Source organism: Bicyclus anynana, chromosome 1 (genome assembly GCF_947172395.1).
Source record: "Bicyclus anynana chromosome 1, ilBicAnyn1.1, whole genome shotgun sequence".
Classification (NCBI taxonomy): Eukaryota; Metazoa; Arthropoda; class Insecta; order Lepidoptera; family Nymphalidae; genus Bicyclus; species Bicyclus anynana.
The window spans coordinates 6,489,943-6,778,300 of record NC_069083.1 but is presented as its reverse complement, the minus strand read 5'-3'; the positions used below and the strand labels follow the sequence as shown (position 1 = coordinate 6,778,300).

Sequence of the window (288,358 nt, the reverse complement as noted above, 5' to 3'; positions counted from 1 at the left end):
AATTGTTCATTAATTGATTTTATGCTTAAGTTAACATTGAGCCTACTATAGCTAGATATGCCTCATTTACAGACACAAAGGCTGAAAACAGTTTGATTAACAATTGCATACTCAAAATATAAGTAATTATATTCAATAATGCACATTTTCAACAAAAAATACACGTCAATTCGAAAACATTAACAACTGGGAATTCTAATTATTTTTGGTGATTTTAATTTATTATAAAACTAGCCCGTGACTTCGTCGGCGTGAAAATCGTTGTAAAATTTCTACCCCTATTTCACCCCCTTCTATTTATGTTTTCGCATGTTTTACATATAATAAATAGTCCACAACAAATTTTACGAAAGTATAACTTTAATCATGAACGATTTATATTAAAAAAAAACTTCAACCCCTTTTTAACCCTTTAGGGGTCGAATTTTGGAAAATCCAAATTACATTTTTTTTACTACCAGAGGCAGTGGCTGTAGACCCTCAACCCTATAGGAAACATCTAGAATTGTAGAAGAACATATTAGTGATATTAAAAAAGAGGAAAGAGGTCGTCAAAAGTTTACAAAATTACAATTAATTATATTATTTAACCATAATCTACATAGAGTACTTTGGTAAACCGCATACAAATACGAGTATCTACCACATAACTTTTGCGGAGACGATTCATGGAATACAAATAACAAATGTACCTATATTGTATGCCCAAGATATAATTCACTCAAATATTTACCTTCAATATTAACTAGTCATGCAATCCATACAAATAATAAATGCACTCGTATTGTACACCTATATTTTTTTTAATTTACCTTTAATATTAACGAGACGTTTTTCCTTGTTCATTATCATTATCAGTCCATTTGGCGCCCACTAAATGGCCAGCCCTCCTAAAGGTGCATTCTACAGACATTTAGCGTGCCAGACACGTGCCGTGGCAGAAAAATTATTCTTCTAAACAGTGCCTCGTTAGTACTGGGTTCAAAATACATAATATATTGATAGAAGTTTTATTAATCTCAGTTCTGAAATGCATTACACCTAACCTACTGAATACATTTGAAATAACATGCGTCATTATGTTAACTTTTCAGGGTCAAAGATCTTGCTTCCGGCTTCGAATTTGATTTTATTAGGTTGATTGCACACTGTCGCAATATCCGCATGACAAAAGCCAGCGCAGTTTTCATCTCACATTCTTTCTATTACTACTGAATCAACGGCATTTTTTTTACATTTTTATCAGCATTTCATTATTTATTGCTTTATTCTGGTGGAAGAAAATGAATTACATATACCAAAACGACAAAATGATGGCAGTTTATATTTAATTTTGTCTGACAATAATTTTTAATAATAATAATAATAAAACACTTTATTACACCAAAAACAAAATAACAAAATTTTACAAAAACAAACCAAGTAAAATACAAACAATGGTGTAACGGCGGCCTTATCTCTAAAGTGATATCTTCCAGGCAACCGTTATTATAAGGAGTTCACGTTTACAAAGAGAAGTGGTTGGTGCGCAAATATCGACTTAAAATACTGTACAATAAAAAAATAAATGAAATATACTTACATAAACTAAGAAAATTAAAATACATAAATACCAATATTAACATTAATAATATATATGTATATATATATATACAATAAAATAAACTTACTTAAATTGATATTACATACCTAAATATATTACTGTGATAAAAAGTAGTCTTTAAGACGACGTCTAAATATATGAATCGACTGAGAATGACGAATATCCCGCGGCACGGCATTCCATAGTTTTACCGCCTTAACAGTGAACGACTCACTATAGCGGTGAGTCCGACTAAATGGCATAGATAACTTATTATCATTGCTGTATCGATGATTGAGAAGGTGGTTAGAACCGCGAAAGTGAAACCTTTCTTTTAAGTACGGAGGAGAATGATAGTGATTAAGTATAGAATAAAGCAAGGAAAGTATGTGAAAATTACGACGCTGAGCTATAGTCAACCATTTTAATTGAGCACGAAATTCAGAAATGTGGTCAAATTTTTTTAACCCAAATATGAATCTAATGACTAAATTTTGAAGGCGTTCAAGCTTGTTAAGGAGATATTGTGGTAGGTCACAGTAACAAGAATCGGCATAATCGAGTAATGGAAGAAGAAGCGATTGAGCAAGAGAAATCTTAGTTTTAAGAGGAAACAAGTTCTTCCACCTTCTCAACCTGCTAATCACCGCAAAGATCTTCCGACTGACAGCAGCAACCTGGGGTGTCCAGCAAAAGCATTCATCCATAACTAGGCCGAGATTTTTGACTGAACTGTTAAAATTTAATTCAGTTCCATCTAATAAAAGGGGAGGAAGAGATGAAGTATTAATTTTCGAAATTTGTTGACGTGACCCTATCAAAATTGCTTGTGATTTACTTGCATTTACCGACAATCCGTAGGATTTACTCCAAGCACTGACTGTATTAAGATCAGTATTTAGACTGGCTATTGCATTGTCAAGCGAGTCAGCGGGTGATGATACATAAATTTGCAGATCGTCAGCATATAAATGGAAGGAGAGGGAGAGGAGATCAGTAATAGAATTAATATAAATAGAGAAGAGTAACGGAGAAAGCACACCGCCCTGAGGAACACCTGCATTTAATATACTCGGAGAAGATAATTTCTCATTAACCCGAATACATTGATTACGATCATAAAGATAAGACCGAAACCAACCCAAAGCTTCAGGAGAAATATTAATTGACTTAAGAACTGCTAGGAGAATCTCGAAATCGACAGTATTGAATGCATTCGAAAAGTCAAGTAAGGTAACAACACTAAGGAGCTGGTTATCGATGGCGTATCTTATATCATCACAAATTTTGATAAGTGCAGTGACAGTGCTGTGCCCAGTGCGAAATCCAGATTGATATGGATTTAGTATATTAAATTCAGAGAGATATAATAATAATTGTTTGTGCACTATACGTTCTAGAACTTTGGATAGAAAAGGAAGAATAGAAATAGGACGGTACTGAGAGAAAGTTGAAGGACTGTGAGATTTCGGAATAGGAACAATGTATGCTAAACACCAAGTATTAGGAAAAGTATTTGTAGAGAGAGAGTGGTTAAAGATATGACAAAGGATATCTAGTATGCCGTCAAGTGCTAAAAGGATCATCTTTCGACTCACCTGATCACACCCTATAGCATCTGATTTGATGGCCATAATATTTCTTTTTACTTCCTCATCCGTGACAGAAGCAAATTGAAATGGCAAGGAATTTGGTTTTGGACGTAAGGAAAGCGTGTTTAATGTATGTACTTTAGCTGCATTATCTATTAAGGTAACTTTTGTAAAATGATTATTTAGTGATTCTATGTCGAGATTCCAAGTAGATGATGTTCTACGCTCCCGACCAATGCCCAAGGCGTCAAAGAACCTCCAGACTTTTGCTGCATCCTTATTTTCTACAGATGCGTGAATATAGGAGCGCTGAGCATTCCTGCAAAGCCTATTGCATTTATTGCGAAGATCTTTATATTTTACAAAGTTCTCGGCAGAAGGATTCTGCTTGTACTTAGTCTTAGACCTATCTCGTTTCGCCATGAGAGCCTTGATGTCATCTGTCAGCCATGGAGCCGGTAGATGCTTCAGTTTTATGGGTCTAAGTGGAGCGTGAACATCAAACAACTCCGTCAACAAAGAATTGAAAATAATAATTTTGTCATTCGTTGACGAAGCATTCAGGATAGTACTCCAGTCGATCATACTGAGGTCAGACATAAACTTATTTTTATCAAAGTGCTTGAAACTTCGTCGCATCACAACTGTAGGCTTAATTTTAGGTGGTCGAATTTTGTATGACAAATATACCAAGTCGTGATATGAAAAACCTTCAGCTGCCATTTGCCCATGCACATTGACACGATCAGGTGAGGATACTAACATAAGATCTAGTAAAGATGGTGTGCAGTTAGGGAAAAAATGTGTTGCGGATGTGGTATTCAAAATATTTAAATTAGTACTGTTGATGATGTTAGAGAAACGCTTAGATCTATAGTCGTTTTTAATTAAGCACGTGTTAAAATCACCCATGAGAATGACGTGGTCAACTCCCGGTACAAAATTCTCAAGCAACTCTTCAAACTTACTAAAATAGTCAATGTGTAAAGATGGACTATAACAAACTCCTAGCAGTAGCTTTCTTGTGCCAAAGAGAACCTCAATAAATATGTACTCTAATGACTCCGTATACAGAGAAGGAGATTTATCTAGAATTGAGAAAGGGATGTGACTGCGTAAATAAATAGCAACCCCTCCACCCCCCTTTCCAGTTCTATCATTTCTAATTAAATGAAATCCTGGTAAAGCATATGAAGTAGAAGGAAGGCAAGGCTTAAGGAAAGATTCAGAGACTAGGATTGCATGTATATCTTTTACATCGAATGAATTTAAAAGATCGGGGTAGTGGGAGGGAATGCTTTGCGCATTAATGTGAACAACATTAAAGCTTTTAGGGTATGGCGAGAAAGCATGTTCAAGCGATTCGTTAAGAGGAATGTCAGTGCTTTTGAAACTGTCTTCAGAAGGATCGGAACCACACTGGAAATAAATACTCGTACTGTTGTCGTCATCTGAGTTACTACTTAGGTTGTTATCCATTATTTTTGTAATATATTACAAATGTAATATAATAATAAATAAAAAAAAAAAATTAAAAAAAAAATATATAAATAAAAATATACACAATAGTTATATATGTATATACTATAAATATATATTTATATATATAAAAAAAAAATTAATCAACAAAAACAGTAAAACCCTAATTTGTTCACCCACCAGCTAGATAAATAGAAATTACCACTACAAACTTACAATCTACATATTACAATAATAATTAAAAAGTCTAAACTAAAACGAAAATACTTTATATTAATCACAGTACAGGCAAAGTAAACAAAGCTATTAAAAATAAATGAGAAATAAAGAAAATAAAAATAAAATTAATTACTACTTATACAGATTACTAAAATCAATATATATAAAAATAAACTCAGTAAACACTTAAAAAAATACGTACACAAATATTATTGTTATTTAGTTACTGCTGCAATGCTAATTTTAAGATTATAAACTATAGTCCAATCAAGCAATGAAACACTACGCATAACAAATCAATAATTTAATTGGTTAGAAAACAGTAAGCAAACATTGTTAGCATCAGCAATAATAAATCTGGCAACTTTGAGTACACCACAAATTGGAATGTGTAAACATCGCTTAATTGGACATAGACAACTGTCATTTATCAACAAAATAATATCATAGTCAAATCATAGATTATAAAATGGATTCTATGTTACTCTGTCTACAGTATCTGTGATAATACTCTAAGCATTAAATATGAGGGTAACATAATAATAAAATATTGTTATTACCGTCACAAAGTACAACAACAAAATATTGCAAAGTGAATTACAAAACAATTATTTCTAAAACAAAAAATAGTAATTTATCCATAGATACCTTTTAAACCAAATAATTTAATCACTTTCTATTATTGCGCTTTGCGCGGTCAGTTTGAATCGGGTTTCGCTTCGTTCTAAGAGTACCAGCGGCATTCGAGTTGGAACTAGGATTGGGAACAGTGCTAGCCGCGGACCTACTCGCAGACGCCTCAGATGCAGACGGAACACTCTCAAGTTCAGCTTTGGAATTAATTCGATGTCTTGACCCATCAGTACTGATAATAAAGATGGAACCTTCATTGGTCCAACATTTATTGATACCGAACCGTTGCCTTGCAGTCATGAAGGTGTCATGTCTTTCTTTTGTCAAGAATTCTGACAATGTAATTCCTGAATTTTTAAGTTTGGATTTCACACCCCAGACTTGATTACGAAGTGATAATTCCTTGAACTTTAACAGAATGGGCCTGTGTTTATTTGGCTTAGAGCCGCCCAAGCGATGGCTGCGGCTGACATCCTTGCCACAGAGGCCGATGTTAAGATGATTTGAAAGCGTATGAATAACCACGGCTTGCACATCTTCATTTTTGCTTTCGGGAACACCATGAACCAGAAGTATTTTCTTTCTAGTGTTCATATCGAGCCGGTCTTGTTTTTTAGATAAATGTTCAAGTTGTAGCTGAAGATTTTCTAACGCTGTGAGCACAAACGATCTAAACATGCCAAATTGGCTCGCAATATTCGACGTTGGGCTAGTTGCTGGAATCGAAGCACTGAGGTTTTGCTGGAATTCCGCCATCGTATTGTTAAAGTGCAGCGCCAATTCTTGCATGGACTGTTTGATAGAATCCATTGTTGTTATTAAAATTGACAGCTCGTACTTTTCGTAACAAAGTGTGGTTTAGTGAAGTGCAGTGGCAAAATAATACAGGAAACAATAGAAGGATTATTAGCTGGTAAGTTAAACTATTTTAACACATTATTTATTGTTTAAAACACTTTTAACAATGTAAATAACATTAAAATCTTTAAGAGCTCAAAATACACGTCTTGACATTTGCACGCCTACCCACCGAAAAAAAAAAAAAAAAAAAAAAAAAAAATAATTTTTCTTTGGAAAAATTCTCCGTAAGTTCTTGTTTACTATGGTATAAGATGACGAGTTCTAGAAAGTATTTCGATATAGTATGTATAAAGGGGAATGTCCATCCCCGGCCCAGGCCTAACCACCCGGCAATTTACTTACAAGAATCTAAAAAATTTTATGACATTTTTAATTCATCTTTAATTTTTCCACAATGGGAATAAGCTAAGATCGTTGACCATACGGCCTGGCTTTTACGATATTTTTTGAAGACTTCTGATTGATTTTTTAAGCTTGTTAGTTACAGAAAAAATAATAGAAAAAAAAAATTGTGCAGCTTCAAATGTTACTTCGCCGCTTTGGTACACCGGCGAACATTTTGCCCTATAAGATTGATAAAAAATGTATTATTCTTCAAGAAACATACATTTATCAAGTCAATTATTTAACCAGATACTTATTTATTCATCATATTATCATCTCCATATACTTTTATACGAGAGTATACCTGGGTTCCCTGGGCCGACGTTGTATGGGCTGGTGGGCATTCTCCTTTAACCATGCTGTGTGCTTTTAAGTTACTAGCAGCTCTTGTTGCAGTCTGCAAACAACTTATCACACATTATTCTATACCTAAACGATTCAAACGATAGCCCAAATCATCGGGTCGTGTTACCTAACTGTCATTTATATTTGAACTTAATTATAAAGAATTAAAGTTAGAAATCGATTGGAGCATTTTGTATTGTTACGAACAGTGACAAATTAGGCTTTGTTCCGTCACTCCACGGGTGGCCTTATTAACGCCGACACGTTGCTATTTATCATTGAGATTTCACTTCTTGAAGCTTACGCACATTTTAATACTTAGTTGATATACTTAGGTACAGTTAATCTATTCCGAGAAGTCTGTTTGGCTTTGAATGTATTGGTAATATCCGACCAAATGTGTTTGTGTGTATAATGGTGTCCACATATCCGCATCGTACTTGAACGGGACGCATCTCATGTATAAAAACCTAGATGCCTCAGTTTAATGAAACAGGACAACGTATAAGTATTCGTAATATAGGTAGGATTGTGTTTCTATCATACCCTGTGGAATGTTGCTTGATTGTAGCTATTTTGGGGGATTATTTTCCGTTACATCAAGTGGATCATCTGAAAGCTACCTGCTACATCAAATATCTTAGTCGTTCTTCCTTGGTAGAGTGGTCGTGGTTGCAGCGATGAGCGACGCCTTCTATGCAATGCTCCTCCACTATAGCTTGGCAACTTCGTTCGTAACACTCCAGATGGGACGCGCCAGCCGGGGGGCGTGTAGCGATGAATGAAAAACCGACGACTGATGCACCTCACTTCCCCGCACGCACGATTTCATACCCGCGCAGTCTTGCCCCCCGTTGCTCGCATATTATGGGAGTGTAATCAAAAAACTTTTCAGACTATAACTTATATCAAATATTACCTGATATAAAAGGCTATATCCATATAATTCATTACTTATTGAAACGGAAAGACAACTACTTAACAAATACAGCAATACAATCTCTATAATATGAATATGCGCAAACCATTGCGATACTAATATCAACCAATACAATCGTTCGTATTACGATATTAAACGTTGTTTCTTTGACAATAAGAACTAGATTTAATTGTAAGCTGCTATACATGCGTTATTGCCTACAGATTATAGAGAACAGATGTAAACTGCATCTTTCTAAATCGTGACCGTATCGTTTCGTGTTACATCCTTAAGGCTTCTCTACACGATGAGCTTTTAAGGACATGCTCGTTCAAATAATTAGTCAAAGATATACATGTAGTAGTAGAAATAGTAGAAATAGTACCCATAGATGAATATGAATAGAAGAAACAAGCTTTTGGTACACTAACTGGCTCTGTGGTGTAGTGGTTCAGCTTCGTTCTTGGGTTCGAGTCATGAGCGGGCGATATTGGAGGTGTTACAATTCAATCCGGTCATTGTCATTAACATATAATAATGATCGATAAGGAGTCAAATATTATTAACTTAAGCCCACCATCTCCCATTGGAGTAGCGTAGTGTATCCAAGCTTTATATGCCCTCTACAATAGGGTGCACTTCGTAGATGCATAAACACACTGCTTACCTTGAAGACTAATTACGAACTTGTATAAGAAAAAGAATTTTCCATTTTGTACAATTTGTACGTATAGTACCTAGTTAAATACCTTGTGCACACCAATGCCCTTTCCTATAAGAAAGAAGATCTTACTCAGTATAGTGGGCATTTAAAACTAACTGATAATGATGATACAACAAATTTTAACAGACTCAGAAGTGATTACGAAAATAAGAAAACGAATGTCGAACAAAAGTTATGATTGACATTTGTCAGGACAATTTAATTTACAAATCAAACTGTAATCAAAATAAGACCCTAGAATGGCAGAGAATGACCTTGAGTGAAGTCACGCACTTATGAACGTTGTGTGTAGGGTTAAAGGTACCTTTGACTGTTAACAAACACTCCCCTTTTCCACTCAAGTCACTCTCCCCGGCTATCCCAAGTAACCCATAAAGAATTGCACAACAAGAGATGAGGACGGCTCGAACGCTACGAGCACACTGAAGCCGTACCGCAAGTCGTTAACAACGCGGCGATAACACAAATTAAAAAAAAATTTAAATTAAATCATTTAACTTTTGGCACAACCCTATATGGAAAATGATTCGGAAAAGCAACGCCTCGAAGCGATCAGTCGCGTCTAATTGATCACGAAACTGTTACAACACTTCCAGCGTCTAGAGGTCTAGATCTAAGGCTTTACCGCTCACAATATGTTTAGCGACGTGCTGAATTGAATTGCTTTCTTGTAAACGATGTATTGCTCTTGGAAACCTCGTATCTTTAAAATCTATTGAAGTTCGTTGCCACGAGTCACAGACTATTGCAGATATGTAGAAGGAGGAATTATGAAAAAAACACACTTAATAGTATAAGTACTATAACCCGACGTGAGTGAGGTGACAAATAGTTACACAAACTGTGAGGTGGGTATGGAATACCCAAATAAAGATTAAATTATAAATTTTAGATTAAAGATAAAATGTAATCCACAATGTCACTTATTAATATGATTTAAAAAAAAAAATTTAAATTTTTGTTTCATTTTAATCTAGTCTTATGTTTTTGTGTTTTTTTTCTCCTTTTTTATATTTATATTGTTTGTGTACTCAGCTAAATAAATCATTTATGATTATTATTATTATTTAACAGCCTATAGAGTTTAACTCCATTTTTTCCCGGGTTAAGCGAGCAGCCTAAAAATGGAAACATCCTAGGTACATAGGTTAAATCACCTGTCATATTTATTTTATGCAATAATTTTTGTTTCTTTACTCTGACCCCCCCCCCCCCCCCCCTCCAATTCTGATACATAACCCCTCAAAAGCACGCTACAGTACTACTGTACTAGCCGCAGAAGCACGATTTCAAAGAAATGCGTCGCGCAGTTTAGAATGTCATGTTACAAAATAATGACATGTCACATAATCTTATATTCTGGCGCCCATATTTCGTTTTCTGTCTACACTTTTCTTCGCATCTGTTAGCAGCGTTGTTCTTGGAAATTGCACGAGTAATGAGAATTCTGTATTCCTTTACACGTTGAATACAAATTATACTTGAACCATGCTCGAAATCAAAATAAATATGAACTTCTATAACAATATTATTATTTAGGTAAGTGTTTTGTGTAAACATTGAGTATCTCGGTAGCTAATATTCCGAATTGTTTATTGGTTGACTCAGTTTTCATCTTTTGAGCATCAATACCTATTTGTAATGAACAATATAAAGTTATTATTGTAAAATATCAATCAATCACTTAATTGCGTAATAGCTGACAACGTGTGTAAAATTTTACCAAAACTTACAATCTAATCTAACTTACCAAAAATTAGTACCCAAAAAATTTTATTTAGATTTTTTTTTAAAAAAGAATATTTGCCATATTTTTATAATATGACTAATATTCCTTTTCCCCTCCAACTAGTCGGGAAAGACTGTGCTAGGAGTGGGTACGACAATAGACCAACGGGGCGGAGATCGAACCCACCACCCCTCGATGATGAGTCCGACTGCTCTCACCGTTGAGTTATTGAGGCTTTTAAAATTATGATGATGATATTAATGTAGCTGTTACATGCGACACTATAACTACTGTCCTGTCTTTGGCAAATCAGTTTCAATAAACGCAATCACGAGGCATCAAATTAAATCGGTCCTACAGTTTAGAAGAAGTATGTGACAAATACACGTACAAATGAATTATTATCCATACTAATATTAAAAATGCTAGTTATCTTTTCACGACTCAGCAACTGATAGAGATAAATATTAATTATATGACCTAAGAGATGAAAATATTTTTAACAAATAAATTGAACCGACTTCAAAATCACAAAATTATACTAAAAAGCGAAAAATAACATTGTACGGGCTACCTTCTGATCACTTTTAAGGCGGTGCCAAGCCAGTGAAGTATTAATTAAAGCCGTTTCTGAAAGAAAAAAAAACACACAGACAGGGTCAGGCGTCCGCTTGTCAAATAGTCAAAAATAATAGATTTTTTTGACATTCTCTTTTTACAAAAAACTATTCTGTCTAAAAAATTCATCGCCAAAAACAATCTCTTCTGTAGAGTATTAGATTGAAACGGAAGTATGCGCTACTTAGTTAAACTTAACAAAATAAAATACTTAACAAGCACCTATTACTGTTAGCAATGACCATTTAAAACGTTATGACCGACCCACAGAACGATTAGAGTGGACATAAAAAGCGTTAAATAAATTATATAACGATCCGGTCAAAGAAATATCGTCGAAAAAGTAAAATCAACAACTACAAATAACAGTTACGGTATAAATAAAAAGCAAGCATAGTACCAGACAGGAAAGAAATGAGAAGTAGGTAAGGTCAGTCGGCAGGCGTTTGTGGCGAAGCAAAAAATGTACCAATTGACGGCTTGAAACGAACCGAAGGCTTTAACACGGCTGCAAGTGATAATGATGATGAATTAAACTTTTTATCACTACTAGATATTATAAACAGGGCTGTGTTCGAAGTATAAAGATTGTTTTAATTTGATTTTTAGAAAAATTTACTTGATTGACGCTGGTTTACCAGAATTGGAGCGAGTCCTAATGTATGATTGATTTGCGTTGAAACTTTGGCGCCCTGTCATACGAGGGAGACAGAATCAAGACGGGGAGCCGCAGGAGAAAAAGCTGAAACCGAAGATGAAGAAGAAATACTTTATTGCACACAAAAATAAATAAAAAATCTTTAAAAATTAATATTTTTTTTAAACTAAGAGTTAGCAAAGGTGGCCTTATTGCTATAAGCAATCCCTACCAGGCAACCATTGACGAAAGGACTTGCGAAGAAAGAGCGGGAAGGTGTAATATATTAGAAAGATTTCTTTAAGTTTAATTGTTCATTTTGCCACGCCTTGAGTCATAGAGTTGCAGTGCAAAAAAAAATATTTTCCAAATTATTTCACCGCGACTCATTGCCTCAATTGGTGACAGAAGGGCTGACTTATTTTTTGTATAAAGAATCAACCTGGCTCTCCAACGTGAAAATGCAACTAGTATTATTGTTCCACGTGGGCATGATTTGTATAGCTAATAGCTTAGTTAATAAGTTTTTTATTGTATTTATTTATAACCCGCATGATAGGACTAACAACATAATCTCAGTACTCACAAGGGCTAATTTCTCTCTATATTTACTATACATAGTATAAATAAATTCTCAACTTATCACTAATAGACATAAATAACTAAAGTCTATAAAAGACCGCTAACTTACACTCACAAAATATAAAAGGCTCTTCTTGTTCTTCCTTAATGATTAAAGACCAGTGTCTCTAATAATGTATACGAATACATATCAATGGCATTGACCGATTGCTTATACAATTCTGCGAAATAAGCGCCATGATCACGCCATTCATGGAACAAGTTATTGCTTTGTGTTTTTTTCTATTCTCTTTTGATAATAACACGGATGACTTTCATTTGAGAATAGTTTGTTATTTATAGCCGGAGAGACGGTGGTTAAAACTTTATGCCGAAACTAAAACAACAGCCTCAATAGCTCAACGGTAAGAGCGGTCGGACTCATCACCGAAGGGTGGTGGTTCGATCCCCGCCCCGTTGGTCTATTGTCGTACCCACTCCTAGCACAGTCTTTCCCGACTAGTTGGAGGGGAATGGGAATATTGGTCATATTATAAAAAATATGGCAAATATTCTTTTTTTTTTAAAAAAAAAAAAAAAATTATTTGTTATAAGCCGACACCCCGGGGTTTCCTTTTCCCGGGAAAATACGGGAATAAAGATAAATATAGATAAATATACTTAAGCATAGAAAACGACACGTCTTATCAAGAAATTCAGATAGATAGACCTGTGAAAATTATATTGTGGGTCTCGTGTGTAACATTTAAAAAAACACACACTTTCACACTTTTCTATTTTTCACAATTTGTAATAACAAATAATATCAATCACACTTACCTAATACAATAATATACAATTATGACTCGTTAGCAACTTATACATCAATGCTCGTTAGCGTAAAAAGCGGTTATGATTTATTGGTTTACCTTTTAGAGTTAGGTGTGCAGTTGCAGGTTACAGTTAGTTTTATACCTGTTTATGTTAAATATTTCTTGGCAGTTGGAAATGCCTTGTTTCATAACCTGCGATTTCTAGATATCATAGATCTGACCAAATTTAGATTTTATAGTTGTTATTTTCTCCATTTCTGTTCAGTTCAGATGCATGGAGGTAGTCTATAGTTACTAGATATCTACTAAGAAAGAATTTTGCGATAGAGCCGGATTATAACGGTCTAAGGGCGTAAGTATAATATAATGACACGTACCAAAGACTTTATGTGCTCTCGGGGGCACAGGGTCGTAACATAACTAATTCCCAGTTTCAGTATGAGAATGTATGCTAAGAACTCCTCAGAAGAAAGAACGGTATTTCATAGATTGTTCCAGAACCTCGTGATCCGAAAGCACGTAAGGCTAAACCAACGACGTAGTTATAACTTTTAACTCTAGACTTTCTTACCTAATGCCTAGACTTTTGCCTAATGCAGTATTGACCACTAGCTCTCAGTGATTATTGGCTCAATGACATCGCGGGCGGCGGGCGTATCGGGGCCCGTTACGCTTCTATGCCTTGCAAGCATCAATCGTGTCAACGCTTGTCAATGCTAAATGGAGATGATCAAATGTGATCAGACGTGAGCATGGCTACACATTAAATATATGCTCAATAAATTAATGACACGTTTCCAGGTTAACCTACATCATGGCAATAATACCAATATTGCTTGTATCTTTTCCCCACTTAATCCGAATACCTATTTGAAGAATTTGAAGATTTAGTAGTAGTGAGAAAGCTCGTCCCATTTTCCGTCGCATTGTTGTGTTCCGGTCTAAAGTAGTGGCGTGCACTTGAGAGATGCATAAACGCACTGCATACCCTAAGATTTTATTACGAACCTATGAGGAGGCATTTTCTATTTTTTACTATTTGTACGTACAGTGTCTACCCTAGTTAAGAACCCGGTGCACACCACATCACAACACTGGCCTAAAGGGCATGGTTGACGGCTTAATTGCAGGCACTTACGCTTCAGGTTGGTGGAATCAGGCTGGCACTTTGGAGGACGAGTTGTAAGTGATGTAAAGTGTTGTTATATATCTTAGGATTTCCACTTACTATCAAGGCAAATGTGTATGTAAGTGCGACAGGCAAAAATATACATATAGCGCGTTATACGGTACTAGCAAACAGACTAATTTTCCGGTTTTAAAGTTACTGCCTATAAAAATCGATTCAAAATTTTCCAAACATTTTTTATATTAGGTATAATATGTAATTTATTTGTATTCGGTATTTTTATAAGAAAGAAAGTAAGATTACACCAAGCTTGCCCTGCCATAACCCGAAAATATAAAATTAGGACAATAATAAATCAATTTAGTTCTAAGTAAGCCTCAAGAACTGTGCTAAATTTAAAGTCAAACACTTTACAGATCTAGTAATGAGTCAGTCAGTGCTATTTCATTTAGTACTCAAAATGATGCAGTGTAAAAATAGTATGTACTGTTAGCTATTAAAATAAGGTCAATACTAAGTATCCACTTCTGACTACCAGAGATTTATTTGGCTGTCAGAGAAGAGAACTGGATTTCTTGAATAAACGTTCACATTTGCGTTTATATTTTGACAATGTATTTTTGTAAAGAGTGTATTATCTATGGAGTCCACAGAATCATTAATGATCTGTGATTAGGTACGTCTAACGTTGTCCTGTTTTAATTCACAAGAAGCTTAGCTTGGCAACTTCGTTCGTAACACTCCCGATGGCCGGGAGCTTGTAGCGATAAATAAAAAACCCACGACTGATGCATCTCACTTCCCCGCACGCACGATTTCACACCTGCGCTGTCTTTCCCCCCGTCGCCCGCATATCATGGCAGTGTCAGACTATATCGCACTCAGCAATCTAATTCACTTTGACGTATGTTATGTGACGTTATTATTCATGAGGCTCTATGTAATAAATGTCACCCGATGCCTACTGGTGGATATCTTACAGTAGGTAGATGACATTTATCAATTGATTTGATGTTTATTTTAATAGGTTGGTTACTTAGGACCAAAATAGTGAATAGGCCAGCTGGTACTCGATTTGTAGTTAGTAATCAACGCATAGTTTTCAGGATATACACCTATATACACAAAACTATTAGTAATTGGTACAGACATATCCCGGAAACTGGGAGTCATGAAAGTCCTTTTGGTGGTAAATAAATACACCTATGTTAGATCGCGTTAAACTTCACATAATTGGTGTGGCGTCTCCCCATTCGGACACCTCATTTAAGACTAAATTAAATGGTTGAGATGATAATTCCTAATAAAGCCTCAATATCTCTACAATAAAGAAGCTGGACTCCTCACCGAGCGGTCGTGGTTCGATCCCCGCCCGCTGCACTATTGTCGTACTAGCACAGTCTTTTCCGACTAGTTGGAGGGAAATGGGAATATTGGTGATATTAAAATAAAAGATATAGCAAATAAAATTACGTTACCAAAAAAAAATTGTAATTGTAATTGTAGTAGTAGTATTTGATTTAATTGAGAAAGACATAGCCGTATAAGTCCAGTGGACATGACCTCTGCCATCGATTCGGAAAGCGTAGGTTCGAATCCGGTCCGGGTTGCACCTCCAACTTTTCAGTTGTGTGCATTTTGAGAAATTAAACATCCCCTGTTTCAAACGGTGTAGGAAAAACATCGTGAGGAAACCTGCATACCTGAGAATTTGCTTAATTTTACGTGTGTGGTCTGCCAATCCGCATCGGACCAGCATGGTGGACTAGTGACCTGACCCCTCTCATTCTGAGGTGAGTCGTGCTCAACAGTGAGCTGAATGATGAAAACAAAGTTCTCTGTGTCTCATATTGTTTTGTGGATAAGACAATCTGAAACGCAACTGTGAACGCATCTGTGTGTTGGCTTTAGGAATATGTCCTGTTAGCTATCAAACCATTCCTGCTTACTCACAACGATGTTATATAAGCAAACCAGGTAGGCATTACGTTTGAACACGGTCATTTAATTCCAAATGCTTGTACTTTTAATTTTAAGTGCTGTCGAGAAAGGAAGGCTGATCAGAGAAATCAATTAGCGTTATTAATAAGGCTTTTAAACCGCAAATATTGCGGCAATAATATTCTAAGAACAACTATTATTGTAATCTACAGTAAAATCTATTTGACTGTTGACTAACTGGTAAATAAATTCCTTTGATGTTGATACTGGTCATAATAATATACATAGGTAACTGCTAATTTTATTTGTTACGCCTTTCAGTTAACCTTACCTTTCATTTTTTCAAGTTTAGTCATTACGTACCGTCTACCTTATTCAGTAGAATTACCAATAATATTTCCTCTTTTGACTCACCTCCAATTTTTAACAAGTTAATTTTTCTTTTAAAATCTGTGTAGGTTTTATATAATTAAACGTGAAAACGTAACTAAAGTATTTTGAAAGTATCAAAATATTTGACATTCATCATTAATACCGTCATTATCATCATTAAATCATGACATAACTTGACGTTTTAAAAGTGCTTGTAAACAAAGCCTAACTATGAAAATGTATTAGTTTTAAGTTATTATGTAGTTATGTGTTGTGTTAACAAATAAATGATTTCTATTCTATTCTATTCAAAAATAAATGAATTTTGACTTTGAGTTTGAGATAGAAGTCGGTAAAGTATTTGTGGTCATACCTTCTCTGCCGTGCTAAGCGCAAAAGCAGTATCTCAGTAAGCAAGATTCGAGATAATTGAAGTTATGTAAAAAAAAAGTTTTAAGGTAAAAGTGAGATAAAAAAAATTTAGGGGATTTCTATACTTTAAAAATAAAATACCGCTTTATGTTAGTTTTAAGTTCATTAGATGCATATTTTTCATAGCTATCCGATGGCACAAAAATCATTTTTTTTTGAGATACCGCTTTTGCGCTTAGCACGACAGGTCTTAAATAAAAAACAAAGTAACTATTAATAATTCAGAATTATTACAAATTCTTTATCATCCAAAATTCGACTACTAACAGAACAAACAAAATAAAAACTTATTAACTAACATACACAAACAGTTGCTGCTATAAAGAGCCGCATACTGTAGAGACAGCTGATTGTAAAATAACAATACAAACCAAAATGCATTGGTGGGATGCAACATGTGCAGAACAAGTCTGAATGGATGCATTGAAACGGAGAGTGCGTGTAAAAAACAAACAATGCGTCGGCGTCATCAGAACAAAACTCTGATGCGTGTGTAGGGTTACCATATCGCCAAACCTAATAGGACAGACCTATCAATTTGACCGGACTTTTGGAATACACCCTATTGAGGACTAGCGGGCGCCCTCGCCTTAGACCGCCCTTAAAGCTCCATATTCTGGCCCTGGCATAAAGTTTATTCTTAGCTGATGTCTATATAACTACCTCCCTACCAAATTTCATCATTGTACGTTAAGTAGTTTTCAATATTTCGTAATATTTCGAGATTGATTTTGTGTCTCACTATTAATAGATTCGACATAAAAAAAAGTAAAATGAACTTTTTTTATTATTACATATAAATCTTATTAAATTCTAATGTATGTAATGTATATTATATGTAAGAAGCCTTCTGTAACAGGAGTGTACAACTCTTAAAAGAAGACTCTAGCCTTTAATTATTTGTTAGTGATTGTTGTTAACGAAATAATTTATTTTAATTTTTTTTTTATTATTTAATGTAATACAAATAAAATCGAATGCCGAAAAAATGGTCTAAGTATTTTGTATTTCTAACAGAGGCAAAATTGAATTCTAAAGTGCAACACGGACACACAATAAAAAATCTTAACTATGTCCGGCTTTATCCGGTCGTGTGGTAACCCTATTCGTGTGCGAAACGCACGTGCGTCCCACGTTATGACATTTTACTACCTCGGGATCTCTGCCATGCAAGATGCAATGTGCAATATAACGAGTTATATAAAACTGGCAGACGCCTGCAGCTTTATCCGCATCAAATATATTGATTAAAAAAAATAAGCCCGTCTATACCGATTTCAGACATGGTAGCTAACACGGTTAGTAGGAATTCGCTAAGAAAGGATTTCTAAAACCTACCCCCAGAGGGAGTCCCCATGCGATAGTAAGCATCTTAAATACACGCGTTTATATTTAAGAGCCTACTTCACACTCTTTAAGTAATTTTGGAAAACATAAACTATCACACATACAAACATACGAGTAGTACTTAATCTATCTCTATACAAGAACAGAAACAAAAATGTTTCCTAAATCACGTTATACATACCTACCTAAGCCGAGTTTCTAAAGATACATAACACTAGTACATGTTTCACTACTAAGTACTAGTTTTGAAGTGAAAATAACTCAGAGCTTTAGGGCAAAATAAGTTGTCAAGTCAAGAATCGTTTTACTTAACTCCATGTGACTTAAATAAATGTAAGTGGAAAGAAACTACTCGCGTAGGATAATTATAGGAAATGTAAAGAGGTAAGTATAGCTTCATATGATGAAAATTGCATTGCAAAATCTGCCTCAGGTGTTTGGTAGCACAATGTTATAACTAATAGTTAGATAAAGCTGCCTTGTCATCATGAACTCGTAACGAAATGTTAAACGAAAACATTAACTTGTTTTTTCAATTTCTAGTGTTCTAAACACATCTTTTGTGTCAAAAATTTTTTTGGCTCACACACGATTTTTTGGAGTTTACTTCTTGAATCGATTTTTCATATATAGCCTCCGGTATGAAAAAAATATGGGCATTAAAATTCGATGAACGAATGACAGCGTTACGTTTTTGTGCACAACCTATTCTGCGCACCTTTCACCTTGCGCGTACGCCGCGGCCTGCTGCTTCTCGGTTGCGCACTTTTCACTTTTCAGGCATTGAGACGTAGGTACATAGTGTATAGACAGTCGATCTGAAAGAGTAAACTCCACTCGTCGGAGTTGACACACACTTTTTATGTTCACTTTACTGACTATAAAAGGTTTGTTTTTTAGCAAACGGCTACCAGGTATTGTTACCTTCTTAACCAGGACATGACAATACTTCTGGCATAAGTATTGCCATGTCCTGGTCTAGAAAGTATGGTTTTTATAAAGAAATTAGTGGCAAAAGAAGCTTAACTCTAAGTTAACCAAGCACATTATAAAACGTGTGAATTGAATGCAAGTTGCTTTCAAGTTAGCCATCTGCTTGCTCGTATATACTACATACAAAAAAAAACTTATTCTGTGTGAGAATGTCTGTCGGGTCATACTTCTATTATAATAAAGCCGTATTCTGAATGAAACCGTAGTACAAAAGATCACCGTTCACAGCGCGCGGGCGTGGCTTTTCACAGAAAGGCACCAGGAGTTCGCCGAGCCGAGCATTCTCCACGGAGATTATAAATGCACTGCGAAAGTTTTACATTCGTTAACTTGCCGGTTTTTCATTAACAGTTTAGTGACGTAATGTTAACACTAAACTTTAACACTAAAATTGATATATTAACTGATAGTTAATAATTAGTTTGACGTGTATTCGTGACGTCATACATTGGACGAGAGTACTGTGACGTTTGGAAAAATTTATTAAATTCATAATTTTCAAATTGAGTTTTTTATGAAATCCTTAACTTTTATTAATTGATATCCATATATTTCGGACCTTATTCTATGAACTACGCGAAAGAGTGTTTATATTATGTTAAACTTCATATGAGTCCCTACCCTAATTTGTGAGTACGATATACCCGTAACTTGAAAATTACAGACATAACGTATGAGACGTTGTGTGGCGACACCATAAGACATATACCACGACATATCTTGAGACGAGAGAAATACAAACACCGACCAATAGCGGCAAATTCGAAATAAAAAAAATCGTAGCTTTGGGACTAAAGTTTGTACATACATATTTCTAAAAAAAATGGTATTTGGGTTTTATTTGTATTTTACTATTCAGACATTTTACTCCTTTATCATAAATTTTCTCGGCAGACGACGGCGATTTATTTGGATGCACAACATGAAAATATAATTACCATTACAAATTGAACAGTTCCCAACCATATAAAAGCTGCAGACATATTGTTGGCAGGTAGGCTGTACGTACCTAATCCCATGATTGATATGAACCTCGTCAAACTGGCAAATCAGAAAGTGGCGATGAAAGTGATTTTATAATTAAATACTCATACAGTATAGTCACATATACCTATCTTATAATATCAGAGCTTATTATAGGAACTAGTGAGTGACGCACATTGTAATGGGATTTGATCAGTATAGGCACAGATTAAAGATCATACAGAGTCTTTACAAGCAGTGGGGTGAAGGCGGTGAAACCCAAAAAAATCCTTTATACAATGAAATATACAAACCTTTTTCATAATATGTATTTCAAAATTTAACACTAACAACAATTATGTAAATTAATATAATAACCAATAATTACCAATAAAAAAATACACCATCTTATTTCTTTAGTTTTCGTAAACAGTTTCTTTAATTATATTGAAAGTTACTGTAGCGACGTTTCGTGTCGTACTGACTCGAGATAGTATTCGTTTTTAAATTTTGTATTTGGAGCGGCTACGACACCGTCGTGTTCCGTGCACTCTATCTACCTATTATTTTTAATCTGTGTGTATATGGTAGAGTAGGCATAGGTAAGTGGAACTGGAAGCAAGAAAAAAATTGCAAAAACCAGGGCTGTTACAGTAAATAAAAAAAACATTAAATCGTAATGTTTTTTTAACTATTCATTACTTAGTTACAAGAATAATAAACGTTAAAGTATTTACTTGAAAGTGATAAAGTTAGCGAAAGTAAAAAAGCTAAGAGAAATCGTTTAACTTGGGATATTAAATGTCGGCAAACGTTTGCAGTAAATACTTAAACACTTACGTTTTACGATTCCAAGAAGAACAGCATTTCTAGATTCTCAACTTGAAAGTCAGAAAATTAAATTAAATGTATAATAAATGAAAGTATAGACGGGACTAGATTTAACTTAGCCCTTGACAACTTTCAGTTCGGATTTACCATTTTATCACAAGAAATTGCTTTGTTTTTTTACTACTGCTATGTGAATTATAGATGAAGAAACTAAATATCACGTGTCCCAAATGTTGAAGGAATAACATCGTGAGAAAACCTGCATAACCCCTCTCATTCTGAGAGGAGACTCGTTCTCAACAGTGAGCCAAACATGGGTTGTTAACGATAATGTAGATGAATTCTTGAAACCTAAATTCGAACCTCTTCCTAACGTGGACCTAACGTATATTTTACTATGCGAATGGCAGGTCCATGAAAGAAACCTTCCAAGAAGATTTTGGGCCTTGTACCAAGAACTTTCCATCTCCAGCATCTTGCCTAATACCTAATACCTAGGCCTGGAGTTTATTACAAATACACTCAAGAGGTAATCGAAATTACAAGGTAAACAGAACTAATAAATCTCAAATGTTATAGGGTTGTTTTACGTACAATATATGTATTACGGAAGTAATCTCTCCATACAGTATAGTACATTTAGTTATAAAATGTTTATACGTATACTTAAATACTTATAGGAAAGCGATACTATGCTAACAAAGTTATGTTTAATCTTTTGAAATAAATGAATTGATTTATTTATAGCACATCATATAGTAAAATTTTGAATAGTTAGATCGATAAACCTATTATGGTTTTTGAAATTGATTTATGTAAACGTTTACTAGTAATGGTGTGACATAAAGATTGAAGAGTTTATTGTAAGTATTCCATCCGATCTCTTTACGGGCGACGCATAAAAAATAAAGTACCCTAAGCGGCCGCAGATGGATGGACTGGTTACAAAAAAATGTACATCTAAAGGCGGTAATGTATAACCACGTTTCCACAAATGTCGATCCGATGTATTAAATATCGTAACAAAAAAGTATCGCTTATTGCTAAGAAGATTTCCTTTTCTATCTGTAAATAGCTTCGTGCCAAGGTGAAATATTTGTAAAGGCTTACCTTCGTGAATTTTATTTATTTTAATGAAAGTTTACATAAATTCTTAAATTTTAAAATTTAAATACCTTTTATAATATGTGGTAATGTAGATTTTCATAGTTCGGTCGATATAGAAAACGACGAATCTAAATATCCTCATAAATTGATCATCAGATTATTCATACAAAATTTCAACATCTATTTTATATTAATTGATTATGAAACACGGCTAAAACTCACGTGATATTAGGTCGGAGTATGACCGACTAGTTTCGAACCCATACGGGGCCCTTAGTCATGAGCTAGTTCCTGCATCGCGGCACGATCCAAATCTATTTTATACCCTTTGATACTTACTTTTTGATTGGTTTACTTTTCAAAAACAAACTGAGACAACTGTTATCATACCACCATCATCGGTCCAATATGTAGTTCAGGTATTAAATATAAAGGCACAGTATTACTACAACATGTGAAATATAATATTATATAAGTAATTTATATAACAATGTTCAACAATAACAATATTTGTTTTGTTTTATATTAGGAACTTATGACAAAAATTTTTGCTGTGCTTTTTAGAAATTGGCTAAACTGGCACGATATCGGAACCGACTTCGATTTAATTATCGAATCGAATAAATGAAAACGTGGCTTGTGATACAAAAAGATTGAGTCAAGCAGGGGCTACAAAAAATGATTTTAAATATTTGTAACGCTTACTTTGGAAAGTGTTTTTGAGTAGCTCATTATGTCAGTAAGCTTTTGCTGCAGAAAGTGATTTATGAAGCACAATGTAAAAACTTTTGAAAATGAATATTTTAACTGCGAAAGTAGGTATAAGATCTCTTTTCTTCCATGGTGGCCAAATATATTAAACTAGTAGTCGCCGCGCGGTTTTACCCGCGTGGTTCCCGTTCCCGTAGGAATACTTAGATAAAATATAGCCTATAGCCTTCCTCGATAAATGGGCTATCTAACACTAAAAGAATTTTTCAAATCGGACCAGTAATTCCTGAGATTAGCGCGTTCAATCAAACAAACATACTCTTCAGCTTTATAAGATATAGGTTTAATTGTACTTGAGATTTAAACATCAACATTCAGACTATTGTTTTTGTTATTATTTGTTAAATATTTGAATAAACATTAAAACCCAGAGGTAATTCTAGCAGATTCCATAATGTAACATTTACGTTTGTGTAGATATTTGCAAGTAAATAGGAAAATTACATCTTTGATATAATTATGCAAGTCATTGAAATTACTACCAATAAAAATATAAATAGATTTTGTTTGTAATGCTCCGTTAACAATGAGGATTAAAGGACGAAAAAATTAATGTTTTATTTCTTAAGTTCTTAACTCGAACTTATTATAATGTGTTGTGGTTGTCAAATATTTTGTTATTTTGTAAATTAATTTATGAGTCTAGAATTTGTTATTTAAAATAATTTAAGAATATAGTTATTATATTATTATAATTGCCAAAAAAAACATTTGTTAACCGCAAGTTGATTTTATACGGCCGATTAATTTACATAGCTGCGTACATTTTACGATTGTACTATAACAAGTAGATATAGATTTCAAACAATGGGATTATTTTACACATTTTTTTTTTTAAAGAATATTTGCATTTTTATAATATGACCAATATTCTCATTTATTCCCAACTAGTCGGGAAAGACTGTGCTAGGAGTGGGTACGACAATAGACCAACGGGGCGAGGATTGAACCACCACCCCTCGGTGATGAGTCCGACCGCTCTTACCGTTGAGCTATTGAGGCTTAAATTAATTATGAAAAATTATAATTAATTTTTTTAATAATTAAATTAATTAATATTGCTTAAGCTGTTGTTTAACGCATTCAGATAATGGCGGATGTACTATATTTTACATTACAATATTTAAAATCGATAGAAATGTATTTTAATGATACTAATATGACTTATTACAGTTCGCGCGGCGAGAGTTTGGCTTTGACCTTCGGATGGAGGGGATTACTGCGCATGGGTACTGTCACGCACACAATACTTTTCCTTTTTTATGTACCAGGTTGGATATTTGAGTGGGTCAAAATTCATGTATAGTGATAATAATGCTAGAAAATAATACGAAGTAGATAAACTTCTTCATTTATTAAAACTATTGATAGTTATTTTACATATTTAAAATGTTTATACAGAGACAGCAATGAAAATTCTAAATAATTGTTTTAAAACAATGTTTTTTTTACGCATTTTTAAATCACTTTTTAATATTTAACAAAAAAACTTAAACAAACAAACTCAACAAATAATAACAATCGACAACAATTAACGAAAATAGCAATTCATTTGTGAACGTGATTGTACAACAGGAGTGCGCGGTACGTCGTTTCGGTGCGAGAGGCAGGTAACGACTGGAGCGCCAATCAGAGCACCGCGCACCCGCCCCGCACCCCGCTAATGCCCGTTGATACCCAATTTCTGATTTCTGCGCAATAACGGTCAAAGCCAAACTCTCGCCGCGCGAACAGTATAAAGGCGAAAGTGGTTTCTCCAATATGCTGCTACTGAAGCGATTTGGCTGAAATTTGAAATGGAAATAGATTTTACTATGGATTAACACATTGTGCTTTTTATCTCGGAAAAGGTTCCATCCACGGTTCCCGCGGGATTTGTGAAAAAATGATTTCCACGCGGACGAAGTCGTGGGCGTCCGCTAGTTTGTTTATAAGTAGCACCATTCTTCTTTCATTACATTTTAAGCTAAATCTAAAATTTAATAAACATTAATAACTTGTAAACAAGTACTTGATAGTGTAAGTATTTGCTTACACTTTATTCTCTCATCAAATCGCACAATCATTGATGTTAATGAATGCCTTAGGTACTTTGCTCGAGAGATGTTAATGACTTTTACCTTTTACAATTAGCATCAGTTAACTGGGTAAGTACTTTGAAGAACATGAATCATATAAAATTTAAATTGTACCTTATTAGGTTACAGGTATACCTACTGAAGTACAATTTCCTCACAAATACCACATTATTAAAGAGAGAGACGAATATCTTAGCATTCTATTGATTCACCGTGCGTGTGCCGAGTCCATCGCGTGGTAGTGAGTACTCCGAGCAGAGTCCTGAACTTGTGACTACAGGATGTAGGGTTAAGGAATTCCTTGACGATCGATCAACACTCCCCGTTCTCTGCTCGTGTTGTTCTCCCTGCCTAGCCAAATTTGGTAAGATCCTATTAGAGCAGCTGTGGATACTCGTTCTAATATAGAACTAGCTCCACTTCTAGAGAGACCAAGGTCTTTAAGCAAGTTATAGAGAGATTTTGCCGTAACAGTAACCATGTTAAATTCCCGTAAAACACCAGCAGCATATCGATCTGCTAGGTATCTGCAAGCCTTATCAATACACTCCCTTGCGTATCGCTAAAATTTTCGGAGTTCCACTAGATAAGGACATTTTCCCCATGGTGCAATCTAGCGTGTGAGTCGATGGTGACTCACATCGGATGACCGACGCTACGCACCGATAGAGGGTCATTTACCCACGCCATTTCTGTCGCAACTCGCTACTCTGCTGTAACACCCGTAATAATGTGCGCGATGTAGAAACACCATGAATCTCTTAAATAACAGATTATTCCGATTTTGTCAGCCAATGTTATTAAGATTTATCGTTGACTGACAAAATTGGTAGGCCTTGATCTATTCGAGGAAGTTTATTTAGTTTGAATGCAGTGGTAAAAACAGTTTGTGGGTATAAACTGAAGATTCGTTTCGTGGATACTTTAATTAATAAATTACACCAGATAAATTGTTACTTAAAAGGTATTTATTTTATCTAACAAATCATCATTAACAGCTGATGGACATCCACAGATGGACATAGGCATTGGGCTACCAAATAAAACGGTCTCGAGCAGCCAGCATCCAGCGGCTCCCTGCAACCCGCTTGATGTTCTCGGTCCATCTAGTGGGGGGTCGACCAACACTGCGTTTTAGGGGGTACAACGGGGGGCTAGCAGCAGTCCGCCTCCCCAACTGCCAACCTCACCTGCTTGTGGTGCACTCTGCAGATTGACTGACTAGGCTCTGGCGACCGACTATTGGCGGTATAACCATTCGGAACTGGCTAGATTTTGTAAAGGCAGCAGCGACACTGGCGCGGAAAAATCCAGCCCTACGAATGACCAACCCGCATGCCCAGTGTGGTTATTTATGGGCAATACCAGACAATGTACAACAACAAAACGCAATATATCTAACAAATGGAATATCCCAGACATGTAATCGCTTGGTAACCGTAACATTAAGATTTCGCGGATAATTTAGAATAGTTACGTTATGTCTGGGCTCTGGGCCTTTCGCCGTGTCATTGCCGTCGGTACGTCGAGATTTAGCATGTTTGGCTGGTCGAACAAACCATCCGACAATGATAACCGTGTTTCAGTTTTACGTAATCATCCGCCTCGCTGCTTTTGTTCTGTGAATTCGTTGACATTGTACCTATTTTGGTTTACAAAATATCTTCGTCTGATTTACAAAACTGTAGGTAACGGCACGCTGGCTGTATTTTTTTCAGAACATTTTGAAAACTATAAATTCGCTCTTGATAACACAAGAGACGAATTAATGTAAAGGTATTACTTTTCCTCCTCATTTTTGAAACTACTCGGAATCGGAAAGTTCTTAATTATTCTGCTAATAATATAAACGCGAAAGTTTGTATGGATGATTGGATGTTTGTTACTGTTTAACGCCGCTACTACTAAAGCGATTTGGCTACTACGCTACTTTTTATCCCGTAAAATCCATGGTTTCCCGAGATTTGCGAAAACTAATGATTTTGATGATATGAATGTTTGTTACTCTTTCACGCCTCGATTACTGAACCGATTTAGTTGAAATGTGGTATTGAGATATACTATAGCCTGGATTAACACATAGGCTACTTTCCATGGTTCCGAGGGATCTGTGAAAAACTAAATTCCACGCGGACAAAGTCGAGGGCGTCCGCTAGTTATTAATATTCTAATTATTGTGATCGTTACAGACTCAAATATTATCAAGTAAGACCCCAAATGCAATTTGTAGAAAAGCAAATACATGTGTCTCAAAGTCGCCTATTAAAAATTGGCTAATGATGACGTTGCAGTAGTTTGTGTGATGTGATAAGTGTTTAGCACAAAATTTAACCACATTAATTGTCGATTGAACGGAGATCCTGGGTTCGATCCCCGGCTGGGCCGATTGAGATTTTCTTAATTGGTCCAGGTCTGGTTGGTGGGAGGCTTCGGCCGTGGCTAGTTACCACCCTACCGACAAAGACGTACCGCCAAGTGATTTAGCGTTCCGGTACGATGTCATGTAGAAACCGAAAAGGGGTGTGGATTTTCATCCTCCTCCTAACAAGTTAGCCCGCTTCCATCTTAGACTGCATTATCACTTACCATCAGGTGAGATTGTAGTCAAGGGCTAATTTGTAAAGAATAAAAAAAATAAGTTATTTAAAAAAACTGGCTCGAAATAGTCAATACCAAAAGCTATTTCAAATTTTGTTTTGTAACCATTGTAATCTAATCGAAGCCGATATCTCTTATCAGTTTGAGCGTACTGGAACGGTATATCGATTGGCATTTTTGGTTATTTTACACATATTTGGAGAGATAACTTTTTTGCTCCCAAAATGACGTCACGAATTTCTGCAAAGTATATACTGTGTAACTTACTTCGGATGACAGTTTAGAATTCCACAAAACGTCACTATCGACTGGCTGATAACAGAATAATGTATCTATTCATAAAACCGACAAAACTCCGTGGTGACCTCGAGTTTTTCCTCTTACAGGACTTTGACGAAAAGCAACAAAGGGACCGCACTTCTCGGTACTTTGCAGATAAAGCGAATTAAATATTAGAATATTAATGTATTTACGTGACTCAATACTCATTGTCCTTTTACCAAATGACCCTAACCGGAAGTTAGTCACGATAAAGTTATCATCGCATACTGTCCGTGAATTGCATTTTTGTTATAAGTATGCAATATTGATAACAATACAATCATGGTAAATTTTTAACATAAAATTATTTTATTTAATTAAATTACTCGTTGGTATAGTTAGGCCCAATAGGTAAATGATTATATAAATATATATGTATATATTTATATACATATATATGATGTAAATGTTTTGTGGTAGATACCTACCTACATTTTTGTTGGCATATAATAGTCAATAGCCAATTAAAATACTGGACTAAACTGCGGACATAACCTTCATTGATATGAAATGTGTGAGAAGAGAAGAGACACGAGTGCAGCAGTAAGATAGTAAAGTCCTATTTTTAACCGACTTTAAAAAAGGAGGAGATTCTCATATCGACGCGGTAGTTTTTTTTTTATGTTTGTTACCGCATTATTTCGTCATTTCTTAAGCAATTTTAAATTTTTTTTTGTTTGAAAGAGTATACTTCCAGATTGGTCCCTGTATTGGCACCGCCTTCAAGGTGATCAGAAGGTAGCTCGTACGGTATTTTTTTTCGGTCTTTAGTTAATTTTTGTGATTTTTAAATCGGTTGAATTTATTTATTAAAAAGATTTTATCTAAATAGCAATTATAGATATAGATTTGAACATAATATTTGTTGTTCAAGAATTAGGTATAGATAGGTAGGTAAATAAAGATAATATAATACTCGAGAATATAGATTTCTCCGCCATTAAGCGTTTTTTACCTAATATTGTGCAAAAGAATTCGAAAAGGCGCTCGTAACACGATCGGGTGGTTTACTGTGAATTGAAAATCGAGACCGATGAATTCTATGTAGGTACTGACGTAACGCTTTCTTAAAACTGAACCGTTTCGCGTTCGAGCTCTTTTATATTGAACGAGAATCTTTTTTTTAATACAAATTGACGGTTAACATTAAGATTAAGAATAAAAAACGGTTAAAACAGTTAACTTGCACGTGTAATGAAGTTAGAGGGCTAGACCAAAGATACAAGAAGCGTCTGCTTATTCACCCTAATATCTTGACAAACAGAATCTTGACCGATTACTGTGTGAGGCGTCTGAAACGTAAACACATACTCGACTGCACTATTTACTAACTTTAGCCCATTATGGTGGCACCGTACAAATTAGATAAAAACGGTAGTTTTGATCAAGTCGATTTAAGAATTCCAGTTCAATCAATCAAACTAAAATTAATATATCTGAAATTACTAGTCGTAGATAGTCGTCGAATATCAGTTAATTTACATTTTATTTTGCTAACTAAATGATCCTAAAGATATGAACTAGAAATAAATTTGTTTAATTTTTCAAAATTTTGGCCACAATTTTTAAAAAATATATTTTCTAAGCTGACTCTCAAATCTGTCTTACATTTTAATATGGAGGTAGGCCGATGTGAATATTGCGCGGCCGCACAAGTCTCAACTATTCAGTCGGCCACGAGCATTCAGAGAGGGGTCACGTCGCTTTGCTCCGCGCATAATAACCGACCGACTCCAACATAAAATCAATAACAACAATACAAGGTTAGTAATTTCGATCAGTTAGCAATAGATTAATAATGTTAGGAATCACTAACAATCGCTGGTTAATAATTTTCGTGTATATCCACTACAGTTACTCAAAGTCAGGGAGTAGGCCAGCATGACATTTTAAGACAAACCGCACCGAGTAAACACGTAAGTTCCTTATGAAGATCAACCTCCACAAGACAGTGACACTCGCAACACATTTGTTTATTGTCCTAGGACTAGAATTCCCGGGTTCAAATCACATCGGGTTATAATACTGAGCATTTATCAGCTCTTAGCTCAGAGAGAACCCATCAATCCTTCCCTTCCGATTATTAGTCATTATAGTTCGCACGCCGACTGATAATCCCTATGACATATCAACTGACAGTTGTACGTCATAGGGATCATCATTCGGCGTGCGAAGTATAACATGTGAAAGTGATCATTAAAGAGCACATAACCACCCTGTTTCTAATCTGCATTGAAGCAGCGTTTATTATCTAAGGCATGGCTGGCCCTGAAATATGCCGTTAAAATACGCTATTTTTTATTTTATTTTTTTTATAATTGATGACAAACTGTCTTGCACCTTTAACTTTCCTCTCACTCGAACCTCCTCGACATTCCGAGGTAAATTCGAAATCGCAACCAATTAGTTACACTATTACCGCTGTATCAAATCATATCGTAATCGCCTATTATAAGTTCACTGTTAGGAAGCTTACAGACTGTATAAATGGTTAATTGTGTCAGTGTGTGTGGTCTGTAGCAGTCCACGGCGTCGTTTTATGATAGGGCTGCCATCTTTTCTGGTTTCTCCGGATTTTTCCTAGTTTAGCGAGCAGGGTTTCGTTTGTAGTCCGGAATTAAAATTTTCCATCTATTTAAATTCAAAATATAGATGTAATAATTATGTAATAGCAGTTTTAGATAAGAACATACCTCTGCATTGCATCGGTCATCGTTCTTTGTTTTTCACTGTTGTTAAATCATACATACAGTTTTAAACTGGTGTTTGGAAGCCTCTGCATGAGGCAATATATCCATCATTTGACGTCTATGGTAATGATGATGATGCTGAAGAAATATTTTATACGGCATACCTACATACATGACGGCCTCCGTAGCGCAATGGTATGCGCGGTAGATTAACAAGACAGAGATCGTGGGTTCGATCCCCGGCTAGGCCGATTGAGGTTTTCTTAAGTGGTACAGGTCTGGCTGGTGGGAGCCATTCGCCGTGGCTAGTTACCACCCTACCGGCAAAGAGGTACACCGCCAAGCGATTTAGCGTACCGGTACGATGTCGTGTAGAAACCGTAAGGGGTGTGGATTTTCATCCTACTCCTAACAAGTTAGCCCTCTTAGATTGTATCATCACTTACATCATGTGAGATTATAGTCAAGGGCTAGCTTGTAAAGAATAAAAATAATACATATATAAGCAATACACACATCACTACTTAACCACACAGAAAGCATTATAGCCTCTATTATATTGGTGTTATGGGTACTGAGCTAGCTGATGTTATCATATTATACATTTAAATACTTACATAATGTATAAAAACATTCAGACACAGGAAAACACCCATGTTCACCATACGAAAATTTTCCAGTTGTGGAAATCGAACCTACGACCTTGGCCGCAGAAAGCAGGGTTACTACCCACTGCACCACGGGCCGTCAAATTTTCAAGAAGGAGGAGGTTGTATGTTCGGCTGTATGTATGTAGTGTTATTACTAGATAAGTTTAAAAAACCATTTGGATAAGTCCGGGTTTCTGAGCTTAGAGATGGTAACCCTACTTTATAAACTAGAATGAATAAACTACAGGATAACGCGCACATATTCTTTTGTAATGTCAAAATAGTTGTAGATAACTTTTTTAAACAAATTAATACTGAACGTTAACGACTATCCAAGTCACAGTCTAAATTCATTTGTTTCATTTAGGCTTAATTTACAAGCACTTTTGAAACGTCAAGTTATTGTGATGGTTAGTCGAAAACTTAAAATTAATATTACGAGGGTTCTATTCTGTGCTTTGGCGAAGGTCCTCTCCGTTCCCAAGAAAAAAGTCCTGGATTCAATTCGTTTTCCAGCTCGGAGGTATAGTACTGGTATCTTACTATGCATGTATTGTCTACGTGTAAATGAAAATTTAGTAAATCTTCCTTTAAATTCATCATCATGTCATCATGCTTAACCCAAACTGAGCCAATTTAGAAAATACAATTTATTAATTTAATTAATTACAATTTCTATTTGAATTGGTAGTAAAATTCAGAATGTCTCCATTTAGGTATTTTCAACTACGGTAGAAAGCAAGTTTTTTTTTAATGAGTATTATTCCACTTCAATTACAATAATACTCATCGAATACTCACTATTTACCAAAATGTCTAATTTGTTAACCTTGTATCAGTATCCTAAACCCTTTAAGCACATAATTTATATCTTAATACACGTCTCGTCTGGGGTGGTCCTCAAATGGGCCTATAACCCTGTAACCATTGTTATACCATACACACTAATCAGATTACCATTTATAAAAAAGACAGCTTTACTGGTGATCTGTCCTTTGTTTGAATACATTTTTACGACCCAAGTTGAGTCCTTGAACCATTACAAAAACGTTGATATGTAAAGTTTTTTGAGTGGTATCTATTGTTATAATAGACAGACACAAATATGTAATGTAACATTAATGTATACATATATTATCATTGTTGTTAGAATTCTGCTCAATGGTTTATTTATGACTAGTGGACGCTCGCGTGGAATTTAGTTTATCACAATTCCTCGGGAACCGGGATAAAAAGTAGCCTATGTGTTAATCTATGCTTTAATATATCTCAATACCACATTTCAGCTAAATCGGTTAAGTAGTCGACACGTGAAAGAGTAACAAACATTTATATCATCAAAATCATCAGTTTTCGCAAATCTCGGGAAACCATGGATTTTTTCGGGATAAAAAGTAACCTATATAATCCAGAGTACCTAAAATCTATTTCCATTCCAAATTTTAGTCAAATCGCTTCAGTAGTAGCGGCGTTAAAGAGTAACAAACATCCAAACATCCATCCAAACATCCATACAAACTTTCGCGTTTATAATATTAGTAGGATTATATTGTATTAACACTGTTAATTTAGGTTATGAAAATAAAGAAAATATTACGCTTTATATCGATTAATTTTATCGAATTTGATATTTCAATTTTTTATTCTTTTTAGGGTTTTTGAAAAAGGAAGTCTGATTTTGTTAAAATATTTTAACAAAATATATTTTTTGCATGTACATGTATTAAGAAACGTTGCTGATGCTAATGTTGATTGTTATTCATGACAAATAAGAAAAATATTTAAGTATTTAGAAATTACAAAGTAAAAATATATAAATATCTTTATTTTATTCACTGTTTAGAGCCGTAACAGCCCAGTGGATATGACCTCTGCCTCCGATTCCGAAGGACGCAGGTTCGAATCCGGTTCGGGGCATGCACCTCCAACTTTTCAGTTGTGTGCATTTTAAGAAATTAAATATCACGTGTCTTAAACGGTGAAGGAAAACATCGTGAGGAAACCTGCACACCAGAGAATTTTCATAATTCTCTGTGTGTATGAAGTCTGCCGATCCGCATTGGCCTAGCCCCTCTCATTCTAAGAGGAGACTCGAGCTCAGCAGTGAGCCGAATATGGATTGATAATGATGATTTACTGTTTCATTCTATTGATTTTTTACAGTAAACGCTAACGCTGTTTCTATATTGATTCAAAACTACACAAGGTAACATCTACTTGATATTTTTGCACAAGTTAAGCAAAACTAACATTGATAGAAAGCTTAGAAATCTGCGAGAAACACATGCGAAAAGAAATTTAGTATAACAGAATACCTAGCATTGACTCGATACAAATACCTCAAATAATGATGCTATAGTACGAGTAAGTGTAACCAAAATTTTGTTTAACTCGATTCGGATGGAATGGAACTTTCGTTTTTTTTTTACAATGTTTTCAGGAAAGGTTTTAGTATCTATCTAAAAAGGTTCGTCGCTTGAAATTTGTAATTATTATAGTAGTAATTGTAGTTACTAGTTATTTAGAAGTCGATTGCTGAGCAAGATTCTTCAGATGTTGCCATGTGAACGAAACATTTAGGAGTAGGTACACAGATCGGGATAGCATTAGCAACACGTGGCATTCGCGCAGGTCACAGAGTTCATGTGGTGTTTACTAAACAGTGCCAGCGGCGCAGGATGCACGCGCCCGTAGATTTTGTTTGATATTAAAACTTCAGTAGCGCTGTTTTGTTTTTATAACTCGACGATATGAACCTTGAATTACTCTCTATTTCTCTCTTTACTATAGATAGAGGATTAAAGGCGAATTCAAAACTTACGCTGTCTAGTTAGTCTACCGTTTGTTCTTTTTTTACACAGTGACTAAATCTAGCCGCGATAGCTCAGTGGATATGGCCTCTGTCTCTGATTCTGGAGGGTGTGGGTTCGATTTTAGTTGTGTGCATTTTAAGAAATTAAATATCACGTGTCTCAAACGGTGAAGGAAAACATCGTGAGGAAAACTGCAGACCAGAGAATTTTCTTAATTCTCTGCGTGTCTGTCAATCCGTATTGGGCCAGCGTGGTGGACTATTGGCCTAACTTCTCTTATTCTGAGAGGAGACTCGAGCTGTGAGCCGAATATGGGTTGATAATGATGATGATGATGATGTTGATGATGACTACTAACTACTACTAACATTACATTTTATACTAAAATTATAGAGGTAAAGTTTGTGGTATTGTAGGGGGTAATCTCTGGATCTACTAAACCGATTGAAAAAATTCTTTTACCACTAGAAACCACGTTATTTATGAGTGTCATAGGCTAGTATTTTAAGTAGCTAGTAAGCGGCTAGTAATATCTAAAAGTTCAAGTTTGTGAACTTGTGAAATTGTAGGGGTAATCCCTGGATCCACTTATAAAAAGCTACATCTTCACTGAGTAACATAGGCAAATATTATCTCTGTATTCCTACAGCAATAGGATATATGCGGGTGAAACTGTGCGGGGGCGACCTCTAGTTTTCTGTGTTTATAATTAAAACATTGAAAGTTGAAGAGAATCAATGGAATAGATTTTTTTTAATTGTTACACTTATTACAAAATCGTGAAGACCCTGAGGATAGGAAAGTAATACCTATACTAAAATTTCTCCAAACAATTAGCATGCTACATAAAAGGCGCGGACGAATATTAATTCAGTGCTTTATAGGCGAAAGCAAAAGTACGAAGTTTTAAATCGCACGTAATGTGATTTAGTGCAGTAGATATAAATAGTTGCTACAAAAGGAACACATAGGTGTCAGATTTTAATGGTCCCGTGGTAAGCTGGTTCGGCTACGGGCTATGAGATCCTGGGTTCGAATCCCAGGTCAAGCCATCAAAAAAAATATGTTATTATAATTTTTCTTACTAGAAAAATCTTAATAGCAGTGGACTATTGGCATAACCCCTCTCATTCTAAGAGGAGACGACGACACACTTGTGTTATATTTCCTGTGTATCTATATAATTTATCACAACATGAGAGTGGCCGCTGTGGTCGAACGGTTACTCATCATCAGGTGTCCTCTACAAACTGAAGTTCGGCGGTCAGGTGGAGAAAACTTTCCGATCACTTGAAATATTTCAGCTGGCTGTAATTACTCTTGGTCCACTCCTTAATATCGTCCACCTATTTACGTCTCTGCCGTCCTGTACGATCCCGATGATGACATAATGCAACGACAAACCAATCTCAATCCCAGGCAACACAATCACTAGCTACACTGCGTGTTTGTCGGCGAAGACGAGGACCACGATATCTGACGTCATCTGGATGTGGGATTTTTACTCACGATCTCGGGGGCGCCTGGACTGATACACTCAGGCCAAAACACTACTACCATCTGCTTTATCCGTAAAATACGTTTGACGGCCTCCGTGACGCAGTGGTTACCGCGGTGGATTTACAAGACGGAGGTCCAGGGTTCGATCCCCGGCTGGGCCGCTTGAGGTTTTCTTAATTGGTCCAGGCTGGCTGGTGGTAGGCTTCAGCCGTGGCTAGTTACCACCCTACTGACAAAGACGTACCGCCAAGCGATTTAGCATTCCGGTACGATGTCGTGTAGAAACCGAAAGGGGTGTGAATTTTCATCCTTCTTTTAACAAGTTAGCCCGCTTCCATCTTAGATTGCATCGTCACTTACCATCAGGTGAGATTGCAGTCAAGGGTTAACTTGTAAAGAATAAAAAAATAGGTACTTATATGAAAAATCATGGAGTGAATGAGACGATCCTGAGATCGGCTGATTACTTAGGACTCTTGTGTTTGGAAGCTCCAACAAAGGGCCAGCACTGAACGTCGATCGTCCGTCATAGGGATGAACCTAATCTAGGAAGCTTTCTTCCAACCATTGTCAGGTTAACTAATCGTAAAGTGCACTTTACTCTACAGACGAAATGTCTACCGCAGAGTATTTACATAACTAGAGGCAATAAAACAGACTTCACTTGCGTCCAAATACGCCTTCAAGCAGTTTATGTATCCTATTCAAGCCTATCGTGCGCCTAGTGTATTCAACTAGTATGACAGGCAATTTTATTAGAGCCACAGTATGTTAACATACAGTTTGGAAAGAAGTTAGCAAGTACTTCAAACAAGCTGAATTTGTAGTATACAACGAACATAAACCAAAGTATGTAAAGAAGAACCAGCAAGCATTGACGCAGGTCCAAAGTAAACATAATGTAATGTATAATAACTGTAATCGATCAATGTAGAATAGAATACTATAACAAATAGGTAATAATAAGATTCAAGAAGCCGAAAAAGAAAAATGTGTGTAGAAAAGACGATATTAGTGAAAAGGATGAATAGACTTAATAATAGATGTGAATAAAAGAGGAAGTAAATGTTGTTTTTCTTTCGTGTAAGTGTCATCGGCTCCTTTTTGGCGCAGAAACATCGCCTGATGAGGCCCAAAGGCAGAAGCAGAAGAGATGGGCGGAACGACTTTCAGGTCGTCTCCTCTGAGATTCGGACCTCGGCTTAGAGAGCCTTTCTGAAGGAGTGTTTTGGCCTGAGTGTATCAGTACGGGTGCCCCCGAGATCGTGATTTGAAAAACCCACATCCGGGTTACGTCAGAGATCGGGGTCCTCGTCTTCGCCGACAAACACACTGTGTAGCTTGTCTTTATGTTGCCTGGGAAGCGTTGTTAGTCGTTATGTCATCGTCAGGATCGTAAAGGACGTATAGATCTACAATCGGTGTTGGACTCGGGGTCTGCATCACTGTGCGATTACTATACTGTAGCAGAACGCTGCAGGCTACTATTGTACTGCAAAATGAAATATTGGACACGATAAAATAGTTAGAGAAATCGAAAACTCACTAAGCACCTTGATTTATTACACAACGGAAATCTTCATAAATCTCTCCGCAGTTCAAACAACGGTGAAAACAATCAGCATAATCGCATTCAACCGTTCGAGGAAACGATGATCATAATGTACCCTACTCCAACACTTGTTATGTAAAAATATTGTTTCGGTAAACTGGTAACACTGTTAATCAGATATTTATTGGCAGTTCCATAGAATTGTAACGTAATGAGCACATCCACTGTATGCTCAGTGTCCGGTGGAAACTTGGGAGTCTGCTAACGTTGAAGTCGTGACAGAAACACATGCTTCCAAATTAAATGAGTATGTCAGTGGCGTAGAGTGCCTTAGAAAGGCCCCTTATCGAAATTAGTTGGGGGGCCCAATAAATGAAGGGAAGATTTCTCACAAGAAAAAAAGCATAAATGCACGCTTATAATAATTGTGACAATGATTTAGGATCCTTCTATGCAGGATGTTTCCAACTTTTGGGAGCACACTTAAGCAAGGAATTAAGTGAGATTGTGGATTAAACTAAATTTTCCTTAACACATAAGGGGCCCTTGTAGTCCTGGGGGTTCCGTATCATTAACTAGCTGACGCCGTGCGTTTTACCCCTGTGGTTCCCATTCCCGTAAGAATACAAGGATAATATATATCCTATATCCTTCCTCGATAAATGAACTATCTAACACTGAAAGAAACGGACCTGAGATTAGCGCGTTTAAACAAACAAACTCTTCACCCTTATAATATTAAGTGTAGATACGGCTGATATGCCGGTAGCTACGCCCCTGGAGTAGGCATATCCAACTAAATATTGAACGTCCTTGCATTTTGAAATCAACCGTGTTCAGTTTAGATGAATAGTTTGGAATAGCCTTGTAAAAAGTTTGTTAAACGTGCCACCGGAAATGAACAAAAATTCTTGTCGGATGATTGTACAAGTTTTTTTTTTAATGCTTGATCCTAGATAACGCAAGTTTTAGATTACTTGCAAAACTACTAAAATAGATTTTTTGTATCAATTGATATTTCGTACATAAAACTAAGACTGACTGTGTTGTCAGATACGAATTCTTATGTATTTTGCAGATTCTATAAACCTTTACTTTGTCGTTAGATAACGCTAGTGGCAGTGTGCTGAATTATTAGGTATACCTACTTATACTTAGTTAAATTTATATCATATATTTTGGCCTATAATATTCTGTCCTACACATAAAATAAAGATTATAAAACGTATCGCTAGTTGACTATCTAGCTCAATATTTGTTAAGAATTGTTAGTCCACTAATTCTAGTTGACGATACTTTGTACATATTTAATATATCCGCTTAGAATATAGTTAATATTAAGTATATATTAGACTACTCCATTAGTAGGTTATAACCTTTACTTTCTAATCTAATGTAACCCTATGTCATTGATCATAATACCTGTATGTGATTAAGAGTTATCTCTATTTAGATAATTAGTTATAAGAGCAATAATTATTGCATATAAATGCATGCCGATGTAGATTATCTAATAGTGTACTAAAATATCTTTACTATACCATGTTATAACCATGTATTGTTGTTATATGTTTAACCATCATATTCTATATTGCTTTACTACTCTAATATTAACTGTCTCTTTCTGATGTATGTCTATTGTACTATTCTCACAATATTGTTATCTCGCTCTGATTGTATTACTATCTCCTTTAGACATGTAACTCTGTCTCTTTTGTATTGTACACTATTACTGCAATAAAGATAAGGGAATGCGGACGCTTCAAACTCTATATAATAAAGCACCCCATGTATCAACCACACACTTCACTCTCGAAGCCTGAAGCGATCGCACCTCTACATTACAAGAAATTACGTGTTTTATTTATACGCGTCTCCCTGTGGTTTGGACTCTCCAAAATCCTCCACAATATTCGTAAAACTCGTTTGCCAAAATATTGTCCGAGAGTTTCGCACTGTTAACGGTACATAATTAGATATTTGTAGACACAAGTAAAACCATAGACGTGTAGTGAGTATAGGGTGACCATCACATCAGAGCTATTACGACAATCCTGGATACTTTGTCGTTAAATATTCTGACCTTTTACGTTAATTTTAGAACATAGACCATTTGTGGCTTCTTGTTGTAAACGTTAATGCAAAAGAAGAATTCACTATTTGGAAGAAACAGCTATTATCACTATCATTCTATTTAAGGTTCAACTCATGGTCTAGAAGAATCACATAATGTAATGAAAATGGCCAGGTCAAGAGGAATCATACATCTAGTAGTGTACCTAATATTTTTTTTGTCTATGTATATTATGAAGGAAAAATATGGAAAGATAAAAAATTAAAAAAAAAACCATTTTTAACCTAGGATCTCAAGCGGTCAAAGCACTCTTCAAATTAATTAATTTAACAGAAAACAATTTATTATTAGTCTTCGACTAAAGTGGGACCTGGTTTTCAGAATAAACAAGCCTTTTTGGTGGTTTATAATCAAGCGACTCTTTGAGTTATTTGGTCAATCACCGTTCATGTTCTAACCGTGCGATTAGAATTCACAGTCTCGGATGTGTGACCGTTTTGAATTTTTTAAATTATGCCTGTAAAGTATGAGGTCTGCAAAATTTCTCATGCAATTGAATTTTTATACTAATAACGAATAAATGAGAATCACAAAAGCACACTACGGAAGTCAGCGGCAATTAAAAGTCCTAATAACTATATATAACATTTGGCCACCCTAAGAAGGAGCCCTCTGGAGTCGGTCTTGATTAATAGGCGAACACATCGAGGCTAATCGTTGTTAACGGATTGATAACGACCGGTAATCATGGTAAATTAACATGCCTATGCTGGATACGTGATGAACTTAAGTAGGTAGACACTTTGTTGATGAGAAGTTTTTAATACGCAGTGATAACTGGATACTAAATTGGCAAAGAGCTTAGCAAGAAGCATATTACCTAAAGCTAAGACCACACTGACCCAAACAATCTTTTCTAAGTATTCTGATATGGTCATATTGTTTGTCATAGCAGCTCTTCGTGACAGATTTCGTATGACGATCTGCCTTGCGTGGTCATAGTTATTTCTGCCTTGTAGCAGATCGCTCTATTTCTATTTAGGACTCGTAATTACGGGCATATGAGGCTTAACATCTAATTCTTCAATAGGACGTGGGCAGCTTATTGTATGATACATTGGTATCATGTTCTGCGAAATTATTCTACGTTAAAGTAGTGGTTTTTCTCTTTTTTTTTTATTCTTTACAAGTAAGCCCTTGACTACAATCTCACCTGATGGTAAGTGATGATGCAGTCTAAGATGGTAGCGGGCTAACTTGTTAGGCGGAGGATGAAAATCCACACCCCTTTTTGGTTTCTACACGACATCGTACCGGAACGCTAAATCGCTTGGCGGTACGTCTTTGTCGGTAACTAGCCAGAAGACTCCCACCAGCCAGACCTGGACCAATTAAGAAAATCTCAATCGGCCCAGCCGGGGATCGAACCCAGGACCTCCGTCTTGTAAATCCACCGCGCATACCACTGCGCCACGGAGGTCGTCTCCTTATATAAGGTAGGTTATCATCTCGTTCTATCAATAATTGTTGCTATTAAAATGTATGTTTTTATGATTGCAGTCTCATCCGACTTTACTTTTAAGTCATATAACGACTTAACCCTTTCTCAGGATGCAGGAAGGTATACGTATTATAGAAGTAGGACCTGTTTCTAACGAGTGTGCCTTACAAGGTGATGTTCTGCTATAGGCGACTGTTTAGTACGTACTTAAGTTCGCGTGGAATATCGCCTTGTTCCATCGAATAAATTTACAATAAAAATGGTTTATCTTCTAATTTAATAACTGTTAGTATTCCTTAAAATAAAATAATTACAATTAAGTAAATAAACTATCCATGAATTCTTGCAGAAACCGACATAACGTCTTTTTTATAGTTAAATAAATTTGACTGACCAAGCTCATTTCCAAAATGGCTCGCCTAATGGTTCTGTAAAATGCGAAAAGTGTAAATTTCATTTAGTTTTAACAGTGTTTTCCAGAACTTATTTATGTATGTATGTCTTCTTCTTCTTAACAACATCTATACTAATATAATAAAGAAGTAAAGTTTGTGAGGTTGTAGGTGGTAAATTTTTCCGCATTGGAAAATTCTTTTATCACTGGAAAGTCACGTTATTTGTGAGTTTCATAGGTTATATTTGTCTTCGTATTTTCACGGGAACAGGAACTACACGGGTAAAACCGCGGGACGTCAGCTAGTTTATAATAACAATATCATTGCTTAAACCTTAATTTAAAAACTTTAGTTGAGAAAGTAAAAGACAATTTAATTTTTTTAGGAAATGAACATAGTATGCAGAATGCACGCCAAAAATGTCATTATTATTTGAGTTTGAGATGATCATTGGTTAGGTATACCTAGGTGTTAGGTATATACGTAAAACAACATGCGTCTTCATCGAAGTGCATGAATATTACAATCAGTGTGAACATCTTAACGAAGCTCAAGTCTACATAACTAACAATGGGAAAAATAGATTAGGTCACAAATCATTACAGTGAGAAAAATTGCACCCGCTTTGAACAATGTTGACCTAACGGTTGTCTAACAAATTATTATTACTAAGCTTTGGAGTTATGCGCTGAGCGGCTATTATAAGTCCGTCTACACAAGTGCGACCGTCTCCCAAACTAGCGGCGACTTTACACTGAAACCCTTCTTATTTTTTAAGGATTTCGAAGAGAATTAGCCTACTGTCAATGGGATTAGGCAGCGTTTTCGATGGAAGCTCTACGGCTTGTCGTTTACCGACACTTCCAACAATCATCTAATTTCCAATAATTTAAACAAAACCTTAAGAAATTATACTAAACTTCTTTCATGCTTGGCTGGTGGGAGGCTTGGGCCGTACCGTTTCGGTATGGGATGAAATTCCACACCCCTTTCGGTTTCCGTTGAAAAACCAAAAGGGGTGTGGATTTTCATCCTTCTCCTAACAAGTTAGCCCGCTTCCATCTTAGATTGCATCATCACTTACCATCAGGTGATATTGTAGTCAAGGGCTAACTTGTAAAGAACAAAAAAAAATGAAATGCTATAAATCCGCATGAAAATCAATTTAGTAATTTCGCAGTTTACTGTGAACAGACAAACAGTCAAAAAAGAAAAAAAAAACCTTATTTAAACCGTTCTTAGACTGTTAGTAATATTTTAGTTATGGGTATATATACCCTTACTGAAAATGAAAATAAATGATTATTTCCTCGCCAGTCCAGTCTACTGTAATTATAGGTAGGAATTCTCTATTTAATCTTGTCTAAAAGCGAAAACAGTCGCTAAACTAGTCAGTACCTGACGCCTGATATGGAACTCAACTTGACCGCGACAGTCGTTGAAGTCACCGTGCAGGCAGCCTAAGCAACTAATTAAAATCTCGCCGCAGTATTGTGACAGCAGATACAGTGGAGTAATGAGCTCGCTGACGCTCTGGTGAAAGCGCTACTTGGAAGATTGAAACTTTAAGGGATAATAGAGAAGGCATTACTGTTCACACTACCTAATATTTTAAAGGCGATTGTTTGTGTGTGTGTGTTTGTTACTGATTTGGCTGAAATTCGGAATGGAGATAGAGAGAGATTTCGCGAACATAAAGTTTATTATGAAATATACCAGACCCCCCTTTATATAGAATAGAGGATTTGGTGTTAAAATCTACCACATACAACACAAGTTGGCAGACTTAAGTTGATAACTTCTTACTTAGAGTACTGCAAATTTCTTGGAAAAAAAAGCTCAACGATTTATAGCTACACCAAGGACCTCATAATGGACAAGGCTTTAACTAAGTCTGTAGGTACTAGAAGTTAGTACTTAAGACAAACAGGGCAACATACCGAGAAAAAAGCTATGGTCTTTCGGATTACAAGCACAACTTGATTTGCAGAGCTTTTAATATTACTTAAATTAATTTCTTAAATTTGAAACTTATTTTACAGTTGATTGAAACATTAAAATAACCATGGAAAGCTTTTTTGGTACATAAATAATATACTTAATTGGAGAAAGGAACAGACACGCTGTCTATATTTACGAGTGTATAACATAGATTTTAAATTTAAAACTTATTTAATACTTACTCCGAAATACGAAGGTTTAATTTTAAGTAAGCGACTTTCAAAAACTTTTAACTGAATAAAAAAAATATCCAATGGTCCAATGGATGAGTCAGTGTGGCTGCAGATCACAAGGTCCTATAGGTTCGAATCCGGGGGAAAAAATCGAATTAATGTGGAGGAAAAAACAGAATGGTGGTCTCACTTCCATAATATGTAAGGACGAAGGCCTGGCCTTCTAATAGGCCCTTAAAATAGCTAATCATGGTAGCGAAACATTCACGTCTTAAAAAACTTATTCACTAAGGCTTTAGTAGAGATACAAATTGAGTTCCTATACAAACTTAATAGTAAGGGAGCCGAAGTGGGGATTTTCGCAGTTACTCGAGCGTGGCAGATGAACATAAGGAAGTATACATTGCACGTTGTTCAGTACCTCCACAAAGTATGAGCCCTTAATGGTGTTAAATTGGTTAAGCCAAGCAAAAAAAAACTCAACTCAAAACCCACACCCTAGGACGTCAGATTAACATAAGGGTAGGTGAGTTGATAGCTAAAAGATGCAAATTTCGAAAATCTGACGATTTGAGCGCAACGAAATGAAATGGGGGGGGGGGGGGCCCAAAGTTAATAAAACTCTTATATTCTTATTATCGAGTCACGAGCGCGGTTAATTTTTTACTTATTCTTAATGAAATAATCTCCTAAATGAAATAATTTCGCTCATGTTTCCTGATGATTTCAGTTAGCCAAAGTAATAAAAAATGTCTTTGAAGTCTGTAGACTTTTTCCTTACCGCTGAAAGCAAAAAATTATATAACCTACTATATCTATTATCTACTGTACCAAATCTAATTGATTCCAATGACGCTGAAGTATCTGCAAACTTAACATCCCGGGCTCCCCTACTATAAGTCCTTTTCTGCCAATGTAGTTACACAGATTAAAGCCACATCAATCCGCACATAATAGCATAGTTACTAGATACACGGCACGGATCTAATAACATGCCAATGGTACATAATGTGCCGAGTTCCTGACCAACGACCGGCCTTCTCGCGGTTATTAACCTCTGTAATTAGTACATTTGCTCAATTGCAACTCGAAACTGGACCAACACCGCATGCTTAGCTTCCCACGAAACAGTATTGAGTATTTGTTATTGTGGTTTACCATACAATTCAACAAATACGATTATTTTTATAGCTAAACTAGCGGACGCACGCGACTTTGTACGCGTGAAATTCTGTTTTACACAAATCCCGTGGATACCATTATTTTTTAGGGGAAGAAATATATGTATACGTTACTCCATAATCTCCTCTAGCTTTCAGTGAAAGTCCCATTTAAAATTTGAAATTGCTTCAGCTATTTCAAAGAATAGGCCGGAAACAGGGAGACAGACAAAAAATAAAAAAAAAAATTGTTTGTGGTTCGCCGTGTAAATAAGTATAAGTACTTGATAAAACATGTATTTTTAAATCACAAACAGACATTTCAATTTTATTTATATGTATTACTAAATTAATGGTGTCAAACGCTTTGAAAGACCTACGTAGCTAAAAATCTAAGAAATTAATTAAATCATCAAAAGATAAGTATAAACATGGTTAGCATGAGGCTACTAGTAGATATATCCCGCAGTCTGTTTCTTACATCCTATAGACTATAGACCTTAGATTCGCACCACGGTATAACAACTCGAAAAAAAATTAAGTCAAATATCGACCAATAGCACCTTTAAAATATCGCTTTCTCTTTCGAACCCTCGCAATGAAAGAGAGAGCGATATTTTCGATTACGCTGCTATTCGTTGACATTTGTCTCACGTCACGTCGTGTCCTGCTGGGCGTTTTTATGGTAAGAGTCAAAAGGCACATGTAAAAGTTATCTTAAAAGATACCGCCTCTACTTAAAAGTATCTTAACACAGTTCCGGTACAAAGTTAGTATTTCACTACCGAGATATATGGAAGCGCGGGTTCCATATCGATTTATTGGCAGTAAATGGATAAACCAGTGGGCAATTGCCATTTGAAAGTAGGCAACCATTCATACAGATAATTAATCTTTATTCGTATTTATCCGTGTACTAACGATCTTTAATGACGGCCCCTAAGTAGAGCTTATTAAGGAAAGGAAACTCAATAGATAATATATTAAAAATACATCTGTAATATAAACTAAAAAAACACCTAGTTTTTATATTTACAGCTTCTAGCTACTAGCATCTATTAAAAACACAGTTAATATTATTATTAATTATCATATATCAAATTTACATTTTTAAGGAATTAGTTTGTATGAAATTAAACAAGTTTGTTACGACCTTATCTACTAATTAATCATATGTGAGTGTGACATTGCCAAAAAACACGAATGAGGTAGACGAAACGGGCCTCTAAAATGTCGCGATAACAAATCTTAATTAAGTAGGTCATTTCTTGAAAAATAATATAATTACCAGGAGATATAATAAAAAGTGTAGATTTCCTTTGTGCACTCTAAAAAAAATCGTAAAAAATAGTTTTTCTTTTGTGCACTGTTAACAGGATCGTTTACCTGGTGTACCTGTATATAAATCTAAAAAACGACAGAAGGAAATTAACTAAACTTTAGCTGCTGTCAAGTGTGTTAACTAAGGACTATTGCTAGTAGCTTTCATTATCATCATCATCATATCAGTTGATTGACGTCCACTACAAGACATAAGCCCTTTGTAGAGACTTCCAAACATCATGATTCTGAACCGCCTACATCCAGCGAATCCCTGCGACTCGCTTGATGTCGTCAGTCCACCTAGTGAGGGATCGACGAACACTGCACTTTCTAGTGCAGTATTAAATATAATTAAATACAATTATAAATAGTTATATAAAATAAAATATAATTCGATATGTCTCAGCAGGTACCTACGCGTATGTGCAAAAAATGGTCCCACACCCAATTCTTTAATGACCGTTTGATCAAAACTTTTAATCGATTTTGACTTTCACGAGCACTAAACATCAGTCATATAGATGATTTATTACCTCGCTCTAACAAATTCACTGTCGGCAATTCAAAGAGATAGTAATTTTAATAACATGCAATTAAAATCTGCGAAATTATCTTGATTATTTTTTACTTTTTATCTTATTTCTTTAGAATTTATCATCAAATATTATACCTTCTATTTGATTTACTAACCTTTTTACTGTAGAACTGCCAGCAGAGGTCTGCATCCGTGTTGATGTCCCTTGGACGCGTTTGAATCGTTTCAGCTCTTCGTTCCTGATCACTGCAGTGAGAAGTTATGGAATACCCTTCCTGCATCTGTTACCCTACCACCTACAACCTGGGTATATTCAAGTCAATAGTGTATAGACATCTTCTAGGCAATTGCACTTACTGCCAACCATGATTGCAGCCAAGCACTCGCCTATTTAATGTGAGAAACAAAAATTTTGGGGCATAAGAAACATAAGTTAACTTAACCTAATACCTTTACAAACCACACCCACGTGGAATAGTGGCAACAATACCAGCTGCATTTCCGCGTTGAACAGCCAGTCTGATCCTTTGCGCAAAGAATGAGCCAACCCTATTGTTAAGTCAAGTCTGTCAAGACTGCAAGAAGCAGTGAAATGTATCGGCAAAAAATTTTGATACTGCGTGTTGTGATGATCCTTGTGTCTACACTACACGGCAAAAGAGAGACATTCCTGTGGCACATACCGGTTTCAGCTTTTAGCACTGCTGCTCTTGATCTTGATTCTGTCTTCCTAATATGTCATATACTTAACACGCAGCCAATGTGTCAACGCAAGTCAATTATAGGGTCAGCTCCATTTCCCAGGGAAACAAACACCAATCAGATTTCTTGCCATCATGCCGACTAGCCGACCTGATGGCTCTTTATGGTGGCAAGAGACCTTTTTATTGTAAAGTTTAAAGAACCATTCCGAAGTAGCCTACCGACAGTCCTTTGTCCTTGATAGCCCAGAGGATAAGACCACTGCCTTCGATTGGGAGGGCGTAGCCAAATCCGGTCAGGGCATGCAACATGCTACTTTCAGATACCTATGTGTAATTTAAACTCTGTACGTATGTGAAGTCTGCTAATCCGCATTGGGCCAGCGTGGTGGACTATTAGTTAAACACGAGAGGGTTACTCTCGTGTTTAACAGTAAGCCGAATATAGGTTGTTAATGATAATGATGATGAGGTATACCGAATTATATGTTTTCAATTTCTGTCTAGTACATTTCATACACTTCACGTTTAACGTTTTAAAGTCCCACTCCAAACACACACACCTTCTAAAGCAATGCTGTTTATAGGTTGTGTGGGTATCTAAAGATTTCCACTTCTTTCAGCCTTATCATTGTAACATAAAGCCCATAAAAATATTATCTGAGGCATAAGACAGAAAATATTATAGGCCAAAAAAGAGCGCAGCGCCATCTTTCTGCGGCCCAGTGAAGCTGCCATCAAGACTACGTTGCCTCAGTGTACACTACGTTGTCAAGAGGGAAATCACGTAGAGGATCGTGCTGCGTCATTTACTAGATTGTTTACACAACCATCACAAGATGGCGCTAATTAACCGACACAACGTATTTGAAAATAAAGTGTATTATTTTAAATTGTGTTTACTTTACTTTTACTGATATTAATTTTTAAACCATAGAGATTATTTTTTTTAATACAACTTTCTGTTCTGAAATATAGTACTTTAGTTAATTATAATTTACAACTTTGAAAACTTATTTACGCTGACTCACCTAAAATAATTTCCTTTTAGAAAATTCGGAAAACCTAAATATAAACGACGAATTATATATATTTTTTGGAAAATTGAAGAGCTGTTTGTAATAATGTGATGTAATTATTAAAAATGCATCTTCACTTGAGTATTAAACTTTTTTAAGACAAACTATCAGCAGACATGACATTGTTAAGCGCACCGGTGATGTAGGTTGCTGCACCACAGGTATATGATACGGCGTTGATAATTTAACACCTTTCTCATTCCATCGCATGACCGAAGTACGTCCACAAGAAAGGGACACAAAATGAGGTACCGCGTCACTGAGCAAACAAGGCATAGCCTTCCGAGTCTCTGAGTAACATTCGACGGGTTGGAAGTTGGAACGAACCGAACCGGCGCCATTACCCTCGACGTATCCGTACGAACGTGACTGTGTCTACTTTTCGCTTGTGTTTTTTCTTCATCGATCGTGTTAGAACATCTTTACTGCGCAGTGTAAGGTAAGGAAGTTTGTTTTATACATTGTATTGGATGCAGTGCATCAGTTTTCGCGGAGTGTGTGCAAAAAAGTTGTTATTCGTGGGCAAAAGGAGCTTTCTCACTTATTTATGCAAAGAATTTAACCGAAGGCGGTGTGTGCATAAAGTGTCGGACTCGGAGGTTTGAAGGCAAGGCGCGGCGAGCGGCACTGCCTTCATTTTCATCGCCCGCGCAGTATGTCGCATCCATGAAAGTGCTCAATTTACAATTTCGTTGTTTTCCCTACGTATGAATCTCGTTCTGTTTTGTGAATCAGAGGTGTACCTTTTTTGTGTCACGTGGTGTTTTCTTTCTGGCAAACAATGGTTGACGCGATACGGTACATTAATACGGTTCGTCCTTTGTGCGCCGTTTTACCTATTTTGCCTTTTAAAACTCCTTGCGTCGGCGCACGGGTCTGTCGACTTAGGTAATCCTCGTCGAGGTTGAGTGCCTTATCTCGTTCTATACCTTTATTGTGAATGTACAGTGTAAACTAATACTTATTGCACACAGTGATCATATGTGTAAAGTCACGTTTATTACATTTTATACAATGGATTAATGTGCGCACTATTATTTATATGTAGGTAGTTTTAAAATGTCTCTTTTTGTAATATCTTTGTGAAATTGATTGATCACCTTTTGTGTTTGGTTTACAACATAATATTAATAGATAAAAATGTTCTTTTCAAGCTGATACTAACGCTATACCTACCTATCTATAGTCATTAACCTTAATTGTCATCAATTGACGAGTAGTGGGGTTTACAGCAGCACTTATAAGCACCTATATAAAAATACTTCCATTATATTAATAACTGTATCTTTAGAGAACTTCCTAATCTTGTCTGCTGTCCATAATATGTTGACTAACATTGAAGTCTTTACAGTTTAAATGCATTGTCATTTCTGTACTTTATGGTACTTTATAGCGAGTGTTGTTTTTTTTTTAATATTTATTAAAGCAAGTTCAATTCGGTCTATATGACTTCGTTAGGAAATATTTTTATACGTAGAAACATATATTATATTAAACATTAAATTCTAAACCTACCTACAAAATGGAAACGAATATTGTTTTTCCTCATACTTCAAAAGTCAGGCCCTACCTACCTGCTAATTTTACCTAGTAGTGATTTATGCCATTCTTCTTCTTCTTCTTCTTGATGTCGCGACTCTGCAGGTCTCTTGAGGTCCTGTATCACGTTGACCGTTACCGATCTATTGTGATCGCCACTGACTAGATATCCCCTCCAATACTGGTTGCTGCCAGGTACAGCAGCAGTTGATTTATGCCATTACATTTCTGTTTTATTATCATTATGGTCCTCCTTTTCATTAAATTAGTTACCTAAAATAGTGACTTTATAATAGTGTCTTGTGTTTTCAACACAATTTGTTAGATACATAAGTACGTATAAAGTATTTACCTGTTCACACCTACGAGAATTATCGATGTTTTCAACTTTATCTAATCATTGTCATTCACTTCAAACAAGTTGCTTGCTATCTTTCTATATATTTTGTAAAGCATCACGCTTTTTCTTGTACCTGACTCGCTATAAGTACTGAATTAATCATAAAATTGTAGATTATATTTATATTTAATTTACAATTTTATGATTAATTCAGTTCAGTATTATTTATCTGTCTGTTGAATACTATTAACAGATAGCAACATATCAGCGGGAGTACAAATGACGAAAAAAAGAATACGATGGACCTTTTTTATCTATTTGTGTTAACGCATATCTCCAAAACTACTAAACTAATTTTCGTGCGGTTTGTCTGGGTACGTTGCTAATTCATGCTTCATTATAAGATCCTAGAAATACAAGATTAAATTTCTGTAACTTTAATATCACGTTTCAAAAATGCATGACTTTTGGAAGTTTGGAGTGATTCTATCAAGTCTCTTTTAAAATAATGATCATTTTAATTAGGTGTGATTTACAAATTACACTTCCTGTAAAATGATGTAAACTGATCAAATTGTACCTATGTAGGTTATTCGGATGAAAAATTCAGTAGATCAAAATGAAGAATCCCTACCTTGATCACTTTTCTTTAATTTAAACTTGGAATTATTGAGAAATATTCACGACCTTTCCTTAAATTTACTAACCTTTCTAAAGTCAGTGTCTGATGTCAGACGTTAATATATTACGTTTTAATTTACAACAGATCAGTGGCCTTCGATAGAGTCACGCCAGTAGAATGAACCCGAATGCATTTTAACACTTCACTGAGCATTATCAAAACCTTCATTTAATGAATAAAGCCTTTGTATCCTTATATTGCACAATTGAAAGTTTTGCACAAACCTCTACACAGTCAGTGTACATATATGTAACCTACACTCATATTACCGTGTTAAATTGCTTCATTCATTCCATTGAGATGTCGCAATAATTTATTAATAATAACTTATTGTTCTGAGAAGCTTATATCGTTGATCGTTCTGATATTTCAAAGTCATCTTGCTTGGAATTCATAAGTCGCACTCCTACTTGCTGATTGGTTTCAGATACTATTTCAAACTGTACGAGTATTTGATTAAATTTATATCCAGACTGACCTCCATACTGAATCTCAGATAGACGTTTCTGCTTTGAATTAGATCTATTCATGTGTTGAATTTGGTTGAATGGTATTCATTCCGATCCCACATAAATGCGTATTGTCTTAATACTTCCGGTATCGGAGGCACCCTCATCTGTTCGTTTAGCTTTTGTGTAGATCAAAGCTCACAAAGGAATATGAACGTAGTTTTTACTGCTTTTGAACTGATAATCAAACTCTCTGATTTCTCCTTTTCCGCTAAACTTAAAAACTTATTATCATGCATCATTTTATTATACGTATCTTCTTTTACACACGCCAACCGTATCTTCTGCGTCACTTCTGCTATAACCCATCATATCGAAGTAAAGAAAGCAACAAGCGGATTGGTGAACTTCACGCACCTTGAGAACATTATGTGTATACTAAAGCATGCCAGGTTTCTTGACGATGTTTTCCTTCGCCATTGACGCAAGAGTTTAAGCACACATAGCTCCACGCCCGGGATTGAGTTACAATCTCACGAGCGAAAGTCGAAATCTCTAACATAGGCTATCAATGAAACGAATCTTTTTAACGCTGAATATGTAAATAACCAGACTTATATGAATGAGTAAGAACAACAATTTGTTTACATAAATGCAATTGAATAGATAAAACCCGTTTAGTTGTTGCAAATAGGTCACAATTGGTATAATTGATCCCTTGAAAATTGACCAGAACAAAGTGAAGGTGACATCAGATGGTGTAGGCATAGCCGGTAGCAATCAATCGACACAATTCCGTTGATCTAGATGCCCATGTGCTAAAGTTCTAATTAATCACGAGGTCTTTGAGTCATCCACTATTGTGGCGACTGCTTGTTCAACTTGAAGGTTGAAAGAGACTTGTATGATTATTAATTATAATTTATCAAGTATCTTATTAAGTGAAACTAATATCTTTTTGAGCGAAACGAATTTACTAAAGTACTATCAAACGCTCTCCGATTTCACAGACATAGTTCCCGTTCCTGTGGGAATACGGGGTTAAAATATAGCCTATGGTAAAGATAAAGCTTTTTATTGAAATGAGAATTTTCAAAATCGGTCAAGTAGATCCAGAGATTACCCGCTATAACATCTCGAAAGTTTAAATAGGTGCCTATGGATAGAGTTTTCCTCCACAAATATGGAATAAATTGTTAAAATATACAAAACTAGCTGACGTCGCGCGGTTTTACCCGCGTGGTTCGTGTTCCCGTAGGAATACAGGGATAATATATAGCCTTCCTCGATAAATGGGCTATCTAACACAGAAAGAATTTTTCAATCAAACAAACAAACTCTTCAGCTTTATTATTATTAGTATAGATAAATCTAGCAAGCAGACAATTCATTCAGTTTTCGTAGCAACACGTGCAAACGTAATGCCATAATAAGTTGCTGTAGGAGGTATTCTAACGTCAATGTCTATACCTACCTACTGAAACAAAAAACTAAGACAAAAACAACATAAATTCTCATTATATTCATTGTCCATGTCATAGAAAAAAGAAACTAAGTACTCAGGTAGTTACTTGTTGATCAAAACAATCGGGTTCATCTCTGCAAATCGTTTAATACCTAACCTTGTACGTAATTGGCAAACGTCGATAATATAGAGGAAGTCGGCGTGCCTTTAGCAGCAGACTCGGATCATGTGCTACAGATTGTACCTATGCATTTTATGTTTCCTTATTAAGATTTGGATTGACACAGGAAAGGATCTCGATTGATTTGTCAAAGACCCCGTGTATGAGTAGGTATGAACTTTGGTAATGATTACAAAAAATATGGGAAACGAAATTGATTCTTTTAAATTCATGATTTTTCTCATACTCGTATTAAGTATTATCTATACTAATATTATAAAGCTGAAGAGTTTGTTTGTTTGTTTGATTGATTGATTGAACGCGCTAATCTCAGGAACTACTGGTCCGATTTGCAAAATTCTTTCAGTGTTAGATAGCCCATTTATCGAGGAAGGCTATAGGCTATATATTATCCCCATATTCCTACGGGAACCGGAACCACGCGGGTGAAACCGCGCGGCGTCAGCTAGTAATTATTATACAAATTAATTCATCGTAAGTTATACCTAAAGAACGAAGGCTGATTGTTGTTTGTAGATTTTGTAGATTTCTGAATCTTCGTTTTTCTATTTATCAACATTCATTCATTCTCTGGACTGTCTTCAATATCATACCAACGAGCCCTTGGAAATCATCAGTTTGTTCTGATTGCTTAACCACCTTGATTAACAATGAATGAACAAAAAATCTGTTTATTTGTGTAAAATATCTAGAGCATGATGGTGGCCATTATGTAATATTATATTTATTGAAGACTTTGTCAAAAATATTCCTATAAAAACAACAAAAACATGTCGCTTAATTACGAAATACAAAAACATTGCAATTGCAAACAGGAATCAGAGAGTTTTCTTAGAACCAACAGAACATTCCAGACATGCTGCAAAGTACACGCGTGCTGCAAACCTTATTGTATTTGCCGCTCGAAATAGTTTTGTTTGCATTTTAAGGAAGTAATCTGATATTATCTGATGATCAGTTTCCGTTTGACCATATCGAGTATAGGATCTTCTTTATTGTTAATATGAGAAAAAATGTGACGGTTATTTATTTGAATCTATCTATTATTTATCTACTGATAACCGTCAACTGTGTAATTAAAAAGTTCAAAAGTATGCTTTAAATGCTCGTTGTTTACCAAGGCTTTTGACCGTTGACTGGTACATTGGCCCAATTAGTGCAATTATAGGGCCATTATTCTAACTTTTACCTCTGTTACCATAATTATTGTATTACTACGAGTATATGGTTGATGAATAGTGTTACCCACTGCTAAGGACTGAATGGCAATGTCGTTCAGGCCGAGTTAGCCAGAGTAGTAGTTCGAGGATTTTTGGAACTGGAGGGCTATATTCCCGTCATTTTTTCTTGAGTTTAAGAGTTTGTTAAACATGTAAATCACTGGACCGATGACGCAGTCTGTTGAGATGAGACAATGCCACTAATAGAATCAAAAAAAGTTGGAACAATTTTGTAATAAAAAAACTACTTCATTAATTTCGTGTAATCGTGTGGTACCTGGACCCGGTTCCGCATATGTTATCGAACCCTATTTTCTGATAACCTCAATCGGTATACTTATCATGGTATCACTTAGGTACATACAATAATAAGTTAGTTGAAAAAAACTTGAATTTGAAAGAAAATTTTTTTTGAAAATTGCAATGACGAGACAATGAAACAATTTTGTAAACTTGTAGTACTCTAGTAAGTTTTCGGATATTTATGATTAACTTTAGCGTTATTAATGTTCTGTGTTTATTGAAATAGCGTTAAGTTGTCATAATCCAAGAAATAAAATTGTAAATATGTTATTTATTAATAAAATTCGGCAGCAACTGACACCAATCCGATTCCGAAATATCTTTGTTTAACTTAGCAGCAAATTTTCCACTGTTATTTTAAATAGCCAGTGCATGTACCTATATGCGATGATTGTCGCAACAGATAGCACGTAAAAATATTGAATGTGCAAACATATTAGGTATATATTGTCCACAAAATACATATTTTGCCAATAACCAACATTACGTAATAAGTGACGGACTATAACCGCAAATACTTTGTGATACAAGATCGTTTAAGAATGGGTAAATTTATTACTGAGGATAATCATCAAAAAAGTTTACAGTATCTGGTATTTTTTTTATCGAATTATGAGTCTTTCGAAGATTGAAGTGAACTTAATATCCCCTGAATGTATTTACTCATCACTCAGTCACATGACTGTATTTTGACGTTGCGTCTGTTTGTGTTGTTTATATCACCGCCATTATATTATAGACATTATAATTCGCCGCCTTCTAGCCTCATGACCATTTCTGTACAGTATAACCTTCCGGTTTGTTTAGGGATGACGACAAGACAGAATGTTATATTAATAGTTATGTTGGGGCATGCTCTTATGTAGACCCCATCAACGATAGGTACGTTGATAAAGTCTTATTTATCGGCACGATCTAAACTGCCGACTGTTGCAAAATTCGCTCAAACTTTTAAGCGCCTTGGTCAAATCGGACGTTGCTTTCGTTTAAGATCGTACTTCTTAAACTGATCCACGCATTCGTTCATTCCACGCAAAGTGACCCATGACTTAATTCCCTTCTGCCTAACTTTACCACAGTTTCAGGCTTTCGACGCGTGTTTTTTTACTAATGTCAACCACTTTCAGATCTTTATACAAGTTTCCTGTAATCCTTGGCACTTGTAGTTAAGGTAAGAACTACCTTTTGAAATAACATTACAAAACGCAGTGTTGTTTATATAGATTTTTTAGATGCAATAAACTTCAAACCTATTTAGTTATTTTTCGTATAGATCTGACAAGTGACTACTTCGACAAAATTCAACACGGAGACTCGACAAAATGTCATAGCGTCAACGTTTTCATCTGTTTTACTTTCTTCTGACGCTTTTGATTATTTTATCAACGTTACCAGCTAACAAATGTATTTTTAATTAAAAATCATGAACCTCGGTCTGCTTTTCTTCAATTCGTATGTAATTTATACTTAAATAAAAAATATCTAAGAACAATTTACCGCAGCCTCTAATTAGCTTCATAAGGCTTATCGCAAAGGAATGTTAACCGCAAACAATAAAGTGAAAAACAAGATATTTCCATCCTTAGTCTCTGCGAAGTCAGCGATAAGATTCAGAGTAGCGTAAACATTATCAAAGCATCAACCCTTGTGAATGCGTTATGTAAACAAGCATTTTGATAGAGGTCAAACACCTTCATAATATTAGAATGATAACCCAAAATACCAGGAAGACTTATAATAAAAATTTAAATTGTATTACATTTCGGTAATGAACACCTATAATAATGAAAAATTTAATATATTTTTTTTCTCTATTTTATGAAATACCAAATTGGTACTTTACAGTAAAATTTGGTATTTCATGAAATTACGATCTAGCCTACTTATGTGACTAATTAATTTATCTTTAACCTAAACTTATATTTAATAATAATCTGTATTATTTATTAATTTAAAAATTAAAAAAATATTGCAATCTCATCATACATTGCAATCTCAAAAATTAAAGTGACAACTGCTGGCCAATTCACTAATTTGGTCTTTTATAAAAACCTATTAATATAAACTGAGAAATGTCTTCTTACTGTATGATATCCACAAAGGGTTGTCAGTAGGCACTGGCTGCCATTTGATACATAGAATTTCGATTTCATATATGTCAACGTCAAAGTGAGTTTACCTGTTGATCCTTCAAAGCTCGGTTCCGTTTAGCTTCCGTTCAATAATAATGAAACAAAAAAGACAATACAATACCTAAATAAAATTACACGCGGTACCAAGTAAAGATAGAGTAAGGAAGCGGATTTTATAGAAAGATCATCAAGATGAAGGCTAGTCGTAACTAGCCATTGTTGAAAATAGGTTCTCGTCTTCAATACAAGAACTTTAAAAACCAACATGCAAGTACGTGTAAATGAAGCTTCTATTTCTGGTTTTTGTTTATTATAGTTACCAAAAGTATTACTTATTGTTCCAATGCTCATAGATTTATCTCCATAACTTCTCAGAAAACGGTAAACAATAGTGGTGGCAATAGTGTTCTCTCTAGCTCTATTATAAAGATGCAACTCCTAAGTTTCTAGCAATTCCAGAATATAAAATTATTCCTAAATTATTTTATATGTTTAGATAGATGTAAAATAATAATGAAGGTTATGGCACTCTTCAACTGTCCTATACTTCCTAGTGATAATATTAAGTGGTGGACATGGGCTAAGTAGCAAGTGTTAATTACAACACAATTTCCACTTCTGATAAGGTCAATGAGCCATAAAATGAAGATTAGTTTAGATCTCCAATTTTATGGGAGCTATGAAGTTCATCATCATCATCACCATCATCATCATCATCATCATCATCATCATCATCATCATCATCATCATCATCATCATCATCATTAAAATCATCGTCATTATCAGCCGATGGACTACTGCTGGACATATGCCTCTTGCATGGACTTCCAGGCACAACGGTCTCGAGTCGCTAGCGGTCTAAAAAGTTAAGAACTGATTAACCGGAAAGAAAAGGGAAGTACGTTTTTTCAACCTGATGACTTGCATAATATACAAGTAATATACACACTAAGTAAACTTTGAATAAATATTTTGCAACGTCTGAATGTTTTCTGTTCAACTCATTTAAAGTGTATGAAGGTAATTATGACAGAAACGCACGTTTTTCCCGTTTTGCAATAAAACATCAGACTTACCAACCACTGACGCAAGAACATTCGTAGCAGCAATAATAATTGAACTACTAACTTGTTGACATTCACTTAATATACCGCACATCAAGATACTTTGAATAATTCTCTGTTCTGTTGTTAGAATTATCCTCACAATTCCTTGAAGTAAACGACTTTGTGCCCATAGATGTTTTGAGATTAACATACAATCAGTCAGTGCTGCGTCAATGTTGAACGTAAATATAAATCTAGAAAAAAAGTACTACTACATCTCTTACGCGAAAGTTTGTATGTATGTCTGTTACTCTATAACGCCGCAACTACATAACGCACTTGGCTGAAGACAGATACACGGGATTGCCGAAAAAATCTATGGTTTTTGTGAGATTTGCGAAAACCTGATTTCTACGCGGGCGTCTGCTAGTTATATAAATATTGTAATGTAATTCTTGATTGCATCACCAATATCGATTATGATATTTATTGAGTTCAAAAGTACTCCTGTTAGAAGAACAATAAAAAGTAGGAAGATATCTTAATGTTTGTTTGAAAATTTCTTTACTTAGCTTTTGTTTCGTCATTGAAATTGTAGGATTGAAATGATTTTAGGTCGTCGTAAATATTATGTTAAAGTCTTGCTTCGGTTATATGGGAATGCATTTAAAAGAGATGACATAATATGAATCTCCTTCTAAAAAACCATTGGCCTTAAAATGCTAAACATAGAAAAAACATCGTTTCTTTTGTCTTAACATGAACCTCAATATCTCTACGAGTCTCCTTATGTCGGTTCACTGCCAGTTAGACAATTGTCGTACCAAATACCAACTCCTAGCAAAGGCTTTACCTACGCTTCATCATTATCAACCTATATTCGGTTCACTATTAAGCACGAGTCTTCTCTCTGTATGAGAAGAGTTAGGCCTTAGTCCATCACGCTGGTCCAATGCGGATTGGCAGACTCTACCTACCTACGCCTAATAAAATATTGATCTTGTTAAAGTAGATGACATGGGAACTTCAACTAGAATTAATTCGTTTGATTGAAACAAAATATACAACTTTGATGGGAAAACAGGTTACTTTGCATCAAGTGTACGGTCTGATAAAGGATGAAATTCAGAAAAGCATTCAAATTTTTGGATTTGAGAATAGCAATGCAGCTATGCTAGCTTAACATAATTTAGGTTCATTAGTATGAGAAGTGGGTCTTGTGTCGCGGAACGAATGCATCTGGCTGATTTGAATTAAACCGATACGCAATAGTTCTTAGTCACCCGCTTATTGCAACATTGAAAAAGTTGAAAGCCTTTCTCTTTTCAAATTCTCTTTCGGGCGAATACACTCTTTATCAATTGCTCCGTTAAATAAAGTAACAAAAGTATAGTGAAACTATGTATATCGATTACACTTATCAGCTTCTTATGAATGACATTACATTTACATGTGATATGATAAATAAGACGTGCACAAAAATATACTCGTATCCTAGATTACCCAACTAATCTTATAAAAGTCATTTTTCTTTGAAACTACTTAAAGACTAAGAAAACTAAGTAGTAAGACTTTAATACAAAATTTCTTCCTTACATTTTCCCTCATAAAATTGAGATTTCCTAAAATCCTTTCTTAATTAGTAATGTTTTAAAAATAAACTACTATACGAATTTTAGCTTAGTTTTGCTTACAGGAAGTTTCTCTATGAGCACGACTTTGATGATTGAAGTCGTTTTACGTCGTCTACCATTACATCAGTTTTGAACATAGATTTATGTATTGATTGCGTCTGACACCAGCCAAAGGGGGAAAAGCTGTTAGGGAATCTGCAGCAAACGATGGCTTATTGCTTATGAGCAGATCGCCATGTTGCAGAATGTACAAAAGAAAAAATAATGTGTCTGCTGTTATTATAAAACTGTGAAAAGAATTAATCAATGATAATGAATTGTCAACCTTGTATAGTAATTCAATCTGTTCTGATATTACACCACAATATAATTCCAAATGCCGCAGCATTCTATTAGGAATTTATTTAATTGAAACTCTTATGGGAAAAAAGTGCTTTATCAAGCTAAAATTTGGGTTCCCTTTCAGAGAGACTCACTAAAAAGGATATTTGGAAATTTATAAATTTAAATTTTAAGGAGTGATATCTTTATGTAAGTCTGTTCTGCAAATTTTAAAGGGTCAAGGTTAATTTACATATTATTTATATGACTAGGTATCACAAACCAATTCCATGCATAAATTAGTTTCCATTTCCACTCTAGAATTAATTCTAGCTGCCTAGTAGGCACCAAGTCACGCAAAGCGGCTTTCATCATGAAATCAGGAAATGTCTGCCTCGCCGAGCCGCGGTTGGACGCTTCAAGGAACCTGACAATCATAAACCTGCCGATCGATTCGTAGAAAAACATCGCACTACAACCTGGCAACGTGTTAAATTAGTTCAGTAAATCCATTACTTAGGACATGCGCAAATTCAAAACTTACATTCAATTCAGACTGTTGCTATAAAATTATGTTTTTGCAGTAATCGTGACTTATATATTTCTTTTATGTTGTTCTCTTCTGTCGACACCTCATGGGAACAATAATGACCCTCCTGATGAGCCATGTCCTGATCTATATACAATATCACTTCATCGTGTGCATCTTTCCATATTGTATCTAACCATTGGTTAGGAACTATATTTTATTTTACTTTTCAATAATCTACATTATCAAATGTAGACTATTGTTATATAAAGAAACAGCTACTTTGGCATGTGATGCAATTGTATCAGAAAATATTCGCTTCTGGAACTTAATACCTTCGAGCCAATATTTTAATTACAAACTGACCTAAACAATTGTTAAAATTCCCTCTTCAACTATACTTTTCTTAGGTAAGTCTATTAGGGTATCTACTTTTCTTACTCGTTTCTGCTCTCTATCTTCTAAACTTATCCCCTAAATGGTTCGGTAAATATTCCAATACTTTTGTCAGCTTCCATATAAATAAACTGAAAATTCAAGAATACCACATGGCCCATTCTTTGATAATGTTAATATGTATTATCTTTGACGGTCATTGTGTGTGTAACACTAAGGGCATACATGCCCAGTGTTTCCCATGTTTAGTTTCGAACAAAGAACGTTTATACAACCTTACAAGTTGTTTTTTTTATATTTCTACGAAAGCTTCAATTTTTAACAAAATAATAAGTAAAGTAGTAAATATACAGGCATCTGTACAGAGTAGTCGTATATCAGGGTGACTTCAATTTATTTAACATATCATATCGTCTATTACTCGACTACATTATCGTCTGTTTGCAAAATCTAAATTTTATCTTCTTCAAACATTAATTTTAATAATTTTATCAATGTTATGATACACCTATGTAGCCAGTATGTAGATTCAATGAAGAATACGAAAAACATTAATTTAAAAGATGGACCAAGTTATTAATATCAATAATTATAATGTTTGAAGTTTTTCGATACCATTTAAAGATAGATAAAGATATAAGACCTTATATAGTTACTAGTGTTTCTAATTTAGAAATGCTTGACGCGAGTTATAGGACCAAATTACCTCATTTAATCTCGAAGGCTACTTCAGCACTTTAGTCGAGTACGAGCGATTTTTGGGCATTAATACCAAAAATTATTCGTACTTGACTAAAATACTAAAGTAGTCCGAACTAGGCATAAGTTTTTTGATAATATTGTAAATTTGGATTTATCCACTCGAAAAATTTCTAATCCTTATACCAAATTTTACCAACGTTTTATACCAAATTTAATATTAAACGGTGCAATATTAAACCTTCTGCAGATTTTCTTTAGACAGATCTTAATTAAAGATGTAGAGAGTCTAAAAAACCTTGAAATGATTCATTCATATATGAATATTATGCACATTTTTGATGTGTTACCCTGTTCTTTTCCAACTTGTCTGATTCACTGCCATGAGACTTACTTACAACCGCTGATAACTTTTAAGGTCGAATGTTATTATTATCTGTTTACATAAACAAATACTGTTAGAATATTAATTCTAATAGTTACCTATGTTGAGTAATATTACATAATAAATTAGCTTGAAGACGTAACGTTAAGTAGAGTATGTTCTACAATATTCATAATTGTTTTTTGTTTAATCAGCTCATTTATAACATGCCGAGGTTCACTATCTATAAATAGGCAATGTCTATAAAAATCTCCATTAAGTAGTTTTAGAAACGTTAGTGTAACCTTGGAGTTTTATTAGGGATCCTTGAGCTGATATAAGTTGCTATAGAAGGTAAATGATGACACCAGTTTAATTCGTACTGAAATTTGCTTTGAATACATTGACAAGTGGTAATTTTAAACTATAAATTAAGAGTATTGTTGAAAAATGTTTTCATCTCTCTCTAATTCGTTTGTTAGAGTAGGAAAAAATGTGATCATTCAGTAAACGCATCAGTTAGTATGATGCAAGTTTACGCGTTTCACCTTCTGCAGTCCACTATCCGTCCAAATTCAGAAGACCTTCCAAAGTACCATTTATAACCACAACTCCACTACTATTACATTGGACGTTGTAATAATCTGTGGGCGTCGGCGGCAATAAGTAAGGTAAACATTAAGTATCTAATGGAGGCTGTCTGACCAGTTCTACAGTCAAGTTATACCACGAACTGTGAATGAATTCACTATATTCTTTATCATTTCAATAGACAAGCATCATATAAGTGAGATACATTCACCTGCTCTATTTTTGTATAATTTTAATAGAATCAAAATCGCAATTGAAACTAAAATCGCAAACTGATTTTGAAAATTTGAATCACAGAAAACTTTACTTTGGAATATCGTTTGAAGATTTAAGTAAATCATTGTTATCAGTTCTAGGGTCCCAAAAAACACTGTTTTTCACTTTATTGAAATCTAAATACTTTTTCTACTTACTCTTTACATCAAATTTCGTTTACATCTCTTTACATACATTTCTAGAGAAGTTATATCTAAAGACACTATACCAGATTTTGGTATAAATACAAAACATACTACTTTGTGTTGTCTTAGAATAATAAGAAGTCATTAATATAAAGAAGAACATATTACTCATTCATTTAAAAGCCCACTATTTGAGACACGAGGTTACACTTGGGAGAAATTATCTCCGTCATATGATAATGTACAGACACGTACTGATGTTGAAAACAAGAAACCGTTTAGAAATCGCCATCGAGCCGCGTGGCGAAGCTCGAACAAAGGCAGCTTTCGCAGCATTGATAAATGAACGACTGTGTTCTGTACTGATAACTTGCAAGCTAAAACACTTCGAGATAAACTTAACAATAACAGTGGAATTGTATATAACACAGCCCATTTAGAAAAACACGTGAATTTTGTCGGATACATCACGTACTTCTGTATGTTTGGTTGTCGATTTGAGATGTTAATAGGTTTCGAAAATAAACCATTCGGTGTGAACGTTGAGACTGTAATGTTGAAGCAATGTAAAATCACAAAGACAGATGGTTTTCATAACATCTTTTGAATGGTTTCTTAATCTAAGACTAAAGTCATGAATTTAAGAGGTCCTGTGCATACATTCCTATAGGGTAATATCCTTATAAGGGAAAGGACATCGTCAGAAAGGAGTCGAAGTTAAAAACTTAGAAGACTTTGGAAATCTTTACTTAACTACTCAAATTTAAACTATGTTTTTTGTTTGAAACTATTTTATTATGCTTGCGCTTACAATTCTGTCGGAAAAGCAAAATATACCAATAACAATGATTTTTAAATAAACCAGTCATCAATCAAATAAGTTATAGTTATATTCAGTCAAAGTTAAAAAAGCAGAATGACTTTATCTTCCACTAGTCGATTGTCTTTTTTTTTTCAAATTTGTATCTAAACACTCTACGCTTATCAAACTACTTTCTCAACTATAGCACAGTAGATATATTACAAGCAGTATAATAACTCGGCCATATTTTTGAAATAAATACCTACAGCCGCGCGCTCCGTAAACATGTGATAGGGCTGCCTGCCTCCAGCATTTTAATTACATTTGCCAACTTTGTGTTTCCATTTAGTTATGTGATTGTAAATATACTTTTTTTTAAATAAACAAATAAAATACTTTGTAAATTGTAGTAAAATAGGAAGTGATCAATAAAATGCGTGTTGTTTTTTGATTGGTAGATTTAAATAAGGCTGATACTAATCAATGATCTTGAAGGACCTTCATATATTTATTTTGGTGATGCCATCTATCTATTACCACCACACTAGGTGACCAAATAATAAAAAATCGGTCAAGTGCGTGTCGGGCCACTCGCAGTGTAGGGTTCCGTAGATTATGTTAGCACTTTAACCCCTTATGTAATGTACAAAAATACCGATAACGATACCCCCACACTAAAGAATAGACGATAAAAAATTGACCCTGACTTGGCATGTAGGGAAGGAACTACAAAAAACAAATTGAGATTGACCGGGTTCGCTAGTAGTTTAATAAAAAAATCTGGATTTTTTTATTCAAATACATTAAAGTATGAGCAACACAATAATGTTGTTAAATTCAAACAACTTCTTTACGTAACTTCTTTATTACCTTAAAATACAGGTATACAAAACATACATGTCATAAGATTTAAATCTATGTATTACATAATAATCAAAGAAAACAACCTAAATGAAGAAGTTAATAAATAATTATTTAATAATATTATATTAACGTTTACGTCATTTACCTATTTACACAATTTTATCATTTAAGCATTTATTTATATATATATATTTATTAAATTATGCCTTTAGAATACAAAATATTAATCAAACTTTATAAAAATAATAACTTTTTTCCTAGTCGTCATAATTAAAAAATCCAATACACTGCGTTCGTCACCGCGGCACAGTCGCAACGGTCTTCACCCCATGATCACCCCACGTACGAGCTGCGTAGGTATAGCTCGCGTTTCGACCTTTAGTATGAAGTCCAACTACTGCTTGTAATATATCTACTGTGACTATAGTTTCTCATTCAATAATGTTTATTGTGTATTACTTCAACTTCAATTACTTATATTTTTGTGACACATAGCAGTTTATCTGTGTAATTAGATATGTAGGTAGGTTAGTGCCACTTTGTGTGCGCGTATATTAACACTAGTTTCTTGAACGCCTCAAGGTTGGGTGATAAGGCGTTTTTAGCACTTAAATTTACTTCAGTTACAATTTTGTTTTCAAGAAAGCCCTAGAATATTTTAGCTCGCTGAAGGTTTGTCAATAAGTCTTATTTGTGACAATAAAAAATATCTTAGACATCCTAAATCTTAAAACCTGGACGTTTGAGTATAAACCATTGATGTAAGTTTGTGGGCTTATCTATGGATTTACAAAGGCCTCAACATTCGAAGAAATCTAAAAGTCGCCTGGTTATACAAAAATCATTAAAATTATCAAAACTTAAACTTAGAGTTTTCCTTTCCGAATGCAAACTACTAAACTTTTAGTTTAAGGACATTGACAATATCAATAACTTTATTTATGTAAGCGGTAGGTATGTATAATATTTTGTCTACACTACACAACACACTAATGTCGTTCGTCAAAAATTAGCATCATTTTATTTACATACATCGTCGTTTGTAAGAGATTAGAATATTTGTTGCAAAATATCGTTCTCGTGCGTTTGTCAGCAAAGGACGTCTTTATTAACATGTCAATAATAAAAATGTATATAGTATAGGTCAAAGTACTAAAGGTAAAGATGTATATAAAATTACATCATAAAAATTAAAAGTCAACTAGAGATAAAATATTACAAAGTAACTGATGACTAACTTCATCCATGTAAATTGCTGATTTTTACCTACCACAGATCCTCTTCATCTAGCGGTAAAGTAGCGCAATTGTAATCTTTATCTGTACTGAATTCCATCAAAATCCTTTGTTCCTTTAGTGAATCAAAACTTTAGTAAGTACAAGTAAGTTTGAAAATGTCGCTTACTATAATTTGACGGTCATAAGTCGATTTCTACATGCCTTCAGTGCTGCCTCTAGCCCTAAAGGTTCATTGCAATGTATTACGACAGAGGTGGATGGAAAAATATGACATACTAGCGGATGCACGCGGCTTCGCCAGCGTGGATTTCAGTTTTTCACAACTCCCGCGGGAACCATGGATTTTTCTGGGATAAAAAGTAGCCTATATGTTAATCCAGAGTAAAATCTATTTCCATTCCAAATTTCAGCCAAATCGCTTCAGTAGCCGCAGCGTAAAAGAGGAACAGACATACTTACACGCTTACTCAAACTTTCGCCTTTATAATATTAGTGTGATGTGATTATGCCGCCCCCATTTAAGGTATAAAGACAAGAAAAGGATAATTATGATAATTTAAAACGTATCTACATACGTAAACATTTACATAATAATAACATATCAATTAAACTAGACAATATAAACAATCTGACGCCTCATAAATTTTCAACAACTTATGGAAGTGCTAATAGCTTATAAGCGTTAGTGTTACATACGATTCTATTTAGTGCGAATTCGTTACAAGATTTATGAGTCGTCTATGTCAGATGTATGTGTCCATATGATATATATGTATATTAGATTCATTTGCACATGGCACGCCGTACATCGTCGGATGGCGCCTAAAATAAATATGTTAACGGCCTTGACTTGATGGATTACAACGATTGGTAACCCATGGCAAAAAATAACAATGAATGGGCAAACGTTGCCTGAATAACAATATAAGTTCTTTTAATTCTATTTATTTATAATCTATGCTAATAATCACAGCTTAACAATAAAAATAAAGTGATCATGATGTTAGACCGGAAAACTTGAAAGAGATAACAAGAAATCTTCTTTCTTCTTTTGAATTTTGACTTTTCATATATTTCACTCTCGCTGGGAAAACATCTATATAATAAGATACTTAAGTTATCGGATAATTTATGTTTCATTTCATAAAACAATAAAATTGACGGCCTTTGGTGAATTTACAAGACGGAAGTCCTGGGTTCGATCCCCGGCTGGGCCGATTGAAGTTTTTTTAATTGTTTTTTAGTATTTCTTTCTCATCTTAGATTGCATCATCGCTTACCATCAGGTGAGAGAGTTTATAGGTTTGTCTTATTTTATCTAGGCATTTTAAAAATATTACTTCATCACGGTTGCAAGCAAAGCGTTAACGCCTCGTTTATGTAAATTTTATTATAATGTATGTGTACAATATTTTATAGATAATATCAAATATTTTAATAATTTGAATTTTATTCTGATATAGTATTATAGAGTTACCAATATTTTCCTCTTTCCTTAAAATTCGTCAGAATCTTTTTGCGCGAATAATTAAAATGTTACTTAAAAAATAGAATTTTAAGAACAACAGAATCTGATTGAATATTTTAATATTTTTTGTAGCAGTCGACTTTTCAATTGGTGTCGTAATAGCCCAGTGGATATGACCTCTGCCTCCGATTCCGGAGGGTGTGGGTTCGAATCCGGTCCGGGGCATGCACCTCCAACTTTTCAGTTGTGTGCATTTTAAGAAATTAAATGTGTGTGAAGTCTGCCAATCTGCATTGGCAGCGTGGTGGACTTTGGCCTAATCCTTCTAATTCTGAGAGGAGACTCGAGCTCAGCAGTGAGCCGAATGGCGTCATAGTCTACCAGTAGTCATAGTTGAGTAGTAATAAAATTCCAACGGGCGGGGTTCAAACTTCAAATCTCGTGGTAAATTTAGACTCTTAGAAGTATTGCTTTGAGGCTTTTAAATATTAACACAAAATTTGTTATCATAAATGTTAAGCTATTTTTAAAAAAAAATCAAAGTGTTTATTGAACGCAAGCTTTTAGGAAAGTCTTATTATAGTGTCAATGAGTATATAAATGATAAAAAAGCTTGGTGACTGTATTATACAACTGTGTGCTTAATTTTAAGTAAACAAAAAAAAATAAACCTTGGCTGAGTTTGTTGTTGGCTCTTCTCGGACCAATGCGCGTTTGGAACCCTCGTAACTTTAATTTGAAGTTTTCGACTATTATTACCACCATTAGATTAAATTAAATTATGACATAATCTTGACCTTTCAAAAGTGCTTGTAAACTAAGCCTAATTGAAATAAATGAATTTTGTATTTTGAATTTTATATGTCGCGGTTAGTGACCAAAATGCGGACAAAGCCGTTCCACCAAATAATTAATCTTGTTTCGGTACGTTACACATACAAATCTATTTCAATTAAATGTGTGTCTGACTCATGACTAAGGACCTCAGGTGGAAATACTTTGTAACTAGTCTGGCGAACACGATCGCGTGACGTGGGTATGGCCGGTTTATAGACTTATCTATAGATTTTGCTCTGATTATTATAGTTATGGATTAATGTTAAGTCCTTAATGCAAAAGACAGAAGTAAAGCAAACACAATGCGGAATGTTTATCAACAAACACACATAAATAAAACTAGAAAACGCATGCCATTTCATACTTACTTTATTTCTAGGCTTAATAGTCAAAATTGACATTCATTTAGGAACAACTTCATTAAAATTATTATTAGGTGTGACTAGCGATTTACTAGTACCTACATTTTAATTTGTTTTTTGATGAACACATAGAGTTTAGCTTTCGTATAGTTTAATTATTTTTGTCATTAAATAGTTAAACTCAGAAAATGAATGTTTTGTTTCATTAAAATAACATACCTATATAGTAAAGAAATATGTACTGTGCCTACGTGCAGCTGTGCATCAGAATATGGTTTCCACCTTTGATTATATATACGTCGTATATATAATACGTATATGTACGTCGTATATATAACCTTTGATTATATATACGTCATAAATATATGACGTATATGACGTATATATAATCAAAGGTTTCCACCGACCACACTGTTGGCGTGATAACTTCGCCATCTTTATTGATTCTAGTTACGGTACCTACATCGATTTTCTGTAGTCCGTATTTTTGTTCGTCTACTAAAGGATCCGACTGACGTTTTTTTTTTATTCTTTACAAGTTAGCCCTTGACTACAATCTCACCTGATGGTAAGTGATGATGCAGTCTAAGATGGATGCGGGCTAACTTGATAGGAGGAGGATGAAAATCCACACCCCTTTTGTTTTCTACACGGCATCGTACCGGAACGCTAAATCGCTTGGCGGTACGTCTTTGCCGGTAGGGTGGTAACTAGCCACGGCCGAAGCCTCCCACCAGCCAAACCTGGACTAATTAAGAAAATCTCAATCTTCCCAGCCGGGGATCGAACCCAGGACCTCCGTTTTGTAAATCCACCGCGCATACCACTGCGCCACGGAGGCCATCAAACGTTACCTACTCTGTCCGGCACTTTAAACTTTTCTATCTTACCTTACAAAATGTAATGCACGCCATTGACGATCAATTATTCTCACGTTTCTTCAGCACCCACGACTATAACTGATCGTGTATTGGTCGCTGCGCGCATGACGGCTCGACTTATGAAACGTCTTCGCTGCCGTTTGCGCTGCAGAAACGTGAGAATAATTGACCGTCAATGGCTGACTTAAGAGAAACAATGAAAGCAGCCCGGTCTAATCGGTCTAGCCGTTTCTGACGTTTGTTTTATAAATAGATTTCACATCTGAAGTGATGATGAAGAATTACAAGGAAAAAAACCCAAACATACCAGGAAAACGGTTAAGTACTTCCATTCAAATAGCAGATTTTTACAATTTAGTTAAGACAGGTCAAGTATATAGGTTACCATATGTAAGAATTATGTCGCATATCCTCAAGGCGAGACCAATTTATTGTGCTATATTAATTACGTAGGTGGTTGAGTAATGCAATTTGTCTCTTGAGGAAAATGTGTAGCTTTTAATGTCTGGCGCTTAAGAATTATTCCATTCTATTGATTGCATAAGAAGAAATCAAAAGTCCCCCATTTGATTACTTCATATGAAATCAATAGAAGTATATAAACTATACCCATTTTTATAAACGGACATAAGGCTTCTAATCTCTAGAAGAATAAACAATTACACAATATAGTCGCTTATAATACAAATAAAAAAAGGTTAAGGTGTCCGCTGGGACAGGGGAAAGTTGTCAATATTATTGAATATATTTCAATAATATTGACCACATTCTCCTTTCCCAGAAGACACCTTAACCTTTTTTTATTTGTGTTCCTCTTCGCGTGAAAATACGGGTAGGTATAGCGCGAATTTAGATGAAAGTTGTGCCGTAGTGCCACTAGATGTCGCTGTTTCAATTCCTTAGAAATTCGCGTTTACGTTAACGCGATCGTCACAGTATCAAACTGCCACTAGGCCCTCTGACCACTCGGCAACATGCTTTATGAACCAACATTCACATTTATAAGCAATCAATAATAGAAAGTAACTCTATAAAATCGTTTTATTGGACCACATTTTGTTATAAAACTCCATTTGAGTAGGAGGATATTTCATTTTATTATAGGTATTTTATTGAAGAATGAAGGATCAAGCAGATGGCTCATCCCCACCTCGATCCACGGAACCCTAAAAAGTCATTGATCAAAAGCAATTTAAATGAATAATGAAATAGGGGTCAGTGGTATGAACTCATATCTGCAGGGCTATTCTGTATTTGTGCCTTGTATAACTCTCAAGTGCGAGTCTCGATTGATGTATCTATCTATGTCTAACACGATATTATAAAAAGAGAAAGATAGAGGTGAATTCGAAACTCGCACTATCGAGTTATATAAACCATCGTTACAGAATAGTTCCACTGAAAACACTCTCTGTTCGAAATAGTTTGGGATCCCTGATCTAAGAATTATATAAATAAAAACTGAAAAAGTATAATTCTACTTTTTCTAGCTAAGTTTTTTAAGGAAATCTTGATAGAAATTCTAATACTCGGTTAATTTTGTCATCTCCTATTATATTCAATCGATCACGATCACAATCTTAAATATATCAGACAATGCAATAGTACTTACTTATTTGAAGCATTATCGCGACACGGAAAATTCATGAAACAATGAAAACGCGTCACACCTTAAAATCCATTGGGTTTCCTTATTTTTCTTGCGCGTTACTTATCAAATGGACGATAATGTATCTTATTTCCTACAGATTAGATTTACTGCTACGTGACCTTTGATGTGGTAAGAAAAAGCTTCAGTTTTTTGTGACTGTCTGGATTTTTTGTGGTTTACATTCAATTTATTGTACTTATAGTTAGAGTGAGAGTTAGACTTTTTGTATAAGATTGTCAGAAGTTCGGATGAAGCTAGTCATAGTTCTGCTTTTTGAAATCCTACAAAAGATACAAAAAACAAGTGCATTTTTTTAATGTTAAAAATATAAATCATGATTATTATTATCAACCTATTTTTAAGAGCACAAACTACCTTTTTCCATAATAGTAGAAGCTAGTTACTGCAAGCTGGTTAAAATTACAATAGTTTAGGTACTCTTTAACGATGCCCGAAATAGTTACGTTATGTCAGGCACTGACGATCAAGTATTCTCACATGCCTGCAGCACTAACGGCTTGATGTCCGATTTTTTATAATAACTTACCTGCATGTCATTAGTTATTTATTAATTAATAGTAATTTTTACATCACTTTTAAAAGTGAATACAGTCGAATGTCCACAGTCTTTTACACTATTATGTTGAACTACTACTATTCTCGTATTAGATTATTTATTTTACTATTATTTATCTAAAGCAAAACAATCGATAATAATTCGTCAACTGCATGGACTATGGTAAAGCGGCCAACAATATTTTATTTTATAGTATTTAAGAGTGGTCACCAGTGAACGCGTAAAAATATAGGGGGCGTGGGGGAAAAAGTTACGCTCCGCTCACAACGACAATTCCGCTAGCATATACAGGCCCTTAAGTTATTCATTTAGCGGGACTTAAAATTGCGTAACTTACAAAGTAATTGCCACCCACAGTGCTAACCGTGCGCCATGCGGCGTGGCCCAGTCTAAACAATGTTCCTACGTCATAAAGCCTAATGTATTCTTCGCAGTTGCGTGCATTCTTGACAGGACCTCCTATGACTTTGACGTTTTGAACTGCCCATATTATCCCTAGTACAGAAAACGTTAAATATATCGCAAAGTTTTAATAACACTTATATTAGACCTGTGTTACTATCACGTTGACGTAAACTCAAATTTATATGGAATTGAAACAGTTGTGCAGTAGTGCCACTAGATGGCGCTGTTTCAATTCCTTGGAAAATCGCATTTACGTTACGTGACAGTAACACTATCAAACTGCCACTAGGCCCCCTGTCCCGGCTCTTTGGTGACTAAATGAAGGTGAGGGTAGTACAACTAAAATATAAGATTTATGTTCTGGCTGTAAAACCCTTGTTCCCTTGTGTTAAATATATAATAATATATTTAATATCAATACGAAAAACCCGTGAATAGTGAAAACGGGAATACTGGATTAAGTGAACGGCGAACAACTAATCTTTCGTTGTGGCTAAAGGTTATAATAATATTTTAAATTATTAGGCCGTAATCACCTAAAATGATAAATAAATTGGGTATTTTATCATTGTTTACATCATCAACCAAATATCAGCTCTATAATACCTAATAGTTATCAAATTAGTAGGTTATCCATTTTATAGCTACTAAGGAGGTATACGTATTATTGAGAGCCTGTTATTAATAGTTAGCCTTTCGTGATTTTATAAAAGCTGCCTATGTGCCTACCATAGCAAAGTGCAGACGAACAGGGTACTGGAGCAAATAAAAAAAGAGAGCTCATGACTACCATCGTACACAGGAAACTGAGCTTCTCTGGACACCTACCGAGTGGAGGTCAGTTTTCGTGTCCAAGATTATCTTAGAAGGAGAGATAATAAGCAAAAAAACTTCGCTAAGGAGATGACAGCAGTTACTAATAACGAATTCTCATGACTATGTTGTGTTAAATGCATATAATGCTTAAATAATGATTTACATTCGATTAAGTAACACTTCTATCGAATAAAATATATAATCGTCTAAAAATTTGTATTCCAGCAACAGACAGACAAATTCCGTATCCATGACGTTTGTATCAATTGCATACGTTTTTACCGGGTTTTCCCTGATGGTTTTAGTCGAATAGTTTGCTTATACTCGGTCTTTATTACGAGTACCTAAGTATATACCGAATTATAGTTTCGTATACCCGCGGTAACGGAACCAGTCCTCCTTCGCACCTCCCTTTGAACCATAGACAAAAGAGACAACGCATTCATTATAGGCATACTTTACAAGGTACTTCTACGTAATTACTTGGTCTATTATGAGTTTCATGTCTCCATAAAGTTACTTTTAACTACTATACTATATTATCCACTTAAATGGCTTTAAACAGAAAAGGAATTATTTTTTCTTCTAGTTACATTATGATTTTTTAAATATTAACTATTAAACTGACTTTACGATGCCCTGAGTTTTGAGTCTTGAATCGGGCTATCAAATGATGACCTTTGTTTTCTTCTATGAAACTTTTTACGTATGAAACTTATGAATCTTCTAGAGTTGAAAATTTGGTAGTGTGGTGCTGCTACATTCATGCCGAGGAAACCGTTAAGCCAGATTATCATCATTTTCGTTATAGAATTAAAAAGTATCATATCACACTAATATTACAAAGGCGAATGTTTTTGCGTTTGTTCTTCCTTTACGCTGCGGTTACTAAAGCAATTTGGCTGAAATTTGGAATGGAAATAGATTTTACTCTGGATTAACACAAAGGTTTCATCCCGGAAAAATCCATAATTCCCGCGGGATATATAAAATACTGAATTCCACACGGATAAGGTCGCGAGCGTTCGCTCGTAGGTTGATAATGATGATGATGGATGGGTTCCTTGATTTGCTTCTGTTAAAATGATTATAATTAACAATTCAAGAACAAATGCATTAGAATGTGCAAATACTGAATTTTTTGCCGAAACAGACACCTGTTTCGACAACTTACTGACGGCTATACAAAACTTAATATTTGCAGTGTTTGAAAAGTAAGTCTAACAATTAGAATTGTAATAGGTATGCAATTCTATTAGTCTGAATTATAAACTCGATGTCACTCAACTCTTTTCCATTGAAATCCAATAAACTCCACCTTAACTGGTACCTAATATAACATTGAAAAGCCAATTTACCTAACCTGTCTGTCCCAATACCTAATATATTTTCCTCTAATTTATAGTCCACTATTCAGCCGCCGTAAACTGTCATTTGCCATACAGTTAACCTATTTGAATTGGGTCAATGTCCTTAGCCTTTGAAAGAGAGTATAGGTGCCATGGTGTACAATGTAGCTCCATGGCCCGCGATTTATGGTGTCACGCCATTTATAGCCATAATGGTCTGTAGCAAACATAATGCCAAATATGGGGGAAATTATATTATTTTTTGCTTAATACACACCATTACCATACCATTTCATGAAGTAGAGAAGACTTCTAATATAATAATATCGAAAACGATTAATGACTTAATAGATAAGATTGAAAATTCTGCTGATATAAATCAGATCTTATCCAAAAGACGTTATTAAACATATCTAGTATCTACTCGTAAACCAAGGAGTGACATTGCATACTGCTGGTAACTCAGGCTACTTACATTGCATTGCAATAATTGCACACTGCTGCAGGCTGCTTACATTGCATTGCATTTGTTGTATATAGCTGCAAGCTGCTTACATTCATTGCATACTGCCCACCCTGAGGACTTGTTACAGACCCCTGCTGGAGAAGGAATTCATTTACTACTAGTTAACTAAGAAAACTTTACACAAATTTTCCTATTGCCATAAAGAAAGTAAATTCTATATTCAACTTATCTAATGTAACAGGAGTTGGCACAGTTCGTTCTTCTTACTGAATATCACACATTGCTTTTGTCACCTTAATCTCCTTTTGACTCATTCCACTCCCTTCGTATTAGATGCCCAAAGTCAGCCAAGATATATGATTATAAAATATCTTCAAATGTAATCAATATTTTGACGAGCATCAACATACATACATGCCTAAAAATAAAACGAACAAGTCTTACTTGCGTACGCTTTGCCCATTACACCCAGATAATATCTGTCACAATATGATGATTTATTATAATAATCAATGACGTACATTTTGCATGTAAATAATATGCAAATTGTTGCAGTGACGTTTGACATCGGCTCTCGGGTTTATACCAATTTATTTGTAAGAATTTGGTATTACCAATTGCATAATATAATACGTATTGTCAGGTGTCTCGCTTTTGGCTATTTAATCCAGTTTAAACAAAATAAGCCTATAGGCCCACAATTCACGGGATTGTATGATGGAATTACAGCTAGCAAAACATTATTTTTTCTGCAACAGAGTTCTCATAATGAAACACAGGATGCGTCTAGTAAGATGTTTCATATGCTGGGCTTTCCCTGGGATATCATAATTTAGGAGGCGTGGACAATGTGCTAACATTTAGGAGTTTTTAGATGTGGGTATTCAGGAGCATGCTTAAAATGTCATGGACATATAAGAGGCGAAATGAGACGGTATTGCAGATAATAGCAAGAGGCTAAAAGTGATATTAAATGTAGGAAATCAGGACGCATACGTGACGTATCGTTTAATGCAAGATCAAAGAAAGCCCGAGATATGGTAGACAGCGCACCTCCAGCCTCAAAAACCTCCACGACTCATGAACTGCCACTCTAAAGCTAGGATATTCGTAAACCAACCTCCGTAAAGGAAATGGCACTAAAAGAAGAAGAAAAAAGTATTGAAATGGAAAAAATATTCATAGGTACTTCTGTATCAAAGTTATTATCTCATCATCGTCATCCGTAAACGTATTAGATATGTCTGTGCCGCTTTCTCGAAAATAATATATCTCTAATCTATGGGATCGCACAACAACAATATTTCTTAAACGAACTCTAGAGCTCTGTTATTGTAGTGTGCATAAATTTATATGTCCTCGATAAAACTAGGTTTTGCATTGCATTCGTCGAACGTTCCGACCTCGATTCATTTTGGGCTTGTATTGTTTAAACACTAGAAAATCTAGAACTCATTCAGTTCCATATGTTTTTCAACATTCACGCATTGTTTTAAACTTTGACCTAATAACAGTTTCGGTGCACGAGTTTCTAAACTCGTTATGTAACAACAAATCCTTGTATTGTTTCACGTTTTACAGTTTCCACCGTGGTTTGTTTTTGTTATTTAGGAAAATTATTGTTGCTTGTATATTTCTTAGGTGCCTTTTTCAAAAAAATATATTATACTGTAGGCGTACTCAGGATTCAGGTAATAATAACTTCTTGATTGTTTGAATACCTTCTTTTATTTCAATTACTTTATGATATTTCTATTGGTGGTGAAACTACTCTCGATTCGGAATTGCAGACATTGCAGAGAAGAATCGATAAGAAACTCTACAGTAGCTCTTTTCAAAGATGTTGGTTATAAAACTGTTTCAATTCTACTCGACTTAACTCGTGATTCGCTCAACAGAGAATAATCGACCGCCAACATGAAAACAATAACGTCTTCTGTCAAGTTGTAGCTTTCAAGCTTGGATAAAATAAATCTGATTGGTTCCCGCCATTTTACTTCAACCGGCGTCAACCAATCACAGAATGACAACTGAGAGATCATTTAAAAACAAAGTTGCCAGCATGAAAATAAAAATGTGATATAATTATGAATCTAGTTTGCTTAATCCTAACAATCGACCGTCCTGACAACGTGTGCGCCCCGCACATGTCGCCAGGAGGCATCCTAACAATCGAAAGTTAGTCAGTTGTCACTCTTTACATAAACTCTTACTCTTACTCTTTTCATAATATTATTCTACTCGTACATTCTTATAAAACTCTGATTGTATACAAATTTCAATGTTAATACCATTCTAATAAACTTACTTTATGAACTGAATAACTCTTGTATCTTATATATCAAAATGTAGATTATATTCTCAATTGATTTTATACATCGCAATCAACATAGTTAATGCAACAGTTGCAAATATCAATAAAAACGGTTAGGTATATTCGTAAACTGCAGACTATATTCTCAATTGATTTTACACATTGCAATCAACATAATTAATGCAACAATCACAAACATCATTATAATCGGTTACATTCGTAAACTGATTATCTTTTAAGACTATTAATATTTATATTACATACTGCTATTATTGGTCACATTACTTCGTAAGTAATTATATAGATCTGCTTGATAAGAAAAACAACGATCGATTAATGCTTTCTTTCACTTATATGACTTCTAACTATTTCGTTGGGATTCGAACGATCGATTAATCGAATAACCCACTATTATCAGCTTACCCCACATATATGCCTGCAAGACGATCGATTTACTTGTGGCAGCCAGTGGGGCAACATACTCTAATATTCACATACCAGGACATGATCCGATCGATTCTCGTGCCTGGTTCTAGTGTTTCTGCTGTGTATCAGGCCACGATCCGATCGATTCTCGTGCCTGATTCCAGCTCCATCGAGAGTGACAAGACACGATCCGATCGATTCTCGTGTCTCATCTGTAACAACGAAAAATCAACCTGCAGTTTAAATGCATCGATAAATAAATATAAAACACACAAAACACCTGATTATTGTAAAAATTCTATTTGGATATTTTATGTTAACTACACCATTATTGTAATTGTACCTATGCATATATATGCACCTGGGGAAGTCACTGGCCCTTAAGACACGGGCTTACCTAGTTTAAGGGCCAGGACGTCATTGCAATTTGAGTACTGAGTTTTTTTTTTCGAATAAACAATTCTTATTCTTATATAAAATTGTAAATTAAAATCATACGAACATTAATAAACAATTTTTTTTTTTTTTTTTAGTCAAGTATTAATTATCATCTTTATATAATCCTTATCATCAGAGCTCTTGCTCTAACCGTTCATCTTATAAAGCAGCAATATGTACTTATCCATGCCAACATACGGTCGGCGGCAACTGTTGTGGGACGTGTGTTTTGCAGGCCGATTACGCCTGACACCTGCGCTACTTGATACCTATCCTAGGAATAGGATATCGTACCCTAGGACTTTAGAGACACGATAGAGCCCTATATATGAGGGCATGAGCTTTGTTCTGTTCATCATTATTAAAAATCTTTTTTTTTTGTTATCTTAACGAGTTCACCTTCAGAGTAAACTCAGGCTGGTTTTCTGCCTTTGTCAAGAATATTCCGATTGTACCTTTCTACTTGACCTAGGACTTACTGCGTTAAGAATATGCTTAGTGACACATTTATCACAAGCAAAATCGAGTAAAGGTGTAAGAAACGAAACAGCTACCGCGGTCAGCTATATTACGGTCAGGCAATCTAATCATGAAAAATATATCATCTTACTAACATCTAACAGGCTTAATAAGACATGATTTGGTGAATCCATCTACAATCACTAGCAAATGTGTTTAACCTCATTTTGTTTTGACGAAAGGTCTGAGTTGGTCAACATGTATGGTATGAAACATCACATCTACTCGTACTTTAGCGAAAGGATGGAGCAGACCTTCTCTCGAGTTTAAACGGGTATTAAACGGGTATAGGCATATGCACATTCAATGCACTTTACATATTTTTAACGAACTTTGACATTTTCCTAAACCAATAATTTTTTTTTTTTTCTTTTTTAAGTGTCTTCTCCGCCCCAAAGTGACCAAAGTAGTCATGATGCGACATAATTATCTGCCACATTCGGCACTCTCAACGGAGATTATCTTTATACGACTCTAAGTAACGATACAATTTATTATCTTTTATTAAATAGTTATCCTTTAGGTATTGGAATCCCTTTTCAGCAAGGTTACTATTAAATATACTTTTTTGTAGGACACAAAGCTCTGTGTTCAATTACTAAAAAAATCACAATTCAAAATTCATTTATTGCAATTGAGCTCATTTTACAAGCACTTTTAAAACGTCAAGTTATGTCATACTTTAATTTATTTAATGGTGGTAATTATAGTCCAAAACTTATAATTAAAGTTACGAGGGTTCCAAATCTTAATTATTTATGCTTATATTTTGGATTTAATTATCCACGAAAACCGATCAGTCCTTTGTATCCTCCAACGTGTAAACTGTTCTTGGCGCTATGAATTATGAATTAATTCCCCTGTTCCCAGAAAGTTGCACGACCGACAACGACATGACGATTGTTGTCAGTAAAAGTAAATAACCTCAGTAATGTAGTAGATATTGATTCGAATTCAATGGATAGGTTTTGGAAAAAGACCATCTTTGAATATCTGGAAATCTTATGGCTAACACGTACCTTTTGTTTTATTAAAAAGTTAAGTGCTCTTCTTGTAAGTGAAATAAATAAATTAAAATAAAGATTACTCAAGTAGAAAACAAAAACATAATCGCATTAAATACAACATATTATTCAGAATACGCCGTATTGTTATTAATAATAACAAATATACATACTCGGCTATGAAATGCTGAACATTGTAAAATAACTACAAAACTAGTAAAATAAATATAATAAAGTTAATGTAAAACGAAAGTGCTTTTACGTTCATTTTTTTTTAATAATTCCTCTGGTTTGCATGAAGTTACTAAGGACTATACTTCAAATATATATTTTTGTAAAACTCAAAAAATGAACCATTTGCGCCAAGAACGAACAAGAACTCAATAGATGTAAAATCACTCGTCGCTGTTTCTAACCCTTTTTCAAGGCAAATAAATTTTTCTCTCTCATTTATTTATATGACCTTTTTTTTTTAACATTGTTAACAAAATATAATATAAAACACTATTAGAAATTTATAATTGAGTGAACCGCCTTACAATACGCGCCATTTCAACAATCATTGCCTTTTGTATCTGACTCTTGATCCAACAGTTAAGCGAAAGTTTCTTAAGGTATTCGTCGAAGCTCTTCGCTATAAGACCATTGAGTGAAACAACTATCGGAACAATAATAGTTGACTCAAATTCACATGACGGTAATCTCATTTTGATACTTTTTTTTTCATGACAAATAAATTAATATTATTATTAGCTCGATGTTAATGTTAGTAGATTTTTAGTTCTCCCTTAAGGTTCAGTTTTCCAATGAATGATGAAAGTGATAGCCCGAATTGTTACAAATTAACAAAACCAATTTTTCAAATGTTAAATTTTGTATGATCTACTCATTAAATTTTATTTTTATGCTTCAACACTGTTTTTTTTTTATTTTATTACCACTTTTGCTGAATAAATAATCTTGGCCAATCCTAGAAGCAGAACTTAGTTATGGCGATCCTATAATCTCAACCATACACCGCAACGTTTACCTTATAAATTTACCAGACTAGGTGTTTAGATAGATATTCACTGTTTAATGCAATAAGTAGTCAAAATTTGGAAAAAGGTTTACTATTTGAATTTTTACTATTCTATTGGGCTGAACAGCAATAATTGTCGAGATTCAAGACTGAAGGTACTAGTTAGACTTTAAGATACTTATAAGACTACTATAGAGATAATAAAGAACGATGACCTGATATTTGATGTACAATGCCCGCGGCGGACTCTTTCGCGCCGCTCTTCAACGTCCCGGCGCCGTCCCACCAGCGCCACTGCAACGCCCTGGCGCCGTCCCACCAGCGCCACTGCAACGCCCTGGCGCCGTCACACCAGCGCCACGGCAACGCCCTGGCGCCGTCACACCAGCGCCACTGCAACGCCTTGGCGCCGTCACACCAGCGCCACTTCAACGCCTTGGCGCCGTCACACCAGCGCCACTTCAACGCCTTGGCGCCGTCACACCAGCGCCACTTCAACGCCTTGGCGCCGTATCACCAGCGCCACTTCAACGCCTTGGCGCCGTCACACCAGCGCCACTTCAACGCCTTGGCGCCGTCTCACCAGCGCCACTTCAATGCCTTGGCGCCGTCACACCAGCGCCACTTCAACGCCTTGGCGCCGTCACACCAGCGCCATTTCAACGCCTTGGCGCCGTCACACCAGCGCCACTTCTACTCCCCGGCGCCGTCAATCCAGAAACCTGACCTCGAGTCTCTCCGAGACCAGCCACCATCTCACTATGATCGACATGGCCCAGAGACAACCCTGGTCAGCACTCCACATAACGAGCCCCACCTCGAGTCTCCCTGTGACTAGCTACCATCTCATTATGGTCCATAGCCCAGAGACAACCCTGATCGGCACTCCACTAATCACGAGCCCAACCTCGAGTCTTCCTGTGACCAGCTTACCACTTCATTATGGTCCATGGCCCAGAGACTACCCTGGTTAGCACTCCAGCGTCGCTCAACTGAAGTAAAACTCCACGTGGCGGCGTCTCAGCTGGACTCTAGTCCCTCAAACCGGCTTTGACTCAGACCACCACGACTGCTCGACGGTTGTCCTCTTTGTTTGTCTCGTTTCGACATCTGTTGCAACTATGGTATCTCTTGTCTGTTTCCCTCTTGTAACTCATTCGAACTCGAACAAAAGAAAATGAACAACGTTAATATATGTATAGGTATGCGTTTTTTCGACTTACAATTTGATAAAGATGATAATATATAGCTTTCTTTTATAATAGGTAATTGGTATATTTGGAATCTTTTCAAATACTATACAAAATTATATCAATTATTTGTATAATATTATTTTTAATAATTATTATTTTTATACGAGTCAACTATCCTATTGAAAACAACATTTCAGTCTACCCCAATGATATTAAACACTGTTAGATGTGTTTTGTGTTACTAGCGCATGAAAAATGAGGCGCTCAAAAGAGGAAATTTATAGTAAGCTAATAAATGTTTTGGTCAACAACGAACGTTATTTATACAAATAATACCTAAATATCGTCTACAATTTCGAGTTGTGTGTTCAGGAAGTATAAACAATATATACACATAAATAAATCATGGAACTAAATTGTACATGTATGCGCCTATTACTATTATTATTCGGATCACTTTATGCGGTGATTTTGTAGGGACGTAACCGGTCTATAGTATAAATATATCATTGATCTTCCCATAAACTAATAAAATAGGCAAACGATTTCTCGCTGTCAAACATCCGATACTGAAGCAGCATAATAGCGCCGAGTATCTACGTGCGAGTGTGTAGTATATTGCCAGATGTATGAAATTAATGGCCTTGGTCTGTCTTCATATACCGCATATGCAATTTGAGCGTGATGGCATGTACTTACATGGGAAATTGGGATGCATCACTTTCTTGTTCATTTGACGGTAGCTCGAATTTTTATTACGTCTATGTGCGTACCTTCATCAATTAAATAGCTAACGCACCAACCAAGATTTTATTTTACAGGTTGAACAAAACTACTCGCAACCTCTATCAATAACTATTTAGCTATTTAGACTATAAATATTACAATCTCAAACTGTACGTGAAAGTTGTAGTTTGTGATATACTTTATCCATTTGTCACAAAACCATTTCTTTGTTTATTCGTTACACTTAAAAATCTGTCAAAATAATTAAAGAATTTATAATTAATTATCACAATTACTTACGTAGGTTATCCTCCACTTCTGAAATGTAGGCGTACTCAGGATTCAGGTAATAATAACTTCTTGATTGTTTGAATACCTTCTTTTATTTCAATTACTTTATGATATTTCTATTGGTGGTGAAACTACTCTCGATTCGGAATTGCAGACATTGCAGAGAAGAATCGATAAGAAACTCTACAGTAGCTCTTTTCAAAGATGTTGGTTATAAAACTGTTTCAATTCTACTCGACTTAACTCGTGATTCGCTCAACAGAGAATAATCGACCGCCAACATGAAAACAATAACGTCTTCTGTCAAGTTGTAGCTTTCAAGCTTGGATAAAATAAATCTGATTGGTTCCCGCCATTTTACTTCAACCGGCGTCAACCAATCACAGAATGACAACTGAGAGATCATTTAAAAACAAAGTTGCCAGCATGAAAATAAAAATGTGATATAATTATGAATCTAGTTTGCTTAATCCTAACAATACATAGCAAAATTACTAGAAAGAATAGATAGTTGAATTCTGAATTCACTCGTCTCGGATAAGATTGGCCGCTGTAACGTCATTCAGTAGGAAAACATGTTTTTTATCCATACTATTATTATAAATGCGAAAGGTTATTTGTTACGCTTTCTAACTAACTATTCAACCGATGATCATGAAAGTTTTTATGCACGAAGATATACCTTCCAACCAGAAAAGGTGATGTTATAGAAAAGCTTTTTATATGCCAGCTAATTTTCCGCAGTCGATTTTTTTTAATTGTTACTTTATTATCATTAAAATTTAAACATACGAGTAAAGCAACAACTATAATCTATACTTGTTTTATATTTTATACAGGTAAAGCTTGTCAAATTGTAGGGAGTAGTCTCTTGGTCTCATCATTAAGAGATAGACTACTCCCTACAATTTCACAAAGGTCATTTTTAAACATACCAAACAACAACTTTAAACAATACTTGTTTTATATTATAAAGAGATAAAGTTTGTGAGGTTGTAGTAATCTCTCGATCTACTGAACCGATTTTAATTTTTTTTTAACCAATTGAAAACTGTTTTATTTGTAAGTATCATACGGCTATATTTAAACCCCGTATTTACACTGGAAGTACGCGGGTAGAGCCGCGGGGCGTCTGCTAGATAAATTATAAAGAAGTTGGTGAGGTTGTAGGGGTGAGTGATCTCTCGATCTACTAAACCGATTTTTAAAATAGTTTTACCAGTTGAAAGCCATTTTATTTGTGAGTTATCATAGGTTATATTGTACTTATTTTGTTTCCGCATTTACACGGGGACGGAAAGTACGCGGGTGAATCCGCAGGGCGTCTGATGCTATTTCGGCCTCCGTGGCGCAGTGGTATGCGCTGTGAATTTACAAGACGGAGGTCCTGGGTTCGATCCCCGGCTGGGCAGATTGAGATTTTCTTAATTTGTCCAGGTCTGGCTGGTGGGAGGCTTCGGCCGTGGCTAGTTACCACCCTACCGGCAAAGACGTACCGCCAAGTGATTTAGCGTTCCGGTACGATGCCGTGTAGAAACCGAAAGGGGTGTGGATTTTCATCCTCCTCCTAACAAGTTAGCCCGCTTCCATCTTAGACTGCATCATCACTTACCATCAGGTGAGTGTAGTCAAGGGGTAACTTGTAAAGAATAAAAAAAAAAAAATTCGAATTGACGTAAAAGTTATTAGATGACGGTAAATTGGCATGAATTTACTAACTTCTCTATAATGTATGCTCTCTATGTACTGAGTCTTATCTGTGTTAGCTTAGCACATTACATTGGGCTTACCTCATCAACGATATAAGGTTTTTGTGTTACAGGTAGATATTATTCATTCCACATTCTCAAAACAATGTTGTGTCATTGCTTATTTTTATTGTATATTTCATAGTAATTAATTTATATATGACGCAATGTAAATAAGCCGTTTATAAAAGAAAACATCCGTAAGAACATGTCCGAAGTTTACGTTTTTCTTTTACGCAAAACTTATTGAATAAATAATAAATTCTTTTATGAAACTAAACAGTAATAGAGGGCTTAATGTAGCTTAACTTCTATATACAACGTGTCCCAAAATTCAACGATAAGCGGGCGCCAAAAGATTGACCTGCTCATGAGCACTTAAGGAAAAATAATAAAAAAAATATACCAAAATTTTTTTTTTAGTTACAAAATAAATTTTAAAATTCTTTGAAAATTTACACCTTGTATGATATTTTGAACTACCGCAGCTACAATTTCTTAAATATGCTTAAGATTTTTTTTGTATCGGAACCTAAGTAGTACTACTATTCACCACAACTCTTAAAAACACCACAATGCCCGCAGTTTTTACACAAAAAAAAATCAAAATATTTTTTTTCCCTCAAATTTTTAAAGATTTTTACTTTCAGTCTACTTTGACTCATGGTCTTGCAAAAAAAAGTATGAACACCGCTATGGCAAGTTATTTTCAAAGTTGACGCAACTAATCAAGATTTCAAAATAGTATAATACCCTAGGATAACTAGTCACAAAAAAAAATATGCGTACCATTTGTAAACAAGAACCAAATTTCTTAATTGTTCTTGTTGTTAGTAATAAATTTTACTATGTTCCAAAAATGTGTTTGTTATTTTAATTACACAACATTAAAGTAAATGTTCGAATTGTTTTCCACCGGCATTAATACAGGCACGACATCGCCTTAAAAACGACCGTTTTATTTTTCGCGCATATCTTCTAGCATTGATATGTGCCGCAGCCTGAGTGATTTTTTGCCGAAGCTCGTCCAATGTCGTAATCGGTTTTGCGTAGATCCTGTCTTTGAGACAACCCCAATAAAAGAAATCCAGGGGGTTTAGGTCGGGTGATCGGGGTGGCCATAGGATAGGACCAAGTCGCCCGATCCAACGCCCCGGATACTCGTGGTCTAGGTATTGTCTCACAGGACGAGCGTAGTGAGCTGGGCAACCATCATTTTGATACCACATATTTTGAAGGTCGCTTAGGGGGACGTCTTCTAGTAATTCTTGCAAATCATTTTGTAAAAAGTTCAAATAACTGTCCCCATCTAAGTTTCCTTGTAATTCAAAAGGCCCAATCACTTTTCCATTTAAAATGCCCGTCCATAAGTTGACCTTAAATTGATATTGGGATTTGTCTTCTCTCATCAGGTGCGGATTCTCATTGCTCCAGCTGTGTAGGTTGTGAAGATTTAAATAGCCATCTTTCTTGCAGGTTGTTTCATCCGACCATAGTACTTTCCACTTTTACATCCAAGAACTGAGGATCTTCCCGATGCTTTTGAAGCATCACTCGGCAAAATGCGATCCGCAGTGGATAGTCCCGTGATAGTAACGTTTGTACACGTCTGTAATGATATGGGTGTAGCCGATGACGTTTTAGTATTCGATGTGCTGAACTTTTTGGGATTCCCGTAGCTGCTTCTATGGCACGCACTGAGGTAGTTGAATCAATGTTTATTTCATTGAGAACTTCTTCATCGCATTCCGATCTAGGTCTTCCAGCGTTTCTTCTAGCTGACGGCAAACGACCCTCCGAAAACGCTTGATGCACATTCATAAATACCCGATAATCTGGATATCTTTGAGCGTTTGGGTACCTTTCTCGATACAATCTGCTAGCAGCGTTAGCATTGCACCGACATTCTCCATAAATGAGATGCATGTTAGCGTATTCCATCGGCGTGTATGGTTGCGGCATGATAACGCTAAACAGTCCAAAATACACCAAAAGTCCAATTCACAAAACACAGGCACAGTCCAAAATAATGCCAGGTCAGTTCAGTTTGCAGATCACTTAAGTCCAGTCCAAAATGCAAAGCCAAAAGTTGTTAGTACGAGAGCCACGTCAATTGAATACGGAAAGTTGCGCAGTAAACAAAGGAGCAGAGCGTACTGACTTGCTGGGAACAGGATTTTCTTTACCTGCATCATTGTCATTCAACAAAGAACATCTGTCTATCCCTCTCTAACGTATACTTATCGCTATCTTTCTCTCTCTCTCTCTCTCTTATTTTTAAATGTTATCGTTCGTTCCATTAAAATTCTAGGAAATTGCAACGTATGACTCACATCATTTTGTGCATAAAGTAAAAGTGATTTCTAGGAGCAAAAACATTTTAGAAATTTAGTTCTTGTTTACAAATGGTACGCATATTTTTTTTTTGCGACTAGTTATCCTAGGGTATTATACTATTTTGAAATCTTGATTAGTTGCGTCAACTTTGAAAATAACTTGCCATAGCGGTGTTCATACTTTTTTTTGCAAGACCATGAGTCAAAGTAGACTGAAAGTAAAAATCTTTAAAAATTTGAGGGAAAAAAAATATTTTGATATTTTTTTGTGTAAAAACTGCGGGCATTGTGGTGTTTTTAAGAGTTGTGGTGAATAGTAGTACTACTTAGGTTCCGATACAAAAAAAATCTTAAGCATATTTAAGAAATTGTAGCTGCGGTAGTTCAAAATATCATACAAGGTGTAAATTTTCAAAGAATTTTAAAATTTATTTTGTAACTAAAAAAAAAATTTAGGTATATTTTTTTTATTATTTTTCCTTAAGTGCTCATGAGCAGGTCAATCTTTTGGCGCCCGCTTATCGTTGAATTTTGGGACACGTTGTATATATAAAAAGACACTTTGTACTTTTAATTGATAGTAGTTACTGGCGGACTCCCGCGATTTCGTCCACGTGGGATTCAGTTTTTCACAAATCCCGCGGGATCAATGAATTTTTCCGGGATGAAAGTAGCATACATGTTAATTCAGAGTAAAAACCATTTTAATTCCAAATTTCAACCAAATCGCTTTATTAGCCGCAGTGCAAAGGAGGAAAAAACACACACAAACTTTCGCCTTTATAATATTAGTGTGATTTTAAAGAACAGTGGTCACAGAAAGTGTGATTTGTCTTCAAACTATTTATCTCTCACTTCAACATAACGGATATGAGTGAAACAGTATTTAATAAGTTAAGTTTCGTCGTAAAATATAATAATGAGCATCATTAAATGCATCTTAAGGCAACCGGTTTGGTTGGTGCCGCCGACAACCGATATACATTCTGTACTAAGTATAAGTACATAAGTATGAACCTACTCGCACTTCTGCAAACGACGTTACAAGAGGTTTAACCACGAATCCCAAACTTGATAAGTAAGCAAAGCATTGGTAATAATACTAATCAGAAAAATAAAAATTAATTAAATAATAATTAATGAACTAATGTTGATTACGATGATGATGATGATGATGATGATGATGATGATGATGATGATGATTTTTTTCTCTCTTTATTTGGTCAACCAACAGACATACAAATAATACAATCATTAAACATAAATGCAAGGAGCAGAAAGATAAAATGCAAATCTATTTATAGATAAACACCGCATGTTGTCTAAATCTAAAGTTTAAAATTTATATATACAATATTAATATTTTAAATCATGACTTTTTGACGGCCTCCGTGGCGCAGTGGTATGCGCGGTGGATTTACAAGACGGAGGTCCTGGGTTCGATCCCCGGCTGGCCAGATTGAGATTTTCTTAATTTGTCCAGGTCTGGCTGGTGGGAGGCTTCGGCCGTGGCTAGTTACCACCCTACCGGCAAAGACGTACCGCCAAGCGATTTAGCGTTCCGGTACGATGCCGTGTAGAAACCGAAAGGGGTGTGGATTTTCATCCTCCTCCTAACAAGTTAGCCCGCTTCCACCTTAGACTGCATCATCACTTACCATCAGGTGAGATTGTAGTCAAGGGCTAACTTGTAAAAGAATAAAAAAAAAAAAAAAAAAATGACTGGTGAGAAAATCTACAATTACGATAATCATTTCTATACCTCAAACAACTAAACTAATATGATACTTAATCTAAAATACAGAACGGATAAAAATTATGATGATTATGATGAAACAAAAAGACTAACTTATGCTAATAAAAATGCTGTTTTCCGTAGAAAGTTTCGTAAAATTATGGCTTGGATTCGTCTGCTTTTCGCTGTTTATAATGAACTTCTGCAAAGTACAAACCTTCATATAATAGAGTCAGATTTATATTTTGAACCCTATCACACTAATATTATAAAGGTGAAGAGTTTGTTTGTTTGAACGCGCTAATCCCAGGAACTACTGGTTCGATTTGAAAAATTCTTTCAGTATTAGATAGCCCATTTATCGAAGAAGGCTTTAGGCTATATGTATATTATCCCCGTATTCCCACGGGGACGGAAACCACGCGGGTGAAACTGCGCGGCGTCAGCTAGTAGTGTTATAAAAATTCCACTGATCAGTTTTCTTTGGTCACGTAAATTAAGAGCAAGGATGCTCCAAGTAGGTCGCGTTGAATGTACACAGTATCATTACCTCTAAAATGACTGATTACAATAGCTTAATTAAATATTTACTGTCGCGATTTTAATATTAGCTAGCTGAGAAAATGGCAATGTTTATTTTTGATTACGCTTACATACTGGTATGATATGAAACAGTTAATTGCGTATTAACGAGGCTGCTATTTGCTTTTGGCTGAAACCGAAAAGGGGTGTGGCTTTTCATCCCCCTCTTAACAAGTTAGCCCGCTTCCATCTTAGACTGCATCATCACTTACCATCAGGTGAGATTGTAGTCAAGGGCTAATTTGTAAAGAATTAAATAAAAAAAATTATTTGGTGTTATTAGTAATATTATCTGGAATATAAAAAATAATATCTTTGTGGTTAATACAAAATAATTATAAATAGCGACTTGGTACTAAAAAATCACCAGTAGCATTTAATTTACAATTTTCCTGATCTGCTTATTTTCCGGACATCCATAATATTTATAATATTAATGTTATTCATACTAATATTATAAATGCGGAAGTTACTGTCTGTTCTACGGCCAGACCGTTAAACCGATTAAGATAAAATTTAATAGAGATTAATTAGACTTTAGTACTGAACATAGGATACTTTTTGTCCCGGAAAAGTCCATAGTACACGCGGGATTTGTAAAAAACAGAAATCCACGCGAACGCAATTACAACATATTAGCTGACCCACGTGGTTCCCGTTCCCGTAGGAATACGGGGATAATATATAGCCTTCCTCGATAAATGGGCTATCTGACACTGAAAGAATTTTTGAAGAGTTCCTAAGATTAGCGCGTTCAAGCAAACAAAAACTCTTCAGCTTTATAATATTATAGTATAGATAGTATTGCAAGTAAACCATCATCTACTTACTTGACACCTTCTGTACCATAATAGACCATAATATTATACTGTAATCCTACCGTTAAGACACTCAATTGGTATGTTTGAACTTTGACTTTTATAATTTCATTCCTTGTGGGTTTTTCGCGACCATGCGTATTTCTCAACATGGAAACAATGTTCAAAGTCAGTTCCCGAGTTGATTCACGATTATTTTTACCGTCTACGTTTTACGACTGGGTGAGTGAGATGTTGTGACCCCTAGAGATACGTGGCTTCAGCACTCAGTAGTTTAATAGCGGCTACATTGAAATAATAACGCAAAGAAAATTCAATGATAACAGGTTAAATGCAATGAATTGTTATTATAAAGAAATAATTAGGTAAATGAAGCAACTTTATCGCTCGGATATGAAATGTTTACTTAGGGTTTGTGTAAAACCTGACGCACATATCTAAGTATCTAATAAAGAATTATCTCGCAGAGAAAACATGTTAAGAGCATGCCCTACAATGCATGCTACAAGCCCTGCGCCCGGATAACCTCGTAATTACACGGTAATTACATCGGCGATCATTTCCTTCACTAAAACAAGGCAATGAAAGGCGGCACGTACATGTATACTTTCTTAAATAAGCTCTAACACAAGCAGTCAGATAGAGATACTCGTAATAATATAATTTAAGTGGTTTTCTGGTAATGTAATGAAAAAAAATCAAAACAATATGATTGAACTGCTTTATAATAATTGAACCGCTTTAGCGACACACTAGGTTTTAAACATTCGAGGTCTACCTTGTGTGACCACAACCTCATCGTCGAAGGACATTGTAAGGGTTAATAGACTGAGTGAGTCAATCCTGACGCCCGCAGTGATGGTGGTCTTCGCCGTCGAACGGTTTATCCCAAAAGTGGTTACTCTCGGCTAATAACATCTCACTGACTGAGTGAGGTACGTAAAGGCTACAGTAAATGCGACCATGTAATTGTCAGTTACTCGCGAAGTACGAACGAGCTTGCACGTTGGTCCTCAGTTCAATACAAAGAACATTAAGTTTATTTATAGTGAGTGTATGGCAATATAAACACGACGTGATTGTATCCACCAGTGTTTGAAAATTTGGACACATTTGAATTTTAATTAAAAAGAAACTGGTAAGTTATTTTTTTTTATATTGGCGGTTGTCGCGAAATCGTCTCAGATAAATTTCAGTTGATTATGGTTAAGATCTTCAAACTAAAAATCGTATTATTGCTTTGTCCTTTATCTGCGTATTCTGTAATTTTATTTACACTGCGAGAATAAACAAATTAACCACTTTGCATAAAATACCCTTCCTACCTACTGATCATTTTTTATAATTTAAAATGAAGTGTCAGTAGAAATTGTTTACTATTTTTTTATTGTTTAATATTTAAAATATTTTTCCTTTTTAAATGATATAAATGAAATAGCACTGTACTATCGTTTTAAATAAAACGAATCAAGCAAAGCAATAATCTACAGTGTATAACCCTCTCTCATAGATTAATCAATCATAAGTCATGGCGGCGTCCGTAGTAATGTCATATCGCTCTTAAGTCAAAAGTTATGTTACTAGCCGATACCCCACGGTTTCACCCGCGTAATTTCCGCTCCCGTGAGAATACTGATATAAAAATAAAAATAGATACTATCAAATAACGTAGCTTTTTAGTGGTAAAAGAATTTTCAAAATCGGTTTAGTAGATCCAGAGATTATCTCTATATAATATTAGTATATATAATAGGTCACAGATTAACCAAAGTGAGTCTTTACAAGCAACGTACTGAAGCCGGTGAAATCAATTAAAAAAACAAACGTCACACGTCTCCTTGACTTGAATAAATAAAAATACTCCATCTTATTTCTTTACTTTTGTAAACAATTTTTAAAATATTTAAAAACATAAGACGTCATTTTTCTTGAATAATATTGAAAATTACTGATGCGACGGTTCGTATCGTACTTACTCGAAAATGTATTACTTTTTGAATTTTGTATTTTGTGTGCGTGTTCCGTCCGCTAAATCTGTATATTATTGATTAATCTGTGAGATAGGTATATATGAGGCGAAACCACAGAAAACATATGTACAAGTAAACTTCATTATAGGTATATGGATATATATTATTATATATTATCCATATGGAGTTCAGTCCATATACCTATTAGGTATGTCTCTGTTTGTGCCAGACATGGCATTATCAACAAATGATCTTACGTATTCAGACGACGTAAACAATAAACAGTGCCGATCGAGGATCGCGCATAAATTTACAATGTAAAATAGACGGGTACCTACCTACTACATAAATTAAATATTACCTACATTATTAGTAAAGTTGAATTATATATTTGACTCTGTCCGTGTAAATCAAACTAATAAATAAATTATTCCATTTTACATTAGTTTATTTAGTAAACACCTGAAACTTCATCGTGGAATTCAAGTTTTTCTTATATGTATAATCGTGTACACGATTAGTTTCCGCAAACTATGATAATGTAAAAAGGATTAATGTGAAAAATGAAAATAGAAAAGTGTTTTTCATCTTACTATGTTACTATGTTTTTTTGTACTTTTATTCGGTAAAGTTATTTTGCTCGGTCAAAATGTACGCTTGCTCAGGATTCTATTAAATAATAATTAATAAAAATTAATTAATAAATATTCATTCTCTCCCAAGATATGCATCACTAATGTGGGTAATAATGGCGGATTGATGACGTTTTCAATGCAGTAGTCGATTTGACGTTTGCTGTCAATTGTCATGTCATAGTTGCTGGGCGCTATCTTGATATAACTCGAAAACTTGGGTCATAATTTTATTTATTTCTTTTATTTAGATCTATTCACTTATTTAAATTTTAATAAAATTCTTGTATTTTTTAATTTTATTGATACGGGGAATAAGAGTGGACCTGAAATGGACCATCTCCTTTGTCCAAAAATCCGTCCAATAGTTCTTGCGTGACAACCCTTCAAACTTTCGCATTCATATATTTTTTAATATAATCGTATTTGATATGATATTGTAATAGTATGTACAGACGCTCGATATCTGTTGTTTTTTTATTGCTATTTTATAATAGTATGCATAAAAAATATAATGATGTTTGAACTGCCAGATGGCATGTAATTTGATAACGCCGAAAATCTACATTATAATGTTACCGGTCGCAAAAACAACGATAAAACTGGCACAGACCTCAACAGGTGTGCTGGAAAAGCGAGCACCGTGAAATTTTATTACTCTATACAAAACGACTACATATTAATAGGTATATAAAATTAAAAAACTTTTGATCTTTTTTTTAATGCAATATAGGCTAGCGCTTGACTACAACTAAGCCTGATGGTAAGCATTAATGCGGTCTAAGTTGAAACGCGCTTACCTAGAAGATACCTACTCACTCTTGCTTTGAAGGTGTTTAAATTATAAGTGTCAGGAAACACAAACGCCGGAAGGGCATTCCAAATTTTTGTTTAAAAATGGGGACGCAAATCTTTTCGTACGCGTTGCCTGGACATCCACAATGTATGGATGCCAACGTTCGCGACGTCTTGCTGTTCTGTTGAATGGAGAAGGAGGAACTAGATCTATATTGTTATATATTGTTTAGAAAGACTAAACAATATAAAGCTGAAGGGTTTATTTGTATTGTTAAACATGCTAATTTAAGAAACTACTTGTCCTTTTTGTATTGAATAAATCGATACCTCCTCAATTTGTTTGTTTTTTTCCATTTTTACACATATTTCATTGATTATATTTTTTTTATATTTAAGATGTTAATACATCACGCTACAATCCATAGGAGCGGAGCATCAATGAGAAATGTGGTGAAAATGAAAAAAAAAATATTATTTTTGAGAGACTTTCTTGCGTGCACTTCGTAAATGGTTAAAGTTACACAAAAGTTGTGTGAAGAAACTCTTCTCCATTAAAAGTTTAAGGTTGAGTTCTGTCTGGACTTCCACGCAGACGAAGCCGCAAAAGCTGTTATAAATAAATAAATTATACTCATGGTTTAGTCTATAATAATATTAAAAGAGTCAAAGAGGTAATGTTTGTGGTATTGTAAGGGTTATCTCTGGATCTACTGAACCTATTTTGAAAATTCTTTTACAACTAATAAGCCACGTTATTTGTGAGTGTCACAGGCTATATTTTATCCCCGTATTCTCACAGGAACGGGAACTACGCGGGTGAAACCACAGGCCGTCGACTAGTCAGCGTTTATAGAGTAGGATACACTATTGGCTATGGATTTATTGGCATGCAAAATACTAGGTCGCATACACATAACCATGTTAGGCTTAAACAATGGCGCTTTAATATAATCATCTGGCTATCGAACAGACGGTAATTGACATGCTTTCCAAAAAACACATGGTAGCTTCATAGACTTATAAAATAGGCAGACGGTATCTCGCTGTCAAACAACATAAGTACCAGAATGGTATTCGGTTATGGTACTTCAGTTGTTTGACTGTTGGTGTGTGGTGGTGTGATGTGTGAGTGTGAAGCGTTTTGCAAGCTATTAGTCTTCATATTTGCATCTGTGTGCGTGTCAGTGTGTACGTATATAATATGCAAACTGGTAGAATTTTTGGAGTGCGTCACTTTTTAGTTCAGAAGACGGTGTCTGGACTTCTTATTACGTCTATGGGTAGCATAGTTAACCATATACTACTTACACATTTTCATTTTAAAACAGCCAGCAAAATATAATGTCACTCGGTGTAATGTGATCACCACAGTTAATTTACAGTTACCCAACCATTAAAAAAAATTTTAGGTACCTAGGTACAATGATATTTTTCCATTTGTCTCTACCTGGTGAAACCCATACAAGGGATTTTTTTTTCGTACTTTAATTTAATTCACATGTCTGCAGGTAACTCGGGTTTCCCCCACATTTTCCTCCACATCACATAAATAAGGTTGATTGCACATTTTAATTTTCAATACATTTGTCCACAACATAAACTAACCGCTCTGTTTCCTGATACACCGCCTGTTTCTAAAATTACTTAGTTGCTTAGTGTTAGCAGCCTTTTACTTTTTTTTTAAAGCTGAAGAGTTTGTTTGTTTGATTGAACGCGCTAATCTCAGGAACTACTGGACCGATCTGAAAAATCTTTTATTGTTAGATAGCCCATTTAACGAGGAAGGCTATCATTGCTACCCTAGAGCTCACGACTTCGGCTGAGGTCACACGAGGTGACACGAGGTCACGGCTTACAACTATAGCAAAAATATTACCCTCCTTCTTACGCAATCGGGTAAAAAGTGTCGTTACAACTTTTGGTCTTAATTTTTCCGTCGAGCCCCCTTTCGCAGCATGCGATAAGGAACTTTGTTACAATAATATCATGTATACGCTAAGCTTAGATTCCCCTCTGAATGCTAGACGTATAACTACAAGAGATCGCTCTTTAGCGATAAGACCGCCATTAGTTTCTAAGTGTTATTATAAGTTATTGTTTATTTTTGTTTTTAATGTACAATAAAGTATATTTCTTCTTCTTCTTCTACAAGTAAACAATGTAGGTACAAGAACATCTCAGTTGGTTGAAATATTTCGCTTTTCGGAGTTTTGTATCTTCAGAACGGATTAGAAGTTTGTCGCATACTTTACCTAAATATTCATGATATTTCATAAACACTGTATCGAAAATTTGTACTGTTAACCATTTTATATTTTACCTTATTGACCTTTGTTACGATGTGATGTAAATCTATATTCTATACTAATATATAAAGCTGAAGAGTTTCTTTGTTTAATTGAATGCTAATCTCAGGAATTAGTAGTCCGATTTGAAAAATTCTTTCAGTGTTAGATAGCGCATTTATCAAGGAAGGCTATATATTGTCCCCGTTTTCCTACGGGAACGAGAACCACGCGGATAAAACCGCGCGGCGTCAGCTAGTATGTATATAATTATGTACTTACATTAATGGTATATGACATACTCATAATATTGTGTTTATGTAGTGGCATACAGATGACGTATATCGCGGAGGTCAAAAGTAATGACTCCGTGTACTATCTGGCAAAATATCAAATCTACATTAGAATAATATAAACAAGAAGATACTGGGTTAGTGCCAGAAAAAAAGTGGTATTTTTCACTGCTGCCGGTGTTTTCGTCTGTACCATTTTTGTACTAAAACATACGACTGCCTCTTAAGCCTAGTTCGGACTACTTAAGTATTTTTAACCGACTTCCAAAAAGGAGGAGGTTCTACGTTCGGCTGTATGTATGTTTTTTTTAGTCGAGTACGAACAATTTACCGCCCAAAAATCGTTCGTGCTGGACTAACATACCTACTAAAGTAGTCTGAACTAGACCTTAGTCCAGTCCCTCAGTTGACTTAGCCTAAGTGGTTCATTGCCTGGGTTGGAGTCTTTGGTCTGTCTTGTCTTCCAAGGTATTGTCTATTGTTTTAAAAATCTTTACTAATACAACAAGGTAAACCTTTTTGGTGTTGTAGATGTAGAAAATGATATTTTTATACTATAGATCGGTTACGTCCCTACAAAATCACCGCAAAAAGTAATCCGAACAATAGGCTACAGTACTGAGCGCCCACATGCACAGTTTTGTCTTTAATTCCATTTATATTTATGTATATATAGTTTTTAAACTTCCTGAACACACAACTCTACGTTGTAGACGATATTTAGGTATTATTTGTTTAAATAACGTTCGATGTTGACCACAACTAACATTGAGTTGACTATAAATAACACATCTAACAGTATTTAATATTAGTATATTTAATTTTAGTATAGGTTGTAGAGGTATCTCAGGATCTACTAAACCGATTCGGAAAATTCTATTACCTTTATAAAACCACGTTATTTATGAGTGATTACTTCGTGATACCCTGAATTACTATCCTCTAAGTAGGTATATTATCGTCTTTTTCGTATGTAAATTCATACAATGATGCAGGTAGGTAAACACTTAATTTTCTACAAACCGCTAACCATTCAATCTCAGGTAAAAGCCTGGCTTGAAAGAGAATTTTCAGACAACTAGCTTTTCATGAATAGCTTTCCCAGTGCCTCGTTTCAACCGTTCGCAGATGTTTAATTTATGAAATGTTGAAAGGCAATTTCCTAGTGCAAACGCTTTCTATGAGTGAGTATAAAAGACAATATCCTAATGTAAAATACGTTATACAAACGGAAATTAAACGAAAAGAAATGACAACGTTTTGTTATAATTCAATACAAAGAAATATAAATGTTCCTTTGAATGTAGATTGCTTTTCAATTTCTTTGTTTTGACGAAGTTATTTATTTGTATTGTAGGTAGGTTTAGGACTTTTTAGACATTATTTTGGAGGTCCGTTATAGGGATTTTATTTACAAGAACGTCTTTGCTCAATATGCCAGTGTGTAACAGCCAATGTTCTCACTGTTTGTAGACTCAAGAGTTAGGCAAAAAAAACATACATACAGCCGAACGTAGAACCTCCTCCTTTTTGGAAGTCGGTTAAAAATGCAAGGCTTTGTTACTTTTTTATGTAAAACGATTTTTTTTCTTACTCTTAACTGTCACAGTGAAAAACAAAATGTACTAGGAAAAGTTGTACATCTAACATAAAACATGTTCACTTAAATAGGGTAGAAGCAGGGTACGGGTAGGGTAGACGTAGGGTAGGGTTTTTGTTATTTTATTACTTTCTGTCAGTCTGTCCGTCTTTTGTTTTACCGGGCATCACGCTGAGACTACTGAAAAACCACAACACGAAGAAGGATATAAGATACTTGTCGTGAAAATAAAAGCAGAAAGGGCTGAAGTAGGGGTAGAAAGTTTGTAATTATTAAAATTCCATCATTTTTCAAGGTATATTTTTAAATGTAAAATAATTAGAAGACTTTTTTTTTTTCAATTTCTTGATTTTTGCTTAAAAGGCCTTCTTACTCGTACTTACTTTTGTTTTTTAAAAGCCATTGAGAGCTTAAATAAATGTAAATCGAGTGGCTCGTTCTCTGTTCTCATTGTTTGTATAATTTCAAGAGCTTTTATTTTCGTCGTGTAAGTAGATACACTGTACAGACGAAGTAGCGGACTCTGCTGGGTCAATGACATTTTATCACTGATAATGTCACTCATCAAAGAAATTTCAATATCTATGATAATTTCATCGCCTTCATTGTAACTACTTCATGATTGTTTGAAGTGTTTTATCTTAAATGTAGGCACCTTTGTATCTAAAGTACGTTTTAATTTTTCTGCAAAGCCTGCAAAAACTAAACATAATTGCCGCAGAAAGGTTATCGTTCAAATGTAAATCAAAATCAAAAATCATTTATTTCAAGTAGGCTCAGTTTACAAGCACTTTTGACACGTCAGTTGACTATTTGTAAAGATTCTACCACCGGTTCGGAAGGCAGGTCCTGCTGAGAAGATACCGGCAAGAAACTCAACAGTTGCTCTTTTGAAAAAGTCATACAGTATTATAATTTACAATTGATAACAATTACTGTTTACATTTCTTGTAGTTTTACTTCCTGTGTGAAGGTGGAAGCTGATCCAACGACCTCCAAGCATCTTTATCATTAAGGAACTCATCAATGTTGTAGTACCCTCGACTAAGTAGATGTTTTTTAACACATTGCTTAAAGCTATGCATTGGCAGGTCCATCACAGTCTTGGGGATCTTATTATAGAAGAGTACACCCAAACCTACAAAAGATTTTTTTACTCTTTGGAGACGTTATGCAGAAATAACTAACTTATGCCCGTGTCTAGTAAGACGTGGGTTTAAATCTCCTTTTCGTTTGTACAAATTAATATTTTGTCTTACATATACTATACTGTTATATATGTACGTTCATGGTTCATTGAGAGTTTACTACCTCTTGATCATTTGTAGAGTTCACTACAATAGGGATGATGTCAGTTTTTTAAATTGTATATAAATTAAGAGTTTGCTAATAGTAAAGCAATTTTCTAAAAGGAACAGGGTATCTGCGATCGTTACTTTCGGAGCTACAGGGTTCAGATTTGCGACGCTGACGCGGATCCCTGAAAAACGCCTCATACAAAATGGCATGAACTAATGACGTCGTAGGTAATGTAATGATCGTTAGATTTGTATGTGCGTTCAAACAAAATTACTAATATCTTTGTTATTTGTGCGTTTATGCATATAACGTGGCTAGTGGCAAACAAATTTTCAAAATCAAAATCGGTTCAGTAGTACCAGATATTACCCCATACGGACCACAAACTTTACCTCATAATATTAGTAGGTACAGATACCTACCACATACCTAATGCCAACTGCACTTACCTACGTTTGCAAATACATATTTAGAATTTTAATATTTAAGTAGGTTAAAGATGTACTTAGTGAAGTTAATATACTCGTAACATGCTCAATTATTACATTATTTTCGGTTAGCGAGCAAGGACTTTTTTTACTTACGAAGTTTAGTGTTTGGGTGCAGGTAGTTATTTACCCATAAACCTGAAACTTGAAAGATAATTTGAATTTCAATCTAGGCTATCTTTTGTCTTATTTAAGTGGCTTTTAAAATAGAACGGCCTTTCAAATAGTAACATTAACGTAGTATTTACCATAGCTATATTTAAAACCGCGTCTTTGTCCGCGCCTATTGTAGTCAGCACAAAAGATGCGCTAAGCGTAACGGAAAAAAATATGCAGGTGCAAATACAGCGCGAGGCCGCACTGCTGCGGTAGCTTTTCTTTAAAACGCATCTTTGACCAACTCAACTCAGCCTAGTTTGCGTATAATACATCCCATTTATTCTAAAAATGGCTTATCTCGTCTCCAAAGGGTTCTTTGAAACAATGTGCAGTTCACAAGTTGGAAGAAAGTCGTGCATGACTTTTTTCTGTTAAGTTAGCCTATGACCAATGCTAACAATGCTATCTGCATTTAAACTTGGCATTTTACGCTTTAGCGTCGTGCTGGAACGCTAAATCGCAATCGCACCTTTAATAGTATGGTACTTGCCTATTTAATAAGATAATGATCTTATCAACTATTAAGGTGTGACGCCATTCATGGCTTAGCATACACAAGACTCTGGTAATCAGACATACAGAGTAATAAATCAAAGAGCTATTATATATAACACGGAGATTCGGCACCGGACTTACCGATGCTTGGACTTAGTACAACTGAACGCAAAAAACGCAAACATGAGTGCACAAATACATATACTCCGTCGGATATTAACGACATGTTCATCGCTTTTACCCGACAACAGGAAAGCCTCTTTAAGGACCTGAAGAACACAATAACTAACATCAAAGAACAAAACGATGAGTTAAAAAAGAGTGTAGACACTATGTCGAGTAAATATGATGAATTTTTGACCCGTATATCGACTTTGGAATCACAACGAAAAAAAGATAAACTAACAATACATCAGCTAGAAGAAAAACTTGAAAATTATGAGAGAAAGTCGCGTATTACGGGATTGGAAATACGTAACATCCCTAAAAAAAATGGAGAGACTAAGGAGAATATTTGTAATAATATAAAGGATCTTGGAAAAGTTTTAAAAATCAATATAAGCGATTCCGATATTCGAGATGTCTACCGTATTAATGCAAAGGATGGATCAAACCCAATCATTACAGAGTTTTCCAATACCATTATTAAGGAGAAAATAATAAATAAAGTCAAAATCTTCAATAAAACAAAGTCCAAAATGGATAAGCTGAATACCTCTGATCTAAGCTATACTGGACCAAAAAAACCCATATATATCTCAGAGACTTTGACTCATAACGCACAAAAGCTCTTTTACATGGCACGGAACTTACAAAAAAACCAAAAATACGCTTTTTGCTGGACATCGCGAGGAATAGTGTATCTTCGAAAAGACGAAAAATCTCCACAGATTAAAATTAGTACGGAGGCGGATTTAGAAAAACTTAGATTAACTGCATGACTAGATTTAACACATTTAAAATACCCTATAATTTTCATTATTGGTACATACGAGTATACAACTTTAATTTACATACTTTTACAATTATTTTTTATATTGTCATATCATATACTTATTAACATTTTATTCAATTTTACACATTTTTTACAAATACAATTTTACACATTTTTTACATATATTACCTGGATATTTTGGCCTAAATCACATATATTTCATATTTTTAATAAAGTCAAACGACGACATAAAATACCAAAACACTTAATCTTCAACTCTAATGATTAATAACATTAATGAAATTTTTGATGAAATAGACAACGTGACTGTTTCAAAACAAATATCGTGTGATGTCAAATATTGCCATCGTTATATAAATTCCATGAATGATTTCAATCTTACAACTATCACACAAAATATACGAAGTATTAATTGTAATATGAATTCTTTTGAAGTTTTACTTGCTAGGCTAAAAATAGACCTAGACTTAATAATTTTAACAGAGTGTTGGCTGAAAAATACTTTGTCTCTTCCATCCATAAATGGTTATAATTGTGCATCAACAAAAAATAACTATAACCAAAATGATGGTATAGTATTGTACATTAAAGATAAGATACAAGTCAACATTGAAGAACCACCATTTCAAGATGCTAATTGCCTAGTTGTAAAATTAAAAAATATTGTCATTATTACTATCTACCGTTCGCCGTCTTTTAAGAATATTGATAACTTTTTAAAATCATTGGATACCTTACTTCAAAATATTTCGAACTATAAAAATATAATGATTATCGGGGATATTAACATAGATATTATACCAGATAAAATTGATGCTAATTCAGAAAAATATTTAAATGTAACTGCGTTTCATGGATTACTGCCTGCTCATAACTTAGTAACACGAGATGCTAGTGGAACCTGTCTTGATCATGTATTTCTAAAGACAACGAATCCATCTGTAACTATTGTACCCCAAACCCAAATAACGGACCACAAGCCCGTAATTCTAAATATGCAACTAAAACATCCTATAGCACAATACACAACAACCACAATTAAACATATAGATACAGATAAAATATACTCAGATATACTTAATACAGATTTCACACCAGTGTACGATAATCAGGATCCAAGCACTGCGTTAGATTACTTTATAGATAAACTTTCTACTGCCGTTAATAATAATACGAAAATAGCCACACTGTCTAGACGTAAGAAAATAATCAAACCATGGATTACACCTGGACTTCTTAGATGCATAAGGCATAGGGATAATCTGCACAAAAAAGTCAGGAATAGTCCAGATAATGAAATCATTTGTTTAACTTACAAAAGATACAGAAATTTCTGTAATAATATTTTAAAAAAAGTTAAGAGAAACTATGACAAAGAACAAGTAAGCATGGCCAAAAATGATAACAGAAGATTATGGAACGTCCTTAAAAATATAATTAACACTACAAAACAAAAAGGGTATAATAAAGAATTGCTAAATATTAAAAGCACACCACAATCATCGGTTGATGGTATCAATAATTATTTTATAAATGTGGGTAAAAATCTTGCAGAGAGTTTTAACAATGTCGATACGCCTAAGTTGGATGGGGCTTCCGGCAGTCGGCTAAGTTCTTTTGTGCTACTGAATACAGATATGGATGAAGTAAATAGTATCATTATGAGCCTGAAAAACGAATGTACAGTGGGATGGGATGGTATCAGCAATAAAATACTTAAAATTTGTAAGCATCATCTTATACCCCCAATAACATATATTTTTAACTGTTGCCTGCAGAAGGGTATTTTCCCAAAAGCACTAAAAATATCAGAACTACGACCAATTTTTAAAAGTGGTAACAAAAGTAATTTGAATGACTACAGGCCAATCTCCATCTTGCCAGCATTATCAAAAATTTTAGAAAAAATAATAAATACAAGATTAACACAATATGTAGAAAAGAACAATCTTCTATCTAGAAATCAGTTTGGCTTTAGGCACGGGAAATCAACGGAAGATGCTGTACACACGCTGACCAATTATATAGGGACAAATCTGGACAAAGATAAAAAATGTTTGTGCATCTTTTTAGATCTGGCAAAAGCCTTTGATACCGTGTCTATACCTCTCCTACTAAATCGGTTAGAATGCATTGGTATAAGAGGCCTTCAACTGAAACTTTTTGAGAATTATTTATCAAACAGATATCAACGCGTAAAATTAGATTCTTTTGTTAGCAGTGACTTGTTGGTTACTCACGGAGTACCTCAAGGCAGTATACTGGGGCCCACTCTTTTTCTTATATATATAGATGCGCTTACTCGTCTTCAATTAGACAAGGGTATGATCATTTCATATGCAGATGATACTGCAATTGCTTTTGCTGCAGATTCGTGGCTTGAAGTATTTAAAGAAGCACAAATGGGTCTAAATGCTGTTACAAAATGGCTGCAAACCAGTAAACTATCATTAAACATTGATAAAACGAAGTATATAACTTTTTCAATGCGACAAACGATTAATTTACCTGATCACCTCCATATTACCGCACATTCATGTCCCCACTCTACAATTAATAGTTGTACATCTTGCAAAATATTAGAAAAAGTCGAACACATTAAATATTTAGGAATAACCATTGATTGTAATTTAAATTTTAAAAAACATATTGTTAATCTTAGGAGCAGACTGTCTAAAATGATTTATATTTTCAAAACTCTTAGGCATGTAGTTGAACCTAAAATACTAAAGCGGATATACCTGACTTTATGCCAATCCATAATCTCTTACTGCATAACTATATGGGGAGGTGCAGACAAGACTACATTAATGAAAATTGAAGTTGCACAACGTGCAATACTCAAGGTTTCCACTTATCGACCATTTCTGTACCCAACCTCACTACTATATAAAAACTGTGAGGTACTCTCAGTGAGAAAACTATATATACTGAGTATTTCATTAAAACAGCATTGTGACCTCATATACAATTCCTCTTATTTGGACAGACGTAGGAAATACACGGTGGCGAAGGCTCCTTTTCCTACAAAAACGTCATTTATAAGAAGATTTTACTGCTTCCAAGGTCCTCACGTATATAACAAAATAAACGCAGTATTAAATGTCTACCCACTAAATAAAAGGAATTGCAAAAAAACTTTAATACCATATTTATTAAACCTGTCATATGAAGATACTGAAAAGTTACTTACCGTTGAAAAATAAACATACACTACTCATCTATCTAAATATATATTTAATTCGGAACTCTCCACTTACTGAAATAAATTACACTTGAATACCCTTGAATACACTTGAATATAGCACAGTAAATCTTTACTCTGCCCATAGCACCGGCCTAAACCAAACACACATTAATCACACATTCGTAAACACGAATACACACACACACACACACACACGAACATACACTACACACGCTACACCCACACACATCAACCCACATACACTTTCTCACTTAAGGCACACTCAACTAACATGTATTTTATTTTATTTTATTTCCTTCGCTCGTCGTTGTTATTATTATTTGTTTATTTAGTTTTTTCCTTTTACTAATATTTAGCTAGTTTTTTATTATTAAGATTTTTATTTTCTCTAATTTTAGATTGTTAATTTTGAATGTTGTAATCATCTATAATGAGGGAAGAGCGATGGAAGTTGCGGCACGGTTTATACTAGTGCAACTTCCATCACATTAATTATTTGGATTTACGCATTTAATTTTTTGGATTAAGTATATTAAATAAGCATGTAAGCATGTATTGCAATATTTAGGTACTCGCCTACATCGACTCTGACTATCATAATTGTATAACTCATTAACAATATTACACTATACTATCTCTACTATACTATGTCTATACTAATATTATAAAGCTGAAGAGTTTGTTTGTTTGAACGCGCTAATCTCAAGAAATTCTGGTCCGATTTGAAAAATTCTTTTAGTGTTAGATAGCCTATTTATCGAGGAAGGCAATAGGCTATATATTATCCCCGTATTCCTACGGGAACGGGAATCACGCGGGTAAAACCGCGCGGTGTCTCTCTCGTTCTCAGAATAATTATAAGTGACTAGGTAGCTCGAATAGAGATTTACTTTGATTTCCTTCTTCAGAATCTTAGCTCTTTGATCTACGATTACTTTGGGGCTGGAAAATGTGTATTTTGCCCCAATTTATTTAATTCGACTTTCCAATGGAACCATATAGCTAAATCACTTTTTTTCTTTATTTAAACCAGTTAGGAATTGTAGGGTTTCAATCTCGAATCTCGAATCAATGTATCTAAATGAATGATGCTGCTCGTTTGTGTAACAAAAAACGTACCCAAGCCGTTCACGAATCAGTAACTTTTGGGGTCACAAAATCAATTGGTCAAGGTGTCATCTGTCATAAAATTCATTTAGACCTCGGCGAAAGCGGACTAGTCGCTTAGAACATTTTAATACCTTGCAATGAAACGAACACGATTTATGATTTGAATGTTATATTTAAGACAGACTTCTGAATTGGCTCTATAGTCGACTGTATATTTTTGCATATGATTACAATGTACATCACTTACATTAATTTACCTTTGTATGTCGAATAGTCGTGATAGCCCAGTGGATATGAAAACTGTGTGTGCATTTTAAGAAATTAAATATCACGTGTCTCAAACGGTGAAGGAAAATCGTGAGGAAACCTGCACACCAAAGAATTTTCTTAATTCCCTGCGTGTGTGAAGTCTGCCAATCCGCATTGGGCCAGCGTGGTGGACTATTGGCCTAACCCCTCTCATTCTGAGAAGAGACTCGAGCTCAGCAGTGAGTCGAATTTAGGTTGATAATGAAAATGATGATGATGTCGAATTGAGATAAAATCTATTATGTATTCAGTGATGAAATCTATATTTAAGCTATGATGATCTGTATTTAACAATTTGCAAATAAAGAATTATGAATTATGAATTATGAATTATGATGTGATTGATTATAATGATGATCACACAGCAGATTATATCCTACTATTTTTAAATACTATCAAACTCACGTGTTAGTGCTGCCATCTGTCTTATCACATAAGTACCAATATTAATAACAAGGTTCTAGCTTTTGTGCTGGTCCAAGCAACAGCATGTCCTTTCTCAGCGAGTTAACGGTAAATTAGTCAGGCATAGACTAAATTAGCGAACTCGGAAGCTAATCTAACCCCATTAGTTGACCAGCACACAATACAGTTACGTCAGACGAGCTGGTCTTTTGACTGGTTCATTATTATTCAAACGGCGGATAATTTTAACGACCTTCGTCATTCAACCAATAAGGTCGACCAGAACGTTACTATACAATTTTTGTCTACTCAGTTAAGGCTGCGTTTTGCGTTTTGTGACGCTTGTTCTAAATACACTTGTTGTTACAAATTATTGGATTTTGAAGATATTTTTTTGGCTATTTCTTCAATTTGACGGCCTCCGTGGCCCAGTGGTATGCGCGGTGGATTTACAAGACGGAGGTCCTGGGTTTGATCCCCGGATGGGCCGATTGAGGTTTTCTTAATTGGTCCAGGTCTGGCTGGTGGGAGACTTCGGCCGTGATTAGTTACCGACAAAGACGTACCGCCAAACGATTTAGCGTTCCGGTACGATGTCGCGTAGAAACCGAAAGGGGTGTAGATTTTCATCCTCCTCCTAACAAGTTAGCCCGCTTCCATCTTAGACTGCATCATCACTTACCATCAGGTGAGATTGTAGTCAAGGGCTAACTTGTAAAGAATAAAAACAAAAATGTATCTGATATAGGAAAATTTGGGTTACTTAATTCTAAATAAGATTCTTACTTAAGTTGTAAGTGTCAAAAAAGTCATAATAAGTGACATTTTATTTCAACCAAATAACAATTGCGGTGTAATGGCCAGCGTACCCTTAATTTTAAATACTTAATTTTTTACAAAACTAGGTACATAATAAGGTTTTCCTTAAAAAAGGGCGGAGTTTTTGAGTCATGTCAATTGAATTTACGTATTAAAACTATGCGTTTGAGTTACAGCGCGCGCGAACCTAATAGCAATGTCAGCTGATGTCATCTTTAACCCTGCTTCTTATGGCGCGGTGATTACAGCGCTCGAAATAGAAAAACCAACAACATTATTCAAATTTTTAATTAAATATAATTCTATGTTGTTGTCACTCTTTTACAGTATAATAGAAAAAGAGACCAACAACACTTTTTTTTTTAAATAAAATTATCTTACGTTAATAACATCGATATAATGAACATTGTTAAAAGTATAACTGTAAGGCTATTCTGTAAGGATGTTTTATTAACTCGACAGTTTTGAATTCGTATATATCTCTCTTTATCTATAGTACCGTGTTAGACACAGAGAGATAGAGACACATTACTAGATTAAAACTGTCGAGTTGCACAGAAAGTAGACACTTACTGAGGGTACCTAATATGCTAAAAGTTGTAACTGCAGTACAAATTTCATTACACAGAGACTAGCAAAAACTTTTTTTCTCAAATTTTAAGAAGGGGTATGAAAGAGTAACCTCTGTTAGTCTTTGAAGTTAGAAGTGTCAGAATTTCACGTGGTCGCAGGCTTACAATACAATAAAAGAGCTTAACTCAGTTAAACTTACGACTATCAAAAGAGACAGCAAGAATACAAATGGATATTACGAGTCATACTTGAGCACCTTGAGCAGGGGTCGGCAACCTTTAAAGACGGAAGAGCCGAGTTACAGTTTACAAAAATTACCAGTTTCGTCTATATCCTATAAATAACAAATAAATTAATTTCCGATACCTAAAAATAAACTGAAAGTAATGTTCTATAATCACTTAATAACTAAATACTGATTTACATTTAATCATTTCATTTATTTTTATGAATACTCGCCACTCAGGTAGTCTATAATTTATCGACATCTCATATTTAATGCATAAGCTTTGATGCAAATTCTATAACAGATTAATGTAGAATTACCCCTTTACAGAACCTCTAGAAAACCTGTTTTAGAAGCTGCATGCCTACTAGTACATATCGCATCTCGATAAACAGTACAAGAGACTTAGTATTATCAATTATCATCTATCGATCTTGATAATTGATAATCTTGTATGTGTACTACATTATCAATTATTATCAAGATTTGATACACTGTTTTTAGTCAAAACATGCGCGTGACTAACAATCTCGCAAGATTTTATTCTATAGTTTGAGATGGCTCACCTGTATGTATGTATTAAATGTTATGGATACGAACCTGTATTGATGATGCTGTTCCTACCATGCTATATGATATAGGAGTAGTTCATAAATAGAACGCCACTGGTAGATAGGTCCTATAATAACAGAATGCAAAAATCGCTACACCGATGAATAGGTTAACCAAAAAAAAAAAAAAGCAAAATTTCCATATTTTTTTTATATAGATATCAGTCAGAACTATATATAGATAACAGTAATATAGATATATGCAATATGCTATGCTTTATAACCTGTCCTCTTGTGTCTTTCAACCATAAAATATGGTTTAGTTTAAACCTCTTGTGCTTATAATTCCACCGGATTTTCGCATTTGTAATATTAGTAGGTACCTGCTTATAGATATAATCATCTATTCGTGTTCTTATATAACACACTGCAGACAGTTCCAATAATTGTACAATGAAATAGTTTCACTTTTATTCGGAACTTATCATCATGCGAGTTTTCTATTTTAGTCAGCAGTTTGGTTGACGTAATGCCTACGCGCTTTGCTATCGAATTGTTGTAGAATTTTATTGCGATGCGCACAGCATAGAATAATATTAGATTGGTGGTTTCTGAAGTTCCAAATCAAATATCCGTCTTACTGTGTTTGTCTCGCAAACAAGCTATAAGATTTTTTTTACATCGACTAACATTTTTGTTCACTGAAACAGTTTTTAACCCCTGACGCAAAAAGAGGGGTGTTATGAGTTTCACGTGTATGTCTATCTGTCTATCAGTCTGTCTGGCACCATAGCTCCCGTACGTTTGAAGCGATTTCTATTTCGTTTGTATGAAATATGACTTAGGTAGGTATATGCCATATGCGAGTTTTTAGACATGTTTGATGAAAATCGGTTGAGCCGTTTAAAAGTTCTGGGAGGTGAAATTGGGCAAGAATAACTGAATGTCTGTTACTCGAGTGCGGTCTCAATTGATAGCGCACTGAAAGAGAATATTCATTGAGAGTGTACCTAACTAATAATTTCAGTTTTATGTTATTTAGAATCTCAAAATCTTTTTTTTTTGTTTGTTTCAGGTTGCTATTAACGAAGTGACTGGAAGGCTGAACGAGGACAGAGGTAATTACAATTATATCTATAAAATGTTTTAAAATAGTGCGATCTCGCTAAAAATAAATTATACTAACTACGTAGATGTCGTACATATTCGAATATACGTCTGACTTTAATAGGTTTGGACTATTATGTATTATGTGCATACATGAGTAACTAAATAATAGTCTTTTGTGTATTGTACTCATTATATCAAGTTTTATATTGTATTGTAACTCTAGTAGATATATCACATAATCATATGAACTGTATTATGTATAGGTTCATGAGTAGGTAACTAAAATTAGCCGTTTCATCATTATCAACATTTATTCGGCTCACTACTGAGGTCGAGCCTCCTCTCAGAATGAGAGGGGTTAGGCTAATAGTCCACCACGCTGGCCCAATGAGGATTGGCAGTCATATACGCAGAGAATTAAGAAAATTCTCTGGTATGCAGGTTTCCTCACGATGTTTTTCCGTCACCGTTTGAGACACGTGACATTAATTTCTTAAAATGCACACAACTGAAAAGTTGAAGGTGACTACCCCGGACCGGATTCGAATCCATATTTATTATTTACCCTCCGGAATCGAAGGTTGCATGAATCACTCCTCTAAAATTAGTCGTTTAATATTAAACTTAGTATTTATATATATATATATATATATATATAGTATTAAAATTAGTATTTATTGTAAAAAAATCTGAAACTTTTAAATCAAGATTCCTTCAAAATTACTTGCTAACTGTGCCTAGGTAGGTACGTCAGTTATAATTATAACAATCTTACTGTTAGATTGTAACATACTGCTATCTATATCTTGAAAAGGGAGCTTATAGCAAATTACAAGGCTTTACAGAACAGTGTAAAACTTCGAGATGTCGCTATCTGACGAAACGGGGTTACGAAATGTCGAACGTTCACAGACCCGGTACAGTTGTGGCCAACCACATGTCCTATACAGCCTGCAGTAGCACGGATCCATGCAAATTCCAACCCTCAGTTAAATTAATAGAGTTGATAATCACGTGACTGTTTTGCTTGTATTCTCAAATATTGTCTTATCGTGCGTTATGTCACATGATGCGGCGACAATCAATTTTGATCCGTATTTGTATTGTCATAAGGCTCTATTCGATAGATTAACACTCGTTTAATTATTGGAGAGTCATTGCGAATACATGACGCGATGCTGTGGTCGTGTGGTGAACTGATACGGCCGTGAGAGGACAAATCAAGTACTATATACCTGTACTTTTCCTCAATACATTGCATTTGTATCATATTTACCATCGATCGTAGATCGTTAGATGGGCCTCAAAGCGTCGCGGAATTGTCATTGGTCTCGCACATTGAGTACGTCATCACTCGTAACACATTTCTCTTTAATTATGTTGTGGCTTGTGTTTTTACACTTTTAAAATGAACACGAAGGCATAAGGGATTAAAATTATAAAAAAACAGTAAATATTTTTTTAAGTCCACGTCCACTCACAGCATGCGTTTGTTACGTACTAAGATAAGATGTGCGAGCACGTCTTTGGGTAATGACATAAAATTGTGCGTTCTTTAGTATGGAGGGGCCCATCTAATGATTTATATCGATGATATTTACTACCTACTCGTACTTGTCTACTTTCTTAGGTCGATTTGCGACCCTTGCCTCTGAGTCTTATCTAAATACCGTACTGCTCTATGTGTAAAGACCTACCTCAAAGCCATTTAACGTTCCGGTACGACGGCCGCGTATACACAAGCTAGGTGTTTGGGTTACCCGTATAGTTAGCTATATGTAGGTAGGTAAGTATAATATAATGTATTGTGTACTTCGTATTTTTAAAATATCAAGTATTAATATAAGGTATTAGTATAAGGTCATAGATTTATAACACATAGATAGTATACAGTCGTCGCAGGAATCGTAAAGCATTTTATGTGCCCCGAAATAGGAGCCCTTGATGCATCGCTACGCTAGAATAAGTACGCCTGTGTGCGTGTCGGCGAGTGAAGTTATAGCTTGGCAAGTTCGTTGATGACACTCCCATGATATGCGGGCGACGGGGGGAAGGACTGCGCGGGTGCGAGTTGTGCGAGCGGGGCATCGCAACCTCCCTCCCGGCCCCCGCGGACCATCAGGAGTGTTACGAACGAATTTGACAAGCTATAGCTTAACTCTTACGCTCACATAGTCACACAACTTACTCCTCCAAATGAAATAAAATTGTTAGGTTTTGCGGGTCTATAGGTTATTAGTCTAAGAGGTAGGTATTACTGCTGTATGTGCGTAAGTAGAAATAATATTAAATCAATGCTAGACACAACAGTTAGGTTCAATAAGTTTATCGGCACGATATGACGTCATCGGTCGAAAACGGTTAAAGGTTATATGACATAGATTCATAAGTGAAATGTAAATTGATATTTGGTACGGATATAGGTACATTCATCGTGATCCGGATTTTAGGGTTACATCATTATTTGCAAAGTAGAAATCTTTTACCTTGGTTCCTGTTGCTTTAACTTAAAGCTTGTGATGTCAACCCTACTGACGTAAACCTTACGCACACTCGTGGACTTCGTTCTATTTACTACTTACTTGTTCTGAATTTGAATTATTATTTCTATCTAAGCAGCAAAAAGATTTTGTCGATTAAAAAAATCTTTTCCGAGAATTTGAGAAGAAAATTAGTACTTATTTTTTATATTTGATATTTAATTGTGTATTTTTTTTTTTTTTAATGCAAATAGGCTCGCGTTTGACCATGATCTAACCTGATGGTAAGTGTAGATACAGTCTAAGATGGGACACGCTTGCCTAGAAGGTGCCTATTCACTCTTGTTTTGAAGATACCCAAGTTATAATATTCAGGAAACACAGACTTGGGAAGGGTATTCCAAACCTTAGCCGTGCGTATGAGAAAAGAAGACGCAAAGCGTTTTGTACGGGTCCTAGGGACATCTACAATATAGGGATGAAAACCCACCCGATGTCTTGCGGTGCGATGGTAAAAAGGCGAAGGTGGTATGACATCGAATAGCTCCTGAGCACATTCTCCAAAATATATCCTATAAAACACCGATAAACTGACAACTTTCCGCCGATGCTCAAGGGTCTGGAGTTTGGTCAAAAGCGGTGAATCTGTGCCAATGAGTCTCCTGGCTCGACGATCCACAGCATCCAAAGCAGCCAATTGGTATTTGGCTGAGCCGTCAAAAAGATGGCTGCAGTACTCCATGCAAGACCGGACTTGGGCCTGATATAGAGTAAGTAATTGCTGTGAGGAGAAGTACTGCTTAACCTTACGGAGTATTCCAAGTTTTTTGGCCGCGGTTTTGGCTTTAGATTCTATGGACCGCCCAAAGTTGATGTTAGCCGAAATATTGACACCCAGGAGATCGATGTGGTCAGTGATAGGCAAGGATACATTTCTGAATGTAGGTGTAAATGGAAAAGGAGTCCGTTTTGCCGTCAGTAGACATGCCTGCGTTTTGGTTGCATTGAACTGAACTAAATTAGCGTCGCCCCATTCGGAGACTTCCTTTAGGGTAGAGTTCAATCGAGAAACCATCGCCTCCCTGAGTTCGTTAGTTTCAGTTCCACCGGCGCGTGGTCCGGATAAATATCTTTCCGTTACTGTACTGTCATCTGCATAACCAAGGGTTCCAGGTTTCAGCAGGTCATTAATATGTAGTAAAAAAAGAGTAGCGGAAAGTACCGACCCTTGAGGAACTCCAGCGTTAATAGCCATTAGATCCGATGAGCAGCCATCAGTAACCACTCGGAAGGATCGTTCACTCAAAAAGTCGGATATCCAGTCACACAAGCTCGGTGGAAGTCCATACGCTGGAAGCTTACTAATGAGGCTATCGTGCCAGACCCTGTCAAATGCCTTAGATATGTCGAGAGAGACAGCAAGTGCCTCTCCGTGCTTATCAATTGCCTCACCCCAAACATGAGTTGCATACACGAGTAAAAACATGTAACATGAGTGTATGCAAAAACACGACGTTTCCTTGATGATTTCGCCGACCAAAACTTTTCCGAGCATATGAGATGAAAATTTATTTGCAAAATCGACTTTTCCTTGATAATTTCGCTAAGCAAAAAATTTTTTCCGAGCATATAAGTTGATAATTATATTGATAACTGTAAACACATTTACATACCAATGTTATGAATCAATAATGAGTTCCCGATTTGGTCGTGCCCACCTTGTTGTGAACGTAGGCATCAGCTGGCGCCAAGCGTTGCTATCCAGATGTGGACACTTGAATATTGAACACATTTCGGCCGCACCTGCTCCTCAGGGCTCATTCGCACGAGAGTTAAAAAAGCGATGCGTTAAACCGAATGTTGGCAGGCGTAGCGTATCAATGATTCATTTATACTATGATATGTTTACGTGTCTACAAAATCACCGGAAAAAGTGATCCGAATTTAGCCACTCCACTGTCTTCACTGACATTTCGCACACATGAACAATTTTGTGTTTACTTACATTATATGTTTATGTATATGTTTTTACACTTCATAAACACACAACTCGACAATGTAGACAATATTTAGGTAGGAAAAATGTGCTTAAATAACTTTCGTTGTTTAACCATTCGCTGCCCGCGAGTATTTTATCGAAAAGCCCGTCTGCGTTGAAGAAGCCGACAGTCAGGGAATGCGGTTTTAATCTACCGTTGTGAGCCATTTAAAAAAATCTTTATATTCCTCTATCGCGCGGCGCATGATACTGTGCTCGCCTATTGCCCTAAATTTACTTTATATTTTTTACATGTCACGCAACGGATACAATGGGCGACCGGTCGTCCATTTAGGAGTCAAGAGGTTAATAAGTGACAAAATGAAATTAAGACAATTATGCACATTTGTCCGCATCAGTTTTGATGCGCTAGTGCCCTGTCTCTAGTTTAATATCGTTGTAGCGTATAGTATAACGCTGAATAAAAATCTATTTCCAACGTACAAAATTGAAAATGCAACTACGCGATAAAAAAGCAACATATTTGGGAATGCATTTGTTGTATTTAAACGCTTTTACAACGTGCGTTAAAAAAGCTCTCGTGCGAATGATGGCTCATTCGAAACATAAGTCTTAACGAGCATGCAACGAGGCATTTGCACATTTCAAAATTTACAAGTATGAGTAGCTGAGTAGGTCCTTACCTTTTAAGTATTTTTTTGTCTCGACAATGAAATTCCTATAACTCCAAGTAGTAAAAAAGAATAGGTAATTATAAGCATTTTTTTATAATGAACTTCATCTTTGATATGTTTGTGAAGTTATTTCGATATACTTGAAATAAAAAACCTTTGCTGGAACGAGATGTTTTCCTCATTAGCAATTTTCTACGCGACATGATACCAGAACCAGAACGCTAAATCCCTTAGCTGTAGGTGTAGACATATATTTGTCGAAAGGTCAGTAAATAGCCAGGGCCAAGGCCTACCAAAGTCAAAGCCAAAATTCATATAAGTATGTATTTTAAAATAATAACCTTAGTTTACAAGCACTTTTGAAACGTCAGCAGACATAAGCAGGCAAACGAATCCACAAATTTTAAAAGCAACATTTTCCTCTTACGGTTTTAGTGTTTTGAAATTAAGATTTCTTCCTCAAATTAGTCAACTTTACACCTTCATACAATGATATTTTATACTGTAGACATGTTACGTACATACAAAATCACCGAAAAAAGTGATCCTAATATAGCTAGTCCACTAAGCGCACACATCACATGCTAAATTTTGTGTTTACTTGCCTTATCAGCCGATATCAGCTGGACATAGCATAGCTAGCATCCAGCGGCTCCCTGCAACCCGCTTGATATCCTCGGTCCACCTAGTCGACCAACACTTCCAGTACAGGGTCGCCATTCCAGCACCTTGGGACCCCAACGTCCATCGGCTCTTCGATGGCCTGCCCATTGCCACTTCAGCTTCGCGACCTGCTAAGCTATTAGTGACTGGTATCCTCTGCGGATCTCCTCATTCCTGATTCGATCACGCAGAGAAACTCCAAGCATAGCTCGCTTCATCGCCCGCTGAGTGACTTTGAGCCTTCTAATAAGGCCCATAGTCAGACACCTTGCCATGCTTACTTACCTACGTTATATATTTATGCATATAATGCCTATAGTTTTTACAATTCCTGAACACACAACTCGACATTGTAGACAAAATTATTTGATTAAATATCTTTCATTGTTTACTATGCGACTAAATGAAATTAAGACAATTATCCACTTTTGTTCGCCTCAGTTTGGATGCTCTAGAGACATATCTAGTAGTATAAAATCTTTGCCCACATATTATATCGGTAGGTATATAGTAGGTAAATATCTACATCGTAGTTTATTAAAGAAACACTACATACGTTCTCCAGCCGGTTATCTTATCTTATCTAATAGTGGCGCTCCGATATTGTTGGGACGGCGAGATCTTTATTGTCTGCTCTTTGTTTCAAACTAACGAAACTTTAATATTATCTTTGCTTAGTTTTATATTTCACATACCTTTCATATACCTAGCGCACGCGACTCGTTTTGAGTGAAATTTAGTTTTTATTTTTATTTAGTTACATTTGTGATAACTGTGAGTAATTGTTAAGAAAAAACTATTTGTTAATTTAGTAATTTTAATACCTCTGTTATAGAAGAGCGAGGCCTCCTAACACGGGTTTTTATATACCTACAAGGAGGTTTCAGCCCCTATTTGTTAAAACTGTATATTACTAAGAAATAAACGATTATTTATTATTATTATTATTTGGGGCAGAAAACACTTACATATTAAAGTTTAGTAAAGGCTTAAATTATAAAAAATAAAAATCCATGCAAAGGGATTAATAAATATGTAAATAACAACACTATCCACGAATTACACAAATTGAAAATTAGGGCGTCACAAAACATACCTACAAATGACATTTACAAGACAAACAAGTAAAGTCGTTAACATAAAGCAGTCGAATCAGAAGGAATAAGTACACAAAATACAATAAAAATAATTAATTAAAATAATATAAATGAAAACAAAGAATTTATACTACTTATTAAAATATACCAATTAACAATAATAACTGTTATTTAATAAAATGAAAAATAAAAAGAACTAATAAATAAATGTGAGATTTATAACAGTTACAACACACTACATAACAGTTATACCTAATTATATTTTACACAAAACTGAATAATTCAATTAATTGATTGTTTTTTTTTTTATATGATGTTATTATGAATATTTTATTTGTAATTAAAATTAGTATATTTTGGTAATAATTTATATTATCAAAATATACTAATTAACAATAATAATAACAGGCAAATTGCAACTCACTGCATAACAGTTAAATACAGTTAAATCTAAATTATAATTTACACAAAATAAAAAAAAAGTTTTACATACATAAAACCACCAATCCATTTTACCAAAATGTATGTAAATTGGTTCGACGGATTAGTCGTAAAAAGTACCTATCTAACAGACAGACAGAGTTACTATTTATTTATATTTTATATTTATATTTTTATATAATATTATAAAGCTGAAGAGTTTGTTTGTTTGCCTTGTTTGTTTGATTGAACACGCTAATCTCAAGAACTACTGGTCCGATTTGAAAAATTCTTTCACTGTTAGATTGCCCATTTATCGAGGAAGGCTATAGGCTATATATTATCCCCGTATTCCTACGGGAACGGGAACCACGCGGGTGAAACCGCGCGGCGTCAGCTAGTAATATATATTTATAGTATGAAGTAGGAATGCACGTTTAGCTATGAATTCGGAATTTTTCCTCGACATTAACAACAACAAATCTTTCTTAGCTATTATAGATCAGCCTACACATATTGTTTACTAGCGATTTGTTTACGTGACATCTTTACTTTACACACAAAGTAACATGTCTCACATCTGCCAGTTTATGCTTACACATACTACCTACGCAATAGACTAAAGGAAAATGCATTTGGTACCTAAGTCTAATCATTACCTTTAAATAAATACGTAGATGTGTGTATGAATCAATTTCTTTCTAACCATCTTTGATGTTAATTCTTAATTAAACGGTTTTCGGCATCCATAAACTTCGTTGAGTTTCTTCGACACCTAACTCTTCACAACGTCCTTTGCCATAGCTAATTATTTTCTTCGGCGAACTATGAAAAACTTTCCATGTTTTACCTCCTGAAGATAAAGCTAGTATTCTATTCAAAAACATCCAACTATTTATACATGATCCGCAAAAAACAATCATCAATATTTCATTGACTCACCCGTAGCGGTCGTTGTTATGCCGGCCATAGACAGTCAAGTACATATACAGCCATTGTTTAAGTACCATATTCTAATATTTTTTTCACTGCCTACATCCCTACGCGTGTGGAATCTTCTTTTAAACTGCCTCACCATTACTGAAGGTCAGCGGACAGCTTCCTAAACTTACCCTTGTCCATGGCAAGATGGAAATGTTCTCCGTCTATCTATAAACCAGTCCCTTATATTTCGTAGCCTTCTTCCTTCTACCTACTCTTTTTTACCTGCAATCTTGCTCGTCATGAATGTTTGAAGCAATGTTATCTATCGTGTCGCAAAATCCGAGATACGAACATCGATATAAATCGTCTACGATCTACGATCGATGGGTACGAATGTCTCGAATGCCTTTTTCTGCATCTGGCAAGAACGTCGATGTTAAACACCTTCGCTGTTCAGCTTATGCGGAGCATTCTACGGTACTTCCATATCTTAAAAGCTTCTACTATGGTACTAGGGTTCACTAGGTTACACTAGGCCGTGCTGCATACAGTGTTGTATAATTGACCGTCTGTGGGCGTCATTTGTATGACGTCAACCATAATTCTCATTACAAATTCGGCGCGTGCGATAGTGTGCGATCAGTTTTATATAGACCTTTTGTTCGATAGTCCTTCGAATGACAAACGTCTGCATGTATTGTGTCCGATTCGACGTGAAAGTGGTACAACTTTCTATATCAGCCTGGACAGTTGCGGCTAATCCGAGACATAAGATTACAATCGGTACAGAATCGAGTTCAACGCACGATCGCTCGAACTTTTAGGCTCGGAACAGCTGTTTAATCGATAAATAGTTCAACGGGTTTTAGGTTGCGGCTTTTTATATTTTTTCTGCTGTTATAATTATGAACTAGCAGACGCCCCTCGGTCTCACCCGCGTAGTGTCGTTTTCGTGAGAATTCGGGAATAAAATATAAGTTATGACACTCAAAAACAACGTGACTTTCTAGTGGTAAAAGAGTTTTGTAGATACCTAAAAACAAACACTTTACCTCTTTATAGTATAGACTAGATGATAGGCAGGTTTATCTTACCTATCGCAATTAACGTCATGTTATTACTGATGGGAAAATATAAGCCTAACTTTTTTACACACAGCTCATGTATATGTAGATACAGCTACTTAATAGAATACTTGCTTTTTATGGCGACTTCTGATGTCTATTCTACCCTACTTCTTATTTTAATATAATTATTGACTATCTAGGTAATATATAATGACTCAATAATGCCCCGCGCCCAGTTACTGGTTCTAGAGGTTCTAGACTAGTTTCCTATTACGTAGGCCGATATTCATTTATTTCTATATCAATTCTGCTTTTACATGTAGGAAGGTATACAAACCAAGTTGCATTTCTTATTTAGGTACTCTATACGAACATAATGACAGTTTCTATTTTTATAAGAAAGACGCCCGCGCCGTGATCTGCGTGAAGTCAGTTTTTTACAGATCCTACGGGGAAAAAATTCCCGGAATAAAAAGTAGCTTTTAAGGAGGACGTTATTGTCCTCTATCTAGTGAAAGTCCCATTAAAATCGATGTTTTGTAAGAGACAAAGTAAGTACTTTGTAAGGTAGGTAGGTAAGTACTTTGTCTCTTACATGTGCTTACTGTTATGTTGCGTAACCAACTTTACTAAAGTAGGTAATTCACGTAGATAACTAACCTTGAATCTTGGGAAAATCAATGAGAACAACATTATTAGTTCTGATGTCATAATACAATTATTTCCAGACACAAAGTAGATCTACCAGATCACATTGATGCAATTCCACAAACGGCATTTGTTTTAGATATGGCGCACGTGTTATGTACAAACTAATACAAAACAATGATAAGTAGGTATTTACCACATGACTGTTTATTGGAAAAAAATCATTCAATCGATTGATTGGAAAAATTATTTAGATACCTAATTGTATTTTGTTGACATACCATGTAGCCTATTTTAACCACGATACTTCATAGCTTGATAGTGGCATAAGTCTTTGTTTTTTTTTTATTGAACTCAGCTAAATTCGCTTTGAAATTGGTGCAAATGAGAGCATATTACCACAGACAACAAAATTGCAATTGAAAATAGACAGTAGGTAATGCCCCAGCGTATACATATAATAAATAGCACTAAATACATAATTTTTAACTATTGGCCTATTCAGTCTCATTCTGAGAGGAGACTCGAGCTCAAAAGTGAGTAGAGCATGAGTTGACGATGATGATGATGATGATGATGATGATGATGATGATGATGACGATGATGATGATGATGATGACGATGATGATGATGATGATTATGATGATGATGATGATGATGATTATGATGATGATGATGATGATGATGATGACATACCTACCTAAGGTTGTAAGTTGACTTCAAATCAGAGCTTGCTGTTAGATTTATACATGTATGTAGGTACAAATAGTGTTTTAAAGCAAAGTTGCTAAATAACATTAAAAACAAAAGTAAGAAAATAATAAAAAAAGAAGTTTGCCGCGTTTCTTTGTTTGCTTTAAATTGTAACAGCTTCATTTACCTACTTACTTGTTAATGCAAAACAAAAGACTGTCTCATTCGGCATTTGTTAATGATTATAGTAGTAGGTATGTAATTTTGGCTTGAGTACAAAATTATAAATATAGACAGCTGTAAATTATTTAGCTCACTGGTATCTCTATAATTTCTACTAGTAAGTTCTAGGTTCTATGTTTAGTTCTAGTCAGAAATGAATAAATTATTATAGCTCTTTGTTAGTATAACATACGATTAATAATTTCTATTGTAATGCTTTCCCATTTTTTATTGTTAACTGTTCTTTGTGACGAAAAAGGTCAACGTATTCATTAGTTACCTATATTGTTTCGTAATAGTTTTCTTTGGTTGTTTGTATTCCTCGAATCGCCTCAGTTTTATCAAACTGATTGATGTTAACACCATGACTGTTATTTTCGCAAAAATATTAAGCTGAACATTTTTTCGTTTCAGAGTTCGCTACGAAATGGGGGCGAAGTCCCGGGAGTTAATACTGCTCCTGGCAGTGTGTGCGCTTGCATTCTGCGAGTCCGTCAACAAGACTGTCAAGAAAGATAGCAAAGACTCCGACAACTTCCTCAGTCAATACGATGAAGAATACGACACAGACGATCAGGAAGTACTGTTCAATGAAGACAAACCATGTCCCAGAGATTGTCTGTGCGCTGTATCGCAAGGCTACCGGATGGCTAAATGCACGCGGTTAGAACTCATCACACAGAAGTTTGGGGACGATATCACAGACCTTGTAATTGAGAACTCTGTCATCCCCGTTGAACTCGAAGATTTTATTTTCAAAAAGCTGGGCCTCGACAAAGTTGCAACTATCAAGATCGTAAACAGCACGATCACCTCGGTCGGATCTAACGCCTTCCACGGACTGCATGAACTGTACGCTGTTAATTTGTCTAACAACAAACTAAAAAGCTTGCACCCAGAAACCTTCGCTAGCAATAAAAAGTTGCTCCTGCTGACTCTTTCAAATAACCCATTGAAATTCCCCGCACCTGGATCACCGGATTACTTCTTAAATGCTTCTTCAGTGCAGGAGCTTGATATTTCATACTGTGATATGAAATACATCGCTGCCAATACAATAAAAAATATGCCCGGCCTTATGTATTTGAATTTAGCCGGAAACAATTTGTCTGAAATGGAGGCCGATACGTTTAAGACTCTTCTTGATTTAGAAGAAATAGACTTAAGCGATAACAATATCAAATCATTACCTGACGACATTTTCACAGAAAATACTGAGCTCGCTACGCTCCACATCCAAAGAAATCCGATTGACTCAGTATACGGAATACAAATTCCAGATCTTCTTACTTTGAATGCAGGACAGACAAACATTAAATTCGTAGGACCGTCTATGTTTAATGGAATGACCTACATTGCAAATCTGAACCTAAGCGGTAACAGTATTGAGAAAATTCATAATCAGGCCTTCCACAAATTAGTTGAACTAAACTATTTAGATCTATCATACAATGATTTGGACTTCATTTCAAGTGCTCTTATCAAGGAAAATATTGAATTGGACATCTTCAAAATATCTAACAATCCAAAACTAAAGCATTTACCTATGGAAGGATTCAACTGCTCCGCTGAACAGTTTAACATATATTTATTCGACGCTTCTAACTGTGGTCTTGAAGAAGTCTACGACGACTCACTCAAAACGTTTACTGCACTATCTCAAATTAACTTGTCTGGAAACAAAATAAAATCCATAAATAAGCATGTATTTTCGCGAAGTCCCAAACTGGTTGAAATTAACCTGTCATACAATATGTTAACAACATTAGAAGCTCAAACCTTTGCGAATAACAAGGATCTAGGAAAATTATACCTCCAAGGAAATCCGTTGAAAGTTCTGACTGCCGAAGTATTCGTACACACCCCAGTGCTCTCAGTGCTGGATATGAGTCATGGGGATTTAACAGCTCTTTGGAAAGTAGAAAAGACCCAACCGACTACGCTGTTAAACAATCTGAGTTTCCTAAACGTTTCATATAATCGCATCACCGAAATCAAACAAACGGAATTAGACACCCTTAACAAACTGAGATCTCTCGATATTAGCAACAATCCATTAACATGCAGCCGTGAATTTGAGAATCTTATGACTTGGTTGAGTAAGCGTAAAGTATCGCCAAAAGAAAACTCTGCCATTATTGCCAACCTAGGCAAAGATACGAAGGAAGATGACGGCTCATACAGCTGGGAGTTCCTTTCGCAAATAACATGCGGTACTGCTATGAAACATAATATTGAACCTCTTCCAACCGTGTCAGATGAGGAAATTTGGGAAAGAATCGACAAAGACGCCGAAGGAAACTTCGATTTGAAGGATACGCTTGATGATGGCAAAATAGCTGACGATACTAAGGACAACGAAAAGGATTATGATGATGAGACAGCTGATGACATTGACGACGACGAAGATGATGACGAGGATGAAGACAAAGACGAATCAGGAGAAGAATACGATGAAGATGACAACGTAGATCTCAAAGTGAAACTGATCGAAAAACCGCCAAAGAATTCTTTGGAGCCTAAACCTACTGCAGCAACTGACCCGAAAGAAAAAGTTAAGATTGACATCAAGCTATTAGAGAACGATCACATGTATGACGACCTCGAGCCTGAAGTGTACGTGCAGGCACAGGAAGGAAAAGCTGAACACGGCCATTACGATTACCTGTGGCCAATGTTGATTGCCATTTTGGGCGCCCTGCTACTTCTAATCGTAATCGCTAAAGTTATGATGATGGTGTGCAGTAGGAGGAACAAGCAAGTGAGATACAACAGTGCCATAATCGCTGCCATGAGCCAGCCCGGTCGTACAAAGAAGGACTGTGGATTAGTGTACCAACAGCTTTCTGAGGACCTGACGAGTCCGGCCACGCCCAAACTCAACCGCTACGCCCCTCTACATAGCGTCACTGTGAAGGCATCCAACATGTCTTACGAGAGCAGTCCCTTCCACCACAGCAACATCGTGCCGGAGGCGGTGTGAGTCCAGCAGTAGAAATTAAATAGTTGTAAACACTAAATTAACAACTGCGTTAACGTTTATATAAGCAGCAAGTGATAGATGTAAGCGCTAGTGGTCTAAGATCCGGCATTAGAAATATACCCTCATCTGTTATTCATTAGTGATAAGAAATAAATGATAGATAATGTTTGGTTACACATGCAAATTGGTTGCCTTGTTAAAAACATTTCTCATACAAAATCTGAGAAACCATGAACTAGATCAGAGGCGACCCAATATAGTTTTAAAATTAAGCATAAAATAAGCTTTCATTTGACATATTAGACAGACCCAATAAGTGATGAGGGTATATAAATAACATTACTTAACTGTTTATATCTGGAAAACCCACAGTGGCAGTGTGAAAAGCAGGCAACCTTTACTCTTTAAATTTTTTGGATATATTCCATTATAGTGGTATAATGGTGGCTAGTGTATGATTTTTCTAATTAAGTAACCAATGAGGGAAGGATTTTGTATAAATTAAAAAATAAACAATACTTTAATACTATCCGGCCCAAATTAAACTAGGCAATGTGCAATGTGTCACTGTAAATATTTTATATCATTTATTGCTTATTCCAGTTAAATAACAGATGAGGGTATACATTTCTTATACCGGATCTCGTACTATAGTCAATGCTACATAATATCGTAACAAATTGAGCATGAAGTGCCTTGCGATTCGCATTCTGAACAAAGTCGCGACCCATTCTTTGAACCTAGCGCTTGTTTTATAATTATAGAAATTGTAACAAATGGAAGTCAAATTACAACAAATTAATGTAAGATATACATAATTATATATACAAATTAGTTTATAGGTATTATTTTATGTACTTAAAATTAATAAAATTAAAACAACAAATTGTTATATTGTTTTATTGATAACAGTGAATAAATTGGTAACAAAAATATATAACAATTTCATCTTATTTTAATATTATGATCACAATTCACTTAATATATGGTCAACGAATTCTCTAATAGTTTGGATAAGTCTTCTTCAGATTGTGGTACTGGCGTCAATTGTAACAGCCGATGCTGTAAAAAACCAAATAAACACAACCAAATGATTGTTAGGTTCTGTTAAAGATGGCCACAAATCCCACAGTCGATACTCCGTAAATTTGGAAGTAGATAAATTAATTAAGCTATTCTCTTTCAACTATTTAAATGTGATAGACGTAAGTTTACTGTAATCAGCCAATAGCGTCGACCCAGAGAAACATTGACCAATCAGGGCAGAGAGAGTGACGTAGTCGGTCGACGAGTTGGAGGGAAAGGATATATGGTACAGAGAGGACAAAAGAGAGATCGGTGTGAGGAAAAAGTCAATAATTATATGTAAAAGTGCATAAATACCCATGTATTCATACTACATCATTGATTATTCTTATGTATTATAAATACAATAGATTATATGCGATAATTCTGGTGAAAAGGGCAGTTGTGTTTTTATTCCCGCTGACTCGGCTTATATGATATACCTACTTTAAATACCAGAGAAAATTTTGGCTACAAAGAAGATAATCTTTTAACTAAATGGAACCGACTTCAAGGACGTTCGACAAAGTTCGTTTTCTAAGGAATAAACTGCAATAATAATAATTTAACAAGATGTAGAAACTTTACTGCTTCGTTGGTCCAGATGTTAGCCTGTGGTTCCGGATGACAAGGTCCTATAGGTTAGGCTATATGCATTGACCTTTTATAATAAAAAGAGAATTAAGAAAATTCTCTGGTATGCAGATTCCCTCACGATGTTTTCTTCTCCCTTTGAGACACGTGATATTTAATTTCTTAAAAAGCACACAATTGAAAAATTGGAGGTGCACACCCCGGACCGGATTTGAACCCACATCCTCCGGAATCGGAGGCAGAGGTCCACTGGGCTATACAGGCCGTTAATATAGAGAGACGAATATCTTAGCATTGGATTGATGGATTCACCGTGCGGGTGCCGGGTCCATCGCGTCGTAGAGAGAAAAACTCCGAGCAGAGTCCTGAACTTGTGACTACAGGATGTAGGGTTAAGGAATTCCTTGACGTGACCTGCTCGTGTTGTTCTCCCTGCCTAGCCAAATTTGGTAAGATCCTATTAGAGCAGTTTGGATACTCGTTCTAATATAGAACTAGCTCCACTTCTAGAGGCCAAGGTCTTTAAGCAAGTTATAGAGACTTTTTGCTGGTAATCCTCTCGCACCTACTTCTACGGCGTGCAGACTAACTACATAGCCATTAAATAGCAATAAAAATAATAATAAGACGAAGTCAAATACCTGTGGCAATGCTCCTTTCACCAAAGCGGGTATGTCGTCAGCAGTATACCCCAAGGCATCCAACCCGTTCTCAATACCCAAAAGATCCATATACTTTAATATGACTTCAGCCAGTACATTGCCGGCGTCGCTTCGTTTCTTCGCAGCGATGTCTTCGCCCAAAAGTTGTGCTGCTTCGAGATGCTTGTCAGGATCGCTGTTGCCCGTGAAACGGAACACTGCTGGGGCTGTTATGGATACCGCTAGCCCGTGGGGTATTATTGGGTCGGTGCTGTGAGATACATAATAAACAATTTATTTACTACAAACAAAATAGGTCTTTCTAGTGCGAGTGTCAAGAACTACGAGTACTTCATACTTTTTTGCATTCCTGCCTTCTGAGATCGAGTCTCCTCTAGTTAGGCCATTAGTCCACCACGCTGGGCCAATGCGGATTGGCAGACTTCACACACGCGAGAATTAAGAATATTCTCTGGTATGGTTCTATTCAAGAGTTTCAAAAGTTCGAGGTACATGGCCCGGAATCGGAGGTAAAGGTATTCACTGGGTTATCACGGCCTTCCATTCACGGCCTAAGGAGTATGTAAAGTGAATAATATAACTTAGTTATCGCCCGCGTGATACAGAGGTTGATGACATAGGAACCGGGCGACATTAAAGCATTGTGGTGGAGTCTCATGGTGTCTCCATATCCCCTCCTAGAATGAGAGATGCCTGAGTCTACAGTGGATGGTGGCGATGACGATTAATTAGTACCTTAACAGTGGTTAAACAAATAGCTAATTCGCTTGGCTATAAATCAGAAAATCCGCGTTGCCGATGCCCACACCCGCTGTATATGACACATAAAACTCATACTTCTTTACGTTGCCGATGACCACTATATATGATGTTTATAACTTACCCATAGTCGTCCGGGATGTAGTCCTTCACGTTGCCGGCGATGGGGTAGGCCAGGCCGTGGCACAGATGCACGCCCGCGTTGCCGATGCCGACGCCCGCCATGGTGGCCGCCAGGTGCATGCTCGACCGCGCCTCGATGTCGTCCGGGTTATGCACGGAACGGGAAAAATATTTGCGAAGGGTCTGCGATTAAGAACATAATTTTTATAGAGTACTAATTGTTTTTTCGGCAACCGGAAATAACAATGAATATACGACTACTTCGAAAGGAAATAAAGAAAAAAATAATTTCAGGGCCAATGAACTTTAATAATTTTAGTAAGTATAGAGATACAAAGGACTTTAAAGAAGCATACATACTTTTTACAACAACAAAACGTTTACTAAAATCATTTCCTTGGCTAAGGTGTTAAATAGCCAATATGATATGAATGCCATAAAACGATTTCCACGAAGTGGAATTTTCGAGCATCCACTCTAGTATGTATAATATAATAAATTCATTTATATTCATATGTATTTAATAAATAATAATATTAAATTAAATGTATTTATAATTTTTTGTTTATATATTATCTAGCGTTTCATACCTGCAAACAAAATCGTGCCCATACATCTGATATAGGATTGCTGCCTTGATAGACCGGCCGCAGTTTCGGATTTTCCGGCGCCGGCCCCCTTTCCGTATACGGAATAGCCGTAAAACTCTCCAGGGCGTGACAGAATACGTCGAATCCGGAAAATATGGCAACGTTCCGTGGAACTGAGAGCGTGTGCAATGGGTCTATGAGAGCCAGCGTGGGGCGCAGAGATCCGTGCGATATGCCGGTCTTTGCGCGGATTTCTTCGAAATCAAATATACTCAGTCCTGTTGTTTCGCTTCCCGTGCCGCTTGTTGTTGGGACTGAAACGAATATTGAGGTTCGATTTCAGACAAGTTCAGCATTACAGGCACTAGATGCCCACGACCACGACCAGTGGCGGCAACTAAAACGAATATTGAGGTAGTTAGTTTTTAGCATAGTTTTTTTTACTAAATAAACTATTGTAGTAGTCTGAGACGGATATGACGTCGCGTCGTCCGTGTCGCGACTTGTTTTCGTAAAGAGTGGGGAGTTAGAGAGGGGTGCCGATCGGTTGGCGGGAACGACAAGAGTGAAGACGTGGTCTTGGACGCCTATTACGCGAAGTGTCATAGCGTGCGTACTAAGGAAATTGATATGGTTAATCCACAAAGTTGGTGTCAGGTAATATTTTAAAACTGTTGATTTTAAATTCGTTTAGGTTTAGTTAGCTATAGCTATGCGGTCTGGTATGGCTACGAAATTAAGAAAATCCTATTTTAGATAAAAACCAAGTCTAGAAATCTATTTTAATTTGAGTTTGTTTCCGTAATCTTCCTGATCAATTGATTGCTGCAACTTGATTTGTTTTTTACTATGAAAGATAGGCTTGCGCTTGTCCATAATCACACCTAATATCAGATAAGATAAGATAATATAATTTGGAGCGCCCTTGTCTGGAAGATGCGTATTCACTCTTGATTTGAAGGTGTTCAAATCGTAGTTGGCAAAAATTACATTCAATTTATTATCTATTTTTTGCCTGGGAAACAATAGAAACCTCGCAAAAAGTGACGAGACCAATGTCCACGTTTGGCCTAACACGTCACTACTATTAATATTGACAAACGAGAACAATGAAGGGAAACATCGTGAGGAACCCTGCATACCAGAGAATTTTCTTAATTCTCTGCGTATGTGAAGTCTGCCAATCCGTGTTGGGCCAGCGTGGTGGTCTATTGGCCTAACCCATCTCATTCTGAGAGGAGACTCTAGCTCAGCAGTGAGCCGAATATGGGTTGATAATGATGATGATGAAACGATAGAGTTCCTGTGGAATAGTAAAATCCTAGATTCACAAAGGCATCACGGGTATCAGCTAGCATTTTTTATAAAAGAAGTAAATATAGACATACTGGCAATCAAGGGATTCAAAGGCACAGTGACAGGCTTCCCCTTGCCCACCGGCTGGTTGACGTAGTCCAGGAACTCCGCCCGCGGGTCGCAGGAGTAAAGGTTCGCTGCCTTGCACGTGTCCATAACGGACCCGCCGCCCACGGCCACGAACCCGTCGAACTGACCCTCCTTGGCGAATGCGATGGCGTCCTTGAAACTGGAAATAACCTAATATAAATCTTAAGCAGGTTTGGGTGTACAATTTTATAACATGGTCTTCAACAAAATCTTGGCCCTACCATTGCAAAAAATTTAAGCAATGTGTTAAGAAAAACATTAAATCGAGGTTACTAAGTATACAATTTGATGAATTCCTTAAAGATAAAGATGAAGGATCTTTATCTTTAAGGTCTTAAAAGTAAAAGAAATTCTAATTTTAACAATTGTAAATTATAATAATGTATGATTTTTTTTATAGAGCAACTGTTGAGTTTGTTGCCGGCGGCGACAATCAGCAGATCAAACCTGTCATTGCGAAAGTGCTTGCAAACTAAGCCTACTTGATAATTTTTTGTACATATAAACATGCGAGAATATAAATTAAAGGGGTATACTAAGGGTTAAAAGTTTACATCAATTTTCAGGCGGACAAAGTCGGGGGCGTCCGCTAGTCATTTATAAATTTAATTTACTCTTTGTAAGAGCATACGTAGACAGAAAGAGTTCAGTCTGAGTTTTGTGTTCAGCGTCCTTTGTAATGTTTGTAATTTTATTTGCACAATGCTAAAAGGAGGCAGACAAACTGAACTTCTTGTTATACGTGCAGTGCTTTAAATATACTAAGGGCCGGTTGGACCACCTTATAATATCTTATTTTTTTATACAAGTTTTGTCTTTAAAGTGTCAAATATTATGTTTAGACTAACACTTATCACAAGGTGGTAAAACTGGCTTTAAATATTTCATAAAACTTTGTTTTTATATTTAGAGGCACAATTATCTGCCTACTTGAATATGATGAGTATATTAAAGTCGGCGGATAATTGTGCCTCTGAGTATATAAATAATATATTTAGTAAAATTAACAGATAATTATACCAACCTAGAATCAGTAGGTTCTACTTTAACTCTGTCATACACTTTGTAGTTGACACCATTTCTTGTCAGCGAGTCCAACACAGCTTTCATGGGCTTCAGGGAGACTAAGTTGGCATCGGTCATCACACACACATTTTTGGTACCCAGGTTGACCAGATCTTGTCCAAGTTCCTTTGTGACTCCGAGGCCGTATCTCACTGTTGTGGATTTTATCTGAAAATTTTATAATATTTATTTAACATTGCTATTGGCATGTGTTTCTCCGTGTCTACAGTGGCTTAGACTATTGAACTTATAGCGCCAGCTTTTTTTTTTTTTTACAAGTTAGCCCTTGACTACAATCTCACCTGATGGTAAGTGATGATGCAGTCTAAGATGGAAGCGGGCTAACTTGTTAGGAGGAGGATGAAAATCCACACCCTTTTCGGTTTCTACACGGCATCGTACCGGAACGCTAAATCGCTTGGCGATACGTCTTTGTTGGTAGGGTGGTAACTAGCCACGGCCAAAGCCTCCCACCAGCCAGACCTGGACAAATTAAGAAAATCTTAATCTGCCCAGCCGGGGATCGAACCCAGGACCTCCGTTTTTGTAAATCCACCGCGCATACCACTGCGCCACGGAGGCCGTCAAAGCTACACATAATCAAGTCAAGTTGCAACATACTTCGTGTGATATTTATAATATTTAATTTAAAGTTATCAAAACTAACATTGAAAATATACTAAAAACAAAACAATTACTACCAATAAAGTATTTTTATTAGTTGTTTAGTTTGTAATTATAACTGACTGTGACGTCAACCGGGTCTCAGCTGAAAATCAGCGCTGCCCATTGCTTTCCAGCGATGAACGGCTAATGCTGAGCTGTAAACCCTTTCTGTTTGGTGTCACAGACAGTCATATAATATCTAAGATAGGATGTACTGTTTGTGACACTAAAAAGTGAATAAACTTATTTTCTTTCTTTCTTTCTTTCAATAAAATGTCAGTACATATAAAATATCTGAGACACATGTGCAATATATTATTTGCTAATATTTAATATTGCCATATTTATTCACTTATAAAGCAGGTTATTGGCAAATGATAGACTAACCACCACTATGAACCACTGCTTATAGGGGTGGTTAGTATATATCACCACCACATATCTCGAAACATAGAGGAAGAGAAATGGCGACCAATAGCAGCAGAATTGAAAACATCTAACTCTTTCTTTGTAATAGTATGAAAGACAAATCAACATGTTTGATCCTCAGCTATTGGTTGGTATTTTTCTCTCGTCTCAAGATTGAGGGCTTTACCCTAAATAAAAAAACTATACATATTTATTACCTCAAAGGCATAATCCTTGGATATTGCTGTATTAGTAACATGAAAGTTACCTCTGTGGCCATGTGCTGGACATTGGCAACTGAAATAAAAAATACAGTTAAATGAGAGAGAGAGACGAATATCTTAACATTTTATGGATTCACTGTGCGGGTGCCGGGTCCATTGTGTGGTAGAGAAAACTCTGAGCAGAGTCCTGAATTTGTGACCACAGGATGTAGGGTTAAGGAATTCCTTGACAATTTATTAACACTCCACTCCACCACTTGTGTTGTTCTCCCTGCCTAGCCTAATTCGGTAAGATCCTATTAGAGCAGCATTATTTAAATAATGATTAAACTATGAATTATATTGAATAGTTTTAACTGCTAGTCAGTTTGTTTTAATATGATTATTATTTACAATTTTATCAAGAGAGACGAATCTCTTAGGATACTATGGATTTACCATATGATGCCTGGTTTATCATGTGGCAGAGATAAAACTTTACGGCTTATGATCAAGGTGTAGGGTAAGTAAAGAATAGAAATTAAGCAAAGATTAAAAACTAAAATTATTTATTCATCTAGGTACATCATTATAGGCCTGCTTATTTATATTGAATTCGTAATGTATAACTCTCTGTGCAAGATCATTGTCTTATTATAGATCCCTTATCAAATAGGTGAAAAGTAATGTACTAAGATACTTACGAAGCAATATTAATAGTCCTTAACAAGTCAAAAACTCTTTTCCGAGAAACCATTTTAAAATATTATATTGTTGTAAATTTACTTTAGTAATTGGAAAAACTTCAATAGCTATTAAGTTTGAAATATTACATACAATACTATAAATTGCCCCTACAATAAAACACAACCTACAAAACTGTTTATACTATAAAAGAGATAAAAATAGCCGTGCCACTGATACTATATTCTTCAACTTCATTTTATACACATCGCGGCAAATTATTTACTGATAAGTTATAAAAACAATTATTGTTATCAAACATGCCAAAAATCTTGAAGTTGAAATGGATGGATGTGAAAGCTGTCAGTTTGACAAACTGACATTGACACTTGCTATTGGCATGGATTTCTCCGTCTACGATCTACGGAGTTGGACAATTGGACGTATAACGCCAGCTACACATAATCAAGTCAACACTCAGTCACTCAGTTTGTAACGAACTTGATGTGATGTGCAGATAACTTGTACTGACTCGTAAATATATGGAATCTATAATAGAGTAATAGACCACACACATTCCACTTCCAGATACATTTGGGTGAAAGGTTCTTTCAAAATCTAATATTTCACTTCGGCACAAAAAGTATCCAGTTATTCCAAGTTATCTAAATGAGACCCGCCACTTTGTGTTATTTTTTAATTATTTTTGATGAATTAAACATATTCATATAGTAATAAAATATACGTAAGTTTACTGAAAATAAAACACAAGTTATATTTTAACCCTGAAACCTTTATTTTAGTAGATTATAATTGGTTACATAATACATCAGCTATATCCAATATGTAGCTTATCACAATCCGTATATCACACCGAAATCACATAATTTACCAGCATTTATAATTTTTATTTATCTCAAACTCCGAATGGATTTGCATTAGTTTAGGAAAAATATAAATAAAGGAATATAATAATAAATCACTTAAGAGGATGTTAATAGAGATAAGGAATGTTCCAAAGAGTAATTGGCAAGGACGAATTATTATTATTACTAAATGTTGATACATTTTTCAGTATTACATACCTAATGATTTTGTACTACATGAATCAAAGCTGCATAAATATAGTAGGTATATATATATATATCATACTATGAGTAATCAGGTTTACAATAAAAAATGTTGTACTGGCCTTAAATCTTGTTTAGATTGGATAAAATATTATTAATACAAAACACTTAAAAATTTATAAAAAAAAAAAACATTTATAATATTATTATATGAGAGTAATGTCAGCAAATATAATCAACATTTTATAACATACATAAATGAGAAAAAAACATATTTATATAAATTGTAGACAAGTAATTATAGCAGCTGGTTATATTTTTAATAGAAATAAAATAAAGAATCATATTATACACCCTTTAGGTCTTACATTACGAATAAAGATCATAGCTCATTGGATCCATTACTCACCTAGCCAGACCACCTACGCATGAGCAACGCAAAGCTAGCAAGCCACGGGTGGTTCACTCGTTGTCAGCAGGGTTATTATGTATATCAGTGTACCATTCAAATAATCAATCACTACGTCGTTTTTCATCGCATTTTCGTTTTCGCAATCGTCTAACATTGTGTTTTCAACGAAATGTCATAATTATCTATTTTACGTAGCTATTAGACAGTAGAAAAAGTAGCAAGTAGTAACTTTATTTTAACGAAAAACTGATATTTACGGTATATTCGTTGAAATAATCATGTTAGACGATCGTAGAAACAAAAAATCACTGCCACTTGGCGTGAAATGGCGCAACCAAGGTCATTTCGGTGAAATAACCGTGTTATGAAAAAAGATGTCATTCATTGAATGGAACACCGAGATACATAATAGGCCCGCAGACCGCGAGAGAGACATTCAGGAGTCGATATAGTGAGCGTATACCCTTAGCACTCCGTATAATTATAATGCTGGGTGGGTCCAATGAGCTATTTCTTAAGGTTATTATTTTTTTAATAGATAAAATAAAGTCTATAATAGGCCCATAATCAATTAGTAATCTTTCATTATAATTCTAAAACACAAATTCTATATATTTATTTATCCATAGATAAGAGTAGATAGTAGATATAGCTTGGCAAATTCACTCGTAACACTCCCGATGGTCTGAGAGGGCTGGGGGTAGCAATCCCCCGCGCGCACGATTTCGCCCCCGTCACCCGCATATCATGGGAGTGTCATTAAAAAACTTGCCAATCTATAATTATATAGTCGTAGATACTACATCTACATATTGTATATATCGTCATCATCCTACTTCCTGGGGTTGACTGGAGTGAGAAGATCCAGTACAGCAGCAATGTTCCCGTTCTTGCTCTCAAGGAGCTGAGTGAGCCATCCACCTTCGTTGGTGAAGCCCATGGCCAGCATCTGGTTCAGCGAAGAGTTGATGTGAGCCACTGGAAAAAATATCATCACATTTAGCAAAGAACATGTCACGAAATGGGCCTATAAAATTCATAATTTACAAGCGGATTGATAGAATTTTTTACGGATAAAAGACACAAATTGTTGCTTAAAAAACAATTTTCAGAACTTTTGGAACCAGCATTAATTAAATAAAAATTTATTTTTTGTTTCGCTCCCTTGTCTACAAATTAAACATAGACAATACAGTAAGTGTTTAAAATAGCCAATACCAATACCAGAATATAATTAATTTCTTGTAAAAATAGTTGGCAACCCTAGAGCGAGGGAACGACGCATGACATCATCTTTATTCGAGTGTGCAGGCTCTATCGAATTATAAGACGTTGTCACGTCAAAAATTAACTGGAATTGAATTTATATCCGATGTAAGCTGTCAATGTCATGTAATATTGTAAAAAGATACATTATACAGTAGACAGAGACGCATGAAACAAAAAAAATCCTTAAATTGCTTTACACACTTCTGCACTACAATGTATCCTGCGTATATAGCTAATCTCAACATGAGATAACCATGAGATAAATCGTCGTGGCCGAAATTTCAATCGGAAGGATATTATTTTTATTATACACATTGCAGTTGGTACATGCTAATTAAATATATTCTCTACGTGTGTGAGTCTGTCAATCCGCATTGGGCCAGCGTGTTGGACTATTGGCCACACCTCTGTCATTCTGAGGAAACTCGTGATCAGCAGTGAGCCGAATATGGGTTGAAAAAGATGATGATGACATACTAGTATACGTTAACATACTCACTACCCTGCGCCTATCAACCTTAGGCATTGGTGTTAAGCCTCCAATGCCTGAACTAATCAAGCAACCGCATATATGCCCTTAATTAAATGTTTATGTTCAACAGTTGCTCTTTAAAAAAAAAATGGATTGTACTGAACACCCCAAAAACAAAACGTTTAAATGTTTATAGATATTCCAAAACTCGTAAAGTTCTATTACCTACTTTCTTGTATACAATCGTTCGTTATAAATATTGATTAAAGTGAGTCACAAAGACAATTGACTCATAACAGATAAAACAATAGCCACTCATGATAGGCTATCGCTAATGTTGGCGATGTTGTTCTAGATATTTCACTTTACTGCATAATAAAGCCTGTTTACTGCGTTAATCTGGTCACAAGGTCTATACCCGCCCGATGGACTAATGTAGTACCCATTCCTAATAAGTTTTACAAGACTATCTAATGGTCATTTAAATAAAATATCGCAATTTTTCTTTGTACCTAATAAAAAAAACCGTGGGACGTGGTACACTGGTTGACACTTATTCAACTGTGGACTATCTGTATATATAATTTTTACTGGTCAAATCAATCAAATTAAAAATCATTTATTTCAAGTAGGCTCAGTTTACAAGCACTTTTGACATGTCAGTTGACTGTTTGTAAAGATTCTACCACCTGTTCGGAAGGCTGATTCTGCTGAGAAGTAACCGGCAAGAAAATCAACAGTTGCTCTTTAAAAAAAAAAAACAAAATTGGATTGTACTGGATACTCCAAAAAACAAAAATAAAAATTTCAATTGAAAGCTGAATTTGATATAGTTGATCAGTTTCTGCTGCTACAGGTTTGACCTCCATGCTATCTTGCCATTAAAATAAATTGATAGTTTTGGTATAAACATGTCAATTACAACAAGTACCTAGATTTTATTTTTATTATTCTTTACAATCTCACCTGATGGTAAGTGATGATGTAATCTAAGATGCAAGCGGCTTAACTTTTAGGAGGACCCACACCCTTTTCGGTTTCTACACGATATTGCACCGTAAAGCTAAATCGCTTAGCGGTATGTCTTTGCCGGTAGGGTGGTAACTAACCACGGCCGAAGCCTCCCAACAGCCAGACCTGAACCAATTAAGAAAACCTCAATCCGCCCAGCCGGGGATCGAACGCAGGACCTCCATCTTGTAAATCACTGCGTTACGGAGGCTGTTGGAGGTGAAAGGTATAGTTACTTACATGGATGGGGTTTTGCCTGTGGGGTGGGTGGTGGTGCCGTTGGTGGCGCAGCGTTGTTGGCTGAAGCCTGGGCTTGAGCAGAAGCCTGGCTTTGAGCCGCGGCCTGGCTTTGAGCTGGACCTTCAGCCGGCTTGGGCGGCTCAGACACAGTTGGACGTTCGGGCTCTTTGGGATTCAACACTAAATATTAAAATTTAATTAATGATAATGAAGCTGACATTTACAATGTGATGAATGATTAATTTATCTTGGCGTAAAAGTTAAAACATTTCTGTGTGTGGAATACAACATAAAAAATTAGTTGATAATTAATAATTTACTTAAATGACGAAATCATTTGTCACACAAAAAAGAGATGTTCAAACTCTTTCTTAAAAAAAAAAACTGTTTTCGAAATCTCAATATTTTGGATATTTTAACACGCACGGAGGATCCGTGCGTGTTAAAATATCCAAACAAATTAGGTATATATCTACATTTTTGACATCTATTTCAAGTTTCATACAGAATCAAGTTTATTTTGTTATTTACATAGTAATTTGCTTTAACGGCTAAACCAGTATGAAGAGGATCAATAGTCGCTAAAGAACTGAAATGGATTTAATTTTCCATTTTAAATGTTCTTAGCTGATTTCAACTGCCTACTAAGAAAATTAAGTCACAATTTCCTGGGACATAATATCATTTATCAGACAAAATAAATAAGCAAAGTATTTGCTGAAAAGTTTCTGGAACATAATTAAAATTAAAAGCCCTTCTTCAAAAACACGACAGACTAAAATAACAAAAAAAACCCTCATGAAAATCGGATCAGCAGTTTTTGAGAAAATTGCGGGCAAACATACATAACTTATACAGAAGTATGTAGATGTTTTTCGGTTGGTTTAAAATAAATGTGTACTTCATTACTTTATTTATACAAAACAACAAATTAAAAACCAAGGTAATCAACAGCTTGCAAAAGCAATTTCCCTACATTATGAAACGTATGAACCAGTTATTTAAACTTCCCTTTTGCTTACATATTAATGAATCGGCATAATAAAAAGATGAGTCACCAAACCTAAAGTCACCATTTTATATGCAAAATTAAAAAATATTATGAAATCTTGTCCTGTCAAACAAAACTACATTTAACTGAAATACTACTTATTTATAACTAGCAGAGAACTGCGAACTCCGAGCCCTTTAAAAATTATCGTCGTAAAATTGTCGTCATATTTCAATCAATTTACACAAAACCTTGATTAATTGTATACCTAAACTGTTCTCAGAAATTATTCTATCTACTAGCAGATGCCCGCGACTTCGTCCGCGTGAAATTCGATGTACATTTTCGAACCCTTCGCCCCTTCTATTTACATTTTCAATTTTTTATATATGAAAAATACAAAATCATAACCCCTATACAATAAAGTGCGCGTTTTTTTGCTTGGGTAAAATGCCCAGCCTTAGCCACGGTCGGAGGCCCTATTACAAAACCCCGGCCGAAGGCCGGTGTAGAATAAAGTGCCCGGCCGAAGGTCGCGCGTTTTTTTCGCTTGGGTAAAATGCCCAGCCATAGCCACGGTCGGTAGTCCCATCATAAGCCCCCGGCCGAAGATTTTTGTGCATCGGTAAATGCCCAGCCGTAGCCACGATCAGAGGCCATATTACAAACCCCCGGCCGAAGGTCGCGCGTTCCGTTTTTTGTGCTTGGGTAAAATGCCCAACCTTAGCCACGGTCGGAGGCTCTATCACAAACTCCGGGCCGAGGCCGGGCTACAAAACAGTGCGTGGCCGAAGGCCGCGCGTTCCGTTTTTTGTGCATCGGTAAAATGCCCAGACGTAGCCACGATCAGAGACCACATCACAAACCCCCGGCCGAAGGCCGGTGAACAGTAAAGTGCGCGGCCGAAGGCCGCGCGTTCCGTTTTTTGTGCTTGGGTAAAATACCCAGCCGTAGTCACAATCAGAGGCCATATCACAAACCCCCGGTCGAAGGCCGGTGTACAATAAAGTGCGCGGCCGAAGGCCACGATCAGAGACCACATCACAAACCCCCGGCCGAAGGCCGCGCGTTCCGTTTTTTGTGCTTGGGTAAAATACCCAGCCGTAGTCACAATCAGAGGCCATAACACAAACCCCCGGCCGAAGGCCGGTGTATAATAAAGTGCGCGGCCGAAGGCCGCGCGTTCGGTTTTTTGTGCATCGGTAAAATGCCCAGCCGTAGCCACGATCAGAGGCCACATCACAAACCCCCGGCCGAAGGCCGGTGCAGAGTAAAGTGCGCGGCCGAAGGCCGCGCGTTCCGTTTTTTGTGCTTGGGTAAAATACCCAGCCGTAGCCACAATCAGAGGCCATATCACAAACCCCCGGCCGAAGGCCGGTGTACAACAAAGTGCGCGGCCGAAGGCCGCGCATTCCGTTTTTTGTGCTTGGGTAAAATACCCAGCCGTAGCCACAATCAGAGGCCATATCACAAACCCCCGGCCGAAGGCCGGTGTACAATAAACTGCGCGGCCGAAGGCCGCGCGTTCCGTTTTTTGTGCTTGGGTAAAATACCCAGCCGTAGTCACAATCAGAGGCCACAACACAAACCCCCGGCCGAAAGCCGGTGTACAATAAAGTGCGCGGCCGAAGGCCGTGCGTTCCGTTTTTTGTGCATCGGTAAAATGCCCAGCCGTAGCCACGATCAGAGGCCACATCACAAACCCCCGGCCGAAGGCCGGTGCACAGTAAAGTGCGCGGCCGAAGGCCACGCGTTCCGTTTTTTGTGCTTGGGTAAAATACCCAGCCGTAGTCACAATCAGAGGCCACAACACAAACCCCCGGCCGAAGGCCGGTGTACAATAAAGTGCGCGGCCGAAGGCCGTGCGTTCCGTTTTTTGTGCATCGGTAAAATGCCCAGCCGTAGCCACGATCAGAGGCCACATCACAAACCCCCAACCGAAGGCCGGTGCACAGTAAAGTGCGCGGCCGAAGGCCCCGCGTTGCTTTTTTTGTGCATCGGTAAAATGCCCAGCCGTAGCCACGATCAGTGACCATATCATAAACCCCCGGCCGAAGGCCGCGCTTCTTTTTTGCTTGGGTAAAATACCCAGCTGTAGTCACAGTCGAAGGCCGTATCATAAACTCCCGGCCGAAGGCCGGGCTATAATACCGTTTTGTTTTTTGTGCTTGGGTAAAATACCCAGGCGTAACCACGGTCGGAGGCCATATCATAAGCTCCCGGCCGAAGGCCGGTCTATAATAAAGTGCGCGCGACCAGGAAAAAAGGAGGACTTTTCATACAAACTTTAAAGCCCTATTTCACCGCCTTCAGATTTTACTTTCGTTATAAAAAGTATACTTTATCCTGCTCCGTATTCTCATACCGTGCTAAGTTTCATTTGAATTCATTCAGTAGTTTCAGCGTGATGCCCGATCAACAAAAAATACGGACAGACAGACAGACAAGAAATCGAAATAAATATTTTGTATCGATTGTATAATGCCCTCTAATAAAAAATTTTAAAATATCATCTATGTACAGAATTTGACAGAAGTATAGATTAGCTATTGCGCCAAAATCGTGCTATTTTTGTTTGTTGGCCGGCACTTTCATAAAGGCCCAAAATGAAAGAACTCCTTTTAGGTCAATCTAATAAGTAGCCCTTTCCCTGAACTTTGCTTAATATATTTGTGAAAACCGCATCAAAATCCGTTCAGTAGAGCCAGAGAATAGCGCGAACATACAGACAGAAGGACAGACAGACAGACAGACAAGAAAATTAAAAAAATAAATTTGTATTCTATTGCTTATTTCTAATCGCCCTAACTTGATTTTAGTTAAATTTGGGCAAAGTACAGACACTCGATTTCTACTCTTTTATTATAGTATAGATATAGAAGAATACAATATAGTATAGAATAGATAAAAAAATAGAATAGATAATAAAACTTGCATACCATTTTACGATAAAAAGCAGATAATGTGACTATTTAAACACAAAAAGAATTATCCAATTTGAACCTGAACTTTCAAGTAGTTCCTATGATTAGCTTGGCGCGTTCAACCAAATAAACAAACAAATTGGTCAGTTGAGTATAGAATATGTGCCTCAATATCGATTTTACACAGTTTTAGTGAAAAACTCGTTTCTCCAAATAACGCCTGCGAATCAATTTGAGCAATTCGGTTTTTTCAAGATAACTTTTTTTCTATCTGTTTGATCTTAATGAAACAAAGCCTATATGTTGCCCTGAACTTTGCTTAATCTATTTGTGAAAACCACATCAAAATCCGTTCAGTAGAACCAGAGAATAGCGCGAACATACAGACAGAAGGACAGACAGACAGACAGACAAGAAAATTAAAAAAAATATTTTTGTATTCTATTGCTCATTTCTAATCGCCCTAACTTGTTTTTAGTTAAATTTGGGCAAAGTACAGACACTCGATTTCTACTCTTTTATTATAGTATAGATAGATAGATAGATTAGTGAAAGCCGCATGTAAATCCGTTCAGTAGTTTTTAGTCAGTTCAGTTTTCGCGAACAAAGAGACAGACTGATGCTGTGGAATATAGAAGAAAATCTTTTAATTTATTTCTAAAAGTAGGTTTATTTTTAAAGATGTATTTGTTGAGGAATAAAGGATAGAATAATTATTCATTTTATTAACATTAAAATTTTCAACAGTTGCGTCAGAAACCATTAGACTGGAAAGAAAATTATATACCGGAACAATATAATATAATGAATGTTATAGGTATGTAGATATAATTAATATAAGTAAACACTTATTTAAAATGCCCAAAATGGACTTCATTAATTATTTTATAGATTTTGACAAACATATATGTTTGATCCATGGTTGTTTTGGGATGAAGAAAATTTTTATACAATTGCGCTTCATATATTGATCAAGAGTCTCGGACCTTCTACATAAAACCAAAAGTTAAAAGAAGATCTGGCTAGCACAGCCTCTTAAGACTATAATAGGTACTATAAACTTACCGGCTGTACCAGCATTCAGAGTCGGGTAGAGGTTTTGCCCCTTGGATATGGTCACGCGTTCCTGAAATTCTTCTGGTAGATTAAAGCCGATTGGAGGTCCAGTTGGCTTCAGGCAAGCGTCCATAAGGTCTAAAATAAAAAATAAAAATCAATAATTCTGTAAACGTCCCATATTGAAATTTGCAAGAATCAGTCACAGAAGATATTATTTAAAAAACATTGTAATATATCATGAAATAGACAGCTGTATTTGATAAGATAAAATGTAATATTAAAGAAATAGGTTAAAAACAAACTCAATTTTTTTATCAATTATTAATTTTATTAAAATAAATTTGGTAATGCTCGCAAATTAGAAAATTGAAGTACCTACCATTCTCTTTGTTAATGACAGTCCAATCGTCAACTTTTTCAGGAGACTCTTCCTTTTGGGATTCCACTGTTTTGGTTGATGACGCCTCGGATGTTACGCTCTCCCCATCAACCTCTGAACCCTTCGAACCTACTTCAGACATCTCCACATCTTGATCACTATTAGCAGGTCCAGGTGGTGTGACGTCATTATTCACATTATCGTTTGGCTTATCAGAAGCATTAGAAGTGGACGGCTTCGGTGTGGACGTATTCAAACCACCGACATACATGTTCAATAGTTTCTGAATGTTTTGTACGTCTATATTTTCCATGAAAAATGGACATTCGGACCTCTGGCTTTGAGTAGGCTCAGCTTCTTTTGCAGCTTCATTGGGAGCTTGTGTTTCGTTAGTTTTGTTCGCAGTTTCCTGCTTTCTTGATTCAGGGTCAATGTTCACATCGCCGGCCAGATTGGCGAACTCGTTCATGTAGCTGGCGAATGTCTCTAGCCAGCTAGTTCGTGGGCGCTGGTGGCCGTGGTCACCGTCGCCGCTGTGGTGGCGGTGGTGATGCGAGCCGTGGTCGCGACGTTTCCTTTCTGAATTGATTCTATCGCGACGCGTTCTCTTGCAGTGCTCTTCGGCTGGGGTCACCGTTTTTAGGAAGTGACGGTAGCGCTTAATGGCGTTCCTTATGACGGTAGACTGTAGGAACAATGTAGCAATTAAGAATTTATATTTAATTTTTTTTAATTAGTCTGTAAATTTGTACATAATGTCATGTAATTATCCCAAACTACTTTGAATTTATTATTATTTTTTTAATTTTTTAGGATTATGAATTTATTGATATCAAATCTGATAAGAAAATAATTTCTAGACAAGTAGGACAAAATATAGTCTGGTAGTATTATTAATAAATTGATAAGCAAATGTATCTCAAGGCTTAGTTTCAAATAGTCTTCAGACCTACATAGATAAATTTTGGCAGATGTTTCACTAGTTTAGTAAATAAAAATACAGTACAAATCGTTTATAATAACAAGGAGGCATATTATTTTGGGTGCTATGTCCAACAGTCACTATAACAAGAAGCCATTTATACAAGTCACATAATTTGACTTTGTACCACTTTCATAATACATAAAATTTGTAGTCAAAATATTACTTTGTATTTTACACTTCAACCTACTTAGACCATTATAACCGATCATTGTAGACATTATTGTTAATCCTAATCCCTCATATATCCTATATCAACATCCTGTGCTATCAAAAATTCAGTTAAAAAAGAAATACATGTATATGCCATATATCCAGTTTAATTATGGTACTCACCGATAAGTTAGGCACCGGAATGCGCACCATGCAGTGCTCTGCATGCTGTCCAGCTGCCTCACAACTGGAGCACAAGTCATAATCTTCGCATGAAGTGCACTTGTAACGGAAACCCACCACAGGGCCATCGCACCCATCACAAACCACCCCCAGGTGAATTAAACCATCACTTTCCTCTGAAATAAACACTTATTTTAAGAGGACACTTTAAATAATAACTAGGGAACCCGGTCAAGCTTTGCTTTGACTTATCTGCATGTCTTCCCTACCCTTACCCAACCCTATGCTACCCTACTACTACGGTAGCCCTACCCTAATGTCACACAACAGTTTTGTCTTCCCGGAACATTTCCATTAGCAATTGAACTTTATAGTATGGTATTCAAGTTCAAATTAACTTTTAAGTGTCTAAAAGAACACTTCTCATACTTCAAGCAATATTCTAAAAAAAGGATTAGTTAGCGAAATTGGTTCAGCCGTTCTTGAGATTTGCACTTAGGAACATATTCAAAATTAATTTTTATAAATGTAAATTATATTGGCAGGTTTGCTAAATAACAAAATCTTGAATAACCAGACAGTTATACAGATATCCCTGTATGTGGATGGTATTATTTTTGTGTAATTTATCTCATTATCTATGTTTTTAATTTTATATATACCTTACAAAAACAATTAGTCTATCTATAGTTACTCAGCAGTTCACTTCAAATCACAATCATAAGTATAAAATTAAGATTAAAAAAAAACACTAACTATTTTCTGAGAAGAGACTTAGCACACACTACATACTCCTAACACTATCAGATATTTCCTTTATATGCAACAACTGCTGAGTAATACAGCAGTTTTGAAATTCAATGTATAGCTTGGCAAATTTGTTCGTAACATTCCCCATGATCCGCGCGGGCCGGGGGGCGTGTAGCGATGAAAAACCCACGACTGATGCATCTCACTTCCTTGCGCAATCTTTCCCCCTGTCACCCGCATATCATGAGTGTCATCAACAAACTTGCCAAGCTATAGTAACAATCTGAAACTGATTAGGTATATTGGCCTACCTTTAGCAAGATTAAACACCACATCCACCTGTGGCTCCTTATCTTTATCACAGTGGATGTACAGCTTTTTAGGACCACTGGAAGCCATGCTCTGCAGAGCAATCAACAGTTCTTGATCTGAAGAAATCACTACTTCGTCATTTTCTTCATCTATAGTTGTGAAAACGAGAAAATAAAACCAAATTAGGGGTATAAACTAAGAAGTAAGCTTTTCATTTGCATGTGCATCTTTGGATTTAGAGTGCACACCAAATAAATATACAATACGAGTGTTTTTTTTTCTTTTTTCAAGTAAAAAAATGTATAAAAAAGTAAAAAAAATCCAGAAAAAAATGGTATGTTTTTTAAATTACAATGAGTTTTGTGCAATAGACGGGAAACAGTCACTCTGTCTGATTTCAAGTTTGAATTAATAATATGTAATATTGCAAAACCAACCTGTACAGAAACACACAGACACAAACAAAGACATTGTAAATAATTCACATTTATCAATATTTTGTGTTGCTTGTAAATATATCAATAAATTTTACATCATACAACCATTTAAAAGATAATAAATAATCCTTACCTTTCCAAGTTATGGTATAATTCTTTTTCTTTAGGATCGGGAAGATGTCTTGAAGCTTGGAATTCAAATAATGATAGCTTAAATGGAAATTGTCTTCAACAAAAAATCTTCGTATTTCCTGCTTCCCAGTGTCAGGACTATTCAAATATACTTTATAATCTATCTGATAACTCATCTTGATTGCTAGTGAAAAAGAAAATTTAATATATAGTAAATGATAAAATTCTTGTTGTGTTGTAAACAGCAGACAAATTTCATCATTATAATTTTCGAGTTTACATTATAAATTTCGAGTTTTATGGACTACTAGCGGACGCCTGCCACTAAATCCATGTGGAATTTAGATCTTCACAATCCCATGGAAACCATGGCCTTTTCCAGGATGAAAAATCCTATGTGTCAACCCAGAATAAAATCTATTTCCATCCTAAATTACAGCCAAATTACTTCAATTGCTGCAGTGTAAAGGAGAAACAAACATACACCCAAGGCGAAACTTTCGCCTTTAAAAAAATCAAAATTCATTTATTTCTATTATGCTTAGTTTACAAGAAATTTTGAAAGGACAAGTTATGTCATAATTTAATTTAAACTAATGGTGGTAATTATAGCCAAAAAATTAAAGTTACAAGGGTTCCAAACGCACCTTGGTCCAAGAAGAACCCACAACAAACCAAGCCAAGGTTTATTTTTTTTTACCACTGTTTTATAAACTTAGCTAAAACTAAGTACGCACAGTTGTATAGTGCAGTTTAACACCAAGCTTTTTTATCATTTATTATAATCATTAACACTATAATAAAACTATCCTAAAAGCTTGCATTTAATAAACATTTTGAATTTTTCGAGAGACATGCCAGTGGCTTCATGTGGTAGTTTATTATAAAAACTTATGCAATTTCCCTTTTGAAATAAGAAAGAAAAAAAGAATTGATATAATATTAATGTGATTTATCCTTTGATTCCAATATAGACCACCTCCACCAGTTTCATTTAATTGCAGGTGAATCTTTATAACAGACAAGATAACTTGCTACAATGCTACCCTTCTATATTTGCCTATTAATATCCATAGACTTAATAATTATCATTACATCAGATAATGCAGTGAGAGTTCAAATATACACTGCAAACCTATAAAAATCTGATTAAGTAAATTCTAGTTATCTCTGAAAGAGTTACACACAATTAAAATTTCAGTTTTGTTGTTGCCAATCAAAGTATTATGCATCATGCATTTAAAAGCGAGGAAAACTTTAGTTCTAATAGTAGCAAGAACACAAAATTTAATAAACAAAATGCAGAATTTAAATAGACATGGGCAAAAGCTACTTTATACACTACAAATATGAAAAAAGAGAATATTATGTTTTCTTGGAGAATGGAGGCCATTTTGTAATGCAGAAATAGGTTTGCAGTATGTTTGCAGTTTCATAATAATACATGTCCTACAATTGAATATAATACATGGACAAAGTTTAATTATTTAATACCCGAATAATGTAATTTTTATTCAAGAATAAAGAATAATACTTTATAAAACGAAAACAATGTTATATTTACCTGTTAAAACGAATTTCTTTTGATACTAAAATGCGCACTCAACACTCAACACGTAAAGTTTTCACACGAATGTTGTTATTGCGCAGCGTTCAACGTTTTATACTGTTTGAAAACAAAATGAATCATCACTTGCCGACCGGCGCCGAATGTTGTAGAAGTTATGCTAGAAGTAGAAACATTGAAATATTATGGTGAAATAATTTCATTTACATGACACTGCCAGTTTTATAAGAAAAATAAACACCAATTTAGACAGTCATTGACAATGACAAGTCAATTGACATAGAAATACAAAATGTCACTTGACAGTGACATATTACATTGCCATCACCTATATTCATAATTCCCCACAAATTATTCATTTGTTTATTTATTTATTTTTCTACAAAATACATATTTAAACAAGGCTAGTTTTGTATTTATATAATCAGTAACAGGGCCGGCCATACGGCGAACGGAGCAATCGCTCCAGGCGCCAAATCTTAAAGAGCGCCTAAATGTTAATCCTAGTCAACCGTAGACGGTACTGCGCCTGATTTTCGATTGGTCACCCCAGAGTATGGTCGAAATCTTTGCGTTCCATTCTTATTTTACACTCATAATTTGGTATAGGTATCTGCGCTGATCAGTAATATGCCTTTTTAGCATATAAATAAAATTTAAATGTTTGTCCGGGCTAATCTCTGGAACAGATAAATGGATTTGATTTTATTGGAACTGTTACTAAACTATAGAAGATGTTCTAAAGCAACAAAGAGATCCTGGAAAAATCGATAAAGATAACGGCGTATGCTAGTAAACGCGAATTTATATGGAATTGAAACAGCTGTTTCAATTCCTTAGAAATTCGCGTGTACGTTAACGTTAAATAGTCAAGATGCAAATATAAATAAAGTGTAGACGCTAATATAGTATTAAAATATTCTCGCAAATATCCATTTCCCACACCATTTTCAACGGAGTAGAAATTCCCGAAATTTGGGGAATCCTCATTATTTTCTACTCTTTTGTGTCGCACTTTATCTACAGTGAATGTGGTGTTGCCACACAGTGAGTTTATTAGTTCCATATTTATTATCTTCTCTTAAAATATGAATGTGGTGTTGCCACACAGTGAGTTTATTAGTTCCATATTTATTATCTTCGCCTAACATATAATTTAAAAGTCGCATTATAGGTGTCAAAGGTCGCAATAAAATATGTAGGTACCTTGTACCGACTCGTAGGTACATTCGTGTTTCGTGGTACATTCTTTGTACAAAGTTGTAAAATAAAATCTTAGAAAATATTTTCTTCACTTACATGTACTTAAAGTGGAGAAGATTTCTTTTTATTCGTCTATATCATAGTGTGGCATATAGTTTGATGGATCTAAAGATTTATGGGATTATTAGCGGCTCCAGTCAAGCTTCGCTTTGACTTCCCTACCTTTCCCTACTCCAACCCTACCACCCCTAGCCTATCCTACTGCTACCCTACCCCTACCATACTCCAACCTTACTCTAACCCCTATCCTACACCGACCCTACTCTTAGCCTACCCCTACCTTACCTCTGAGCTACCTAACCTACATGGAAGTATCTTCGGTGATGAACTCTGACTGGAACGAATCTGCTAAGGGTTCATTTACACGAGCGGCAACTGCTACCGACGACTGCAGACGGCGACGTCTCGACAACAGTGGACGGCAGTCGGCGACGTCTCGCCGGCAGTAGACAGCGGTCGTCGACTGCAGTTGACTGCCGCCGAGACGTCAGTCAGCGACTGCAGTCGACTGAACGTACCTACTCGTAAATGAACACTTAGTCTTCATCTTTCGGTTTTTTACCGGTATACTTTCAAAGAGTGCGCACAGGAACTTTTCAATCAAATCCCTCCATCCCCATTCTATATACCACAGAACAACAAGATACCGTGTAAATTGGCATATTAAGAACAGCGAAGATGTGGAATGCAGTGGTGTCCTTAAGGTTTTTGACTAGGGTATGCAAAAAAGTAAAAATTGGAAAAATCCTTGTCCATTCTGTGGTGTAATTAGTATAGGTTTGTATTGAGTTCTTATGGTAAGCACTAAGCAGTAGGTACATTTTTGCATCTATGAAATGCATTGCACTGGTGGAATGCCCTTCCGGTTTCTGTTTCTTAACACTTGTGATTTGTGCACCTACAATGCAAGAGTGAATAGGCATTTTCTAGACAAGCGCGCTCCAACCTAGACCTCATCATTGCTTTCCACCAGGCATGATTGTAGTTAAGCGCAAGTCTACGAGTATACAGAATATACAATCATTTTCACAAAAAATTTAACTGTCTTCAAAGGTGCATTACTCTAAAAAGCGAAAAATAATATCGTTTCTAATGATCGGTTTAAGTGCTATGCCAAATATGCTCAAAGTTTATTGTTTTTTTGGCACCGCCTTCTACTTTTAGTATATTATTATACATATATTTTTTCTAATTTTGACTAATTATTGTTGAAGGTACATAAAATATATTTTCATCAAAAAATCATTTTATTTCCATCATAATTCATGCAATAAGGGGATAAATAAAAACAAAATAAAATTTTTGATTTGATTTTGATTTCCCAATTTTTTTTCCCTAAAGGTGGCAACCCTGCATGTCATCCATGTTTTTAGGCGATCTAGGATTAATGAGGATTTCAGTTTATAGTTTGTCCGAGTATTAGTCATTAGTAGACCCTTATTAAACTTGTTATTATAGGTCAAACTCATATTAGATTCGCTACTTTTTCATATTTTAATGCGTAAATAAAAATGGATTTAAATAAAATGGCAAAAATATGACATCGAAATGATGTATTGATAAATTCATACAGATTTTCATTTAGATAATACACAATAGAAAAAACTATTTCAACTACAACTCCATATACTACATTACAGAATAAAACATCTTACGCACTATAGCATCATTTGGTTACATAACTTCTTTTATAAGTAACATACTGACATACATTGTGGTATGCCTTCCCTGAAACTAAATAATATTTCATAAAATATAATATTATATCGCTGTATTCATTGATCATGCAAATATAATAATTAACAGTTTATATTTCTGCTGAAATAAATTTAGTTTCAGGGAAAGCAATCAACAAGCACTCTAACAGTCAGGCTTTAATGGCATCACAATATTTTATTAAACATATTGTTAAATAAATTATACAGTATACACAATATATTCGTAGATACATTTAAATAATACATCGAGACAAAAAAAGACAGGCTTTTCTTAATTTAAAACAAGGGTATATCTAATAAAATAAATTAGGATAAAAGCTAAACGTAAAGCTTTTAAGGAATATATATGTACAAATTCTTTAAAAATTTATATTTTAAATTAAAATTGGTATTCAAACGTAATTTTACTTTTAGGTACAAATGGGAGTTAAAAGGGGTGATAAATTATGATTAGGTATCATTTAAAAGGTTTAAAATTGATGAAAGCTTGAGCAGTGTATACGTAATCAAACAATACTGTAATTATAATAATAATTCGCGTAAATACTTTTTTAATACTAAGTTATGGCAACGCGCGTTAATGAAGGTAACTTTACAATGTAATGTATCACTTAATCTATGAATATAATAGGATTATTGAACTTAATATACACACAAAACTAAATAATTACAAGGGAATGTGTACATAGAAACTTGGATCACATCACATTATCAATTTATCATCTTTAATTACATATATATTATAATATATCAGCATTTTGCGAAGAATAAAATAGCATTCGTAGATCGCTTATGCGTCGAAAAAGTTATGTACTTAGTTGTGAAATTGATAAAATTTTACATTTATAACAAGATTCAAAATACACGCCCTGATGGATACTACAGACTACGCAAACAATTCCGTTAAAACTGTTGAAATGATTTAAAAATAAATAATAATCATGACGATCTAAAAACACCATTTAAATTAGAGGAATTCTATATTCATAAAGTACCCATCCATAGTAAGATAAATTAATCTCATAAGCCTTGTCATTTTTGAGAAGTTCATTATATATGTTATCGATCTTGGTTGACTGAATATCCTGACTGACTTGAGCAATATTACGCAAAAAGGTTCTCAAATCTGATAACTTCTTTGATAAATTGATGATTTCCAGTTAATATTAGATAATAATACGCTCAAATGGTCCAGTACATTAGAGGAAAGGGAAACAGTAAAACGTACTGAGAAAATGTAGAGCAATAACGCCAAGATCTTTGGAAAAAACATGCACAGGTGTCGAGAGATGATTGGCTTGTTGGCTTTCCTCATTGACAAATAAAAAAGCATTTTTGCCATGGTTTTAGGACTTTTTTTCTTCAGAATATAACATTTATATTACGAATCGTCTTGTAAAATAACTAAGCAAATTGCGAAGCGTGTAGTATCCATACACAAAGCATAATCTCTAGGCAACAATCTAGGACATAACTACAAGAACAACTACACAACAAACGATCACTGGTCCAATAAGTTTGTCGTTGAAAAATATTTATCCAACTACAAGATCACATATATTTTTAATTTTTGGCAAATCACTATCTGAGCTGTACAATACAAGTACTAAAGTGTTGTAGAAAAATCGATTACTTAACTATCATTCATCATCATCATCATCATCATCATCATCATCATCATCATCATCATCATCATCATCATCATCATCATCATCATCATCATCAACAACATTTGAGAAAAGTATAAAAACGGGAATATTTTTTAGATGTCTATTTTATGTGGTGCCTATAGTGATAGAATGTTTCTCTGGTTGGTTTTAGCTTCAAATCCCATATCAATCAGTATTATTAACTGCTAATCACTAAGTAGATATTGATTTCACTATAAGCGAGAGTCAACCGTTTAACTTAATTTTTCACCAAATTCTGCAGTCATGATGACAGTGTTAAATTCTATAGATGTTATCGATGATTGACGATGTTAACGAGTTATTTAAAAGCTTTCGTAAGCAATCGATAATAATCGATTTTCCGCCAACACTATTACGAAGTCGTTAGACGTAACAACAAACCTCCTACAACATTCATATTGAATCACATTTATGTCTAAACAGACAGATACTTTTTACAACTATTCCTTTTTTTTTTAGTTGAGCAGTTTCTTGCTATGTACTTTTTTGAAAGGAGTTACACAGGGAGGTTTTCTTCAATATAAGTAACTGTTTTTTTTTAGTTTTTCGTACAAAAGTCTTTGTGTAACTTAGCTTTAAAATTCAAATAATACTTATTCTTTTTGTACACGTTTTAGACAAATGAATCGTTTAAAATCAATGAAATGATTACAATAATTAATTACGAGTACTTAAAGGCCGGTCACATGGCAACATCCTTCTAAATGCAAGGTAAACCCACGTAGGTCGTAAACCGTTAGCTGGTATTAAAAACCTCCCCCTTTTTTGAACAAGAAATGTTGTAGGTATACTCATAATGACAATTTTGCTTTGGATGTAAGGTATACAGGCGTCGAACAGGCGCTTTGAAGTTGAAGGAGCGTCAGCAAAACAGAAACCTAAAATGATTATTATTATTATTATTTCTGTGAGTGGTTGCTAAGGGACGGTAATTTGATAAACAACCCTGCATTCTGTAAAGTTACAGCGATGTGACATCGCTCATTTCCATGGCAACTTTGTAGTTTGTGACATTTTATGTTTAGCATTCCATAGAAATAAAGTTCAAATTCCAATAAAACTTGTTTTAGGCGAATATTACATCGACGAGTATAAAATAGCGGAATCACCCAACAGGTTTCAATCTCATTCGTCTCTTGCTGCATCACTAAATCATTTTACGTTTCGTTTATGCTGATGTACCAACATTTAATATACCTACACACACAAACACGTTTCTTCTGTTATAATATAACTATAACTTAAGCAAAACTGTTACCACAGCAAACATCTATAACCAATCTATGACGTCTCTTGCCCACAGCTATTAAGTTACTGAAGTTTAGATTGCAGTAATGAAAACGAATGAAGTCACATCGAAAAGACTGTTGTAAATGTGATTCCGGCATATAAATTCAAGTAAAATTCCGCATCAGGACGGATAGTATTTAGTGGCATAAGTTTTCAACATTGGTGTTTCAATTTCGTAATAACACTAAAGCAATAAACGTATACATCTATTTACTAGTGTGCGCCATTGAAAATTCATCAAATTATTTACTAAGATACTTTAAAACATCTTTTAAACTGTTTATGTGCATTATTTCGGTTGTAGACAAATCTCAAAAATCTTTGTCAAATTACATATTGTATTGGATTTAATTTTTATATTTTTTTTTATGGACAGAACCATAGATAGCGCTAGCAGTAATTCTCGAATTGGTCGCTAAATATCTCTCTGTGAACACAATACTATAGCATTATAGATGGAAAAGCACGAATTTTATAATCAACTGGGACGCCTTGCCTTATTAAATGATTATACGTGATAATAAAAAAAGACTACACTTTATATGTTTGCATTAAAAACGTTTTATAACGATTTTCCCTTTACAGATTTGTGTACAACCGAATTCACTCCATTATCACTGTGTAAATAGATGATCCAAAAAATGTCACACGTTTAAAAATGTATGCAGTATTAAAATTCTTGTATAAAAACAATGATTTTGTGCAGACAATAATTAATATCACAACGATGTATAAAGCTGGTCGCATATCTAATCCGTACGTGCCGCATATCTATACTAATATATAAAGCTGAAGAGTTTGTTTGTTTGTTTGTTTGTTTGTTTGATTGATTGAACGCGCTAATCTCAGGAACTACTGGTCCGATTTGAAAAATTCTTTCATTGTTAGATAGCCCATTTATCGAGGAAGGCTGTAAGCTATATATTATCCCCGTTTTCTTACAGGAACGGGAACCACGCGGGTAAAACCGCGCGGCGTCAGCTAGTCTGAAATATTATGTAACTTCACATACCAAATAATTTCGTTATCAACCCCTATTCGGGTCACTGCTGAGCTCGAGTCTCTTCTTAGAATGAGAGGGGTTAGCACGCTGGCACAATGCGAATTAGCAAACTTCACACACGCAGAGACTTCAGAAAATTCTCAATATGCAGGTTTCCTCACGATGTTTTCCTTCACCGTTTGAGACACGTGATATTTAATTTCTTAAAATGCACACAACTGAAAAGTAGGAGGAGCATACCCCGGACCGGATTGGAACCCACACCCTTCGGAATCGGAGGCAGAGGTTACATCCACTGGGCTGGCACGGCTCACCGAATAATTTATTAGCAATTAATTTCTAGAGGAATTTCGAACACGATTCTTTTCAAACATTTAAGTAAACTCAAAAAATAGCGAAGAGTGTAATAAAGGGGCATAGAATTTCCACGGCGACTGGAATAATATATATTTATATCATGCATATAATTCGAAAATAGCAGATTTTTTTTATAGCATATTTGCGTATCATTACCATTAAGAATTAGGTCCCAATCATTTTTCTAAGTGGTAATAAAGAAATACGTAAAATAAACGAAAATTTAGGTATTTTTGTGGCAAATACGGGATATTTTAATATGCGATCAGCCTTACCTCTGATCAACCAGAGAACCGACTCATGCCTTACCTTATACTTCAACAACCAATCAATGTGCACATTAAAACAGACGTGTATATATTCATATAATGAATATAAAACGCTAGAGTAAATAAGCTCTGGAGCTCTTCAAATGAACGCTGAAGCTTTTAGGCCTGATATTTCCCTTAGCAGTTCAGTTTTTAATTCAACGAATATTTAGGCATGTTTTGTGAGATCTTTACCCAGAGTGTTACACTAAGGAATATCACATTTAAAATCCTTTTATAGCAACTAAATAACAATTTAATTCTGCTTGCTATAAAATGGACTTCTTTATCCATGTCTTTGATGAGTCTATAAATAAACTCCATCAAAGTCACTCATAGTAACGTACCTATTTTTTATCAATCTAGTATAACTGATTCTAAAATGGCATTCACAAATTAGATATTAATACCAACCCTTGGTATCATATATACTATTACTATGTATTTAGGAAACAATAAAGGAATCATATATTACACATCTTTTTTAAAAGCTAAACGACTAACTCGTTTGGTGGTCTATGAATCAAAAAGAAGTTATTAGAACTTTTGTATTTCTATTTGTTATGGCGTCACGAATAACATTCATGGGGTTTTCACAATGTACTTGAAATAGAAGCGTACTAATGTCTAATATAATGATGTTTTATCAGTTATCGTACAATAGAATGATTTATAAGATGTGTTATTTTAGTTACAGAAAAGAATTCGCATTACGCTAATTGCACATTAATGTCGAATTTCAAAGAAGAATTTTAAATTCGAAAAAGATTGCGACTCCTAGTATGCAATTGGCTTAAAATTTCTATAAACATATAAAGCAAGATGTTATAATAATTTCAAAAACTCAAAATTTCCTTAATAAGAAATATAGGTTGAAATTTTCAAACGATGAATTTTAAAACGATCTCACGCTATAGAGTTTAAATTTTTGTACCAAATAAACAAAGTGCAGTTTTATTCGAAACGTTGCGTTGTACTTGTGCTACCTACTTTTATTCACCTTTTTAGTACTGTATAACGAGTTTACTTTAACGCATGCGGAATTGCGGCGAGTTGGGCTCTGGTATAATGTGCGATCTCCATAAACTGACTTAGCGGTAAACAATTAATGATCTTATGTGACAAAACAAACTTATTTACAATTACATGTCACAAAAGCAAAACCGCATTGCCGCAAAGATCAAACACTCGTGTTTATGAACGATCCATTATATTACTCTTCAATAAGTCAGGGATGGTAAACCTACGCATCAATGAATCTACTCGTATATACTTGATGAATGACAAATTGGCCATTCATTTGAATTTGACGTCATGAAAGTAAATAATAAAATTCATTAGGTATGTATGTCACCGCAAGACTCTAAACATTTACAAGTATATAAAATGATAGAAAATTGTGTACTGTTACAATAAGGTAATTTTTTTTTATTTGAACATGTATTTTGATTGATTTCTGACTTTCAGATTAGGATAAGACATTAACTTTTAATAAATAACAAATCATCGTGAACTGAAAATTTTAATTTTAAGCAATTGGTGCAGTTCACAATTTTCCGTCAATTTCACAATATAACGGTGTATACAATTTTACGGTGACATACCTATGTATGAAAATGAATTCTTTTCTATGGCAAAAATTACAATTTTTGTTATAAAACAAAATGGCACTTTCATCATTAAAGGTTCGCCATCCCTGCAACAAGCTGTGTTCACATGTTCAGATATGAGGAGATCCGCAGAAGACTCAAAGTCTGCAATAGCTCAGCGAGTCGCGAAGCTGAAGTGGCAATGGGACACATAGTTCGAAGAGCTGATGGACGTTGGGGTCCCAAGGTGCTGGAATGGCGACCCTACACTACAAAGCGCAGTGTTGGTCGACCCTCCACCAGGTGGACTGACGACATCAAGCGAGTCGCAGGGATTCGCTGAATGCAAGCGGCTCAGGATCGTGATGTTTGGCAGTTGACGTCAGCTCGATCATTCTGTGCCTCTCTAACACTAGTCGGGGAGCATATGCACGAAAGAGACGGGGAACATGCCTCGTCGGCCGGTGCCCTCTACCTGGCCCTCCATCCAGTTGTCGTCCTCCGTACGCTCGTTGATGACTACTATAACCTCACCTTCGCGGAACGATAGCTCGTCTTCGTTGTCAGCTGAACAGTCGTATAGAGCTCTACACCGTCGCATGGCGGCACCCATCTGAATATAACAATAAGATTTGATTTGACGGCCTCCGTGGCGCAGTGGTAAGCGCGGCGGATTTACAGACGGAGGTCCTGGGTTCGATCCCCGGCTGGGCAGATTTAGATTTTCGTAATTTGTCCAGGTCTGGCTGGTGGGAGGCTTCGGCCGTGGCTAGTTACCACCCTACCGGCAAAGACGTACCGCCAAGCGATTTAGCGTTCCGGTACGATGCCGTGTAGAAACTGAAAGGGGTGTGATTTTCATCCTCCTCCTAACAAGTTAGCCCGCTTCCATCTTAGATTGCATCATCACTTACCATCAGGTGAGATTGTAGTCAAGGGCTAACTTGCAACGATTAAAAAAAAAATAAAAAAAAAAAAAAAAAGATAATTTTAAGATAACCTTCAAAACGAGTTACGATGATGTCTAAGAATAAGGTAGTTGACTCATATCAAATTTAATATAAACTATATTAATTTCGTATAGTAACGACTGAGGGTCCGAAATATAATAAATTTCACGTGGGCGAGGTCGCGGGAGGTCGCTAGTATAAAAAAAATGGTTGCATTTTTATTTAGAAAATATTCGTTTTTCTAAAATACTATTTAATAATCTACATACCCAGAATATAGTTTATATCTTGTAAAAAAAAGTTGGCAACCCTAGAGCGAGGGAACGACGCATGACGTCATCTTTTTTCGAGTGTGCAGCCATGCTCCATCGAATTATAAGACGTTGTCAGGTCATAATTAGAGTGCGTGTACACTGTACGTACCATAGTAATAGAAGTGGAAGGCGATCGCGAGTGCACACTCGAAGTATCCGACACGTCGAGCGAGCGACTGTCGGATCGTCTCGATCGTTCCCGCGACCGCGAGCTGTCGCACGACATCGTCGCTTGCAGCCGACTGTCGTCCAACCCGTCCGACATGTCGCACAACTCTAACGACGAATCTTGACTAGAACACTCCTGTAAAGTAAAACTACATTTAATATTGGACATTCATTCTTAATACAAAATAACACCACTAGTGATGAGCTTAGTCGATAATGAAATGATGATTATCGATAATTATGAATAGCACTCAGAATAAAGAGTTGTAAGTAATTCAGAAGTATGCAATATCAGTTATCTTTGGCATATCACGTAATATCGAGAAATTTTTTTGTGTATATATTATGTACAATAGTAGGTATGGCATATCGGTAAAATTTTATTAGTGTAAAATTTAATTTCTTTATTCTGTTATAGGATGGACTTTATATGTCTATTTTAATGTACAAGTTGACCAGATGTGATTATTTTGTAATAGTAATAACCAATGGAGTGAGGTTACCGCGTATCGCACTAAAGATTTAAACATCAACTTTTATTACCCGCTCATATCTGTCTATTTTATCTGTAAAACTATTTTTGATCGTTAACTGAATATCAACCAAACCATTAGTTAAAAAAATTATTTTCAGCTGGCAACACATTTACACATTGTACACGTGAAAATGACAGAAAAAGAAATTTTGCGTTCTTTCAGAGATAAATGACAATACATAATTCTAATGTATTAATGTGTTGTGCCAGGTAAAAATAATTTAGATAGAAATAGTTATAAATTTTAGTCCGCAAAACAAATCAATAGTTATTGTTTAAATTTGTGTACGTATACTAGTCAACCTGTACAAAAACTAGAAAACTAAACTCTAGATACCGCAGGGATAGGTTTCTATATCGAAGCACCACTTGCGAAGTTATTTCAGGAACTTCGTAAGCTTTCTAGTGTATGCACTGAATCAATTAGGTATATATTAAAAATAGGCAAATATATAAAATATTATAATGATGAACAGTGAAATAAAGGTGAATAAAATCCAACAATGATGTCCGTATAAGCAATATTGCTGATATTATGTTTGACTTAAAATATAAAGAAACAGGAGGTATAAGGGAAAATCTATTGCAAAAAACAACAAATATAAAATTGCACTTTAAGTTCATATTGTCTTTTTTGTTTTGTAATAAATTTGGAATTTTTATTATTGCTAAAAAAGTATTGATCTAAGTTGCACAGCATTACAAAAAAAAATGTAAGTACCATAAAAAATCTAAAATATATTTTTATGTTTTTTTTAAATTCTATGGACAGTTAATTATATTTATTTAATATCATGCAAAATCACACAATTCCAGTGTGTTAGTATGAAATCAAAATGTTAAAGATGTGCGATGTCTGAAATCAATTGAAGGGAGTTCAGTATTTTTTAATTTACATTACAAATCAAATAATATTTACAGTAAATCTAAAACTTACACTGTATACTATCTAACAAATTCTAAATTCTTTTGTTTATTTCAAATACAAAGCTGAGGAAAGCTTTTAGAGAAAAGACACATGCATTTATATAATGAGAGAAGTATTACAAAAAACGGATCATATTATCTCGTTGGAATATATGAATGCCAACAGGGTTACTGACACACCATTGCCTAGAGAATTTGATAATATTTTTTTAGATTTTTTTACAATTGATTAATGTCAAGTTAATTTTCCGGGAATAGCTTCATCTTGATGAGACGTTCAACTTTTTATTTACGAAAATTTCTGAGTGTTGAACGAGATAATGTACCACGCAATTTGTAGGAGATTTAGGCCGTTAAGTTGTATAACTATTAATTAAGCAACAGTAAAAAAAACAGTTAGTAACAACTTTTAATAACCTCGTTATTGATACAAGTTGGGAGGAGGGGAAATTACCAAAAGTAGTTACCAACCAGACGTTTTTTTTAATATTGCTTAATTAATAGTTTTACAACTTAACAGCCACAATGTCCTACAGATTGCGTGGTACTTTATCTCCTTCCGACGCTTAGAAATTTTCATTACTGGGTAACCCAGTTAGCTACCAGAATCAAGAACTTTTCGTAAATTGAGCGTCTCATCAAGATGAAGCTACTCATGGAAAATTAACTTGAAAGTAATCAATTGTAAAAATGTTCCATGGATGGACTGGGCTATGGGTTATTCTCGGGACAATAGTTAATGATAATTTACATTAAAAAACAAATCGTGGTATAGGACGAAATACAAGGGTAAGCGGTATTACACTAAAGCTCTTTCGGTTGTTACCCTTTTCAGTTTTCCCTTCACAGCGTTTTCCAGTTGCAATCTATTTTTCTTCTGAAGCAAAACAAATACACCCTGTACATATTTTTCCATGTTATTCCGCCAATTTGGGTTATTTAAACAAACATAATATAGTATTAAACACTTTTTACCTTTTAACATTGGTAAGTTGAATGAACACTTATTATTATTTAAAGGTTAATTAAACACAAACACCTTACCACTAGAAATAGAATTGGAAATATATTTTAATAATTGTGGAAATCTACAAGACATATGTAAGCCAAGAGTTGTTAGATATTGAAATGTACGAAAGACATTTTAAACCTAATATATACTATGCAAAATTAAATTTTTTTTTTCATTTTTCTCTCAATTCTGTATTAGTGACTTGAAAAATTTAAGAAAAAGAAAAAAAAAACGAAAATTTTTGAGAAAAAATATGTCATTTTCAGAGCGAAATTCTTGCTCCTTTAATTTTTTCAAAAATTCGATCAAGTGGGAAAAAAAAACGGTTGGCTGAATTGAATTGAAACTTTGTAGGGTTTTTGTGGGTATATTGAACAGTAAAAGGCACACTTAACGTCAGTGGTTTCCGCAATATTTTTGATTGGGCGCTTGATTTTCCAAAAAACGACAAAAAGCCCTCTTTGGATACTTTTTCAAATTCATGTAATGATTGAAAAAAAATTTTTTTTTTCAAAATTCAATTGCCAATCCTTGTAGAGAATTTATTCAAGTTTTTAAAACCAACCTCGAAATTTCTGTGCGATCATTGGTTGCTGAGATATTGGTAATCAAAGACAAAATGATCTTTTTCCATTCAAACATCGATATCTCAGCGAGAAATGCTCGTATCGAGATTTAAAAAAAACGAAATTAAATCTGAATAAACAAGCTATCCGGTCCATATGGAGGTTGAGTCAAAAAAAAATTTTCCACGTCCGTAGATTAAAAAAAAAACCAAAAAAATTTCGAAAATTTTTTTCTCCGTGGTTTTCTTATGATTACTCGAATAATATTTTCAAAAAAAATTTTCAAACTCAGATCCAAAAACTAAACACTTAGAGCTACAATTTGTTTTTTTTTTTTTTTTTGCTGTACGACCATTTTTGTATAAGTTACAGCCTGTTGAAATCCCCCAAAAATTTGGATTTTTTTTCTGCTCCCTTAATTTTTGTGCATAGTATATATAAATTAAATAATATACAAAATTTTTAAATAACACGGAATCTTCACAACTGCCTATATTCTTAAACTGAAATAACAGTAAAATATTACGTAACTCTTGAAGGGTCCGAAATATATTGATATCAAATAACAAAAGTTAAGGATTTCATAGAAAACTTTATTCAAAAATCATGTATTTATTAAATTTTTCCAAACATCATAAACGCTGTCGTCCATTTTGTGACGCCACGATGTTACTTGATATCACTAAAGGCATAAACGTCAAATTAATTATTAACTAATAATTTAGTCAAACACTCCGTTTGGTTAAGTGTTAACGTGACGTCATCAGGTAAAATATAGACCATCATGGCCGACGGCGTTTTGGTTCGTATTGTCAAAAATTATGACAATTTAGTAGAACGATAATGAACAATTATTTAAGACCCTTTAAATAAATTATAAGTATTTAAGTGTTCCGCAGATGCTTTTTCATACCATGATTTGATCTATGTGTCCTATAAAATGCGTCCCCCAAAAGCTAAACCGAGAATTCTTCTGCAACGTAATTTTAGTAATATGGACATCGATAGCTTAAAGGATGATGCAGCAGGGATAAATTGGACAAGTGTTCTTACCGGAGCCTGTATTGATGATAGAGTTAATAGTTTCAACACTCTCCTAACGCAACTATACGATGTGCATGCTCCGATTCGCCCAGTTCGGCTTAAGCACCTTCCTGCCCCCTGGCTTACTCAGGAGCTTAAAGCTTTGCAAAATAAAAAGAATTCTGCAAAAGCTAAATATAAAAGTAACAACTGTGATGTTAATAAGAACAAGTATCACACTATTCGGAATCGATGCAACAGGTTATGTAGAGATATGCAACGACGCCATATCCATAAGTCCATACTCGAAGAAGAAGATTCCGGTAGAGTGTGGAAATTTCTCAAGTCACTTGGAGTTGGGAAAGCACGTCAGAATAATGATTCCTGTAAACTTGATTTAGATCAGCTTAATAATCATTTTTCTTCTTCTTGCGCTATTGATGACGTCACAAAACTAAACACTATAAATAATTTAATAGCTTTACCCACTTTTGACGATCCTTCTTTCATTTTCTGTCATATCACAGATAGTGATGTTGTGAGAAGTATTAGCGAGGTCAATTCCAATGCCGTTGGTACTGACTGCATTAGTCGTAAGATGATCGTTCCTATCATCAACATCTTAGCCCCGATAATCAAATCCTTATTTAATTTCTCTATTCTTTCCGGGAGCTTTCCTTCGTCTTGGAAAAATGCTCAAGTTACTCCTATTCCTAAGAAAATAAATCCTTCCAGTTTCTCTGAATATAGACCCATTTCCATCCTTCCGTTTCTTTCAAAAGTGTTTGAGCGAATAGTTCACCGTCAATTAAGCCTTTTCCTAACTAGACAAAATCTTTCGAACCCATTTCAATCGGGTTTCCGGACTGGTCATAGTACGACTACTGCATTAATCAAAATTACTGAAGATATTCGCCTTGGTATGGATAATCAATGTGTTACGGTGTTGGCCTTACTTGATTTTAGTAATGCATTTAATAATGTTGATTTTGATCTTCTATTGGCTAAACTAGGTTCTCTCAACATATCTCCTGAAGTGATTGACTGGTTTCGTAGTTACTTGTTTGGTCGCCGGCAGTGTGTGCGAGTCAATGACTCTGTATCTAACTGGTGCACGATTTCTGCCGGTGTTCCACAAGGTGGCGTGTTGTCTCCTCTCCTTTTTTCAATTTTCATTAGTTCTATCACTCTTCAGCTTTCTTCTCTCTACCACCTGTATGCGGATGATCTCCAAATATACGTTCAGGCCAAACTGTCTGATTTGCCTAATGCAATAAATGTTATAAATAAGGATTTAGATTCGATAGTACAATGGAGCAATTCATACGGTCTGAAAGTGAATCCTTCCAAAACTCAAGTTATAGTTATAGGTAGTCATAATTTGGTAGCACGCATTGATTGGGCTTCTATTCCTAGTGTAGTTTTTGATGGAACGCATGTGCCATTTAGTGACACGGTTAAAAACCTCGGTGTTACTTTCGATAAGTATTTTACTTGGGCACCCCAGGTAAGTGAGGTCAGTAGGAAGGTGTTTGCATCTATAGGGTCACTTCGAAGATTAAGAAATTTCCTTCCAGTATCTACTAAAATTGCGCTTGCACAATCACTCCTACTACCAATTCTCGATTATGCTGACACGTGTTATCTTAATTTGAGTGAGGAACTGCTTGATAAGCTTGAGCGCATTCAGAACATTTGTATAAGATTCATATTTGGACTTCGCAAATATGATCATATTTCCGAATTTCGCGATAAACTCAAGTGGCCTTCAATTCGCCTTCGCAGGAATACTCACATTCTTTTTATTTTATATAACGTCCTTTTTAACCCTGCTACTCCCCCATATCTAAAGGAGCGATTTAACTTTCTCAGTGATTCTCATTGTCGCTCACTTCGATCTGAGGATAATTTCATTCTAAAAATTCCTTCCCATAATACCTCCTATTATTCTAAATCATTCTCTGTAAAAGCTGCTCGCCTCTGGAATTCCTTACCTCTCGAGGCTCGGCGTGCGCAATCTCTAGCTTCTTTCAAACAACTGGTAAATATGCACTTCTTTCCTCCTTGACCTTTTTATCATTCCGTATTTATTTTCGTTTAAATGATTTTATTTATTTGTTCATGTTTAAATAATTGTTGATGTTGTCTTGTTTCTTACTTTTTACATCTAAATTATTTAAATAAAATTTTCGTATGTATGCTTATGTTATATATATATATATATATATTTATTTGTAAGTATCCTTATTTATGTAGGAATATATGTAATTGTTGGTAGGTATGTATGTATATTTGTATGTGTTCATATATATATATAAATATATTGATTTTGATTTTATATATTATTATCTAAGTGTAATATATCTTCTACTTCTCTTTTTATGTGTACACCCGTCATTATGCATTATTCCTTGTATTTATTTTCTCTTTTTTCGATTGGTTGTCTGGAAGAGATCGCTCATTAGCGATAAGGCCGCCAATTGTACATTAGTTTTTAAGTTAATTTCTTGCCTGTTATTATTATTTTTGGTGTACAATAAAGTATATTTCATTCATTCATTCATTCAAATAAGTGATAACTAGCCTATTGAGAGAAGGATACATTATAGTTTGCAATTTAGCATTTTCATATGTTCAGGTGTCGCAAACCTGTGAAAGATAAGTATAAAAGAGATAGGAATTTATCTTACTTTCCTAGGCGGCGGCGTGGGCTCGTCTCTGTGCGCGCCGTTGTGCAGCGTCGCGGGCGGCGGCGTCGGCGGCGGCTGCTGCGGCCTGTGCTTCCCCACACCTGCCGCCCCGCTTACGCCGCCTGAACACAACGAGCAACTGAACACAAAAATCAAATCGCGATCAACTCAGGGGTCATCAACAGTTTTTGATGTGTAACCATCAATCTCCTATTAAAAAGTGGATGCACAATCAGCGACCAAAAAACGTCCCCACTGAATGAGTGCCAAACACAACTTCTTGGCACTCAATTCAAGTAGTCGCATTTGCAAATTCAACCTTAAAATCAATCCTTAAAGTTGAATTTGCTCTGAATTTGGGATTTTATTGAATATTGGACTATATTTAAAGGCCTTTAGGTATAATTTTCTTTACCAATAATTCTAAAACTGCCAAAGCAAAATTGGCAAGTTTTCAAGTGACATTTTCAAAATTATTGTGCGTCCTTTTAGTATAAGTCAATTAATTAAATAATAAGTTAATTTATCATAAGGGAGGGCTTTACTATAGCTTTGGTGACAGCAAGTCGCCGCTGAACCTTTAAAAATGTATCAAATAGTAAATACTATACACCGTGCTTGTTTCACTGTCTGTAAGCCGCCCCGACATTTAGTCCAATACAAGAAACCCCTTAATAATAATAAAAATTACGCTCAAGCTAATTCACATGCTAGCGAAAAATAATTTTAATTCTTGGAATAATTTAAACATGCTGTTTAATGTTTCGACCGACCGACCGAACTGTGGGACCGACGAGGCGCATAGCTGCATCGCAGCGAATAGGTAGGTGTTTGAAAATACAGGATGTTTTAAAATAATCGATTTTTGAAAGTTTGTAACTCCTTGAATGTACTTTATTTTTTATTATAATAACACTAATGGATAATATACATTGGGTATATAATGTATATTGGCGAGATGAAGAAACCTTCATGGTGTATACTGTACTCACCATGAATGGATCTCGTGCTGTCCGCTGAAGGCGAAGGCGTCGACCGCGGATGCGGCGGGGGGTGCGACAACGCTACTGCGGGGGGGAGGGGCGCGGCACGTTTCTTCAAACTGCCGATGTTATCTAGAATTATACAAGAAACTGTTTTTCATTTTAGTAGCCATTTTTATAACACGATTTTCTTTTGAAATTACGACGTACTAAGCACATAGTGGCATGGATCACCTTAGTGCCTAGTGAGAGAGTGACGATCGCGTAAACATAAACACGAATTTCTAAGGAATTGAAACAGTTGTGCAGGAGTGCCACTAGATTGCGCTGATTCGATTACTTGGAAATTCGCGTTGACGTTTACGCGATCGTCACAGCCTGAAAACATTGAAATTTCATCAGACACTTTGATGGTAAATGGACAAGCATCGCTTAAAAACCGAGTAACATTTCGCAGAGCATGCAAGTAGGTAGGTAGGCGTAGGTGCCTCATAGTGCAAGCTTCATAGACTTGTAATGTAATTAAAAAAAAAATATATATATATAAATATTTATTGGCATGGGATTGTAAACCTTGTCATCTTAGCAATAAGAGTCATACTCACAGACATAGGGTTTCCTCAGCAGCGTGGTCGGTGTGGCATTAAAACCTTGTTCTCGTAACAATAAAAGCCATTATACACCAATACTGAACCTTATGTTTACTCTAATAAGGATCAATTTTCAAACAAGCATACTCACAGATGTTGAATTTTTTCGGTAATCCCGTCGGCGTGCCATTCTAAGTCTTGTCTACATAAAAATAAGAGTCATACTTACAGACGTTGGGTGCACGACATCACGGTTGGTGTGGTATTCTAAACTTTTTTTTTCATAACAATAAGATGACGTGGAGGAGGGATCGTCGACCAATACTGAACCTTATGTTTACTATAATAAGGATCAATTTTCAAAACCAGCATACTTACAGACGTTGAATTTCACCGGTAACCTGCACATCGTGCCACTCTAAGCCTTGTGCTCATAAAAATAAGAGCCATACTCACAGACGCTAAATTTTACCGGTAACCTCGTCGGCGTGCCATTCTAAACCTTGTCTTCATCACAATAAGAGTCATACTCACAGACGTTGGGTTTCCTCGGCAGCGTGGTCGGCGTGGGCGGCGCGTGGTGCAGCGAGTCACACGTGGAGGACCTGGAGCGAAGCACAGGGGAATCCCCACCACCACCACTACCACCACCCCCTCCACCGCACGTACCCGCGTATGATGGCGGTCTCGATCTCGGACATTTCTTCTCTGGCGTCACGCTACCGTTTTGCTGTAAGAAATAAGACTTTACATTGAGTAAAGTAAAGTTATGTATCGTCGACCAATAGCGGCGAAATTGAAAATATTGAAAAACTTTGATCGCGATGGTACTAAAAAAAATTGATAAGAATATGTACTCGTAAGAAAAACAAAAGTCAATTAGCTGTCCAGAATGTTAGCCAAGGTCATTAAATCACACTTAACAACTGAAACATCGGAGTATTTCGTATTGACAAGCAAACTGACCAAGAGCAGTCCAAAGCAAAGCCACGTACATAAACAAAACCAACGATCGACGCTTTAAATGAAAACAATGTTCGCAAAAACTTGGGATTGCTTAGTAATAGCCATGTAAGTATTTGTTTCTTTAAATCAAAACTCGATCTTATATCTACGACATAATGACAAGCAAATATAAACCTTAAGTACCTACGAATAAAGTTTTTATAGCATTCGTTTACAAAATAGATGAATATTCACCCTTTCGTCGATAACCGTGTCGTCGTCAGAGAAGTCTGTGGAGCCGTCGTCGTGCGACAAGTTCCAGTCTATGTTGATGTTTTCGAAAATACTCTTCTCGCGTTTATCTACACTTTCCAGCTGAAAATCAACAAGATTTTATTGTATGGATAATTTATTTTCGAAAGACGGTATGTATGCCTTTGAATATAGTAACGTGGTTTAGTGCTTAAACTAAAGGAATGTCAGCACAGCAAAAACGTTGCATTGTTGCAAGTGGAATACCCACCGGTCAATAGAACGTCGGCCCCGGGAACCCATGTATAGTCTCGTATAAAAATATATGGTGATGATAATATGATGTTTATACAAGGTTCTGGTCAAATAATTGGCTTAATTTTTTCTGTTATCAAACAAGATTAATAAACAAGAAAACCAACAAACAACCATTAACAAAGTTTTCAAAAAATGTCATAAAACTCGGGCTGTATGGTCAACGATTTTTGCGTGTCCACGTTGGGTACAAATTAAAGATAAATTAAAAATGTCATAAAACGTTGTAGCAAACTTTTTAATAAAGCAATGATTTATGTAGTGCACGGTATATGCTGTATATAGCTGTACACCCTTTCTTTTTAAGGGTTACAGACTGGCATGCTGTCATATTAGGGTTAATTTTTAGATTTGAATAAATTTCTTTCAGATTACATATTTTAAGGCGAATGTCATCGAAATCCGATTACAAAAAATAGCCTACTTTCCATTGCTGAAAAAGATTTTTCCTCTTTATAACATTAGTGTACAGTGTAGACTTACCAACTCTTGGCAAGCGTGGTGTCCCAAATGCCTGGCGATATGCAACGCTGTCCGTCCATTGGTGTCTTTTATCGTAGAATCTGCGCCCGCTTTCAGCAGCAGTTTCATAGGCTCGGAGCGGTCGATCGCCGCGCACAAGTGTAGAGCTGTCATCCCGGAGAACGTGGCTTTGTCCAGCAGTTGGGAACCGCCATTTTGGACTAGAAAATCGACTATGTGCAGACACGAACCGTCCCCTAACTCCCGCGATATCGCGAGATGGAGGGCTGTTTCACCACAATCCTGTAATTTAAGAAAATCGTATGATTATGAGCAAAAGAAACACATTTTTAACCGACTTCAAAAAATGTTACCTCTTTTAAATATTGGATAGAGGCAGGCGTTACTTTGCGGAAGTTCATCATGATTATATCATGATTTATTTATTTTGCTATCATCCGCGAAAAGTCGACGAACCCATGCGACAACGTCACCCAGGTCCGACAAAATACTCTCTACGTACGTTTCACCCCGAAACCGGAGCATCCTCAGGAGATGTTGACCCTACAACGTGCAATTGCGCGTTGTGTTGTGTGACTTTTCGCGGATGTTACCGCTGTTTGTTACCGCATAAATTCGTAATTTCTTAACCAATTTTAAAAAATCTTTATTTGTTTGAAAGATTATATTCATTCCAGATTAGTCCCTTTTAATTTAAATGAAAATCGGTTAAGTAATTTTGTGATTTTGTGCGCTTTCGTTAACTAACAAAAGCGCCACAGTACCGGCAATTTCGTTATTTTCATTTTAACACAAAATTACTTAATCGATTTTTATGAAAATTAAATGAAAGGACACACTAAAAACAGAAAAAAAGCTTTAAAAAAAAAAAATTTAACCGACTTCAATATCACAAAAATAAACTAAAAAGCGAAAAATAACATCGTATGTGCTACCTTCTGATCACTTTGAAGGTGGTGCCAACACCGTGATGCATTAACTAAAGCCGATTAAATCATGAACTTTTAGGATTTAAAGACAGTTATTTCCCGTGGTTCTTTCAGAAACGGCTTTAGTTGATACAGACTTGGCCATTTCGCAATGGTCCAGCGTGGTGGACTACTGGCCTAACCCCTCTCATTCTGAGAGGAGACTCGAGCTCAGCAGTGTGGCAAATCTGGGTTGCGCTAGTATTAGTATGGATTCCTCACCGAGCTGGGCAGCACGGAGCCCAAGTCTGCGCCCTCCGCGTACGCCTGCAGCAAGTTCTGCAGATGACCATTGTTGACGGCGTGCTCCACCTCCGAGAGGCGCTCCGCCGCGTCCTGGCACGTGGCGGCGGCCCACGCCCTGTACACGTACTTCTCGCGTATGAACCTTAACCGCTCCTCCCTGTAACAAATGTACAACTTAATGTGTGTAAAGCCTCACGGATTTTATACACTTCTCCTGTGTGAACCTTACACGTTATTCAACAAGTTAGCCCTTGACTACAATCTCACCTGATGGTAAGTGATGATGCAATCTAAGATGGAAGCGGGCTAACTTGTTAGGAGGATCCACGCCCCTTTGGGATAGATATGGAGGTTAGACCCATCACGCTACTCTAATATGGGTTAGCGGTTTAGCAGACTTCTAAAAAATGTTCAGTAAAAAATTATCATCAGTTATAGGTGCTACAGTCTTTCTGTTTTAACTGCGCAGATTTAACTGTACAGTTTTATCTAATAGAAAATTCAATCAAAATCATTTAAAATATCTGTACAGTTAAACTGACGGACACTACACACGGACGATTTAACTGAACAGTCTGTAGCACGGGTTACACCCCCATGGTACAGACTATTCTGACTGTGGACACTCACAAACAACGTGGCTTTTAACTGGTAAAATAATTTTCAAAATCGGTTCAGTATAACCAGAGATTACCCACAAAAATACACGTAATTCCTGTTCCTGAAGGAATACGGGGAAAATATAAATTCCTCGATAAATGGGCTATCTAACACTGAAAGAATTTTTCAAATCAGACCAGTAGTTCCTGAGATAAGCGTGTTCAATCAAACAAAGAAACAAACTCTTCAGCTTTATAATATTAGTATAGATTACTGAATGGAGGAAAACCTACTTACATGGTACTTTCAGGTGTCAACTTGTCCCTCTCGTCCAACGTGTTCTCCATGACCTCGTTGAACATCTGGTTGCCCATGTTCCTCGCGATCAGCAGCTGTGACGTGCTCAGCCGGTCCAGCGTCAGTGACTGTATCCTCGATATGTGTACTCCTAGCTCTCTGTGACTTCCGGAACATTCTATGCACACTATGACACCGAAGTTTGTTGACAACCAGGTGGGATCTGTAAATAACATAAAACTATTATCAGTTATTATGAACAGTGTAAAAATTAACCTCAATTTAATATCCGCAGACGAACCAAAGTCACTGACAGAGCTCAGCGTGTCGCGAAGCTGAAGTGGCAATGGGCCGGCCACATAGTTCGAAGAGCCGATGGACGTTGGGGTCCCAAGGTGCTAGAATGGCGACCCCGCACCGGAAAGCGCAGTATTGGTCGACCCCCCCACTAGGTGGACCGAGGATATAAAGCGGGTTGTAGGGAGCCGCAGAGATGCTGGCGGCTCGACTTCGATGTTTTTGGAAGTCCATGCATGAGGCCTATATCCAGCAGTGGACGTCTTTAAGCTGATAATGATGATAATGTCATTATTTAATGATAAACATTAAAGTTTTCAGTAATTTAGTATATAATGCTAGTCCGTACTATAGTGTTTTACCCTACTGCGTCCAAAGTCGGGTAACTCATTAATTTATTTATGTTAAGCATGAAGAATTTTACATGACAAAGGTCTTCGCCGGCGAACATGCTGTGCAGAGAATTAAGTCCAAGAGAAGAGGCCCATATCTGTACTTATGATATCATCTGGATCGTATGGTAAAAGCTTGGAGTGCCCCATTCTTCGGGGACGTTGTTCTTTGTAAAACACAACAACAACTCACGCTATGGTGTTTGTTTCTGGCAACGTTATTGTAAAGCTGTAGTTTTAAGAAGTATTGGGTTATCATTCGAAGATCGAACAGCGGCGAGGAGGTGACTAAATTTTCAGAAGAGTTTCGGACGTCCAATTGAACAAGCATGAAGTTTATATGAACCAGCAACAATACCATAATATTATGTTTAGTAACAAAAGCGCCAGTTAGATAAAAAAAAAACAGCCTGTTGTAAGCAAGCAATATTGAATAATGAAAACAAAAACTGTGCGCCATTCAAACAATAGAATTACGCAACGACCATTTAATAATGATAGCGCAGTGGAAAAGACAATGAGCCTTCATCGTCAATTAACACGATAAACCAATTACCAGCAAAACAATCGCTGTGCCGATTAAGAAAATGCATTAAAAGAGAGGCTATCACCTACATTAGAGTGCGGTAACCGACCGTAACGAAAACATTAAGTAGGTAAATTGTTTTTGTGCAACAGTTCAATCAATTTGTACGCGGCGTATTCTATATGCACATACATCATTCTACAGTGGATAGAAGTCTACGTACCTCTATGTGCTATAGGTACAGTTGATACTATTTTAGGTACGATTTTTACGCTACCAAGTTTGTTTGCCACTTATAGGGAATTCCCGTCCCTGTTGGTAATGGGTACTCCCACAGGAATGAAATATAGCCTATACTTACAAATAATGGTTTGATACTGGTAATGACATAAAATTCAAAATTCAATTAGGTCATAAAATTATTATTTACACTCTCGATCAAGTCATCAATATTCTCTTTCAGTGCACTTTCATTTGAGACTCCACTCGAGTAAATTTGCAGACATTCGGTTATTCTTACCCACTTTCAACCCCCAGAATTTTTAACAGTTCAACCGATTTTCATAAAACATATCAAAGAATACACGCCCGTAAGTCACCTTTCATACAAAAATAACCAAATTGAAATTGCTTTATCCGTTCGGGAGCTATGCCACAGACATCAGACAGACACGTCAAACTTATAACACCCCTCTTTTTGCGTCTGGGGTTAAAAATAATTTTCACCACTTCACAAGTTTTACTTTATTTTTTGTAATATTAGTATAGATTTCCGAATTACAACTACCTACCTTAAACTTGCTCTATATAATGAATGAAAAGAGAAACCCAGTATCCATACATATTCGGGCTCAAATTATACGAATGATACAGAGCTGAAAATTGGCCATAAATAAGGACAATTAAAGAGAACTCACGAGGCCAATTTTCAGAGAAATTAATATTTGCCTAACCTAAACGTTAAAATACTTGTTACTGGTGAATAATTCGTATCCCTTTGACATAAAATTCATTGCATTGTGTGTCTTACTGACAGGCGACAGTTTAAATAAGATTTGGCACATTTCGTCAAAATACGACGTTATGTAATGTTAGATCCCTAGGAAAACTGTCAGTTTGTTATACAAAATTCACAATGACATCTCATTCATTGATTGACTGTGACACTGACAGTCCGCGTTGACAAAGACAACTGACAATCAGTAAAATACGCATCAAAAAGGATAAGTACATAAATCGCAACGATCGGTGTGAAAATAATGAAATCAGCTTGTTTTCCCTATTGGCGAATATTATTTCGACCAAGATTCTTATGGAGTAATTTGGTATAATATACAAGATTTTTACTACATTTTTCATTTCTGTATCGTTTTGAAAAATGGGCCCAATTTCGGACATCTTTACTATATTTATTTATTCTGATATTTAAAAACAGGTAATGCTTCATAAAATTTGAAGTACGAGTGAAAAAGTAATAAATAACTGCTCATCCATGTAAGCTCATAAACTTTCTTAATTAACAAACTTAATTAAGATATATTGTTTAATGTTCGAAATAACGAGACGTTAAAGAAAATTTGAAACATGTACTTTTAATACTTTATTTACTTTGATAATTATAAAAGTATGAATTGTTAAGCCAAGAGTTTATTTTTCATTAGATTATTATCCTGTGTTATTTTTTGTATAGAGCAAGAGCCCACGACAGCCAGACCTTCGTTATTTTATAAAAGTTGAAAGTTTCTCTGTAGATGTCTCCTATACAGGTAAGAACGACCAGCGACTATAAAGTTTGGGTTGTGGTTACCTGGGCAGGTAACAGGCAGTAAAGGTGTATAAAATAGTACTTGAAATTCGTTAAAGTATAAAGCTCAATTTTTTAATATTTCCTTCGGGATAACTTTAAAAATCTCGTCATCCATTGCCGGACACTTATGACAGTTGCTACCCCCTGCCAGACACCCCTAAACTTTAATAAATTATAATTATACTTTCGTTATAGTATAAAAGCTAAATTTTATATATGTTACTTGGGGACTTATAAAAAGATGTTACCTCAATAGCCGGACAGTTTTCGTGGTTTTTACATCTTGCCAGACACATCGAAAGTCCACTATAGGTGCGAGCGGGAATGCTTAGTCGATTACGATTTTTAGTGAAATAGGTGATTTTGTAAATATTATGTTTATGTTAAATTTTTTTTCATTAATAATATATAAGAATTAAGGAAAACAAACAGCAATAGTCGTACAACTAAAATATAGATTGTACTCGTAGAGAGAACGCCATCTATGGGTAGCCAATAAATCTAATTAGAATGCGCCATCAAGTGATCACGGTATATAACTTTTTTAACTGAAATGAGAGTTGCGTATCTATCTATACTAATATTATAAATCGGAAGAGTTTGTTTGTTTGTTTGTTTGTTTATTTGTTTGTTTGATTGAACGCGCTAATCTAAGGAACTACTGGTCCGATTTGAAAAATACTTTCAGTGATAGATAGCCCATTTATCGAGGAAGGCTATAGGCTATATTTTATTTTCAAAAAATTAGGGATCCTTCCTGAAACTGCAATAATATAACCCAAGGTGTACATGGCGTGTGTTCGCGCCTTCCCAAAAGTCTGCTAAGTCCCTCAAGCATTGTCATTGCTATTCAAAAGGCCAAGGGGTTGCAAAAGCGTCATTCACTCGACCGTGAATAGGCTATATAGGCTTTGTTTCATTAAAATCGGACAGATAGAAAAAAAGTTATCTTGATAAAACCGGATTGCTCAAATTGATTCGTAGGCGTTATTTGGAGAAACGAGTTTTCCACTAAAACTGTGTAATATCGATATTGAGGCACATATTCTTTACTTAACTGACCAATTTGTTTGTTTATTTGGTTAAACGCGCGAAACTAATCTCAGGAACTACTTAAAAGTTCAAATTCAAACTGAATAATCCTTTTTGTGTTTAATTAGTCACATTGTCTACTTTTTTATCGTATAATGTTATGCAAGATTTATTACTATAAAAAGAGCACGAATTTGGCGCAATAGCGATTAAATACTTACCTATACTCTATACTTATAATAAAACTGTAACAGGTCAAATTACAGAACTTTTTGATTAATTTAATCGATACTGAATTACATTACATTTTTTTTCGATTATTTGTCTGTCTGTCTGTCCGTATTTTTTGTTGACCGGGCATCACACTGGAACTAATGAATGAATTCAAATGAAACTTAGCACGGTTTGAGAACATAATACGGAGCAGGTTTTAGAATACTTTTTATAGCGAAAAAAAAAATCAGAAGGGGGTGAAAGTTTGTACGAAAAGTCCTCCCCTTTTCCTGGTCCATTTACCCAAGCACAAAAAACGCGCTTTAAAATTTATTATAGACCGGCATTCGGCCAGGAGTTTGTGATAGGGACTACGGCTGGGCATTTTACCCAAGCAAAAAAAAAGCGCGGCCTTTGGCTGGGGCTTTGTAATATGGCCTCTGATCAAGGCTACGGCTGGGCATTTTACCGATGCACAAAAAACGGAACGCGCGGTCTTCGGCCGTGCACTGTATTGTGGCCCGGCCTTCGGCCTTCGGCCGGGAGTTTATGATACAGCCTCCGACCGTGACGGTTGTGGTTTTGTAATTTTTATATATAAAACATACGGAAATATAAATAAAAGGGGCGACGGGGTCGAAAATGTACATCTATTTTCACGCGGACGAAGTCGCGGGCGTCTGCTAGTCTCAATATATAATGTATCATCTATGGATGGTGCGCAGTAAAAGAACGCACTCGACTAAAGCGCTCTATCTCACTCGCACCTACTTGAACAGTTGTTACCCCGCACTCGCACCGATAGTGGACTTTCGATGTGTCTGGCAAGATGTAAAAACCACGAAAACTGTCCGGCTATTGAGGTAACATCTTTTTATAAGTCCCCAAGTAACATATATAAAATTTAGCTTTTATACTATAACGAAAGTATAATTATAATTTATTAAAGTTCAGGGGTGTCTGGCAGGGGGTAGCAACTGTCATAAGTGTCCGGCAATGGATGACGAGATTTTTAAAGTTATCCCGAAGGAAATATTAAAAAATTGAGCTTTATACTTTAACGAATTTCAAGTACTATTTTATACACCTTTACTGCCTGTTACCTGCCCAGGTAACCACAACCCAAACTTTATAGTCGCTGGTCGTTCTTACCTGTATAGGAGACATCTACAGAGAAACTTTCAACTTTTATAAAATAACGAAGGTCTGGCTGTCGTGGGCTCTTGGGCTAGTAGGTAATAGTGTCTTAGTCATTTCTAGTGGTTTGTGTTGCACTATGGTTAGGTTTAATTGAAATGTGTTTTTTGTAGAATAATAAATAAATAAATGAATAATAGTTTTTTTTAGGTCAAAGGCGGATCGGTCAAATAAATTGTATTGAATAATTCATTGTATTTTAAATATGTCAAAAGAAGTGATCTTGGAAGCGAAAATAAAACCACTTAATTAAATTGCTTTTAGGGCATTTATATAAAAAATAGTTTTTGAAAATCAATTTAATTTAGTTTTAATTGTAAAAGAACAATAATTATAATTAAAACATCGTAGCTGTGCACGGAAATGTACTATACAAATAATATCCTGCCTTGCACGCTTCCGTGAACTGTGGAAACTGGGACGAATCCGGGAAAACCGGGCATGCCCTACATAACGCAAGCTCACAATCCGAGACGGGACTTCTACAAATTTCCCGTTGAATTTTAATAAAATAAAGATTTCTTTATTGTTCATGTATTTAACATTAATCTATAAAATAAATAAAATATATAAAGCGTCTGTCTGAGATCTCAAGAGCTTATATTTGTTTACACACTAATAAAACACAGATGTGCTTTTTTTTTAAATTTTTTGTTGGTTCCTGCGGCATTAGCGAAAAACTGAATTAAACGTAAGAAGTCGCGGCCGTCCGCTGGTGTATTTAAAAAAAAGTGGAAGCTTCGAGGAAAATATTTTTTTTTTCGTTTTTTTTTTAAACTTTATTTTAAAGGAGTTTTATGCAATGTTTTATTCAGTCATATTACAAATCTAATAATAACACACAAAAAACTTATACCAATCTATTTTTATTGAGCTTACACGTATATATGTAAAACTTAAATAAAAATCGAGGAAAAGATGGATGTTGGACATTGAAAACGCAACAAAAATAAAACGGTATCTGTAATCATTTCAATCTATCGACAAATCAATTTCACGATATTTGCGAGTTATCAGAGCAATCAAAATCAATTTGAACAGCAAAACAGTTCTTGGACCATGATATTTGTTGGATAAAAAGGTTGAATAGACGCAGGGATTACATATCTAGTCGGAACTGCACCGTGGGTTTTAGTCGGTTGAAGTTCGAAGTTCTTGCCTCCCCGTGGCGAGAAGGTATCCATGTAAAAAAAATGTAAAAAAGAATATAAAAATGTCAAAATTCATTTACCTAGTTCAATCAGTTTACAAGCACTTTTGAAACGTCAGGTTATGTTATAAGATAATGGTGATACTTAAAGTCGAAAACTTAAAATTGAAGTTACGCGAGTACCAGTCGCGTCTTGGTTCGAGAAGAGCCCACAATAGAACTCAGTCAGGGGCTTTTTTGGGGGGGAAAACTAAGTCAGTCATATATTTGCATCAGTGCATTTCATTTCCAAGCTTTTTCTTCTATACTAAGATTTTATAGTGGTAAAGTTTGTGGTGTTGTACGGGGTATACTCTAGATGTGAATGAATTCTGAAGATGTAGAATGTTGAGTCAACTATTATTGCTCCGTTAGTTGTATCAGTCAATGGACTTATAGCGAAAAGCTCTAACCAACACCTTAAGAAGCTTTCACTTAACTATTGGATCAAGAGAGTTAAGTTAGATACAGAGATACAGAGTTAGATTCTTGAGACGGCGAGTATTGTGAGGAGGTTCCTCAATCTGGAGCCCTGATCACCGATCACTTGGCTACTCAAATTTCACGCAGCGGGAGAGTTTTTTTTTTTAAATATTTTTTTAATAAATGTTAGTGTTTGTATTATATTTTGTATGAATAACATTGTTAAAAATTTTGAAAAAAGAGGAGAAATAAATAAATGAGAGATTTTAGACTTTTCTATAAGATTGCGGTTCATACAATATGTTGCAAAACTCTAACGAGAAATTCGCGTGCATTGTCTACGTCATCGACCTCTCATTTACCGCCGGTGCTAGGCGACGGCTGACGGCCGTGATGGCTGTAATTACCATCATCAAGGGTTAAAACGCTATCATTTACCGACCTCACTGGATAATGTAAATACAGTGATGAAACTAGACACGTAGGTATTACACCAATACATAATATTATTCACGTTTTCAAACATTTACAGAAAATTCATAATACACACTATGTAAAGGTTTAATTTTTTAGCCCAATGAGCCGTGATAGCCCAGAGGATATGATCTCTGCCTCCGATTCCGGAGGGTATGGGCTCGAATCCGGTCCGGGGCATGCACCTCCAACTTTTCAGTTGTGTGCATTTTAAGAAATTAAATATGACGTGTCTCAAACGCTGAAGGAAAACATCGTGAGGAAACCTGCATACCTGAGAATTTACACAATTCTCTGCGTGTGTGAAGTCTGCCAATCCGCTTTGGGCCAGCGCGGCGATTATGAATTATTTAGTATATGGGCCTAGTACTTTAATTTTAAGTTTTCAACTTTACTTATCACCATATTAATATCACAATATTGAATAAAACCTACTAGAAATAAAGGAATATTGACTTTGGATTTTGACTTGGACTTTGGTTAATGGTGATAGTGATAAAAAAACCACGTCGCTAAGTTTGTTGTAGAATCTTTTCAGCAAGGTGCGTTTGGAATCATCATAATTTTGATTTTGTGACTTCATCATAAAAACGTATTGTAATATTTTTTTACTAATACCTAAACAAATTATCGTAATGTTATAGGTAAGCATATTATCTATTATCAGAATTGTTTATTAAACAGCACCAATTATTTACAAAAATAAGCTTTTCAAAATACGTACATTAGCCATGTGAACATAAACCATTATTCACCTTCTATCTCCCACCAAGCGAGAGGCTTAGCAAACTTCCCGCTTGGCGGAAAACTAAGCGAAAAGCTTTAAACCTTCCTCAGGAGACTTTGACTCGAACATTCAATTGAAAAGTTGTTCGGTGTCAGTGTGCAACGTACGTTGAAAGTGTTTTGGCAAATCTATCTCGAATTTAAGGAATGAATTTGTAATTGTTTCGCGAATTTATTGATCACAGTTTACTAGGTAACTAAAGAAAATTAAAAAATTAAAATGATTATCAACATTGGATGAAATATGACGACAATTTTAGAAGTGGTGATAGTCAAGTCACCTGGTAGCTTTCAGCGAAAACGCTGCCTAATCCCCTAGAGGTATTAAAAAGCATGGTAGGGTCCACTTTTAGAGATAAAAAAATACCACACAGGCATATTTGATTCACTGAGTCTATGTCACAAACAAAAATAATTAGAATCCTTATAATTTTTGCTAAGAATAACAATAAGGGTCTGTAGACATGTGGCACAATCGCAAACGTTTCTTAAATTAAAAAATGTATGGGTATGACATTTGACATGTCACGTGATCAAGTTATCGATCGGATTAACTTAGTTTTTGAAGCGTTCGCGTTTGTAGAAAGAGAATCGACATGCCACATGACTACAGGCTCAGATAAGTACGACATTTTTAATAAAGGAACACGAGTAGGTAGGTAGGTAGGTACGTATGATAAAGTCAACATTAAAGAGTGAGTATTGAGTAGAGTTTGTTTGAAAGTGCGTTTGAAGTTACAAAGGTTAGTTAGAGCTTTTCAGGCGGGCGTCTGCTAGTTTTTAATAAATGCAAGTATGGTTAGATGGATACATAGATGGATGGATGGATGAATGGATGGAAGATGCTATAAGTATGAATAAAGAACGTGTAGTAACTCACCGTTAGTGGAACCGCAGTCCGCACACACTTGGTTCCCGGGCAGAGACCGCACAGCTCGTATTATGGACCGCTGGAGGTCCAACAACGAGTGCCCATTGTCGTTGCTCTCCCCGGCCTGCTGGTGGAAGGCCCTCATCAAGGCCCCCTCCTTACAGTTGACGAGCACCGACGTCCACGCTCGCTGTTCGTTCTCGTCTTCCGCTTGAAAGTGGTAGGTACGATTGTCTGGAATGACAGTGGCTCAAATAAGCTTCTCTTTGTTGCTTGTTTGCATGCTTTGTTGATTGTGCTTGTATGTGTTATGTATGCTAATAGTACCAGTATAAAGCTGAAGACTGTTTGTTTGTTTGTTTGCTTGCACGCGATAATGGAACTGGTCCGATTTGAAAAATTCTTTCAGTGTCAGATAGCCCATTTATCGAGGAAGGCTATATAGGCTATATATCATCCACGTATTTCTATGGGAACGGGTACCACGTGGGTGAAACCACGCGGCGGAAGCTAGTTAGGTATATATTGTTTAAGCTATAATGAAATGATACTTATACAAATTCGGAAACAGAAAATATTTAAAACATCTTAGACGCGTATGTTAAAACATGATAGTTTATCCTGGCTTGCGATCGAATGCATCAGCGCGACCTTAAAATAAATAATTAATATTTTAGTTAGAAGGTAGAAGTACTTCAAGTGATCATTTAGATATCTATAGTATTATTTTACGTACTTCTGCCATTCCTGACCCGAACCGCTGGGTAACTAGTAGATATGTTCCCTTAATATGCATCTATTAATCAAGAAACTAAAAATATAACTGTCAACGTTTAGTAAACATAATTGAATAACTTATCTATCGATATATAGTAGCCTTTATCTTTTTTGTTATTCAAAGTATGATAAGCGCTTAAGTGCAATCTCATTGTTTGTGAGATAATGGCGCGTTAACCTGGTACCATCATCATATCAGCCGATGGACGTCCACTGCAGGACATAGGCCTTTTGTAGGGACTTCCAAACATCACGGTCCTGAGCCGACTGCTTCCAGCGAATCCCTGCGACTCGCTTGATGTCGTCAGTCCACCTGGTATAGGGTCGACCAACACTGCGCTTTCTAGTGCGGGGCGTCATTCCAGCACCTTGGGACCTCAACGTCCATCGGCTCATCGAACTATGCCCCGCCTATTGCCATTTCAGCTTCGCGACACTTTGCTCAGCTCAGCTATGTCGGTGACTTTGTTTGTTCTGGGGATCTCCTCATTTCTTATTCGATAGCGTAGAGATAGAGTTTATTCAACCCTTATTTAAACTCTAAACGTTGTCCCATGCTTTTGACAACATTGTCTGGATCAATGCTTCAGTTGTACCTACTACCTACCACCAGAACAGACCTAAGCCAATTAAAATTACAAAAATATTCCTTAATGGACCCAGCTAACGCAAACCCTGACCTCCCGTTTATAAAGCAACGCATACTCAATGCTGTAAAAATCTCATTAGCTTTATTATGCCAATATGTCCAAGATCTGCAATCTGACTCACACCAAATGTGTCAATTGCTAAATGGAAACCAACACAACAATTTTCAAACATTGTCACGAACAGATATTATCACTTATCAACACAAACGCACGTGATTGCCTGATTGCCAAATGGAATTGATTACGTAACTATAGAGATATATACCCATAAACACGGCTTATCACTTTGTGAATGCAATAATATGTGATATAATATTTGTTAATGTAATGGCCGCCTTTTGTTTCCTATACTATATTTTTTCTGTCTTATTTGTTTTTTCTTCTCATGTTTTCGTGTGTAAATAAATAATATGCCATATGTCCTGGATCTTACAGTGGCATTCATAAACGTTATAGGGGCACCTCCATGGATCATTCACCCGCTGAGTGTCAAAATCTCAAACAAATAGAGGTTGAATTCGATCCCCTGGGGATGCCCCTACAGCGTCTATGAATTCTACTGTTAGTAAATGCACTTAAAGTAAAACTCTAGAGTAGATACTGTTTCTCATCACTGCACCAGCAGAACGCTAGTACATGCTCTACCCGTACTAAAAGATTTAGAGCTACTTCTACTGGTGTATATATTTGCACACACCTTCGCTTTATTAACATAGCAATGGCTATGTATGGTGTGTATGAGTGTGTGTGTGTGTGTGGCCTAGCCCCAGCCGCCCTAAGTCAAAATTCGCGACCTGAATATCCGTTAGTTCTTTCAGTTATATGTAATTTGATTTAACTTTTATATCGTCAAGTTATCGTATACCTATTAATACATAGTTTTACTCTTACTTTACTCCTTTTTCAATTATAACAGTGTAATTAAAGTCACCCTCCACATTAAGTTGTTTTCCTCCTCAATAACCTCTTCTAATTTTTAGTGAAATACCTATTAAATTTAATATCGTTTCAGCCGTTCCAGACATTACAAATACCTAAGTAAAAGAGCAAATAAGTTGTTAACTTTTGTAGCGATACTTAATTTATTGTGTGCCTAATGGTCTGTAAGTAAACGATTAGTTTCAGATCTAACTTTGAAATATTAGATGAGCAAATTCGTTTTCCAATTATATCAGTGTAATCAAAGTTACCCTCTGTACCTCGCAGTTCGTAAACCACATTTTTTTTTTTTTTTTTTATTCTTTACAAGTTAGCCCTTGACTGCAATCACACCTGATAGTAAGTGATGATGCAGTCTAAGATGGAAGCGGGCTTACTTGTTAGAAGGAGGATGAAAATCCACACCCCTTTCGGTTTCTACACGACATCGTACCGGAACGCTAAATTGCTTGGCGGTACGTCTTTGTCGGTAGGGTGGTAACTAGCCACGGCCGAAGCCTCCCACCAGCCAGACCTGGACCAATTAAGAAAATCTCAATCGGCCCTGCCGGGGATCGAACCCAGGACCTCCGTCTTGTAAATCCACCGCGCATACCACTGCGCCACGGAGGCCGTCCACATTAAGCTGTCGTTCCCGGATTTTATTACTATCTTTCTGCCGTTAACCTCTAGTGGAAGTTATTTTAGAAGTTAAGGTCAATTAAGGATAAAGATACTTAGAACTCGTTAACAGATCACATGCGAAGGTCGGCGGACCTTGTGGTGAAACAGAGAAGTAATCATTATCAGCTACTACCCGTGTTACGGTAGATTAAATCTCAGTATCTCTATCTAAATATAGCTTATATTCAGATAGAAATATTGATATTTAAACTATTAAGGCCAATATTTGAATAAAATATTTACTCTTATGACAAGATCGCATGCAATTTTTAATGGTACCAATTTTTAAAGTTATTGGATCTGCTATCATAATAAAGTTGGTAAATGTTGTAAAAATAAAAAGTATACAAGATTTTTCAAATGTCCCTTTCAAAATTGTTTGTCACCACAATTTATTTTTACTTTAATATATTTTTAAAGTAAAAATAAATTGTGGTGATTTGATTAGTTCTAGATAAGTTTGTAAAATGGTGGTAACTAAAATATGAAATAAACCTTGGCTGAGTTTGTTGTGGGCTCTTCTCGGATCAAGGCACGCACGTTTGGAACCCTCGTAACTTTAATTTCTAGTTTTCGACTTTACTTACCACTATTAATCATGACTTAACTTGACGTTTCAATAGTGCTTGAAACCTAATGAATTTAGAATTTTGATTAGCATTTAAAATTATTTATTTTCAGACGTAAAATATGTACCACTAGCAACACTCCGCGTTTTCACCATCGTTGTTCCTGTTTCCATGTGAAAAGTAGCCTATGTTACTAGGTGAAGATGTACTTTTCTAGTGGTGAGAGAACTTTCAAGTGTTTTTTTTTAATGAAATCGTAAAAAATAGACTCTTCATAGTATAAGTTTATATGAGTTAGACTTACATGAGACTAGATCAAACGCCCGCTTGTCTTCCGAAGCGACTTTTATCTGACACGTCAGAAGGTTGACTCTTGCCGGTGTCTTGTTCTCGTCCGCGTGGAAGATGTCGAGGAACCCTTCTGCCGTGACTCTGCACCTTCTCTTCTGCCACACCCTCCGCACCTTGCCTTCTGACTTCTTCAGCAGATACCCGCTGCGGGTTACGCCGTGTTGCTTGTCTCCTTGTAATTGGTGGAGGGAGTAACCTCCTACTGCCGCCGCAGCCTAGTACAAAGCGTAATATAGTAGTTAGTAAAAATTATTTGAGACATTTCATCATCACAATCATCATTATCATAATCATCATTATCATCATCATCATCATCATCGTCATCTTCATCATCATCATCATAATCATTAACCCATATTCGGCTCACTGTTGAGCACGAGTCTCCTATCAAAATGCGAGTGCTTAGTCCACCACCTCCACGCTAGTCAATGCGGATTGGCAAATTTCACACACGTAAAGAATTCAGAAAATTCTCAGATGTGTAGATTTCCTCATCATGTTTCAAGACAAGATATTCGTTTGCTTGAAAACATGAAACACATGTTGAAAACATGAAACTAATGTTAAAAAAACGTACATACAACCGAACCTAGATCATCATTTTTGGAATTTGGAACTAATTATTGAATTACATAACATATGCTATACTTATCTAAACCGAAGTATAAAAGGATTAATAAAAGATAAAACATAAATAACACCCACTAAAAGTTACTGGCAGATAATAAGAAAATCCTTTAAACTAATGTGGTCACTTGTTTATGCTAGTGACATACTCGCAGTCGTATCAACACGTACAAGTAATCCTTAATCCTCAGTTAATCGAATTGTATAACAATCTTATTACACTACTAATGTAACAAAAGGATGTCCGTTTAATGTTAAGAGTGTGCAATATGTAATTTGGCGGTTACAAATGGTTCTGGATCTCAGATTCTGGAAAAGTTAGGAGCCTGATATTTGGGTAAATGATATTTCAAAGTGCTACTTTCGTTATGACTATACAAAATACACAATTTGTAAAACTTTTCTCGATAGTTTATTTTTTTTTTAAATACATTTTTTGCTCACATTTTGATTTCAATCTCAGGAAAAGCAAACTTATTTTCTTAAATTTTTGTTTTGTATAGAAAATTAGGTATATATCTTGAACATGGCCATATTGTTTTTCGTTATGTTGTTTAATTTACTTGCAATTAGGTAAAAATGGTTTTGGCGCTCACGTCATAAAATTGCGTTGCGCGTCAATCGCTCCGTGCTTTTCACTCACGTGAAAGTCATAATTCGGCGTCTCGTTTGCGCTTCGAATTTTATCCATATCGTACCGACGCGCTGCGCGCTCTTAAGCGTAATCGACAACACTTCAGCGGTAGCCGATTATGTTTAAGCCAATGTAATGGCTAGACAACCTTTCATGCTTAGTTTGCGTTTTACTAATACCCTTAATTCTTTTATGCATTTGTTTGGATTCCTAAAGCGAACAATCGGCTGTTCGAATATAATCCACCGTCGAAACGACGTGTAAAGCCGCGTTAAGAATAATGCTGTGAACTAATGATTATTTTAAACTTATAGATATGTTACATGCCTATACAAAACGACGGCCAAAAAGTGATCCGAATATAGCGAATCCACTGAGCGAGTCACTATGCTAGTACACACATGCACAATTTTGTGTTTACTTACATTATTATATTTATGTAGGTATATATATTTTTTTCATTTTCTAAATACTCTACTCGATGTTGTAGACTAATATTTAGGTGTATTTAGGTAGGTAGAGTAATATTTAGGTATTATGTGTCTATATATCTTTCGTTAATGAGCGATTAAATTAAATGAAGACAATTATGCACATTAATTGTCTGCCTCAGTTTTGATGCGTTAGTGCCCTATCTCTAGTATAAAATATCATTGCTGTGAACACTTTACGGTGCAACATTTCGACGGTACCTTTTAAAGCAACACTAAGCGAATGGGAATTGCAAAGCTAAGAGAGGTGGCTTTAGCCATGCGATCCATTAGCGAGGCAAGTACCACGTGTTAAGTTTTTAACCGACTTCAAATAAAAAAGGAGGGTCTCAATTCGACACGAATGTTTTTTTTCATGTTTGTTACCTCATAACCTCGTTTATTAATAAATTATTTTTGTTTGAAAGATTTTGGTCCAGATCCAGATCCAATTTAATTTTCACGAAAATCGGTTTAGTAATTTTTTTGTGTTAAAATCAAAATATTTGAAATAAGTCAACGAAATTGCCGAAATTGTGGGTCATAGTGACCCACAATTTCGGCAATTTCGGCTAGTACACACTAAAATCTTGCCGTTGCCAAAAAACAAAATTAGGTCACATAGTTAACTAGACGAACTGTTAAAGTTAAAGAACCTTGTTAAACCTAAAGAAAATGCAAACGTTAGGTCGACGATTTTTTTCCCGTCACAACTCTTAGGTAGGCAAGTATAAACAGGTAAATCGATACTAGCAGCTAGCACTGGCCCGGTTAACGAATTAAAATTTCATTACATATTAGGTCTCTGAAAAAAACCAGTCCTAAATTCCGGATATCATCATCATCATAATCGTATCCTGGACTGAACTTTTTAGGAAACCCATTGGAAATATATGTGCTTGTTATTTGTGCACGTTATATTATTTGTTATTGATAATAATTATTATATTTAATTTAAAATAAAAAAAACTTTTCATCCGGTAGAAAGATCGGTTTTCACCATTACTTTTATTCGGCCTTCAAAGCCCAGGATCCGTGGATGTGGTATTCGTGGTTCCGACGCTCAAAAATTTTTATTACATGGTAACCCAATTAGCTACCAGAATCAAGCATTTTTAAAATAAAAAAGTTTAGCGTCTCATCAAGATGAAGCTACTCACGGAAAATGAGCTAAAATTGCATTAAAAAATTTTAATAAAAAAAACGGACTTCAAAATCACATGAATTACCACTAAACTAAAAAGCAAAAAATATGTGCTATCTTCTGATCAACTTGAAGGCGGTGCGGTAAACCTCCGCCTTTTTTTGAAGTCGGTTAAAAAGAAAAAATATATATTAAAGTCTCACTTCACGGTCCTGCGGCGCTGCAGCTCTGAGCATATTCCTCAGTTCCAGAAGTCTCCGTCGCTCGTCGTCCTGTTGCTGCCTGATCTTCTGCAACTGTACACTCAGGTCAGCGATGTAGACGCCGAAGTGCTCAATCGTTTTCAGACCATCTTGAAAGTAATTCGTTTGTGCGTGATAATACTCCACCAGGTGCTGCAGCAATTCGATGCCCTTCTTTGTTTTTATCTCGTTGAACTTTATCAGGTACTGCAAAAAAAAAAATCATAAGTCGAGCCGTCATGGACGCAGCGACCAATACACGATCAGTTAATAGTCGTGGGAGCTATTACGTTAGAATAATTATTGATTAAATAACTGAACCGTAAATTCGAAGCTTAATTGATTGAGATAGCACTCGTCCTTTCGCGTGTATTTCCCTTCTCTTTCTACGTGTCTATATGCCTCTCTTTCGCACATCCCCCTCACTTCACCTACCAGGCAGCTGGTCGAACAATGGTTCGAACATCTTGCTCATTGGCGTTCTTATTTTCGCTGTGTACGGTTCGTTCACGAACCATTAAATTTCCCTATTTATAAATTTAAATTCTAAATTTAAATTTGAATATAATTGTGTACTGTGTTCTCCTGAAGAAGCAGTGACCAACAGTATTTCATGTAAGTGTTTATTTTTTATAAACTTCTATATTTTCTCTAACAGTTTTACTGTTCGTTTATATTTATATGCCTATTTAAATTAAATTTATATAAATCGAGAGTGCGAGCAATCACTAATGATTTCTCCTTTGTACGTCTTTTGTATAATAATTCTACCCTGCAATAGAAATTATGTCAAACGATGGCATACGCATTTCTGCAAATTGCGGTCGCTATCGTAAAATGCAGGTTATTATTATATTATTATTTTGCAAATCAAAAATAATGCGAGCAATCTATTTGTTTTATCTTAATCGGTCCGAGAGAGGCGACTGCAGACCAACCTCTTCGCAGATCGGATAGTAGCTCATTAAAGCAGCTTGAGTACCTCCTCGAGGTCTAGTGGGTCTAATAAATCGACGTGCCGCTAACCAAAACGTTAGCGCCGTCATAGGAAATCAAAGCGATCTCGACGATCAGATAATAGGTTTGATAAACTATAAAATATTTTTTGTAGCTACCCTCAAATATAAATATTTTATATAAAAAAAAAAAAAAAAAAAAATATATATTCTAAACGCCAAGTTTAAATAATACGTTTCTGTAAATGCAGTTTTCGAACATTTTTTGTGACAGGTAATGGAAAACAAGTCTGTGCCATTCGAAAGGGTAACTTACTTGCTTAAGTAATAATAGGTACACGAATTGACGTGTATCGGGACGATTTTTGTAATGAATGTTGTATTGATTTACATAATGTAAGTCATGAATTATTTTATGATTATAACTGCGAGTAGTATTGCAAAAGATCCCTGCATTTGTTTTTCTATAGAAATCAAACTTAAAGGTCTATCAGTTCCAAGCTTTAAATGATAAACAATTATTTTTTCTTTTTATAATAAAAAAAAAAAAAAAAGAAATTAATAAAAGTTTGTAGTTGTACCTATTATTTTTAAATAGTATTGTACCTACGTATAGTATCATCCGATCTTTTGCAACTATAATGCGGTCATAGAACTGAGATAATTCAAATGAGACGTAATGCTATAACGAAATTCACACGAGACCCACTTATAAAAACGTCTTTACGGTAGATGCTGAAATCTTTTTAAAGCTGATTCTTTTACCGTAGCTTTTATGAAAGTTGGTGGTGTTAAGAAAGTTCTTGACACTTGTCAACTGTCAGATCAGTTCCTAAAAGCTGGATGTAGCAAAACTTAATTAATAATCGCCCTCCGCAGGGGGCAGTCACTTACAATTGCCCTTTACAGGGCATTTCATTGCTGGCATGCGCAAACTAAGCATCCAACACAGAATACTCCTCCGCAGGGGAGTAATTATTATCAATATCCTCAGGGATATGTGTACAATGTATTTAAATCGTCATCCCTTCATAGGGTACTTGCTGAAATACGTAAGCTACACATCCAGCACAGAATGCTCCTCCACAGGAAAGTCATTGTTATCAATATCCTCAGGGATATGTTTAGAATGTATGTTTTATAACGAACATCCCTTCACTGGGTACTTGCTGGAATACGCAAGCTACACATCAAGCACAGAATGCTCCTCCGCAGGGGAGTCATTATTATCAATATCCTCAGGGATATGTTTACAATGTGTAGTAACCGACAATGCCTTCACAGGTGACTTGCTGGAATACGCAATTTACACATCCAGCACAGAATGCTCCCACGCAGGGGATTCGTTATTATCAATATCCTCAGGGATATGTTTCCAATGTGTAGTAATGGACAATCCCTTCACAGGTTACTTGCTCAAATACGCAAGCGATACATCTAGCACAGGTTGCTCTTCCGCAGGGGAGGCATTATTATCAATATCCTCAGGGATATATTTACAATGTTTTGTAGTCGACAATACCTGCACAGGGTACTTGCTGGCATACGCAATCTACATATCCTACACAAAATGCTCCTTCGCAGGGGAGTCATTATTATCAATATACTCAGAGATACGTTTTCTGTTTTCTAATCGAGCTTTTTCCTGCAAACGGTACTGCTGGTATACACATCCAGCACAGAAGGCTCCTCCGCAGAGGCATCGTCATTATCAATATCCTCAGGGATATGTTTACAATACTTTTCGATCTACAGTAACTGGACGACAAAGCCGATTAGTCAGACATCAGAGCGCATCCGTCGGTGCCTCTAGATGTGACAATACTAAAGCGAGCGGCAAGCTCAATAGGCCTCCTCTTGTTGTACTAAGTGCCTTAACACCCCAATTTCGCACAGTGTTCTCAAGCTTGCGGGTTCATCAGCAAGGTTTTTTGATAACAATGTTCATTGTGCCAGAAAGCGATGGTTCCTACCGTCCAATTTTCAATTTGAAAGGCCTAAACACGTTTGTTCACATAGATCAGTTCAAACTTATAATAACTTATAATCGGATACCAGATTTTCTGAAAGTATGAGATCGGCTATGCAAAATAGACCTTACTTCCAATTGGCGATCCGCAAGTCCCTAACGTGGTTTTCTCCGTCTAATTTAAAATGGAGATATTTGACCAATGGGGTCGCTCAGACCTTGCCGGAAGTCATTCGCATCGTTGTATATCTAGATGATTGTCGGCTGGCATCATCATCATCAAGATTTCAGTATATCCGAAAATCCGAGCACGTGCTGGAAGGAGAGACCTTTGGCTTAATAAAAAATATGACTTCATCAGAGAAGTATCAGTTTTTTGACCTAGGTGTCAAGCATTTTAAAGGACAACAGAACTACTTTATAAAGCATCCGAAGTCTGATCGGTCTCCGGTCTAAATTTTGCCAGCTTTGCAGTCCCAAGGGACAGACTGAACTAAAAGTGCATGTCATACCAGCACATACAATACTACAAGATTAATCGATTGGCATCACACCACCAAGTCATTTCCTGACTACAGACACATCGGATCTAGCTCGGGCAAACAGCTAGACAGATAATTAATTTAATTATCTGTAATTTTTTAGGTAATTTTTTAGTTAATTTGCAATCAAAAATAAATGCTGGCAATATTAGAAGTCCTAAAAAACTATTATCAGCTCTAGCGATGCAGTACCGTCCTACTACAGTGCGGTAACAAATCGGCAGTTGCTTACCTGCGTAACGACGATCGCAGTATCACGTATCAGTCTTTATTTTCAAGCTAGTTAAATATTGACTGTGAAATGACACCTGTTGCCTCATTGTACAGAAATCATATACAAGATATTCGGGGTACCCTGTGAACGATCTTTTCGCATTCTAGACAGACAGCACATATTGTTGCCAACTATATCATATTGTTATCAACAATATATCGATAAACTTGAACGACAAACAGGTGATTTGTCATGACGCATTTTCTATTTGCTGGTAGTACTCATTAGCGTAGATATTTCCACCACATTGTCTGGTACTAAGAGTCCTAAGTATACCTCAATAGAGCTTCTGGCATATTTCTTTTGGTGTTTCCTCGATGGGACCAAGTTTTTCTGGAAGGGGAACCTGAAAGCTTGAGCAATAAAGGCTCAGTTTACCATCCGAAATATCACTCTCTGACTCATTGGTGAACATGGCAACGGGCCTTCCACTTCCCAATAACAGAACTACTTAATAACAGATTTCTAAGGGTCAGAACATACCGTTAGAAGTCCGGAAATGTGTGGGGTGGCAAAACGGGTGGGAGTTAAACCCCCTGAACAAAAATTTTGATCAAAATGATTTACTCAAATCATCTTGGCGACATTTAACCCACAACAACTTATAAGGTTGCGTAATCACCATGGATAGAATGGGCGGATATACCTACATAGAACAAACCCAAGAAATGGTTTTATTTTATGTACCTATAGCTTCAATAAAGGCAAGTTATATGTATACTTATTGACAAACTATCGTAGAATACTATAGTTCTACACACATCTGTAGTAGCCACATTCTGTAATGCAGATTCAACTGACCTTTTAAGTTCACATACCTACTTTAGTGAACATTTTTTTAAATCAATTTAATTGCTCTCAAACAACCGGTAGCAAGTAAACCACCTAACTGAAACATGGACGATCTTGTATCTTATTTAGCAAATAGTAAAATGGATTTAAACAACACTTTCGTAACATCCAGACATACTGTCGCAATATTCTCTTTTATCCTTTGTATGACAGAAGAATACACGATTTAACTCTTCTTTTTTCATTTTCGTTTTCAGATCACTTGATAAATTCTAACGACTTCATAATTCTGTGATCTAAAACTGATTCTACATTTCGCTGTGATACATAGAAATCAGTTAGCTATATGTAATAAAGTATTTATTAGTATTAGAGGTTAAGCCAGCCTGCTTCGCGGTCAGTAATTGCTGGTTGGCTATTTCTATTTTGTTAGAGGCTAATATTATTATCCTGGTGGTTGTTAATATTGCTGGTAGCTTTCGGCCGCAGGTGATTCCAAATTTGGTCTCTAGATCTTCCAATTGGCTGATGCAATTGAAAGCTGAAAATACTTTCATAGATTTTTATAAGCGACAGTCTAGGCCAACTGTTTCCAAGTCTGCTACTGTTGTTAATTTATTTGATCCTATAACTTGATTATTAATGATTATAAATTAAATTTTAGTATATTTAAAGTTGAAAGCTCCCAAAGTGGTCTAATGTTTGGGTAAGGCGTATCTTATAATATGTAATTATTACTATAATTACTATTTGTTCCACCCTCTGATTTAATGTATATCAAATCAGAAGAAGTATTTAATTGTTGTTTAATTATTCTACTAATAAAAGATTATTATTTTCGCACATTAAATATAATAAATTGTATTTATAAAACATGTGCTGCCCCAATGTTACCTACACTTTTAAATTACATGATTTTTGAGATTCAAATTATTATTTTTATTAATACAATTAATTCTGTCTTTCTCACATTGACGTTCTTCACCACCAGGCGATAACAAACACGTCTCAATCAATTAAGCTTCGAATTTACGGTTCAGTTATTTAATAGCAGCGTTTTTCCTGAAATAAAACGCATATTAAATTACTAACCTAAATTCGAAGCTTAAGATAATTTCTGCCTGTTGATTTTCAACGCAATGAGCAAGATGTTCGAACCATTGTTCGACCAGCTGCCTGGTAGGTGAAGTGAGGGGGATGTGCGAAAGAGAGGCATATAGACACGTAGAAAGAGAAGGGAAATACACGCGAAAGGACGAGTGCTATCTCAATCAATTAAGCTTCGAATTTAGGTTAGTAATTTAATATGCGTTTTATTTCAGGAAAAACGCTGCTATTGTCAATGGCGTGCATAACAAAGCCAGTGTTATAGTGGGAGAGCCTAAGAGGAGATTTTTGGCATTGCTCGAGCGCGGCAGATGAACATAAAGGAATAGGTATACCTTGCACGTTGTTGAGTACATCCATCAAGTATGAACCTTTAATATTGGTGGGTACGTTTACCACAACCAACCAAAATACTAACTTCAGAAGCACTCAACCAGCACGTCAGATGAAAATAACTCGTAGGTGCATTTCGAAAATATAACTATTGGAGTGTATAAGGTAAGGAAAAGGGAATTTACTTATATTTAAAATAAAAAAAATATTATACCTTAATAATAAAATCACTACTTTATTTTAAAAAAAGTTTGCTACGTGTAAATACAACGTTTTACGATATTTTAATTCATCTTTAATTTGTCTCCAACGGTGACAAGCAAAGATCGTTGACCATACAGCCTGAGTTTTACATAATTTTTTGAAGACTTATATGATTGGTTTGTTTGTACGTTTTCTTGTTTGTTAAGCTTGTTGGTAACAGAAAAAAATAATGATACTTGGCCGCCTTGGTACACCGGCGAACTTTTTGAGCAAGGAGAAAGATAACAAAATGTTATTTCTTTAAGAAAAATACTATTAAGCAAATTAATTAATTTTTTATACATCATATTATCATCTCTATATACTTTTATACGGGGGTATAACGGGGTTCACGCGCATTCTCCTTTTAAGTTTCAAAGTTACAAAATAAAACCCTTGTACCTATTATTTCTGTTCTCGAGCCACAAGCGCGGTTACTTTTTTTATTTTGAAGGAAATAATCGCTATTACTTTCTGATGATTACTAAAAGCCGAAGTAATAATGTCAGTAGTGTTTTTCTCGGCACTGAAAGCGAAAAAAGTACATAAATAACCAATTATTCTTCCTATCATCTAATCAGTCCCTATGACGCTTTAGTAACTGCATACTTAACTTTTGGCAAACCGGAATCCTACTACCAATGACGTGCACTTCACAGATGCAAAAAAGGTCTGCCTACCCCAAGGACATAATACAGGAATACAAACGTTGGACCAAATACGTACTTAGTCGGAAAAGGAATTTTCCAATTTTTACTTATAATGCATACCTTACACACGCCACTGCCTATGACTATTACGAACGTGTTTAGCAGACTGGGAGACGCCACATGGTGCGTGGGATTCCCTAAACGCATCCGGAGTCCCAAGTTAACAAGGCGTCAGTATTACCGGCAGATCGCTCTGTAGAAATACAAATTGCTCGCCCTTCCGCGAGTTAAAATTGTATTCGATGACGCACGAGTACGCGCATCGTGCCATAGTGGAACCAGATTTATATTTCATAGTTGTGCAATAATATACACGACCTTGTGCACTCGTCTTGGCGTCTCGCCGGCTGTTCACACTATGTTTATATGTAGTTATCGCATGGCCATATGATTGGGGAATTTATTTGATTTTTTTCCTACAACTTTATCCTTAAATACCATTAACTTATCTATAACATTGCACAGTTGCACACTTGTTGATCGAACATCGAACATTTAAATAAAATTGAAGTGTCTATCTGTGATTACAAAATAACCAAGTTTTATCAAGTGATTATGACACCAATGCACAATCAAACTTTTTTTAAAAATTTCGTCTGTTTGTCCGGGCTAATCATTGGAACGGTTGGAACGATTTTAATGCGACACTGGGAAACAGAGGAGTTTATTCCTGTGTGATCTGTCTTTATCCCGAAAAAATCCCGCGGGATTTGTGAATAACTGAATTTTAGGCATACGAAGCACCGGGCGTCTGCTAGTTGATAATCCTACTAATATTATAAACGAGAAAGTTTGTTTGCACGTTTGTTACTCTTTAACGTCGCAACTACTGAACTGATTTGGCTGAAATTTAAGACGAAGGTAGACAATACCCTGGATATAATTTTAGCGAAACTGGCGAAAAACTAAATTCCACGGACGTAGTCGCGGGCGTCCGTTAGTATATAGTTTGCAAATGGATAACGTTAATAGAATTTGTCTATAGCGGTATCACATCCGAAGTTTCTGTTACTTACAAAACAGTCAGCCAATAGCTTATGCGCAAACAGGCACAGGCTGCGAGCGCGTGGGTGGGTTTATACCTCAGACCAATTATAGGAGGACCTGTATCGCATTCACAGTCACGAACAAAATTGTCTGTCATTTTCTGAGGAAAACGAGCTAAGATTTGGTATATATTTTATACTAAACTAGAAGTTTTTGCCCGTTTTTTACACAATTCAATTACACAAAAGGTATTTTTACGGAGCTCTTTAACCGACGAACACGATTACAACTACTTAACATCGATTCTATAGAAACAGTTTTTATAATCGCATTAGATCGTTGACCATATACTTTGACAGAAAAGTAACGTCTAGCGAGGCAGGTTATACAATAATTGGTCTGAGGTTTACACCGAAGCCAGGACTGTTCTCGGCGGAACAGTCACAGAACAAAGCGAGGGTCAAGACGGCACGGCAGCGGCCCTGCGCGGCGCAAGGCCGGTCGATGACCTGACGCTACTGTATCGCATCGGCTTAACTAAACACCAACCACTTTTCCATCATTAATAACACTAGCTCTCGTACGTACTCCTGGCTATCCTTTATATAGTATATCGTCGCCGTCGGTCTAGATGTGATAGCTCGTATGTGCAAACTGAAGAACTTTACAGGAGAGACAAGAAACATCATTTAGGTATCACTAAAAGTCGTTTTATGCGACCAAAAACTTTTTTAATGTACGTACTACAAGATATTTACGGGCTACCACCGGAAAAGCTGATTGAAGCTTTCTGCATAAAAATCAATTTTTACCAAAAATTGTTAGTTACGAGGTATCACATCTAGACCGACGATATTGATTTATAAATTGTTATTAAGTTGTATCTATAGACAACAACGATTGATTGTAAACCTGTTAATAAATGCATAACTTGATTATTGTTGCAAATTATTTATATTTACAACCCTTCGTCTTCAGTTTATTTCCTGTTAACCGCATAGAATAACGTTCGTTCTAATAATAAAAGCCAAAAGTAAGGTTTGTTAAAAATGATTCACTTTATTCATTTATCATTTAGCAATCTATAGAGACAATTTATCAACAGCAAACTTTTCTCACGGAATTTTCTAGACGAAATAGTTTATTGATTTATATTTTGTTCCGAACTTTCCTTTGACAAGACTTTATAACCAACTTTTTCCATTCAAACTTCGCACAAAGAAAGGAAACGACAATGGCAGACTTAAACCAGATTCATCTTGTCGTCGGACCTTCCCCCTTCTTGAACTTTTTAGTATATTTATAATAGAAGTTATCTTCCACTATCATAGTTTGTAAGTAAGTCTATATATTTGTCTGTCTTTTACCTTTTCACGGCTCAACCACTGGACCGATTTGTATGGTTATAGGGATAAATTGGACCCTGGAGCAGAATTTAGGCTACTTTTTATCTTAGAAAAGTTAATTGTTCCCGCGTAAAAAAATAGAAACTCACCCGGAATCCCGCGCGTCCGCTAGTTTTTTTTTAATAGTTTATTTGCCATATCTTTTAAACATGACCAATATTCCTATTTCACCCCAACTAGTCGGGAAAGACTGTACTAAGAGTGGGTACGACAATGACATGATAACATTTAGAAACTAGAACGGGTAGAAACTTACATGCAGGATCAAATCTGAGACAAGTCTTATGGTATTAGGATAACATGAATATACGAGATATGATAACATTTAGAAACTAGAACGGATAGAACCGTACACTCATAGGTTCAAATCTGAGACAAGTCTTAAGAATAGGTACTAGGATATCATGAATATACGAGATATGATAACATTTAGAAACTAGAACGGATAGAAACGTACACGCATAGGTTTCAAATCTGAGACAAGTCTTAAGAATAGGTACTAGGATAACATGAATATATGAGATATAATAACATTTAGAAACTAGAACGGATAGAAACGTACACGCATAGGATCAAATCTCATCAGGAAATGGAGTCAGCAGAGCGGTTCGGCGTCACACCAGGTACACTCGAAAGGTAACCGTAAACTGCTTCTAATGAATAAAACCCGCTCAGTCATAATGCTGGACAACTATGCCATCATTTTAATATGACGCATAATGATACAAAGATTGTTGTTATTTATTATACATTCGCTCCTTTACAATATTGAATTCAACCATTACACTATCGTATTTGAATTATTTATGTGCGTAATTACATTTATACTGTGTATGTAAGTGTTTATATCTAAAGTAGCCGACACCCGGCATTTTCACTTGCGTAGTTCCCGTTCCCGTGCGAATACGGAGACAAAATATAGCCTATGAAACTAACAATGGGGATGATGACTAGGTTTGAATATATTGATTTTTATGATACATTCGGGTAAATAGGGTCAATGTTAACTAATTTATACATAAAAAGCAAATATTGTCTGGATATTTGCAAAATAAATGAGATTATAAAATTTCAAAAACTACTAAAAATTTTTTATCGTAATTAGATGAAAATTCATACAGTTTTAGCTTCCTTACATTAAATGTGACATTTTTTAATATATGAACTATAAAGATAAACGCACAAATAACAAAGATATTAGTAATTTTGTTTGAACGCGCATACAAATCTAACGATCATTACATTGCCTATGACGTCATTTTTTCGAGCCATTTTGTATGGGGCGTTTTTCAGGGATCCGCGGCAGCGCCGCAAATCTGACTCTTTAAATCCCTGTAGCTCCGAAAGTAATGATCGCAGATACCCTGTTCCTTTTACAAAATTGCTTTAGTATTAGTATACTCTTAATTTATATACAATTTAAAAAACTGTCATCATCCCTATTGGCATGGCTTTCTAGTGATAAAAGATTTTTTAAAATTGGTTCAGTAGATACAGATATTACCCCTACAACACCATAAACTATACCACTTTAACATTAATATAGATAACTAGCTGATGGTTCCTGTTTCTGTAGGAATACGGAAATAATATATAGCATATAGCCCTCCTCGATAAATGGGCTATCTATACTGAAATAATTTTTCAAATCAGATCAGTAGTTCCAGAGATAAGTGCGTTCACGTAAACAAGCAAACAAACTCTTCAGCTTCAGTATAGATAATATAGATTCGCTACTTTACAATATTGAATTCGACCATTACACTATTGTATTTGAATTATTTATGTGCGTGTTTACCTATATGTATATTATCTTAGTGTTTATTTAAATGGACGTGTTGTTCTAAACTAGTTCGACCATGACGGCATGTTGGCTTCGATGGTCGTCTGCGTTTGATATGACATGACAACAATAGCAGAGACAGCTGCACTAATCGATAGCTTCCCTTTACACCCGATATTGGCATTCTGTCTAACTGTCTAAAATCGAAATATTGTTACGAATATCTGAAATATATACGATGAAAAACACCGATGTTACTTGTACATACTCTAAACAAATAACAAACTTAATAAACTTTTCATCCAATAACTACTCTTATATTTATTGTGGTTTTCCGTTTATGATCGCTATAATTTCCGGTCTGTAAACAAAAATAAAAGTGGTTGACATATACGAAATTGAGATTTTATGTAACAAATGTCATTCGGTGCTTACGGTAGGTTAATGACATTTTGACAATTGATTTGATGTTTATTGTAATAGGATAATAAATACCAAAATAGTGAATAGGCTAGCTGGTCGTGGTTTGTGGAAATCCATAAAAAGTTCCATCCATCCATCAAAGGTGAATCCTTCAATCAACTGTTATGATAATGATGATGACTGTTATATTTAACGTGATGCTGTTATCGCCGCGTTTGCCGCTTTTAAATTTACATGTTGTTAATAAATAGTGTAGGAAATAGTAGTCTGTGACAGATATGACGTCGCTCGATCTCGTGTCGGCTTCAGTGTGCTCGTGGCGTTCGAGCCATCCACATCTCTTCTTGTGTAATTCTTTATGGGTTACTAAGGATAGGCGGGGAGAGTGACTTGAGTGGAAAAGGGGAGTGTTTGATATCAGTAAAAGGCGCCTTTAACCCTACACACATCGTTCACAAGTACGTGACTTCACTCACAAGTCATTATCTACCATTCTAGGGTCTTATTTTGGTTACAGTTTGATTTGTTAATTAAATTATTCTGACAAGTGTGTGAATCATAACCTTTGTTCGACATCAGTTATCTTAATTTTGTCACAATCACCTTTGGCACTAAAAATGCTAAAAATATCCATTCGTACGTACTATGTTTCGAGTATGCTGGTATACAAGAGAAGAAGACCCAAAGCAACCTTGCCTTTATAATATGTTCAAAAATAGCTCACTATCTACGTACACAGTTGATATAGATCATTACTGCAACGACCAAGGCAATCAATTGCAGGCTCTGGCACTTGTGCAATAGTACGCCCGTGAACGCTTTACATGCACGCATACTTTAACCGCCATAGATAAGCGACGAACAGACATTTGGAATTCCGGAGCGACAGCGCAAATTTCGCAAGCGCCAAGTGCTGTACAGAATTTTGTTTAAATTTTCGCAATAGACGACGCAAGTTTTTAAGTGCCTCTGTTTAGATTTGGCACGCAACTTACATTTTGCATTAACAGTTACAACAATAACGTAGAAGCTTTACTACAAACCGCTTTACGCGTTTTTTTTCATTTAGGACGACAGTAACGCCAAAATGAAAATGGAACACGAATTTGAAATTTTAACGTCGTATGCCTTAAAAATGTTACTTCTAACCGTTGATCAACGGGCTTCTGGTTAAAATTCAGTCTTCTAATCTTACCCACGCTGATTATTCTCCAGTTATTTTTTTTAGGGTTACAAACTACTATCATTAGTCGTAAATTTTGAAAAGAGCGTCTTTACTTTAAAACAATGAATCATTTTCTATATTCGTGTATTTTATTTCTATCGATTTTTAGATTCCTCATTGTCTGATGATCTATAATTACACATTACTTGCAATTTTCTTCCCTTACTTGAACATGCAATAAATCAATACGTACCTACTATCCTTATAGTTGTTCTGTCGTGATTCGTTCTAAATAAATCGTTTTCCAAATATGTTACTATACCTAGTCAATAATCGTTACTGAAAATGTACTTAGTTATTTTTAACAATTTGACACTACTAATCTTAACTTCGTTTAGTTTAATTCTGCCGCCGTTATCAGCTTAACAAGTTACTATATCAATTTCTGTTATTATTGAACACGTTTTTATTTATTTTAGATTTATATTTTATATTCAGATTGAAAGTTAGTTATTTTATTTTCATTTTGTAACGTGGATATGTAACGAGTAAAGGTGGTGTTAGTTTCCACACCTACATATTAATGCGAGTAAGTATATGACTCTCTGACACTCATGCCCGATTCATGATTAATTTAAGATTATCGAAGACAAACAAACAAATTCTAAGTAATATATATCGAAATTCGAACGATTTATGACCAATCTTAACTAAGAGTATCTTTACCATTTTGCAAACAATATAAAAAAGGGGAACAATCCGGCATACTGTATTATAATTAATAATATAATTCACACATTATCTGATACAAAGCTTTCAAGTAAACAATGTTAATCTCATATCAAAACAAAAGACGAACAAAGAAACACTAAATATAACAAATAAAAATGTTTGCTATGTAAATATAACAAGATTTGCTATTACTAATACTAGGTTCAATAACACAACGGGTTAGAACTAAAGAGGTGATCCAAAATCTGAAAGATGGAACAAGTTCTTTGCATTACTATTTTTAGCACAAGCATCTTAGTTTTGTATTTTTATTATGATGACTGACCACTCATATTGTGCCTCTAAATCACGAAGGTGTAACACTATATTTCTGAATTCAATATTCTATAAAGAATTTCTTAAGAAAGCGATCCTTTCTTTTGTCTGACTCGAAGATCCAATAGTGCAATAAAGTAACCTTTCTAAAGTAGCCTTTCTTCGTAATCTTGCAATAAACATACTCGTTACTAGGTGAAGACTTGCTTTCCCTTGAAAAACCATATTTTTTAGGCGACAACACACACACATGACTTAACTCAATGGATAAAACACTTTAATCACGCACCCAGCAATACTCTTTCAGTACTCAAGAATCTCAATCAGAAGTCAGGGGTACTCAATAACGATTCAGAGGTACTCAATGACGATTTAAGGGGTACACAACGAGGATTCAGGAGTACTCAATCTGTACTCGGTCCAAGCTCACGCGAGAAGTGGCGACTGGAGAGCAACCGTTACGTATTGTAAAAGCAAACAATACCTAGCCGATGTAAAGGACAACTGGCAAGTGTAATTGTGAAATGTGAGGTCGGTCATTCACACGGCCCGCACGCGACCGTAGATATACAAACACGATAGCACAATATTATAATAAACAAAATATAATGACCTCATTGCTTTCGACTTTCATGTGAATAGCGAACCTATATTGACCGAGTAGTTATCGTTGCGTTAATTATATTTTGTTAGCTTGTGTACTGAATTTAAATAGATTTTGGGTGTTTTTTAATAAAAAAAGCTGCGCTCTAAGGATATATAATTTTTTTATTATATTCAATTGAAATAAAATAACCAAAACATAGATTAATATGATTTTTTTCGAATTCCCAATCATTATATTTTTTTGTCATTCAAACATTTCATCAAACGCATTTTCACATTTAGGTAAAGAATAGATTCAATTCATTCAATTTTTGTAAATTTCTCTGTGACTATGTTTCATATTACCTATTCAATGCATATTAAACCATTCACTTTAATATAACATTAAAATAACAGATAAAAATCACCACTGTCCTTAAAATTCAAAGAAGGATTTCTCTATTATTCAGCAATAATTAATAAATATCTTCGATACCGGATGCATACAGTTCTTAATTTCCCTTGGCATTAAGTATTTTTTCCAGCAGACTTTGTTTTTTACACAGGAACTCCCAAGGGTATGAGCCGAAATAATTCTGCGTACAAATTTCAGTCGTTCTAATAAAATTTCCCAGCCAGTGCAAACATAGGCAATAAGTCTAAAAACATGATTAAAGTAGGCACTGTTTCGTATATGGATTAATTTTTCTATGAATTAAATGGATCTTAAGAAGTTGTGTCTTAACTTTGAAATTTGAATGGTATAAAACAAATGAATAGTGATTCTAGAAGAAGGTTTATTCGTAGATAAAGTAGTTTTCTACTCGGATGAAATTACGGGTAGGGATAGTAGGTAAATCAATAAAAGCCAGTTATTTTGAAATCACCAAATACAAAAGCTTTTGTATGGATAAATAGAAATAGAATAAATAAAAATCCACAAGCAGAAATTGTTTTTCATTGTTTCCTTTGACCAGAATGAGACTAAACAAAAAAACTTTTGCCCACAGACATTAGTGTGATTTACTGGCTCGTTTAAATGAGAAATTCCTAGCTTTCGGAATATTGTTAACAGTTAACCAATTCGTAGAGTTCCACAACAATTTGGCCGCGGGGTTGGTTTAACAAAACGGTTTCAGCTACAGATTCATTGGCCACAAAGCGGCACGATTGCAATAAATTTAATTACGCAGACATGAATCGGCTGCGGGCCAACTGTTCTCAATGAACGATTTCAACATTTTAAATTAAGTATGTCTTTTTTTATCAATACCATAACGAACTTTTATTCCGCAAATGGGAAAAGTAGACGTGTCTCGAGAAGAACGCCCTTTACACTATTTCTTACAAGACTTCCAAATACATGAGCTTATTTTTAATGATCTTCTTTATTTATCAGAGTGCTTTCACAGCGATCGCATTGATATGAATGTAGTCAACGATTTAGGGCCAAACCACAAGCTCTTAAATCTGTAGCGATTCTAAAATGTTTCGACATTTCGTACCCTGTGGACCATTAAGCTTATGGCAGGATTGTGCGTATAGAGATTTTGGACGTCATCGACCATTTCATTCATGATGGGTTTGTAAAATGTTGTAGTAAGCCCCATGATTTCATATTGTCATCTTTAAAAAAATACTTAGAATGTGTTTTTTTTTAACTAATAATAATATTATTCTCGTTATTCCACACCATCTCAAATTTTGGTAATAAAAATTAATATTGGACACATAACGAGTTTCTCACTCTTGTGATCGTATAGATATTTTGTTAATAGGTACCTACTTTTTTTTTGTATAGTACGACAAATTGACATTTCATTTAACTTTAAGCCTGCTCATTATCACCAGCTGATAATAAAATCATTATCTAGTAAGCCCTCACAGCAGAGGTGCATCAGGGTTCGTCGTACTCTACTCTTACCTCTGTACATCTGATATAATAATACGAGCAGACGCCCGCGACTTTGTTCGCCAGTAAATAAGTCTAAACTTTCATCCTTTTTATCCCTATTGCATTTCAAAATTTAACGATATTCATTGCTGCAAATATAACTTGAAAAATGAAGAACTTTTCTACGAATGTTCAACTCCTGTTTCACCCTACGAAAAAGTAACAGATAGATAGACAGAGAAACTTTAGATTAGAATAAGCATGGTATACCATACTCGTATTTGTAAAATTTAACGAATATAATATATAAATGTTAGCTTTAAGACCTTATCTTTTTCAGTCCATTTCTTTTATATTAAAGTTGGATAGATAAAGCGAGGTTAAATAACCCACTCGAAACAGAAGCTTCATAAAACAAAGGCGAAAAAGTGCTATTTTATTTAAAGTAGCCGTTATTGCAAGACAGCTTTTATTTCGTGCCAGCTACTAAAGCTGGCAATTTAGGCGATCCCGTTGAAAAAATACAGACTTATTAAATCTGTTAGACAGAAAATACATAGAGCAAATCGGTTATTTTGAGAAGGGACATTTCGTTGAAAAAGAAAACTACAAAATTAAAATGACTTCCTAGAAAACTAGAAAAACTTGTCAAGAGGGATCCGCCACAAACTGTTAATTAATAAAAACCGTTACTTAAAATTACAATTAGTATAATTAACTGTAAGCTAACGTTTTAACAGAACAACGTCTGACAGGTCCGATAGTAACGAACAAAAATGAAAAGTGTAACAACTGATAAATTAAATACTGATGAAGTTCAAAAAAAGTCTAGATCAAAACCTAGAAACATTAATAATCACCATTATCGAGCACACACATCCTTAAGTTTTAACCATTTAACGCTCACCTCACACATTTGCAATTGAAATAATCTCCTTTCCTTCTCCATCTCATCTGCTATTTCAGCCGATGTGACTTCAGTTCTGATGAGACCAGCCTCTTTTGCCTGTGACTTCTTTTCTTTCTCTATCTTCAGGTACTTCGACTCGTAGTCCTTGGAGGCTTTTTCGAATGGCCTTTTCAGATCGCCCCTGACACCTCTGAGGTCGCCTTTTAAGAGACTGTCCACAGGAAACATCACTATGTTGTTAATGTTTTGCATCTGTGGGAGAAAAACTATATTAAATACTTATTTATAGGACAATTCTTGTAGAAACTGATTGTCATTAAATTAAAATTAAATGTTAGTTACAAATCAGTTTTGCGTCTTTAACAAAATAAACAAACCTGCTGCAAGCAGATATGTGTTCCTTAAAACATTACAGATGTAGGAATTGGAATTTTAGAGCCTGTTTTATTATCATCATAAATCAGCCAACCAAATTAATTTCGTGTTAACACAACCGACAAACCTAAATAAAACCTACAAACCTATTTGAGACACTCGTTAAAATCAAGCAGGAAACTAGGTCGGCGTTTTAAAATGCTAATAAATTTAATCTATGCAATGGCTGTTAATTTTACTTTTCATACCGTTTTTTACGGACGAGGAATCGATTTAACTTTATATAACAACCAGTTTTGTGAATGTCGAATCTCTGACTACATATTATTATACACTACCAGATATTAGATCTCTTACCTACATTAGATTTACATTATTACAACAGAAAATAACGTAAGTGATATGAGTTACAGAGACAGCGTAGAAATAATAATTATCTTTAAGAGCGGTAGTATGTTCTAACTTATAAAAATTTTAATCGATTCTCTCATTTTATTTTAGAGAGGACAACCGACCTTGAGTTTTGACCAAGTAACTTTATTATAGTACTACTTATATATTAGTATTATGTAATAATGCGTATGACTAAAAGACAAAGTATAAAAACCACAACATAAAAGCAAAAACCCCTCAAAAGTGTTAATTGTGAAATCAAATGAAGCGGACACGCTACTGACAGACGAGAGGGCCAATGACAAAGGGGTGTTCACAATGAAACCCTTCCTGAACATTGTTGGAGACCACTGAACAACGTGTTAATTGATACGCTACAAGAACATTGCTGACGGTGTTGCAAAGATGAAAAAAAATATATAATAGTAGAAAGAAAGTAACAAAGCTGATATAATATTGAAGTCACACTGGTACACTTGACTGAAGTATACTTGTACTACTTTGAAATTTCAAGAGTTAGTTTACAAGACTAAATTTAGCCAATTACTTTCATCGTTGAACATCCCACTTTATTAACTGAACTGAAAGATTATCATCTTTCCCCTTGCGTCAAAAAACTTTTTGTGCTGGTTTATTTTTATAAAATCAATCAGACCTTACCATAAGATTAATTGAGTTATTGCTGGCGTCTGCCTAATAATGGATTCTCGATTAACCGTTAATAGGCTTTCAGCTGTGAGTGAACTACATTGGCATGTCACTAAACTGATTACGAATATTTTTAAACCTCGACGTGAACATCAGGATATTGCTTCTAAAAAGTTTGAAACTATATTATTGAACAATACCGACAGTAACGTAGCTATATTTATGTTCAATACAAAAACATTTTTATAGGCGAACAAAAGCTGAACAAATAGGCTTGAAATATATCAGATAATGCAGATGGGCTAAAAATAAACTTGTTATTATAAAATCGATACATAAAAATAAAAGAGCGATTGCTATCCGAGCTCATTTTATCCGCTTGATACGCTTATTATTTATGGTGCATTAGATATACCTACAACTAAGGTTTGAAAAAGTAATATCTCGCATATATAAAATTTACAAGTTGGGCAACACAAAGTGATTTAAATCTTCTTTAACATGCAAAGCGATATTTTCTCAGGAGATATTGAAAACGAGCCATTTTTCACGGAAATGGCAATGTAGCCCTGTTTATTGCTCTTACCGGTTGGCAATAGCTGACAGAGTTAATATTTAAGTATTTTTTATTAATTAAATAAAAAGAATTAATTTAATATTGTAAAATTGTAAAAACAATTATTACCATATATTAAACACTGCTGAAAGAAAATAAAGCGATCTAAACATTACTATGAATGTATGTAAATATGTGTTGTATTATGTAAATATGTATTAAGTAGGTATTTCAATTTAACGGAAAACAAAATAATATGCTACTGGTATTGTATTAGGTTTTCTCATCAACCCATTTTTTAAATTATATTACTTTTGTTTATTAAAAACGAAAATAAAATGTACAACGAGGATAACAAAAGCGAGCAAATAAAAATGTGTCAAGTGACATTCGTACAGTACGAATGAAATACATAGCAGAAATGGCGAATTGTTTCGGAACAGCGATTTAACAATAAAGCTCAAGTTTTCATCTGGAAGTAAATCCGAGAACATTGTAAAAGCTAAAACAATTGTGTCACAAAGAACAAATAAGGGGCCTACATAGAGAGACGTAGAAGCCATAGCGAACAAAAATAATAACTATGAATTCTGGGTCAGTAGGTAAGTTTTAGTAACAGTAATTTTATTTTTAATGCAAAAACATCATAATGTCCGTCTCTTTTGAAATCGAATCTTGCTCCAAAACTAGTGAAATTATTTGCAAATAGAGGTAAGTATGTAACCCAATAACATGCCACTGTTATTTCATGACGTGCACAATTGAATGCATAATTAATGCATTGTTATACCTACACTAGCAATTATGACTTATTATAGTTATGAAGCCATAGGTAAACGGGAACAAGTAGTCCATTTCAATTCCAACGTAATGTTCTAATAAATATTGTGGGGTCACCAGGACTTTTATGATCACCAAACTAAACTGCTAAATCACAAAAGTAAGAATGTAATATTAAATACTTAGATTATTTTTTAGAAATGTACTCCAAAATATGGCATAGATTTCTCATTTTTTTGTATTTAATCGCGTTACATGTTTTCTGAACTATGTCCAATCTTCAAAAGATGTAACATCATATTTGGTAACATTATTTTATCTGCTGCAATCTCAAGAGTGCATTGAATACAATACCTCTCCGAGTCACGCGATACTCATATCGTAACACTTCGCAAACACGGTCGATTAAACACAAAAAATATATGCATGCTGTGTTTTATACAACAAAAGCGTTTTCGCTTTCCGCAATCTTTGCATTGCAAAAGCATAATTTATCTCAAGTGGTTACTGTGCGCAACTTTTCGTTCTTTATATACAGTTATAGAAGCTTCATCATACAAAATATTCTTCTGGTTTTTATTAAAAGAGATCTTGGAATAATTGGTTTAAAAATCTATATTTTGCAATTTTATTGTATTTAAACTATAAAGAGATTTTTGGTGGCATGCAGGGGTCATCGGACCGACTTTATAGAATTGCTGTATTCAAACATATTTGAAACAGTACATTAATAAACAAAGTTTCTACCATGTTGTAAATTTCAATCATCGTAATATAAAGTTACCGGTGGGTCATTCCACGTCAAATCGACCAATAGTTGGACTCGACCCCTTTCGATTTGGATAAATTTTGGTCAGAAGTTTTCTTTTATCCTATAACGAAATTCTGCCGAAGAAAAAAAATTAAAAATTTTTTTTTCAAAAGTTATGCAAAATCCAAAATTTCACTATTTTCCATATTTTTTAAATTTATGTTTTAAAAATCTCGAAAACTATTGCAATTAAAAAAATCGCTTATGGTAAACTTCAAAGGGGATACATGGGGCTATTAAAAAAAAAAATTCCAAAAAAAAATTTTGAAAAATCTCCAATTTGTGAAATTTTGAATTTTTGAAAATTGTCAAAATTGACCGTCGACAATAAATTTTTGGCTCAAATTTTTTTGTCTACTACCTTGTACCAATCTTAAAAGATCCTGAAATTTTTGGAACTGTGTTTTTTGTTTTTTCAAAAATATGAATTTTTGAAATTTGTTAAAAAAAAAATTTTTCTTAAATTTTTTTTTTTTTTTAATCAGTTTGGCGAATCGCGTAATTTTGATATTTTGAACAGTTGAAATTTCATTTAGTGGCATAATGATGAGAAAAAAAACATTAATGACATTTTTTGGGATCATTTTCAAAATAAAACTCGTAAAAAAAATGATACTGACACCTGTATTATCATTTGATGTTAAAGTAGAAGAAGTGGTGACATCTGTGGCGTGACGTTTGAATCTTTACGTGTAAGATAAAGTTAACCTTTCTGATTTTTATTTCGAAGACAGTCATCATTCTAAGTAAGTGTCTAGAAATAACTCTTTCCAATTCTAAACTTATAACAATTATCTTATCAAGTGTTTAATTTGAGGACATTATCTAGTTAAAATTTTGAGTGCAGAAAAAATAAGAGATTAGTGATGGAAAATAAAAAGTGTTCGATTGGATTATTTAAGAATGAAATATGCTCTGAAGAAAAATTTATTAATTGCAAAGATTTTTCTGACGAAGATCAGATTACTCTGAATTCTAGAAGTGGTACAGACATTAGTTTTATTTGCTCTCAACATGACAAACAGTATCGATATCTACGAGTTCGTTGAAGAACCAGATATTAAAAGCAGATAAAAATCTGAAATTTCTGTGTTAGTACTTTATCTATTTTAAGTTTGGATTTAAAGATTTAAGTCATATTAACATTTTTAAGGTTAAGACAAAGAAAAGGAGCAACAACAGTAACTGAAGAATTGAAGAAAAAAAAATTTTCGTAACAGAATGTCAAGTAAACTACCACGTAAAAAGCCCTATTAAATAAATTAATAACCAATAATAAACCAATATCATTAATGTTTTTTTTCTCATCATTATGCCACTAAATGAAATTTCAACTGTTCAAAATATCAAAATTACGCGATTCGCCAAACTGATTAAAAAAAAATTTAAGAAAAAATTTTTTTTTAACAAATTTCAAAAATTCATATTTTTGAAAAAACAAAAAACACAGTTCCAAAAATTTCAGGATCTTTTAAGATTGGTACAAGGTAGTACACAAAAAAATTTGAGCCAAAAATTTATTGTCGACGGTCAATTTTGACAATTTTCAAAAATTCAAAATTTCACAAATTGGAGATTTTTCAAATTTTTTTTTTGGATTTTTTTTTTTTTAATAGCCCCAAGTATCCCCTTTGAAGTTTACCATAAGCGATTTTTTTAATTGCAATAGTTTTCGAGATTTTTAAAACATAAATTTAAAAAATATGGAAAATAGTGAAATTTTGGATTTTGCATAACTTTTGAAAAAAAATTTTTTAATTTTTTTTCTTCGGCAGAACTTCGTTATAGGATAAAAGAAAACTTCTGACCAAAATTTATCCAAATCGAAAGGGGTCGAGTCCAACTATTGGTCGATTTGACGTGGAATGACCCCGGTGGCATATTACATCAAACAAATACACCAGACATTCTCGCAAATGGCTTTTCTGCTATGCGAATGTATTCCTCGCAACAAAATGATAATGAAACAATGAGCAATGCTCTAATTAAGAGCACGTGCGTGCTCTATTCTTATCCGTTGAATGCAAGTTATCTGTCGTGGATAATGTGAAATGTGGTAAACTCACCAGCAGTAAAGAACTAGTGTGGTGAGTTAAGCAAAAAATAAATGAAGAAGATCCTTGGACTATTTTTTTCACTACGGGCATTGCTTATTTGATAGTATGTAAATGGCTATTTGCTTCTGTTTTTACTTGATAGTTTTTGTCACGCTTGTCATTCAATTTATGTTAGTAATTGATCTATAACAAATACATAAAGGCCTTTGTTATTAGCTTCTGTCTTTACTTTTCGCTACGCTATGCCATTCATTCTATGTCCATTAAAATTCTATTTGTAGTTCAATAATGTTGGGGGTTTTACCAAAACTTTATTGATTTATTCTACTGTCGTTTTCTTATGTTCAGAATACTTAATTTCTACTTGCACTGATGAAATCGAAAAATGGTATTGAAAAATTCTACCACAGTTGCGATAAGCTATCTCATATACTCGTAGTAGCGTTAAGGTAAACCGTAACAATAAGTGGGATCTTACGTCACAAGCGTAACTGGTAAAGCACGAACAGTCGTATCTGTTTTTTTTGCTATCCGACTGCATTCCCATTACAAAAATAACACAATAACGAAACAATGATCTAATTGAGAGCACGCGCGTACTCCACTCTTGTTGACTATTGTATGCAAATTGAGTGCCGCGAGATCGTTACTTCTCCACTAAATGTATTGAACGAATCAGCATTTCGAAGTATATATTTATTGTGTTAAGTCTCATTAATTTGCTGCTTCTGAGACTCTGTCTTTTATCTATCTATTTATGTGTATTAATAAATATATGTTGCCTTAATACAACAACCCATCATCAGTTCTTGAAAATAGTAGTTCATTGATCTACTGGGACTGAACGATTATTTATCACTGACAGGTATATAGATAGGTACTGACAAGTCAATAAACGTGGGAACCGATTCCGCTATTTTATACTCGTCGATGTAAAATTCGCCTATAACAACTTTTATTAGAATTTGAACTTTATTTATATCGGATACCAAAAACAAAATGTCACTAACAACGAAGTTTCCATGGAAACCAACGATGTCATAGCGCTGGAACTTTACAGAATGCGGGGGCCGATATCGTGCTATTCGATCGGTCAGTGAGCCGTGCAAATATTGATATTACTGTTCCACATGACGATAATCTGGTTAAAGCGGAAAAGGAAAAAGTTTTAAAATACTTGGACCTTGTTCACGAGATTATCGCAGTGTGGAATGTTGACTCAACTGTTATTGTTCCGATAGTCGTTATAGGCAACGGTCTTATACCGACAAGCTTCGACCAACACCTTACGAAACTTTTTCTTAACTATTGGATCAAGGATCGCATACAGAAGGCGGGGTTGCTGGAGGTGGCACGTAGATTTCTCAATTTGACGCCCTGACCACCGGCTGCTTGGGCAATCAACCTTATGGCTGGGCGTATATCTTTATGGCTGGATTTTGAAATCCTATGTATACCTTAACCATAATCAGCTTACGGAGCATTGCCAGTCAATACACTAACTTTGAAGTAATTTAGCTAACTAATAGAATAAACATCAGATCAATAACAGCCACATTTATCGTATTCCGTAATGCTCATTGAAAACAATAATGACAATGTCAACTAAGCAATGTCATCTGCCTACTCTACGATATCAACGAAAGGTTGACAGTAGGCACCGGGTGACATTTTTTACCTTCTTCTTCTATAATCTCAATTTTAATTTAGTTGGCATTAAATAGATAGTAAATATGATATAACTTAAGAATTACTAACAATGGCTAGTTGGTAAATTTCGTTTAAGTCAACTAACATTATTAATGTCAGTTATCAACCCATATTCGGCTTACTACTGAGCTCGAGTCTCCTCTCAGAATGAGAGGGGTTAGGCCAATAGTCCACCACGCTGGCCCAATGCGGATTGGCAGGCTTCACACACGCAGAGAATTAAAAAAAAACTTTCACGATGTTTTTCCTTCACCGTTTGAAAAATGCACACAACTGAAAAGTTGGAGGCCCAAGCCCCGGACCGGATTCGAACCCACACCTTCCGGAATCGGAGGCAGAGGTCATTTCCACTGGGCTATCACGGCTTCATTATATTAATAGGTCAAAGTTAGTGAATTAGCCTACTGGTTTACCGGTTTGAAATTTTACACACGTCTTCAAAACGCATCTTAAGTAGAACTATTTAAAGCTATTTCAATAGGAGCAATAAGCGTCAGAGAACAGCGAGAGTGGATTGTAATGTAATTATCATTGAGACAGAAAGGTACAACCGGTGAAGGAATCGGAGCGTGAAACTCGTGTCTCCTCACGCGAATCTTGACAAGTTATGGAGCTAGTCAGTTTTGAGCTAGGATAAGGTTTAATACATTAACCTCTCATCACCTGGGACAAAACTGAATATTATAAAATATTTATTTCTTTTCTTTTTTGTATTATTATTATGTAATTATATAATGGCCCTCAAAAAATTTTTCAAAATATCTTCAATTTACAGAATTCGTATTATAAGTATAGATTCTAGATGGTGCTGGCGTCCGTTATGCCACCATAACGTTTGGTGTTACAAATGGTATAAGTAAAATCTCAAATTGCGAATAAATGTATAGAATTCGACCAGTTTTATTATAAGTATACATAGGTTGTAACCAACCTAAAAACACCAAAACAACTTCTAAATACGCAAGTTGTTTTTTATAACCAACTTTGAAGTAGAGTAACCAACATTTTTTAAAAAAATAAGAAAAGCCTCTTTTTTTCGAAAGCGGTAAAATTTTGCCCATATAACCAATTCAATAGCTACTTATCCCTACTATCATCCCTTAAAGGGATCGCTTTACGTTTCCAGTGATCCTGTATATTACATTATATCCTCTCCAGAAAGTCCTAGTCTGTGTTAGGAGTGGGTATGACTATTGGATACTTCCCAAACTAACTAAAGATATTATAATAATCAGAGTACCTACATGTATACTAGTAGGATAATTAATTCAACAATGTTGATAAAAAAAGTATTTATTACAAACAACAGTCTATCAATTTAATATTAATGAGTAAAAAAACGTTATAATTGTTTATATATTTCCATTTAAATGCCTCGTCGCGGTGCAGTGGTTAGTCTATTAGATTTCAAATCAGGTCCTAGGTTCGAGTCCAAAAAAAAAATTATTAACAAATTCTGACCTGGGAGCGGGGAAAATGGTGGTAATATCCCATGCCTCTATATAACATCTTATAGTGATCTGGGCCGATTGAGGTTTTCTTAATTGGTCCAGCTCTGGCTAGTGGAAGGCTTCGGCCGTGGCTAGTCATCACACCACCGGCAAAGACGTACCGCCAAGCCAAGATTTAGCGTTTGTGTGTGGGATGTGGATTTTCATCTTCCTCCTAACAAGTTAGCCCACTTCCATCTTAGACTGCATCATCACTTACCATCAGGTGAGATTCAAGGGCTAACTTTTAAAGAATATAAAAAACCCCTCTCCTTTAAGGACCTATTGATGAGTTCCTTAATGATAAAGATGCTTGGAGGCCGTTGGATCAGCTTCCACTTTGACACAGGTAGTAAAACTATAAGAAATTGTAATGTTGTCATCAATTGTAAATTATAATATTGTATATTTTTTTTTTCAAAAGAGCAACTGTTGAGTTTCTGGCCGGTTTCTTCTCAGCAGAACCTGCATTCCGAACCGGTGGTAGAATCTATACAAATAGTCAACTGACGTATCAAAAGTGCTTGTAAACTGAGCCTACTTAAAAAAAATGAATTTTGAGGGACGCGTAGCCCTGTAGTGGGCTCTTAAAATAATGATGAAAATGTTAAAATAATTGGGTATTCTTTGTTATCGCGGCAGGCGGAAGGACAAAGGATTCCGCCGTGTCAAGGGCAGGCCGGGGAGTCTGCGCAGTCCCGGGAACTGCCGATTCGTATTCGTTATGTAGCTACTCGTACCAGGAGAGCAGAACTGGGGCGAGGTTGTCCTATACCAACACACAAGGAACACGTCACTTCACTATTCGAAACTATTTTCCTTCCCTATAACTACATAAACAAATTAACTTGAGGTAGAGGTAAGCTATTCTTAGCATTTTAAATATTTAAATAATATAATTTTATATTAAAAAAAAAATTAAGTTGATTTAAATTGACAAACATGAAAAATTTTTACTCCACCTAAATTTTTTTACCACCCTACCGATAAAGATGTACCGCCAAGCGATTTAGCGTTCCGGCACGATGTCGTCTAGAAACCGAAAGGGGTGTGGATTTTCATTCACCTCCTGACAAGTTAGCCCGCTTCCATCTTAGATTGCTTTATCACTTACCATCCGGTGAGATTGATTGAAGACGTCTTAATTTGTTGTAACATGGACTTCTTTATGGCTACGAAGTAACATGGACTACTATTAAGGCTACTTGAAACGACGTAATATGCGAGGCACTACGCCTCAGCACCGTGCTCAATTCAAAGCCCTGCGTCACAGCTGGGCATAGGCTATGTATTCTGTGGCATAGGTCTTTACCTATGCCCAGCAGTGGACGTCCATCGGCTGATATGATGATGATGATTGATGACTATGTGTAAATGTGTACTGCCAGACAAAAATAGTTTAGATACAGTATTAGTTGAAACCTTGCTATATGAGGTACTCATGTACTGAGATTTTCTTTCTTCTATGAAATTTTCAGTTGAAATATTCAGCTCAGAGTCGGGAAATTGGTGGTGTTAAACCTCTGTGCCCGGCCATTATCATTAACATGTAATGTTAGGAAATTTAACATTATCAGCCTAAAGCCAGGCGTCCACAGATCACACTTGTATGACTTTCTATACAAAGAATACTACGGTCATAGTTTGATGCGATGCGTCCGATACGTATAATGTAGATCTGTGGACGCCTACCACAAGCCCGCCAACCCGAAATGGAACAGAGTGGTAGGTCTAAGCTCCATATCTCCCTCCCCAATAAAGAGGGCATCTTGGCCTTTTTATGGGCCGTTTCAATAGTCTTATAATGATGTTGATAGTTTAAACCTACAGGTTAAATAACCGCGATGATCTAACGGCAGTCTTACAGCCATTACGCCTGGTATTAACACGCTGGCCAGGGTCGCCTGATCGGTACCCTGACCTATTTGCGAGCACAATATGTGCACGCCCACGCTCGCCCACGTCGCGTCAATCTCATCTTAATGTGCGAAATCGTTTGATAACTCCGCTCTTTCAAGAAATCATATTTATATCACATCTTGGTATATACATGCGAAAAGTCATTCATCACGAAATCTCAAAACCACTTGACAAAAATGAAATTTGGCAGAGAGGTAGTCCATAGTTATAGCTTAGCAAATTCGTTCGTAACAACCCCGATGGACCGCGCGGGCCGGCAGGGGTCGGGGGGTACCCCTCGCGCACGACTTCACACCCACGCAGTCCTTTCCCCCAGTCGCCCGCATATCATTGGAGTGTCTTCAACGAACTTGCCAAGTTATAGTAAGTATCCGATTAGAACGGATTTCGTGATAGGGCCGGATTAAAGAGGTCTAAAGGCTCTCGCAATGTCCTTCATTTGCGCACATAACTGAAAAATTCAAAGTGCATGCCCTGGACTGGATTCGAACCTACGCCCTCCGAATCGAAGGCAGAGGCTTATCCACTGGACTATCACGACTCTGTATCCTCTGACTCATCTATGCAATATCAACGTAATTTGAGTAAGTGGGATGAGTTTATTACGATACCTAATAACTGAATTATGATTCAGACAATTTAATCATCCATTTAATTGTTTTAGGCGACATCACTTTCACTTAGCGTATCATAAAATTAAGAGTAACCATTACAACCGAAAGTTTAATTAGGTAACTCGAAAAGTAGCATGAGTACGCTAATTCTAAAAGGGTTGCGGTTAGCTTAATTAATTTGTTCTACCTTAGTGACCTTTTTACTGCAGTATAATAAAAGTGGCAATGTCCGTCGGTTTCTCAACCCGTCGCCCTGACCCTCGGCCTTTTTGTCTCCTTCCGGTATGCATTCTTCGTTATCGTTTAATTAATTTTATACATACTTGTAATGGCTTACGAATTTTTGTTCAAAAAGTTCGTTGAAAAATCAACGGATGTAAAAGAAAACAATTAAAAGTTTCATCATAAAACTTTTTAATTACCAGAATGTTTAAAGGTCCTATGTTTCTAAAACATAAAACCTTTTTGATATTTTCTTCTATACCATAAGGAATCATGTTTATCTTTTTTGCTACAACCCTTTGCTAGAGCCCCTTGATTGACCTAGAAGTTTGATCATTAATAATATTTTTCGATAAGTTATCGTGAAGCTAAGTGACTGGAGAGGGAAATGATTTTTCATAGTATGCCGAGGAAATAATAAATAAAAACGCTTTATACCTACATAGAGGACCCCGTGTTCATTATGTTGACAGGTAATGAAAGTGTGAACACACCTGTTGACACAAAACGAACACATCTTCGTTATCCATCAATAAAGGAGGGGTCTTAATTGGGAGTTAATTAAGCCGCCTAATTCGAATGACCCGCCACGTTACGGATATGGGCTACTTAATATCTCACTATTGTTACTTAATTAGTTTATAGTTTTCTTTTATATTTTAGACCCTTGTCACGACGGTCATAGTCATTAATTTTAACTTTTTAATAAACCACTGTTACTATGATTGTGTGTGCTTGTCTGTGGCAGTGTAGCGTAAAGAATTTTTGACGCAAAGGTCGGCATTCTAGAGAATAGATTACCAGGAGTTTTCAAAAATAACAAACTTATTAGAGCAGGAGCGTAGATGGCAGGACTTTTGTTATTTTATTAACTAAAATGCTCCTGTTATAGGTAGATGCTCGTAAGTACAGTAACTATGAAATAATAATCGTGGTGGCTATCGAAGGTATCAGGCAAGAAGGGTCTCCAACTCTTAATAAATTAGCCAAAAAACGAGTAATAAAGACAGCCGCAAAACTTTTTCATCTAGCCATGGATAAGGAGAAGTTTAGAAAGCTGGCCGACCTTCAGTAATGCAACGCAAAATGTAATGCACTTTAAGGAGAAGAAAAAAAAATATATAGTATAGTAGTAGCTGGAAAAGTGGCAAGAATAATCTTGCCACTACTCCACGTGGGCATAACTTGTACAGCAATTAGAATAAGGCAGCTTAAATTTCTCATTGAAATAGAAAATAGTATCGAATTAGCTTTCAAGACATATGACACACATTGGAGTAGGTGCTAACAGAGCACATAAAATAAAAGATTATAAAAGCAGCTTAATATCCTATATTCGATCGAGTTATTTCCTCCCGGGGCGTCCGCAGATCCTTCAATAACGTAATTTCCTGCGACGGCTTCAAATAACTTGGCGAAACTGACTAGACAGGCGACTCAATAAAGATAGTGTCTTTTCGAAGTACCTACAGAAATCTTTCATATAATCGAGTGTTCTGTTTTGCAATGAGATATCTCAGATAGAGAATGAATGTAGAAGTCCAGTTTTATATTAATATAGTAGTAACGAATTTCTTAAAGACAAGTAGGTACTCGTATGCTTGGCGGCATTTGGATCGAATTTCATCTTCAAACAAGAATCAACTTTAAAATGATACTTCAGATTGTAGAATTGTAGATGATGGTTATTTTAAAAGAGTAACTAGAACTACCCATATATAAACGAATCAGTAGAATCTTCGTTCCGAGCCATTCATTCATTGATCATTCAAGTCATTACAAAGAAACAAACTTGAAGTTTCAAAATTGCTTGAAAAAGGCTTCTTGAAATAAACTAATTTGTTTTTTAACCAACTTCAAAAAAAGGAGGAGGTTATCTTCGTCCGCGTGGAATACAATGTTATGCATAGGTAGGTAGGTACTGTATATAATAAACCTTCCTCCTATCCAATGATGAAAACCGCAAATACAAAATATTATACAACTTTATACCTACATCACTGATCGATACGAAAGCGTTACCTTAGAATCTATTAGTCATATCGCTACAAAAGATCATGAAAAATTAAAAATACGTCAATAAAAAAAATCGCGCGGTCCTTGAGATATTAAGTACCTAGAATTTAAAAGTTTTTAAGCGTTAATTTTGCGCGCTTCCTTGCGGCGATCGTAATGCGCGATTAATTTAAACTCCGGTAGAAAATCCGCTAGACTAAATAAGATGCCTTTTATCGCAGCATCCAAGCAGAGGCGATCTCACTTGATTGCTCCATCTCCTTTTCCAAAGTAATAAATGGCCGAGAATTTTATACAAGCGCTCTTACAGCGGAGGCTTTACTCGACTACAAGTTAAATATTGAATTAAATTATTATAGCTCAACTACTGTTTTTCTTGTGGGAACTGGAAAATTAAATGGAGAAAACTGGAACTGCGTTGGTTGACCTACTCAAGATGCGATGAATTACTCGTATGTAGGTAGCGCTATGGTTTTACTTTACAAAAACCTATGCCGTATAGACATTATCTTAATTTTCAGAGGTTGGTTAACAAACTTTTCATATCCATTTATCGTAAAGAAATGTGTTAGGGCCAACGGTGTGTGTGGTTAGTCAATAACATAATTAAAAATTTAATACAATTTTAACGGTACGAAAAAAATACCTCAAGGAAACCTATGGAAGATGACGTGAACAAAGTGACCTAAAGACGTAATAGTTAGCGAAAGACTAAGATTAAGTTGTTGTACATTATCTTAGTATAATAATAATGTATTATAAGTTTAGGTTAAAGTTAAATTACTAATTAGTTACATATATAGGCTAGATCGTAATTTTATGAAGTACCAAATTGGTACTTTACAAGAGAGAAAAAAAAAGGAAAAGCTAACCAAATCTCGTAAGACATGGTAATAGCGACTTCTGAAGTACTAACCAGTGTTTTCATGAGTGCAGACAGCTCTTTGGTGACGACTGCGAACTTGAAGAACGCAGCGCCGATGTCGGGCTCCGAGTCTTTACTGAGGGCGTTGCCCCCGAGGCGCTCCAGAGCCCGCGATAGGTACATCTCATTGTCCACGTGTGCTAAACAGAGAAAAATATGTTATTTGAAAAACCAAAATCTGGTTAAAAAGTAATAAAGCTTTTTAAATGTTTCGATATTTCGTACCCTGAGGATTTTTAAGTTTTATCGCAGGATTGTTTCGAATAGCGATTTCGGACGTCATCGACCATTTGATTCCGTCAATTCTTACCCCTTACTGAGATAACACTACTAACATTACTTACGCCCTCAAATTAGATGGATATCATGATGGTTTTACAAAAGGTGATGCAAGGGCATGATGGTTTAGGGCTGTTAAATATTGAGTTTTTTTTTAATCCAAGAAATTGTTAATATCCCGGAGAGAGCAAAATTATCGCCTTCCACCAATCCACATTGTCAACATGATAGCTTTAAGATAAAAGGAATTCATTGATATTTTACCCCTCAAATGTCCTCATAAAAATATGGATGTACATGACAATTGTAATGCAGCTGCAGCAAGAAAGTGTATCATCCGATTTTTTATCATCTCTTTTCCCAATTACTTACTTTACCTCTTGCTAACAAAAAACTCAACAGACGTGCTCACGTCAAAGAATTACATAAAAAGTAGAGACACGCACAAACCGGCAGCCCTGTCACTAAAGAAGCGATCTCTACCCCACATAATAGAGGACTTAATATAAATAGTCAAACATAAGATAAGGGTAGTAGCAGTTAATATAGAAAGCACCCACTCAGAATTTCCTAAAATAGACCACTAATGCGTAGGTCTCTCTCAAAGATATATGTATTCAACACACATAACATTAAATATGTAGTGCGTACGAGATCTATTTCGTTGTGTGTGTGTGTGTGTTTGCAAGATACCTATAACGGTTTAATAACCTGTGATGACCAGACCGAAGTCATACAAGTCGAAAGTTTGTCAGCCCATGCTCCTACCTACCTATGTAAATACTATTAGGACCTATTGTTTGAAAATGAGTCGATACACAATATAACTAGCCTTAATCATTGCATAGCTCCACTTGCATTGCAGCAGTCTGAAGAAAATAATCCCCCTCCCTTAAAGAAAAGAGGAAACTCGTGCCCTGTTGAAATTGACTGAAGGTAATGAATATTATTAACATGCAATCATCCTTAGACTGCATCATCACACATAACATCAGGTGAGAAACCGTGAGATCGCAGTCAAGGGCTAACTTGTTATTGAATAAAAAAGAAAATTCCTAGTTGAAAGTAGGAAAAAATGACCAGTAAAAGTAGGAAAAAATGTCCAAACAAAGTAACTGCCTACAACTGTGTTTGAAACGTCAAAATTAAAATTCATCTTCACTACAATAAAGTAATCCAAACTTCCATAAAAGTAGGTACTGTTTCATCATCATGTCCAACGGATAGAAGCTAAGCCGGGGATTTTCATAACAATGGCCCGGCTTAGTTCAAATGTTCCACGGGAACTTGCACAACTTGATAGACTGGCATCCAGTGGACTGCCGGACATTTAATTAGGCTAAAGCTGGATAAACTTGCTCCGACCCTGTAGTGAATTCAGTGAACATTTTGTACTATCTAATAATAAATACTTTATTTCAAAAACAGTAAAGGTAAATATAGTGCAAGTTGTGTCAGATAATTTTAGTATAGTCAAGTATAAGCAATTAGCAAATAAGTGTTACAATTTGCAATTATTTACGAAAACTTTAAGAGTTAGAGTCTTCATACTTTGAGATTGATTCTACAAGCTAACACTGTAGACTCGACGTATGAATTTGTCGAAGTAAAAATGGTCTTTAACCTACGTCTCGTTTTAGATAATTTTTGTGTTAGTATTTTGCAGTTGGACAATTAACTCAACAAAGACGACGAAACGATGTATGGAAAATTTGTACCGATCTTTAATTTTGCATATACAAACAATATTTGCCACGAAGTGTCTTAATCTAGCGCACATCGTACAAATGATACTCGTATATCGTATAACAATAAACGTTAAAGTCACCTTGAGCTGAAATTGCAAACGCGTTTCGTTTATTATTCTGTTCCAGTACCATGGAGAGTAATCCAGATCGTACGTAGACTTGTGGCAATAAAGTAAAATGATTCCACTCGTTTCAATCTCTCTTGTATTGTAGGTGAACATGAACATGGTACTTTGTAAAACTTATCAATGTTGTAGAAACAGTACAGCGAACTGCAAGGGAATCGTATTTCCAGATTCAAGTCGAGCGTTTAGAATTCTATCACACGCTTCATACATTTTAAACAATTGCATCGGTACTGAAACCATTTCACTAGATATACACTCGCAGTATGGTTCATGCGATATTTTCTAACAAAGACCATAGGTCCCCGATATCTTACGTCATCCGGGCGATACCCACCGGATCCGGATACCAACCAAGTTAAGCAGATGCATAAGGACTAATTTTACTCAGCCCACACACCTCATCGGACCCGAATTTCCTCTGAGCCGAAGGTTAGTCCTAGTAGACACCCTTAGAGATAAGTCCCCCGTGTTGTTCTAGTCCTAGGGTTCTACAACATTTCCAGCATTATCTAAACTCATAGAACTGCTGCTGGTGTTTCTTTGATGAGACGCTGATACGATTACGATTACGAGAAATAAATGATGATATTAAATGAGAAAGTAACTTTAACCAAACAAAGGCTGAGCAGAATAATGGAGCAGATAGAACTGGCATCTTCGCACCGCTTCGCAACACATGTTAAATTAACGCTTCTGCTACTAAAACAAGAATAAACATAGCCTAATTAGTTACTTTGAACTAAAAGCAAGCAATTAACGAGTCCCATTTATAGAAAGAAGTGAGCGATAAAATGTAAGAATTCGAAGGTTAGGCGTGGAAGAAATAGTTTCAGAAGAAAATATAATAATGTAAAAATACTTCATCCGAAAATGAAAGAAAATAGCTCTACCTAAAATAACTGATGTAAATGTTTATTTCATCTATCGAGGCCCTATGGATAATTGCATGAAAAGCTTAGTATAGTAATATTGATGCCGGAGACACGAGAATGGTGATCCGTGTCGAGGCCCACATTTGCCCAGCGCGATCCCATAGACGCTTTCTGAATATTAAATAACGACACTCGAGTCTCATGCCTTTCAATTTCTCCGCAGGGCTCGTATAATCATTTCACTACCACTTTGTATAGGCTAAACGAGAACTTGGGGGCCTTTCATAGACATGAAGAAGTCATAATGAAACAAGAAGCGCAATAAAGCCGACAACTGTCTTTAGGTAGGCGTTAGATTGAGGTCACGCGTCTTCTTTGTACAAAACAATATAATTTTAATTAAATTCTAGAGTTGTAAACAGTACCGCACAGAAAATAAAATACGACATTCTATTAATTGATTATGAAACACGGCTCAAACTCACGTGATATTACGTCGGAGTATGCCCGACTAGTTTCGAACCCATACGGGGCCCTTAGTCATCCAAACGATCCAAACTGGTTCAGTTTGGATCGTGCCGCGATGCAAGAACCAGCTCATGACTAAGGGCCCCGTATGGGTTTAAATTCTAAAATACGACATTCTAATTTAAATGTAGTATCATGAAAATATTTAAAATGTGTAACGGATGTTTTGTACATTCATTTTACGGTACGAATGCCAGTACGATGTTTTGTTACAAATATATTTTAAAAGAATGACCGTCGTTTGAAGATTGAATCTCATTATTCGGGTCTTTGCATGATTTAATATAAAATGGATGGATATCCAGGGAAGGATTTACTCCATTTAGTAGGGACTATATGCAGCAAAATAATAACATTAATCTTGTACGTATATGTACAAATAGAAAGTTTCAGCTAGATAACATTTTCATAGTGTCTAAACATTTTCTAAAACGTGTTTTGTGAATGAATGAAGAACATACTATCAAATAGTAATGTTTGAAACAAAGAAACGATCAAAATCACGTTAGTTATAATAATTCATCATCTCCTTTCTCTTATCCCATTTAAGTGGTGGTCGGCAAATTAGTTATAATAATTTTCGTAGATACTAGATTTCTTACTATAAATTACTTAATCTCAGAAACTAAGGAAAACCTAAAGTCCTGGCGACGTTCCAATGATAAATCCATAATCAACGCAACATCACCACCAATACATTTAACAACAATAGGTAGGTACTTATATAGGTAGGCAGTGGATTTCTTTATGTGGTTAAAGAAAATTTATTCTCATTACAACCTTTTGGAACGATGAAGACGACAGACAACCGCAGGTACCTACTCGTATATTAACAAAGCGAATCTCATGCCTAAATCGGGAGAATTATGCGGATTGTAATCAGAGGTGTCTGTTTATCACCGTTTTGGGCTTTGGTTATCCCGTTCAAAAGCAGTCAATAAAAAAAACAACTCCCGAGAATAAAGACAGGTATTATTGATATACGAGTCACGAAGCTGAAGTGGCAATGGGCGGGGCACATAGTTCGAAGAGACGATGGATGTTGAGGCCCAAGGTGCTGGAATGGCAACTCCGCACTAGAAAACGCAGTGTTGGTCGACCCCCCACCAGGTGGACTGACAACGTCAAGCGAGTCACAGGGGTTCGCTGGATACAGGCGGCTCAGGATCGTGGTGTTTCTGAGTCCCTACAAAAGGTCTATATGCCCAGCAGTGGACGTCCATTGGCTGATATGATGATGATTATTGATATGTATGCAAGGCAGAAACAAATTTTTTGAAAGAAAGAAAATATTTTATTCATTTTTAGTGTCACAAACAGTACATCCTATCTTAGATATTTTACGACTGTCTGTGACACCAAACAGAAAAGGTTTACAGCTCAGCATTAGCCCTTCATCGCAAAAAAGCAATGCTCGGCGCTGATTTTCAGCTGAATTTAAAGTAAAGTAGTAACCTAACCTAAAAATAAATCTGAATCGATTAATCTGGCTCCGAGACCTTGAAAAAAAAGATTAAAATCAATCTCAAAATATTATTGGACGCTGAATGGTTCATTCAATGGTGCACAAACAAAACAATCACGCCGCGGACGCAAAAAAAAATACGAATTCGCAACTTTTTACTTCGGTCAGAATACATCACAGTTTAGGAATGTCCGCGATTGTTTGGTTGTTTTTGCGGGCGAGCGCACGACCTTGCCAACTGCCCAGGCAAACCCGTACGACCAGTTCGGAGCACAGCTCGGATACAAACAAATCCTAGCACGCGATGGTATTACGAAGTCAATAAACTCTTGAATACTATAATCTGAACAGAGAACACTTTATAATCGACCGCGAAAGCGAGAGTTATTGGTGCGTTTTTGTTCCGACAACCGTTCGAGCGGGTTTATTTTTGTAATCCCGATGATAAATATACGGAATAGTGAAACCCTTATAACAGAATCTAACGTAATAGAGTAATCGCATTACTTATCATTTATTTTATTATAAATTGCTTTAGCCCATGTCGTAATTTACAAATGATTGATGATTCATAAAGGATTACTCAACTTTCTGATTTAATTGAAACCAATCATGCTTGAACTTATCTTTTCCTAGACGGATGAAAGATATCGACACAAGAAAATGAAATAAGACGCTGACCTACTTTCCTTAGGTTACAGACCTATAACGGAGAAAATTTACAACGGCCCAGTGAAGCCTGCTGTGGTCATAACAATAAATTGCCGAAGGTGAGAAATATTAAAAAGATGCCGCATTTCCATAACGACGTACCGGAAGATCTCCTTCATCTATAGCATACAAATATGCTATTTGAAGCTTATTTTTGCGCTGCTTTCAAATAACTTTTAGAGATACGTTATTTCTACAACTAGTCGCTATAATTGATGTTTTATTAAATTATGATTTAAACATTCTTCACAGGAAGCTATAACAAAAAAATTATAGCTTCCTGTAGATATATTTTGCCATACATAAGTCATCTAAATCTGTTTTCTGAATTTCTATTAAGTATCTGACATCCCATTTAAAATAAACTGCCGACATTTACTTCTCTAAATGCACTAAATACCTCAATATTTTTAGACATCTATTCATAACACTTCCTGCCCGTCTATTTTAGTGGCAGTCTCGTGTCGTCTGGCGGAACGTGAACCTTATGCTCACATATCTAAAACAGTTTCATTAAGAGCTCCGCTTTTATCCTTGGCATTTGGATGCTGCAACGACGCCGCACCGTACCTAATAACTTAGTCGAGCATAGCAACAAAGGCTAAAATACACCATACAACGTTGTTTTCCATGGCTTAAACTACTCTTACTATTATAAGATAATGACCGTTTGGTCTCTCTACATCCGAAACATACTTATCTTGCATGTTAAAAAGCTTTTATTATGAGCTAGGTATAAATATTCAAAATTTAAAAAAAAAGCTACCTACCATTTCCAGAGTTGTGGATAGCTTTTATAGCTTTCTTGAGTTTTGTTAGGCCATCGCGATCGAAATCCAGGGTCTGAAACAAAGAAAGAAAACATTTCATTTAAATCAAATTTTATTGAGCAATTTTCAATAGAAACCCAGCATTGTTTTCAAGATTTGACTTGCACATTGATGGATACGGTAATAAGGTAAGTTAAATAAAGAAACTTTTGAAACGAGACTAACAATAACGAGAGAAATAAACTGCTGTCGTTGAAATTGGTTGAAAGTGAAAAATCGTGAAACATTCTAGATATATTTTACAAACCTAGGTATTTAAATGATATAAGCCGTCCATTCTAAATAAACACATTTTAGATTACAGCTCCATAATCAACACAAAGCAGAAATATTCCAATGTCAAGTAGCCTAGAGAATTTCGAACAAAATCGCGAATAACGTTAAAGCGGCATTTCAAAAGAGAGTCCCTGACCCCATTTTTTAGACGCGGTCATTCTTTGTGAACAGTTTTCAATAGGATCCACGAGCTATTCAACGTTAGCTCTAAACATCTGTCGCCCCAAACAACGATTAATCAGATCCCCTTCAATTTGAACAACTGCATCTAAATATAACGCAACTGGTTTTCCTTTAATTGATACACGAACAAAATGTTCGTTTAAGTAACTTTAAGTAGATTCATTTGGATTTGAAGTGGCAATAATAAGCATGAAAGCATGTTGAGTTAACTATTATTGTTCTGATAGTCGTTTCAGTCAATGGACATATATGGAATAGCTTCGACTAATAATATAAGAAGCTTTCTCTTATCCGTTGGATCAATGGTCAGATACAAAAGAATGTTTTGAATTTTGTAAATTAAAAAAAACATAAATAATTCAATGAGGGAAATAAAGCAAAAAGAATTAAAAAGAAGGACAAATGAATTGAAAAAAAAAGTGTAGCTAAAACGGCAATTTTTTCACAACTCTAGACCTGTGTGTGCTCTACGCGTTTATGAGAAAAAGAGTTTTGAAAGACAGACAGACAGACGGACAACCAAGTGATCCTACTAAGGTCCCATTTTTTCCTTTTGAGGTTCCGAGCCCTAAAAATAATAACTTAGTTTCTGTTTTGTATTTAGTAATTCCATACATTACAGTAGGCAGCCGAAGTTCGGACAGGACATCATTCAAGTCTTCTACTTTACCATATAATTGAAAACAAGATAAGTAAAATCTTTTGACATTCAAGCATGGTACTTAACGTCCATGATTGATTGCAGGTGGCAATGAACGATGATCTCATCTGAACATGAGTGACACCGGTAAGTGATGATGCAGTGTTATTGAGATACGATCACCAAAAAGATAGTAATGTACTGAATTATCTACATGCTAACATATTTTGTATGTCATTCGCATTTAGTTTCTGAACGCTCTTACGCCTAAAACATTATTTAAACCGATTTTAAAATTATTTTTAAAATTAATATTAGTAACATCATTAATATTAGTAGCAATCCCCGGATGAAACAGCACTAATAGATAAATAAAAAAAATATCGGGAACAATAAATGACGTAAAATACAACGTACAAGTAAAGCTATTTAATCTGGATCTGGGTGAAACTCGCAAATAATTAGATTATGTCTGTAATAGTAGGTAGGTACATCTACTTTTAGGTAAAAGTACCACTAGAACCACATTATTTGTGATTGCCATAGGCTATATTTTATCCCCATTTTCAACCGCTAAGGACAGCTCACACAATATATGTAGGCATAACCTATGTATTCTGTGGCATAAGTATTACTGTGCGACAAAAATGATAAACTACAGGTCGTCAAATAAACGCCCACAACATTATCGCAGTCACAATGACTCATTAACTCATTAGTATTACTTAACTCATAATATGAAGCACATGAAACTGAGAGAAACAAAAAAATGCTAAATTATCAATAAGATAGAGTTATATTTTACATTGAATATCTCGTTTTGGGTATTCATAAAATAGTTCTTCTAAATTAAAAACCTTTCCATACGTGTTAACAGGAATTCATTAACAAAATATAACAATAAAATAAATAATGTAGGAGTCCCTAGACGACAAACATTAATTATATTTATAGAACAGTAAGTTAATAAAATGTGGAAGAGTTATCTCAGAAACCGGCACGCACCTAAATAAAATACAAGCTACAATAAAGTCACAAAAGTACTAAAGTCAATAGAAATATACGATGCACCGACTTTTAGGTATCTCCCAGTACAGACAGTCGCGACCGACCGTCGCGTCGCCATAAATAATCAAGCATTATCAAAGCAAAGCATGTCGGAAAAATATTCTACCCACAGAACAGAAAACGCTAAAGCTATCTACCTATATTGCATAACATTATATGCACAATGTGCCTGTCACCAAATTAAGTAACTCATAAATTATTTATTAATGTATACTATCACGCCTCACTAACATTTATTCACCTGCACCGCAGACATTTCCGGATGAAGTCACCTTGCGATCTTTGGACTTTTTTATTTTATTATAAGTAGATAATATACCATAGCAATCAAGTCCACGACTAGAATAGTAGTCCAGTTATTTTAGGTTTCATCTGGGGAAAAATTCCTAGTGAGCTGAATTTTTGTATACACCTTTATTACGGCGTTATTATGAAGTTGTGAAAAATCGACATCGATATCGTGCCGGCTAAAAAAATTACAGAGGTCAAAAGGTCACGAAAATCAGTTTTTTGCAAATATTTCGCGACCTATTGCTCGGACGTCAATAGAGGTCATTATAAAAATTGTTCCTCATAAAATTGTCTACAAAAAATGTCTCTTATAGTTTTCTGTAAAATTAACGGTTTTCCGATCATAGCGCTGAGAAAGCGACTATATTGTAACGATGCACTCGTTTCCTCACCACCTTCGAGGTAGAATGCAAGGCGTGTTTTTTACATGGTTTCCCCCGTAGGCATAATCCATGATATATAATGAAAGTTTATTTTAATTAACAATTAATATTTTTTTATCAAAATTTTGAAAAATATCGAAAAAAATAAATTTTTGCGAATAATTTTTTTTTTTATTCATTGTCAATATTTTCAGCTTCACTATCATTATTGGCTACTCACAAAATGTCAAGTGGAGTTATTTCTTGATTTAAATCTACATCTTCATCATTTTCATCATTCGTTGACTCGGCGTTTAAGCATGACTGGCCGCGGCAATGCCCACAAACTTTTGAGCATCTCAATCCAATTTTTTTGCATCCACATTTGCCGCCACAACCTTTTGTACAATTACAAAAGATTGTATTCAGTAGTTCATCGGGTGCTGGTGGTAATAAAGTCATTATTGGATGCAGCATATAATTTTTTAACTCCCAACCCCACTGTTCTGGATCGATGTCTCTTCCTAGCCAGGTTTGTATTTGGTAATATGCTCGAAAAATATGCTGTTGAGCTGAAGAAGTAGGTGGTAATGAAGGAAATTTTACAGCTGTACTTTGTCTTGTTAATTTAGCAAAGCTGTAGCTTTTATCTGTAATTATCAATTGAATTTTCTGATTTTGGAGCAGCTAGTAGAAAATGTATTCCAGTATTGACAATGACATCTCGAGAGCAATTTTCTTGTTGGAATATTTCTGTACAATTGTTTAAATCGGGTCTTTTTTCAAACATCTTCATGACTTTCAATTTTCCTTTCCCAAAAAGTGCTGAAGTTGTATCGCATCCGGTCATGGCATGCAGAAACAGAATATTTTTTTTGCAATGTGGATACTTGTTGAGGCTATCAGTCGAGTATATTTTTGTTTCAGCATTGTTTTTTCCTGGTTTTTTGAAAAAAAATGGATGTAGATTGATCAAGTATTTGAGTGCGTGCTATGAGTATACTCAGTCTAACTGGCAGTAGCAGGTATAAAGGGACGGGTCTGGAAACAATGAAATACGAAACATCTGCCATTGAAGGTCATTAGAATGAGATATAGTACGTCTTACTAAAAACCTAAACCCCTATACGATAAATATATCTTTCTGGAAACATCTAAATGTAAAATAAAAGATTTAGAGACATTTACAAACATTACTAAAAAGCAATTGAGTTTACGCCTTGGTGTACGGTATACAATACCGTATGTGAGTGCATTCTTGCCGCTTTCTCAGCGCTATGATCGGAAAACCGTTAATTTTACAGAAAAACTATAAGAGACATTTTTTGTAGACAATTTTATGAGGAACAATTTTTATAATGACCTCTATTGACGTCCGAGCAATAGGTCGCGAAATATTTGCAAAAAACTGATTTTCGTGACCTTTTGACCTCTGTAATTTTTTTAGCCGGCACGATATCGATGTCGATTTTTCACAACTTCATAATAACGCCGTAATAAAGGTGTATACAAAAATTCAGCTCACTAGGAATTTTTCCCCAGATTGAGGTATAAAATGCCTAAAATTACTGGACTATAGATATATTATGCAAAATATTCAATAATATGAATTGTTATTAGCACGAAACTACTTAGTTTAGAACAACAACACCTTTTATACTATCCTGCATTGCAATCCAGACTTATTTCGTTCAGAATCCTTGGTTTATTCGTCGCCCTCGCAAAATGAAAGAAAGAAAGAAAGAAAGAAAAAATATTTATTTTTAAGTAATGCCACATATCACATTAAATCTAAATTATAACATATTATGGCTTAACTGTCCACTCAAACAGTGGAGCACTAAAGAATTCCCTGTAATATGTGGCAAAACCTAGAAAAAGGCCCCAACTACTTTCAATAAAAAAAGTATGCAGCACTGATTTTCAGTTTGGACCCAGTTCAGGTGCCAAATCAGGTGCAAATGTGGAAATTTCAACTCAGTTTCAGTTAGGAAACACAAAATGGATAAGGGTTAATAATAGAAATGATATAAGTAATGTGCTTGTGAAAGATACATTTAATATGATCACACAGTTCCTTCTAAATTTAAAGCTTTGTCAACAATATTGTATCGACAAAATACGATAACAAATAACAACAAGTAGTTAGTTTAGTAACATCTAAAGGGAATGTAGCACAAGTTTTTCTCACAACCATAAAGAAAGACTGAGTGATTAGCCACCAATCAACACCTATTAAAAATCTAGTTTACCTCTATTGCCATTGCTCTCCCGACAAAAACTTCCCCCACATAACTAACAACTAACAAGCGAACCACTTAGGTCGTAGACGAATACCTCAGCGCAATCAGCGCTCAATTATTTCTCCGAGCAGCTCAACACTGAATTCCTTCTGAGCCACGCCACCGGTTCCAGGGAATACCTCCCTTTTACGGCATCTGCCCTAGATAGGGAGGTCACTGGCTCATTCGTGGGTCGTACTATCATAACTTTCCCGTGCCGATTTTTCTCAAGGAATGTTTCGTTTCCAATTTTTCTTAAAACTTTAATATTGAGCCACGTCGTAAACCTGATTCTCTATGTGACACGAACCTGAATTGAATCTATATGGAAATGATATCCCCTGTTACATCGACAAATTGCATTGTGTCACACAATATCGCGTCGAATAATATTTGCAACGAGCTCTCGAGGGAAGAGGATTATTCGATAACAAAATATTTTGACAAAGCCGTGTTTTGAAGAGATTTTGCGAAAGGGAAGTCCATTATTGAATATTTTATAATACTACGATATTATTTCAATAATGGATTCTGAAAATTGAAAACCAGTATAGCAAGTTGTACTCGTACTTAAGTGAATAACTTTTCGAATTTCTTTAAGATTAAACAAGTTTACATTTACATTGAACGTGGTACAGTGAAAAAGGCAAAGGACTATCAAGAGAGAATGAATTCAGACAGTCTTTTCGGGCTATAAAGTAACTTGGAGATAATGGGACTTTGAAAGTGCAGGTTCTCCTGACATCTTTAGGTGTGAACGAGTTCTAAGTAGCTTCATTATCTCTTTTCTCAATTAGAGCAATTTGACGGAAAAATCTACCGTAACTGAATAAAAACATCTATTGATTTTGTTTTTAAAAATACTTTGGACACGGATCTTGATGTTATGTCAAGATATTAACCATGTTATTTAAGCAAATTAGCAATGACTAAAGGTATGTTAATTGACGGTGACTCAGGATTTTTGTTATACTGTGAAGTAATTACTGTAACATTGGCAAAGAGTAAGATAATAAAACGAACATGAGGAAAATGTCTGATCCGTGGTAATTTTGTTATAATCTCAGTGCATGTTCTAAAAATTATCGTAAAGATTAACATCACCGACATAAAATGATTCATGAAGTCATGATGCACAACTTACACATAAGAACTTACCTACTTAATTTTACATCATTTCGTGAAAAAAGAGGTAGGTTTCAATTTTCAGTTTAACAAGGTACAGAGTATTCAAGGCTTGGTTATTTTTGGTTCAGATGTCTTTAGTAGATGATAAGTCATTTAAGGTGGATTCAAAATTATTATCAGACGCATTCGCAAACTAAAGACGCTTCCGTTCTTTCCTTACTTTATTATCTACAACTTCTTTAGAAGGCTGTTGCATACAGTAATCTTGAGTAGAATATTAGGGACGAACAAGGTTCGCCTTTGAATATGATCAAGAGAATAAATGCTCTCTAAAAGTACGGATTTCTATTTTAGTTTCTAGCATATAACAGAGGTTGTCAATCAATAAATTCGGTAAACAACTAGGCAATGTAATTAGTTACTTACAATATACAACACAACAATACAAACTGAACAATCTAGTCAGTAAATAACAACAGATCAATGTCGTGGTTGACTAACCCTGTTGTATAGATGTAAAATACGTACGAGTAGGTATATATTACATAAGAGGAAAGTATATATTGCCATTAACTAAGTGGATGTTTTTTTAACAAAATTGGCCAAAAAACGTGTCAACTTAAAGGTACCTACTTACAAATGATTTTGTACTGGTGTGATAGCGAAAGCGTTGACCTTGTAACCCCAGTCGTCGAGCAGTCAACGACGACTCTCTATTTTGTCAATTTTACTTTTCAAGACGTTTCCGTTTTAAGAACATCATTTATTTTTATATAGGTGTATGACCGGTTTGTGCTTCAACTGAATCTCAATGCAGGAACTTCAACCAAGCTCTGAAATGTAGACGACGATTGAATATTCACTAATCCGCGTGAAATTTTTTCAAAGATCCTGCGGAGGATATTTGATTTTTTTAATGTATGCATCTTAGAGACTCTCCAGGATGCAATCTATCTTTGTACCTACTAAATTTCATCAAAATCGGATCAATGGGTAAGCCGAAAATTGATAAGAAATAAACGAGAATCGACTACTTAAACATATTGGCAAACTAAGGATAACTGCAAAATTAGTTTTTTAATGCAGTTGAAAATCTGTATAGGGGAGACCGGGGCTGGTTGTGACATTTTTTTTACAAACTGTCATATTTTTTAATTGGTTTGATTGTTTTACCCGAGTATAGGCTTGTTTGATAAAATAACTATCCAGGATCATTATTTAAAATAAAAGTTATATTGAAGACTAATAGTATTGACATAAATGTGTGATTTGTGAAAAAAAAACCGTGTAACATTCAACCCCGTGCTTGGGGCTGGTTGTTACACTACATGGGGCAAGTTGTTACAATAAAAAACAAACGTATTATGAGTTATTATTAGGAACAATCATCATAGTAAGTTACTTTTCTTAATTGAAATAACATAACATACATCTAGAAAGCAGTATATATTACAAAGAAAACATAATAATCTAAAATGAAACAATGATTTTCCTGTCCCATCTTCTTTCCTGTAGATTTCCACCCTTTGGCTGACTTTCCTTTCTTGGATTTTTTTTCCTTTTTTACTCTATTCCAGTGTCAAAGCATTTTTCTCTGGCGTATCTGTTAAAAATGCTGATTTACGAGTTTTTAATTCATATGCAAACCTTACAAATCAGCAGTTTTAACACATACGAATAAAAATAATCCAAAGTCTTTTAGCTGCCGCTTGTTCGGAAATGTCTGTAGATATTTTTCCCCGCTCAGTATTTCGTACATACGTCCTCATCCTATAATAAAAGCATGACACAACTTATGTTAGTTGGCTACAAGAACTACGGGGCATGTCACAACCTGCCCCGAGCAAATGTAACTTTTAGCCCCAACGCCAAAACTGACTATTTAAGGTTACGCAGTGAAAACATCAATAAATATAGCTGTAAAAACGCAGGTTCATTGCAAAACGTAAGCATTAGGGAGTAAAATTCACAACAAGGGTATCTCTGACACTATCGAACATAGCTTGTAAACCGATATTACTAAAAGTGTAAAATTTTACTAACCTGCAATTTTAATGAAGGTATGTTCGAGCTCTTCTCACAAGAATGCTGGCGTTTTTGGCTCTCGCGGCACGCTAGCCGACGGCGGCAAGAGTATTTGTCTCTTTCTAACGTCACTATTGCGCTTTCTGTTTCGCGGCAATTGCCACTGTAACAACCTACCCCTGTAACATCCAGCCCCGGTCTCCCTACTTAATAATGCTTTCTTCGATAATAATAATTTCAGACCAACGACCTTTTATTTTATCATTGTTTCAGGACAATCCAAACAAACAAAAAACAAACAGGACCCTCCTAGGAGAGTTTCTTAAAAAAGGGAGCTGTTTTATAACAAAAAACTAAAGAGTTCCTGCATGATAGTAAAATTCCTAAATTTATGCGGACAGAAATTCGTATATTATAATGTGTACATTGTATTAGATTATTACAAATCAGATCCTAAACCAACAAAACAAGTCATTCAATATAAAAATACAAATATTTATCGCGATACGAAAGTGTTTTTTTGTTTTCACAGAAACGCTGTTAGAAAGTAAAGAAAACTTGAAACAAGATTTCGATCTGGGTCGAACTGGTCCCAATAAGCCGCCGGCGCGGGCCCATAACCGCAAGTAAACACCAAGAACCCTTTCACATATGGTCTTAATGTTTGCATTTGCAATGCGAAGCCTGTTGTCACGTTGTGTTTGGCCTGATACCAGTATGTGGGTAGACATCTCAAATGTCCGGCAGTACAGGTTTGAGATTTAAATATTTGTGGATTCTTTTTCTCTCTTTCTCTGGTTCCCAAGAACTTTTTCTATATTAGGTATATCACTTTCTTTTTAAGAAGGCTCAGAGTAACTCAGCGCGCGTTGGGGCGAGCAATGCTTAAGAGTTTCTCTGCCTGATCGAATCAGAAATACGGAAATCAGCAGAAGCATCAAAGTTGCCAATATAACTGAACGAGTTGCAAAGCTGAAGTGACAATGGGTGGGAGATTAATAGTTCGCGAAGATATCAAACGTGTTGCCACTAGATTTATGCAGCTCAAAACCATTTCGGAGGTCCATAATAGAGGCCTATATCCAATGATAATGATGAAGATGAAGACAACTTTTATAACAATTGAACGCTGTAAAAAATAAAGGTACAATCTGCCAAGTTTAAAGAGTCTATTTTTAACAACTCGTATGCAAAAATTCATAAATTCATAAATAACAAGCAGTTGATATTGAGTATTGGGATTCCAAGGAAAAAAACAAGCTTTACATGGAAAAGACATTCAATTACCGCGGATGTTATTGTTTAGCTACTCGTAAGAACATTGTTTACAAATCGGAGTGTTTGTTAGTGGCGGAGCGTGAAGATGTGAGCTATAGAATAAACATGATGTTAATGCACTACTGGTGCGAACGAGCGGAAAAAAACATAAACAATGAAGCTTACGCGTGCACTAAACGGTTAGACATGATATTAATTAATTTGTTCTTATAATATTATTAACAAGCGGATTCCTGTTAGCATGGAAGTCTGTATACGTAACAGCACGTTTCCACAAAAATTACACAAACGAAATAAAGTAAAATTTGATACAATAAGTATAAATTATGGAGAAGAAATGAATAATAACATGAACATTTTTAAATATATTTGTGTATTAACTGACACGTAGGAATACTGGGACAATATATAGCCTATAGCCTTTCTCGATAAATGGGCTATCTAACACTGGGGGAATTTTTCAAATCGAAACAGTACTTCCTGAGATTAGCGCGTTAAAGCAATCAAACAAACTCTTCAGCTTTATAACATCAGTATAGATTACATATATCCCGAATCATCATCATCATCATCATTAACAGCCGATGGACGTCTGGATTGGACATAGGCCTCTTGCATGGACTTCCAAACAACAAGGTCTCGAGCCGCCAGCATCCAGCGGCTCCCTGCAACACGCTTGATGTCCTCAATCCACCTAGTGCGTAGTAGACCAACACTGCGCTTTCCGATGCGAGGTCGCCATTCCTGCACCTTGGAACCCCAACATCCATCGGCTCTTAGTAACTATGTGCCCAGCCTTTTGCCACTTCAGCTTCGCGACACGCTAAACTATATCAGTGAATTTGGTTCTTCTGCGGATTCTCATTCCTGATTCGATCTCGGAGAGAAACTGCTTAATTCATTTAATAACTAGTATAAATAATTATATGTATATGAAGCAAATGAGGCAATAAACCGTAACACCTACTCGGTTACATCTAATGAAAAGAGAAAGTTTATTCAAATCTCCTTTAGCATCGTTACCTACTAGTAATGCTAGGAGTGAAATTTTAAGCACTTTCGTTTTAGGTAACTTGTTGATACATCAAATTTATCGAATAAAATTAAATGTGTATTACATTGTTTCTCATTTCTTTATATGCATAAACTTTTTTTTATTTTTTAATCACACTTTTTTCTATTTTCCCTACTAAATATACTTAATATATATACTAAAAGATAATTATTAACACATGGATTTAATACTACCAGTCACCCACAACTAATTCCGCAGCGAATTCGTCTTTAGGGTTCCTTCATCGAAAGGAAAAAGGAACCCCTATAAGATCGCTTCGTTGTCCGTCTAACTGTCTGTTTGTCCGTCAAGACCCATTTTCTTAGCAACGCGTAAAAGTATAAAATTGATATTAAAGTGTTTTTCAGATAGCATGGGAACGGTGACAGTCGCCTGTATGACGTTAATACGTACTATTATCGTGAATCACGGCAAATTTTCAAGAGTGAAACGAACTGTCACCTGCACCATCCTACATGAAACGAACTGTAATATCAAGTCTGCGGTCCCTTGCTTACGCAAGATACTTAATTATGGTAAAAAAGACGTGGCCGTTTATGCCATATTTCCCATACATTCGCAGGAATTAAAACCTAGGGCACACAACGTTGACCTTGAATCATGGGCAAGAAGCAATATCTTGTAGCAAGCAAAACCCAAAAAACCGTGATGTTTTTAACATCAATATCTGTCTGTAAGTTAAAAATATTCTTCTTAAGAACGCATGGAGGAATCAAGTTTAAATTTATATCAAATACTCATTAAATATGATAATTGCTATCTCTATAAGCTGTGAAAAAGTCAAATTTCCAAGTGAATGCATTTAAATGACACGGCTGTTTGTAACGCGTATCACCACCAATCACTATACATCATTCTCAATCGCAAAGCAGTCAAAACCTATTAAGGTTGACCTAGATTCGTGGAAATTTACCAAAAGCTATAACTTATTAGATACTGAATTTTTCATTACATTTTTTTTTTGTGTGTTTATACATAACAAAACAAATTGAGATAATTTTTTCATAACATCTAATTTTATTCCTACGGAACCCCCATAGTGCAAATCCGTTTCGCGTTTAGGCGTTTTTTTTTGCGATATCCTTTGCGTTCGCTTTAAATAAAGCAAGTTTAGCATAATCTACCCACGACAGCAGCTGTATCTACTATGTCAAGCGGTCTAAAAGTTTTTGAGTGATATAAAGCCGATGTTTTAAGGTCACTCATAATACAGACCCAAAAACAACTCCTTTTTAAATTCTTGTCTATTACAACGTGACGAACAACTAACATTATAAACAGGTAATATTTCCTTTTTTGTTCATTTGTTACGATTTAACTCAAAAACTACTCTATTGTTTTTAAAAATTCTTTCACCATTACAAACGACTTCACGGAGCATATTTGAACCCCGTATTCTCTATTTCAACCCCGTATTCCCAATTGAACGAAAATCAGGCGAGTAAAACCGCCGGGCGTCTGCTAGTAAGTAATAAAAATATGCTAAATTCTGGTTTTTTTTTGTAATTTATTGAATAAAGCCACTTTACTAATGCGGCTACAGGCTTTCCATTAGTTTTTTTCATTTGATCGGAGAAGTGGTAACCAGGCTGGCCTATGCTGGCCAGATGTTCGTGAGATCAACCGACTTAAAAAAAGGAGGTTATTAATTCATCGAAATCTTTTTTTAAACAAACTGAAAGTTGTCAGCCATAAGCTAGCCACTGACGGTCCGATATACTCACATTGCCTGCAGCGGTGCCGGCATGACGTCCGGTAAAAACCACCGTGTGTTGGTCGCAATGTGCATGAGGCTCAACTAGAATTGCGACCAACACGAGTTTACGAGTATCTACCATAGGCAAGTACTGTATGTAGGCAATGTAGTTTGCACTATGATAGTTTTGGGAGTTGGCAGGTTTCAAAAGACGTCGCTAGACCAACAATCATCCAACAATAAGTAAAAGATTTTTTTCCTAATAGTATTAGACATGTTCTCAGTCGCCAAACAAGCCTTTATTTATAGTATTGTAGGAAAAAGTAGTCTGAGATGAAGACGACGTATCTCGATCTCGTGTTGGCTCATGCCGACGCTAGGTGGCGCGACTAGTTTCCGTAGAGTAGGGAGTTAGAGAGGTAGCGATCGGTTGGTGGGAACGACTTTCGATTTATGGTGCTCATCGTACGGTCGGCTTTAGTATGCCCGTGGCGTTAGAGCCGTCCACATTTCTTGTCGTGTAATTCTTTATGGATTACTTGGCGGGGAGTATAACTTGAGTGAAAAAGGAGTGTTAGCTAGCTGTCAAAGACCTTTTTAACCCTACTCACAGTGTTCACAAGTGCGTGACTCCACTCAAGGTCATTCTCTGCCATTCTAGGGTCTCATTTTGGTTACAGTTCGATTTGTTAATTAAGTTGTCCTGACAAATATTGTGAATCATAACCTTTGTTGGACATAGGTTTTCTTATTTTTTAAATCCACTTTTGAAGCCTTCTGCTAAAAGTATGTATTAAAAAAGTAAGAACCCTACACGTGAAGATTGTGTATGATAGAAAATGGTATCATTTTATCGAGGCCAATTGTTAATAGTTGAACAACTAACTACCTATATGTAAATATAGCATTTCTTAATGAAACTTTATAGAAAACCGCTTCTGGAACACGAAATACAATGGTTCCGCTTCATTTGGCTTTGTGTCGACATATTATTTTTGTCACGCCCTCAAAAGCCGTGTACGAGCGTGTCTGTTGATGCATAAGCGTAAGGCCGCGGCCACACTATGCTCCTTGCGCTGCTCCTAGCTATGCTCCTCGCCCTATCTGCCCACATTACCTACTCGCGCAATCAATTGCGACTCCCCGTACTTTTCCTTTGACTCGCGTTCAAAAACCGACAAATTAGAGGGATGGGCAGGACATGGCCACACTGTATCTGCCTCCTTACTTGCACTCGTCGAGTGTATTGCAGGCACGCTACGTTTATTTTTTCTCTCAACATAAAGCCTCAAATCATATCACAAACACAGAATACATATATTATGTCACAAAGCTATTCATTCATACAGGTTGTTTGGTAATTTTAATTACCACATGGGCAAACTGTGCTACAATGATTAATTTATAATAGTTCCTTGGCATTGGCTACAAAAATTCAGGCTTCCTTATAATATATGAGATAAATCTAGAAGGCCAATTATATATATTGTTTACCAATTTATTTTTGTTAATTCTTTTATTGTAAAGTATTGTATGCTACTGCATGTAAGTAGCCATTGTAGCACTTGTGCACATTTATTTTTGGTTTTTTTTAAAGAATATTTGCCATATGTTTTAAATATGACCAATATTCCTATTACCGTCCAACTAGTTGGGAATGACTATATTAGGAGTTGGTATGACAATAGTCCAACAGGGCAGGGATCAAACCACCACCCCTCAGTGATGAGTCAGATTGCTTTACCATTGATTTATTGAGGCTCTATTTAAATTACAATGGCCCTCAATACTTGACAGTGACATAAATAACTGTTCTAAACATTTCTTCCTCTATTATTTCCTACTCTTACTTTAACATTCATTTGGTAATGTCCCTATGCTACCTGTACACTGTTCTACAAGCTTTTGTTTTCGTATGAGGGGAAAAAGCATTTCTTTTGTTTCTCATTTCACACAAAGTAAAAACTAGGTACATACAGTCAATATGTTCATTTTTAGATTCATATCATCAATATAGAATAGGTGTGTCGAAAAAAGACAGAGACCTATCCTATAATGATGGTTCAAATGTTTACTATATCATGAATTTTTAACCTCCTGCAAATTGTTAATGATTTGATTAATTACAATAATAATTATTGAAAAATAATCATCTTTAGAATATTTTTTTAATGGCCCACTGGCCTAACTCTTTATAGGAGTTAATTTGGAGCTCACACCTACCACATAATCTATTGCATGGTGGGCTTAATATAATAATGTGGGACTCTGTAACCAAGTACCATAAGATGATAGTGAAAAACATTGAGACAATGGTAATCTGCTTTCTACTGAAAATTTATTTGAAAGTAAAATATTTGAAAGCCCAATCTTGAATGAATCTCATGGACCAAAGTCTTTTGAAACAGCAGATTATTTTGTTATAATATGTCGAACACTTAAAATTAAAGTCACAAGGGCTGCAAAAGTGCCTTGGTCAAAGAACTTACAATAAACTCAGTATCAAAATAAAGTGTGGTGATGGTTTAAAGTGACATTTTTAGTTATAGCATAACAGCCTTTAGTTAGTTTTGTGTGTGTTGGTCTTAATATTTGTTATCTCCTGGCATTCTGGTTTGATCCCTGCCCCATTGGTCAACTGTCATATCACTCCTAGCACAGTCTTTCCCGACTAGTTGGGAGGGGAATCAGAATATTGGTCATATTATAAATGATATAGCAAATATTCTTTAAAAAAAATATATATTTATTATCTCCTGGTTTTCTTCACTTTGGTTTATATGTTGCTATCACAACCTATTTTGCAATATATTATGATGTCTGTACTGCTACATGGACTACTAAGATCAGAAATGGGCAAACTTTTAGCTTTTATAAAATACTGTGTCATATATACCGTGTTGTGTGTAAAATATTATGTGCCCCCTCTAAAGAGCAACTGTTGAGTTTCTTGCCGGTATCTTCTCAGCAGAACCTGCCTTCCAAACCGGTGGTAGAATCTTTACAAATAGTCAACTGACGTGTCAAAAGTGCTTGTAAACTGAGTCTACTTGAAATAAATGATTATTGATTTGATTTTGATTTGATTTCTAATGCAAGTGTGCACATCATTCCATTTTTGTTTGGCTAATCGTCTACTAGCTATGTACAGACTACTGTAGGCAACTATGGAGTTAAGACTTTGGTGGCCTGTGATTTTAGGACATAATGGGTTTTAAAGGTCTAGAACCTCAATTTTTCAGTAATAATAACATGATTTTTTACATTTTCTATGGGGTATCATGAGATATCATTTATCTTAATCATATCATCAAAAACTTAGCATCTGTTACTGTTGAGTCTTACAAAACCTTTTGAATGGTAGAAAAACCAAGATAACATAGGTACCTCTTAATCTTCGTGAAAAGCTAAACATTCCCAGGATTTTAGACATGATAGCCCAGTTGATATGAAATATGGTAAAGTAAAACATTGTGAGGAAATCTGCATACCTGAGAATTTTTTTAATTCTCTGTGTGCATTGTCTGCCAATCCTCACTGGGCCAGCGTGGTGGACTAAGGCCTAACCCCTCTCATTCTGAGAGGATACTCATGCTCAACAGTTAGCTGAATATGGGTTGTTAATTAAACAGAAGAGATCTAATAATAAAGACATTAGACATGAGCTAGGTTAAAAGTGGATCTTATAAGGAAGTGATTTTCGTTGGAATTTAAATTCATTGAAATATATTTCAGTTACTTCTGGATGCAACTACTCTTAATGGCAAGTGGCGATACCCTCATATCAAATATCAGCGTGGCAGTTTTAGACAGTTCTCATAATATTGGTATTTGCACCACATCGTACCAGAACGCTATATCGCTTGGCGGTTATATTTGTTAGTCATCACTGGAACGTTAGTCTAGTCTATAAAATATCAATTTACACAATCGATGTTTACACAAATTTTTTGGCTGATAAAGCTGTTATTTGGTTATAATATAATATTATCACGTTTCCTATTACGTATATACTAATAAAATTGTACTTATTACCCACAATGGAATATTGTGGTTGAATAATATGGTTATTTTACCACAACGGAAATATATTAAATAAAAAAGCTTTTCAAAACAAGGTCTCGTCAGGAAATACGTGACGTTTTCAATTATTTATCGTAAACGATTCGATTTCAATTTGTAAATGTGAAAATATCGTAATAGTGATTAGCATAGTATTCACCTCTTCCAAAGCGTTGATAGTTTGCCGGCATTGTGGCATACGCGAAACAAACGTAGAGGTGGTTGGCGAACTGTAATCCTCTCGAGTTTCGTCAATAAATTCACCGATACCAATAAGACCCGGCATTATAACACAATATTTTATTTGCACTAAAACGAATTCTCGATAATCATTCAATTAAAACCAAACACATTACAAAAAACATTTTTCTAAATACTCAATTTAAAGGGAACACATTTTGTTAACCACAAATCACTGCGCAAAATAAAAACAATTTCGCATCAAGTTAGCAAACAAACACATCCATCTCTGTAATCATGAATGAACAAACTAAAACTAATTGAATTGAATGAAGTGATGTTGTAAGAAATAGAATGGCGAACGATTGTGAATGAAATGACTGGATATTGACTATAGACAACTGTCAAAGTAAATAGGGTCAATGACAGAGCTCAGACGTGGGCTGTAAATGGACCTGCTCTACCTCGCTAGAGGTTGCCCCTCTGTCAAAGTAAAAGATCAACGATCTAACGCGTTAATAAAACTGTTTATAAAGAATCGATGTCTTATTGTTGTAATCGTTTTTTCGTTTAAAGAACTCCTTAAAAATTATGGTTTGTGTACTTAAACGGCATAAAAAATGGCCAACAACTTCTAGTTGACTAAAAGATGAAGTTACGTTTCATCATTCTAATAATTATATATTGACATTTAAGTAAAGGTTGTATTTTATATAATGGAAATGTAACTTACATAAATTACTTAATCACGTCAAATTTTTAATTAATGTCTAAACGTTATGTCTGTTGATAAGTGTAGAAATTACACGAAGTGTTTTGCGAATCAAATTTATAGTTGTGTGAAAGGACACAAAATATATTTGTTGGTGTTTAATAATTTTCGATGTGTGGGTTTATCTAGTCCTCCTTTAAAAAAAGGACATAATTTTATTAGTAAATTTGAGTAAACCCATTAATTGATTATGAAACACGGCTAAAACTCACGTGATATTAGGTCGGAGTATGCCCGACTAGTTTCGAACCCATACGGGGCCCTTAGTCATGAGCTGGTTCTTGCATCGCGGCACGATCCAAACTGTAAACCCATATGTTGTATCTGGTCTGATCGTGCGATGCATCTCCTTATTTGATTACTCTATCTGTCATAGAGTAATCAACATTGATCAAAAAATCGTAGAAGGAGATTAAATAAATATAATCTGTCTACGTTGTGTCATAGACTATAGAAATGTATATCAAGTCAGCATTGCCAACTTGTAAGGAGTTCCTGAACTTGCGGGGAATTGCATCTAATGTTAGAACCATTTTTTTTCAAGTAATCAGTAAAACAAAATACATAGATCGTAACAGTACTTTTGTTATTTTGATCTATATCTTTAGAAGGATCGTTGTGTGCCATGTGTTGTTTTCGCATTGGTTGGCATGTGGAATAGCTCTAGGTATGTGAGAGTGTTTTGGTCATTCCTGAAATCTTGATCGCTAAGTGAAACGTTTTTGATATATTCAACTATACTATATATCCTAACGACTACTATAAACTCGATAAAAATATACTCAGTAATACCCAGGGTGATTGTCAAAAAATGGTAAATTATCCTATTAATATTATATAAGTAATAAAATTAAAAAATGGAATTTTAAAATGGCAAAAGCCCCAATGAATAATATGAATAAAAACTAAATTAATTTTACTTTATCCTTTATTTCTGCTGGCAGGGAATGAAATATTTTATAATAAATATTTTTTTTGCCATATTTGGGGAAGTTCACTTATTTTATGGGGAATTAGAAAAATAGATATTGGCAACGCAGTTCAAAAAATAATGACGGAGCTGTCACGGGGTTTGTTCATAATATTTTAAACATTTAATTTTCCTTAGAATTCCTAAATACTACTCTATTTGAAAAAAGTATACTTACATAATAAGATTTCATAGGTAATAACGATTGTAAAATGTTTGGAAAGTATAAATACTTTTAATTTTCTTTACAGAAATTAGTGAAGTCTGGTCAAGATTATTTGACCATCGCCCTTTCCTCAATGGTGAAATTAAGTTTATGTTAAAAGAATTTGAGGTAATTGAACTATTATTGTATATAATTATTATCTAATATTATTATTTTTTAAATTCATAAAAAAAAACTATCAGTTTCCTCGCTTTAAGATTAAGGTAGGGGAGACCCCCCTACCCCTCCCCCTATTAGGGTAAGTCTCTCTAATGTTTAATCAATTTTTTTTTTATTTATAGGAAAAGAGAGGTGACAGAGAAGTGGAAAACTTGTTTGCAATTCTCGAAAACTTAACAGACATCAAAGACACACAAGTTGAAAAAATCACAAAAAGTTCAGTTGCAGTGTTTCCTGTACTGTTGGAAAAGTTAGATCAGGCTGTAAAACTTTCTGAAGAAGTTGAAAAAGATTATCTTGAGTTACAGAAGGTATATAAAATCTGTTTTCTCATAAATATGAATAGACAGGTGCAATCCATCATAATATGTTCAGCTGTGTCATCCCTTTTATATATATTTGTAGAGGAGACGTCTGACAAGCTCAAACGGGTGATCAGTCCTAACTAGAGACTATACCACCCAATTCCAGTGGTACAGGACACTGGTTCGCTGGTATCTCAACAGTGTTCCCCTTTCAAACCTTCCTGTAGCCCTTTGTGAACCTAACAATTATTTCCCATCTTACCAGCATGAACATGGGACACTCTGCTTATAGTGATAGCTGGTCTCCTCACCACAACCTGGACATGATGGATCTTCTGATGGATGAGGTGTCTATTAGCAGACAGTTTTTTTTTCAGTCCAAATTGTCATGCCAGCTACCAGTGCTATATTTCTGGTTATGGTTGGTTATGGTTCTGCTATGTTGTTCTGCTATAACAGTAGTTGTTTTGTTTCCTTCTTGTTAGATGACTTCAGGAACATTTTTGATTGTTTTTATTTTGTAGAGCTGTTCCATTGTATATACGATTTTCTTTCTGTGATTCCTTCAATAACCCTCTTTGGTATTGTGTATGGAATAGGTAGGCAGGGCTTCGGCCTACTCTCTTACCAATGGATGTTGCAGCTGATCATTATGATGTAAAAAAGTATCTTATTTAATTACATGAAACGTTAAGTGAACAATGTAATAGATCAAGTAGCTCTAGTGTAGTGGAATCAGTCTAAAATCTAAATTATACAGTGCTAGTTCTATGGATGACAAAATAACATATCTTGTCTTACCAACAATATGTGATACTATGGACTATGGTTATGGTATGCTTATAGAAATGTTTTACAGTAAAAATGTACTTACTGAAACATCACACTGTAAAAATTATCTGTATGTAGTGATTGTAAGACAGACTTTTTGAAGTTTTCTTGCCCATGGATATAGAAGAATGTAATGGATGTCATTCATACCTATTTTTAGTTACTAAAATTGTTATTTAATATTTTTATGTATTTTTTTCAGATTAATCAAAAAAAGAAAGCTGAAAACTTTGAGAAAAGGCAAAAAGAATGGTCTCAGTTTATTGATGACATGAACTTCAAGTGCCAAAGGATTGATAACACATTTGAAGAAAAAGAAGAGGAACTAAGAGACTTGTACGCTGACCTTAATCACAAGTTAAATATAACCAACAATAATTAAACATGGATCTTAAAGGTTCATTAGTTGATACCAACATAAGAATTTACCCTTCTGAAAAACTAATTGCATTTATACAAACAGTACCACATTCTGATGAAGTACCTCATAATATTTTGCAAATAATAAAAGCAAATTCCAAAAATAATTTTAAAAGTTACAAACTTGAACTTTTGAAATCAGTGCAATTAAATAATTCAGATATAGAATATTTAAAAACTGTCAGAGATAGTTTTGATGAACTTCATAAGGATAAAGCGGTTGGGACTGATGAAGAGCTAGAAAATGAAAATAGAGAATCCGCAACCAAAAATACAGCAGATAAAAAGGTGGAAAATAAAACAGATACACATACTGAACCAGATAACAATAAAGGTGCAGAAAATGAAAATGACAGCCAAAGTGAGGACAAAAAACCATCAAAAGAAAGTCTAAACAGTGATGAGAGTAAATCACAAGAACAAGGACCTTTTCTTGTTACATCAGATATAGACTGGTTATATATGCATATTAAAACTAGGAGAAGCAACGGTGAAAAAAACGTTCCTCATTTACACACACTCCTTGAGGGTGCTTCTATTGAAATGCCTGAAAATGAAACCATTAAAAGGAATCCTGTTCTAGAAGCGAGATGTGTTAAACTGAGAGCCCAGCAAGAAGCTCGTGAATATAGAAAAATGACAAAAGGCGTTGATAATGTTCGAATGAGATTTCCTGAAGACAGTATTTCATATCAATGTAAGTATAAGACTTTCCAAATAATCCTTTTTTTGTGGCTTTTTTCTGCTATTTTTATATAAAAATAAAAATAGCAGACAACCTATAGTTTCACATGCATAGTTCACGTTCCAGTATTAGTTAGTTAACCTATGTTAGTTAGTGATGATGTCACTTTCAATTGGTAAAAGAATTATCAAACTCAATTTATTATTATTATATTATTGGAGGCAGCCGAGCCGAGAAACTGAGAAATATTATAGGATTGCACAAAATCTCTGCTCCTCTTGAGTGGACAGAAACTTGCGAGCTTGTTTAAAATTTATTTAAAAACGGTAAGCGGAGCGGGTATCACATCTGCAACTCGGCTTCTTATTACTTTCTCACTCCACTCCGCCGACTGCAATCAGCGACGTCTCGGCGGCAGCCTACGGCAGTCGGCGACATCTCAGAGGCAGCTGACTGCAGGATAGGATTTAGTATAGGCCTACTTGTATACCACATATTTTAACAACTACTACAGAGCTAGGCCTTTTCTTGTGAGTGTGGTACTCCAGTGCAGGTTGGTGGGCTTAGTTGGTTATAATAACACTATCCATTTCTTTGTTTCAGTGAAACAAATCAATCGTCACCTGATTGCCATTGGTCAATTTATAATATCAATATTTGCTGGATTCCTCTTTGGATTTAGAGGGGTCGAATGGATGGTCGGCAATTTAGATTTTGGATTCAGGTTGCTTTTAGGTGTAATGGTTGCTTTAGTGATTGCTTTGGCTGAAATTTATTTCCTAGCGAAGAAGTTGAATGAAGAATTATGTATACCTGACACTGTTCAACTTGGAGGTCCAGTGAAATTTGCTGATGAAGATAGTTATAACTACAAAAACAATGAGTCTGGGACAAAACCACATCAGGATTAAAAAGATAACTTTCTCTATTAATTATAATACTTTCTAATATAATAAATCCAGCCTGAAGCAGAACAGAACAGTTTTTCTGACTAAATGGAGTGGAACAAATACCTTTTATACCTTAGGGACATACAAATAAGTATATAATACCTTAAAGACATACAGTGTTTAACATATTATATGTAAATTAGTAAAAACAATAAAAATATTAATTAAACACTTGTTTTAATATTTAAATCTTTTAGAATAGGTATTGTAATCTTTTACAAAATTATAAGTACATGATGCGAGTAGTAAATTAAATATTAAATAGTACAGTCAGGACAACAATTCTGATATAATATTTTTTCCAACATTTCCCTTCACTGCGCTGCTCCTATTGAGCGTAGTATGATGAAAAGTATACTATAACCTGCCTGTATGAAGAATAATTGTACCAAGTTTCGTTAAAGTCCGTCGAGTACTTTTTGTTTCTATAACGAACATACAGACAGACAGACAAAAGTTTTACTGATTGCATTTTTGGTATCACTAATCACCCCCTGATAGTTATTTTGGAAATATATTTCATGTACAGAATTGACCTCTACAGATTTATTATAAGTATAGATTATTATTATCAATAAAAATTAAGGTTTCAGGGTTAATAAATCAAAATGATTTCATTTAGTAAACTTAATATGTATTCATTTTAAAAATCCATATGAATGTCTTTTAAATTGTTCAGTGTCTCGCCTCTCCCGGAATAGAGTTTTTCCTAAAGCTTCATCTAAACACACAGCTGCAATTCTGAAAAAAAAAACATGCATGTTTATGTTATCTACGTACTAATAATATAATGTGTAACTTTGCAATTGGATGTTTAATATTCAATCATGCAAAAACAGCCAAATTAATTTTGATGGTACACATATTTTAGTTAATAATCGTGGATGATATAATTTTATATTTGAACATATCACATACCAGATTATAGAAAGGTTTTTTTTATTCAAATTTATTGGAATAAAAAGTCTACCATTTTATAGAGTTCTTTAAACTGATATTATAGCAATATACAATTTTTATGGCATAAACAGTTTTGTTTCTATATGAACTTGGTTGACAATTTTAAGGGACTAGACCAGAGTAATGTGATTTCAATTTCAACTTGATACCTTAACATCTTCTCGAGGTAAAGAATTGTGACAGACTGATGTTTTTGACACCAAGGGTAAGAAACCTTAAAAATTAATCCAATGTGGATTAAGTAACAGCCACCCAGTATATTAACTGAAATAGTATATAGTATTCAGAAGAGTTTCAGAGTTCAAAAAAAAAATTGATACAAACATTCCCTGATTTATGGCATCTCTCAAATTTTGTGGTGAGACACTGCCGGGGCCATGCATGCTAATCACACTGCATTTGGCTTCAAAAGCAGGTAGTTCCTCTTCATCTTCATAGTCATTGTAATATTTAGGGTTTCCCGTAACTCCAACAATGAGCGATACCAAACTACAACTTTCCTCCTCTGCAGTCGGATCTACAACACACTTCTCACCTATCCTGCACAATGTTACCTGCAACATGGGGTTTATAATTGTTAATCTTACAAAAAATCTGATTTAGGTATAAACATAGCTGCGCATTAACTCATTAATCCGTTAAATTTTAATAAATTGATAAAATCAACAAAAAAAAATTATGGCAATTTCCCCCAGTGCTCATCCTTATTTTTCCAATGGTGATCTCACACAATGATATAAAAATGAAAATTTACAGACACATAAACGGATTAGCGAATAACGTTAACTTGCGTTAATTCTTCCGAAATGGCTCTAACTTTTTGTAGCGGATTAATGAGGTTAACTATTTGACTAATGATGCCCAGCTATGGGTATAAATGCTGTATAAATAACTCAATGAGTGACTTATGCAGTAACATAACTCACTGATGGTCATAGTATTTCTGTGTGAATGAATGAATCAAAAATGAGGAGAGAGATGTATAAGAAAAAAATAAATGAATAAAAAAAGCAGAGTACAAAATTACTGTGACTATGAATAATTATGAACCTATTCAAATATCTACAATCAATATAATTGTTAATCTTACAAAAAATCAGATTAAGGTATAAATGCAGTGCAAACAGGTGTTGCCAGTGATGACTTAAGGATCTGCTGCTTGGCTGATAACTATGGGCCTAATAAGATGGCTCTATGTCACTTGGTGAATTATGCTCATAGTATTTCTGTGTGAATGAATGAATGAATCAGAAACGAGGAGAGAGATGTATAAAAAAAGAGGTAAATAAAAAACTAGAGTACAAAATTACTGTGACTATGAATAATCAAATATCTAGAATTTGACCAAGCATCTGTTTGTTATTATATATATTATAGTCAAAGCAGTTACTTTTACTAGATTAAAGAGGTTACTACACCATTGGTGAGTTGCTTATTGATTAAGATGCTTGGAGGCTGTTGGATCATCTTCTACCCTTCACACAGGAAGTAAATCATGATTTTTTTTAAAGAGCAACTGTTGAGTTTTTTGCCGGTTTCTTCTCAGCAGAACCTGCCGTCCGAACCGGTGGTAAAATCTTTACAAATAGTCAACTGACATATCAAAAGTGCTTGTAAACCGAGCCTACTTAAATGAATTTTGAATTTTTTTTGAATATTAATAAAACAATATCTAACCAAAAGTGGTGCAGATCCAACATCCAACCATTTGCTGTCAAATGGATCATCTGATAATTGCAAGTCTACATTGCCACCATCCATGAGCGCTGCTTTAACAAATGGTATTCTAGTGTTAAAAAGAGCAGCTTTTACTGCAAGTGACACTGCATCACACAGGTTTCCACCACATTCTAGAATCTAGAAAAAATAAAATTGTCATTCAGTTATTCCCAGATTGTTTCAGAAGTCTTTGCTATCAATGTTTTGTGTGCCAATTTCACAATAGTATTTGCAGAGATGTGCATAGTATATACTGTATGTAAAACAGTACAAAATGGAAAATTCCTTTTCCTATACATTCCTTTGTAATCATTTTTGCATCTACAAAGTGCACTCAAAATGAAGACTTAAATAGAAATGTGTCATCTGGATTGTAGGAATTAAATCTATTCTTTAACCAGTTCATTAAGTATATAATAGTTCTTTAAAAGAATAGAATACAAGACAATAGCATACAATAGAAGGATACAATTTTTGTTACAATACAATGAATTAATTAAGATTTATTTTAATTTATGTCCCTTACTTCTTACCAGTATGTCAATGTAGAGTTTCCAACACTGTTTCCCTTCAAATATACATAACTGTTTTAGATTGAAAGCTTGTGCTGACTGGTATGCTCTCAGCATTATATTGGATATGCTGTTAGCAAGTTGCTCTCCACCACGGCCCTCAAACTCTGGTGTTGCATTTGCTGAACTAAAAATAAATTATATCACTTAAGCAATCAAAACTCAAACAGTGAATGAATGCATTTACTTTATAACAAGAAATATAAATGGAAATAATAATTGTCATAAAGACCAGAGCTTAAATCTACTCAGATTGATGTGCGGCTAGATCAATAATGAGTTAGAATGGTTGAGTGATTAAAAATGCTTACCAATCAACAAAAAATTCAATCTTGCCTAACCCCGGTTTATCAGGCTTGGGAACATCTATTTCTGTTTTGACACCAACCAAAATGTCTGTATTTGCAAGCCTGAGCCTCGCTGAGCCACTTGCATGGCTAACCACATCTGTCTCCAGTTCCATTGGCCTGTAGTCGATGTTTGACCTCCCATCTGACCGGTATTCATTCTAAGTAATAAAACATGATTAATTAATTATTATTTCATAAAAATAAATGTAATACAAAAATATTATCATTGTCAATATTGACCTATATTTTATTAAATAATAATGTTATAAGAGGAGCTGCTCAAGTGCAGGTTGGCGGCCTTAGGGTTATTTTAACAAATTGCTTGACAGTAAGTTAGGGTTTTGGCCCTTTTGAGGGTATTCTTATAGTGGTAACATTTGAATGTGTAATTATTACTATAAGGTGTTTATGATAATAAGCAGGACCTTTGAGTTAATAATTTATAGAGCATATTAACTCAAAGGTGTTACACTAACTTACTAAACGCAGCCTGGTATTAAGAATTTGTTGTAAGACAGAAAAGTTTACAACGTCTTTCTATTAGCTCAAACCAGAAACTCAACTCTCTAGTCAAATCTGAAAACCACTAGACCAATAAGTATAGCAGAAACAAGTTCAAGGCTTACACAACATTACTTTTCAAAGTGCTTAAATATATAACTTCTCCAACTTGCATAGTAATGAATGACTGTAACTCAGAAGTGCCGAGTAGTGTGAATAAGAATATCTGTTTGCTACAACTATAGAGCAATATTGTATTGTAAATGTTTAAATTTTAATTAACTGTTGCTCTAACCTTAACGCCGTGTGTAATATAAACTTTTTCTGTATGGCTCAATAAAATACCAGCCATTTTTCTCTCGTTTAGTTATTTAAATATGTAGTTGTGTTTTAACATAAAACAGAAACACTATACTATCTGAGCAGTGAACACAGGTATTTTATTTTTTGTTTACAACTTTACAAAGTTTACAAATCTTCAATTACAAATTTTGCACAGACCACAAAACAATGAGGTCCAATCCACAGATATGTTCCTGGATATTAAATTCACAGATTATTAAAATGATACGATTACCAAGATTCTAAAAAATGAAACTTCTACATTTAAATCGTAAATTACTTACAATAAATTATTTAGTAATTTATGTACCTGACTAGAAGAATAATAATCTGTTGAGAGCGCCACAATTACTTTATAACAGTCTGTGTAAAACAAAGAAATTTTCATAGAATCCTATGGATGCAAACACAGAACACTCTATGCCACGAATAATATTTTTGGCGGGAGTCAAGATTAGCGCGTTAATTCAAACACTATTATTTAACGTATTTAGAAGTTTATGATTTTTGTTATATTAAGCGACAAAAGTGTCCGTTTGTCGTCGATAGATTACTGGTTGCTTGTGTAACTGTGAAATTTGACAATGAGTTGAAGATGCCACAGTCAAGCCACAGCATAAGAATTGTAATATTAAAGACATGAAAGTTTGTATGGATGTTATTTATTCCTTTATGCAAAAAGTACTGATCTGATACGGAAATCCCTAGATTAACATAATCATAGATATTTTAAAGACGTTTTATAAATCCACCCTCAGGATTTGTGAAAAACTGAATTTCACGTGGACGAACTATATATATACATAAATACATTAGGTACGTATAGGTATACGTACATAATGATATTTAAATAAAAAAGGTTATGAATCATTCTCATTTCATTATAATATTTATACTTAATTTCTCCGTCTGAAAAATAAGCCGTTCTAAAGAAGAGCTCAGAAAAACAGACAGACAGACACAAAAATTAAAAAGAAAAATCGTGATCGTGTAAATAACTATAGGTAAGCACTTAAAAGGTGTCTAACAACTGTGTTTTGAAACCATAGACAAACATTTAATTTTTTTTTATAATATGTACTTGATTATCAATCTAAAAGGCACAAGCCTTCTATAGATCATACAGGAGATAGGAATTTTAAATGCGGATGCTGCCTCAATATGGCGTGGTTGGCGATTTTGACTATGAGTTTGGCGGGAAAATCGTAGGATTCACGTCAACTAGCTAGTTTTCGTAATCAAAAGGCCGTACAGACTACTTTAGTATTTTAGTCGAGTACGAACAATTTTTGGACGGTAAATCCAAAAATTGTTCGTTCGTAAATAGGTTGAGAGAGAGTGTTCTAAGTGATAACTGATAACTCGATTTTGTCGGTGGACTTCATCAAAAGTTTTAGTAAGGTTGCCTTCGCCTTATAGTAGGACATGACTTGACTTGGACTGACTGATGATGGATTATTATATTTGACCACTTTCTCCCTTAATATTTAATGACTGGATAAATATTGCAAAGCCATAATGAAAAAAAAGTTTTACTGTTGATATATTAGTGAATTAGTTAGTTAATAATTACCGGAATCCGTAGCGCAGTAGCACGCGCGGTTGATTAATAAAACGGAGGTCCAGGGTTCGATCACCGGCTGGGCCGATTGAGGTTTTCTTGTTTGGTCTAGGTCTGGCTGGTGGGAGGCTTCGGCCGTGGCTAGTTACCACCCTACCGACAAAGACGTACCGCCAAGCGATTTAGCGTTCCGGTACGATGTCGTGTAGAAACCGAAAGGGGTGTGGATTTTCATCCTCCTCTTAACAAGTTAGCCCGCTTCCAACTTAGATTGCATCGTCACTTACCATCGGGTGAGATTGCAGTCAAGGGCTAACTTGTAAGGAATAAAAAAAAATGCATTTGCAAGGAGCTGGTCGATGATGACAGCATGAGACCGTGGTGTTTAGAAGTCTATACCTGAGACCTATGAGAGCCTATGTACAGCAGTAGACGTCTAGATGATAATGAACAAAAATTTAATATCTCATAGATTAATACTCAAGACTCGAACCCAAGTCCCAATAAATCGAAGTCATTTAGGCTAACCACAGGATCGGTGTATAATGCTGCAAAAAAAAAATCCCATTTCTCAAATATTAATCAGTACTCTATCCCATAAGACCCAATACACAACATATTTGAGATTTAAAATATTATGTACCACAGTTCCCGATTCGATCGTGACAGGGGGGCTCTCGCAACATCCTCTTTTAAATTGCGAGTTATCGTAATTGTTTCATTGTAATAGATTGAGCTTGAATCTCAACCTCTGCTGCCATTTGTGTCCAGGACTTTGCGCGAAAGGTCTATGCACCTAAATAAATATTATATTTCTTTAAAATGGACGACGAAAATGTAGTCACAAATACGATGTACCATATGCAGAAGTTCTCGTGGATCGACTACGTTGTTTTTGTGTTCATGTTGGCTATTAGTGCGTTTGTAGGCGTCTATTGGGGTTTCTTCAAAACGCAAACAACTCAAAATGACTATCTACTTGGTGGTAGAAATATGAAAGTTATTCCTGTTTCAATGTCACTGGTAGCTAGGTGAGTAGTTTTCAACAATTCGTCACTTTTGTCAGTGTAAATATATTTTATTACTTTTAATTATCATCACCTCTTCGTTCTTATTCTAGCTAATTATGGTATGGGCAAAATTTGTCATTCTCTCTTCCATTCTCTTCTATCATACGTCAGCTCATCATTTACAGAAATATCCTCTATTACATATATCACACCTCTCTGTTCTAGTCTTCCTCTCCTCTTGTTTTCTTTGACTCGTAATTTTACATTCTTGTATGTTAAAATGACGAGTCTCATCTATTTGATCCATTTAGAGCTAAACTATTTGTTTAATGTTTAAATACTAATGAACATCCAGGCTTAATATTTTGAAAGGTTAAGTAGCAAGGAGTAATCTAAGCTACTTCCAAAAACTAAAATCAGGTAGGTAGTACAATCTATATCTACTATAATATTTTACGTTAAATTAGAAGTAGGTCGATATAAATAAGACAATTTAAAAGTAGGTTCAATAGATCGTCTAAACTGCTAGTGATGAATAACGTATGCTTATGAATTTCAGCTTCGTATCAGGTATAACTTTGCTTGGATCTCCAACCGAAGTTTACATGTATGGTACACAATACGGCTACATTATGGGCGGAATTTTTCTCATGTCGATAGTTATGACACAGGTTTATCTTCCAGTATTCCATGGGCTCAAGATTACGTCCAATTATGAGGTATGAAAATATTTATCTGCAGTCGTTTCCTCTTCTAATACGTATACATATTTTTTTCAGAGAATAGTACAATAAATCAACGAGCTATTTATCTTTTTCAGTACTTATCCATGAGGTTTGATAATCGAGTACGGTTGTTTGGATCCTTCTTATTTGCTTTTACTCTGGTGAGAAACCTCATTATCAATTATTTTATGAAAATAGGTATCAATAAATGTTTTAGTTTCAAATACTGAATACGCAATTACTTTGTGATATTTTCAGATAGGCTGGTTACCAATCGTTATTTATGTACCCGCACTGGCGTTTAATCAAGGTTAACTTTGTTTTGTATTATTCGGAATGTAATTCTGAAGTTTCAGTAATGTTATTTATTACTGGTATTTGTAATATTACGTACTTTTTCTTTCTTTCTTCTCATTGTTTCTATTCTTCTCTGTTCTGTTCTATTTGTTGATTTCTTTGAACTCCGTTAAGTAGTAATAAAGTTTCTGCTAAAAAGCATTAATAAGTTATTCTATTACTTTTACTATGATTATGATAGTTTTTTCAGTGGCTAATTATGTAATTCCAATCTTTTCTTTCAGTGACCGGTGTTGACATTCACGTTATAACTCCAATCGTGTGCTTAGTTTGTATATTTTACACCAGCGCTGTACGTATGATGAGTATGAAATAGATCTCAATAAATGCTTATAAACACTTCTAAATTACGAATGATCGTGGCAATTTGTCAGGGTGGCCTTCAAGCGGTAGTTTGGACGGACGTAATCCAAATAACAGCTATGGTCGGCGCAATGGCACTGGTGGCCATTAAAGGAACGGTCGATGTCGGTGGCGTGGGTGTCGTGTGGCAACGAAACATGGATACTGGGAGAATAGAAGCTCCCAAGTAAGTTTTTAAGGCATGAAATTAAAGAGGGTTAGGTATAGGTATACACTACAGTGTCCCCTCTATAAATGAAAAGGATCAGCTTAACAATTTGATAGTCTTTGACTGAAGAAGCTATGTTACAGATACGTCACTTCACTGGTATTTAAATATAACTAATTCAACATTTTTAACCGACTTCAAAAAGGAGGAGGTTCTCAATTCGGTCGGTATTTTTTTTTTTTTTTTTTTTTTTTTTTTTTTTTTTTTTTTTTTTTTTTTTTTTTTTTATGTATGTACACCGATTACTCAAAGACGCGTGGACCGATTTCAAAAATTCTTTTTTTGTTTGAAACGGTATAGTCCCCATTTGGTCCCATTGCCATCATGTCAAGATCTGATGATGGAATCCTGGAGAAATTGAGGGGAACTCTCGAAAATTATATAGATGTGTAGTGTGTTCGTAAACTTTTCCATTTAGTACTTTTAAGCACTACATTTTCACGAGGGTTTAAAATCGATCTGATGATGGAGCCATAAAACAGACGAGGGAACTCCTCGGCGATTTACAGCAGTTACCTTGTGTTTGGGCTTCATTAATTTGTATTAATGAGAACTTTCCACATACATAGGTTGTGACTGTCATTTAGGGGTTTGGTGATGAAGACCAAAGGGACCAATTAAGGGAACTCCTTAACAGTTTACAATAACTACCTTGTGTTTGGCCTTGATTAATTCGTATTGCTGAGAACTTTCTACCTAGATGAGTAGTGTCTGTAATTAGGGGTCTGATGATGAAGACCAAGGTCAATTAAGGGAACCTCTTAACGGTATACGGTAGCTACCTTGTGTTTGGACTTGATTAATTTGTATTGCTGAGGATTTTGTACCAAGATGGGTTGTGACTGTCATTAGGCGTCTGATGTATTCGTTTGAGATGAAATTTTACACTAAAAATGGAAAAATAATAAAAATTTTAATAAAAAAAATACAACCGACTTCAAAACCTAAAAACGTACCCACTAAACTAAAAAGCGAAAAATAACATCATAATATGTTCTACCTGCTGATCAGTATGAAGGCGGTGCTTAGCCGGTGTTGTCTTAATTTAAGCCATTTCTGATAGGACCACATGAAACAACACTGTCTGCAAAATCTAAATCTATAAGATATTCTCACATAGCTTGAATTAATACATCACCGGCTTAGCACCGCCTTCATACTGATCAGCAGGTAGAACATATTATGATGTTATTTTTCGCTTTTTAGTTTAGTGGGTACGTTTTTAGGTTTTGAAGTCGGTTGTATTTTTTTTATTAAAATTTTTATTATCAAAATTCGTTTAAATATGTTTTGAACCATTACGTAGACCGTACGTATAACATCATTATTTACAATAATACTACGTTCAATAATTTAGACCGTATGATAGAAAATTCTTTAAAACGTTAATATCTTGCTCAAATGCATTTTATCGTAAACATTATTATCAATTATAATAACAATCACATACCTGCTCATAGATCATACAACTAATTATTTCTTCTTTCCTTAGTTGGGATCCTAAACCTACAGCACGTCATACAATATGGAATCTGGTGTTTGGAGGTCTAATATACTGGTTACAAGCGAATGCAGTGAATCAAACCATGGTCCAGCGTTATCTAGCCTTGCCTACTTTAAGAGGTGCAAAATGGTTAGTAGTTACATATATTTTAACAATATAAAGCAAACACATATTTATCTGATTGGCATAAAGCTTATAATATTATTATCAGTCATCTTTTAAATATATTTTTATATGTTCTCTGCAAATTACCTGTAAACAGATACATAACAATAACATAATATATCTTCACAATGTAACTTAAATGATAAATCTAAATTTGCAAACTTTCTAAACGTTTCTTTCATATCTTTGATTAGACACTATTAACCATTTAAAGATGTCAAGAAGAAGATCATTATTTTATTTTCCAGGGCAGTATGTTTATTCTGTATTGGAATATCGATACTTTATTGCTTCTGTTTGTATTGCGGTCTACTAATATATGCACGATTTTATGATTGCGATCCATTGCAGACAAAGGTGACACTTATTATTAATATTAAATTATTATATTAGCACTATAATACAGTGCTTTTAAAACTCAATAATATTTGTGCTTTTCAGCTAGCGAAAGCAAAGGATCAATTACTTCCGCTACTAGTCATGGATGTACTCGGTGGCATACCAGGCTTGCCAGGAATATTTGTAGCTGGTATATTTAGTGCAGCTCTGAGGTATTCAAAAGAATAGGTATTCAATCTAATTAAGCATTTGTCTTGTTTCTTGTTAACATTTCATATTCTAATTGACTTTATTCTAATCCTTCTTTATTAATTTACGGACATTTATATTATCTTTTAATAATATTTGGTATATTTTGTTTATCTAAATATGTGTTAATTACTAAAGAATTTTTTAGCTCTCTTTCTACGAGCCTTAACTCTATGTCAGCTGTAGTTTTGGAGGATTTCTACAAGCCATTCTTCAAGAAGAGGTTAACGGACAGGCAGACAAACTGGGTTTTAAAATCAGTCGTGATAGGTTTGGGAGCGCTTAGTTTAGGTGTGTATTTTTTCGTGTATTTATTTTGCTGCATATTTTCCCGTTTCTTCGACAGTACCTTTGTTAGATTTATACAATTTGTTTTTAATTAGAAAGATTCACAGAAACAATCTTGTGAACCAACAAACATAAAACTAAAATTGTTAATTACAAATTGATAAAGTCTTAAAAAAAACGATACTGATGATTTACTTGTCATCTCTTTTCAGTAGAATAGTATAATAGAATCTGCCTCTTTTGGTAGAACTTGCTTGAATTGAAGCTTGAGTTTGTATCTTATTTATAAGATAGCAGTATAAAATATAGTGATTTCTTTGTTACAGCTCTTGTATTTGTTGTAGAGAAAATGGGAACTATTTTACAATTAACTATGACGTTGGAAGCTATGACAATGGGACCACAATTGGGTGTTTTCTCAATGGGGATTTTAATGCCATGGGTGGATGCTACGGTAGTTAAAATAAATATAATATTTTTTTTACTAGGTTTACTTACTTTCTACTTAAGTAACTTGAAGCTTATCTTTCGTAGTTTTGTGTATATGGTAAAAATTAAAAATTGCATGAGCAGTAAAACCAGATTAGGCATACTTTTGTTATTAGATACACGTGTTTCTGTTTGTCTTTATTACAATCTTTCTGGCATAGTTATAGGATGTGTTTCTAAATACTCGTAATCTAAAGGTATTGACTTCCTTTCTTACTTGGCTCAGGTCTAGTTTGTTAGTAGGCCTTAAACTTGGTTTTTAAACTAAAAACTAAACTTGGTCAATTAATGCTTGAATGAATTGTACTACACCCAAGGTAGCTACCATCTCCAGTTGCATTTATTTACTTTGATTAATATTATTTCTGTTTTAGGGTGCTTTAGTGGGTGGTATAGTAGGTCTCGCTATAATGGCTTGGTGGTGTCTCTCGGCACAATTGGCGATCGCCCGCGGTCTCATCGTCCACCCACACAAACCCCTTACTACTGAAGGATGTCTGTACAATTATACTATCGCTGATATTGTTATTACTCCACCCACAGAAAGGTACTTTAATACTGGATTAATACTGGATTTGGATAACATCATAGATAATGACGATTCGATTGAACAAATTACTTACCAACATCTGTTTTCAATAACTTATTAATTTGTAACCTGCCAGTTTTTAGCGACTTTGTTATTTTTGTCTAACAAATATATCAAGGATTTTTCAAAAATATCGATATCTGTAACTAATTTACTAGTATATAGAGATTTTGGGCAATTGGAATCAGCTGTAACGAGGCTAATAAATGCTATATAATATATTAAACGCCCTTAGCGCCGGGTATTTCTTTACCATCATCAGTTGAAAATGTTCCACCACTAAAAACCAGCGTTAACCTTCAAAAGTTTTTTTATCAACTGTGCCTTCCACTGGTATTTCTTTAGAAATATCGATCGACACGGTAGAAACTATTTAAACTCAAGTCGTTAATTTTGTTTTCTAGTGCTGAATTACATCCAGTTTTGCACGTATCCTACATGTGGTATACATTCGCTGGTGCTCTAATGACAATCTTTGTTGGTGTTATGGTGTCAAAGGCAAACAAATGGTGGGGCAAAGTCCACGTGCCTCCTGATCCTAAGCTTCTTGCACCACAAATGAGAAGACTGTATAGAGAACCACCTCATCCAAGAGACGAACCTTTTATAAGGGCATATGGTAATAAGGTGGGTATTAAAAATTATTTCAACTTAATATCAACTTGTCATTTATGACTTTTTATAACTTGTGACCTATAAAGGCACATTTCCTAAAGTATTTATCCACAAAGGCATATTTTGATTTTTCAGGATAATATCACGAATTCTACTTCAATGAACATGAAGCCTTTGACGCAGAGAGAAGAAATAAGTTGAAGATATTGAACTTATTGTTAAATTATTTTTAGGCATATTAATAAATATTTAAGGTATTGCTTTGTACGATTCAACTTTTATTTTATTCCTTTTATTTTGTACAATTAGTATGTATTCCGCTTGATGACGTCGGTTCACCATCAAGCTTACAAAGAGCCGCTGGATGTTGGTGGACTCTGTCTGATAATAAAGATGTTATGTTATTAGCTCTTTTTGGCTTTTAAATTATGCTACAGAGACTTATTTTACAACAACATTGTAACATGTATAGTTTACGAAAGTTAAAAACGAAGTTGCTGTTAGATACCAGCACGGTCATCCCAATACTAGCAATTTATAGTAGGAGTAAGCTAACTCAAAGTGAACTTTACAGCAGAGGCTTATAAAAGGAAAAACAGATAATAAGTAGACATATCAATCATTGCGAAAACCAAATAATTAGCTCGAGTAATTGGAATTAAAAGCAGACCTAGAGCTTTTAATTCCAATTACTCGAAACCGTTCCTCAAATCCGATTTTTAAGATTATCACCAAAAGATCTGCAGAATATGGTTTAGTACAAGGTTATTATTTTTATAATAATATACTGTATTGCTAAGAAGTTATCGTTCTTAGCTTAGGATCTAGTAATTTTTTATTGCACCCAGATACCTGACGTAGGACCTGCATGCCTCAGTGAACGTCCTTGGATTTTTATAATCAAACGACACATTTATAAAAGCTACTTGATATTGTTTTCAAGTTTAAGGTCTCATAGTAACTTGTGCAGGAAACAATCAATAAAGTAACAAGACCAAAATAACATGATAGGAAAATCGCGGGAGGCAATTGTTCAATTACTGACTACATTGTACTACTATTCTAACACTTAGAACACCGTAAGAGGTCTTGACAAACGTGATACAAATATAGAGAGCAAAAATATCTTCTGTATACAATGTCTGTTAGTGAAATGGAAGATGTTTCTTCAATAAGATTGACATTTCAACATTTTTCATGGATAGATTATACAGTTTTTGTGATAATGTTGGCTGTGTGTGGTGGGATTGGAGTTTATTTTGGGTTTATCAAGAAACAGAGTTCACCGCAGGAATATTTAATGGGCGGAAGGAATATGAAACTAATTCCAGTTTGCTTTTCATTAGTAGCCAGGTAAGATATATCAATACAATGAATAATTTAAAAAAAAAATTAATTGATCTATTAAAAAAACCAAAGTACGAGTATGTTACAGGTTCACTTCTGCCTTGATAAATAAACATAATCTTAACTTCTGTTTGCTACAATTTAATTAATTGAAATCTAGGAAAACCCAACAAGAATGTTTTTACTTGGACCTTACGATCTGATTCGACCCTTAAATTTCAAGTGTTTATAATGATATATTTATATTATCAGATATTTTTCTATAATCATATTTCTATATTCGAGTACATATATTTATATCATAAAGGTTTTTTTAGTTATATTTCAGGTATATCATTATTAGGAACACCGACGGAGCTTTACATATACGGGACTGCTTACGTTTTTACATTAATAGGAGCTTGGATTATGTCCATCGTAATTACAACAACATTTATACCTGTATTTCATGAATTGCAACTCACGTCTGCTTATGAGGTACGTAGTAATGTTATATATTATTTTAAAATTTATTAATACAGTTTACGAACTTTAATTTTCGTAATTTATTTTCCGTTTCAGTATTTGGAGCTTCGTTACGATAAACGTTTAAGGGTTTTCGGATCTGTTTTATTCAGCGTTTATTTGGTGTGTTAATTTTTATTTCATGCTATGCTTATTTTTCTTTTAAATGAATCGAATTTAAAATTATTTTTCGCTGTTCAAGTATTAAAACTAATACCTTTGCTTAATTTCAGATGGCTTGGTTGCCTATCGTTATCTATGTACCAGCACTGGCCTTTAATCAAGGTATGTTTTATGTGTACGTAATATATCTATAGTACGTTTTATAATTTTCAAGTTAACCGTTTGTATTTTTTCAGTTACTGGAGTCAATATACACATTGTTTCACCAATTGTGTGTTTGGTCTGTATATTTTACACATGTGTGGTGCGTATTCATTTCTTATTTTTTTTTTTAATTTCTTATATTTTATTCACTTTTATATTATCTAATAGGTATTTTCTATAAAAGATAATAATTATTTGTTTGATCTTTTTAAGTCGCAATTGATGAAACGATTGAAATTTTCAATTTGTTTTATTAATTGTAAATTGCTTTTAGGGAGGCTTAAAAGCAGTTGTTTGGACAGACGTGATTCAAACAATTATTATGATTGGCGCGATGATTTTAGTGATAATCAAGGGTACTATAATTGTAGGCGGGTTTCAAGAAGTTTTAGATAAAAATTGGAAATCCTCTAGATTGCAGTTTCCAAGGTACAAAATTACAAATAAAATATGACTACTTTTCTGAATGAAATTATCTTTAATTTATAATTAAATTTTCAGTTTTAATTTTGACTTCACCGAAAGACATTCAATTTGGTCTGTATCTATTGGATCAACGTTTTACAACATTGGGAGTATAGCAGTTAATCAATCCATGATGCAAAGATTTCTAGCATTATCAGATTTAAAAATGTCCAAACGGTGAGATAGATTCATGAAATAGTGTGATAACACTAATGCGGGCTACAGACTTTCAAATTTAGCTGTACAGTTTATAATCAAAAACACTCAGAAAATAATTTCTCAGTTTTGCCTACACTCCTACAGACATGCAGTTAAACCTGCAAGTATGTAGTCCGCACAGAGAAATTTTCAAGAAACATAATTTCTAAAAAAGAAAGTCTAGCCTATTGGTGTTTTCAGATTTATATTATATTCCTTCATTTATTTCTCTGTTCCTTCAGTATATGGAAGATAAATTTCGTTTGCAGGGCAGTGTGGGGATTCCTTTGTGGAATATTTTCCATTGTATTCATTTGTGGGTATAGTGGATTGTTGGCCTATGCTAGATACCATGACTGCGATCCTTTAAATTCTAAGCTAGCATTGGCGAAGGATCAGCTCCTGCCGGTTTTAGTTATGGACGTTTTAGGTGACTGGCAAGGAATGCCTGGCATATTTGTAGCAGGAGTATTTAGCGCTGCTTTAAGGTCAGTTTAATTTCTATAGCTATATGTAATAGAGAAAACTTGATTATTAAGCTATTGCATAGCTTTTATCGCAGGCTTTGAGCACGGCAATCAAGAAATTCCGTAACGAAAATAAACCTAACACCTAAGCCGTGCATCAAGTTAACACATTTCAACGTTGTCATATCGACTCAACTGGATAAGTGGCATAAAAGGGGGCAACTAGTGTCACATGTTAAGACATTTTAATTTTTTTTTATTTATTCATTCTTTTAATTTATATTATTTTCTAAAGAAAAAAATACTGCATAAATAAAATGATTAAACAATTGCATAAGTTGATAAAAAATGCTATGCAATAGGTTTACCGAGGCAGTCCTCGAGTGCCACATGTATTTTATTTATATGAATCTCATTTGTTTTATGTATAAATAGATTTACGGTTTTTGGTGTTAGATTTTTTTACAAGTATGGTATTTATAATTTCAGCTCCTTGTCTACTGGCTTAAATTCTATGGCTGCGGTCGTGTTGGAGGATTTTTGGAAACCTTTTTTTAGAAAACTCAGCCATAGAGAAACACAAATTCTCATAAGAGCTGTAGTTGTTATACTTGGCTGCATTTGTGTTGGTAAGTGCTGTAGGCTGTGCTACTTTTTATTGTATTCTGTTGAATAAACTAAATAATAACAATCTAATCTAAAAAAAATCGAATAAGAAGCAGAATAATAAATTCTTCGAGTATTGGCTAAACAGAAATAACGTAATTCTGAGTGCTGCAAATGTCTAATACATGAGTTTCTAATTTTATTTGTAGGATTGGTTTTCGTGGTGGAAAAACTTGGTTCTGTACTACAATTAACAATGAGCTTGTCGTCGGCGTCAATGGGACCGCTTGTGGGAATATTTTTGATGGGATTATTTTTACCGTTCATTGATGGTGCTGTAAGTATCACTACGGGTACTTCTGCGTTGTGCTTTAGTACAAGGAAGAGAGGTATTTCTTTTTATTGGCGATCAAACAGTAGGTAAATTTTGTATTTGCGGAACATCATTTTTTTTAAACTAAATGCTAATTACAGCTAGTGACGTCACCTTAGGTTAAGCTGTCGCTCCCGGTCGTTAACGTATACGTCATTATCACAAGTGGCTGATTATGATAATACGAGTAGTAAACGTTAATGACTAGAAGCATAATGAACATATTATGATAATAATCATCAGATATATTTTATCGTTGATAATAAACATCTTCAAATTAGGTATCATTCAAAGCCCTTTATGGAGTGTCTAAGTTTTAAATTCCCGTTCCACCTACTTTAAGATGATAGATACTTTAAGAAGATGATGACTATGATTAAAGTTTATGAAATTGACACGGGACACTAACTTCCAAGATGTTTTTCCTGAAGTAAGTTCTAAATTAGTTTTCACTAATTCGGCCGTTTAAAATAGGCTGATTATGGAAGGCGTCCACAGATCCGCACCGTACGTATCGGACGCATCGCATCAAACGGATTTTTAATTTTACGCTAGACAATATCCGGTCGATTCGGATCAGTGGACGCACTTACGTATGACTTTCTATACAAAAATATAAAAAACCCGTTTCATGCGATGCGTCCGATTCTATTGACTATGATGATAGTGATGATGACATAATATTATAAAGTTTAATAAATTGATCATTGAAAGTCATAAATCGACCGTGCTTTTTTAGAGTGCACTGACTGGTGGAGTTCTAGGCTTAATATCAGCGTGGTGGGTGGCGGCACAATCTCAACTGGCGCAGGCTAGGGGACACCTTACATTTGAAGAAAAAGTTCGATACACAACCAACTGTACTTACACGTTTCCATCACCAGTGGAGAAGGAGCCCGTTGAGTTGTACGTACCATATATCGAATAAGCTTATGGAGATGTAGTTGTGACTAAACCGAGAAGGGTATGCTTAGATGGTTTGGAGATAATGACAGGAGACTAACAAATAAGGCGAGGGTGAATGTAAACGTTGATCTATAAGCATAAGGAGATGTAGTAACTAAAATCAAGAAGGTTATGCTTAGATGGTTGGAGAGGCTGAATGACAGGAGACTAACAAATAAGGCGAGTGTGAATGGAAATATTGATCTATAAGTATAAGGAGATGTAGTGACTAAAATCGAGAAGGTCTATATGCTTTGGTCACGTTGAGAGGATGAATGAATAGAAGAATGAACGTCGTATCGTTATCGTCTCTCTGCGCTTAATTTTCGCTTTGTTCATTTCGTTCATTTTTGCTTTCTATGTTTATTCTCTATTCGTAGTTTATATTTCGGTGAGATTCATAGATTAATCTATGAATCTCACACAATAAACTGTATAACAATATAGACTTGCTGACGTAACATAGCGAGGTGAATTCCATTCAACGGCCATTCAACGGCTTTTTTTCTAGTAGACGTAAGCAAATAATGTCACACTTTTCTATTGATAGATAGATTATAGAGATTATAATGTTATTGATTAATATGATTGATGTAAGTTTTACACGGTTATCTAAAGATGAGTAATGGCAGGTATTATGCGCGGGTGTAACGTAACGAACGTATTTGCCGTTGACAGAGAAAGAATTAGACGACTGATTGGCATGTATATCTGATTTGTTATTTGCACATAGCACTACACTAAATAAATGATGATGATAATGATGAATTTGCAACATTTTGTGATTTGATGAACAAGTGTTTTTTATTGAGAAATAATAGGTACATATTATCCTAATAACTATACAAATCATGCTCACATTTAATGGTGACAAGAATACAAAAAAATACGTTTGACTTTTCTTCAATGTAAATAATTTCGCAATGGTTTCAGCGAGGTTCCGTTTTTATATCGGATCTCATACCTATGGTTTACGGCATTTGGGTGTACGATAACTGTCGTGGTAGCCTGTCTCGTCAGCTTGAAGTCTTCGGTAAGGAAGCAACAGGATCAAAGGCTTTTCGCGCCGTTTCTCAAAGCTTGGGTGATGACCAGAAATGAGGTATGTTCAAATCTTTAAGTTTTTGTTATTAAATTACTAGATAGCTCTTGATTGCGATCTTGTCTGATATAAAGAAATGATGCAGTCTAAGATGGAACCGGACTTATTTGGAAGAGTTTAATTTACTAATAACTCTGACGATTTTTATGCAGCATCATCTAATCACTTGACAGTACGTCTTTCCAGGTAGGATGGCAACAAACCACGATCGACGTCACCAGACCAGCCCAGAGCCAATTTCATCATTATCACCATCATCATCATATTAGTCGATGGACGACTGCAGGACAGGCCTTTTGTAGGGACTTCCAATCATCATGATTCTGAGTCGCCTGCTTCCAACGAATCCCTGCGACTCGCTTGATATCGTCAGTCCATCTGATTAGGGGTCGACCGACACTGCGCTTTCTGGTATAATGTCTTTGAGAGCAGTGAGTGAAGAGTCAATTTTGAAAATATAAAATCCTAAATTGACCAGAGATGGAGATCGACCCCAGGATTTTTTTATTGAAAATCACAGCATTGACGATGCCAAGATGCGCCAGAGAGGTGGTCAATAAAGACTGACTGACTATTATATACTGATAAGTCAATTATTGTCTTAATGACAAACAAAAATAATGTTATTTCAGCATCCTGAGTCATGACTGTATTCGGATGTATCAGTGTTTTACTAAAAAGATGTGATAATATATTTTATCTCTGTTCTAGGTGGAACAAATGGATTTAAAAAGTACATCTAGATGACACGCATAAAACAAGGGAATTGTACGTGACTGTACTCGCACACCTATATCCAATGCTCAATCTTGCAGGATTTATATAAAATGTCTTAATACGGTAAATGACAGTTTAAATAAATAATTGAAATTATTAAAATTTACTTTATCACATCACTTTCCGAATGAGAGTAGACAAACTAAACCTAAACAAAGGGTAGGTTATAGATATAAAAGTTACAACCAAAGTAATTTTTTATTACTTTGATTGTAACTTTCATTCCTCAGTCATTAGATAGACATCCACTGCTGGACTTAAGCCTCTTGCATGGACTTCCAAGCACAACGGTCTCGAGCCGCCAGAATCCAGCGGCTCTCTGCAACGCTTGATATCCCCGATCCACCTAGGGGGTCGACCAACACTGCGCTTTCCTGCACCGGTTTCCATTCCAGAACCGTGGGACCCAAACGCCCATCGGCTCATCGAACTATGTGGCCTGCCCATTGCCACTTCAGCTTCGCGAATTGCTGTGCTATGTCAGTGACTTTGATTTATCTGCGGATCTCCTCATTTCTGATCCGATCACACAGAGTAACTCAACTAATTATTAATAATGAGAGTAATAAAACTAAAAGTAAAGAATAATTTAATGTATTAGTATTTTGATCCAGGCCTATAATGTGTTTAGAAAGGCCATGCGCTGCCAGTTCTCAGACCAAACAGACCGCTTCTGTTAACAAAAAAAAATACACATTTTAAGTGATTATATACATGTATCTTCATCATCGTATGACGAGTGTAAGTCTAACGAAAAAAAAATAGTAATAACTGTCTTTTTTCAACGGAATTCATTCGTGAATTTCGACTGTTCTACTAATTGTAATAGCTGATATAGTTTCCTATATTGATTTTATTATATACTTATATTTCTCACATTTATATTTATATCACTACTACTGTGATTTTTATAACGTATTCAAAAGGCTTAGGAGAATCCCAGATATAAGCTCCTACAACGTCACAAAACCCACAAACTTTACCTCTTTATAATACTCGTATTAATATGAGATAATGTATAAATTAACGTCTATTTACAGGTTCAGTTTAAAAATTAAAGAATTTTTGGAAAATCTTACCCTCTCTTTCCTAATTGTGCATTGCCCATCTGTAATCCAGCTCCAGTACACTGGATATCTCGAGCTTGTTGAAGGTTGTTACACCTTCTGCCGCCAAAATGATTTGTTCTGACACTAGAGGCGAAGAACTCATAAGCGCGGCTATGAGAGCAAGCACTGGTAAAACAACCAGGCTGTGGGTTTCTCCCTCCGTTGGGATAGAAGTCAGCGTCGGAGATAGGATCCATGATACCGAGGAGACCACCGTCGGTGTGGATAGACTCGACGTATACGCCGCTGTTGCGGTTTAAGGCGTTAGCATTGCCACCCCATTGAGGCCCAGCGGGATCCATACCTTAAAAAATATCCGTTAAAATTAACATCTTGTTTATGGGCATAGGATCTCGTGTTAAAAGGGGAATTCCCTTTATATGTGCTCTAAAAGCTCTAATATAGTCTTTTAAGCTTATTAAACGGCTCATACATCCAAGGCTAACAACTCGAATTATTACAGCTTTTTGTGACAGCCCGTCCAGGTAAGTACAGCCAGTTTATTTCTGCGTCCAATCAGAAATCTGGCGTAATTATGAGGCTTAATATCTACTTAAGCTTCAGGTTTTTGGGTTGTTGCTAGAATGTCGTTCAAAATACTGCTCTATTATAATTTTGCACATTCCAAAAAATTGTCCATCTACTAGTCCTATCAATTTATTAATATGAAAAACACTCTCAGGTTGTTAGTATATTTAGATTGTGTAACGTTTATTAGTGTTACGTATTTACTTCTATTTCATATAGCAAAAGTTTACAATGCCCTTCCGTCGTTTGTGTTTCCTGATGCTTGATGATGCACTTGCAATTTAAACGCCTTTAAGGCAAGACTGAAGAGTCATATTATAGGAAAGCGCGCTCCAACTTAAACCGCATTACTTCTTGCTATCAGGCATAAAATATAGTCAAGCGCGAACCGCGAGCTTTAGGACTCTTTTTTAGGTCCTTATATTAGAAATAAAAAAGAAATTACCAGTTACACGAACAGGGCGATTGGGAGCAGCACGCCCTGCATTGCCCATCACATGAGCACCCAGACTGTGTCCAACCAAGTGGACGTTGTTCCAGTTACCGCCAGCAGTTCGGAATAGGAATACAAGGAAATTGGCAAGTTGTCGCCCGACATCAGGGACGGCGCGAACAGACGTGGTGTACACTCCACTGGCGGCACCTCTCCAGTCCAAGACGATAACATTAAAGTCACCGGCTGCCAGAAAAGCATCCCTAACCATTGTATTCACGCCGGAATTTCCGTTGCTGTTCCATCCATGTGATATGACCTTCGTCTGTCGGTTTCCATTGTAATTTGAATTGCGAATCGAGTTGGCGTTATTGTTCACCAATAATTGATGATTCCTGGGATTTTGTCTGCAAATATGTTTCAGATTTAGATTAATTAATCATGCACAAAAATAATAAAAATAACGAGTAGGTATTTTAAATTCACAGTACACTGAGCATGTGTGGTACACACGCTTTGGATTCTTGTGTTTAGAAGTCCAGGAAATCTATGTCCAGTATTGGACAATGATAATTTTAGCAGACTCACAAAAGATTACAAAAATAAGAAAACGAATGTCAAACAAAGGTTACGATTCACAACATTTGTCAGGACAACTTAATTAACAAATCAAACTGTAATCAAAATAAGACCCTAAGACCCTGGCAGAGAATGACCTTGAGTGAAGTCACGCACTTGTGAACGTTGTGTGTAGGGTTAAAGGATCCTTTGACTATTAACAAACACGTGGACGGCTCGGACACCACGATCACACTGAAGCCGTCCGTACCGCAAGTCGTTGCAACGTAGCGATAACATTAATGATAATGTTAATGATGAACATCTTAAAAAGCTTTCACTTAACTGTTGGATCAAGAGTCGGATACAGAAGGCAGTGGTTCTTGAATTGAAACGGCGCGTATTGTGAGGAAGTTCCTCACTCTGGAGTCCTGAGAACGAGAAAGCTTTTTCTCTTCATGAGATTTATGTCGCAGATTAAGCCTACTTACCCAGTAGTGGAATATTCATTATCATCATTATCATATCAGCCGATGGACGTCCACGTGCAAGACATAAGCCTTTTGTAGGGGCTTCCAAACATCCTACATCCAGCAAATCCCTGCGATTCGGCAGATGTCGTCAGTCCACTTGGTGAGAGGTCGACCAACACTGCGCTTTCTAGTGCGGGGTCGTCTTTCAAGCACCTTAGGACCCCAACATCCATGGACTCTTCGAACTACATGTTGAACTCGTTGCCACCTCATCTTCGCGACTCGTTGAGTTATGACGGTGACTTTGGTTCTTCTGCGGATCTCCTCATATCTGATTCGATCACGCAGAGATACACCTAGCGTAGCGCCTAGTTAGCGTTAGTGGGATATTAAATTAGGCATTGTACACCATTTACCTCGTAAAGAGCCAGTACGCGTTGTTTGCGCCACTCCTGGATTCAGCAAACTCCACGTCAGCAGGGGCTTGCAGGTCGACGAGGTGGAGGGCGCCGTCACCGTCCGGCATCCATATGTAGCGGCTCTCCCCCTCCACGTAGTGGCTGTTATCCTGTGGTATCACAGGACTTCCAGCACACACTAGAAATAAACCGTTCATATTTTTTTTATTATGGCTCCGCAGTGTGTGCATAATATGCCATGCATGCTATAATTTGCCATATTATGACGAATTGGACAAACCAGAAAATTGCTCAGAAAACCGCAGCGATTGGTGTAGTTTTCTGAACAGATTAATACTGTTTAGAATCAACCCGCAGAGTCGATTAAGTTACAAAAAAACCCATTGAAATTTTTGAGATACTTCAAAAACTACTCACAAAACAGTCAAACTATTTTGTGTGAAGTTACTTCTAGGGACCATAAAACGTCGAGATTCGATGAAAAATTTTATTTTCGAATAACTGAGTGAAATCAGTATCTCCTTGTCTTAGTTCTAAGTTACTAGCGGGAGGTTAAAAATAAAAAAAAAATACTAACATGCCACCAACGCGAGGAGAACCACTAGAAGCTTCATTGTGAACGGCCAGAACTGACTGGAGAATTGTTCCTCTTCGTTATTATATCTCTGTTGCGTCGGATTATGTTCTCCAATTTATCTAATTAATTATTATTCGATAATTAGTTTTTAATCCAAAATTCAGTTTGAGTATCCCTGATGTAACATTACGTTGCCATTTATTAAGACCGGGTATTTAGTGGATTTAGAAAGGAGAATATCAAAATCTAATCTTCAAATTTTGAAGGTTTTGTGAGTCATAAGAATGGTCTCATTGTTTATGATTTTTACACGCTTTGTATTAGTTTCACTTGTAGATAACTATGTAAGAAAATCTTGGAATCTCAATTTGACCCACTTCCTGGTTTTCGATGAGGATGAAATTTTGCACACGCTCTGAATTCTAATAACCGAGAGTAATTACAGCCAGTTGAAAAATATTTCAAGTGATCAAAAAGGTTTTCTCCGTCTGATCGCCAAACTTCAGTTTAAAGAGGGCACCTGATGATGATGATGCCGATTACTCATGTCAATGATAATGATATGGTTTTGTACCTGGCAATCTATTTGTAACTTTCCAATATATTGGAAGAAATAAAACCATATTTTCCTTAACCTGACTGAAGGATTTGAATCCAAGAATTCATGATGTAACCACGGATATTACTACATATCCGTGGTTACTTATTATCCTTTTTATCCTCTTTTAGTAATCCACTACAGGGGCTCCCCACTTATAGTGAATACTTATATTATGTGAGGGTTTACGGAACTTAGAGTTGTTGTGGAGAACGCTGCGAAAAGGCTGCGAGACACTGCGAGATGTAAAGCTACTTCGAGATTAGCCACTACCGGTAAATTTAAAATACGTACAGCCAAGCGATTTGAATAAGATTCCATCATGATGCCACATAAAATCTGTAAACTATCCAAGTTACAAATATACCTACCTTCAGGGCCCGCTCCAGGGGGGGGGGGGGGTTGTAAGCGCGGCATTTGCCCAAAGCGGCAAAAATTAAGAGCGACAATAGGTTTAAATAAACTATACTATTATAACAATACACCTACTTATATAATAATAATAATAATAATAATAATGGCTATGGCTAAAGCTCTCCTCTCTCTTTCTATGTCTACCTCATCCTCAAGGCTCTCCGTAACATAGCGACCTAGATATTTCAAGTGGGTAACTCTACTTAAAGAAGTCCCACTGAGAGTGATACTAGGTTCATATCGCACTTGTTTCCGGGGAGCCCTAAAGCTCCAGTATTCACTCTTTGCCACGTTATATATCAGGCCAGGTGCAGCTGCATAATTCTCACAAGATTTTAGCAGCTCTCTGATTGAGCCAGCCGTAGGACCCAGCAGCACCATGTTGTCAGCATAGCTTATATTATTGACGCATATGCCATGGATCCAGCACCCGACTGGTTTTTTGCTGAGTTCCACAATCAGCTCATTTATATACAAGTTAAAAAGCTTGGGCGAGGTTAACACCCCCTGCCTCACCCCGCATTCCAACATGTACGGATTAAGGAGCTCATTTCGCCACTCATTTCCCACACTATTCAGTTGGTTTGTATACTAGTATCTCATGATATTGAGCAACTCTGGCGCTACGCCTGCTTCCTTCATAAATAATAATTAAAAAGTATTGTTGGTATATGTAAAGTTCGGCAAAATTTATCTTTGCCCCGAGCGGCCAAATTGCTGGATCGGCCCCTGCCTACCTTACCTTCGACTAGATAAATCACAATGAATATTAAATAATAATAAAACAATCTTATTATTGTAATATCATATATTTCAATAAATTAACAGATATATTAATCTGGACAGGTATATATACTCTAAGCTTACTTTACTGAGGTTATGGTTTTTGAGGTTAAGTCGACAAAAATTTCTCGACGCGTCAATAAACTAAATTGCCTAACGTTATGGTATCTATTACATAACAGTATAAATAAAAAAATAATAAAATTAATTATATTTGAGATTTGTAGGCATGAAAGTCAAATGGAATAAAAATCGTCAAGTTCTTCTGCAAAACTTTAAAAAGGCCAGCTGGAACCAGTCCGCAATCCGAAAAGACCAGACCTGTAAAAAAACGCCATTTAAGTAAGTACGTATGTAAGATCATATAAAATTTTGCTGTTTCTTAACAAAAGATTTTACATATGTTTGTTAAAATTTACATAGCAAACTGATTAAAGTCGTCAGTTGACGATCAAGTAATCAGGAAACGCAAACGGCAGACGTCAGTTCGGTCGCTGTTTCATATAATCCCCACTTGGTAGGTATTATAATTATATCTAAATAATAATTATTTAAAAATATAATTAAAAAAGCAAGTTTTTTTTTTTAGTTTGTATATATGACACCGTAAAATTGTAAATACCGTTAGATTATAATCTATCTCGCGATAGTGAACTGTCGCAAGATTGTAAACCGCAACATACTCGTATACTACTTACAATTTGACGTGTTATTATTCGGTCGATTGTAAGGAAAAACGTACCAATACGTACTATATTAAAAGCGAGTAGTTTTAATTTTGCTTTCTAAATTAGAGCCATGTATATTAATGCAAGTTAAATAAAACCCTATTATAACAAATTACCAAGCAAGAATCTGCAAGCATTTATAGAATGTGTATGTGCTTGGCGATTAGGATTCTAATCTCAAATTACAGAGGAAATCGCAGTGATTTTTTTATAAATCTTACCCTCGTTTTCCTAGTTGTGTGTTGCCCATGTTGAGTGTAGCTCCGGTGCACTGGACGTTACGGGCCTGAGTGAGATTGTTGCAGCGCCTTCCAACAAAGTGGTTCGTTCTGACACTGGAGGCGAAAAGCTCATGCGCCCGGCTATGCGAGCAAGCACTGGTCCAACAGCCGGGCTGAGGGTTTCTCCCTCCGTTGGGATAGAAGTCAGCGTCGGAAATTGGATCCATGATACCGAGGAGACCACCGTCGGTGTGGATCGACTCGACGTATACACCGTTGTTGCGGTTCAAGGCATTTGAATTACCACCCCATTGAGGACCAGCTGGATCCATACCTGAATAAAGATAACTAACTATAACTTTGTTTATATCACACTCTAGCTGACGCTGCGCGGTTTTACCCGCGTGGTTCCCGTTTCAGTAGGAATATGGGGATAATATATATCCTACAGCCTTGCTCGATAAATGAGCTATCTAACACTGAAAGATTTTTTCCAATCTAACCAGTAGTTCCTGATATAAGCGTGGTCAAACGTACAAACTCTTGAGGTTTATAATACTTATTAGTATTGAGATGTCCAGTAAAAGTCAAAATAATCAAAGGTTTGAGGATCCTAAAAATTATAAAGCTGAAGAGTTTGTTCGTTTATTTGTTTCAACGCGCTAATCGCAGGAACTACTGATCCGAATTGAAAATTTTTTTCAGTGTTGGATAGCCCATTTATCGAGGAAGGCTATAGGCTATATATTATACCCATAGGGAACGGAAACGGGAATCAAGCAGGTGAAACCGCGCAGCGTTAACTAGTCTTAGATTAAATTAAGAGTAAAAAGATGTTTACGACTTCATCAAAATTTCAACTTTATCATAATTTCATTTATTTTTGTTTGTTATGTTTCCATTAAAATGAAATTGGAAAACTTAATCTACTGCTGCTAACTTATCCTAATTACTTTAAAAATGCCCACATGAAACGGTTACAAGAATATTGGCTACATTTCTGCCTTGGACAGCTAGGCTGATCCTTTGCGCAAATAATGAACCGCCCTTCAGTCACCAGTCAAGGCAACTAAACAGGATAAAAAAGTATTTTTTTTTAATTAATTACCAGTTATACGAACAGGCCGGGCCGGGGCAAAGCGGCCAGCGTTCCCCATAACATGAGACCCAAGACTGTGTCCAGTCAAGTGTACGTTGTTCCAATTTCCGCCAGCTGTGTTAAACAGAAACTGCAGGAAGTTAGCCAATTGCCTGCCAACATCTGGAACTGCTCGGACGGACAGGGTGTACGTTCCACTGGCAGCTCTGCTCCAGTCGAGTACGATCACATTGACGTCTCCATTTGCGAGGAATGCAGCTGTAATAGCAGGATTCAAGTCCGAACTTCCCTTGCTGTTCCATCCGTGAGCAATGACTTTTGTTGGTCGATTTCCGTTGTAGTTGGAATTGCGGATTGAGTTTGCGTTACCGTTTACTAAGACTTGGCGGTTAGTGGGGTTTCGTCTGCAAACATAAATTGGTTGTCAATACAAAGTTTTTTAATGATAAAGATGCTTGGAGGCCATTGGCCATTTCCTTCACACAGGAAGTAAAACTAAAGGATTTTTTTATTATGATAACAATTATAAATTACTCTTCTTCTTCACTTCTTCAGCAGCACCTGCCTTCCGAATCGGTTGTAGATTCTTTACAAATAGTCAAACTTGACGTTTCAAAATTGCTTCTAAACTAAGCCTACTTGAAATAAATGAATTTTCAATTTGAATTTTTTTAATATTACAAGATGTGAAAACTTCGCACAAGTAAATAATTAAGAAAATTCTCAGGTATGCAGGTTTCCTCACTATGTTTTTCCTGCACCGTTTGCGAGAAACGTGATATTTATTTTCTTAAAAAATGCACATAACTGAAAAGTTACAGGTGAATGCCATACGCCCTCCCAATCGAAGGCAGAGGTTGTATCCACTGAGCTATCACGGTATCAAGAATAATGTTTCCCTTGGTCAAAAACCTTATGCACGCTACTGGTAGCCAATTAATGTTTTTTTTAAAATTCAATTCAAGATTCAATCTTTTCAAAATTTATTTCAATTAGGCTTAGTTTACAAGCACTTTTGAAACGTCAAGTTTAATTTAATGGTGGTAATTATAGTCGAAAACTTAAAATTAAAGTTGCGGGGGATCCAATTGTGTCTTGGTCCGAGAAGACCAAAACATTCATCCAGATTTGGTTTTGAAAAACTTACCTGGTAAACAACCAGTATGCATTGTTTGAGCCACTTCTACTCGCAGCATCGAACGTCAGTTCGTCTACTGGCTCCTCTAGATCAACAAGATGAGGTATACCATCGCCATCGGGCATCCAAATATAGCGACTTTCTCCCTCTACATAGTGACTATTGTCCCCTGGTATCACAGGCAGGGCATTTCCAGCGCACACTATAAATGTTCAAGAAAAATATTTGTAAAAACAATCACTTCAGTAAAATAAATTAACTATAACATTAAAATTAATTAAATTAAAACTGATATTTAAAAAAAACCGTTCTTGGTATGGTGCCCCTCACGCAGGCTAGAAATTCGTAGCGAAAGCTACCTCGAGGGTCGCCTGTCACTTCAGTTTACAAAGGACCGCCGATTACTCATTAAGAGAAACAAAATATTAAAAAAAAATAAAAGTTTAAAATACTAACAGCCTACTAGAGCCAGAAGAACTACGAGGAGCTTCATAGTGCGAATATCTCGGTAAATCAACGAAAAAATTGTATTTATTAATGGTTTTATCTCAAACTAATTGTTATCTTAAAAATGATGAATTGATTACGACTTGGAGTTACTGGTTTTTTTTTATGTTATGCACTTGTCACTGTAATCTAATCTCTATTATCTAATAAATCTCTAATTAATTATTATTAAGCTAATCACGATAAGATTTAAACTAGGAAAAACCTAAAAAATAGATAACTCTATTCTTGTATTACGCATTAAACTTAGATTGTATGACTTGCAGCATCCAGCAATTTGAATTCAAAAGTTGGAGTTGGAGTTTTATTGTACTTTTTTGAAACAGTTAAAGTTGGTTAAAGAAATTTTAGGCATACGAAAATGCCATGATCATTATCATCATATCAGCCGATGGACGTCCACTGCAGGACATAGGCCTTTTGTAGGAACTTCCAAACATCACGTTATTGCCACCTGCATCCAGCGAATCCGTGCGACTCGACGTCAGTCCACCTGGTCACCGGGGTCGCTATTCCAGCACATTGGGACATCAACGTCCATCGGCTCTTCGAACTATGTGCCACGCCTATTGCCACTTCAGCTTCGCAATTCGTTGAGCTATGTCGGTGATTTGGTTTCTTCTGCGGATCCAATCCTCATCTCAGCAGGTTCGAATCACCATCATCATCATCATCAGGCGATGAACTTCTACACTCCTAGATATAGGCCTCTTGCATAGACTTCCAAAAACAAAAGTCTCGAGCCGCCAGCATCCATCGGCTCCCCCATTATAAGTACCCATAATCCATACTAAACTAACGAATACATTTTATTTTAATGTTTTCTGTCTATTTGTAACATTTGCGTCATATCATAAACATTTTTATGGTACGATATTTTCAATAAACAATAATCAGCTTATAATAATAATCCTGAATCATGAAACAAAACAGTTGAGATATTTTCAATTATCTGATTATTATTGTAATAATCCTGATACATGGAACAAAACAAAAACAGTTATACATCAATGTTAAAAATTGTGAATGGTCTTCTATTTATAGCAAGACTAGTCCACACCTGTGACTTCGTTCGCGGAAGTCGTTCAGCATGGTAGGAGTAATTTACAAAGTTAGCGACCAGCACTCCCATCATAAATGCGTGTGTAGCTATTTGAGTATTATTTTGTTCCGAAGTAATTTTTTGTATTACTCGTAATCATAGTAGTCCGGGATCCGTAGAACATTATTTACAACTAATTCGATTTATCAAGCGAATTTTTCTTGAGTAGCTTCTTCTCCATGAGACGAACAACTTTTTGACTTGAAAACGTCTTATAATTCGGCGAAGACGGCTACATACTTTAAAAAAGATGACGACATGCATCGTTCCCTCGCTCTAGGGTTGCCAACTTTTTTTACAAGAAATATAGTATATTCTGGTCTATGGAGATTATTAAACATTATTTTAGAAAAACGAACATTTTTTTTTAAATGCAACCATTCCATAAGTATTTTCTTATGACGTTGTCACGTTCAACTATCGTCAGTAAACCGACTTTACAAACAACCGATTTCTTTTTTTATTTACGAAATAACGACGCTCAGAAAATTTTATTTTTTGGTAACTTAGTTACCAGAATCAGGAATTTTCGTAAATAAAAAAGTTGATCGACAACACGAAAAATTAACTTGATAGTAATCAGTTGTAAAAAATGTTCCACGGATCCCTAACTATAGAAGATCTTATCAGATTTTGCCAGAGCCTCGTCGGTATATCTGCGTAGTGCGCCAAAAGCAGGTGAGGTTGGCAGTTGCGTTGGGGTGACTTATTGGTACCTACTAACTACTGTGTTGTGTTTTTGTGTATAGGGTGTAAGGGGTAGGCCCTTACACCCTATATACAAAAATACAACACACCTTTTTATAATATTAATACACAAGTAGGTATAGATAAGTAATTATAAACGAACGTGATATAATCTGCATTTTAATGTTCCCGTAGGAATACGGTCATAAAATATAGCCTATAGCACTCGGGGATAGTGTAGCTTCCCAACAGTGAAAAGAATTTTCAAATCGATTCAATAGTTTCAGAGCCTATTCAATGCAAACAAACAAACAATCAAGTCTCTCCAAAACTCTCCAAACAGTCAAATCTTTCCTCTTTTTAATACTAGTATAGATTAGTATAATATACTTAGATCTAGTCGTAATTATCTTATCTTGCTTGCGCGACGTCATCAGTGTGGAAATTCCTGATCCACGACATTATTGAAAACCTTCTTTAGATTGATTAGATTGTTATTTGCTCGATGACACGGAAATACGTAACAAATATGAGTGGCTTATGCCGGAGGGAGAACGTGATGGAATTCGTTCTGTATCTCATATTATTGACTGCCTCGTTGGATCGTGGTTAGTTAGCTCCGGTGTTTATCCGTGATTGGCTCTTCTCGGATCAAGGTGCGTTTGGAACTCGCGTAACTTTATTATCACTATTATAACATAATACCAACGTTATATACTATTATACATGTTACGTGCCTACAAAATTACCGCAAAAAGTAATCCGAATTTAACTAGTCCGATGAGCGCACACATGCACAATTTTGTGTTTATTTACATTGTATCTTTGCATTACATAACCTGATGTTTCACAAGTGTTTGTAAACAGTACGTAGAAGACGTACGATGATGAAACCGGAGGAACATACTTAATGTAGGTACTTGTGGAACATACTTTTGCGACTCCATTAATCACAAGCTACTTATGGAACATGGTGCTGCTTCTAAACGTCACATAAAACAACATATTGTATGCTGTACCATTACTAAGTATACGGGATCTGTGTTACGTACGCTGCACCCGTAGTAGTAAATTGCAAGCTACTTACGTACGTAGCTCATTTACGTAGCTTAATTTTCTCAGTGAAAACTAACTCTTTTAATTAAAATAAATTTTGACTTTGACATAGCTTATGTGGCTTCGGGCCTGGGAGTCCTGGATCGGGCTATGAAGTACCTACAAACTTTCTCTGTTCCAAGATTTATAGTAGAAATTCAAGCTCATACTTGGAAAGTATAGAGCCGTGATAGCTCAGTGGATATGACCTCTGCCTCCGATTCCGGAGGGTGTGGGTTCGAATCCGGTCCGGGGCATGCACCTCCAACTTTTCAGTTGTGTGATTTTAAGAAATTAAATATTACGTGTCTCAATCGGTGAAGGAAAACATCGTGAGGAAACCTGCATACCAGAGAATTATCTTAATTCTCGCGTGTGTGAAGTCTGCCAATCCGCATTGGGCCAGCGGACTATTGGCCTAACCTCTCTCATTCTGAGAGGAGACTCGAGCTCAGCAGTGAGCCGAATATGGGTTGACGACGACTTGGAAAGTTGGAGATGTTTACACCCCATGCTACGGGGAGCACGTAAGCCGACATTATTTTAACATCTACGAGTATGAGAGAGTCATGAGACGGCTGTCGCAGTAGGCAGTGAGAGGGCCCTACTTTCTACATCCAAGCAGTAGGTTCGATTCCCATAACTGGAAAATACTTGTGTAATGAGCCTGGGTGATTTGTAGAGTTTCGATTATTACTTGTAGCATCTAAGTATCAATAAAACTGCCATCTTTACATTAAGTATTATTTAATCGGAATTAAAATTAATTAAAATTGTCTTTGTTTCATTGAACTCATCGTAAGGAAAAGGCAAATCGCTGATTCATAATATTACAGTCAATCCATACTAATTATTATAAAGCTGAAGAGTTTGTTTGTTTGTTTGTTCGTTTGTTTAATTGAACGCGCTAATCTCCAGGAACTACTGGTACGATTTGAAAAATTCTTTCAGTGTATATATATTCCTACGGAAACGGGAACCACGCGGGTGAAACCGCGCTTCGTCAGCTAATAATATATAAAATATCAGGGTTTATAAAATTAAAAACGCCATATCAAATTTTTTTAGGCTTATAATTATATTTTGACGTGATGATTATTTCCCTAGAATTATTATATGTAGTCAGACTTCAGTAATTTTAAAAAGGCCAACTGCTTCCTGTTGTTAACGCATAAATTCCGCTTCTGTAAATTAAAATAATAATAATAATATCTACTCAATGGAATGGATCCCAGAATATGAGAATGAATATGAAAACAGGTGACAGATTTTTTTTGTTCATAAATAATTAATTACATGATTACAATTACGTGTTTTTTCTAAACTCGTAGATAAACTATAAGGCAGCCCGCAGACCTGCAATAATATTGTGCAATACATTTTATTTTACAATAAGATTGAACGGCGATTTGAATCCAAACGATCAAATATATTGCACAGCAATACGAACAATGCAATATTTTATCAATTGGAGGTGTCTTGAGCTCCTTCCGGTAGTTAGATCTAAAAGAATTACATTTTCATCGTCGTCTTTTTTTGCCTGTGTAAACATTTATTGGTTTTGGATAGCAGTGTTACGTAGACAACATTTTTCTACTTATCACGGTTTTGATATTCTTTGCTATTGACATTCCACAGAGACGGCAGTTCTCGTTGCAATTGCATACCTACATTAAAAGATAAACTCTATCTACCATATAACATATCTACAGACTTTAAGGCCCCTTAAGAAATATCAATTTCAATCAAACGACAATCCATGTTAAACTCGCTCAAACTTTCAGTCTTAACTCAATAATATTGCACAATACGTAATATTGCGCTATATAATTGATCGTTTACAGGCCGCCTTACACTAATTTGTAATTTTGACATTTGGAGATATTAATAATATCTCCAAATGTCAAGACATAGGGCTTAATTTCAAAGGATGATAAAAAAAGGATGATAAAGAGCCGATGGACGTTGGGGTCCCAAAGTGCTGGAATGGCGACCCCGCACTAGTAAGCGCAGTGTTGGCCGACCACCAACCAGGTGGACTGACGACATCAAGCGAGTCGCAGGGATTCGCTGGATGCAGGTGGCTCAGTATCGTGATGTTTGGAAGTCCTTACAAAAGGCCTATGTCCTGCAGTGGACGTCCATCGGCTGATATGATGATGATGATGATGATGAGATTACGCAAGCATTTCTAGTTTCGGAATTGTAAAATTTTGGTAAAAAATAGTACGCACCCATTCTTATCTAATATTCCGTTTCCCATGTTAAATTCATCGCCACTGCATGTATTTTGCAAAGCTTGTAAGAGACCGGTGCATCGTCTTGCAACAAAACGATCTGTACGAACACTAGAAGCGAAGAAGAAGAAAGAACGAGCGTGACTGCAGGCACTGTCATAACAGCCTGGCTGTGAACGTCCTCCATTCGGATAAAAGGCCGTATGACCAATGGGTTCTGTTATACCACGCGTCATTGCATTTGTGTGAATAACCTCAACGTAACGGCCAGCCGCAGTGTTCAGGGCATGAGAGTTACCACTCCAACCTGGGCCGGCAGGGTCTAGACCTGCAAGTGACGTTTACGTAAGAACATGCGAATCACGGTCACAGTTTTGATTATCACGCAATCAATGTATGGAATAGTAACAAATACGTAAGATTAGTATCTAAAATGACTATGTATAGTCATTATAGATAAGAATTCCTAGTAATTAATTACAAATTAATTCGAAAATATTCAAGGTCTTTAACGTTCATATTAATTTCACGATATTGTTTGAAAATAAATCCAGAAAATAAGAATTGTTGTTTGTTTCTCTGATTGTGCAAGTGCCGTAGGCTCCTTAATGGGACCTCAGCATCACCAGGGGTTTGGGCGAGCGCAGAAGCATCCCCTAATGGGACCCAAAGATAAGAATGGCGAATGTGAAACTCACCAGTGACTCGTATAGGTCGACCTCCAAGAAGACGTCCAGTTGTACCTATTATATGAGCCCCAAAACTGTAGCCAATCAAATGCAATGTATCCCAGTTTCCACCGGCGTTGTTGAGGAACCATTGCAAAAAGTGTCCAAGGGCCCGACCAGTTGCTGGAATCCTTAAAGCAACATCAACATAATCTCCACTGGCAGCCACTCTCCAGTCAACGACAATTACATTGACGTCATATGTTTCCAAATACGCGGACGTTACTACTGTGTTTGATTGAGCATGACCGTTCCTGTTCCATCCGTGTACTATAACTTTCAAAGGCTTACTAGCATCGTAGTTCGAATTCAAGATAGAATTCACGTCTCCTTCGATAATCATTTGAGGTGTTATGGGATTTCTCCTAGAATATAAATTAAAATTTTCAACATTGTAAATTCTACTGGCACTAAAATCAGCTATTAAAATCTTAAAACAGACCTGGTAAACAGCCAGTATTCGTTTACTATCAACTCATTATTACCAACAATAGTATTCAGATCGATTTGATTCATTTCCGCCACCAGGTTTGTTGCGACAGAAGCATCAAGAATCTCATCTCCCATATAACTTTCAGTATGGAATTTTATTGGTGTCGCGATAACGTGGTCGTAGTATACTGAAAAATAATTGCTATTATAAATACTTAATACTTACTTATGTTTGTTTGATATTTGGAACATATAGTGCATGTTTTTGAGACCTGGTTTGGGTCACAAAAAGGTTGGCTAAGTATGAATAATAATAGGCCAGGATCCGGAGAAGATTTTTACAATCATTGGTCACGCTAACTTTCCACGAGTAGCTTCATCTTGATAAGACGTTCAAAGCTTTTTATTTACGAAATTCTTGGTAGCTACTACTTATTAAAAAGAAATAAAATTTTCTGAAAATAGAACCAGAAAATCGAACCATGATATTTGTAGATAGGACATAGGCCTTTTGTAGGGACTTCTAAACATCACGATCCTGAGCCACCTGCATCCAGCGAATTCCTGTGAATCGCTTGATATCGCCAGTCAACCTAGTGAGGGGTCGATCAGCACTGCGCTTTCTAATGCGGTGTCGCCATTCCAGCACCTTGGGACCCCAACATTCATCGGCTCTTCGAACTATGTGAACCGCCCATTGCCACTTCAGCTTCGCGACTCCTTGAACGATGTCAATTACATTGGTTCTGATGCGCTGGTTAATCTCCTCATAATGCTCAGACTCTAAGCCTTCGTATGAGACCCATAGCTAGCGAACTAGTCTCGGAATCATTGATCATCACTGGCAACGCGCACTTATGCTATAAAATTAGCTGGTTGGTAACAATTTTAATAACCTCATTAGTGATACCTGTAACCTTGTTAGATACCAGAGTCGAGAAATTCGTAAATAAATAAATTGAGCGTCACATTAAGATGTAGCTTACGGAAAATTTGCTTGATAGTAATCAATTGTAAAATTAATGTTCCCTGCATCCTGGATTTTATCAGAATAAATCAAATAATTAAAGTACTATTAACAAGTTACGAAAAACTAATACAATAAAAATAATACCACAAAAATACTAACAAGTAATAAAAAATATAAAGTACTTCATCTTATTAATATCTTCTAAAGTTTCGTTTATTAGTTTTAATATGTTGCTAATTATGATTTTTTGTTAATAATACTTTGATTTTTATAGTGTATCGCCTGATTAATCTATGTAGATTGTAGATATCTAATCATCAAGCGTTTTAGCACCTAATCATGGCATACAATTATAATAATTTATGGGCAGACGTCCGCCAAGTAATGAGTTTTGTCTTTTAAATTTCGACTGAGTTGTCTGATTTTGCAAATTAATAGGGTGAATTTCATATTAATACACTCTTGTAATGTATATACTAAAAATTTAAAAATAAATATTTAAACAGAAAGCGCGGTATTGGTCGACCCCTACCAGGTGGACTGATGACATCAAGCGAGTCGCAGGGATTCGCTGGATGCAGGCGGCACAGGATCGTGATATGTTTGTGTTGAAGACCCTATAAAAGTCCTATGTCCTGAAGTGGACGTCCATCGGCTGATATAAAGTTGATGTAATATTAAAAAAAAAATATATCTGACTTCAGTAAGAGAAATGTAAAAAGCGAAAAATAACATTATAATATTGTGTACCTATGATTTAAATCGTTATTGAATAACCACGTGAAAGAAAAAAGAATGTCTGAGAAACAAAAATCTTAAAATAAGACTAAATTATTATAATGTTATTTAAATATTGATGAATACCTGACTTACAAAGATTGCCGGTAACACTTGTCCGGTTTTTTTTATTCTTTACAAGTTAGCCCTTGACTACAATCTCACCTGATAGCGATAATGCAATCTAATATGGAAGCGGGCTAACTTGTTAGGCGGAGGATGAAAATTAACACCCCTTTCGGTTTCTACACGATCTCTTACCGGAACGCTAAATCGCTTGTCGGTACATATTTGCCGGTAGGGTGGTAACTAGCCACGACCGAAGCCTCCCACCAGCCAAACCTGCACAAATTTAGAAAACCTCAATCGGCCCAGTCGGGGATCGAACCCACGATCTCCATTTTGTAAATCAACCTCACATACAGCTGCACCACGAAGCCCGTCTAAATTTAATATATTTTTTTACCATTTTTTAATTTTAATCAACGTTTAATCATTGATTAAGTCACTTGACAGTTTGATAGCAGCAGGAGAAATTCCGATAAACGCCGATAGATAGCTCTAGGCGACTTTACGAGTATAATTTTGTGTTTATATTTATAGGCTTTTTTGTCGGTTAAAACTTATTTTATTACTAGCGGACGCCTGGGACTTCGTTCTCGTGGAATTTAGTTTTCACAAATCAACAACCATGAATTTTCCGGGATGAAAAGTGTATGTGTTAATCCAGAGTAAAATATATTTTCATTCCAAATTTCACACTAATTGGTGCAGTAATTGCGTTGTTAAAGAGTAACAAACATACAAACAAACATCCATACAAACTTTCGCGTTTATAATATTAGTAGACTTGTTGGTGCATATGAGCTAAGAATATATTTTACACAAAAATATATTCTTAGCTGAGGTAGTCGAAGATTTTGGATTTACCTGAGTTAATCCGAAAAGTCTAAGGGAGGAACCTGTCATGTTGCTGAGTACCTTCAGTAAGAATGAGCACATAATGTAATGGTTCGTCTTTCGGGGTTTCTCAAAGTTATGTTTTTGTTTTTAAACAATGAACGTTTTCAGATGACAGCAAAGCCCTAAACACACCAAACAGAACAATGCAGTTTTCATAAAAATCAGCGGTTAATACTTACCCCGTGTTGGGGTAAATATTAACAATGAAGGGGTAAAAATTAACATTTAGTATGCTGTATTAAAACCTTGATTCAAGAAAAAAATAAAATAAAAACCTACTTTAAATTAAAAAAAAAACGTGTGGCACTCGGGGACTCTCGCTGTAAAGCTATTGCATAGCATTTTTTATCAACTTATGCAATTATAATTATTTGTTTATATAGTATTTCTTTTTCCTTAGAAAAGAATAAAAAAATCGCGTGAAAATTGTCCATCCGTCCATTAGAAGGAGGAAAGGATGATCGGCTGGAGGAAATGCAAAGAATCTATAAGATTTATGTATAAATTATGTTTGCAGGCGTCTGCTAGTAAAACATTAAGTTTAATAACTTGATACATTTAATAAGTAGCCTAATTACATGAAATCCTAAAACATTATCCTTGTATAACATTATCCAGACCAAATTAATAAGGCTTCAAAAATTGGACTAATAGCTTTGAGAAAAGGTAGGTAAGTAGTCTCCACTTACGTTGTTTCGTCTTGGCCACAAATCACTATCGTGCCCCAAATATCATAGAGTAGATTAAGTTGTCACGATTGTGTTAATTAAAACAATATGGAATATTTCAGAACTTTACTACCATCAACATATTGCATACATGAAATAAATAACTTTACATTTTATTTTTGTTAACGATGTCTTCAACAGGTCCTTTTACACGGAATAGGTGTCGTTACTCCTTTAGAAGGGCCAGTTGGATCCAGTTCTCAGACCAAACAAGCCATTGCTGGAAAAAAGAAGGGGTTAAATAAATTTATAGTATATTTAAAGTATAGTGGACCGAGCTGAACTAAACCATGCTGACATCTCTATGATCAGCAATTGTGAGGTTATCCTGTCTTGTATATCTCGGTTCCACTGTCACAAACATTGGAGGGAGACTGGAGGATGTGAAGACGAGATTCGAAGGAGATTATCCTTTTTTTAATACAACTTACCCTCGTTTGTTTAAGTCAGCGTTACCCATGCGGAGCTGAGCACCAGTGCAGTTGCTTAGTTCTGCTTCAGCTAGATTTCTGCATTGTCTTGCAATAAAGTGATTCGTTCGTACAGATGAAGCAAAGAACTGGAAAGCGCGTCCGTGGGCACACGCATTATTAAGACCGCATCCAGGCTGGGGAGTTCTGCCGCCGTTGGGGTAGAAGTCGGCATTGGCAATAGGATTCATGATACCAAGTGCACGACCATCGGTGTGAATAGCCTCGACATAAACTCCATTGTTGCGGTTCAGGGCATTGGCATTGCCGCCCCATTCAGGGCCAGCGGGATCAAGACCTGATGTACAAATTTACATAACATTAATGAATAATTTCTCGTGCTCAATAGTTTCACCCAATAAGTATCTACTATAATGTTACCTGTGATACGCACTACACGATTGCCAACTTGACGCCCAGCATTGCCTACAACGTGAGCACCCAAACTGTGGCCAACAAAGTGAACGCGGTTCCAGTTGCCGCCGCCGGTATTGATGAGCCACTGTATGAAGTTTCCAAGTGTACGTCCGACATCGGGAACTCCCGCAATAGCGGTATAGTATCCTTGGTTGGCAAGACGGGACCAGTCCAGTACAATGACGTTGTGGTCTCCGTTCGCTAAGAAAGCGTCTCTGATGTAATTGTTGACGGGAGAGCCACCATTGTTGTTCCATCCGTGGACGATGACTTTAGTTGCTCTAGCTCCGTTGTAATTGGAGTTATGCACGCTCATAGCATTACCATTGGTGATAATTTGGCGAGCAGTTGGGTTGCGTCTGAAACAAATCTGAGTGTTCAAAACTGCTTTCATGTTGCTATCATCTTAATTTTTTTTTTACAAGAAACCTGTTTAGTTTCGCCACATTGTCCGTCTGTCTGTCCGTTCGTCCGCGGTTTAGCGGAGAGACTATTTCTCTAGAAAATTGTAACTTAGTAACATGAGTTTGTCCATTAAAAATGTGAACAAAGTCGTACAATGAAATCTTGAAAATCTTTACTGGTTGTATGGTTGTTTATGAATACGTGAAAAAATTTACGAGACAGGTCCGACACGCACTTGGTCGGTTTTTCATTTTAAATCCTCGAATCTTTTACAAGCTCTTTATTGTTGTTGCGTCGAATTATACGGACATTATAATATAAAGAACCTGGGTCAGTTTTTCTGATAGGATAGGATAGAAAGTTCATATCTTCTGAACTTCCAAACTAATCAGGGACATTTTGATTATTAATCCAAAACATGTTTTAAACAAAGTTATCACCTCAACTAACAATAAAGAACTCTTACCTGGTAAAGAGCCAGTACGCGTTATCAGCTCCTCTTCTATTTTCCGCGAGAGCCACTTCGTCGACTGGTTCATGCAAGTCTACCAGTTTTGGAACATCATTTTCATCAGGCATCCAGATGTAACGGCTTTCCCCTTCAACATAATGACTGTTGTCTCCTGGTATTAGTGGCAGAGCACTACCAGCGCATACTGAAAAATAAATATTAAATCAACATAACTTTATATGTATACTCCGCTGCAAGTTGATGAGCGACTCATCCTGCAAACGGTCTTTTAGGGTGAAGAAGCGCTGTGAGCTGAAGAACTGAGATTAGGTGTCTCAGTAATCTTAAACGATAAGCGAGGTGGTTACAAAAATTGGTATAATATCAATTATATTTACAATAACTATATCAGAAGAATATTGCAATATAAGAAACTTTTGAAACTCTACACTTAAAAGGTAAAAAATGGGGTCAAGGAATTTCAATATAAAATGTTCATGTTATTTATTTATTTTTGTATTCGTTAAAACACTCGCAAATAAAACAGATGGGGTTGAAATAGGGTTTAAAGTTTTAGTTATAAGAATAGTGTTGGCAACAAATACTATTAAATCAAGAATTTAAACACTATATCGCTTAAAATGAATAGAATGTTTTAAAAATAAATTGCTTATATTTTAAATTAAACTTTTGTAATTGTGTAAATATAAAAAATGATTTTCATAATTTTAACCCTAAGGGGGAATTAAATAGAGGTAAAATTTATTCATTTATTAATTCAAATAATATAATAAAGGGTAAACAGTGCTTAATCGGTGGTTAATGGTGCAGGTTGATGATTTAGTTTATAAATTATTGCTATTTTTTAAATCAAATCTTGTCGTTTACTATTAATTTATTATGAAACACGGCTAAAACTCTTGTGATACAACGTCAGAGTATGTCCAACTAATTTCTAACCCATTCGGGGCCCTTAGTCATGAGCTGGTTCTTGCAACGCGGCACTACTCTAACTCACGACCACGGGCCTGATATGACTAAGGGGCCGGTTTTACTACTAATGCTAAGTTGTACTTAAAAAGTGAATGAAAGTTTACACAGATTTTTCCCGGATAATGTAATGATAATATTTCTAATGTTCCAAGAGTAATTAAATAATTTATTCGGTATAAGTATTCTATTTTATATTATTTCCTATCCTTTTCTGATCCTTTCTAAAATTCCCGTACCTTTAAAATTTCGAGTTTTATAATTAAACAAGCTTTAACAAAGTCCTCGTTTTAAATAACAAAAAAAAAAAAAAGCACTTGATACTGGCTCAATCGCTCGACGCGCGGAGCCATAGAACCAAGAAGAAGAAGAAGAATAATCATGAAAAGGTAAAAAAATAATTAAAAAAAAACTAACATGCCACAGATGCGAGAAGTATTACCAGGACCTTCATGGTTTGTAAATGTTGTGATTTTGAAGCCCAGTGTGAGTATTTATTCAGGTGTTAATCCCGACGTGTGGTCGTTATCACAATTATATTTTTGGCTTGATTAATTAGATTGGCAAAATTCATATTCGTTATTAACTTCACCTAAAGTGACACGTGTATATTTTTTACTGACATCAACGAGATAGAGGTTCATATTCGATAGTAAATTTGATTTTTTTTTTTGGTTCCGTATATTAAAATAGGACTTTTATCAGGATTCGTAATAATAATAGGTACTATAATAGTCAATTTGAACATTAATTTTATACCATAAAGTCCAAGTGTTAGTGAAGAGGTTTCGTGAAGGCAAAACAATTGAGTGACGTTAGGGCAGGGTACGGATAGGGGTAGGGTAAGTTACGGGTAGGGTAGGGGTAGGGTAAGGGTAGAGTAGGAGTAGGGGTAGGGTAAGGGTAGAGTAGGGGTAGGGTTTAGGGGTAGGATTAGTGGTAGGGTAAGGATATGGCACGGGAATGGTTTGGATAGGGTAGGGGTAAGGTAGGGTAGGGGTAGGGTAAGGGTAGGGGTAGGGTAAGGGGAAGGGTAGGGTGGGAGTAGGGTAGGGTAGGGATAGGGAAGAAGTGCACATAAGTAAAATCGAAACTTGACCGGGTCTGCTATTTAATATAATTTGTATTTTTTTTGTCGGAGGGCATTATATTATAATCGATACTGAGGCCCGAAACACTTTTTTGTAATTTTTGTCCGTCTGACAGTGCGTCTTTTTTATTACCGGGCCTCACGCTGAAACTACTGAATGAAATCAAATGAAACTTGGATCGATTTGAAGCCATAACACGAAGAAGAAGAAGAAGAACGGATACTTTGTGTCGTGAAAATAAAATCAAAAAGGGGTAAAATAGGAGTAGAAAGTTTGTATGGAAATTTCTTCAGTTTTCATGGTACATTTGTAAATGTAAAATTAGTGGACTATTTTTTATACTTTAAAAAACTTGCAAAAATATAAATAGAAGGGTGTGAAATAGGGGTTAAAAGTTTACATCGATTTTCACCCGGACGAAGTCGCGGGTGTTGCTAAAATGTATATTAAAGAGGTAAAGTTTGTGAGGTTGTAGGGGACAGTAATCTCTGGATCTACTAAACTAATTCTGAATTTTATATTATCTAATTATAATGATGATTTCACTTTCATTCGTTAATATATTATTATCCTTATCTACTGAGCTTATTTTGATAAAAATAAAATATTAAGTTTGATTGGTTTCGATAAAACGCATAGGGTGACCAATTTACATTTTTTTCGGATTTATCAAAAATTTTAAAGATCTGATTTTTGATAAGCATTTCGGATTAAATTACCA

General features: G+C 35.4%; 13 protein-coding genes and 1 long non-coding RNA gene across 23 annotated transcripts; 5 read left to right on the top strand and 9 right to left on the bottom strand.

Annotated features, from left to right (window-relative positions):
• Positions 1–48,452: 48,452 nt before the first annotated feature.
• Positions 48,453–122,682, top strand: LOC112052511 (uncharacterized). Of its 2 annotated transcripts, none has more exons than XM_024091624.2 (3): positions 48,453–48,585; positions 108,556–108,598; positions 119,892–122,682. In XM_024091624.2, the coding sequence occupies exon 3, from the start codon at positions 119,905–119,907 to the stop codon at positions 122,458–122,460; it is 2,556 nt and encodes an 851-aa protein (XP_023947392.1). In that variant the 5' UTR covers positions 48,453–48,585; positions 108,556–108,598; positions 119,892–119,904; the 3' UTR covers positions 122,461–122,682. The 2 variants fall into 2 exon arrangements, with proteins under 2 accessions (XP_023947392.1, XP_023947393.1); XM_024091625.2 differs by lacking the exon at positions 48,453–48,585 and adding an exon at positions 90,321–90,443.
• On the bottom strand, positions 75,857–82,920 carry LOC128198429 (uncharacterized). The gene is made up of 2 exons (XR_008251146.1): positions 80,092–82,920; positions 75,857–77,106 (listed from the first exon to the last, which is right to left on the bottom strand). It is a non-coding gene; the product is annotated as an uncharacterized LOC128198429 (long non-coding RNA).
• Positions 122,683–123,346: 664 nt separating the features above from the next.
• On the bottom strand, positions 123,347–131,075 carry LOC112052512 (probable hydroxyacid-oxoacid transhydrogenase, mitochondrial). Its single transcript, XM_024091626.2, has 8 exons — positions 130,746–131,075; positions 130,057–130,135; positions 128,724–128,932; positions 127,642–127,838; positions 126,254–126,567; positions 125,665–125,846; positions 124,761–125,031; positions 123,347–123,522 (listed from the first exon to the last, which is right to left on the bottom strand). Exons 1-8 carry the CDS (start codon positions 130,796–130,798, stop codon positions 123,439–123,441), a joined length of 1,389 nt encoding a protein of 462 aa, XP_023947394.2. The 5' UTR covers positions 130,799–131,075; the 3' UTR covers positions 123,347–123,438.
• A 422-nt stretch (positions 131,076–131,497) lies between these two features.
• On the bottom strand, positions 131,498–145,311 carry LOC112052504 (sequestosome-1). 2 transcript variants are annotated; one of them, XM_024091615.2, is made up of 8 exons: positions 145,066–145,311; positions 143,503–143,685; positions 142,932–143,081; positions 141,871–142,046; positions 140,553–141,237; positions 140,180–140,308; positions 135,200–135,364; positions 131,498–133,185 (listed from the first exon to the last, which is right to left on the bottom strand). In XM_024091615.2, the coding sequence occupies exons 2-8, from the start codon at positions 143,675–143,677 to the stop codon at positions 133,040–133,042; spliced, it is 1,626 nt and encodes a 541-aa protein (XP_023947383.2). In that variant the 5' UTR covers positions 143,678–143,685; positions 145,066–145,311; the 3' UTR covers positions 131,498–133,039. The 2 variants fall into 2 exon arrangements, with proteins under 2 accessions (XP_023947383.2, XP_023947382.2); XM_024091614.2 differs by having other exon boundaries at positions 135,200–135,379; positions 145,066–145,310.
• A 2,556-nt stretch (positions 145,312–147,867) lies between these two features.
• LOC112052505 (arfGAP with SH3 domain, ANK repeat and PH domain-containing protein) lies at positions 147,868–239,494 on the bottom strand. 5 transcript variants are annotated; one of them, XM_052884266.1, is made up of 17 exons: positions 239,155–239,494; positions 222,569–222,641; positions 216,059–216,207; positions 201,548–201,802; positions 184,386–184,631; positions 181,261–181,522; positions 177,368–177,592; positions 168,152–168,374; positions 167,231–167,411; positions 166,041–166,322; positions 165,246–165,365; positions 164,580–164,775; positions 163,465–163,605; positions 162,473–162,594; positions 158,008–158,058; positions 155,661–155,855; positions 147,868–154,900 (listed from the first exon to the last, which is right to left on the bottom strand). In XM_052884266.1, exons 1-17 carry the CDS (start codon positions 239,278–239,280, stop codon positions 154,700–154,702), a joined length of 3,048 nt encoding a protein of 1,015 aa, XP_052740226.1. In that variant the 5' UTR covers positions 239,281–239,494; the 3' UTR covers positions 147,868–154,699. The 5 variants fall into 5 exon arrangements, with proteins under 5 accessions (XP_052740226.1, XP_052740228.1, XP_052740235.1 ...); XM_052884268.1 differs by having other exon boundaries at positions 163,465–163,587; XM_052884275.1 differs by having other exon boundaries at positions 163,465–163,587; positions 164,715–164,775.
• Positions 239,495–240,955: 1,461 nt separating this feature from the next.
• LOC112052510 (biogenesis of lysosome-related organelles complex 1 subunit 5) lies at positions 240,956–242,819 on the top strand. 2 transcript variants are annotated; one of them, XM_024091621.2, is made up of 4 exons: positions 240,956–241,016; positions 241,168–241,250; positions 241,424–241,612; positions 242,640–242,819. In XM_024091621.2, exons 1-4 carry the CDS (start codon positions 240,998–241,000, stop codon positions 242,817–242,819), a joined length of 471 nt encoding a protein of 156 aa, XP_023947389.2. In that variant the 5' UTR covers positions 240,956–240,997. The 2 variants fall into 2 exon arrangements, with proteins under 2 accessions (XP_023947389.2, XP_023947390.2); XM_024091622.2 differs by lacking the exon at positions 240,956–241,016 and adding an exon at positions 241,019–241,084.
• A 2-nt stretch (positions 242,820–242,821) lies between these two features.
• Positions 242,822–244,661, top strand: LOC112052508 (uncharacterized). The gene is made up of 2 exons (XM_024091619.2): positions 242,822–243,554; positions 244,146–244,661. The coding sequence occupies exons 1-2, from the start codon at positions 242,822–242,824 to the stop codon at positions 244,451–244,453; spliced, it is 1,041 nt and encodes a 346-aa protein (XP_023947387.2). The 3' UTR covers positions 244,454–244,661.
• Positions 244,662–245,104: 443 nt separating this feature from the next.
• Positions 245,105–249,110, bottom strand: LOC112052509 (exosome complex component RRP42). 2 transcript variants are annotated; one of them, XM_024091620.2, is made up of 6 exons: positions 248,890–249,110; positions 248,055–248,251; positions 247,705–247,870; positions 247,130–247,309; positions 245,777–246,006; positions 245,105–245,233 (listed from the first exon to the last, which is right to left on the bottom strand). In XM_024091620.2, exons 1-6 carry the CDS (start codon positions 248,944–248,946, stop codon positions 245,131–245,133), a joined length of 933 nt encoding a protein of 310 aa, XP_023947388.2. In that variant the 5' UTR covers positions 248,947–249,110; the 3' UTR covers positions 245,105–245,130. The 2 variants fall into 2 exon arrangements, with proteins under 2 accessions (XP_023947388.2, XP_052740220.1); XM_052884260.1 differs by lacking the exon at positions 247,130–247,309.
• Positions 249,111–251,195: 2,085 nt separating this feature from the next.
• On the top strand, positions 251,196–257,665 carry LOC112052506 (sodium-coupled monocarboxylate transporter 1-like). Its single transcript, XM_024091618.2, has 14 exons — positions 251,196–251,528; positions 252,067–252,226; positions 252,328–252,393; positions 252,491–252,542; positions 252,814–252,881; positions 252,964–253,118; positions 254,653–254,793; positions 255,078–255,186; positions 255,271–255,380; positions 255,566–255,708; positions 256,032–256,159; positions 256,569–256,741; positions 257,188–257,410; positions 257,534–257,665. The coding sequence occupies exons 1-14, from the start codon at positions 251,320–251,322 to the stop codon at positions 257,597–257,599; spliced, it is 1,803 nt and encodes a 600-aa protein (XP_023947386.2). The 5' UTR covers positions 251,196–251,319; the 3' UTR covers positions 257,600–257,665.
• Positions 257,666–258,360: 695 nt separating this feature from the next.
• Positions 258,361–264,600, top strand: LOC112052513 (sodium-coupled monocarboxylate transporter 1-like). Of its 2 annotated transcripts, none has more exons than XM_052884235.1 (13): positions 258,361–258,751; positions 259,063–259,222; positions 259,307–259,372; positions 259,483–259,534; positions 259,609–259,676; positions 259,851–260,005; positions 260,078–260,218; positions 260,509–260,727; positions 261,196–261,335; positions 261,522–261,649; positions 262,425–262,591; positions 263,564–263,732; positions 264,444–264,600. In XM_052884235.1, exons 1-13 carry the CDS (start codon positions 258,537–258,539, stop codon positions 264,477–264,479), a joined length of 1,716 nt encoding a protein of 571 aa, XP_052740195.1. In that variant the 5' UTR covers positions 258,361–258,536; the 3' UTR covers positions 264,480–264,600. The 2 variants fall into 2 exon arrangements, with proteins under 2 accessions (XP_052740195.1, XP_052740199.1); XM_052884239.1 differs by having other exon boundaries at positions 258,668–258,751; positions 259,074–259,222.
• Positions 264,601–265,136: 536 nt separating this feature from the next.
• LOC112052959 (pancreatic triacylglycerol lipase-like) lies at positions 265,137–268,643 on the bottom strand. Its single transcript, XM_052884227.1, has 5 exons — positions 268,607–268,643; positions 268,027–268,207; positions 266,592–266,986; positions 265,589–265,922; positions 265,137–265,182 (listed from the first exon to the last, which is right to left on the bottom strand). The coding sequence occupies exons 1-5, from the start codon at positions 268,641–268,643 to the stop codon at positions 265,137–265,139; spliced, it is 993 nt and encodes a 330-aa protein (XP_052740187.1).
• Positions 268,644–270,676: 2,033 nt separating this feature from the next.
• On the bottom strand, positions 270,677–274,080 carry LOC112052961 (pancreatic triacylglycerol lipase-like). Its single transcript, XM_024092211.2, has 5 exons — positions 274,044–274,080; positions 273,597–273,789; positions 272,459–272,853; positions 271,351–271,684; positions 270,677–270,722 (listed from the first exon to the last, which is right to left on the bottom strand). Exons 1-5 carry the CDS (start codon positions 274,078–274,080, stop codon positions 270,677–270,679), a joined length of 1,005 nt encoding a protein of 334 aa, XP_023947979.2.
• A 4,036-nt stretch (positions 274,081–278,116) lies between these two features.
• Positions 278,117–280,755, bottom strand: LOC112052955 (pancreatic lipase-related protein 2-like). Its single transcript, XM_052881697.1, has 5 exons — positions 280,737–280,755; positions 280,386–280,563; positions 279,914–280,308; positions 279,213–279,543; positions 278,117–278,162 (listed from the first exon to the last, which is right to left on the bottom strand). Exons 1-5 carry the CDS (start codon positions 280,753–280,755, stop codon positions 278,117–278,119), a joined length of 969 nt encoding a protein of 322 aa, XP_052737657.1.
• A 3,125-nt stretch (positions 280,756–283,880) lies between these two features.
• Positions 283,881–285,774, bottom strand: LOC112052953 (lipase member H-like). The gene is made up of 4 exons (XM_052884216.1): positions 285,572–285,774; positions 284,665–285,059; positions 284,245–284,581; positions 283,881–284,033 (listed from the first exon to the last, which is right to left on the bottom strand). The coding sequence occupies exons 1-4, from the start codon at positions 285,682–285,684 to the stop codon at positions 283,988–283,990; spliced, it is 891 nt and encodes a 296-aa protein (XP_052740176.1). The 5' UTR covers positions 285,685–285,774; the 3' UTR covers positions 283,881–283,987.
• Positions 285,775–288,358: the final 2,584 nt, after the last annotated feature.

Coding starts and splice junctions, on each gene's coding strand:
- LOC112052511 (XM_024091624.2), top strand. CDS start 119,905: ATGGGGGCGAAGTCCCGGGAGTTAATACTGCTCCTGGCAGTGTGTGCG.
- LOC112052512 (XM_024091626.2), bottom strand. CDS start 130,798: ATGGTTTCTCGGAAAAGAGTTTTTGACTTGTTAAGGACTATTAATATT. Junction 127,839..128,723: donor GTAGAACCTACTGATTCTAG/GTTGGTATAATT, acceptor GGTTATTTCCAG/TTTCAAGGACGCCATCGCAT. Junction 126,568..127,641: donor TTTGAATCCCTTGATTGCCA/GTATGTCTATAT, acceptor TATTCGTTTCAG/TCCCAACAACAAGCGGCACG.
- LOC112052504 (XM_024091614.2), bottom strand. CDS start 143,677: ATGAGTTATCAGATAGATTATAAAGTATATTTGAATAGTCCTGACACT. Junction 141,238..141,870: donor TTCCGGTGCCTAACTTATCG/GTGAGTACCATA, acceptor TTGTTCCTACAG/TCTACCGTCATAAGGAACGC. Junction 135,380..140,179: donor TCTGAATGCTGGTACAGCCG/GTAAGTTTATAG, acceptor TTTAATATTTAG/TGTTGAATCCCAAAGAGCCC.
- LOC112052505 (XM_052884266.1), bottom strand. CDS start 239,280: ATGCCGGGTCTTATTGGTATCGGTGAATTTATTGACGAAACTCGAGAG. Junction 222,642..239,154: donor CTATCAACGCTTTGGAAGAG/GTGAATACTATG, acceptor TCTTTGTTTCAG/ACCCTGGATTTCGATCGCGA. Junction 184,632..201,547: donor TTCAATTGCAAATGTGTGAG/GTGAGCGTTAAA, acceptor TTTTTTTTGCAG/TACCTGATAAAGTTCAACGA.
- LOC112052510 (XM_024091621.2), top strand. Junction 241,251..241,423: donor TTATGTTAAAAGAATTTGAG/GTAATTGAACTA, acceptor TTTTATTTATAG/GAAAAGAGAGGTGACAGAGA. Junction 241,613..242,639: donor ATTATCTTGAGTTACAGAAG/GTATATAAAATC, acceptor TATTTTTTTCAG/ATTAATCAAAAAAAGAAAGC.
- LOC112052508 (XM_024091619.2), top strand. CDS start 242,822: ATGGATCTTAAAGGTTCATTAGTTGATACCAACATAAGAATTTACCCT. Junction 243,555..244,145: donor AGACAGTATTTCATATCAAT/GTAAGTATAAGA, acceptor TCTTTGTTTCAG/TGAAACAAATCAATCGTCAC.
- LOC112052509 (XM_024091620.2), bottom strand. CDS start 248,946: ATGGCTGGTATTTTATTGAGCCATACAGAAAAAGTTTATATTACACAC. Junction 247,310..247,704: donor AACTCTACATTGACATACTG/GTAAGAAGTAAG, acceptor TATTTTTTCTAG/ATTCTAGAATGTGGTGGAAA. Junction 246,007..247,129: donor TTGGATCTGCACCACTTTTG/GTTAGATATTGT, acceptor CCCATGTTGCAG/GTAACATTGTGCAGGATAGG.
- LOC112052506 (XM_024091618.2), top strand. CDS start 251,320: ATGGACGACGAAAATGTAGTCACAAATACGATGTACCATATGCAGAAG. Junction 252,394..252,490: donor TCTTATTTGCTTTTACTCTG/GTGAGAAACCTC, acceptor TGATATTTTCAG/ATAGGCTGGTTACCAATCGT. Junction 255,187..255,270: donor GCGATCCATTGCAGACAAAG/GTGACACTTATT, acceptor TGTGCTTTTCAG/CTAGCGAAAGCAAAGGATCA.
- LOC112052513 (XM_052884235.1), top strand. CDS start 258,537: ATGTCTGTTAGTGAAATGGAAGATGTTTCTTCAATAAGATTGACATTT. Junction 258,752..259,062: donor TGCTTTTCATTAGTAGCCAG/GTAAGATATATC, acceptor AGGTTTTTTTAG/TTATATTTCAGGTATATCAT. Junction 259,223..259,306: donor AACTCACGTCTGCTTATGAG/GTACGTAGTAAT, acceptor TTTCCGTTTCAG/TATTTGGAGCTTCGTTACGA.
- LOC112052959 (XM_052884227.1), bottom strand. CDS start 268,643: ATGAAGCTTCTAGTGGTTCTCCTCGCGTTGGTGGCAT. Junction 266,987..268,026: donor GCGTACTGGCTCTTTACGAG/GTAAATGGTGTA, acceptor ACATATTTGCAG/ACAAAATCCCAGGAATCATC. Junction 265,923..266,591: donor TCGCCCTGTTCGTGTAACTG/GTAATTTCTTTT, acceptor ATATTTTTTAAG/GTATGGATCCCGCTGGGCCT.
- LOC112052961 (XM_024092211.2), bottom strand. CDS start 274,080: ATGAAGCTCCTCGTAGTTCTTCTGGCTCTAGTAGGCT. Junction 272,854..273,596: donor GCATACTGGTTGTTTACCAG/GTAAGTTTTTCA, acceptor TTATGTTTGCAG/ACGAAACCCCACTAACCGCC. Junction 271,685..272,458: donor CCGGCCTGTTCGTATAACTG/GTAATTAATTAA, acceptor ATCTTTATTCAG/GTATGGATCCAGCTGGTCCT.
- LOC112052955 (XM_052881697.1), bottom strand. Junction 279,544..279,913: donor TCGACCTATACGAGTCACTG/GTGAGTTTCACA, acceptor CGTCACTTGCAG/GTCTAGACCCTGCCGGCCCA. Junction 278,163..279,212: donor GGAATATTAGATAAGAATGG/GTGCGTACTATT, acceptor TTTAATTTACAG/AAGCGGAATTTATGCGTTAA.
- LOC112052953 (XM_052884216.1), bottom strand. CDS start 285,684: ATGCCTGATGAAAATGATGTTCCAAAACTGGTAGACTTGCATGAACCA. Junction 285,060..285,571: donor GCGTACTGGCTCTTTACCAG/GTAAGAGTTCTT, acceptor GATTTGTTTCAG/ACGCAACCCAACTGCTCGCC. Junction 284,034..284,244: donor GCTGACTTAAACAAACGAGG/GTAAGTTGTATT, acceptor TCTTTTTTCCAG/CAATGGCTTGTTTGGTCTGA.